Below are 288,358 nucleotides of genomic sequence, written 5' to 3'. Positions count from 1 at the left end.
TTCTAAGCACCCTTAAACGTGTCGAACAAAAGACCTTGAGACTGTAGCAGACAGAGCCACAACCATACCAAAAAAACACGTGCCAAATTGTTTGGAATCAATACGTGCCCACTTTTGCTGGTAGCAAAGTGGCACGCATTTTGGTTGGACACCACAAGCCCCATTTGGCCATTTCTTTCTGCGTTTTGACACTTCATCTTACACACTCTCTCTCTCTTTCCATCGCTGGTTTTGTGATATGTTAGTATTACTGCCAATACCATTGGCCTCCCTATTCCCAAAACTGACACCACCCATGGTTTTCTCCTCACAATCCTTCTTTCACTTTATCAACCACCACTCAATATTCCTTATATAAATACCTTTTCCTACCCCCCCCATTTGCTTCAACAAAGCAAACACGAAATCTCCCTATTTCTTAATTCTCTTTGGAAAGATTGTGACAGAACCGAACAGCCAGACCAATTTTGTACACTTGCAAATTATCTCAAAGGAAAACAGAATAGAAAAATGGCTTCCACACGTAGAGTTTGGGTAGTGGCAGCAAGCATTGGAGTAGTTGAGACCATGAAAGACCAAGGGATTTGCAGATGGAACTTTGTTTTTAGGTCAATCCATCAACATGCCAAGAACAATATCAGACCTTTCTCTCAGTTCAAGAAACTTTCTTCCCAGTCTTCATCTGCTGTGTCTGTTGTGAGAGATGAGAAACTAAAGCAATCTGAAGAGTCTTTGAGAAAAGTTATGTACTTGAGCTGTTGGGGATCCTAATTCAGGATTCCCCATGATTGTATATGATTTTCCAATGAAATCATAGTTCTTTTTTTTTTTTTTTTTAATTTTGGGGTCAATCAATGAGATCATAGTTTTTATTACCAAAAAAGCATGAGATCATGGCTTAGTTTATCAAATTTTATTCCCTTATTGTGTCTTCCAAATTTAGCAATGATTTCGCTTGAGAACGGACTTATGACTTTGAAACAAAAGAAAACCGAGAAGAAATTCAGAAAAATACATTAATCACTTTTTGCAATTGCTGAGATTCCTCTTATTGATGAGAAAAATTGAAAATTCAATACGGGAAATGGAGAAAACAAATGGTGGCAACAAAATCAAGAGAAAGTGACGAAAGATGGGAATTTAGGACTTGAAACCGTGTTTGAATTGCAGAATACAAGTGAAAAATGAGAAAGAGAATTCGTCAGAATGTCGAATTAACATAGAAACTGAGTCAAATTTGTTACAATTAAAAGCCAAAAATAATAAAATAAAATTATGGACCTCAGTAAAAATGTATCATCATCAAGTCAATACCTGATTCTTTTTCTTTATTAATTTTCAAACAGAGTACCCAAAAATAAAAGAGTGCCTAAAACCTGTGTCGTGATATTTTGAGAAATCATTTGCCATAACTGAGTTAAACTATTTTTCCCCAAAAAACTTTAAAAATGGATTTTTTTTTTTCTTTGCTAAGATATAAAAGGGAAAAGTTATCCAATTGAAATAACAAATTTCATTTATTTATGGCACACTATATCAAAAATATCAACTGAAAGCTCAATGAAATCAATCAAAATTTATAAGAATTTAATAAAAAATGGATCGCATTCACATGTAAGTTAAAAGCATCTTTAATGGTAGATTATATATGTTATAAAAATTAATATTTTTAAAATTATATAGAAATTGATATTATTTAAATTTAAATTATATAAATTTATAATTTATTTTCAAATTATTTTCAAATGATAATGTATATAACTGATTGTGGTTAATAATTAATTAAAAATTTTATTAGTTTTTTTTTAAATGTACATATATTTTTATATGATAAAAAAATCTAATAATAAATAGAACCAGTAAAAATATTTTTAAAATTTCACGTATTAATTATTCATATATATATATATATATAACACGTTTGAGTGATATTTGATAAAAGTATTTTAGATTGATATAAAAACATTACAAAAAAAAAAAAGAGTTATATATGATAAAAGAAAGTCATGGACAATAAGTTCTTTTCTAATATTTTATATATTAAAAAGCATTAATTTGAAGAAAGACATCCATTAATAAAAATTTAATTATATCGTATAAAAGTATTACCAAAAAAAAGAGTTATATATATGATAAAAGAAAGTCATGGACAATAAGTTCTTTTCTAATACTTTATATGTTAAAAAAAAAAAAAAACCATTAATTTGAGCAAAGACATCCATTGATATAAATTTAACCAAAAAAAAAAAAGAAAAATACATAAATTTGAAGTTTGAACAGAGACATACATTGACAATGACAATTTTCACATGAGTTCATTTCATTAACGTTTAGGATAAAGAAAAACCAAAAAAAAACCGTCTTCATATATTAAGTCCTATCACATGATAATGTTACCCAAAAGAAAGCTCATGGTCTGAAATAGTATTAAAATTACCTGTAATTTTGATTAAAAATAGTATTAATTTTAGAAACAAATAAATAGTACTTTATTGGGTGTAAGAGCTCATTGTATCTTTAGCTCCTTGTTGGAAGAAGAAACCGCAGAAGCGTTTTTATATTATTCTTTTGTCATTTCATTTACTTGCTTGCGTAACACCTTTTTCTTTTCTTGTTTTGGTAGAATTTGTTTGCGTAACACACATTTAACCATCAAAGCTAATATACAATATTGCCAAAAATAACTAAAATAAATAAATAAATATAAAAATTAAAATTAAAAAATACAAATGGTTTTGCTTTCCATTCCCATCCCAGGTCCTCCGGGTTCGGAGCCAAAACCAAAGCATCTATTAAGCTACTACTCTTTTAATTAAAAGCACACAGTTTTGGTTCAAACTTCCAAAATACTTGGTCCTACCGCCTCTGGTTTTTGGCCCACCACCTTCCATATATCAAACCCTCCCCTATTTAAACACCAAAACCCACTTCAGCCCTTCTCAAACACCAACAAAATTCCAAATCAACTTTCAGAGAATCAGAAACCCAGAAAGAAATTGTCATTTCCAAACTCTCTTTTTTTTGTTTCCCAAACAAAACCCATTTCTTTGTACTTCCAAATCAAAAGCAAACATGAGCGCACCTTGCAGATCATGGATTGTGGCAGCTAGTATTGGAGTTGTTGAAACGCTAAAAGACCAAGGTATTTGCAGATGGAATAATTCTTTGAGGTTGTTAATACAGAGTGCCAAGAAGGATATCAGAGCCTATTCTCAAGCCAAGCAACTCTATGCCTCTTCTTCTTCTGCTATTTCTAACAAGATCAATCGTTCACCGGACGAGAAGATGAGAAAAGTTATGGACTTGGACTGCTGGGGTCCTAATACTATTAGATTTTAGACCTTTTTTTCTGTAGATCTATGTAATCCCACTTTTTTCAATCAAAGAAAAAGGAAAAAAAAAAAATGTAATCCCAATTTTCCTATCATTTTAATAGCTTTCATCTAAACCTTCTTTCCCAATTTTCCTTTTTTTTTTTTTTGAATATATCACTTTTGTTCCTATTTGTTAAAATTGATTAGATTGAGCCCAAGGGTGGTAATTGCTAGAGATTGTGAAATTAGTTGGATCTGCACCATCTGGTATGTAGGATTTTCCAGGTGGTGAATGTAACTAAGAGAAATTTCGGATGCTCAAATTTCCAAGTTTTTATTTTGACTAAACCATCAAATATGATCATTATGCTCTTCAATCAGAGTTATTTTTTAGCAAATATTGTAATTTTGTTGATGGTTAATGTTTTAATTCAAATTTTAGGGTATCTTTCCTTAGTTTTAATCTTCATATAGGTAAACATAAGGTAAAAATTATTAAACCTTTTTAAAAAATAAAATGTCTTTAACATTATGAAGACAAATAGCTTGGAATTCATTATCAAACAGCTAATAATTATAGAATTCCTTATAAAGAAACTAAAAAGTTTTTTGACTGCAAATTGTACGATATTGATTCTATACTGAGTAATGTATACAAAAGCTTTCTTTTCTAACAGTATCATGAATTTCATTCAAATTACTTTAACAAAAAATGAATTTCATTCAAATGTTAATTAATTTCTAGCTTATTTGCCATGATATATATATATATATATTTTTGGTAATCAATTTCATCATAAAAAGTTTTACTTCTCGTTTAAATTTTTTTTTACCAAAAAAAAAAAAAAAAAAAAAACACCTTACGAGGCTACAAGCCTATTCCTTCATTTTTCTTGTTCTTCTATTCTTTTGTGATATTTTTAAGGATGGATATCCCTAAGCGGCTAATATTGATATTGCCGACATAAATAAAATAATAAAAATTTTATTGATATTGCCAAAAAAGAATATAATAAACTTGCCAATTGTTTTCAAAATTTAGAAACCAAAATGTATTATTTAATGAATGATTTCCTTTCATTTTTTTTACGAAAATAAAAATGAACCGAAGAAAAAAATGAAAATTATAAACAGGTAAAATTCTATAGGGACTTCTTGTTGCTTTTAAATCCTAAAATTTAACTCCAAATAAAAAATTGTAACAAGTTACTATTTTTTTTTTTTTTTTTACTTATTAAAAAATGGAGAGATAAAAAAAGAGACGGATTTTATTATAGAAAATCTTAATTGATCAGCATAGTTAAAAAAAAAAAAAGATATATTATTAGTAGTTTATTATTTCATAAAGCTCAAAGGCAAAGAAATAAGTTATGTAGTTTAACTTTAACAGATTTGAAATTAAAAAATTATCTGGCCGTTGTCCATTTCCAAGCTGGTTCTGGTCCCACTGAAAAACCAGTTTCCACGAAGTAACTCTGTCCCACTGGAACATATAAATACTTCTTTTCAGGCATCGTATTTGTATTTATTTATTTTCAGCCAAAAAATAATAATAATAATAATAATATTGGTTTATTTATTGGCAAGTCAATCATAACCCCTGTGACTGTGTCCACAGTCCAACTTAAAAGGGCAAATGGAAAAATAAAGCAATAATAAATGATAAAAAATAAAAGCAAATGGTTTTCCTATACAATACAATGGTTATAGCTCCACCCACCCACTTAAAAACTATATAGTACACAAACCCACTCCCTGTAGCTCCCATAAATCCCAACAACACCAATATATATATATATATATTACCAGCAAACTCAGAAGTAACACTAGGTTCTATTGCCCTTTTCAAAACCAATTTGTTCAGAGTTAAAAGATATGTAAAGGATGGGTTCAAGTAGCAGAGGTTGGACAATGGCAGCAAGCATGGGAGTAGTGGAGGCCTTGAAAGACCAAGGCGTTTGAAGATGGAATATTCATGCTCTCAACTCTTTTATTCAAATATTATTGCTCCAAAACAATACCTCTTGCTCTTCCTGCCGCCTATTACTCCATATCTGCTATGTCCAACAACAACATCAAGGCTGACAAATTGAACAAATCTGAGGACTCTTAGGACTGTCATGTATTTGAGCTGTTGGGGTCCCAACTGAGGAGGCCTTTATATATTTGTATGTATAGAATTATAAATATTGAAGTTTCAATGAAATTAAATCAATGACACGGCTTTTGCTTTGATCAATCATATGTTTTGTTATTCCCATTTTTTTTTTTTTTTAAATGCAAATTACGCATAGCCGGCCATTTCGTAAAAGTATAATTTCCATAGCAATGTTGACTTTTGTTTTTGGTGAAACGTCAAGCCTTTTCCTGGCGACACCAAAAAGCAATCTCAATTTCTCAGGTTTCGGAAGATATATTGGAGTACTAATTTGAAACTCAAAACTCGATTCTTCATATAGAAAATAAATAAATAAATAACAACAACTAGCTTTTCTTCATATGAAAAAAAAAAAAAAAAAAAAAAAAGAAGAAGAAGAAGAAGAAGAAAAAAAACTCGATTCTTCGTATATATAATTTTTCCTCATCTAGCTTCTCTTGAAAATGGAAAAAAGAAAATAATTTGATTTCTGCTTTTCTTTTCTTTTCATTTTTTTTTTTGGTTAGGAAAAAAAAAATCATAAATAATAAATACTTGCTGTGATAATTACTTAAAAAGAAAAAAATATTTATCAAATGAGCCTATGGGTCTTATTTTTTAAATACTTTGCAATAGTTTTTTAATTTAATATTTTTGTTTTTTGTTTACCCCTTTAATTTTACGGCTAGATTCTTTACTCTTGTGGTTCGGTGAGAAATTTGATGATCAAAGCCTTTAGAAGAAACTGAAAATACAAAACCAAAAACAAAAACATGCTGACTAACTTATTAAAATTGGTTAAGTTTTATGACACCCCGCCACTATTTTTTTTATAACAATTAAAAAATATGCTATTATATTGTATTCTCCAAACTTATAGAATTTTTTTTTTTTAAGAAAAAGATTTATATAGTTTACTAAAATATTCATCAGTATATTGCAAATAAAAAATTAAGTAAATCTTCATTTGTAATATTATACGGTTTTAATCAGGCATAATGGTATTAATTCCTTATGATATTTATGTTGAAATTTGTCACTCTCTACCAGCTATTTTCTAGTTGCCCATCCGGCCTAGAAAGCAGGCTCCACGAAATAGAAGCCCCCAGATTTATTGGAAAATCATTACCTTTTCTTCAAAAAAAAAAAAGTCATTATCTTTCCTCAGTGGGTCAAGTTCAAAGGCACAGTACATAAAATTAAAAACCATCTAAACAAACGCAAATGGTTTTCGGCTTTTTGCGCAAAAATACCATGGGTTTCTCCCAAACTGCTGATGTAATAGCCTCCAGTTTTGCATTCCCACACCTCTTTCTCCAAAAATCTCATCCTTTCATTATATATACACCAAAACACCCCAAGCTTCCGCTATCCAACACCAACCAACCCCATAAAAAAAAAGGTTCTTCAACTAAAATCTTCCCAAATCCTGTTTTGTATCACTTCCAATTTCAAGTTATACCAAGATGAGTTCAACAAGCAAAGTCTGGACTGTGGCAGCGAGCATTGGAATAGTTGAGGCTATGAAACACCAAGGTGCCTGCAGATGGAATCACTCTCTCAAGTCTATTCAGCAATATGCAAAGACCAATCTCAGATCCTATTCACAGGCTAAAAGAATCCCTGCCCATTACTCTTCTGCTGTGTCTAACAAGATCAAAGCTGAGAAATTGAAGAAATCTGAGGAATCACTCAGAACAGTCATGTACTTGAGTTGTTGGGGTCCCAACTGAGACCCTCTAAATTTTTATTTTTATTTTTATTTTTAGTAAATAGGTCATCATATTTCAATGAAATATATACTGCTTCGAATTTGATCATATTTTGTTATGCTTTTTTTTTATTTTTTCTCTTTCCTAAAGATTAATCTGTTTAGTTCATCTTAAAGAAAATAAGCAAAAAAAAAAAAAAAAAAAAAAGGATAATAATAAAAAATCAGGGAGGTTGAAACAGAGTATTATTGAAGGAACAAAGAAACAAGGTATGCATTTTCTTTCTTTCTTTCTGAAGAATGAATTGGACAGTGACAAAATCCAAAACCATGGTTCCCTCTGAACCACAATCCTATAAGATAACAATTCATTTAATATTTGTCCCCTCATGCCTAGTTGCAGGCTCTGTTGTGTTTTATATTCATTACCAGGGGATTGTTTGAGACTGCTTGATGAAACCGCCTTTAGTTTTGGATACAGAACAAACCCAAATTACATCTCGTTCCTGGTTATAGCCTTCATATTTTTTCTGTTTCTAAGTTAATGTTTTCAACTCTTTTTTTTTTTTTTTTTTTTGGGTAAATAGTTAATGTTTTCAACTTGGGAGTCTGAGAATAACGAGTAAAAGAAGCTTTGAATTGTTGCAACAAGCAATGTGTTTTCATTCTCTCACTCAGTTTTTTTTTTTTTTTTCCCCCTTTTTTTTTTTCTTTTTTTGGTGAAGCAGATTTTTCAATTTTGCAAGTTACCATATTATGTGTTGAATAATACTTAGATGTCACTACCTCCTCACATACGAGGTAGTCTGTTCCTATAAAATATTGCCAATGGACTGTAATTGTAGGAACCTTACTTCTAGCATTACTTTTATGCAGAATGAGCTAAATCACTTTTATGCTATTAGGAGGAAGAATTTTTTTGCTGCTTTAAAAGATGACAATTATGATTTGTTGGAATCTAAAAAAGGAATTGGAAATTATCTAATTAAAAAGTTTAATGAGCTATTTCAAGCGGAATTTAGGTGTTTTATAATTGTTTAGAAGAGTTTATATAGGAAGGTGTTACAAAAGTTGATAATGTATTTCTTGAAGCTATTCCTACAACAGAAGAGATATCAAGAATAGTCAAGAATATGCATCCTATTAAACCTTTTAATTCTGATAGGATGCTTTCTCTTTTCTTTGGAAATTATTGGAGTACAATAGGGGATGCTATTACTTATTCCAAAGTCTTATCAAGTTTCTACTTTTAATCACCTCAAAACAATAAGCTTCTGTAACACAGTTTACAAAATTCTGTCCAAGTTACTAGCAAAACGAATTCGGCCCGTACTAGATAAAATCATATCCTCACATCAAGCCGTATTTATTTCTGGTAGATGGATAAGTGAAAACGCCATTCTTGCCTATGAAATTATACACACAAAGAAAAAGAAGGGAAATGGTCTATTGAATTCAAAATCGATATAATGAAAGCGTATGATCGCGTTGATTGGCATGTTTTAACCAGAATTTTCTCACAAACTGAATGCTCTGGTTCTCGGATGCATCTCAACTGATTCAGTGAAACTTCTGCTTAATGGATAGTATTTTCGATAAAATGGATATGGAAAGATGCATCAGGCAGGGGGACCCTCTCTGCCCCTTCCTTCTCATCCTTTACTCGGAGCTACTGTCCGGTATGTTACAGAAATTGGAAATAGAAGGAAAAATTTGTGAAACTAAGATTGGGCGATCCAATCCTGCCATTTCTCACTTGTTATTTAGGAATATGTTTTGCTTTTCTACAGCGCCAATCTTGATGAGGTTCGTGAAGTGTATAATTGCCTCAATCTGTATTGCAATTAGATGGACAGAATGTTAATTTCACTAAGTCTAGATGCTTTTTCTCCAAAAACACTCAAAAGTAAAACTAAGGCCGGCATCAAAAAGATTTTTGGACTGAACAAGCTCCCGAAAAAGTCAAAATATCTTGGCAATCCAATGTTCATAGGCATGAATCACTCCAAGGCTTATGAGGACTTAAAAAAGGAAGGTGAAAGCCAAATTTTAAAGATGGACAGCTAAGTTACTTTCTCAAGCAGTTAAATTCATTCTAAACTAAATCAGTCATTAGTGCTATTCCTTTATATGCAATGATTGTTTACAAACTCTCTAAGAAATGGTGTTGAGACATTGAAAGCATAGCTTGTAGTTTTATATGGGGTGGAGGGAGGTTTGGTAAGAGGTATACCTCAATTTCTTGGTCAAAGTTGTGCAGGCCAAAATTCACTGGTGGCCTTTGTTTAAGATGGCTTAAGGACATCAACCTAGCTCTCCTCAACAAGTTAGGTTGGTATCTAGCTACATACTCCAAGAAGCTATGGATTCAAGCCTTAAAATCCAAGTATTTTGCTCGAAGCTCATTCTTGAGTTGCAACAAGAAGAAACATAATTCTTGGACTTGGAACAGCATCCTACTTTCTAGGATACTTATCCTAAATGGACTCTGCTACAAAGTTGGTAAAGGAAATAAAATAAACTTTTGGGAAGACCCTTGGATTCCCTAGAATCCAAATTTTAAACTAGTCCCTTGTTCTAAAGTAGTTAATCTCAAGTGTGAAATGGTTAACTCTCTTAAACTCTCATATGGTAATTGAAATATGGAGAACCTTCATAATTTGTTTGATAGAAACATTGTTGAAAACATTAGCAAGATTCTCTGCACAAACAGAAACTTGGATGACAAGTTAGTTTGGGTGGAAAACTCCAACTGTTGTTTTACTGTCAAGTCAGCTTATAAACTTGAATTTCGAAACAACTTCTCGGTGTCATCTTGGTGGAAATATCTGTGGACTTCAAAAATTCATGAAAGACTCAAATTTTTCTTGTGGAAATTTGCTAATCATAGACTTTCAACTGCGTCTACTCTCCTTTCTTGCAATATAACGACTGAAACAAAAGATTGTGTATATGGCTGCGGATGTCTTGAATCCAAATGTCATCTTTTTTTCTATTGTCAAGTGACCAAAGCAATCTGGTTCCGTTATGCAATGGAGTATTAAATGAGAAGCTTTTGTTGATCATTCCTTAGAAGAGAAGTTGACTTTATTATCTAATCCTGCTGGGGCTCTACCGGTCCATACTAATGACAAAGATGACTTTTTCCTGTATTCCTCTATCATTCTGGACCATCTTCGGAAAATAAGGGATAGTAATCTATTTGACAACAAGATATTCTCTTTAAAGAGCACAATGGTGCGGCTGAAGATTAGATTCAAGGAGGCTAAAGCATCAATCGTCAAGAATTGCTCTGCTAGACAATTATCCATTTCCAACAGGTTGTTATGGTGCAGACCACCTCCACAATATATCAAAATTAACACTGATGCTACAATCAAAACTGGTGACAACATGATTGGTATAATTACTAGAAACCATTAGGGTGAAATGTTAAAAATCTAGGCTATGCCTTTCCATTCGGATAACTCAGAATTAGCTGAAACTTTTGGTGTCTTATAAGGTTTAACCTTGGCAAAAGAGGAAGGTTGATCTAAAATTTGGTACGAATCATATGCCAGAAACATCATCCTTAGCTTTAATAACACTAACTTGCAAATCATGCACTGGTTAGTGGAAAGGGTTATCAAGGATATTCTCCAACTAAAAAGTAAATTCCAAGAATTACTCTTCTACTGGTCCCATAGGAAAACAAACTTTTTAACTCATTTTGTGTGTAACTTGTGCATTAGGAATGATATCACGACTCACGAGCACCTTATCTATTAACTTTTTTCTTAGTATTTTCTATTTTTTTTGTTTCTCAGGAGAGTAGCTGCGAGACCGCCTCACCTTTGTAAGTTTTTCCTTTGGGTTTTGGTCATAAAACACTTATTCTAACCAAAATGAAAAAAAAAAAAAAATTACTTGCTTTTTGGTAAATAAATTAAGATTAATTTTGTCTTTTGATGATTTGGTCTTTTGATGTACCAAATTAAGATTAAGTTGCTCTTTCTATTAACAAAAAGGTTTACAAGACATTTCCTTGTTGCTAAGCTTCTTTTGTTTTTGTTTTTTTAGTAAATTGTTTCTAAGTTTCTTTGACAAATTATTATTCATGTGATTTAAGTTAATTGTTACTAAGTTTCTTTTCTTTTCTTTTCTTTTTTTTTTCTTTTTTTTTGTTGGGAAAAAAAATCATAAGTAGTAAATACCTGCTGTGATTATTACTTATAACGGCAAAAATAAAAAATATTTATCAAATGAGCCTATGGGCCCCTTTTTTAAACACTTTGCAATATTCTTTAATTTAGGTTTTTTTTTTCTTTAATTTTACGTCTAAATTGCAGTTAGGTGAGAAGTTTGATGATCAAAACATTTAGAAAAAACTGAAAATACAAAACCAAAAAAAAAAAAAAAAATGCTTACTAGCTCATTGAAATTGGTTAACTCTTGTAACTCCTCCCGCTAAATTTTTTTATGACAATTAAAATATGATATTATATTGTATTAAATCTTTAAACGTTAAAAAAAAAAAAGATTTATGTAGTTTACTAAAATTGTTATCAGTATATTGCAAAAATAAATAATAAATAATAAATCTTCATTTCTAATCTTGTATTGTTTTAATCAAGCATAATGGTACTAATTTCCTTTTATATATATATATATATATATATATATATATGTCGTCCTCTGCCTCCCATTTTTTATTTACTCATCCCTCCAAGAAACGAGGTTCCACGAAGTAACCCACGCTCTTGTTACCAAGTTTATTGGAAAATCATTACCTTTTCTTTAAAAGCGAAAAAAACAAGAAAATAATAATAATAAACGTCATTGTCTTTTGTCGATGGATCCAAGTTCAAAGGCATAGTCCATAATTAAAAACCATCTGAAAAAAGCAAATGGTTTTTGGCTTTTTGCACAAAAATACCATGTGTTTCTCCCAAACTGCTGGTATAATAGCCTCCAGTTTTGCATTCCCACACTTGGGTTCTCAAAAGATCTCACCCTCCCACTATATATACAACAAACTACCCCAAGCTTCCACAATTCAACACCAACCAAGCCCATAAAACCAAAAGGTTCTTCAACTAAAATCTTCCCAAACCCTATTTTGCATCACTTCCAATTTGAAGTTATACCAAGATGAGTTCAACAAGCAGAGTCTGGACTGTGGCAGCGAGCATTGGAGTAGTAGAGGCTATGAATCACCAAGGCATCTGCAGATGGAATCACTCTCTCAAGTCTATTCAGCAATATGCAAAGACCCATCTCAGATCCTATTCACAGGCTAAAAGAATTCCTGCTCATTACTCTTCTGCTGTGTCTAACAAGATCAAAGCTGAGAAATTGAAGAAATCTGAGGAATCACTCAGAACAGTCATGTACTTGAGTTGTTGGGGTCCCAACTGAGACCCTCTAAATTTTTTATTCTTAGTTTTAGTAAATAGGTCATCATATTTCAATGAAATATATACGCCTTTGAATTTGATCATATTTTGTTATGCTTCTTTTGTTTTTTTTAATTTCTTTTTCCTTAAAGATTAATCTGTTTAAAAAAAGGAAAGAAGAAGAAGAAGAAGAAAGGCAGGGGAGGTTGAAACAGAGTACCATTGAAGGGAAAAAGAAACAGTGTATGCATTTCCTTTCTTTTCTGAAAAACGAATTGGACAATGACATAATCCAAAACCATGGTTCCCACTGAACCACAAGCCTATAACTATAAGATAACAATTCATTCAATATTTGTCCCCTCATGCCTAGTTGCAGTCTCTGTTGTGTTTTATACTCATTACCAGGGGATTGTTTGAAACTGCTTGATGAAACCGCCTTTAGTTTTGGGAGCACAGTAACAAACCCAAATTACATCTCACTCCTAGTTATAGCTTCCGTATCTTTTCTGTTTCTAAGTTGATGTTTTCTACTCTTTTTTATTTTTATTTTTATTTTTTGGGTAAATAAGTTAATGTTTTCAACTTGGGAGTCCAGAATAACGAGTAAAAGGAGCCTTGAATTGTTGCAACAAGCAATGGATTTTCATCCCTCACTCAATTTTATTTTATTTTTTATTTTTTTTGGGTGAAGTATATTTTTCAATTTTGCAAGCTACCAGATTATGCGTTCAATAATACTAGATATCGCAACCTCCTCATATATGTAGTCTTTTCCTACAAAATATTGCCTCTAGACTCCTTCAGCCCAAAAAAAGAAAAAAACAAAAATATATTGCCTCTGTACCAAATTGAGATTAATTTGCTCTCTCTATTAACAAAAAGATTTAGAATACATTTTCTTGTTGCTAAGCTTCTTTTGTTTTGTGTTTTTTTTTTTTTTTTTTTTTTTGGGTAAGTTGTTACTAAACTTTATGTTAATTTTTTGAAAACTACCTCTCATTGTATCTTGTAAAACATAAAAATATAGTAAGTAAAAATTAGATCCTCATTAACTACTCCAATTGATTTTATATGCTAATTCTTTAAAAAAAATATATTTATCAAATTGAGCCTATGAGGCTCATTTTATAAACACTTTGAAATCATTTTTGATTTAGCAATTTTATTTTTTGTATTTTATTTTATCTTAAAGCTAGTTTCTTTGCTCTCCTCTTAGGTAACATCATTTAAAGCATAGGTTAACTATGCAAAACTAAATTAAAACCTTTAGAAAAAATTGAAGACACAAAACCAAAAACAAAAACATGCTGACCAGCTTATTAAAATTGGTTAAGTTTAATAACTCCTGCCAATAATTTTTTTATAAAAATTAAAATATGATATTATAATATTGAATTAAATCTTTAGAAAAAGATTTAAAGTTATAGATGGTTGAATAAAAAAGGAATTACATAGGTTACTAGAATCTTCGTTAGTATCTTGCAAGTAAATAAAAAATAAAAAAAAAAATCTTCGTTGGTAATCTTGTATGGTTTTAATCAAGCATGATGGTATTAATTCATTTTCAAGAGATTATTTAAATGAAATATGGCATTCTCAATTTCCTATTACCTATTTACTCATCCTCTCAAGAAACCATGTTCCACGTGGTGGCCCTGGGGTCTCCGGCAACACCCACTTGTCTCTTGGTTTCTATATTTATCGGCAAATTATTATTTTTTTTTATTCAGAAAAAAATGTCATTATCTTTCTTTCCTCGCTTTTTTTTTTTTTTTAATTTGTTTTGAAAAACTAAAATAATAAAAAAATAAAGAAAAATCAAAAAGCGAGGAAAGATAACGTGGGTCCAAGTTGAAAGGCACAGCCCATAAATTAAAAACCATCTAAAAAACCGCAAATGGTTTTTGGCTTTTTGTCAAAAAAAATACCATGGGTTTCTCCCAAACTGCTGGTGTAATAGCCTCCAGTTTTGCATTCCCACACCTGCTTCTCCAAAAATCTCATCCTTTCATTATATATACACCGAAACACCCCCAGCTTCCACAATCCAACACCAACCAAACCCATAAAAAAAAGTTCTTCAACAAAAATCTTTCCAAATCCTATTTTGTATCACTTCCAATTTGAGGTTATACCAAGATGAGTTCAACAAGCAGAGTCTGGACCGTGGCAGCGAGCATTGGAGTTGTAGAGGCTATGAAACACCAAGGCGCGTGCAGATGGCATAACTCTCTCAAGTCTATTCAGCAATATGCAAAGACCAATCTCAGATCCTATTCACAGGCTAAAAGAATTCCTGCCCGTTACTCTTCTTCTGTGTCTAACAAGATCAAAGCTGAGAAATTAAAGAAATCTGAGGAATCACTCAGAACAGTCATGTACTTGAGCTGTTGGGGTCCCAACTGAGACCCTCTAATTTTCTTTGTAAATATTGTCCACCATTTCATTGAAATATACGGCTTTGAATTTTATCATATCTTGTTTCTGCTTCTCTTAAGAATTAATCTGTTTCGTTCATGTTAAAATAGAAGCAAAAATAAAATTGAATTAAAAGGGAAATAGGAACGGAGTATGCTTTTAAGTTGAGGAGAAAAGGAAAACAGGGTATGCAAATTTTTATTCTCTTCTGGAAAATGAATTGGACAGCAAGAGAATCTAAAACCGTGGTTCTAAGTAACCCACTGAACTATAATTAGAGGAAAAGACACTGTTGCCCCCACAAGATTATCAAGATTTTTGTCCTTTTCATGACTGATACCATGGAATTGTTTTCGAGAGTTAATTGAGAATGTAATTTCCGCACCCCTGTTTTGACTGTGATTTTTTCTCTAGTGACCTCTGTTTTCGACGCTTCAGCTAGCATATTAAAAACAGAATTCGGTGGGTTCCTAGTAATCGTCCTCCAGAAATCTTCTGTTTTAAACCCACGGTTATTGGGTTCCTATAAATATACTTGTTCTAATTGTATTGTTCTAATTTTTATGTAAGATTTAATTTTTATTTACTTTTAAACAGATTGGGAAGGGGGATTTCTAATACGTTTTGAGTTATCACCAATGCTATTGTAAATTGGGTTGTCCCAAAAGGACTTGAAAGAGATTTGAAGGAGAATTTGAACAGAAATTTTATATTCAGAGTTTACCATCTTCATCATTACCATTGTATAGCTTTGATTGTATCATCAGTAATTTTGCATGGTTTTGTTCCAGCTAATTGTATTATTTTCTTTTTCAAAATGATTCTTTAAATGATTTGGCGTTATGCATATTTTTTAATGTTTCTTACTATTCAAGAGAATCAAGCCCCACTTATTGACGAAAAAAAACAAAATCACCAGAAAAGAGAATCAAGCCCCACTTGGCTAATATTTATCAGCAAGTTTGTTTGCTTTTGTGCTTTCTTTTTCTTTTTGGTTTTTGGCTAAAAATTTATTATCAAGTCATTATCTTTCTAAGCGGACCCAAGTTTATAAAGCACGGTACAAAAATTAAAACCATCAAAAAAAATAATAATAACAAATGGTTTTTGCATACAATACCATGGGTTTCTCCCAAATTGCTGGTAGAGCAGCCCCCGGTTAACTACTTTCTGATTCTCATCCTTCCACTATATAAAGAAAAACCCCCACGCTTCCACAACCCAACCCAACATTATCCATACCCCAAAAAAAAAAAAAAAAAAAGAGAAAAGAATTTGTTCAACTAAAACTTCCTAAATCCACTTTGACTTTTAAGTTAAACCAAGATGAGTTCAACAAGCAGAGCTTGGATTTTTGCTGCGAGCATTGGAGTAGTAGAGACTTTGAAAGACCACGGTGTTTGCAGATGGAATCACTCTCTCAAGTCTATTCAGCAATACGCCAAGACCAATTTCAGATCGTATTCACAGGCCAAAAGACTTCCTGTCCATTACTCTTCTGCTGTGTCTAACAAGATCAAAGCTGAGAAATTGAAAAAATCTGAGGAATCTCTCAGAACAGTCATGTACTTGAGCTGTTGGGGTCCCAACTAAGACCCCTTAAATTTTTATTTTTATTTTTATTTTCAGTAAATAGGTCATCATATTTCAATGAAATATACATGAATTTGGATTTGATCATGTTTTGTTATGCTCTTTTTTTATTTTTTGGCCTATAGATTGATCTGTTTCGTTCATGTTAAAGAAACGGCCAAAAAAAAAAAAAAGGAGTTTGGCATAGAGTATGGTTGAAGGGGAAAGAGAAACAGGGTATGCATTTTTCTTATTTCTGAAAAACGAATTGGACAGTGACAAAATCCAAAACCATGGTTCCCACTGAACTACAAGCCTGTAATATAACAATTCATTTAATATTTGTCCCTTCATGCCTAGTTGCAGGCTGTGTTGTGTTCTGCATTTAGTACCAGGGGATTGTTTCAGACTGCCTGATAAAACCGCCTTTAGTTTTGGGATACAGTAACAAACCCAAATTAAAACTCTTTCCTTGTTATAGCATTCGTACTCGTTTTATTTTTTTTTTAATTTTTTTCTGTTTCCAAGGAAACGTTTTCAACTAGCAAGTGGAGAATAACAAGTGAAGGAGCTTTCAATTGTGGCAGCAATCAATGGGTTTTATGCTGCTTTTTCAATTTTGCAAGTTAGTAGTACTGTGATATATTGTATACCAATGTACCATGTTTTTATTTGATTTATTTATATTTAGCTTTCCAAATTCAATTATTCATAATTATATTATATTAATATTTAAATTAATAAAATAACAATACATGATGTATAAGATATACTTGTATGGTTTTACGTTTATCTTATTTGTTTTGCACAATTTGATAGATTTCTTTTACTTTTAGCATTACTTTTACGCGTTTGCACAATGTGTATCAAATTAAGATTAAATTGGCCTTTCTCTTTAGTGATTAATCAGCCTATCTTCCTTCATCTATTTTTCTTTTACAGTAAAAATATTTTGTCAAATCTAAACTTTTCTTCAAACTAATCTAATACAACATTCTTTGTTTCATTTATCAAATCTTTTTTTTTTTACATCATATTAACAGAGAACAAAATTAAAAAAGAAGAAATCAAAATTATAAGGAAAACAGCAATCCAAAAGTTACAGTTTTTCCTCTTTGCATTTTCAATTTGGTTTTTGAGTCATGGCAAAAAACAGAAAATTGTATAAGGAAAAATTTTAATTCTTTTACTTTGTAGATACAACGTAGGAGAAATTTCACGTTGGAGTTGAGAGAAATCAGAAATCAGAAATTTACAAAATATATGCATCTGAAATATAAAACTGAGGGATGAAGATGGTGAGCTTTAAGATTATATTAATACACACTGAAAAAAAAAAAAAAGGGGGGGGGGGGGGGGGGGGGGGGGGGGCGCAGAGAGACCCATGATTGCCACCATCAGATCCTTTCCTCACTCACACATTAAAACGCACTTGTTAATATATAAGCCCACAATCGAGCATATTCTACTATTCTTGGGACGGAAGGTGTCAACATTTTTGTGGAAGTTACACAAATCAATGCAATAATTCTTTGAAGTACTGATTGGAGTTCCCTGTAGCTACCAGCTGGGTACTTGCCCTCAAACCACTAATTGGGCAGCAGTGCAGCACTATCTTCTCCAGTACGGCGTGTCCGTTTGTATTACAAGATTGAATCGAAATTGAGTATTTAAATTACATTCAATATTTAAAATTTAATGTTCAGTCCAATTCCCTGACCCAAACGGGTGGGATCCACCATAGTTACATGGGCAGAGCTTCTGTAGAAATTAGAAGTGTAAATAAAAAAAATATGTATCACTGATAACTATATGTGTTATCTCTCAAAATATCAATATCCTTTTTAATTTTTTTCTTTTTTTTTTTTTTAAGAAAATAGAATCGATTCACTTAACCTTTCTTTTCTTTTCTTTTTTAAGTTATGCCGCATTGCCATTCGAACCTGGGCAGGATGGAACAGAAACATGACCTGGGCCAGCTCGGCTGCGATGTCGGCCGCAATGGAATTGATTCACGCCTACTTATTTGGTTCTCTCGTTATCATATATGATAGATGAGGCCTTTTTTTTTTTTTTTTTTGGTGCATAGGTTCTTGTAGTAAAGCAATCAACTATACAATATAATAATATAAACCTGAGGCGTCAGCTCTCTTATATATGTCATCCTTAATTAGAAAAATGCACATGTAAAATAAGACATTAGAAACTTAGTAAGGAAAACAAGCAAAACCACTGGTTTTAGACTTGGGTGTTCAAATACAAGTACCAGATCACAGTTTTTAATAAACCATACAAATACCAGATCTCAGTTTTTAATAAACAATCTGCTGGAATACTGGAACTGCCTCTAGTTTTCTCTGACTTGTTACTAGATTTAATATTTCCGAATATTTCACTCCCTAAAAATACATATTTATATATATATATAGTCTTTATAATCAGGTCTATGTATGTAATATATAAGACTCCTCTCTCCCCGAAGAGCAAGCCGAAGAGCAAGTAAACGACCCTCTAAAACACCTAATAAATTCTAGAACACCTTCTTTTGTTTCTACTACTCTGACATACTATTTTCAAGAAATATCAAATATGGGTTCAGGAGGTATTAATATTGGAGCAGTTGAGTCACTGAAGGATAAAGGAAATTCCAGATGGATCGGTGTTTTGAAGAGCAATTTCAGATCAAACACTCAGCCACTCTCTGCCTCATCTTCTTCAGCCATTTCTAACAAGATGATGAAGCAATCAAAGGAGGCCCTACAGAGAAAAGTCATGGAGATGAGCTGCTGGGGACCCACCACTGTTAGATTTTAGTCTTCAGAGTAATTTTATATATATATATATATATTTGTTACTGTGATTTCTTTACTTCTTTAATGAAACATCCACCAATGTATTAACGCAATTTTGTTCTCCCTCCAGATCTCTCAAGATGTTTCCCTGCAATTACCCTTTTTGATTGGTGAACTGTTTCACTGTAATTTATGCCCTAATGTAGATTGTCTATTTCCATCACTCGGTTTGAAGATAATATATTTAAATGACGCACTAGCTTGAGGATACAAAGGGATACCTTTTCTTTTTAATTTTTGACAGTACGGAATAAGTGAGCAGCTAGTGGCCCAGAAGCTACAATCTTTTTTTTTTCCCCGAAATGAAGCTGTAATTATTTAACTTATGAAAACTTTTGTGGGAAAAAAGAATTTCAATCATAGTAGATGTTCTAAATAAATTAAATCCTATAGTAATAGATGTATATATAATATATTGATATACCTATGTTTACAATAACTTGTATGTAATTAATGGTCCATCTAGCTCAAAAATTTTAGGCAACTACCTCTTTTCCTAACTAAATGTGTTGCATCACAAACACATACGGATGGGTAAAATCCAATCTAACCCGTTCAACTCGTCCAATCTAATCCATTTTTAACGGTTTGGATTAAATTTTTACATCAATTAAATTGGATTGGATTTAAAATATTATAAATTGTATGGATTGGATTGGTTATGGATTAGAAATATAAATCCAATCCAATCCAATCAAATCCAAATAATATATTATATAACTAAAAAATTATATATTTTTTATTTTTTTCATTTTTATATATTAATTTTAGAATATTTTTTTCATTTTTATATATTAATTTTTAATTTTTTTTTCCATTTTTATATATTGATTTTTAATATATATTTATATATATATATATATATATATATATATATATATATATATATATTTTACATCTCCATATCCCAAATCCCAAATCAAATTGTAAGTTGTAACCCTGAACTAAACATTTACCTTTATTGCCGTCCACCACCAGTCCATCACCATCACCATAATATATATATATTTTTTACATCCCCATCATATATATATATTTATATACTTATATATATATATATATATATAAATGTTTAAATATAATTTATTACTAATTTTATTGTTTTGATCTTTATAGAGCTTACAGAATCAACTAAAATTAGTGAACCTGTCAACGTTAATTGACTTATGATTTACCAAAATTTTAAAGTTAAAAAAAAATTATGCATTGATTTTTGAGTGAATGAATATTGACGAATGTATTATTTTACATTATTTGTTTTAACAATTTTAATTTGATTTTATAGAAGTGAGATGATGACATTAATGTTTGCTATTTAATAAGTGCATAATTTGTATCATTTGCTATATTTTCTTCTTTATTTTCCATTGAAGACTATGTTGTATTATTCTAATTGTATTTTATGTTTGGATAATTATAATTTATTATTTATATTTTATATTTGAAATTTTTTTTTCTATTATATATTTATAAATTAGTAAGTTTCAAACCGATCAACCAATTCAAACCAAACCGATCATAAATGGTTTTGATTGGTTTGGATTTAATGCTTCAATGATTTGATTTAGATTGTAAATTAGAAAAACCGATATATATGGATTGAATTGTATTTCAGTCCAAAACCGAACCAATTCAATCCCCCTCCCCCCAACACACACACACACACACACACACACAAAAGAACTTATCAATATAGCTCTAATTAGCCTAAATTGCAACTTGCAAGCCTATGCTCACTTTTGAACCATCTCTACTCTTGAAACAGTTTTTGGAGGAAACCAAGGTCTTCAAACAAAACTAGATTTCTCCATTTCACTACCATTTCAGCAACAGACTACTAAAAGTAATATATATTTTACAACTTCAAAAATCACACTTCCCTATTTTTCTTCAAACTTCTTAAGTTAAAATTACAATCATAACCCTTCTACTTCCAATCCAACTAGACAATATATATCTTTGGTGCCTTTGCAATCCTTTATAAGCACATAATTCAATCTTTCCATTCACTACAATAGAGCAAGCTATGCATATATATCCGAGTCAAACCTTCCAAGGCTTGGCTAAGCAATCAACTGCTCATTAAAACCGACCAAAATAATATTGGAACATCCTCGAATATTAATTCAAAGAGAAATAAATTTCTCCAATTTACTCATACACTATTTTTTGGTAACAACCATTATTTAAATTCTTAGTTGTTACCATTAGAACCCAATGCTAACAATTACTAGACTGCCTTTAATAATGTTTTAAATTTTATTTTTAAAAATTTAATATGACAAAATAAATGCCATATAATTTGTAGATCTTATTAATGACAAATATTAATAGTGACAAATAATATTTTTTTCAACCTACATGCATTTCAGCATCAAATATTCAATTGAGAAACTATACAAAAACAGCCCAATGTGTTTTATAAAAAAATAAATAAATAAATAAAAGAATAAAAAAAAAAAAAAAAAAAAGAACCTACGGGGGACACCCAAAGAATCCCATAAATCCATCTTCCTAAAATTTATTCCCTTTTTTTTATAAAGATAAAAATAAAAGTTGGGGCAATCCAAAACTAAACTAGCTTGAGTTGTTAGAATGAATAATTATACCCAGTGTAGGTAGTGGAATTCAAATTTAAAACCTACATATTCTACACTCTGATGCCATATTTTATATTACCATCTATTGCAAAAAGCTTCAAAAAAATATTTACTTCAAAGCAACAGCAAGATAGAATCCCAAAAACCACCAACCAATTACCAGATAATCAGATCTCAATTACTCCTCATGCTTTATGTTCATTAGAATAAGTTCTTGAAAGGTCTATATTTGATATTTTTGTTTTGGACAAAGTCCATATTTGATATTTTGCATTAAGCTTCACCGATTATATCCAAGCACATATTGTCATTGTTTACCTAATAAATTCCTAACTACCCAACTAATCCTCACCAACAAACTTAGCCCGCTCTTTTAATGCCCTAACCAATCAAAATATAAAAAAAAAAACCCACCTAATTCCTTCTTGTTCTTGGCTTGTAAAATAAAAATAAATAATAATATAATAACATTACCTAATTTGCAAAATCCTCATTAAAAACCATACCCACCCCCCCAACCGAATTAATAACTTTTATTACCTTTTTTAGGATTTGACAATTTAAAATAACTGCGCTAAATATCAGATTTTCAAAATATTATTCACGTCACGCGTTTATGATTGGGGGTGCATTTCACCGTCTAAGTTTGTGGCCTGAAGAAGAAGAAGAACCGTTTCCACGCTGGAACGCAGCTGCATTCTGATTGGGTAGTGCTATAACGCACCGTAAAGCTGTGGTGGACATGCTTTTGTTTTGTTTTTGGTTTTGTTGTAACCTAAACTGTTCTTTTAACGGCTAATCAGGACGAATTCCATTCCGCTTTTCTCAAAAACCATTAAAAATTTAATTACGAATGAGTCCCGATGTAGTACTTGTGCACCCACAAAACGACACGTGGTGTGGAATAATAATTATACCAAAACGCGTCCTAAATTGACCAATAGAAGAACGAAACGTGGCAAAGTGCATAGGAAACAAGAATCGTCGGTTACAGGTGAACCCTGTTTTTACCATACAGGATTTGTGTGGTGTACGTATGTGTGTGAAGCGTGTCAGGGAATTAGTTGGCGTGCTAACTACAAAAAATGACCTCAACGACACGTAGCTTTAATGCCAGTGGAGATATACACACGTAGCTTTCGAAACGACATTCATTTTTTCCATTTTTCTTTTCTTTGAAATACGAAAGGGACTCGAAAGCCAAGTCAGCTACCGTGGAAAATCAATCGCTCCATAACCGCCAGAGCTTCGGTTTCCACCTTCCGATTTCAAATTTCAGATATTTTTCTTTTTCTTTTCTTTTCAGAGCTTCCAAACGCTGTCCACAGTGAACAGAGAATCGCAGACTCGGAGAACCTGGAATTTTTAGTTATCCAGTAAAGCCGAGCTCTGATTGGGTTGCGTGAAGTCGCCACGTGTCTCAGATTCCGGCGCAGAGCATGGCCATCGTGGACAACCAGCAGCAGCGGCGGCGGCATAAGTCGCACTCGGATATGAAGCTTTTCAGGTTCTGTCCCTTTTGGCATTCGGGAGGCCAAACGTCGTCGTTGTCGTCGTCGACATCTTCTTCAACACAGAACCTCCACCATGGCCGAAGTAGTAATCGACAAGTTGAGGGGTCACAACAGAGGTCGAAAACGGTGTCGTCGGTGGCGAGATCGCTTCTTCCTCCTCGGCGTAGACTCCGGCTCGACCCTTCCAATACCCTCTACTTCCCCTGTACGTCGTCGCTTTTGTCTAAAAACCTCTTTGTTTTGTTTAGACTCTTGACTCTTTTGACTCTTTACAAGTCTTTTGAGGCCGTTTTGCACGTACAGTTCTTTAGCTCTGTCCTAACCAGCGCATTTTTTGGCGTTTTCAATGGGATTCTAGATTTTTTTTTTTTTTTTTAACTTTTTGTTTATGTATTGGCATTGTGTAATTATTTTTATTATTATATATCTATTTTTTCCATTGAATTGTCTTTGATTTTTGTTGAAGAAAGCAAGAAAAAGCAAATGACTTTTGGAATTGGAATAAGCAGGTTATTTGGGTAATTTATTTATTGTTTTTACAATTTTGTAGACGAACCAGGGAAACAGGTTCGGAGTGCAGTCAAGTTGAAGAACACTAGCAGGTCTCATGTAGCTTTCAAGGTATTGAATTCTATTCTCCTTGAATCTGTATTAATTTCTATCATTTTTAAATGTCGAAAGCTTCTCTATGTAAATTAGAAGCCATGGTATTTATGTTTATAGTTATCAACCTAATCGGCTAGTTCTATTATATGAATGTAAAATTTAAGATTTTTTGTCACATTTCTCGAAGTAAACGATTTATTTTTGCGGTACCTTTTTAGTTTCAAACCACTGCACCAAAAAGCTGCTATATGCGTCCTCCTGGTGGTATCCTTGCTCCTGGAGAAAGCCTAATTGCTACTGGTAACAGCTTCATTTATTCTTGTATAAGCAATGTTCATGTTTCACTGGAGTCAATTTTGACTTGAAATTGTTTGATTGCTTATAACCTTCTCTTATGTTTGGTGAATCTGATGGACAGTGTTCAGATTTGTTGAACAGCCTGAGAACGATGAAAAACATTTGGATTCGAAGACCAAGGTTAAGTTTAAGATAGTGAGTTTGAAGGTGAAAGCAGGAACCGACTATGTACCTGAGCTGGTAAGATTAAGAGATTTCATTATGTTCTTCTCCTTTTAGTTTGCACTTGATGATTAGTTGTTGGGTAATGTTTTTCTAGATTACTGATTTTGGGTGCAAACATGAATATGGAATTAAAAAAATTGTTAGACTGCGTGGCATTGTTAGATCTACATTACCTTCTAAAAAGAAATAATTCATGTATGACAAGTGTTGATAATGGATATGAGCTTGATTGTGCATAGCTACGTTCTTAATTTTATGTACCCTAATTGAAGGGGTAGGGGGATATATCGCTTCCTGTCCTTTGGCAAAAAGTTTTGGCTTTCTCCGGATGGTTTTGCTATTGACAATGATGTGTGGTTTATTTTAATTTGATACACTGCTACCATATTAATTGTACACGTTCGTTTGACATCGATGTTGTTGCATTCAAGTTCTCTTTTCTTACCATCACAATAGACACATGCACAAAACAAGATGTGAGTTAAAACCGTTGTGTGACCTTTCTTGTAGTGTTTTGAATATGATTGCAGTTTGTAGGACTTGTTTCTTGTTATTGCTTTTAAGGATGCAAAACAGTGCTAACCAATAATTTGTTGTCCGATTTTATATCAGTTTGATGAACAAAAGGATCAAGTTGCAGAGGAGCGAATTTTGCGGGTTGTATTTTTAGATGCCCAGCGTCCTGGTCCTGTAAGTTCTATATTGTGTATGATCACATGTACATAAGTAAACAAACTGTTCACTGACTGACTGGTTTTTCAGGCTCTGGAAAAACTGAAGCGTCAGTTGGCCGAAGCTGAGGAGGCACTTGAAGCTCGTAAGAAACCTCCTGTCGACACAGGGCCCAAGGTTGTTGGGGAAGGTCTTGTAATAGATGAATGGGTATGCTGCCAACAATGATCCATGTAGTTTCTTTAGCACTCCACTTCATTCCATCTGACCGTAATCTTTTGATTTTTGTAGAAAGAACGAAGGGAGAAATACTTGGCTCGGCAGCAGGTTGAAGCAGTAGATTCGCTGTAAACTGTGATGTTGCCCTGTTTTTAAGTGCGTTTTGCTATGATGGAAATGCTGTAAGGTTGTCTCATTTTATCCATCAGTCATTGGTTTTGAGTAGGAATCCCAGTGGGATGGGTTGGCATTCTAGGGCGTTTATGTGTACATAGAGAGAAGGGGAAAAAAAAAAAAAAAAAAAAATCAATTGTGATGCCCTTGTTTGTGAAACCAGTTGTTGTACCTCATAGCGAGCCGAAGCCTGCTGTTTGTAGATATTGTATTTTGCTTTAGAATGAATAAAATGCGAGACACCGAAGGCAAAGGTTCTTTTCAATTCTTTCCTTTTGATATTTTTCTTCGTTTCTCTGTGTCTGCAAAACAGAGTCGTACGAAGACAAGTTCCTGCTGTCGGTGTTGAGACATTTAAGCTATAACTTAGACCTAACGAGAGTCTCAGTTTTTTTAGGTTTCTCTTTTTGTTGCTGTTTTTCTTTATTGTTTTATTTTTGGTTCAAGTGTGTGTGTTCCAACAGCAATTAAAAGCGAGACTTCGTAAAATTCTGATACTCTGTTAGGCATGTAGACTGGCACTGAGCTGCTCGATCTGTACTACAATGTTTTCAATCCTGGCTTATTAAAAATCGAACGGGAAAAGTGGTTTTATAAAGTTCCAACCGTAGTAAGATACTAAATGTCCAAAAAATAAAAATGCATTAAGTGGAAAAAAGAAGCGGCAAAAAGAATAGCAATAAACCTTCCCACACGTATAAAATGATTCTTCAGAGCAACAATTGAAAAATTCATATAACACCAAGCGTGCAAATTCGTCTCCTCCTCCTAGATATTTTAAACCAGACAACCACCAAATAATGAAAAATAAAATAAAAATAATGAAAAGAAAAGCAAAGAATAGAAAAAAAAACCAGTAGCCTAAAAAAAGAACACATTATGTACATAAATGGCCTAAAATGGTGGCCGAATATATTTAGTTAAAGCAATGAAGAGGCTATATATGTAAGCGCAACAACATCAATTCTCATATGTTATCCGGCAACTGAAAGTTCTGCGAACCGAAAATCTGATGAGAAGAGCTTTGAACAAAGACAGCAACACTGCATTTGGTGGGATTGAAGGTGTCCCAAAGAGGGAAATTTACAGTGCCCGAAACAGTCTTCTTGGCAGAAATATCTTTGACAGCGCAGAGCTTTTCGAGTTTCCGAACAACAAAGTCATTGGATAAGACACGCCCTCTGTTCTCTCCCTTGGGACAGTCGGTCACCAAGCCGTTCTCATATAAAGCAACCATCACATTTGCACCATGGCTGTCCACCTTCGTCCTCAACGCTCCCGTTAATGACACTTCCAACGAGTCCGATGTTGGTCTTTTGAAAGTTGCCTGGTTCATGTTCAACCAACATCACTCAAATTTAGTTTTGCTTTGCTTTGCACACACACTGCCTTTGATTTTATTTATTTATTTATTTTTAACACATACACAAGGACAAACATTTTTATTCAAGATCATAAATTTGTGCATTGAGGTTGAACCTTAAACCCAAACCTCATAATAACCAATTTTATGGTTTTCTTATCAATCACTCATTAAAATCTGAGAAATATATAATATCGTCAAAAAAAAAAAAAAAAAAAAAAAAAGAAGAAAAAAAGCTGATCTAATGGCATTCTCTAATTCATACCATATATTATCCATTATCAAAAAATTGAAAAAAAAAGAAAAGATAAAAAAAGGCGGATTTACGTAAGGCTGGAGCTCAATTTATTTTTGGCTAATTACATAATTGTCACCACAATTCAGGCATGTGCCACTTTAATTTATCATTTTTTTAATCTAATATTCAATCATTTCCTTATCAAGTTTTTTCCTTTTTTCTTAGTAAGCTTGCTTAATCCAATATCAAATACTAAATACTCTATTAAATATTGAAAAAATACTTAATACATGTAAACCAACAAGTTTCTTTATCTGAGAAAAGAAAAAATTAATAATCTCTACGAATATATTTCAAAAATTTTTATACTAAAATATCAATTTTTATTTAGTTTTCGAATTTAATACTGGTAAAACCTGTCTTTTTATTATTTATATTATTAAATTATTATTTCATTATTTTATATTACTACATTACAATAATTACTAATTATGCATTCATGAGTAAGTACTTTTTTAATATTATTATCAGTAATTATAATTCAACGTTTTTTTTTTTTTATTTATTTTTAAAAAAATTGTTTTCAATGGTGCTGTGATAAAAATTTGAAGATCCACAAAGAAATGGTACTAACCTGCATCGTAGGAGCAGGGAATCGAGGGGCATCCCTGATGGTGTGAAGCAGAGCATTCTCATCGTTACCAATACACTGGGCCATACCCTGGACCACAACCTGGGGTGTAAACATGGTATCCAGCCTCAAAGCCTCAACGTAGGCCTTTTGTCTCACGGTGGACTGGCTCGACCCAAACGGGTCTTTCCAGCCCATATAATCCCAGTAGTCCACGTGATGCGCCAACACCACCACAGGAGGCAGATCCGACCCGTTGAAGTCCCCTCTCCCAAGCCTCGACAACAGCAGCTCCGCTTCCGGTGACGTGGCGCATCCCTGAGACGAGAACAGCTCCACAAGAACCGCACCGCCTCGACGCTGCTCCTCAGACGACAAGTCTGCCGTCGTATTGACGGAGGAAGCGGGGACGGAAGTGGCTGTCGGGCTGCCACCTGATGATTTTCCGAAGCAGGCAAAGAGACGGCGCGGCATTTTTTTTTCCGTTTTACGACGTCGTCCCGTTGCCTTGTGGTAAAATTGGTGGTGGTGGTAGAGACGACGGTTATAGCCCAGAGAACCAAAAGAATGCGTAGAAAAGAGAAATACAGAGAGAGAGAGAGAGAGAGAGAGAGAGAGAAATATAGGGGTTAAACAAGGTTCAGGAAGAAAAAGAGAGAGGAAAAAAATAAAAGTGGAAATGTTAATGGAAAAGAGAGAAATGTGGCGAAGAAAATGGTGAGGAAGGTCTTGAGGTGGTTTGAATTATTTTTATTTTTTTGGTTGTTGTGATTCTGTTTGTTTTTTTCTTCCTTAGGGCGGTTTTGGCTGTCTGTAAGAAAAGAAAGAAACAGGTGGCGTGGTTTGATTGGAAGTGTTCCGTCACCGACACGGATTGTTGGTAACATGTTGTCTGTCAGACGTTGGGTTGTCAATCGCAAAGATGTGCGAATCCGAACGTAACACTTCCACCGCCACCAAACAAAATATGAAGTCCCTTTCTAGCTGTAATTTAAGTGGGTTTTGCCAAGAAGTCCTCCCCGTAAACACTATTCTAAAGTTGTGAAATCGAATATCTTGCTCTTTTTACCTTTTTGTTTTGTTTTGTTTTGGAAGTTCCAAATTAGGTAACTTGTAAGACCAAGCTAGATCTTGTTATTAAAAAGTATAAAATAATAAAATTAAAATTAAAATAGTTGTTGGGAGTGATTGAGTTGGCCTTCCGGTGACAATTATGTGATGAGTGACCTGTTAGCGGATCTCACAAGGGTATGAGTAAATTGAACTCAATCTTCGCCTTCGGAAAGGATACCATCTTCTTCATAAAAAGGACAAGTTTCATTATTCATCGGGGAAAAAAAATAAATAAATAAATCTACTATTTAATTAATTTCCCTTATTTGAGTTTGAAAGACTTGCACTATATTTAGGGAATAGGAAAGAAAAATTTTAATAAATCTTTTATTTGGATTGTTAGAATAAGGAGAAAAAAAGGGGAAAAAAAGAAAGAAATTAATTGATTTTTTTTTTTAATTTCAACTAGTTTTGCTTTTTCTCCAAAGTTGACAAAAAAACATATGGAAAAAAGATGTTTTAATAAAAATTTTAAATTACTTTTATTATTATTGTATAAAATTATTTATTACTTTTTATATTCTTTCATATATATATATATATATAAGCATATATGTATTTTCCTTTCCGTATTACTAATAAATATTTTTATTTCTTTTTCTTTTCTTATGAAAATTATTATTATTATTATTTTGTCTTTTCTTCCTTCAATCCCCGCAAACGTAGCGTTGTTATTGGATTGGAAGGAAGGGGTGAAAAATTCTGATGGAAATTCTTATAAAAGATTAGGATTTTTTTTATTTTTATTTTTTTTCCTCTATAGAACAACAAATGGAACTTAGAACTACAAGCCAAAGGGCAAAGAGACAAGCCTTTGACCGTCAAAATGAAGCTTCAAAACACCCCCAAAAAAAAAAAAGAAAAAATCAAAATCAAAATCAAAATATGATCCATTTTCAAAGATTACGGAGCTGAAAATATATTTAATTTTCCTCTCAACGTACGCAAGGAACTTGCAGGTTTTTTATTAATTGCTAGCAAGTTAGTAAGCACATCTTTTATCGAACTATAGAACCCATGTTTTGTTAACATATAATTTCTTTATTTTCAAATGGCCGAAAGAAATCTCTTGGCTTTATTTAATTGCTTAAATAATTTCTGATATCCATAAATATCATTTTATTGCGTTTGATAGATGGTCAATGGTCCTTTTCTGGACAAGCCTTGGGCGGCGAAATCAAACATTTGCATGTTGTTCCTTTCGAAAGCACCCCAAATATGTTTTCCCTTTTTTTCTTTTCTTCCTTTTTTGATATTATTATTTGGTAATTGTTGATTCCTGGTTTCTTTGCGTTTGGCATTGTTCTCTCCTAAAGAAATCTCGGACCTTTTTGTGAAGTGGGTTATACCGACCACTACAGGAGAAAATCTAACTCCAAAACGACAACTGAAAATGTACTGAACCACTAATTTTAAAGAATCTCAGACATGCAGGAGATTTGGTAAAAGTACACATGCTCAATTTCACCCACTATAATCCACTCCAATATCAGCAAAAGAAAAGAACAAAAAAAAAAGATGGTCAACAATTTCACAAATTAGATACTCCATCTCCAACTAATTTACACGAGGCCTCGTTTTCCCTTTTTATTTTTTTTTTATTTTTTTGAACTTTTAGAAGTCATGAAAGGGTCTTTGAATTTTTCATTAGGCTATATATTTAAAAATGGAAGTATGAAGCTTGAAGTTGCAAACTAATTAAGATCATAAAATAAACTTGAATTATCAATTTGTTTAATGAAGTGGATAGATATTACTATAAACTTGACACATACTAGGCCAGCTATGCGCTTCCACACACATTAAAAATGTTTAGAAAGGGATTCATCTTGAAAAACTTTCCACGTAACTAATGGGCCTCGGATAAACATGCATATATATTATATCTTTTTTTTTTTTTTGGGTAAAAATGCATATAATATTATATATATATATATGAGAGAGAGAGAGAGAGAGAGAGGATGAATTTACCATTCCACGAGGTCTCTGTGCATGGTGCCTTCGATTACGGCTCTCCGGCTTTATACATCACCATCTTCATATTTTCGTTTGGTTTTTTCTCCGTTCAAAATGGGTGGTTCTAATTTATTTTCCAGGACAGTTTTGATTTTATTGGAAATTCTACCGAACCCCGACACGGTACGGTAGGTGCTCATTAATTATAGAATAAAAGAGCAAAAGTTCAATGTGAATAGAAATTAAGGTTAGGATATATTCTGGGTTATTTTATTTTATTTGTTGGTCATGTTTTGACGAACTTTAATAGGCTGCAAAATGGTGGCATGTATCCATTAGTGTTTTTTTGGTAACGCGTTAGTTTTTCCTATTTAATGATGTATAATTTATGTACTTAAATTTTTTTTATTTTAAAAGCTTACTTTAAATATTTATTAATGTTAATTAGTTAAAATTTGTTAGACATTTTAAATAAGTTAAGAGTTAATTGCATCTTAATATTTCAACTTTTAAAATTCTATAATATTTTAATCCTTTAATTTTAAAAAATAATTATTTTATTTTTAAATTTTTAATCATTTGTTACAAATTTGTTTAATTCTCAATTTGGATAAAAGGTTTCACATGATTCTATTCCTCAACTCAAATATGAAAAATCCCACCCCTTAACGCCATTCATATGAACAGAAAAATTATTCAATCTATTTGTTAAAATTGAAAATTGAACTAATTACCAAATAAATTAAAAAAAAGAAAAAAGAAAACCTAAATAGTTATTATTGAAAGTTGAGAGCCTAGGTTACAAAATCTAAAAAATATAAGGTATTAAAATGTAATAATTAAATACAAATATGAAAGAAAAGAAACAAAAATAAATACAAATTCAAATGATTTTCAATGTGGTGTTTGTGGATTTTTTTTTTTGTTTCAATGTTTAATTAATTGAAATGCAAAATTATTATAGAAAAAAAAAATGGTAAGCCGAGAAACGAACGCATTATCAAAGGACACTATGCGAAGCCATTGTTTTCTCATAAAGAGACTACACGATGGACTTGTGGATTTCCCGTAGCCAATAAAGAGCAGACGAATGGAAATATTTGATATAAGGTCCAAAAGCTGATCTTTCCTGTGTAGTTTAAGCGCTCTCTAGAAGAGAAAGGAAATCTCTCTCCCTCTTCATATTTTGTAATACATTATTCAAATCTATTCACAGAATGATATTATTTTACTTTATAAGTGCACCAAAATACATCTATAAAATACTAAAAATTTGTTCTTGTGTACCAAAAAACAAAAGGTGAACGTTTGTGTTTGGCCTCAGTACATGCAAGCTAGCTAAGAAGGCAAAAATATAGCTTCAAAATCAAGAACCAACAATTGACTCAATTCCTGGTATATTTGACCAGCTTAATATTGGAGCGTTTTCGAGTTCTTTACTTTGGATGGTTACTTTTGTTGCAAAAGGAGTTTTAGTGGCTTTACCTGAATGTTCCAAATATCGCTCTTAAACCTACTTCGGTGAGTAAAATTTCAGGATCGCATGCCTTATATATTAGCCTATCATTTACTCATTTGTTCCTTTTTTTTTTTTTTTTCCCACAAGAAAAAAAAAAAAAAAAAAAAAAGCATATCAAAATTTGATAACCGGACAGAATCAATCATATCTTATAGGACACACGGCAAAAATCTGGTGCTATAACTGTAACATGATAATCACTGATCATATTGTGAAAGTAAAATTATCTTTTAAAAAAAAAATTAAAAAAAAAAATTTAGTGACACTGATCACCATTATGTAGACGTTAATCTTATTTACTAGTTTATCATGATCCAAGATGACAAAATAATATTGAATTATTGTTGATACCTTGTCTCAAGCAAGCCTTCCCCTGCACCTCTAGTCATACAAAGTTTTGGTCATTATTCCTTTGGCAAGTATGAGCCATGAGGTATCCAGAGCCCCATGGTCCACAAAGGCTTATCAGTATCAAATAGTAAAATGGCACAATTCTGATTCCATTCCATAACTTGGTGGTCACAAACAGAGGATCTATATACGAGCCTGACCCCACTAGCACCACCAACCTCAATATAAACTCCACCACCACCCTTCCACTTCCCCTTCATCCACATCAAATTAAACTTAGCTAGCTTCAATCAGAATTTTCTCTGCTCTCTGATTTATTCATCGCTAAAAGCCATGCTTGAAGGCAAAGCAGTGATTGGAGAGACTGACATGCCCCAAACCATGCAGCAGGATGCACTCGATGTAGCTTCGAAAGCTCTGGATTTCTTTGATGTCACTGAGGCTACTGAGATTGCCCGCTTCATCAAAAAGGTACTGATCAAGTATATATCTCAAATGTGTTTCCAAAAAATTCAATGAAACTATGTGAATTTCCGAGATATATATATATGTGTGTGTGTGTGTGTGTGTGTATAATTTTTTGATTGGTGTTGAATATTGCAGGAATTTGATAGAACATATGGAGGTGGATGGCAATGCATAGTAGGGAAGGATTTTGGTTCGTTTGTAACCCATTGCCATGGCTGTTTCATTTATTTTTGCATTGGCAGCTTTGCAATTTTGCTCTTCCGGGGATCTGCAGCTCCTGAAGCTGAGGCTGCAAACCAGTTTGCAGCTTTGGACACTGTAGAAGCATGAGCTTTTTTCTTCTTTGTTTTATTTTATGCTCTGTTCTTAATTAGCTCTGTACCCTGTATTAATTTTTAGTGTAGACTGAAATGAAAAATTAAAAGGCAAAAAAAAAAAAAAAAAAAAGAGAAAATTTAGTGTCACTCAATTTATTTGTTTGTCATTTTTTCAAATGGTTTGGTTTGGGTTTCGTCCTTGATTGGCCAAATCCCACCAGTACTGGTTGGAGACCATTTTAATAGCAATTAATTCGGATAAAAAACAAGTTTAGAGTGTCCTTCAAACCCAAGTAAGTTTAGAGCCCAATACCTTGGCGATGATCAAACGTACCACTTTCGTTTAACGTTACTGGTATACTTTCAAGGTCAATTGAAAGATAAATTGATATTCAACACAATTCGAGAGCAAGCAGGAAGAAGGTTAGAATGAGTAGTGTAAAACAAAGACACACTCTTTATATGAGTGACGTAGGAGAGGATAAGTAAAAGATTAATTTATTTACAGAGACAATAAATATACCACCAAAAGCTGATCTTCAGTATTTTATCCAAATAAGGAAAAGGGGTACATACAATAGCAATATCTTCTATCAATTCTCTTTCCACATTTTAATTTATTTATATGTGAATTCTTTGACATGAAGCAGTTTTTTTGTTTTTGATTTTTACTTCTTTTTTTTTTTTTTTTTTTTTTGACTAAAATTTGTCATGGAGCCCTTTTCAATTACAAGCTAATCGCTCATTCATAACAAAAAGTGCCTTTCCATTCAGCAAAATCCAAATATACCACCATATCATGTGTTTAATTCTGTGTAAGTGTTGGAAAAGAAATGGAAACTAAAATCAGTCACAGGTTCCCACCTCAGTATGATTAAAATCTATAAATCTAGTTGGGGAAGTAGCAAACGATGATGTGTATACTGCTAAATATTACTATGTAAATGTGGGAAAATTTTGGGTTCCAAGCATTTTCCATAATCGATCCAAGAGTTCTTAGATCTGTTTAAATGTGGTTTTGAAATTTCAATAAATGCTTTCAAGAGTAAAAAGTCATCCATAATTATATTTGATAAAAAATTAAAAAATACTTTTTTGGCAAAAAAAAATAAACACTCTAATATTACTTCTAAGAAAAGCACCGAGGTTAGTTCTTTTCCAAATAAATACTTTAGAATTTAAGAAAATAGACATTAAATGTATTAATTAAAATATAAAAATATTAAAAACAAATTTAAAAATATTTTTTACTATGCATATCCAAATAATTTTAGCATTTATCGTATGAAGCACTTTTTAAAAAAAGTGCTATAAAAAATAGGTGCTTTGAAAAATAAAAATGTAATTAAAAAATATTTTCAAACACACCTTTAAGTAAATAAAAAAAAATTGTGGTCAAATTGAGTTCGAAGACCTGCTTTTTGCTTGCCATGTATATACAAGTCTCCAGCTACTACCACTTAAATTAAAATACCAAAATAGTTTACCACGACTATCCTTAATTATGACCTTTTATAATATATATATATCAGAGCTTATATCTTCTACGCACATGATATAAATCCCAAATAGGCCTCTCCCAAATCAATAATAAATCCTACTCAGAAGAAATTAAACCCAGACATCAACTTGATCAGCAGTAAAAGAAAACACAACAATGCACATAATTAGGCCAAGCCGGCCGGCCCATATAATTAACTTAATTTTTACATTAATTTGACATACGAAGCAAAAGCTATGCAAGCAACCAAGCAACCAAGCAAGCTAGAGCCGCAAAATATCCATATACATAATATAAATATAACCGATACTATTCCATATCAAAAATCAAAATCATCTTGATTTGGCTTTGGTGAAGTTAACAAAGCCGTGTAAAGCCTGAGTCTATCTTCTCCCAATGAAGAACATCTCGAGAGAGGTCTCCTGGGCCTTATAAACGACAGCGAAGTGAGCGTCAACCTGTGCTTGTACCTCCTCCAAGCCAACTGGATAGCCACAGCAGCCCAAGTTCTCCAACCGGGAGAATAGTACCTTGCGCTCCTCTTAACCTTTTCATTCACGAAAGTGTAACGAAAATGCTGCGTCACGTATTTGACATCCTCGGCTTCGAGGCTGAATGCCTCGGTGGTTTCGAGAGTGATTAAGGTTGAAGAAGAAGGAGGTAGTCTTTCTATGAATGGCCTCCTCAAACACCATGAAAGGAGCTCGTCTCCTACGAAGTTTCCAGGGCCTAACATGCAGCAACTTTTGATACCGTCTCTTAGCAGTTGGCTGCTCTGAAGGTGACCTCTCACTACGAATAGCATTCTGTGAACTGGGTCTCCTTCTCTTGTAATCTGCCATTGATTCAATTTCATTTAAAGTTTTAGGTTCGTAATCATTTTTTTGTGATCCAACAAAGTTGCAAATTTCTTTCAACATGTTTTTTTTTTTTTTTTTTTTCCCTGGTGTTTGTGTGTGTTAACTTACTGTTTCGCCCTTTGTGAATATTAGAGACTTCACACGGTCGCAGATGTTCTCGAGTACCAGATCGTCCATGTGTTGGAATAAAGGTACCTGTGAGAAAAAAGTTAGAAATTAAAGCTCACCCTGGATAATCAGCAAGAAAGCCCAATTTAATTGCACTAAGTAGATTAGGTTGGCTAATTCAAAAGATATCCAAATATAATTTTCAACTACCTATTTTATAAGAGTTTTATTATGTCTCATCATCGAGCATAAATAAAATCTATACTAAAATAATGATAAAATATTAATTAGATGTATTTAATTATGTCACATACTTTATTAAGGCATTCTAATCATACTCAACCACCTTAAGAAAGAGGGGGAAAAAAAAAAAAATCTTTGGAGACAAGCCAGATAACGAAGATTACACCTATTAATTCCAAATTTTTGGTTCGTAAAAAAAAAAATCCAACTTCTCAAATTTAACAATAATAATAATAATAATGTGGGTGTATTTAGAAGCAACCTATTGTTAAAATGTTGGGATATTTTACCTGTCTAACCAAGTCCAAGCAGAGATGGTATTTGATGTCCCTTCTAAGGCCCTCAGGGAGGTTTCTAATCATCTCACATTCATCAACACCACGCATGGCAGCCCAGCGTTGGCGCTCGTAGTTCCTCACACGCTGTCTAAAACCCAGAGGCAAGTGTCTCTTCCTCATCCACCATTCTATGTTTCTCATTTTCAATTGCATTGCTTGTTTCTTCGACGTCGTTGCATGCAAAAACACCTGCACCAAAAAAAATTAAAAAAAAAATCCAATTTTAATTAATTTCCTTGCCTCTCAATCGTCACTTTATCAAGACAATTAATCCAGTTTGCCAGATCATTAAATTGGATACGATTTATTATTTCCAACATTCTTTACATTTATTCAAAAATAAAATAAAAATATGTTGAGGTATACCTTGATGTTTCCAATCAACATGGTAACCAAGAGGAGTCCACTGGTTAGAACAATGATATTGAAAACAACTTCTAACCATTCTGTTGTGCTCTCCAAGTTACCAAATGTGCTGCATGTACGTTCCAAATAGTTATAAATGTTAACAGTTAACTGGATTGATTTAAATAAATAAAAGATAAACAAAATCATAAATAATAAAAATAAAGTAAAATTCGAATTTAGATAAACATGCATGCACCCAGAATTTCCAAGGCTAAAAAGTTGAGTTCCATATATATGCCAATGATTTATTTATTTATTTATTCTTTTGGGAAAAATATGACTGTTATGCTGCGCAAGTTTGACAACCAAACAGTAAGGAAAAGATAAATACATATAATTAGACAATGATAATCTGCTCTCAACGAGAAAGAAATTGACATATGGAAGCTTTGAATATGACATATAATAATAGTTTAAAAAATAGTTTTCAATATTATATGGGGTAGGATAAAACTATTTAATATTCACCTACACTTTGAAAAGTCAAAAAGAAAAACAAGGCATGTTCGCTGTCCATATCATGTATAATGTGTCTACAATAGATTGTAAAATTGTTGTTCCAAAAAAAATAACAATAAATTAAAGATGGTAATTAAGTTTAACATTTCATTATTTTTATTTAGTCTATATTCATATTTCCTAAGTGGAACATGAAATATTTCACTATTTCTTTTTAACTAAAAAAATTGTTTGAAATTATAATTTATAGATCAAAAAAGTTCAAAGAACAATCAAACATATTATGATTCATTTAAACAAATATCATCGGAAGAAAGTCAGAAATAATAACAATAATAATAACGATGATGATGCAATAGGGTAAAGTTGAAAAGAAGGAAAACCTGAGAGTCATTAAGCCCCAAAAGATGGGGAAAAGTATTTTTTCCAAGCGGCTATCATTGGTGACAAGCTGAACAGTCCATTTATAAGCACCGTAATCGTAATTATCAGAATTCTCTAAGCAAGTAGACCTTGCTTGTTTGTTTACAGCCCAAGCAAGCCTTGCTCTATCTTTCACCATGCTTGTGGTCCCATAATATATAGGTTCTTTACAGGATAGTATTCTCATACCACAGCCACTTGTAGCCCTGCATTGCTCTTTCAGGCATTTCGCTGCCCTTTGAATTCCTAGTAGATACCAACATGCTCCTGCTGCCTGAAAACATAAATATTCAATATTATAATATGCATGAAACACACGGTTTTCAAAAGCTTAATAATTATCAAAAATCAGTGAGGAATCAACTTGTTAAAATCAATGATGACTTTTACTCCCCTTTAAATCAACTTTTTTACTTTTTACCCACGGACCAAAACCCCAAAAGAAAGAAAATCAACTTTTTGATGTCAGGATATTCTGACTTTCAAGAATGCATGCATATATTAAGTTGGAAGAGTTTTGTAAGAAGGGAATTAATTTTCCTAAAAGAATATACTACCCTTTTTACATGCATAATTACTTCTTATAGTGACAGCTTAAAATTGAAGCCTGTTTATGTGTATAAGTATTGATTTTCTTTGCATATATAAATCAAAAAACAGGACTCCTAACCGGGGATATATCTTGTAAATTTCTAGATTTAAAAACGATTGGTTTGTTCTCAAAAGCAGTATGGCAATTGAAAATCAATTAACATATATATATATAATAAGTAAACTTTTTCGACTTTTGAGGATCTGGAGTGTTTAGAAATCGATCGAAGTCGCTATAGATTCCACTTTATACACACACACACACACACACACATATATATATATATATATATATAATGCTCTCTTGCAAGCAAAAGGGAGAAGAAAGATGTGCAATAGTATTTTATTATCTTCCAGTTCTTGTTAAAGAAAAATAATAAATAATAAATAATAATAAAAAAAGAGCTATTTCCCTCCCACGTGGATCACGACCATGCACGCGCTTTTATAAATATTAATTAGGGCCGGAACCCTTTTACGCCCTCACTGTGTCTTGGCTTTATTAACTCTCTTTATTGTCGGTGTGAGTTAGACAAACTATAAAGCTATGTTTTTGAGCCCCAGTAAGACCTAAAAGTATAAGTCTTAAATCAATTGGAGCATCTTGAATATCAAGTGCAACAATTACTATTGTTGTACAGCAAAGGGTTTCAACTTTTATAAGTTATTTAGCATTGCATCGACATCCTCAACTCCTTTTTTTTATCAATTAACAAACATAAAGAAAAAGCAGATTATATATAGAGAAACTGTAGCAGCTCAAAAAATGTGTACGTGCGCAATGTGTTATTGAAAAGGATGTGAAACGGGTTTCCCATTAAATGAGACAAAACGATAATGGGTATTGAAAAAGGATGAGAAATGAGAATATTTAACAAGGATTTTTTTTTTGGTAATTAAGTTTGATTAAAACTAAAAAATAAAAGGTTGAACTTACATGGGATGCGACAAAATAAGCAATCATGTTGAGGGCAATTCCCCACCAAACGGTTCCAAAAATGTAACCGGAGAGGTTTTGCATGCGACGCAATAGACAAACTGAGTGGTAGATCTTCGGCAGATATTGAAACAGAAATATTATCAAGAACACCGTCATCACGTTCGTTATTGATCCTCTTTCTAGCAATGAAGGAATTGCTACCCATAATACTATCTGTATGATGTACAAGAACAAACCACTCTCAAAATTAGAAAAGAGAATAAGCAAAATAATAATAATAATGATGATGATAATAATGAAACAGAATTGATTATGTTCAGATGGAGAATGTGAATGTCTCTGATTGTGTCTGAAAGACTGGAAGGAAAGGAAAGTATAAATGTTTTGCGAAGTGGGGTATATTTTTCTCATGGTTCTGACTTATTATTAATTTCTTTTCTTCAAATTTTTTTTTTTTTTGGGCTTTGTGTGTTAGGTGAAAACTTTTCTTTTTTTCTTTTTTCTTTTTTTTATTGGACCACGAAATTAGAAAACATTATGACAAAAACAGGGGCAAAAAAGCTTTCATCTTACATAGATATAATTGCACATTAATAATTTACACCATTTTTTTTTTTTGAAAGGATTTTACACCGCGCTTCATACGGTTGTACGTCAAAAAATCCTTACCCTAAAAATATATTAAAACTTCTATTAAAAAAAAAAAAAGATTAAAACAATGAAGGGGCAAATGTGTACTTCGACAATTAATCATAATTATAAGACCAAAATACACTGTGCCAAAAAAAATGATTATATATATTTATGGTCCCCATTCCCCTAGCATTTTGCCTAGTCACCTCATGCATATACTTGATCATCATGTACACAAATTTCTATCTCTTAGCTTCTATGAGTTTTTTTTTTTTTTTTTTAATTTTTTAATTTTTTTTTTTTTACCTTAGCTTCTATGAGTGGGTCCAAAACTTGATCAGAGAATCTTTAAGAACCGTACAAAAACAGATTTTGTTTTTCAAATGTTTTCCAGTAGTTTCTCTACATCTCCAAAATCAAAAAACATTGCATTTGAAAAACATGCAAAAAATAAGAGGGTAAATTCAGATGGCAATTTATTTACACTTAGGACAACTCAGAGGGAATAAATTGCACCATATATAGAAACCAAATTTACAAAAACAAAACAGATTGAGACTTGGAGTCTCTTCGGCTATAATTATTTATTTACCAAAAACAGGAAAATAACACAAAAGAATAATAATAATAATTATCTTGTAGTTTGGATTTTATAAGCCCATATTTACCCTCTCAATTTTTTATTTTTTTCAAAAAACAAGAGAGAGAGAGAGAGAGAGAGAGAGAGAGAGAGAGAGAGATGCTATATACTATTTTCTGCTGTGGCTATAGCATATGAGAGTGGTATATATAGATGCTGCTGCATGAATAAAAACAACTGGTGTCATGCATCTGTCACCTTCTCAAATTCACTACCATACAACAAAACTTAATTACTCAAAATGGGGTATGCATCATAATGATGGTCATGTGGCATGTGCCATATCACTGCCATGACCATCATCTTCATCATCATGTTTCATGTTAAGCATGATCACCAAAACTCTTATTCTCAGCAATTGAAACTTCAAAAAATAAAAAAATAAAATAAAAAAATACATAAAATAAAATCAAAGAATTTACCTGAGGCAGAGGAAGAATCACAAAAAGATCAAACAAGAAGCCCTTCTTGGCTTTCAAATACCGCAGAGCAACAGAGCGAGCCGTGGTATCTCCGAGGCCGTTCCTGCCTTCCACGCCAACCAACGAGAACGACCGCTTGGCCATCTTCAGCTGCAGCCACATGTTCCACACGTGCAACGCGTCGGTCATGCACCGGAGCACCGTCACGGTGATTGCGAACCAACCGTCAACGAACAGACACATACACGTGTCACTTATCGATAGGGCGTAGAAGAAGAGCGGGTCCACGAACAGACCCGTCGCGCATACCAATAGAAACACCCTGTTCCATTCTTGTACCCATTTGGCTCTCGGGTCCAGTACCTGACCCAGCGACCACCCCTTCGGCTTCCTCCGTCGTCGACCTCCTCCGCCGCACACGTAAGCCAAGCTGTTGCAAAAACCCCCTTCGCCGGCGACGGAGCTTATTTCGCTTCCGTTATCATCTTCGTCTTCTTCTTCTTGATTTGCTTCTTCTTCTTCTACTTCTTCACTGTCACTGCAATCTGAGAGATTGTAGTGCATGTGCGAAGTGGTTTGTGAAATTTCATGCTCAGTGGCCATGGCGATAGAGAGAGAAAGAAAGAGAGGGGGAAAGAGAGAGAGAGAGAGAGAGAGAGAAAAGGGGGTCTGGTTTGGTTTGGTTGGTTAATAAATTTGTGATTTGTGAATGGAATTTTTGGAGGAGACTTTCAAAGAAGTTTGTTATGGAGCTATGTACATCAAGGAAAACAATAATTGGAGAGTTGCTAACATGGAGAGAAAAACAAAAAAAAAAAAAGTAGAGAAGGGACATAAATAGCAAGAAAATGACAAAATTCTTAATTTGAATTTACCATACAGCCCTCCAGTAAAAAGGCAATCTGGCTTCCGTCATTGTTGAGTTTTGAGTTTGAAAACAAAAATTGACTAGTGTACCCAACTAGGGGCAAATATTGGTTAATTATTTTTTTCTTTAATATGCAAGTATTTCTTGTATGCGTTGAAAAAAGGGCAGGCAAACAATTTTTTTATTTCTTTTTTTATTTTTAAGTTTGGTTTTGGTTTGGTTTTCGCCAAGTGTACGGCTAAAGCTAGAGTAATATTAGTTGTTTAGTCTATTTTGTTTATTTTATAGGACAATCAGGCTCTTATTATCAAGAAATGAGTTAAAAAAAAAATTGGTAATGGGTCTACATCAACTAATAAGATATTATATAATAATTAAAATCATATCTATGTCTGATTTTTAGTAAATAGTGTGTCAGCGGTGGGTATGTATGTCTCTAACAATATATATGTCTAATAAAATTGGTGAAAGAATTGCATGTTCCCATATTCTTTTTTTTTTTTTTTTTTCCTTTTTCGGATCAATTCCCGTATTCTCATATTATATTTATAAATAATATTTTATTATATACATGATTTTAAATCTGTCCATTGGTCCCCATACCATATAGCGTGGAGGTAAGATGATTCACATATATTTCTGTTGCGTGGGCTTACTATGTACATATATATCTAATATAATTAATAGAAACATAGGACCTGATCTATTAGCCATTTCTTTTTCTCTTTTTCTTTTTCTTTCTTTTTTCTCTTCACAAGAAAACTAGGGATAACCTTTTTTTATTAATACTAAACTCATTAAAATTTAAGAGAGAATTTCACGCAAATCAAAATTTGAACCAGATTTTACCATCAAACTAAACCTGTGAATATGCGGTATTGCTAGCCTTAGTGTTGGCGTACTTATATGCTGATGGGATCCCTCATGCTGGGGCTCACGGGTGCCGTGAGTACGCCCTGTAAGTCGAGAGCGAAGTTTCTCTCAATATGAGAAATTAAACTAAGAATAACCTTCCTTTTTATTTTTCTTTTTTTCTTTTTTTCTTTTTTCTTTTTTTTTTTTGGGTGAAAGAAGAAACTAAGAACAACTTGAAAAGACTAATTTCTAAAATGTTTTTTCACAGTTTTAAGATCCTGCACTTTTTCCTTGTGGGTATTTGGAGTGACTTAAAATTATTCACTTCCTTAACACATTCCCTCCATAGACAACTGTTTTTTTTTTTCTTTTTTAAATTTTTTATGACCCATAAACAAGTTAAACCTTTAAAATCTTACCAAACATTAAAAACAATAGTAAAAAAGATAATTAATGACCAATATATATAAAAGCAACTAATCTAATTTTAACTTCTTCTGGGTTTGCGTTCTAAAATATAATAATAATTAATGTAAGCATTTACATGATAAATAAAATGTTAAAACCATAAATGAATTTCTGAAGTAAAAGATCTTATTTAATAAAAATAAATTATATATATGTATATATATATATATATGCTCCTTTCAGAATATCCTAATGATTTTATAATCAAAATCTCAATTATCAATCTTAGACTGAAATTTAAAAGATATTATTAAAGTATACAAGAGTGAAGTGAAATATTAATTTTAAAAAATAAAATAAGCTCTATCAAAGTTTAAATAAACTCTCCATTCATCTTCACATTTCAGCTTTTCAAACAATTTAATAATAAATAAAAAGAAATTCAAATATAAGAATTCATATGTATATAGTTACATGTTTGGTTTGACATCTTTTAACCCTAGATGATAATTTCCTGATTAGGTAATCATTTTTATAATTACAAAGATTCGAGGCTCTAGAGATTAAGTGGGGCATTCGCCTTCTAGTGCTAAAATATAATAAAATGAAACCAATATGGGTCGTCACTCTAATACATCCAAATGATTAGCATTGTTTTCAAAATCCTAAGCAGCGTCGTGTTGGACGATAAGCCTGCCTTGGTTAAGCGGCAAGGAAAAGCACACGTAGGCACTCCCGTCGTGTCATAAATGCCTTTTAAGCATCCACGGGGGAGAAAGTGATTCTGGCGGTCTGCTTATGTACATTAAGAGAGATATCCAAGTAATATCTTAAATCATTTGCGATCACCATGGAAACCGCCTTTCAAAAAGCTAGATTTTTGCATGCCTTAACCTTTTGGCAAAAATAATAGATAGATTATTCCCACTTGCTTTACCCAAAGTCATTTCTATATCATTAGCTACCACTTCTTCCTCAGCAACTCAATTAAACGTGCTCATAAACTTTCAATAAACTAATCCTAAAAAGCCTTCTTCGATCTTTTCATATACATACATACATACATACAAGTTGCAATCTAAGCTAAATAAATAAATAAAGTTGCAATACCACCTTACTATTAATTCAATTTATAAGAGTAATGTTCCTCCCCACTATATACAAACTTGGATTAGTTTATATCCCAATTTCCCTTATATTGTATAATGTAAAGTCAATCCACCATGATTATTTTAATACCAATTCAAATAATTTTGGGCAGAAATTAGTATGCATATATATATATATATATATAGATATAAAGAGAGTCAGAGGTGCAAAATTACAATTTTAGCCATGGAAAGGTCGATGCCACTCATAATTCATGCTGATAAAATGAATTTAAACACAATCCTTTTTTCTTTTCCTTTTTCTCAAGCTCATCTCTAGGTTAGTTCCAAAATTTTTTATAACAATTAACTAATAATAAAACTTACAATACAATTATATACACCTGAACTAACTTTTTTTTTTTTTTTTTACCCCAAGTTTAACTAGAGTTGGAGAAGATAATAGTATATTATCTTTATTCAAACTTTCGGAGAATTTTAATGTGACATGATGCATTGAACTTTAAGAATTACAAATGTAATTTATCAACCCTTCTTGTACTTTTTTCACCTATGCCCTACATTTTCCATAGTTTTGCTATTTAATCCTTGAACTATTTTTCTTGCACCATAGTTTTGCTCTCTACGTTCTTGAACTATTTTTCTAGAATAAAAACCCCCTGAACTTTATAAACAATATATAGAACAATTTCTTTATTAATTTTAACATGCATGACTCTAAACAAATAAAGTCAAGGTAAATGACTGTTTTTGCATTGCTTATGAAATTTTAGGATTTTTCATGATAAAAAAGTAATTTTTAGATGAAAGTGCAAAAAATCATAAGTTTAGGAAAATTGGTGAATCAGTAACCTTTTACTATGATATAATTACCCTTAATTTAATTCCATAATTTCATTGAACATATATTGATGAATTAGAAATTTTTATTCAACATGTACCATAAGCAATATAAATATATATATATTTAATACTTATATTATCGATATTAAATTAGGATGCTTTAGTACTTATTCTGTCTCCATTTAAAAGCTTTTTCTTCCTCATGTGATGGTGGGTCCCAGGTATATCTTCAAAATGAACAATATCAATTGCTTATAATTAGTGTCTGGTTAATATGCCCCAAATAATATAAAAAGGAGGAGTACTTTATTACCAAAAAAAAAAAAAAAAAAAAAACGGAGTACTTACTAATACAATTCTCTCATAACGGCTGAAGAAGGAAGCCTGCTTGTTGGACAATTTAATATCCAATCACTGTGTTTTTACACCAACTGATCGAATTGAAAGAAATCTCGAACCTGTCCATCATGCTTATTTATATATATATATATATGTATATTAGCAAGGGAATTTGAAATAGATGAAGTTTTGAATCCACGTGAATATTGCCAACGGTACTTATCTTAGCTATCACAATCACTTTTTTTTTTTTTTTCACTTATGTTATATATAAGTGGGAAAGGAATTTGAGGGGGAAAATAAAAACAAACATTTTCTAGCAAATGAAAAAGTATACGTACCTAAGACTCAGATTCAATGGTGAACCTTTCTTGTTCTTCCTTTAATCCCACCCCACGACTGAATATGCTGCTAATAAGTACCATATGTACTACCACTAAAAGGGTCATAAATCATGCTTTTTCAATTAAGTGGTCGACAGTAAAGGTGCTTTGGCTCCATCTTGCGGTATAACGTAAATCACCTTTGAAATCAAACTTCAGTTCTCTGTTTACATAATCATAGCTTAGTTCGATCAATATTTACTTACATATATACGTTTTCCTGTTTCTTTTTTTTCCCCAAAAAAAAAAAAAAAATAGTAGTAGTATCCATAGTGAAAAAAGCAAATGGCTCTTTGAAGAACGTTTCCCTTTTTTTTTTTTTTTTTTTTTTGATGGAGTTGAAGAAAGTTTTTCTTGCCGATATAAATTAATTGAATTTGGTATTATTATGTTTATATCATAATGTTGAATGTTATATATATAGCTTTTGAAATTAATAAAGATGATACGATATTTTGTTTTGTCTGGAATTATTTAGGGAAAGAAAAACCTATTGCATCCCAATTTATGATAGACATATATGATTGCTATCTTTTAGAAGGGTTGGGGAAAATATCGAAAATATTTATGATAGTCATGGTGGTAATAATTTAATGGGTATTTTCGGAACATGAGAGAGAGAGAGAGAGAGAGAGAGAGAGAGACTGTATAGGAAGGAAGGAGAAATAAGAATTGGTAGGGCTAATTGGGGCCCAGGGTGGTGGTGTGTTCTTATTGACGAATAAGTTGGAATAATAAGGCTGCTTCGATGCAGCTTCGTGTTTTTTGTTTGTTTGCTCATCAATTAATTATTACCCATTAATCTAAATATTTGCATATATACCGTATCAAATGCTCTCTGTCTTCATTGGTACAAACAAACAACTGGTTAGACACTACCTAATAGAGACATATCGATTTTTACCCTCTTTATCATTGTACGTACACATGTGTGTACATATACATAACAATGTCACGTGCTTCAATTTTACACTTTAATTTATTAAGAAGAAGAAGAAGAAGACGAAGAAGATGAAACATATACTGTTTTTGCATATGACTATCCCATAGCAGTCCGTACTGTGCGGTTCTTAATCAACCAATATGGTCTTTCAACATTCGTCAACTTCTAAACAACATATGGTGAAGCTTTTTCTTTTATAAATCATTTCTTATCAACCTTATTATTATTACCATTATTATTCAATACTTACTTTGAAAAAAATTGTAGAGACTTGCACCTTTTTCTTATATGCATCTTCAATTATTGCTGCTGACATTAGACGGACTAATTCCAACCTAGTCCTAACCTTTATGAAGAGTCTTCAAATAAACAATCTAATTCATCATCAAGTTTTCAAAAAAACTAGATAGTTCGCTAGCTCTGTCACACTGTCAAATTAATTAGCGTTTTATTTTCTCTTTTGGGGAGGCTCCAAGGGATTTTGAGGTACCACTGGATGAATCGTATATGATTGTTAATGGTTATTATCATTTAAATTGTTTCAAAAAAAAATAAAAATAAAAATTTAAAGAAAAATTACAATAGTACAACATTAAAAAACCAGTAGTAAATAAGTTACACATTAAAAGAGGAATCTCTTTTTGAACCCGTGAAAGAAAATTTTAAAGAAGAAAGAAAGAAAAAGAACAAGAAAAAGAAAAACCACTAATGCATAGCTATTTATAGAAAATTGATGAAATTGCCAGCTTTACAACCTAGTCAATTTTTTTGGTTTCAATAATTTGAGGTATGAGTATCTTTGTTCAGTCTTCTCTATATAAAATTGTACATGAATATCATATTATATGAAAGCTACGTTTATCTTTTAACAAAGATAATATTGTACAAATTATTAGAGGTGGTAACAAAAGTAGGGGAAAAGAAATACTTATCCATTCTGTAATCCACTTACTTAGCTAAGGAACGTGCTAATTAACGAACTTATAAATTAAGGAAATGGTATGTTTTCCGTTAAATAATAATTAACTGTATTTAATTAAGCAATAGTGATTTGTTTATTAGACAAGGATCTCAAGGATAAATACTGTGAGATAATAAATGTTTACGTTAGAATCTAAGAAGATATTCCTTCCTTTTTATTTTTAGTTTTTTTTTTTTTTTTTAGCTGGCTACATAAATATATATGTATATATATTTATATATTTATAGCCAAATAATGGAGAAAATATTAATTTGGTCAAGACTATAACTAGAGGAAAGGATAGTATGAGCAATTTGTAGGGCCATGGATGTGGTCCGGAAGAATGGTTTGTGGATGTGTTTTGGTCCATAATTTATTTTGGCATTTATATTATCAATGATGGATGGTTACAATTAAACACTGTCCCTCGTCCCTACCAGTACCAGTCATTTGCGTCAGCTTCCTGGAACATTAATTCAATTTTCATTTTTTTTTTTGGTAATAATAATAATAATAATAATAATTTCTCTACAGCTTTTGGTCTTCAATTTGGATACTTCTTCTTGGACACATTAGTGCCCTAGCCTTTCCATCCAACCAAAAAAAAAAAAAAATAGTGCCGTACCCTTTGGGAACCTAAAAGAGCTAGTTGTGCTAGCTTCCCTATTGATGATTTTTTTTTTTAAAAAAAAATTAAAAGAGTACTACTGATCGACGTGGTTTCTGATCTTGTTGAACTTGACAGAGATATGCTGATTTGCACTCAGAAATATTTTTCTTTATTTTTTTATTCTATTTTTTTATCTTTGTAAATAATGAGAAGGTTGAATCTCTTTAAAGTTAATAAATGGACGTTTGAAAAGAAAAGCTGAACAACCGTATAATCACAGCAATTTTAGTTCCTGTATATTTATGTATGTTAATTCATCGGCATGAATCATGCATATGATATCTTGCAACTCCTTTTGTATCAGTTATATGTATATATATATATATAAATATATATAATGTGTTTATGTATATAGGACTATTTTATAAATGTGGATGTCTATAATTTTTTATTATTATATGAATATTTAAAATGATGGTAACTTTTTAAAAAATCATCATCAATATTATTATATGTAATATTAAATTTTTTAAAAATTATTATTTTATAAAATATTTATATAATAAAAACATATAGATATTGGAATTATAAAATTTTACATATATATAAATATATATAGATATATAAATCTGGACTTAAAAATAAAAAATTGGTGAAAGCTAACAAGGTAACTAAGCTAACTGTCTTGGGCAAATTTTATTTATTTTACATCTATTTCTTTTTTTTCCATAACCAGGCTACAAAGGACGTGCAGCAGCAATAATTGGTTTCAGAAAGCAGTTAACCTGTCAATTTAGAACTATGTCATCGATTGCAGCGTCCTGGAGTGTAGCAGGACGCTTTACATATATAAACTCTTCAATTTTGGATAAGAAAAAAGAAATTGAAATAATACTGAAATTCAAATTCAAATTAAATTCAGACATACTTTTGAGATATACATATTGCATATCAAACATTGATAGGATTCCTATGTGTATATAGATGTGCATGTAGAAAATTGACTGTAGAATGAAAAAAAAATAAAATTACTTATTAAACCAACATAATATTGTTTACCAAAAGTACTTTCATAGAAGCATTGATATTGATTAAAAGTAGTCAAAATAGTTTGCTGGACAATTTGTTATACAGCGTACGTAAAAGGCCATATTGGAGTTTTCCATTTTGTAATTTGGCTTCATTTTGTTGTTTGGTATATATTTGTACTCATTACCCTCTCCTTCTTTCGTCCACATCAATCCAATATAAAACGTTTGGTGACATTTCACATTTTCCACTAAACTGTGTCCGTACATCTCTAGCTATCTTTGTAAAGATGACAATTTCTTAGGAAAATCCATCTTGAAAATATCCCACTTTTCTTATCTTTTTTTTAATACCAGAATAAAACAAAGACAGAGAAAGCAACGTTTATAACTTTTGGTGTTTCATTTATTTATTTTGGTAAGCATAGCCTTTGGTGGTTAAGTTGTGTAGTATTAATCTACTATTCTTTTCTTTTTTCTTTTTAATCTTTTTATAGAAACTAATAGATTAATTTGACTCTGATAATTGATCATATTTTTGTTTCTTCAATAATTATAACATTTTACATAGGAGAAAATGACTGCAAAGTGAAGTTATATTGACAAAGATAGCTTCAAATTAATTGCACCTTTAAAATTTGTTATATGATTGAACCAACATTGGCTATGTCAATGTCATGTAATCGTCATCTGTCTATCATGATGGCTATTGGCAACCCAAGGCCAGGCCCAGTCTAAGAAATCAGTAGATTGTCGTGGCTTAGGAAGAGCAGGCTCAGCTCATTAACGTAGTTCTTCAAAATGTGACGAAAATACTCTATTAATTTGTCCGTCTATTAATTAATTATTAACTAATTTTTAGAAGGATTAATTATTAGCTAATTAAATGAACTAAAATGACTTAATCACCAAAATATTTATTCAATTACACAAATTGATTTGCAAAATAAAAAAAATTACAGAAATTGCAACTCTAGACTATATCAAAAAAAATTTTTTTTTATAGGAAAAAATGATTAAGAAATTTGAAACTTATCTATTATTATTTTTGAGTTGAGGCAAATGAGAATTTCTAATATGAGAAATTATTTTGGATATATTTAAACGTAAGAACAACATATATAAATTCAGAACCTTTAATTTTGTTATAAAATAGATTAAAAAATGTTATTAACTTTTTTCAAGGTCAAATTCTGAATTCCCCATCACAGAAATCAAATTAAAATAATAAAATGTTAGGTGGCATTTCACATTTTTCACTAACTGTATTCATATATCTCTAGCTTTCTTTATAAAGCTGACAATTTATTTTGTTTTGTTTTAATTTTTGGTCAATAAAGCTGACAATTTCTTAGGAAACCCGTCTTGACAAAAATCCCACTTTTCTCATCGTCTTTTCAATACCAGAACAAAAATAAAGACAAAGAAAGCAATATTAAAACTTTTGGTGTTTTTTTTTTGTTTTGTTTTTTTATGATAATCATAACTTTTGGTGGTTGTGTTGTATAGTATTATTCTACTTTTTTTAAACGGGAATTAAGAGGTTGGCAACATTTTGATCTTTTTATAGAAACAAATAGATTAAATTCACTCTGATAATTGATCAGATTTTTGTGATTTTCAATAATTAAATATTTTACATAGGAGAAAATGATTGCAAAGTGAGTCATAGTGACAAAGATAGCTTCAAAAGAATTGCACCTTTAAAATTTGTTGCATAATTCTACCAAAATCGGTTTTGTCATGTAATCGTCATTTGTCCATCATGATGATTATTTGAAGCCCAACCAAGGCCCAGTCTAATGAACCAGTTGATTATCGAGGCCTACAAAGATCAGGTACAGCCCATTAATTGCACCTTTAAAAGTTAGGGAATTTGGCCCAATACCTTTATTTTAAGGAAAATTTGGCCCAATGTCCCTTTTAGATGGGCTATGATGATATATACCCTTTCATCGGTCAACTTTTTTTTTTAGATTTAATATAAGAAAACCTTTTGTGGCTCCCTTGATTTGGCTTCTGGGTTCTCATAAAAAATCAATACTGAGATTAGAAAGAGGACCAAATCTAAAGACAACAAGCTTGAGTTCGAAGAAAGCAATGCTTAGATCTTCAGGCTAATGCTCGACGATGCCCATCTTCAATCCCGCCTTTATTTCTACGAGTATTGGAATGCTTTTACCTTCTCACTTGTGGTTGTTTCTTCTCTACTGCTTCATAAATACTTGAATGGTGGATCAGAAAAATCTGGGTCTTTAGCAAATGGTGGTTTTGTTCCGATTCTACTAGGATTTGTGGGTGTTTTTAAGTTTCTAACGTTGCTCTCCAAGGTTTCTTTTGAAAAATCAGCGTCAAGGAGGTCGGAGAAGACGTGAATAGAATCACCAAAAATTCTGAAAACGTTATCAAATTGGCAAAAAAATTTGATTACTGTAGGGCCTTCGGTAATTACCGATGAAACCTACGGTAATCAATTTGTCCTTGTTGGAAACATTACTGTAGGTTTCATCGGTAATTACCGAAACCCCTGTGGTAATCATATTTTACCAATTTTTTTGCCTCCACAAGTCCCCTAATGTGTGTTAAATGCAACAACATACAAAATATACATTCTTCAATGATCCTAAGGAGACAAAATTTCAAAAGTTCAGAAAAAGTTCAAAAAAAAATTATTACCGTAGGGTCTTCGGTAATTACCGATGCAACCTACGGTAATCAATTTGTTCTTACTGGAAATATTACCGTAGGTTTCATCGGTAATTACCGAAACCCTTATGGTAATCACATTTTACCAATTTTTTAGCGCCCACAAGTCCCCTAATGTGTGTTAAATGCAAAACATGCAAAATATACTTTCTTCAATGATCCTAAAGAGAAAAAACCCCAAAAGTTCTGAAAAAGTTCTCAAATGGGCACAAAAATTTGATTACTGTAGGGCGTTCGGTAATTACCGATGAAACCTACGACAATCAATTTGTAGCTGTTGGAAAAATTACCGTAGGTTTCATCGGTAATTACCGAAACCCCTGGTTATCATGTTTTACCAATTTTTTTGCCCCCACAAGTCCCCTAATGTGTGTTAAATGCAACAACATGCAAAATATACATTCTTTAATGATCCTAAGGAGAAAAAATCCAAAAAATTCTGAAAAAGTTCTCAAATTGCCAAAAAAATTTTATTACCGTAGGGTCTTCGGTAATTACCGATGCAACCTACGGTAATCAATTTGTCCTTGCTAGAAAAATTACCGTAGGTTTCATCGGTAATTACCGAAACCCCTGTGATAATCACATTTTACCAATTTTTTGGCGATCACAAGTCCCCTAATGTGTGTTAAATGCAACAATATGCAAAATATACTTTCTTCAATGATCCTAAAGAGAAAAAACCCCAAAAGTTCTGAAAATGTTCTTAAATGGGCACAAAAATTTAATTACAGTTGGGTCTTCGGTAATTACCGATGAAACCTACGATAATCAATTTGTAGTTGCTGGAAATATTATCGTAGGTTTCATCGGTAATTACCGAAACCTCTATGGTTATCATATTTTACCAATTTTTTGGCCCCAACAAGTCCCCTAATGTGTGTTAAATGCAACAACATGCAAAATATACTTTCTTCAATGATCCTAAGGAGAAAAAATCCCAAAAGTTCTGAAAAAGTTCTCAAATTGGTACAAAAATGTGATTACCGTAGGGTTTTCGGTAATTACCGATGAAACCTATGGTAATCAATTTGTCCTTACTTGAAAAATTACCATAGGTTTCATCAGTAATTACCGAAACTCCTATGGTAATCATATTTTATCAATTTTTTGGCCCCCACAAGTCCCCTAATGTGTGTTAAATGCAACAACATGCAAAATATACATTCTTCAATCATCCTAAATAGAAAAGAACCTCAAAAGTTCTAAAAAAGTTCTCAAATTGGCACAAAAATTTGATTACTGTAGGGCCTTCGGTAATTACCATTGAAACCTATGGTAATCAATTTGTAGTTGCTGGAAAAATTACCGTAGGTTTCATCAGTAATTACCGAAACCCCTATGGTTATCACATTTTATCAATTTTTTGGCCCCCATAAGTCTCCTAATGTGTGTTAAATGCAACAACATGCAAAATATTTTCCACTTTATTCGATAGTTAATGAGAAATGAGGGTAGATGAGAAATGGAAGATGGTTCCATTTATTCGACACTTTCATATCCATTTATTTAAATATTTTCCATAACTGCACAATTAATTCCCTCCTGACTACTCTCTTTTGGACATACTACCATGGAGCTGCATTTTAAAAGAGATTGGAAGAAGCTTTCAAGCTGGGAATAGTCTCCAATTTAAAACTAACTAAATTTTAATGCAAACCATTCAAACAAGTTCAAATGGTCCCAAACTAGAAAGCCAATATTTGAGAACTCAATTACCATTCATTTAAATTCTCATCTTTCTTATTTCTTGCTTTTCCACATCTCAAACAGTATGGAGAATTTAATAATGAAATTGGGTCCTTACAATTCATCTTGACATGAGAATCATGTAGAAAAGCTAAAAACTAAATCTGAATTGGCAAGAGAAAAATGTACAAGTGTTTTATGAATAAAATCTAGAGAATATTACAACTCCTACAAAAGGTTCTGGTATCAATCCTAATTTGACCCAAAGTTCTCCATTAATGTCAAAATCTCGAACACCAATTGGCACCACAATTGGTATAATGCCAAACTTTAGTGACAGCATTAAAAGCATACGGGGGTACCGATTTGATACCTGGATGAAATCAAACAAAATATCTACGGTTAGTTACAATATTTAGCATACAAGTTTCAAAGAAAATAATTAAATACCTAGAGTATCCATAAAGAACTATAAAGGTTCAAATCTAACAATTGAGGCAATAACTCATACCCAGTGATAATAGAGGAAAGTAGTAAAACACACTTGCCTTCATGAACATTAAGGTAAGACCCAATTCCGTGGCCTGCACCATGCCAATAATCAAGACCATTTTTCTACAGTGGAACTCAAGCAAGAATGTCTAGGGCATTACCTGTAGGAAAATGAACATGTACCTTCCTATCACACAATCTTACAAGAATATGGTCAATAGATTTCACTTAAAATGAAATACATAATTTAAAAAATAAAATAAAATAAAGTACCGTTGGTTCCATTAGGAAATTGAGCATTCCCAAGTGCAATATGACCCTTGAGGACCTGCAAAATGAAGCAAAGAAAATTACTTTGCAAGACTTGAAAAAATATAATAATAATAATAATGATAATAAAAAGGAAAAATAAAATAGATTAGCACTTACTGCAGTATAGCATGCTTTAAATAGATTAGCACTTACTGCAGTATAGCGTTTTCAACTATATCACTTTTTAATGAGAACATTTGAAAGTAGTTGATAAAGTAGGAATTAACATATCCATGTCAAAGTTCATTTTAAAAGTGGAAAACCCTTTATTTCTCTTGATATATTTGAATTTGTTATGCATAGAATGTCATGCTAGCTTTTGAAAGTGGTTGCTAAAGTAGGAATTAGCATATCCATGTTAAAGTTCATTTGAAATTGGAAAACACTTTATTTATCTTTATATGGTGAAATTTACCATGCTTGCTTCAAAAGCAGGTTGTGCCCATGCAATACAACTTAAGAACCATTACCACTCATGTGCATAAATGACAATGTCAGAGATACCTCTTTTGAAGTTTACAGATATCATATAGAATTTTCAACCATTACCACTTATTATCATATAGAATTTTCATTTGAAGTTCACAGTACCTTTTTTATTGCATGAAAACTCTCCAGCTTATCGCTTGCAGTCACCTCTATGTAACAACCCGTCCTAAATCACATTGGAATTCATGCACATTGACCGAGGTTGACCGTTGACCGAGTGGGTCAAAAGTTGACTTTTTGTTCCAGTTGAAATTTCTAGTTGACCATGGTACCGTGGCAAAGTGCATGATGCCTCGAGTTTGTAGACTAGTAGCACGTCGAAAACGGAGCTACGGTTTGAAAGTTATGGGCAAAACAAGTCAAGGTGCAAATAGTCCAAAAGGTGCCAGGAGTTGACTTTTTGTTGTTGTGTAATTTTGTTTTGACTCTTATATGATTGTAAAGTACTCGTCGATACGAGTTCATAGACTAGCGGCACGCTTAAATTGGACATCTGGTTAAAAAGTTATGGACTTAAGTGCACAGTAATGCCACGTGTCACCACCTGATTGGTCCACGTGGATGAACAGTGTCACCCACGGTGACTTTTATTTGGCAAAAATGCCGGGGAGGAGAGAGAAAGAGAGAGAGGAGAGAGAGAGAGAGAGAGACGACCGGCCGCCGGAATCGTCCAATTTTTCAGCCGACCCTTGCTACACGCGCCGGCCATACGGGAGCGCCTTCCCATTTCCGGCCAAACCCCAAAATCTCACGACCGCCGGTCGCCGGACTCGCCCAGATCGAGCTGGCGAAGCTCGACGGCGATTTCTCCCCTCCACCGCCAGCCACCACTGTTTGACCCCTTTCCGGCCATTTTCAGGCCACACGCGCCAGTCACCCCTCACCACCTCCTCATTTTCGGCCTACCCACCAAATTTCACGGCCACCGGACCTCCGACGCCCCGGGATCGGAGCGTTTTGCGGCGAGGCGCCGAAAATCTTCAAACCCCGATCTCTCTACCGTCCGGCCTCCGTTTACCTCACCGCCGATCCCGTTGGAATCCTCTCCCCTCGATCTACAAAACTGCCAAAAATCTCAGCCAACGGCCACCGCATGCGCCGCCGGTGGCGACGATTGCCGATGACCACGGCGACTCGCCGGAAGTCACTGTTTTGGCGAGTACCCAGTTGCACCGCCGGTCCCTGTTCACTGATTCTGACCTCTGAATCCAAATCCGGCATCCTTTTCCTCCAATTCGCGATGATTTGGGAGAATTGAGAAGTCGAATCCCGAAAGCTTTCCGATGAGATTTCGGCCACCTCGGGTCCGATTTCCGGGAAGTAAGACCGAATCCGTGATCCTCATCACTCAAGCTTCGATTCGGTATATCACTCGTAATTTTTAGTTGTCATTTGTGGTCGCTCCCCAGGTACCCATTTGGGAGTTATTCGATTAAAATATTAATATATTTGGTTGGTGTACTGTGGATGTTTTAGGTGTGCGTGCGAGTAGTAGAGTTGATCCTGCGGAGGATCTTAACTGATATACGCGCTTAAGGTGAGTGACCCACCTTTAAAAATATTTTGGGGCAATTAATTATATTTAATTGGTGTTTATTTGATATTTAAATTATGCTCATGTGGTGCAATTTAATTATTATTTTATTGTGATTTAATTTTAATTATTATGCATGAGCAAGGTATTTTCAGTAATAAATCGTATGTGGTTTTAAATATTATTTTTGGACATAATTGGTTTAAATATTTTATGAAAATATTTGTTTAAATTGGTGGTTTAATTTTATAATTATGCCCACGGTATTTTATTTGTTGAACCTCGTATTACGAGAAAAATTATTGTTTTATCGGTTATCGATGTTTTCGTACCGGGTTTGTTAAATGGAAATATGTGGGATGGTAAATGTTAAAATTGGTATATTTCCCACGGTAATTTTGGAAAGAATGGTACGGTTGAGTTAATAATTATTTTAGACGCATTCATACAGTATTGGTGTTCTGGTGTATGTATATGTGGTTTAGCGCGCAAGTATTATGTCTCCCGTGAGTTGCCATTGGACTGTGGGCAGGCAAGTTTGATATTGGCCACAACCGCCCCCCTCGTTGGCCGGGATGACGGTTTCAGCAGTGGTACTGTCTGGACGCCGAAGTGCCGTTTGCAAGTTTCTCTCTTTAATCTCCCCACCAGTCGATACTCGGGACGCTGGGTATCGGAGGGCATCACTGGTATATGGTATGGTGCGTCAAGTGTAAATTTTCAAATGAAATTTCAAACCCCAAAGGTGTTCAAAAAATTATTTATTATAATTTATTACATTTTAATTATATTTGGGGTATTTATTTATTTATTGTTTATTAAATTGTTTGATCCCTTAGTTTTCGGGAAATACGAATATCGGATTTTGTGAAAATGTCTTAAAAAGGAAACATTTCCAACGGAGTGATTAGTGAGAGTTTTGAGAGAAATTATTATTTTCAACTGCTATTACTTATTTACCTATTTAATTGCCGGTATTACTTAAATTCCCTTATTTGTTATATTATTATTGTTAATATTAAAGGTGTTCAGTAGCTAGGGTCGCTGACTGAGATGATTAGCATCTCACGTTTTTGAATTCCATTCCCTTAGGTGCAAGGGGTGGTAGACGTTCTTCCGGGGCGAACCAATTCTCCGCCGCTATCGTGTTTCGAGAAGTACTTTTGTACTCGTTCATTTCAGTTGTATTATTTCTTTCTTCTTTGTTGTATTTTCTATTGAATAACATTTCATGAAGCTCTGTATACTATTCTGGACACTTATGTTTTAATTATGCACTGGATTGCTGTTATTGTTGTGAAGTGCTGTAAATTTGTGGTATCAATTTGTAGTTTTGTGGGAGGTATAAGGGGATGAATATAGAAGTGTGTTTTTAGTGCAGGTAATTTTTGGTAAGTCTTACCCTTAGGGGAGGTGCTGCTGGATTTTCTGTTGGAAGGTTTGGTGGTATTTCCCTGGGATCAGGGCTTGTCTAGGGTTCCGGGGAGGAATTTTGGACGGGTTCTGGCAGTTGGTATCAGAGCATAGGTTCTTGTAATCCTAAGGGACTGTGCATTGCTGTACAGCCCATCCGTAAATTTCTTCCTTTTGTAATCGTGCTTAAGTGTCTTTGTTTTTAAACTCTTGTTGTTTCCTCAGAATATGCTACGATGAGTAGGCGGGACGCACGTAGAACTCGGGAACGCTTAGCTGAGAGTTCCGGGAGTCGAACGAGCCTTAGGCAACTTGTCTCTAACTAACTCGAGCCTTAGGAGGTTCAAGCTCTAGTATCGATCCGTGGATCAAGCTCGACGTTTGGGAGCCGTGAATTTCGATGGAAGACAAGGCCCAGCTGCAGCCATAAATTGGCTATCCAACATAGAGAAAATCCTGGAAGAGTGGATGCAGTGCCCCAACGAGGATATGGTGAGAATCTCTGGTTTCTTGCTAGAAGGAGATGCCCAGAAGTGGTGGCAAGTAGAAAAGACTCGCAGAAGGCATACGTGGGATCAGTTTAAGGTTGCCTTCTCTACTGAGTATTGTTCTCCTGCCTACCGTGAGGCAAGAAGGGGAGAGTTCAAGGAACTGCAAGAGGGGAACATGACAGTGTCCGAGTACGAGAGAAGATTTCGGGAGCTATCTGAATTCTGCATGCACATGATTCCCGACGATCATGCGAAGAAGGTGAGGTTCATAGATGGTCTGAATGAAAACATAGCCCTCAACCTTGCTGGATCAGTACATCCCACCTATCAGTTCGCCAGGGATGCAGCATTGGAGCTAGAGAGACAGGTGGAGATGCGCAAACCCTCGAGGCGCAGATCATTCTAAGGTTCATACAGTGGAGCACCTAGCCAGGGAGCGTCCAAGAAGAGTCATAGCTCAGGCTCATCGGGTAGTGGTGGACCGAGCCCACGAGGCAGATTTCAGAGGAGAGGCAGTTATCGTATGCCCCAGTCAGCTCGCCATTCGATCAGTGGGGATACAAGCTCGTATCAGCAGTCACACTTTGGTTCTCCGTGGATTTGTCCAATTTGTAGGAGGAAGCATTCTGGGCCGTGTCAGATGGATGGTTTATGCTTTCAGTGTAGGCAGCCAGGCCATATAAGGAGGGAGTGCCCTTATGGTAGTGGCAATGTGCTAGGGGCAGGTCGACGAGCACAGCATATTGGTGTATTTCCGGGTCAGAGTTCCTAGGGGAGTCAGGCAGTAGGAGCTTCTTCGGGATCAGCCCAACCGTCTGCAGGATCAAGTCGAGGTAGAGGAAGAAAACCCCAGCAGACAGGTCAAGGTCGAGTGTTTGCTATGATGCAGCAGGAAGCCAGGACTACGCCTGACGTTGTCACAGGTACTTTGAATATTTTTGGTAATGACGCACGTGTGCTTATAGACCCGGGAGCAACACATTCGTTTATCTCAAGAGAATTTGTCGTTTGGGTCGGTATGACCCTTACTCCTTTAGAATGTCTGTTAGAAATAGCCAATCCTGCAGGAGAATCCTTGTGGCCTAGCCAGTTGATCAAGGAGTGTTTCTTCTGCATCGAAGATCAAATGATGGAAGCGGACTTGATCCTGTTGGATCTATCCGGACTTGATGTAATCTTGGGCATGGATTGGTTGGCAAGGAACCATGCATCCGTAGATTGTTTTAGCAAAGAAGTTACATTCAAGAGGCCAGGTTTGACTGAAGTGGTATTCCGTGGGCAAGTTGGAAGGCCCTTGCCGAGGTTGATATCTACCCTTACCGCCAAGAAGCTACTGAATAAGGGTTGCCAAGGGTATTTGGCCCATGTGATAGATACCCGAGTAAGTAGGGTCAGGTTGGAAGACATGCCCGTTGTGCAGGATTTTCCGGATGTGTTTCCTGAGGAGTTACCAGGATTGCCTCCGGAAAGGGAAGTCGACTTTCCCATTGAATTAATTCCGGGTACCGTGCCTATTTCTCTACCGCCGTATCGGATGGCTCCAGCGGAGCTAAGGGAGCTAAAGGTCCAATTGCAAGATTTGGTAGACAAGGGGTTTATTAGACCAAGCATATCGCCATGGGGAGCTCCAGTTTTGTTTGTGAAGAAGAAAGATGGTAGTCTAAGACTGTGCATCGACTACCGACAACTTAATAAGGTAACCATCCCTAATCGCTATCCGTTGCCAAGGATAGATGATCTATTTGACCAACTCCAAGGTGCCAAGGTGTTTTCCAAGATCGACTTGAGGTTTGGATACCATCAGTTAAGGATCCGAGAGTCGGACATTCCTAAGACTGCCTTTAGGACGAGGTATGGACATTATGAATTCCTAGTGATGTCGTTCGGACTCACCAATGCCCCAGTAACTTTTATGGATTTGATGAATAGGGTGTTTCGTCCGTACTTGGATCGTTTTTTCATTGTATTCATAGATGACATCCTGATCTATTCAAGGAGCCAAGAAGAGCACATGAGGCATTTGAAGAGAGTGCTCCAAACTCTAAGGCAGCATCAGCTATATGCTAAGTTCGACAAGTGTGAATTCTGGTTGAATCAAGTGGGTTTTCTCAGACATATCTTGTCGGCCGAAGGCATCTATGTGGATCCGGATAAGGTGAAGGCAGTGTTGAGTTGGGAACGCCCTACCATTGTGAGGGAAGTACGAAGTTTTCTTAGATTAGCGGGATACTACCGTCGTTTTATAAAAGGATTTTCAAGAATTGCTGGACCGCTTCATAACTTAACCCGAAAGAAGGTTGAATTTAGTTGGACGGACAGGTGTGAACAGAGTTTTCAGGAGTTAAAGCAAAGGTTAACATCTGCGCCTGTCTTAACTTTAAATGATGGGAATGAAGGTTTTGAAGTCTATTGTGATGCATCCCATCAAGGGTTGGGTTGCGTGCTAATGCAGAATCAAAGGGTGGTAGCGTACGCATCACGACAATTGAAGCAGCACGAACAGAATTACCCTACGCATGACTTAGAATTGGCGGCGGTAGTCTTTGCTTTAAAGAAGTGGAGACACTACTTGTATGGGGCCACATGCCAAATTTATACCGACCACAAAAGCCTCAAGTACATTTTCACTCAGAAGGAGTTAAATATGAGGCAAAGGAGATGGATGGAGTTATTGAAGGATTATGACTGTGTGATTGATTATCACCCAAGTAAGGCGAATGTAGTGGCAGATGCTTTGAGTAGGAAGGCTATCGGATCTCTTGCTCACATCCAAGCCATCCAACTACCTCTCATGGTGGAGTTGAAGAAGATGGGGGTGTTAATGCATATGCATCCTTCGGGAGTTCTTATGGCTAGTTTTCAGGTGCGACCGGTGTTGGTGGATCGTATATTGGAGACTCAAATGGAAGATCCTAAATTGAGAACAATTAAGGGCAAGGTACAAGAAGGTCTTGATCCGGAGTTTTCCATAAGGAGGGATGGAGCCCTCGTGTATAAAGGACGACTTTGCGTTCCTGATATCCCAGAACTCAAGAAGGAGATCTTAGAAGAGGCGCATAGCTCGATGTATGCGATGTAACCTGGAAGTACCAAAATGTACCGAACGCTTGTTAAGTATTATTGGTGGATTGGCATGAAGAGAGAAGTGGCAGATTTTGTATCAAAGTGCTTAATTTGTCAACAAGTAAAGGCAGAAAGACAGAAGCCTTCAGGACTACTCCAATCCTTACCTATTCCCGTGTGGAAGTGGGAAGAACTCAACATGGACTTCGTATTCAAGCTTCCTCCCACACTTAGAAGTACGACGGCATTTGGGTAATCATCGATCGTCTTACCAAGTCAGCACACTTTCTACCTGTAAGAGAGCGCTTCTTACCTGAGAAGTTAGCCCAGTTGTTCGTACAACGTATTGTAAGTCTTCATGGAGTACCGTTAGTGTCAGGACCGGTCCAGAATTCCTCCTCCGGAACCCTAGACAGCCCTGATCCCAGGGAAATACCACCGAACCTTCCAACGGAAAATCCGGCAGCACCTCCCCTAAGGGATTTACTTACCACAAATTTACCTGCACTGAAAACACACTTCAAAAATATCCCCTTATTCCTCCCACAAACTACAAATTGGTTCCACAAATTGCAGTACTTAAAAAAAAATAAATACAGTAATCCAGTGCAAAATAAATACAACAAGAGTGAAAGAAATATTACAACTGCAATAAAAGAATAACAGGGTACTGCCGAACTAAAACAGCGAGGAAGATCAAGTCCGCTCCGAGTGAACGCCGACAACCTGGTACCTAGAGGAACGGAATTTAAGAGTGTGAGATGCTAATCATCTCAGTGAGCGACCCTACTACTATACCATATAATATCACAGTAATAAGTATAAATAATAATTATTTAGAAATAATAATTTCTCTCAAAACCCTTACAATTCTCTCAGTTGGAAAGGTTCCCCTTTTAAAACATTTTCACAAAACCCTTTATTCATATTCCCCGAAAACCAAGACATCAAATAAATATCCGAACAGTAAAAGTAATTTTATTTTTCCAATACAGTTTCCAAACATTTTATTTTTAAAACACAGTTCCAAAAATCAGTTGATGCACCCACTATATACCAGTGGCGCCAACAGTACCCAGCGTCCCAAGGTACCGCCAGACAGGAGGTTATAGAAAGAAACCGGCATACGGTCGCGTGGCGTCCCACTGCGCCGCTGCTAACCTGGTGTCCCGGCCAAAGGGGGGTGGCCGCCCTCTCCGATGGCATCCACAGGACACCCTCATAATATCAACCGCGCGCTACTCACACCCACCTGCGCGCTAATCACAACCGTGTGCACACTAACCATATCACATATACCATATCACATAATCAGAACACCAGTACGTGCACGGTGCATCTAAAAATTATAAAATCCATAAATTTAAATCATAAAACAAATTTCACATTTTTCATAAGCATAGCGGGCATAATCCATCCGCTTGAACCGGGAAATTCTCCACAATTTCCTTATAATCCATACCATAAATTCCATGATTTTCAAATCCACCAACTCCCAAATCCATCAATTCAAATATCCACATTTTTTCCAAGTATAAATAATTTCTCGAAATATCATAATCAAATCCCATAATATTTTATGGGCATATTTCATAAAAATTGAAATCACCAACATAACCAAATATTTTCCTTGAAATATTTGAAAATCGAATCGTGCCCAATTTACCATTAAAACCACACCAATTTCAAAATCCTCAAAACCATAAAATAATTCCACACGGCATAAATTTGTAGAATTCGCATTTTCTTAAATCCAATAAATTCATAAATAATTCTACAATAAATCCAATAAATATTTGGCACATAGAAATTAAATTCCAAATATTTAATTCACACAATATATTCATCAATTAAATTCCCCAAAATTAATTTGAAGGTGGGTCACTCACCTGGAGCACGCAATTAACCCATGATCCACTACGGGATCAATTCTACGACTCACCGGTGCTCCTAGAACAAAATTCACAGACAGTCAAATAAATTAATATTTTATTCGGGTAAATAATACCCGGTACCCGGGGGGTCAAAACACAAACGATAACTAAAATTTACGAATCATATACCGAATCGAAGCTCGAGTGATGCTAATCACAGATCCGGTCTTAATTTTCGATGATCGTACCCGACGGGGTTTGAATTTTATCGGGAAGCTTTTCGGGTTTCGGCTCTGCAATTCTCCCAAACCGTCGCGAATTGGTGGAAACGGAAGTCGGATTTGGGTTCAGGAGGTCGAACACTGCGGACTGGAACTGGCCGGAATTTTCGGGTACTCGCCGGAACAGTAATTTCCGGCGGGCCGCCACGTCACCGGCAACCGTCGCCGGAACAGTAATTTCCGACGGTGGCCGTTTGCTGTGAAATTTTGCAGATTTGTAGATCGTGAGGAGAGCAATCCAACGGGACCGACGGTGAGCAAAACGGAGGTCGGACGGCGGAGAAATCACCGTTTGAAGATTTTCGACCCCTCGCCGGAAAACGCTCCGATCCCGGCGCGTCGGTGGTCCGATGGCCGTGATTTTTGGTGGGTAGGCCGGACTTGAGGAGAGGATGCTGGGTGTATGGCGCGTGTACTGTATATTGGCCGGAATAGTGCCGATTCGCGGTGGCCGGCGGTGGAGGGGAAAAATCGCCGCCAAACTTCGGACGTCCGATCCGGGCGCGTCCGGCGGCCGTTCGCCGTGAAATTTGGAGGTTTTGCCGGAAATGAGGTGGGCAAGCTTTCTGTCCGGCGCGTGTACAGTAACTCGGCCGGAACAGTGGCAAAATCCGGTGGCCGGCGGTGGCTCTCTCTCTCTCTCTTTCTCTCTCCTCTCTCTCTTTCTCTCTCTTCTCTCTCTTTCTCTCTCTTCCCCGAGAGTTTTTCAAAATTAAAACCCTGCGTGACACTGTTCATGCCACGTGGACCAATCAGAAACTGACACGTGGCGTTTCACTGTTCACGACCCAAAAACATTAAAATAATACGGTATCCGGTAAACTTCAAACGTCCATAACTTTTTAACCGGATGTCCGATTTAAGCGTGCCGCTAGTCTATGAACTCGTATCGACGAGTACTTTACAACCATACAAGAGTCAACTCACAATTACATCACAAGAAAAAGTCAACTCCCGGCACCTTTTAGACAGTTTACACTTCAACTTGTTTTGCCTATAACTTTCAAACCGTAGCTCCGTTTTCGACGTGCTACTAGTCTACGAACTCAGGGCGTCATGCACTTCGCCACGGTACCCTGGTCAACTCGAAATTCCCACCGAGTCAAAAAGTCAACTTTTGACCCCTTCGGTCAACGGTCAACGGTCAACCTCGGTCAACGTGCACGGATTCCGGTGCGATTCGGGACGGGGTGTTACAGCCTTCCCCCCTTACAAAAATTTCGTCCTCGAAATTTCTGCACGTCACTGGAACAGATACGGGTACTGCTCACGCATCTGTGCTTCGGGTTCCCACGTTGCTTCCTCGACCAAGTGGTTCCGCCATAAGACCTTAACTAGAGGAATAGTCTTGTTGCGTAGCGTGCGTTCCTCGCGATCCAAAATCTGTATTGGCTGCTCCACATACGAAAGATCTTCCCTTATCTCTATATCCGGACTCTCGAGTACGTGCGACGGGTCTGCAATATACTTCCGTAGCATCGACACATGAAACACGTTGTGTACTCGAGCTAGCTCTTCCGGTAACGCCAACCTATACGCCACTGGGCCAATCCTCTCCGTAACCTCGTAAGGCCCAATATAACGAGGACCCAACTTACCTCGTCGTCCAAAACGTACTACTCCTTTCCATGGAGATAGTTTTAGGAATACCCAATCTCCTACCTCGAATTCCAAATCCTTTCTACGCACATCGGCGTAACTCTTCTGTCTATCTTGGGCAACCTTCAATCGATCCCTAATGATCTTCACCTTGTCCAAGGTCATCCTTAAATACTCAGATCCGACCGCATTAGTTGTTGCAAGGAGCCTCTCTTCTCCTACCTCACTCCAACACAAAGGTGTCCGACACTGCCTCCCATATAAAGCTTCATACGGGGACATTCCAGTACTCGCTTGATAACTGTTGTTGTAGACAAACTCTATCAGTGGCAGTTGTTCATCCCAGCTACCGCTAAATTGCATAATGCAAGACCTTAGCATGTCTTCTAATGTCTGGATTGTGCGCTCTGCTTGTCCATCAGATTGTGGGTGAAAAGCAGTGCTGTAGTTAAGTCTTGCTCCTAGTGCATCAGCCAACTTCCGCCATAGTCGTGAAGTAAAGCGCGGATCTCGATCGGAGACGATGGCTAACGGTACTCCATGAAGACTTACAATGCGTTGCACGAACAACTAAGCTAACTTCTCGGGTGAAAAATGTTCTCGTACCGGTAGGAAGTGTGCCGACTTGGTGAGACGATCAATGATTACCCAAATGCCGTCGTACCTTCTAGGTGTGGAAGGAAGCTTGAATACGAAGTCCATATTGAGTTCTTCCCACTTCCACACGGGAATCGGTAAAGGTTGGAGTAGTCCCGAAGGCTTCTGTCTTTCTGCTTTCACTTGTTGACAAATCAAACACTTTAATACGAAGTCTGCCACTTCTCTCTTCATACCAATCCACCAATAATACTTAACAAGCGTCCGGTACATCTTGGTACTTCCCGGATGCATCGCATACATCGAGCTATGCGCCTCCTCTAAAATCTCCTTCTTGAGTCCTGGGATATCCGGAACGCAAAGTCGTCCTTTATACACGAGGGCTCCATCCCTCCTTATGGAAAATTCCGGATCAAGACCTTCTTGTACCTTGCCCTTAATTGTCCTCAACTTAGGATCTTCCATTTGGGTCTCTACTATACGATCCACCAACACCGGTCGTACCTGGAAGCTAGCCATGAGAACTCCTGAAGGATGCATATGCATTAACACCCCCATCTTCTTCAACTCCACCATGAGAGGTAGTTGGATGACTTGGATGTGAGCAAGGGATCCAGTAGCCTTCCTACTCAAAGCATCTGCCACTACATTCGCCTAATAGTGACTTTAACTTCCCTCTTGTGCAACTTTCCTTCTCATGCCCACTAATTAAGGATAGTCAAATTGGTCCACGAGAACACGATCTACAAGTCTTGGTCATAGTCGAACGCTAACCATAAGGTGCTTCTAAAGCATGCATCCTTAAACCAACAACCAACTCTCGTGACTTGATCAGCACTTTAAAAGGTAAGATTAGAACTTAAGTCTAATTTCCTCAAATACTGGTATCACCAAGTTAAGGTTGAGATTAATTCACTTATCTTCGATTACCCTCCTAGTACTTACAATTATAAAGCCCCTGCTCCTCATTGATTAACCAATAGTCTTAACCTCGACAAACATCAATCTTTCTTTTAACTAAATTCATCAAGGTCATGAATAAAATTCTCAACATCCAAATATCATTCTTGAAAACCCTAAGTTTCCCTTATTTCAAATAAATTCCATGAATCCACACCTCAAGCAATAAGAAATTTAAATCCTAATTCTAGCATCACCACCAATACTATGAACAAATCACTAGATCCTTAACCCAATAAAGTATTCCACACTTCTTAAATTCTAACTCCGTCCCAAAAATCATACTCCTTATCATTGTAAATTATCACCAACAATATCAACCACCTTGAATCGATGAAGCACCATCAATACGAACCTTAAATCTCCAAGGAAATAAGATATCAAGATCTTAGCTTCTAGAATGAAAATAACCATGCTTAAACATCCAACCATGCCTAAGGAATCATCCTCATCTCATTAACCTCATCAACCACCAAGTAGAACTTTAGTCGCTATCCGGAGCTTGCTTGATTCTCTAAACGCTGTCGTACCTTCTCTTTGTGAACGATAGTTTAAGCACGAAATCCATATTTACATCTCCCTACTTTACTTGTCGGTGACTTAAGTACCTTTATTCGGATCTTGCAACTTCCTTTATCGTGCCAAACCACCATGTCATCCAGTGAGCATTCCATACGTCTTGGTACCCTTGGGGTGTATCGCATACTTTGAATCGCGTGCTTCCTTTAAGATCTGCTTTTTGAACTCAACGATACCCTGCTTTGGATTCTCGACTGGCGATACTTAACCCTTAAGTCGCTCTTGGAAAAACCATAACATAAAACAAATAATAAAATATAATTTTCAAATATACCTAACTTGCATAGGCAATTGTTAAAACTCCACATTGAAAATCATATCTTAAAATCCATAGCATAAAATAAAATATGCACGTTTGTAATGGAGGTATGTACGACACCGTCTACATACTACGTGATCCATGATTCCAACTGTCGCCGACACTTTGCTACCAATACAAACCAGGGTGGTTGCCTATATTGGCCGTCCAATCCCCTGGACTCGTAGGCAACATGATCATGGGGCTAGCTCTACATGGACCACATTGGTTCGCCGCCTCCATATGGTGCAGTATAATATTAAACAATATAACATACAGATACATGTATGAACACAAACCAAAAATACTTGAATAAAACACCTTGAAAAGCATTTAAATTTTGATAATCGATCGGGAAAATATTTTGACGCCTTGAAATCGATCGATCGACACACATCCTTAGGCAATCATCTTTCTCCTCCATGAACGAAACGGATACCATTCACGATGATAAGCTTGACCTTCAAAAAGAAAAGGCATCCTCGACCATTGACTAGGCCATAGGAATTCCCCGTTAGGCTAGATGATCCTAATTGACACCCTCGAAGATTAGAGTTATTCAAACTCGGGCAACGAATTTACTTCGAGACAAACAGAAAGAACGCTTTCACACGGGTAAAACGAGAGACTAGACATGGATGGGACACACAACAATGCACAGTCCCTTTGGAATACTAGAACCTAGAGCTCTGATACCAACTGTCAGGACCGGTCCAGAATTCCTCCTCCGGAACCCTAGACAGCCCTGATCCCAGGGAAATACCACCGAACCTTCCAACGGAAAATCCGGCAGCACCTCCCCTAAGGGATTTACTTACCACAAATTTACCTGCACTGAAAACACACTTCAAAAATATCCCCTTATTCCTCCCACAAACTACAAATTGGTTCCACAAATTGCAGTACTTAAAAAAAAATAAATACAGTAATCCAGTGCAAAATAAATACAACAAGAGTGAAAGAAATATTACAACTGCAATAAAAGAATAACAGGGTACTGCCGAACTAAAACAGCGAGGAAGATCAAGTCCGCTCCGAGTGAACGCCGACAACCTGGTACCTAGAGGAACGGAATTTAAGAGTGTGAGATGCTAATCATCTCAGTGAGCGACCCTACTACTATACCATATAATATCACAGTAATAAGTATAAATAATAATTATTTAGAAATAATAATTTCTCTCAAAACCCTTACAATTCTCTCAGTTGGAAAGGTTCCCCTTTTAAAACATTTTCACAAAACCCTTTATTCATATTCCCCGAAAACCAAGACATCAAATAAATATCCGAACAGTAAAAGTAATTTTATTTTTCCAATACAGTTTCCAAACATTTTATTTTTAAAACACAGTTCCAAAAATCAGTTGATGCACCCACTATATACCAGTGGCGCCAACAGTACCCAGCGTCCCAAGGTACCGCCAGACAGGAGGTTATAGAAAGAAACCGGCATACGGTCGCGTGGCGTCCCACTGCGCCGCTGCTAACCTGGTGTCCCGGCCAAAGGGGGGTGGCCGCCCTCTCCGATGGCATCCACAGGACACCCTCATAATATCAACCGCGCGCTACTCACACCCACCTGCGCGCTAATCACAACCGTGTGCACACTAACCATATCACATATACCATATCACATAATCAGAACACCAGTACGTGCACGGTGCATCTAAAAATTATAAAATCCATAAATTTAAATCATAAAACAAATTTCACATTTTTCATAAGCATAGCGGGCATAATCCATCCGCTTGAACCGGGAAATTCTCCACAATTTCCTTATAATCCATACCATAAATTCCATGATTTTCAAATCCACCAACTCCCAAATCCATCAATTCAAATATCCACATTTTTTCCAAGTATAAATAATTTCTCGAAATATCATAATCAAATCCCATAATATTTTATGGGCATATTTCATAAAAATTGAAATCACCAACATAACCAAATATTTTCCTTGAAATATTTGAAAATCGAATCGTGCCCAATTTACCATTAAAACCACACCAATTTCAAAATCCTCAAAACCATAAAATAATTCCACACGGCATAAATTTGTAGAATTCGCATTTTCTTAAATCCAATAAATTCATAAATAATTCTACAATAAATCCAATAAATATTTGGCACATAGAAATTAAATTCCAAATATTTAATTCACACAATATATTCATCAATTAAATTCCCCAAAATTAATTTGAAGGTGGGTCACTCACCTGGAGCACGCAATTAACCCATGATCCACTACGGGATCAATTCTACGACTCACCGGTGCTCCTAGAACAAAATTCACAGACAGTCAAATAAATTAATATTTTATTCGGGTAAATAATACCCGGTACCCGGGGGGTCAAAACACAAACGATAACTAAAATTTACGAATCATATACCGAATCGAAGCTCGAGTGATGCTAATCACAGATCCGGTCTTAATTTTCGATGATCGTACCCGACGGGGTTTGAATTTTATCGGGAAGCTTTTCGGGTTTCGGCTCTGCAATTCTCCCAAACCGTCGCGAATTGGTGGAAACGGAAGTCGGATTTGGGTTCAGGAGGTCGAACACTGCGGACTGGAACTGGCCGGAATTTTCGGGTACTCGCCGGAACAGTAATTTCCGGCGGGCCGCCACGTCACCGGCAACCGTCGCCGGAACAGTAATTTCCGACGGTGGCCGTTTGCTGTGAAATTTTGCAGATTTGTAGATCGTGAGGAGAGCAATCCAACGGGACCGACGGTGAGCAAAACGGAGGTCGGACGGCGGAGAAATCACCGTTTGAAGATTTTCGACCCCTCGCCGGAAAACGCTCCGATCCCGGCGCGTCGGTGGTCCGATGGCCGTGATTTTTGGTGGGTAGGCCGGACTTGAGGAGAGGATGCTGGGTGTATGGCGCGTGTACTGTATATTGGCCGGAATAGTGCCGATTCGCGGTGGCCGGCGGTGGAGGGGAAAAATCGCCGCCAAACTTCGGACGTCCGATCCGGGCGCGTCCGGCGGCCGTTCGCCGTGAAATTTGGAGGTTTTGCCGGAAATGAGGTGGGCAAGCTTTCTGTCCGGCGCGTGTACAGTAACTCGGCCGGAACAGTGGCAAAATCCGGTGGCCGGCGGTGGCTCTCTCTCTCTCTCTTTCTCTCTCCTCTCTCTCTTTCTCTCTCTTCTCTCTCTTTCTCTCTCTTCCCCGAGAGTTTTTCAAAATTAAAACCCTGCGTGACACTGTTCATGCCACGTGGACCAATCAGAAACTGACACGTGGCGTTTCACTGTTCACGACCCAAAAACATTAAAATAATACGGTATCCGGTAAACTTCAAACGTCCATAACTTTTTAACCGGATGTCCGATTTAAGCGTGCCGCTAGTCTATGAACTCGTATCGACGAGTACTTTACAACCATACAAGAGTCAACTCACAATTACATCACAAGAAAAAGTCAACTCCCGGCACCTTTTAGACAGTTTACACTTCAACTTGTTTTGCCTATAACTTTCAAACCGTAGCTCCGTTTTCGACGTGCTACTAGTCTACGAACTCAGGGCGTCATGCACTTCGCCACGGTACCCTGGTCAACTCGAAATTCCCACCGAGTCAAAAAGTCAACTTTTGACCCCTTCGGTCAACGGTCAACGGTCAACCTCGGTCAACGTGCACGGATTCCGGTGCGATTCGGGACGGGGTGTTACAGTTAGCCATCGTATCCGATCGAGATCCATGTTTTACTTCACGACTATGGCAGAAGTTAGCTGATGCACTAGGAGCAAGACTTAACTACAGCACCGCTTTTCACCCGCAATCTGATGGACAAGCTGAGCGCACAATTCAGACATTAGAAGACATGCTAAGGTCTTATGTTATGCAATTTCGCGGTAGCTGGGATGAACAATTGCCATTGATAGAATTTGTCTACAACAACAGTTATCAGGCGAGTATTGGGATGTCCCCGTATGAAGCTTTATATGGGAGGCAGTGTCGGACACCTTTGTGTTGGAGTGAGGTAGGAGAAGAGAGACTCCTTGCAACGAATAATGTGGTTGGATCTGAGTATTTGAGGATGACCTTGGACAAGGTGAAGATCATTAAGGACCGATTGAAGGTTGCCCAAGATCGACAGAAAAGTTACGCCGATGTGCGTAGGAAGGATTTGGAATTCGAAGTAGGAGATTGGGTATTCCTAAAGCTATCTCCATGGAAAGGAGTCGTACGTTTTGGACGACGGGGTAAGTTGGGTCCTCGTTATATTGGACCTTACGAGACTACGGAGAGGATTGGCCCTGTGGCTTATAGGTTGGCATTACCGGAAGAGCTAGCCCGAGTGCACAACGTGTTTCATGTTTCGATGCTACGGAAATATATTGCAGACCCTTCACACGTACTCGAGACTCTTGACATAGAATTAAGGGAAGACCTTTCGTATGTGGAGCAACCAGTGCAGATTTTGGATCGCGAGGAGCGGGTTCTACGTAACAAGACTATTCCTCTAGTTAAAGTTTTATGGTGGAACCATTTCGTCGAGGAAGCAACGTGGGAGCCCGAAGCACAGATGCGTGATCAGTATCCTTATCTGTTCCAGTGATGTACGAAATTTCGAGGACAAAATTCTTATAAGGGGGGAAGGTTGGAATTCGTGCACGTTGACCGAGGTTGACCGTTCACCGAGTGGGTCAAAAGTTGATTTTTTGTTCCAGTTGAAATTTCTAGTTGACCATAGTACCGTGGCGAAGTGCATGATGCCCTGAGTTCGTAGACTAGTAGCACGTCGAAAACGGAGCTATGGTTTGAAAGTTATGGGCAAAACAAGTGGAGGTGCAAACAGTCCAAAAGGTGCCGGGAGTTGACTTTTTGTTGTTGTGTAATTTTGTTTTGACTCTTATATGGTTGTAAAGTACTCATCGATACGAGTTCATAGACTAGCGGCACGCTTAAATTGGACATCTGGTTAAAAAGTTATGGACGTTTGAAGTTTGCCGGATACCGTAATATTTTATTTGGCAAAATATTTTATTTGGTCCACGTGGATGAACAGTGCCACGGTGGCTTTTATTTGGCAAAAATGCCGGGGAGGAGAGAGAAAGAGAGAGAGGAGAGAGAGAGAGAGAGAGACGACCGGCCGTAGGAATCGTCCAATTTTTCGGCCGACCCTTGCTACACGCGCCGGCCAGACGGGAGCGCCTTCCCATTTCTGGCCAAACCCCAAAATCTCACGACCGCTGGTCGCCGGACACGCGCAGATCGAGCCGGCGAAGCTCGACGGTGATTTTTCCCCTCCACCGCCGGCCACCACCGTTTGACCCCTTTTTGGCCATTTTCAGGCCACACGCGCCAGCCACCCCTCACCACCTCCTCATTTCCGACCTACCCACCAAATTTCACGGCCACCACCGAAAATCTTCAAACCCCGATCTCTCCGCCGTCCGGCCTCCGTTTGCCTCACCGCCAGTCCCGTTGGAATCCTCTCCCCTCGATCTACAAAACCGCCAAAAATCTCAGCCAACGACCACCGTACGCGCCACCGCTGGCGACGGTTGCTGGTGACCGCGGCTGCTCGCCGGAAGTCACTGTTCCAGTGAGTACCCAATTGCACCGTCGGTCCCTGTCCACTGATTCCGACCTCCTGAATCCAAATCCGGCATCCTTTTCCTCCAATTTGTGACGGTTTGGGAGAATTGAGGAGTCGAATCCCGAAAGCTTTCCGGCGAGATTCCGGCCACCTCGGGTCCGATCTCCGGGAAGTAAGACCGAATCCGTGATCCTCATCACTCAAGCTTCGATTTGGTATATCACTCGTAATTTTTAGTTGTCGTTTGTGTTCGCTCCCCGGGTACCCATTTAGGAGTTACCCGATTAAAATATTAATATATTTGGTTGGTGTACTGTGGATGTTTTAGGTGCACGTGTGAGTAGTGAAGTTGATTCTGCAGAGGATCTTAGCTGATATATGCGCTTAAGGTGAGTGACCCACCTTTAAAAATATTTTGGGGCAATTAATTATATTTAATTCGTGTTTATTTGATATTTGAATTATGCTCATGTGGTGCAATCTAATTATTATTTTATTGTGATTTAATTTTAATTATTATGCATGAGCAAGGTATTTTCAGTAATAAATCGTATGTGGTTTTAAATATTATTTTTGGGCATAATTGGTTTAAATATTTTATGAAAATATTTGTTTAAATTGGTGGTTTTATTTTATAATTATGCCCACGGTATTTTTTTGTTGAACCTCGTATTACGAAAAAAATTATTGTTTTATTCGTTATCGATGTTTTCGTACCGGATTTGTTAAATGGAAATATGTGGGATGGTAAATGTGAAAATTGGTATATTTCCCACGGTAATTTTGGAAAGAACGGTACGGTTGAGTTAATAATTATTTTAGACGCATTCATACAGTATTGGTGTTCTGGTGTATGTATATGTGGTTTAGCGCGCAAGTATTATGTCTCTCGTGAGTTGCCATTGGACCGTGGGCAGGCAAGTTTGATATTGGCCACAGCCGCCCCCCTCGTTGGCCGGGATGACGGTTTCAGCAGCGGTACTGTCGGGACGCTGAAGTGCCGTTTGCAAGTTTCTCTCGTTAATCTCCCCGCCAGTCGGTACTCGGGACGCTGGATATCGGAGGGCATCACTGGTATATAGTGTGGTGCGTCAAGTGTAAATTTTCAAATGAAATTTCAAACCCCAAAGGTGTTCAAAAAATTATTTATTATAATTTATTACATTTTAATTATATTTGGGGTATTTATTTATTTATTGTTTATTAAATTGTTTGATCCCTTGGTTTTCGAAAAATACGAATATCGGGTTTTGTGAAAATGTTTTAAAAAGGGAACATTTCCAACGGAGTGATTAGTGAGAGTTTTGAGAGAAATTATTATTTGCAACTGCTATTACTTATTTACCTATTTAATTGCCGGTATTACTTAAATTCCCTTATTTGTTATATTATTATTGTTAATATTAAAGGTGTTCAGTAGCTAGGGTCGCTCACTGAGATGATTAGCATCTCACGTTTTTAAATTCCATTCCCTTAGGTGCAAGGGGTGGTAGACGTTCTTCCGGGGCGAACCAATTCTCCGCCACTATCGTGTTTCGAGAAGTACTTTTGTACTCGTTCATTTTAGTTGTATTATTTCTTTCTTCTTTGTTGTATTTTCTATTGAATAGAACTTCATGAAGCTCTGTATACTATTCTGGACACTTATGTTTTAATTATGCACTGGATTGCTGTTACTGTTGTGAAGTGCTGTAAATTTGTGGTATCAATTTGTAGTTTTGTGGGAGGTATAAGGGGATGAATATAGAAGTGTGTTTTCAGTGCATGTAATTTTTGGTAAGTCCTACCCTTAGGGTTCCGGACAGGAATTCTGGACGAGTCCTGACATCTATCAGTTTAAGTGTTTGGCTGCAATCATTGCATCATTGTTTGATTAGTGTGTCTTGAAACTGCACAAGCAGAGCATTGCATGCAGACACATAGAAATATACACAAGCTGTGTACTAACAAGTTGTCTGATACGGTTTATGTCCTTTTACATTCCTCTTTCAGGCAATATTTAGGCCACAATACATCTCAACTAGTATTTCAATCAAATGTTAGATGTTGCATAACAAGCTAAAAAAACAAAAAAACAAAAAACAAAAAATGAACTTACAATTGTTTTTTCTTAGTCACTTCGTCTCCCTCCAAGAAGTAACCAGAAACCCCTTACAATTGTATATGCACTAAAAGCTTAGAAAGCTTTTCCTCCAAATATGGTATATTGACTACTTGTCCAAGAAATAAACAGATGCACAAGTTTCACGAACTACCTGCTTATCCAACTAAACAAGATATTGCACCACTGCAACACCATCTTGAACGTTTGCTTTTTTCAAACCTTCCAACTCCACTAGGTTCTAAGTTTTTAAATTATCAGTTGTAAATAAAATAAGAAAAAATCAGAATTCAAACCAAATAAATTGATTGCAAAAAATTTATTCATTCTAAGATATCAAATTGCAAACAGAAAATTAAACGTGACATGTTTTTACGGGAAAATGAACAAAAGTCAAATCCTTGGATAAAATCATAGGTTTAATTATATCAAGTTTTTAAACATTTTAAATTTCCTCATTATAAATGGTTGTCTGACTATTTGAGGGCTATCTCTAATTTGCGTTGCCACCTTGTCTTTTGAAAGGCAAGGTATAAAGTTCAATAAAGCATCTAGGATAAGAAGTAACCATCCCTTGAAAAGAACAAACTTGTAAGAACTATCAAATTTAAAAAATAACTTCTTGTCTTCTACATATTGTCTAAGAAATATAAAATGGATATTTTACATATTACATCTTGACATATGTCCATCTGTACGCACCAATCAAAATATGTATCTTAAATATGAACAGAAATCTATGACAAGAAATGCACGGTCAAGTTTAACATACCTATCAAACATGCCATGTAGTATGCACCAATTTAATGTCCACTCAAGGGTTTTGGTCAATATCAAACGATGGCGCTTTCCCTTTGAACCAGATTTGACAGTTGGACCAGCACCAGGAGTATAGAAGAAAAACAACCTCAAATTTTCGTTGTTTTTGAAAAATTGAACACATGGTGTACCCATAATGCTAGCTGCTTTTGCTATTTCCGGATTTTCCTTAATATCAGTTTCAACAAAGTGTACATTTTGACCAAACTCATCAATCACCTGCCATAAAGGAAAGTTATTAAAAAGAGGTTACTGCATTCTATATGAGGCATCAACACTAAAATAGACAGATACAGTAAAGCATGTGTTTCTTCACACAATGAGATGTTACCACATAAAATTGGTTTTTCATCATGTCATCCCAAATATTTATGGCCACCTCCAAATCACATTAGACATCAATCATTGTAAGAGTTGATAGTGGCATTGAGATTGAACATCATGCAAAAGTGAAACATTTTTTTATTTGCATACCTTGCTAAGAATTGGCTTCAAAGTCCTACATGGACCATATGTTGGAGATGTATATAGTACGCATATAAGCCTTGGACTTTCATGGTACAACTTACTTAAAAAAAAGGCAAAAAAAAAAAAAAAGGAAAGAAATTTTACAAGATTTGAACTAATAAAATATATCAAACTCTCAATAAATAATAGAACATAATATTCATTATATAAATGTAACATCAAGGACAAAGAAAATACACCTGCCCCTTATGTTTTGTAAGAGTAATGTCAAAACCCTCCTGAACGTCTCTGTCTGTGAGTTCCTTCTTAACCTCCTGAGTTTTGGGCTGTCAAAAGTAAAACTTATGAGGCCAAATTTTAAGAACATTCATAGAGCTCGGAATATAACACAGCTTTGAATTGAAACTAAACAATAAAATTTCTATAATGATTCATATGCATTTAACATTATTGGAGGAGAATAATGGAAAACCAATTCAGTGCATTATAATTTTTCAGATAATAATAATTTTTTTTGAGAAAATGAGATTTGCACTCTTCATGTTATTTAGTTGTCAAAATTTTGTCTTAAAACCATAGCAACATTAATGCAGTTGTATATCGAACTTATTATTATCATATAGCAAATACACCTTCCTTTCGCAAATTTGTTTTAGGTAGATTACCACCAAGAAATATAACTGCTATCAGAATTCTTATGGTGAATTACATGCTCTATGTAGAATTCAAATAATCAACTCACAAAGGCTACTGTAGTTGATAGAAGATCTTCAAAACTCTTCAACTGAGGTGCAACCATTATGTAGAATTTGTTAGGAGTTAAATTTCAAATGTACAAAACTAGTATATCAACCTAACCACAAAAATTAAATGTTTTTCAATGTAGAAAACATATGAATATTAATTTGAGCAACAAATGAAATATAATGTATGACTCTTATCCAATATCACAAGGCAAAGAATATTAACTCCAAAATATATAATCTTCTTGATGATTATTGGAGAAATTTCCAATTGGATCATCAAAATTTGCAAGTGGGATAGTCTGAGGGGGCTTAATATAGAAAAATAGAATAGGCCTTAAAATTTTCTAATATGTGATCATCATATTCTGCCATCGATATGTATTTGCAGCAACCTAAGAACTAAAATTATGATTTAATATATACTTTTTTTTCTTGAATGAATCATGACTAAAAACTCTGTAAAGGTAAATGAAATAGAAATATATTCCAAATATTTATGTCTTTCATTGATAATAAAGTTGTGTAAAATTCATTTAAATATACTTTTGGTTTAATATTATACCTCCTTTTTTGAGCCACCAATCTCCCCAATAACTTATTATGTATTGGCAAGATGAAAAATGCAATCCTAAGATAAACCAAGCCCATGAGTTATCCTTTGAAAAAAACATTATAACCCATTGTTACCAATGTGTGTAATATATATATATATATAATAGTTTGTGCATGAAAGAAATAAAAATAGGGGCGTAAATTTACTTTTTCACTAATTAAAATAGAAGATGAAAGAATGGATTTATACATCGCCTTTAGGCAATCCTATCCATAAATATTAGAACCATTTGCTTTCAACTGTTAAAAAGTCCATTTATTTTTCCAAAAATACCATCGCATAAAATAGAAATTTCACATAAAAATTAAAAGTCATTCTTCCTCTGTTTCCAATGGTACATTTCAAGAACCCAACATCCCATTATTTTCAATCAACATCTCTAACTAGATAAAAAAAAGTAGTGGTTAATCTCCAGTTGATCATAAAACATATTGAAATTACCTAAGAATTCATAATTCATATTAAATATATATATAGTTTACAATCAAGTATCTTGATGCATGTTTGAAGTTGAGGCAATGGATTCAAAAAGCCATTGGCCTTAGATGTTGGAATTGTTTAATAGACAGATTTGAAGAAGCAAGATTTGAGGTAGAGAGGAAATGAAAGAGAGTCAAACTAAGATTAAAAACTGTTGAAGTACATATATGTGAAAATCTTGCTAATCATAATAGTCTGCCTCAAAACTATATCTTCTTCAATATATATATATATATATATATATTTATATATTCATCATAGTCAATATTCTCGTACAAACAAATAATCGTTGAAACTAAATTTAGAATCTTATTCAAATCTAAATTTGTTTTAATTTTGAAGATCTTAAAAAGCTAATAGAAAATTATGACCAAATTCAACAATCTCATTATGATCATATAAGAACCATTGCTTCCCCTCCAAAAAATTCCCAAAACTATGTTTTACTTTTTCCACAAAGATCATAAAATAAAACTGATACTCTAAAAAAATTCCCAAAACTATGTTTTACTTTTTCCACAAAGATCACAAAATAAAAATGATATTTCCTATCAAACAACCCTATGTTCTTAAACCTCATTCATTTTTCATTCAACGTCTCCACCTTGATATAAGGCATTGGGACTATAAATTATATCTCCAAAAACATAACATATCTTTCACATTTTTCAGATAACTTTTAAAGACCATAAAAACCTATAATGAATCAAATGAAAATTAACAATTACCTTTTTCTTCTTCCAATATTGCAATACCTGAAGGGTGGGTCTTGAAATGATGTTTTATAATGCTATTAATATCTGTGATGTTATTGACTTCCACGGTTGTCTAACCATCCAGTTGTAGTCTATTCAATTTTGAGGTGCTTATAATACAATGAACAAAGAAACTCTGCATCTCAAAGCATCCAATCCTTCACACTTGGTTAACTCGCCCTATCTCCTTGACCCATCCCCCTGATGCCAAAATCCCCAACCCCCATCTAATTATTCCCCAACAGCTGATAAAAACAAAATAAAAGCAGACCTAGAAAAAGAGAAGGAGGAAGGACCAAGGGTTTTGTTGTAGATCTGCTCGCCGACCAAGTAGTATGCTAAGGCAGTGAGTCCAAGGCCAAGACCCAAAAGAATGTGGCAGAGCTGAAAGAACTCTCCAGTAGCTACCTTACCATTCTCTCTCACTTTCTATTCCTCTATTCTTCATACTCTATTAAAGGGGAAAAAATGAAATAGCTTTTCTATTTTAAAAAGGCAACTTGGGAATATTAAAAATTAAAAAGGTAAAACGAAAAAATTTGAGAGGAAGTGGGTAGATTTCGTTAAAGGTTTTCCACCTTTCAGTAATAATCATAAGAGTTTCAGTAATTACCGATGAAACCTACAGTAATTTTTCAAGCAAAGGCAAATTGTAATACCAATAGGGTTTCGGTAATTACTGATGAAATCGTTGGCATCAATAATTACCGATGCATCATCGATAATCAATTTTATTTGAAAATTTTCCACTTTTTTCCTTTTTTTTTGTGGATTCTTTTGTTGAGGATCATTAATAAAATTATATTTAGTATCTTTGTAACAGTAAAAAACATACAAAATACTGAACACACAATGCTATTTTACCAAAACAATACGACAAATGACTTTTTCAACAAAACAATACATGAAACCAACGACTTTTTTACCAAATCACACATTAAGCACTTGAGCTACTAATGCATTCTTAAAACATTGCATAACACACGCATACAACAACTAAAAGGATAACAAAATGTTCCTTTCAACACTGAACATAAATCTTTTAAAATTTTATTGGTAGTTACTTTCAGTTTTTGTACAAATTGAATGGGAAGATACAATAACAGTGGTTTTTCTTTATTTTGAAGGCCAAAACAATATCGTTTAAGATGGGTCCTCCAAGTAATGTTATTCCGTTCCCGTAGGATTCACAGGAGCTCGAGCAATTAAGTATTAACGCCTTAATGATCAATTGGTCAGGCACTTATTACTATTGTATGCTCCATGATAATTACAAATATAAGTGCAACCATCTTCATTGGCTTCAAAATTTGGCCAATACCTTCCAAGGCTCTGACATTTATCCAAGCTTCTCCTTTTCCCAATCCCATCAAATCAACCACAACTGGATCAGTACCAAGAGGAGCTAAGAATGTTGACTGAAACAAATGCAAAAGAGAATGTTCTAAAATAATATTGAAATTTTGAAGTCACATTCTAGTTGGGAAAGAAAATTGATCTTGTTAATGAATATATATATATAATATACCTTGTACCAAACTAGCATCCTACTTGTTGGAAGACCAATGTCGTGCCATACGTAACTAGCTGATTCAGAGGTTTGTGCATAAAGCTGCTTAACATAACTAGCCAACTCAACCTTATATATCCATTGATTCTTGGACAAGTACACTGGATCTAAAGAAAATTTCCATTAAAAAAAAAAAAAAAAACTAAATATCACTGGTTAAAAAATATATATAGCAAAGAAAGGTCTCAATTTTTGATATATGAAGAATTTTAATGTGCTCACATGAATAGCATAAAATATATATATATATATACACACCCATATCTGATATAGAATCATGCTGATACAAACCAACAACACTAGTAAATAAATTCTCAGCGGACCGGTGGAAAGCACTCCTGCATGATCTGGTTAGATAAGCTCAGGCTTGGCTACACCTATATTCAAATACATATATATAAATCATTCACTTTTTATTTATAATATGTATATTTTTTCTTCTGCAGTTCTAGAAGTCAATTTCAAGAACAACCAAATCAATTTATAGAAATATAATGAAGCAATAAAAATAAATGAAATACCCAGACAAACATCACCAGATTATGTATCATGTGATAATAAATTATGATTTTAAGAATGTTTTCTAGTCTAAAATGAAATTGAGTATACATACACGGTTTTGTTTAATGGCACAAATTAGTGTCTTTCACTTCTAAGCTAGAATTGTTATTTGGCCTGGAGACAAAAGGGTGTAGAAAGTTGCTGAATTTTGGAGTTAAAACTTAGTATTCTCTCGTATTCAAGTACAGGATCCTTATCATGGGACTATCATAACAGCTATTAATTGGTTTTCTTGAATTATCACAACTGTTGGAATATCTGTTGGGTATAGATGGTTTATCAAACAAGAAATGCTTCAACCAGCTCAAGTACTATTTCAATCATGTTCAACTGAGATCAAAGAATTAAGACCAACCTTCCAGAACTTGATGATGAATTCCCACTCTGTCTCAGCTAGAACCACAAAAGCTGCAATCAAAACCTCATAACACCGAAATATCCCATCGAAAACCTACACTAAACAATCATAAAGATTAATTCCATAGCTACACATTTATTTTTGTAAAAATATAACAGAGTGAGGAAAGAGAGAGAAAGAGAGAGAGTTACATCATATCCGTCCTTGAATGATCAAATGGCAGAGAGAACATTAACAGCAATACAGAGAACGGCTGTAGAGGAGGTCAAGATGCTGAAGCACTTACACACCACCAAGAAAAGGTCAGACCTCATTCTCAATCTGGTGGAGCCACCCGAATTCAAAGACACTCTCGTCACGCTCTCTTTTCCTCCTCCTCCTCCTCCTTCCCCTTCTCTCGGTACATTTAAAAAATTTTCCTGCACTTTTGGACCTCCCAAGAAAATCCTCTCAGCTTCGAGAAAATTTCCTTCTTTCGCAGCTATTAATGAAACCCCTAAGTCCTTTGATAATGCAGCTGAGGGAACAATGTGAAGAAGAAGAAGAAGCAGAAGAAGAATAAGGTAGATTGAGGGAGAAGAAGAAAAACAAGTGCATCGAAGAAAAAGAACAGTAGACTTTGAATATAACTCACTGGGATTTTCAAATTGGAGAGCTGCGAAGAGATGACGTTCCAACGGGAGACCACGTTCCAGCAAGAGGAAGAGAGCTACTTCGAAGGGAAAGAGAAAGAGCTGTCCTAGGACTGAAAGGGATAAATCGGGCAAAAAACAAAAGAAACATAGAGAAATTGCAAGAAAATATCTCGAATCCATGAGAAAATAGAGGTCGAATGCAAAATCTAATAGAAAATGAGAGAAAATTTTCTGTCAAGGTTTGAGCCTGGATGTGGGAGATTGAAGAAAAACAAATGGGAGTTTTTATGGAGCTGATTAAAAAACAAAAAAAATTAGAAAGGGCATGAATACCCACCGAAGCAGAGTCTCCATGGGAACAAAAGCGGAAGCTTCAACTGCTATTGCTGCAATGGAGTGTATATGGCCTCTGTTAGGCTTTGTGTTTTGGGAGAATTTAGGAGATAAGGGTATAGTTGGAATTATATAAAAATAATGGGTAGATATAAAAAGTTTAAAAGGAAAGGGGTAGATTTCCTTAGGCTCCTTAAAAAAGAGGTATTGGACCAAATTTTTCTTGTTTTAAAGCTTTAATGCAAACTACCCACCCGTTTTCAACCTTTTTTGTTTTACCCTTCTATTTTCAAATATTTACACATTACCCTTTTCAAATGTGAAAAGGAAGAATGAAGATGTAAGGTTACGCCATTTTTCCCCTAAACGGAGCACGAAGACGAAGAGGAAGAGAAAGTGAGAGAAAATGGCGAAGCGTTTTGGGACAATCGGAGTTCTTCATGAGGAGGAGCGAGTGGAGGAAGCATCCAAGGCTCAGTAATCAGCTCTTCCATGCCCTTCTCGGTCTTAGCCTCGTAGTCGGCGAGCAAGTCTACAACAAACTCCTCCTTCCTCTTCTTCTTCTGCTTCTTCTTTTTCTCACCACTCTTCCCATTCCTTTGCTTCTCACTGACTCACTGAGAACTAAAACAATAACCTCATCAAGTGACGATGATCATTCAGCCCCTTTAAATCTTTTTTTACTTTTTGTTCCGTTTAATTTTTTTGGGTCTGCTTTTATTTTTGTTTTTATTAGCTGTTCTGGAAATTTTGTTGATTATTACAATTGAAAATGTGAAGTTAATGAATCTTATAGATGGGATATAGTAATTATTAATTACTGAACTTGTTTTTAGAATGCTATTATTTTTGGGTTTTATTATTTGGGGCCAAAATCATATGCATTTTAACTGTTTGTTGATACGTTTTATTGGGTTGCGTGTGTGTGGTGGAAATTATATCATGCTTTTGCTTATACAAATGAAGAGAAAATTTTAGTAGTGAAGATATTCCATAACCTGTTCTGTTAAAGTCTTGGATGTGTCTATATGCTCAGATCTTCCTAAGATCTTATTATTGACTATTTCCTATACGTCAATTACGAATTTCAATCTTCAGTTTCTCTAATCTAAGAAAATTTTATCATATATAAATACATGATATGTTGATATACTTTTAATTGGTATTTTAGGATGATGGATCTGTTTTATGTATATTTTCTCTTTCTGGAGGTAATGCCCAAGATGGACATTTAGCTGCTGGTCGTAATGGTGTAAAGCGCCTCAGAACTATAAGTTCTCATCTATTTTACTCTTTGATGTGGTTAGTATTTTTCTTGAGAAAGTTCTTATTCTCTTTGGTTTCTTGGATTGGTTTAAATATTCTTCTCTTTGCAATTTTCAATATTTTGGTTGCTACTTTTTTGAATTTAGATATTAGCGGATTGATGCATTATGGATTTTCTTGTCACATACACCTATCAAAATCAAAGAGGGAATTGATATGAAAGATTCTCACATCCTTGAAATTTGAAATCCAATAATCTGATAAAATTTAAGTCTAATATTTTTGTAAAAAATGTTTAAATTTTTAGTTTATCAAGCATTAACTCAACATGGTTGTTTTTTCAGAGTCCATAGATTTTGTTTGATAGTATGCCTATTTTTCTAAAGCTTTAATACATGTTTTGTTTCCGTCTAGCTACTTTATCCTTCTGTTACTAGCCTTCTGCAAAGGAATTTTTCTGCGATACCTACTAGTATAAAAAAGTCATGTTTGTTCTTTTCAGGTCAAACATCCAAATATTTTATCATTGCTTTATAGTATGGAGACAAACTTTTCATGGTAATACGACAAAGGTTGCTATCTATATTGTCACGGAGCTGCTGCTCCACTATAGATCAAGGAACTAAATTTGGAAGGTACATAAAGGTATAAACAATCTGGTCTTCCTAGTTGATATTGGTTGTTTGATTGGATTAATCTGATTGCATGATACATGTAATTCTTCTTGTGCTAAAAAATGTTTAAGGTACTTGCATTAATGGTGATAGCATATGAAGAATCTTGGAGAATTTAAAACTACTCTTTGACTTTTTCTTTTGAAAATGGGAAATCTAAATCAATATTAGCCACCCGTTTAGTAGGTTATTGGAAACTCTTCCTGGCCAACTTGGTTTCTTTGATTCATTTAGTGAATATGTTCTATCAATGTGATGTTAACTTTTGTTTTAGTGCTTCTCTTTATTTAAAAACTGAAATTTCCATCTAAATGTAAACAGTAACACATAATATCTTTTGGTTTCTTTGTATGATTGTGAATACATAGGACATGTGCCAATCCTGTTTATCACTGTCTTGAAAAATTTTGTAACGATCCTATTCAGAATGGTTTTCAGTGGTTTGGCTAGGAATATAGATTGAAGAAAATGGAGAGGAAAGTGAAGAAAATGAAAAGATTTGTCGCTGCTACAACACAACTATTCCAAGAGCAGGAAGTGCTGATGAAGCTTGAGCAAACTTTGAGGAGAATGCAAGTCAATGCTCAGTTAGATCGTGTGAACTTGCTTGAGTTCCAGCAGATGGTGATATGCCAACGTCAAGAAATGAGAAATTTAAAAGATTTGTGTCCATGGAATAGAACTTTCATGCGGATGAGTCATGTTGCACCTTTTAAAGGATGCATGGTGGGTGGAATTGATTCTTCCGTTGAAGAGATATGCAAGCCAACCATTGGTGGTTCAGTGCAGTTGAGAAGTGTTAGTATTGAATTGGTTGTGAGTCAAGTCTTCCACAAGGCTATTTCTTGTTCACAAAAGAGAATTAAAGCCATAAATTTCCACTTCATTCCATGAAAGCTGTTTTAAGCATCTAGTTTGACATTTTTTTTTCTTTTTTTCAAAGGCAAAGCTTCTAATGGTATTGAGTTACTTTCACGGCTTTTGAAAAATTCTTTTATTTGTTGATATGGTGGATGAATTCAGGTCTAATACCCTTTTTCTTATGAAGCATATACTTTGTCTTTTACTATGCAATTATTTTTTAGTCCACATATATATGGATATATATATATATATATATTTATCCATATTTCCATATATGTGCACAAACATATACATATTCCTCATCCATTATGCATCAATGGACCCTAAGATTATCATACTTACATAGTTACATTATATAAAAAAAAATTAACATCCTTCATGCATTAATATTATGTTACATGGTTACATGAAAAAAAATTAACAAAAAAAATCACCAACAGAATTATCGAAAATGCAGAAGGATACTGTTGGTAATTTTTCAGCAAATATGTTAATCTTTGAAAACATTACCGACATGGGCCATAGGGAGTACACACATGCAATGATCAAATAGATGTATGCATTGTTAGGGAAAGGCAGTTGGCCCAGTTCGAAATGATTTAAAACCAGGGGATATGCAAGAAGGGAACAAGGATTTTGTTGGAGAGTTATCAGTAAGCATTGTGGACACTCGAAAGCTTTGTTATTTCTTCTATGGTAATAACTATATGCTTTTATCTAGATGTATTTCACAAGATAATTCCATTATGCTTTATGTATTAGTGAAATTTAGCTGCTTTTAGTCATTGATATGCTTTGTTAATTCCATTATGCTTTATGTATTGGTCAATGGCATGAAGAAATTGCTTAAATATTTGCTAGGATATGAAAATTGACGTAATTTTTTGTAACATTGTCTCTTTTTTTATTGTGTTATTTTGATCTTCTAATAATGCTTTGAATTGTCAGACCACTTGAATATTTTATATTTTATGTTTTATATTTTAATTTAAAGCATTTTTTTTTTTTTTACGAAATTTATGATTTGCAATTGAATACTTCATACATGAAACAGGTAAAACTGAGTCTTTAGATCCAAAAACAACTATTCTTGTACCTAAATTATGGACTTCATGCAGTTGATACGTTGATACGTTGGATCCTGACATGGTAAGGCCAAAATTATTTTGCTACTTGTATGAATATTTGTTAAGGAGAAACTTCCAAATTTCCTTTGCAGATATTTCTTACTGTCCTAGTTTTGGAAGATTACCTGCATCCTTCTAGAATCCCAAACTTATTATTGATATCCTCAACAATTCCTTCCTTCTATCTTGCCAGTTTTGGTGTTTTTGTTGTTCAAAGTGTAATCTGAAATATTTATTCCAGTTTAAACTAAAGCTCAAATAACCAATTCTAATGGCATCTTATGAAGTATATGTAGGCAACACCAGGATTTTTTATATTATAACGAGCGGCCCATCCTATTAAGTGGCATCTTTAACAATTTATTTATTTGCATGCTTTAATTAGTTGGTTTATGTAGACAAGTTTCACTTTGAACTATATGTCTCTCACAATAACTTCATGTAAGATTCTCTAATAAAAATTTTCAATCTTTCACACTTAACATGGTAATGTTGCCAACCTGTTAACCTCACTAGTATATGTAGGAAATTGATAATAAAGCTTTGCCTCCTAGAGTTGATTACTTTACATTTTGAAAGGCAAGGGATGTGGTTAGCTCTTAGCAGCATGCTAGAAAAGGGTTTTGTCTTAGGCAAAATTGCAATCAACAAAGCAAACAACTTTGATGACGGACACCTATTGTCTTCAACATGTTGCCTTCTTTTGATTAAAATAGGGGGAAAAAAAAAGTTTGCTGACAAAATAAGTGATGGTGATTGGAGTGCATCAGAAATTTCAGGTTTTCAGAGAAGAAAAAAAAAATTGGACAGCCTTTGCAACTGCAGAGCATAAAAGTTACTAGCGCAGGTTCTGCCTTAATGAAGAATGTTTTATTTTTTGGAGCTTCTTAGGTTGTAGGTGCTTTAAATAAGATTATGAAACCAGCCAAAAGATTGAGGGGAAAGTAGGAAAGTGATTGAATAGGAACAAAAAGAAGAAAAATGGCATAAAATTGTGCTTAAGTTTATCCATCCGAATCTACACCAAGCAAGGATCAGCCATCTAAGGATGAGCCTACTCAAGGTTTGATGCTGAGATATGGTATGGTAAAATAAATACCTTTTAGCATTTGTATTCAGTTTATTTAGATGTGGCCCTTTTCTAGGCCATCGGGTGATTGTGAGAGTTCATCTATGCATTTGGATGTGACAATTTCCTATTATTTACTGATGTTTATTTCTAATATAGCAGAAACTAGTCGAGCTCCATTTGATCTCCCAGAAGCGGAAGCTAAATCAGCTGCAAGCTATAGTGTGAATGCAATTTTTCGTAAGTCTTTCATATGCTTACAAGAGGAGAGGTGAGAGATGCTTTTTCATAGAGGAAAGGAAAGCATAGGTGGAGCAGGGATTTTTTTTTTTTTTTTTTCAATGGAGTTGTAGGAATGTAATTAGTAGCCCTATTGTTGGATGTGTGATTTGGTAAAAAAGTCAATAGTATTGTGGTATTGTTTTGTTAAAAAAGTCATTTGTGGTATTATTTTGGTAAAATAATATTGTGTTTCAAGTATTTTATATGTTATTTACTGTTATAGAGATGACATTCGATAATCATGATAATACGATATTAATGTGTTTATGAAATTATGGTGGGAAATTTATTTTTGTTGCAAATACACATTATTAATGATAATTATTGACAAAGTAAGAGAAAAAATGACATTAATAAGTGAAAACATTCAATTTGTAGTTGCTGGAAAAATTACCGTAGGTTTTATTGGTAATTATTGAAACCTTTATGGTAATCACATTATACCAATTTTTTGGCCCCCACAAATCCCCTAATGTGTGTTAAATGTAACAACATGCAAAATATACATTCTTTAATGATCCTAAAGAGAAAAAATTTCAAAGGTTCTGAAAAAGTTCTCAAATTGGCACAAAAATTTGATTACCGTAGGGCCTTCGGTAATTACCGATGAAATCTAGGGTAATCAATTTGTAGTTGTTGGAAAAATTATCGTAGGTTTCATCGGTAATTACCGAAACCCCTATGGTTATCACATTTTATCAATTTTTTAACTCCCACAAGTCTCCTAATGTGTGTTCAATACAACAACATGCCAAATATACATTCTTCAATGATTCTAAGGAGAAAAAACTCCAAAAGTTCTGAAAAAGTTCTCAAATTGACATAAAAGTTTGATTACCATAGGGCCTTCGGTAATTACCAATGAAACATACGGTAATCAATTTGTAGTTGCTGGAAAAATTACCATAGGTTTCATCGGTAATTAACAAAACCCTATGGTTATCATATTTTACCAATTTTTTGGCCCCCACAAGTCCCCTAATATGTGTTAAATGCAACAACATACAAAATATACATTTTTCAATGATTCTAAGGAGAAAAAAAGGCCAAAAGTCCTAAAAAAGTTCTCAAATTGGCACAAAAATTTGATTACCGTAGGGCTTTCGGTAATTACCTATGAAACCTATGGTAATCAATTTGTCCTTGCTTGAAAAATTACAATAGGTTTCATCGGTAATTACCGAAACCCTATGGTAATCATATTTTACCAATTTTTTGGCCCCCACAAGTCACCTAATGTATGTTAAATGCAACAACATGCAAAATATACATTTGTCAATGATCCTAAAGAGAAAACACTCCAAAAGTTCTGAAAAAGTTCTCAAATTGGCATAAAATTTTGATTACCGTAGGGCCTTCGGTAATTACCGATGAAACCTACGGTAATCAATTTGTAGTTGTTAGAAAAATTACCGTAAGGTTTCATCGGTAATTACCGAAACCTCTATGGTTATCACATTTTATCAATTTTTTGGCCCCCATAAGTCCCCTAATGTGTGTTCAATGCAATAACATGCAAAATATACATTCTTCAATGATCCTAAGGAGAAAAAACCACAAAAGTTCTGCAAAAGTTCTCAAATTAGCACAAAAATTTGATTACCATAGGACCTTCGGTAATTACTGATGAATCTACAGTAATCAATTTGTAGTTGCTGGAAAAATTATCGTAGGTTTCATCGGTAATTATCGAAACCCTTATGGTTATCAAAACTGGGGGTGCAAGAAACTGCAAAACAACGAGACATAAGAAATGATTGTGAAGGAAAACTTTTGCCCTGCTAAATTCAAAATTAGGGACTTTGCTAGCATGCAACCTTTGGTACCAAGACAAAAGAGCTTTGTTCCAATACATTTGCAAGTTCGGTCGCAAAGCAACAAGTTGCAAGAAACCCAAAAGCACTAAGCACCAAATCCTAAATTTAGCAAAATTGGAAGGCAAAATTCCTACACTTCCAAACAATCTCTCTAAATGTCCAACTTTGTTGACCAAATGCACATCTTTACCATCACCAATGTTCTTGTTGACCAACATTTCTGATAAAGGTTTAATCCATAGAATTGCTGTGAATAGAATCACCAAATAATTTGCATATACAATTAGTCTAGCAAACCATCCGCATGAAATCATTGCCAAATTAGACCTGGACTGATCAGTTCCAAGCCAAAACACTCTGGCACTCTTCGTTGCAGGCATAAATAGAAAACCAACTAAGCAAGCCATTAAAATAGCAATTGAAGATCTACCAAAACCATCAAGTGGACAAAATTGAAATCCAGAACAGAAGGACTAATTAGGAAGCAAACCATATTCCCAGCTATGGCTCCCAAAGCCCCAAAGAGAACACTCAGTTGCTTCTCCGACCTCCTCGACGCAGATTTTTCAAAAGAAACTTTGGCGAGCAACGTCAAAAACTTAAAAACACCCACAAATCCTAGTATAACCGAAACAAAACAGCCATTTGCTAAAGATCCAGATTCTTCCGATCCACCATTCAAGTAATTCTGAAGCAGCAAAAAAGAAATAACCACAAGTGAGAAGGTAAAATCATTCTGATACTCGTAGAAATAAAGGTGGGATTGAAGATGGGCATCGTCGAGCATTAGCCTAAAGATCTGAGCATTTTGTTCATCGAACTCAAACTTGTTGTCCTTAGATTTGGTCATCTTTCTAATCTCAGCATTGATTTTGGATGAGAACCCAAAAGCCGAATCGGAGGAGCCACAAAAGGTTTCCTTGTATTAAATTTAAAATAAAAGATATCCAGATTTTTTAAATTTTTTTATTGGTGTAATTGATATTAAAGGATAAAACAAAAATGATTCAATTAAGGTGGATAGATTTCATTAACACCATTCAAATATAGACATTGTGCCAAATTCTTCTTAAAATTAAAATTAACAAAAAGTAAAAAATGTGGCAAAACACAATGCAGTCTGATCCACCCCAAAAAAAAAAAAAAAAAAAAAGAGATCAGGACACAATTGGCATTTCGAAAAAACTTCAGGATAGAAGACGACAAAGTGTCTTCTTCGTTTCGGTCCACTCCCCTCCATTTCCTTCTTGCTTCTTTCAAAATTCCCCGCCACCTTTCCACTCTTCCTCTGCAAGTCTCACCGAGTCAGCTATTGATGTCGCACTCTTCTTTCCAATCCGACATATAGGTAGCATCTCAATCTTCGTTTGGTTTCCGAGAAAACGCGCGAAAAAGAAAACGAAACTCATCAGTAACTCACTATCTCACGACATGTTCGGTTGACTCAGCCTTTTGCACAATACCTGTTTTTTCTATTTGTGTTTATATATATATATATATATATTTTTGCATACAATTTCTTAGCAACCTAAAAGCACCAACTTATCTATAGGTTATTCTCTTTCAGAAAAATATTTTCGCACTGATTGTCATTATTCTAGGGTTTTGAGTTTCCGATTTTTTTATTAGTATATATACTAAAATGTGTTCCATTTATTCGTATCTGAACTTTTCAATTTTAGAAGCAAATTTGCATATTCAATTGGAAGTTTTGAGTGTTCCAAGCTTCTGGATGAGTGGATTTCTTGATCATTTGGTGGAAATAATGGCAGTATTTAGAAATAGTCAGAAGCTTGGAAACCGAATTTATGATAATGGAGTTGTTTCCACTCATTTCCTTTGATACAGATTCTTGTGATGCTGCTACTCTATTTGTAGGTTCTAAATTTGAAGAGGTCCGCATTTGTCGGCATGGGGGACTTGTCGAGGTAAAACTATTTTTGTTTTCTTTTTGCCCCCTAATCATGTAATTGGTTGCTGAGAAATATGCTTTACTAATTATAATTTTCATAAATAAGTAAATAACGGACAATGCACTCGCTGGACAGCTCTTCCTTATACATTATTAGATATACAAAATGTTTCTTATATATATCGATTGGTTAAAATGAATTGTTGACCTGCTTTTTTAGCATAATCTTTTGGTGGAAAATTGGTTCTAAATTATATATTTATTTAGCCAATTATATACCCAGCAAGCATTTTTGTGTCTCCTGGTGGATGACTGTGCCTTTAAAAAAAGGCCTTTTGAAAAGATAATACAATATCATTATCGCATTGTCTGACATATGACTGATTCCAAAATAACACGACTTCCTTTTCCAGCGAGGAGCTTAGCAATACACTTCGAGTACTTGTTGCTACAGATTGTCATCTGGGTTACATGGAGAAAGATGAAATAAGGAGGCATGATTCGTTCCAGGCATTTGAAGAGATTTGCTCAATTGCAGAGCAGAAGGAGGTGATAACTAATTTTTCTGTTAAGATGTACTTTAATCTCGTATTTTTCTGTTAAGATGTACTTTAATCTTTCTTACATATGCCTTACCACTTAGCAATTATAAGCGTTTTCAATATGTGAGTTTGTTAAATACTTAAGAGGATCGTATTTTTTATGTTTGCGTTTACACGTACTGCTTTAAATCTTATATCCTGTACTTATTTCTATCATAGGGTTTGAAAGTATTGAAATTCTGTTATTTTATTTTATTTATTTTTTTATATATTTATATATACAAATTATGTTTAAATATGTAGTAGTGGTAGCTCCTGTCCTTATCAAGTCCAAATTGGAAGAAAGAATGTTATGGGAAAGCCATATTCTATAGAAATGGGATCCCCCCTAATGTTGAATGTTATCATGCACTGACATCTATCTGCTACCAGGTGGATCTTTTACTTCTTGGTGGTGATCTTTTCCATGAGAATAAGCCCTCAAGGACAACGTTAGTTAAGGCCATTGAGATTCTACGCCGTCATTGTCTGAATGATCGGCCAGTACAGTTCCAAGTTGTTAGTGACCAGACTGTGAATTTTGCGAACTCGTAATAATTTTTATATGTGCATTTATTTGGTCATTGACTTATAAATAATATGTCCTACGCACACACATAGATTAGAACTTGTATGGACATAGACACTATTGTTAAGATTTACCCTTCAGTAAATAATGACATGCTTCTCTTTTAACAGATTTGGTCATGTTAATTATGAGGATCCACACTTTAATGTTGGATTGCCAGTATTCAGTATTCATGGAAACCATGATGATCCTGCTGGAGTGGTATGGATAGTATGGTAAAATGTTTTTGTTTTTCTTTGAGCATAGAAATATTTTCATTTTGTCTTGTTTTTGAGATCTTGAAGAGCATCTTCTTGTTAGAAAACTCTTCAAAAAGTTATTGTGGAATCATGTTTAAACAACTAAAAATGCCCATCAGCAAATATCACAGAATTTATTTATCTTCTGCTCAGATAGCAACCACTATGTTTTGATCAATATCTTTTACTTGGTTTGCTTTGTTGTGACTGTTGACAGGATAACCTTTCTGCTGTTGATATTCTTTCGGCATGCAATCTTTTAAATTACTTTGGTAAAATGGTTCTTGGGGGCACTGGTGTTGGTCAGATCACTCTCTGCCCTATTCTTATCAGGAAGGTCTGTTGGTAATATTGCCAATAGGAATCTGGAGACATCTGTAAGTCTCCTTTTAGAACAACTTATAACTCCTTGTGAATTGCAGGGTTCAACATCTGTTGCTCTTTATGGTCTTGGGAATATTAGAGATGAACGACTCAATAGAATGTTTCAGGTACTATTGGCTGAACATTGCTTTTCTGCGTTGGTATATGCTCTGACTTCAAGTATAATCATAGTTAGGTATATTATTTTGTAGACACCTCATGCTGTACAATGGATAAGACCTGAAGCTCGTGAGGGGTGTCAAGTATCGGATTGGTTTAACATTCTGGTGCTTCATCAGAACAGGTTTAGTGTGTGTACATATGTGTGTGTGGGAGGTGCACTAAATTATGCATGAAATGGAGCAATGATTGTTTATGTTCAATATTTTTTTACCTTATTGAAGTGTATTATTAAACTCTTTATCTTCTAATGATGGTTCAGAGTAAAGACAAACCCTAAAAATGCCATAAATGAACACTTCTTGCCACGTTTCCTGGACTTCATTGTATGGGGGCATGAACATGAATGCCTTGTTGACCCTCAGGTGCAACTTCATTTAAAACTTTCCCATGCACATACATGCGTATACACACATGCAAGCAAAAAAAATGCTTGTGTGCACTGTGATGTATGTTGGGTTGTTTCTTTATGTAGATGTAGTCATATTGTACTAAAATTGTTCTTTTAACAGGAAGTTCCTGGGATGGGATTTCACATTTCACAACCTGGTTCTTCAGTTGCTACATCACTAATTGATGGAGAATCAAAGCCAAAACATGTGCTTCTCTTGGAAATTAAGGTTTTCCACATTTAAATATCAAATGCAGTTTCCTGCTAGCAGCATCTATGGCTTCCATTTCCTTCCATACCATGTTTGATGTTGATATACTTTTGTATAGGGGAATCAGTATCGTCCAACCAAGATACCTTTGACATCAGTGAGGCCTTTCGAGTATACAGAGGTAATTTGTTCTCATCTTTCAATACCTATGTTGTAACTCCTGAATCTTGATCAAAAACTCAATTTTCTTGATGTAGATTGTATTAAAGGATGAACCTGATGTTGATCCCAATGATCAAAACTCAATTCTTGAACACCTGGACAAAGTGGTAGTTTTCTTGTAAAAAAATTGCTGTTGTCAAGTTATATTGGACTTGTTTAGTTTCCTTCTCAGTGCATGTTCTGTATTTTAATAGTAACTGTTCAACCCTAAATTTAATTAGGTGAGAAATCTGATAGAAAAATCAGATAAAAAGGCTGTTAACAGATCAGAGGTTAAACTTCCATTAGTCCGAATAAAGGTAACTTTTGTATTTTTTATTTATTTATTATTATGTTAAGTGATTAAGTGATTCTCAAATTTGTGCACTTGCGTCTCTGTGTTGTCATCTATCCCTTTTTCATGTGCTTCTGCAAATACATTTAACTGATTATAGGTTTCCTTTACAATTGAAAAAAGGAAAAAACAAAGACCAGAGGGTGGAAATAAGTGAATCTGCTATTCAGTTTTATTTGGATTGTACGTTTTTCTGTATTTACTTGACAATCATGTCTCCTGCCTTTTGTGGTTCATAAGTCTTCCCTCCTTTCTACCCTACATTTTCATCTTGAATCACACCCACTATCAATACTGGTATCTTTCTAGTCCTCAGGCACTTGGCATGGTCATCTAAGATGGTTCTTCCTTCTTTCAGTTGGTGCACCTTTTAGCTTCTGCTATAAAAATTTATGTTGTCTATTTTCATGGAGCCCATTGCTAGAGGATAGAGCAGTGGAAAATATTTTTTTTGGTTATCTTTTTTTATTTTTTTATTATTTTTTTTTTTAAAATATTTTTCGCTGTTTTAACTAACTCTGGATTTTTATTGATCATAGGACATTTATCATGTATGAAATATACTGAAAGCCCCTCTTTGCCCTTAACTGGTTGACTTCTCATGTTGATTTGGCAGGTCGACTATTCTGGTTTTATGACTATTAATCCGCAAAGGTTTGGACAGAAGTATGTGGGAAAGGTACCTTCATCATGCTACTTATCCTGAATCATAAGTTGATTGCTGTTCTTCTTGTGCATTTCATTCAATTATTTATGAAATAAATCGTAATATGTTTTAGGTTGCAAACCCTCAAGACATCCTTATATTTTCAAAGGCTTCAAGAAAGGGTCGATCTGAAGGTAAACTAAATATCTATCAAATGCTGGTAATATATATATATATATATATTTATCTATATATACCTTTGTCTGTAAGCTGTGTACATTACATACTATCCTTTATATTTTGTAGCTAAATTTGATGATTCTGAGCGGCTTCGCCCTGAAGAACTTAATCAGCAAAACATAGAGGCTTTAATTGCCGAAAATAATTTGGTATTGCCCATCATCTTCCTTCTTTATTTTTCATTGGTCCAGTAATATGATTGCATTTGAGTCACGGGCTCAAATGGAACTTGAATAACTTATTTTGCATGCTAGAGTTATTATAACCTAAAGGTGAATCTCTGATGGTAATATTTGTCGTGCAGAAAATGGAGATTCTTCCTGTCAATGATCTGGGTATCGCATTGCACAATTTTGTTAATAAGGATGATAAAATGGCTTTTTATTCTTGTGTGCAATACAATCTCGAGGAAACACAGGTAAGTATTCCTTTTATTTTGTTATTTTCCTAATTCTGAGGATATTACATGTGGTAAACATATTGATTTTAGATACAATTTATGTGTGCGCTTAAGTACTTCTTAAGTTGTTAGTGAACAAAAAATCATTATACTGGTATCCAAAAATTAGATTTTATTTTGTTTTATTTAAATTAGTTATTATGTATTCATGCTGATGAATATTCTATTATCCTATTGCCACAGAACAAAATTGCCAAGGATTCTGATACTTTGAAATTTGAAGAGAAAGATCTGATTCTTAAAGTTGGAGAATGCTTGGAGGTAAGAATTTTAATATTTTATATATGCTTGTATAAATATATAATTAAATAACTGGTTTTGCCATTATCTATTTTAGTTGAATTTTTGTAAATACGATTTATTTTGCCTACTAGGTATCAATGATTCCTCCTCACTAGGACCTAATGTACCAGATATTTATATATAGGTAGAAACATGTGTCTTTATGTCTCTGGTGATTTGCATGCACATCGACAATCGTTTCTTCTTTCAACTGATAGTTGACTAGGCATCACAAGGCCATTTAAGGAAGGCATACATTTATACTCCTGAGTCCCTTTAGCAAAACTATATTGTTTATATGTGTATGCCTTCTTCAGGAAAGGGTCAAGGAAAGGTCCACATGCTCCAGGGATAGCGTACTATTCACTTCCACTTCTCAGTCCTTAGAGGTAATTCCCATTTTTGTATGCTTAATAGATGGTGCTGTAGTGATTCCATGTTGCATTTGTTTCACTGCTATTTTGGGCTGAAAGCAATCAAAGTTTCTGCTTTAATTTCATGTAGGATTTAAGAAAAAAAAGTACTAGTGGAATTGGAAATGCAATTTCCTTCAGCGATGATGAAGATACAACACAGATATCTGGCTCAAAGTCTACTGCTAGAGGCAGGAAGGGGTCATCCAGGTCATCTGTTGGTACTTCAGAACTAGATACAGGTAAAACATCAACAAGAGGAAGAGGCAGGGGCAGGGGAAGGGGCAGGGCTTCCAGCATTAGCTTAAAGCAGACAACTCTGGATGCAGCTCTGGGGTTTCGCCAATCTCAGAGGTTACTGTTTTGACCTTCTAAAAGTCAACCTCTTTTTAGGAAATTATAGTTGACATTTCCTGCAGGAAAGTTGAATGAATTCATTTACATGTCAGGTTGCAAAGTTTTGACTAGCTAGTATGGTGAGGCAAATACACAATAATTTTAGATTAAGCATCAGTTGTTCTGTTGTCTTGCTTTTCTCATGAGCTTGTGGAGGTGACAGATTTCTAATATTTGTTTAAGTGATATGGACAATGAAAAAATGCATGAAACTATAAAAGGGATGAGAGTCATGGGAGAATGTCCTATCAGCCAACCATTCTGTTCAGAAAGTGTATAGTGAAAAAATGAAAAATTAATTTGTGACTCTTAGTATTGCTATGCCTATCAGAAGTAAACTTTTAGTACTGCTGAAAAGCAACTGGGATAAACAGAAACTTAAGGAGGGTTTTACTGTTGAAGCTCAGATGAGAAATCAACTCTATTTAATGTTCGAGACTTGGTAGAGAAGAAGGAGCTTGGAATGGTGAACAATACATAATAATTATATACACATATCAACTTACATTAAATATATAATATATGGAAACATATGGAAATAATATAAAGAGGCAGCTTCGTGCATTGCTTCTGCTGTTGCAATTTGTAAGCGGAAGCAGTGGTCGTACCATAAGCCATGATGAAGTAATTGAATGATTGCAATTAGAAGTCTTTGACTTCTGTTTTCTATTGCATTTATAACTTGTGACATAAACATTCATGTTTCTAGTAAGGAATATCATGTAGTGTATTTACTGCAGATCTGCATCTGCTGCTGCAAATGCTGCACTTCGAAGTGTTGCAGAGGATGGGGATAATGTGGATTCTCCTTCAAGTGAAGAGGCAGAGAGACTTGGGATTAATGAGGCTGATGACAGTTCGGTATGGACTACTCTCATAATAAATTGAACTTTTGGAATCATGTAGGCAGTAGCTTTTAATTTTCCTCTGAACGAGAGCCTCATAAGAAATTGGAACTTCTGTTTGCTCTATGTTATATAAGCCATTGGATTTGCTCAGTCTCTTTCATTTGATTATTTATATGTCTGCCATTTCATTACAAAAATATACACTGTTTCTCTATGACTCAGCCATGATATAATTGTATATATTATCTTGGAAAAAAGGAAAGAAAAATGTACATGCATCTAAAATTCAATTTTCTACTCATTGAATGATTTATTTGAATTTAATTTATCTTTATGAAGGAAAATGATGAAAGTATCCTAGGGAAAGGAAGCAAAAGGGCTGCTCCTAGGGGCAGAGGTAAAGGTTCGACACAATCCTCTAAACGGGGGAGAAAATCAGATAACACTGCATTTCATCAAATGTTTATGAACAAAGATGACGATGACGATGATGATGACAATGTGGCTAAGAGATTAAAAAAGTCTCAACCACGGGTGAGATTATTTATCTTTTTGCTAACTTTAATTTTTTTCAGTAATATTAATGTTTTCTTGACTAATATTTAGAAAATGAATACTTGGTCTGAGTATGGAACAAATCTAAACTCTCATGCTCTTTAGCCTATGGTACAGATGGACAATCTTCAGTATCAAAGCTAACTATGAATATTATAAAATATATGATGGTTTATCTTCAAATTAAAATGTCAGAAGTTCAAATAATGTCTGTGGCTGTTCTCATATATTTCAGTGGTGTTTTATCTTCGTCTTATTATGTCAAATATTAGTTTGTAAAGAGCATCTGAGCCTTTTATTTGTTTCGATATTTGGAATTGCACATGACATTTTCCTTCCCCTTTTGTAGGTTACAAGAAACTATGGCTCTCTGAGAAGGTAAATAGCATTAAGATGCATCACCACACTTCTACAAGTGGGGTCAGTAGAAGTTTTATTGTGGTGCATGACCCATATACAATTTGTTGGAACATGGCAAGGAGCAAAGAGTGGAGAATTTTTTTTAGGAAGTTTCTCTTATATTGGCAGCAATGAGCGTGGTGATCACATTGTTCATTAAAGTGCCATCTCAGGAGGAAGAAAATAGTACAAAGATGAAAATTTTCTATTACAAAGATGAAATTTTTCTTGCATGATTTTCCGTTTTTCTGTCCCAGCGCTAGCAAATTGCAAATTTCTATCCCTTGTATATCAGTATGTACATGTAAGTAGAATGAAGTGACCTCTATTTCTCTCAATTGGCATGCTGTCAAAATGAAATTACGTTGCACTGGACTATATCGTACTGTGTATAAGATATGCATCCTACTAGTTAGAAGGTCGTCCTTTATAGAGTTGGGTTAGCTAGGCGAAATTGGGAGGAAAATTAGTTTAACTTTGAAGAAACCATGTTGAGGAAATTCATAGAAGAGCGAGCTCTCATAAGAAAAGAACAAACCAAAAAACCCTATACAACAGAAAAATCAGACTGACGCAACCACGAAGCGATACAAGGAAGCACTGCAAAATTCTCTGGGACAGAGAAACAGCAAGTAAAATGTGGAAAGCCACAAAAACCAACATTTTTCACCAAAAACTTGGAATAGGGGCAAAAGCTCTGTTGTTTCATTCCATGTTTCCTCCAGTGTTGGAAATGATGTTGGTTTATATCATCTATATACATACAAGAATTTCTAGGCAGCAGCAGCATTATATCATGGAAATGACGTTGGTTTATATCATCTATATACATACAAGAACTTCTAGGCAGCAGCAGCCTTATATCATGGAACATGGAGCGTCCCTGGATCGCCTTCTTAGTGTTTATCAAACTGCATTGACCTCTTCCTTTCTCCGGCTCAAGAAATCAGCTTTCTTTTTGTATGTCTCGTTCATTGAAAATGCCATTTATAAGAGAAAGTCAGCTCTTTTTTAAAATGCCTTTATAAGAAAACTGATAGACCGCAGCATTATTTTACCGAACATGAATGACTTTTTGGCCCTGGCTTATGTTCTTAGGGTTCTTCAAATTGCATTGATCCCTGATTTTTCCCTGCTCACGAAAAATGTTCAAGTAATCAGCTCTTTTGTGAGAGTATCATCAGTTGAAAACCCAAGAGAAGATGCACTGAATTGGTTAGTAGTACATTAGGATGGCAAGGGATGAAAATTATGTTTTCTTGTTAACAAACATGATTTTGAAGCCACTAGTCCATGATTAAATGAAAGAAATCTATGAACTTACCAAATCTGCCAAAATAATTTGTTTCAACTTGAAGAACATATGAGAGAAATCTTCAATAACCCTCTACTCCCAATCCCAAAGTGTAAGCAAAAGGCCTCCCTTCCACTTCTGTATCTGATGTTCTACTCAGTTACCTCCACAACTAGAATAACCAGAGTGGAGGTATAGGACCTGCTGCAACCTCCCTAGAGCTACTGAAGAAACCAGTTTCAGAACCATTAACAAGAATTTAAGAGGGCAGAAATAACAACAAAAATACACACCTCCCATTTCCGATCCTCCCATCCAAATCAAACCTATCCATCCAGAAAACAGAGCATAGCTCCCATTATACATGGAAACTAACACTATTTCTGTCCCTGAATGTGGAAGAATGTGTTCCCTCTACTCTTTTTGTTGAATATCAACGTTAATAGACCCTAAATCACACCTAGTTTCTTTCACTGGAACATCATGGTCATAAGGACAAAATGAAAGGCATAATATTTGGCAATCTAGAAGATTTCACAATTTGCACTGTTGATCTCAATCACAAGTTTTGGAACCAGGCTTTCAAGAAAGGGTTACTTTGGTTAGTTAGCAGTCATAAGGAGGGTGAAACTGAGTTCCATTTTTCCTTTGAAAATGATGCAGGGAAAAAAATTCATAGATAACCGTTAGCATTTATACCTGTAGGCGTACTGGTCCTTCTCTACCATTCCTTAGCTGTACGCTATGCTTTATCACTTTTTGATCCCCCACCGTGCTTCTAGCTGCGACACTTCTAGTATTGCACTTCTGGCTTGTCACGTTCTCTTTTCCATTACCTCCCAACCTAACAGCCTCTGATTTCTCCTTGGGCTTTGAAGCAGCAGGAGTTGAGTTCTGTTCATTAACTCTAGATGATACCAAAGCTCTTTTGCGGAAAGTCTGATGTTGAGCCTGAAAGAATCAACACAATTCATGTTATTATTGTTCTTGATATTCCAAGACGACAACTTTAGGATTTTTAAATAGCTTTTCAGCAATATCATTTTTGGATTTTAAGAATAAGTATTCACCAGGGAAAAAAATGATGCTGATCAACTACAAGCAAAGCATAATTGTAACAAGAAACTTTATCACCAGGGTGAGTATCTAATTTGTGACATCCAATCATCATGAGGTAGTCTACACTAGTTTGACATAATTTGTAACATTCAGTCTTATTGATTATTAGCTTACAGTGTTTCATCAGTTGGTTACAAATGATTTCAATTTTTCACTCCTAAAAAATTGTTGACATGGGTTTCTCAGATTTCTACAGCTTCTCACCTTTTGTTTTGCAGCTTCCTGGTAGGATGACTTGACAACATTAGGTTTGCCTTCCCTTTTGTTATTTGAGGTCGCTTCACCATGCTTCATAATAGATGACTTCACTTCATTACCATATTTTATTTTGCTCTTGGCTGCATGAGTCATCCTTCCCACATTTCTGCTATCTGGGGTACTTTCTTTTGGCCTCACTAATGAAGATTTTGATCTCCCAGCATTATGATTGGGATTTGAAGAAGAAGCCACACTTGACTTACTGGATGAAGATTTATGGCCACTTGATTGCTTTTTATCATCTCTAATCTCCACTCTCGATGCTTGTCTTGTAATACCACTTTTTCGAAGATTAATCTTCACAACGGACAAGAAACTACTCGTGTGACCAAATGTTTGGCTAGATACATCCACAACCTTCTGTTCTCGTTCCTCACCACTCTCAGACGTAATGGTGCTTACTGTCCTACTTTCATTTGCCTTGTTTGCCACAGAACTCAAACCGCTTGTAGAATGCCCATGAGAGGATTTAGGATAAGAGAACTTTTGTATTACAAATCCACTATGACTACTATCACTAACAACATTTGATTTTGAGTTGGTAGTTTCTTTTGAACGTATAGATTGAAATTTCTGTTTTATTTCACTGCAAGATCCTGAATTCATGTATGTAGGTTTCTGGCTCGGAACCTTAACTGGGTGCAGCTTGTTCAATGTAAAATCCTGATTCTCCACTTTCCAATCCTTGCTCCTATACTCCTTGCCTCTTGATTTAGACACAGAAGTTGGAAGCTTTGGTGAAGATGGTTCCAAAATGTCCATGTCCAACATCATACTCACCTCTCCAGAATGAGAAAATGCAGACTTCAACTGATGAGAAGAAAATTGGTGGAACCTAACAGTTAAATAAATCCACTTACAGATTAGCAATCTTAGCTTTTGACAAGAAGTTCAATAATAGTGAAGAAGAACGCTCAAGTAAATGGGAGGAGAGGATATTTACTGATGGGATGTGTAGAACCACTGGTCATCACTGCAAAATAACCTAAAAAGAAAAATATGCAATTGCCATCAAAGATTAAAACGTAAAGTTGTAAACTAAACAACGGAAACATAACAACTATCTTATGAACGTTGATATGGAAATTCACTTGTCTGGTTTGTTGGATTTAGCTTCCAAGGAGAGATCAACCCACATTGGCGCTTCGATCTCTTCCTGTTCCAATCATCAAAGATTGAATAAATTTTGAGATAAACAGATATGAAAACGTGAATCTATATATGAAAGGACAATAGGAATACTACAATCAAGAAACGCCAATTTTGCGGTAGATAGAAAATTAGAAATATTGGGTAAGTTAGAAAACGCAGGATATAGAAAGACTGACAGGAAATGTATCAATATGAAAATTAATAGATGAAACAGGCAAGCTAAAAGCTTTGTGGATTGGGAGCCAATCTGATCAAAATCAGATGAATAAAACAAAAATTAAAATTAAAATAATAATAAAATTATATAAAAATTAAAGAAATTAAAAGAAAATATTTCAAAAGAATGATGAACAGAAAAGCCGGATTACAAACATAACCTGAAAAAGAAAATTAAAAAAAAATAAAAGAAAGTCACGTCTGTTTAATCCTACCCAGAAACTAAACTTACAAATCAAACAAACCGAGACAAAATCCATACCAATAACGAGACCAAGAATCAAACTCAAAAGACCCCAACTGGAAACCTGAAGGAAATTCTATATAGGCTATACATAGTTTTCAACAGCATAAAGCTACAAACTTAAAAAGAAAAGAAAAAAAAAAAAACCATATATCAATTTTTCTTGCGAAAATTAAAACCCATAATTCCATGCAAACAAAATTATATTTACAAATCAACAAAAAGCCCAGAAAATGCTACAACAAAAAGAACCAGAAAGAGGAAAGTTTGAATAAAGCAAGAAGATTCTAACCAAAAAAGCCCAGTGATCGTTGTCAATCTGGAAAGCCATTTCGTTTCCTATTTTACCCTTTTCTTAGATGCGAAAAATTCCCCAAAAAAATTTTGAGAATGGAATCGTAGAAAAGTTAGGGATTTGAGGTGATAGAAGGAAGGTCCCGATATTCCTCCATTCTCAATCATGTGTACACTATATTGGGCTGGCTCTTCGCCTTTCACGCTGTGTCTCATAACAGAGCAAGGACGTTCTACTCTCTCTGCGAATTTAAGCGCCACGTACTGTACTGCTACTCTGCTTTTAGGGTCTCAATTAGTATTTCCCTTGACTAACTTTGAACCGTCGGATTCATTGACTTTTTCGGGTATCAAATCTTGCAAACGAGAAATGTATAGATTTGCGGTGGACCCTTAATTTGATGGCTGAGATCAGTTACCACGTGTAAGGTGGGTGGTGCGATATTTTTATATATACAAAAACTCGATATTTGACCGTTAGGATGGCAGGGATTCAAATTACTCCATAGGAGGAAATTTTATTGGTACTCGTTGGTCATTCTTTTACATGAAGGACAAGTGAAATCAGAATTTCTTTTTTTGTTTTTTTTCCTTAAAGTCGAATAATGTCTGCTCAGTAAAAAATTTATTTAAAAAAAAAAAAAAGTTGGAATGATGATTGGACTTTTCCTTCAAAATTTCTTTTTCCCTCTTTTCTTCTTTTAGTTGATCGATGGAGGAGCTGATATAGCTAAAATTTTCAAATTATAAAGAACTTGAGGGATTTTTTTTTTTTCTTTTTCTTTTTACATTTTATTTTTGAAAAAATAGAATATGAATTAGAGCTAACTTGGTTCGATCCAAGAGTCTATACATCATATATTATTCAAAATGAAAAATAAAAAAATAAAAAAATTGAAACATCAATAATAATAATAAAAAAAATTATCCAACCAAAATTTAATAATCTATAGTAGGAAAGTAGGGCTGATGTAAAAATATTTTGGATTAGAATGAACTCATATTTGATATAATGGTTTAAAATGAAAATTTGCATGGTTCTAATGAAATTGTTAATGCATAATTTAGGCAGAGGAAAATTCCTTAATGCATAATTAATGTGATTTTTGCAATATGGCCGACAACTCACTAAAAGCAAAAATATTCAACATCATTTAGTAGAAGTGAAATTTTCTGTTGTTGTGTGTTTGCTTTTTTGGTAGTAAGTTGTTTAGTGTTTTTTCTTAAAAAAAAAAAAAGGAAAGAAATTGTTGTGTGTTTGTTTGGTCAACAAATATATGTGAATCATCCTTTAGAACTAATAATAGGGCATTCAAAACCATCTCCAACTACACTTTATCATATGTTAATTGGGAATGCAACAAATTGTTGTTGAAGGTTTTAAAGTTTGGGCTGTAAGTTTTGGAATCTACCTTATATTCTATATTTAATCATCTTGAATAAAATAATTTATTATTTACTTGTAAAATAATCCAGTCAGTAATAACCATAATGATACTCTTAAATTTTATATTCAACACTTTATAATATAATATCTTCACTAATTTATCAATAATAATAATAATAATAATAATAATAATAAAAACTGCAAATTGTTGACTTCTTAAGTGACTTCATCAAAGAAATCCTAAATAATGTTAAATAAATATTTTCTAAAAAATAAAACTAAATAATATTTTATAGCACTAGTAAGAGGTGAGGGTGGCGACACTGTAGTAGTGGAAAGTAACAAGAAATTGTTGATTCATTGAGAAAAAAAAAAAAGAAAGAAAGAAAAACGGAAAATGAAGAGAAATTGTTTTTCTTTTTCAGGCAACGTGGTTATGAATTAACTATTTATTATTAATAATATGATTTATTTGTTATAAGGAAAAAGAAAGACATTCTCACATCGCGGGGATAGCTCAGTTGGGAGAGCGTCAGACTGAAGATCTGAAGGTCGCGTGTTCGATCCACGCTCACCGCATTTTATCGGTCTTTGAATCTAAATAACTGTCAGCGCAGACCCCACTGTAAATTCATCCTTTCTAGAGTTTTCATATCTATATATATATATATTGTTTTTTTGTGCCTTCAACTTCGAGCAATTTGAAAGCATCTTATCCATATCCAATAGTACACGACAGTTTCCATTTACATCTACCCAACAATCTGCCATGGAAATCACTACTACGCCCAAAAAAATATATATATATATATTTTTAAGAAAAAAAAAAAAAAAAAAAAGGGGAAAAAATCTGCCACGGAAGTCCTGGTTCTATAAGTGCCACACAAGTGGAAATTTGCCACACTAAAAAAATAAATAAATAAATCACAGACACACTATCAAGTGGTGGGCTCCAGCACGAGATAAAATGTGGATAGAAAGATGTGAGTTGGAGATGCTTAAAAATCCTTCCAAGCTTTCTCATTGGTTCATTTATACCTCTCAAACCCCACCACAATATTTTCCACTTCTTTCATTCTTAACCACCCATCTATCCTATTTGTTTCTTTCTTATTGCTTACGCATAATATTAGACCAACCTTCTCTTTCTCCAAACTTCCCAGGTTACCCAAAAAAAAAAAAAAAAAAAAAAAAAAAGGAGCACAGCAATCAGCTGAGTTAAAACTCAAAGCTTGGGATTTCACATCTGCAATGCTAATGGCTGCAACTGCGAGCTCCAGCACCCTTCTTAGACTCACCCCATTCCTTGGCCAAACCAGAAGTTCAAGTTCTAATGCTTTCAGAGATGTTGTCCCTATGGGAACTGCCAAATACACCATGGTAAATACCCCCTTTTTTTCTTTATCTCTCTCTGTTTCTCTCTGTGACTTTTGGAGTAGTTTGATGGTTGTCTTATGGCTAAGTAATGGGGTTTTCTGTCTTGTAATATGAATAGGGGAACGACTTGTGGTATGGACCAGACAGAGTGAAGTACTTGGGACCCTTTTCTGCACAAACTCCATCATACCTGACTGGTGAATTTCCTGGTGATTATGGATGGGACACTGCTGGCTTGTCCGCTGATCCAGAAGCCTTTGCCAAAAACAGGGCTCTTGAGGTACATACAAAGATTTTCAACTTAGCACTATGTGACACTTATCAACAATCTATTTTTCCGTTGAGAATTAACACTTTGATTCTTTGTTCAAAACTCTAGGTGATCCACGGCCGTTGGGCAATGCTTGGAGCCTGGGCTGCATCACCCCAGAAGTCCTTGAGAAATGGGTTAGAGTGGACTTCAAAGAACCAGTCTGGTTCAAAGCAGGAGCTCAAATTTTCTCAGAAGGTGGTTTAGATTACTTGGGCAACCCCAATCTTGTCCATGCTCAGAGCATTCTGGCAGTGCTTGGCTTCCAGGTCGTCCTTATGGGACTTGTTGAGGGATTCCGTATCAATGGTCTTCCCGGAGTAGGAGAGGGTAACGATCTGTACCCTGGTGGCCAGTACTTCGACCCCCTTGGTCTCGCCGATGACCCTGTCACATTTGCTGAGCTCAAGGTGAAGGAAATTAAGAACGGCCGGCTTGCCATGTTCTCCATGTTCGGTTTCTTTGTCCAAGCCATCGTCACAGGAAAAGGTCCATTGGAGAACCTTCTGGATCACCTTGACAACCCAGTTGCAAACAATGCTTGGGTCTATGCTACCAAGTTTGTGCCTGGATCGTAAATTCAATGTTTTTAATAGTTCAATCTTGTCATTGTGAATGAAACAGAATGCATATTCTATGTAGATCATTATTAGTAGATATTAAAAAAAAAAAAAAAAATATCACTCTGTATCAGTTTGATATCTGAAATGACTAGGATTTTCTAGTGGTGCTGATCTTCCTTGTTTAAACAAATAGAGGGATGACATATATTCAAAATAAGCGAATTAATTAGTACTAATGATACATGTCATTGCTTCCTCTGACAAAGGTAGTAAGTTCGAATCACCATGCTAAATACAAAAATAAAAAATGAAGTAATAAAACCTGAAAAGTCCACCAATTGGCCTGTAAATGTAGAAACATGCTTAAAACACATAAAAAAATAAAAATAAAAATAAAATGTAGAAACCTGCTTTCCTTAGATCAAGAGGGTTAGCTCAACATTATTAAATCTACAGTAAAATTACTATTCACCCTACCTGTTTTGCCAATAATTTATTTCCACGGCTAAGAATTAGCTGGGCACGATATGCAAAAGTTCTCATTGTTGAAAAAGTTGTTTTCTCCATGCCAACGGTAAACTTCGCCACCCGAGGGATTAGGCAATTTTGTTTGCACAACAGCTCTCCTTCAAAGGATTCACAGCTCTACCGATCATGTTCCGGATAATACACAAGAGATGTTCAAGTTCAGTCAATGTGCTATAAGTCTAAACAGCCAAGATTTGCAGTAAAAACTATAAGCTGCCATATACTCGGACAGCTGAAAATATAACGATAACAAAGCACTAAAAAAATTTTAGGCCATATGAACATTTCTTTTCCACATATTCGATGCTGAGTTCTACAAGATATCACATTACATCAATGACAACTGAATATACACATTGATTAACAGAGGCTGAAATCACTCAACGATTTCCTATTTGGCTATGCACAGACTTATCAATACTCCCACCAAATTGCAAAAATTGGCTGATATACAACTTCTCCCCCATCACCACCCTGCGCACTAGATTAAGGCCACATATGTCTCCATTAACATAGGCCGCTGGAGTAGCTCCTGAAAAGGGAAATTGTCAATGTTGTGACAGGCATCACTTTCCAATGATCCTCATGGAATATCTCCATTTTTGTCTACTCTCACAAAGATGTTGATCTGACACTAGATTACTACGATGCTCTTGAGCTTAATTTTCCCCACCATTTTCGACGGCTTCTTTCTACTTCTGGATGCCCAAGTTTATGAAGCTTTGCTTTTGTTTCCCTTAATCTTACCTTGTATTCTTTCTTCCACATCTCAAACCGAAGTTTGAGTTTTCGTATCTCCTCATCAGAATTAATATTTGAAGTAGATTGTCCTTTGACCACAACTAGAGCTTTCGCATCATCATCAAAAGTCTGTCTCTGCTGCTCAAATTCCTTTACTAGATTGTTGACTGCAGTCAGAGTACCATTCGTATCTCGCCCTGATCCAACATCATGTATGCCGCTAGAAAATTTGGCAGGCGTGCTTGCACCAGGCGTTCGAGATCCCATGGATGTTGCATCCTCAGAATCATAAAAGCGAGGTGATGAGACAGAATCCATTCTCCCAGGGTGACCTGCAGTATTGTCCACAGCAAGGCTCTTTCTGGCTGCAGCAAGACTCATCTGCATTAAAATCACAATTAAAATTATTGGGAATTTCTGGTTAATAACACAACAAATTGATACTACGATCCACATATATTACAGTGCTCTACTTTCATTTTACTCCAATTGTTGTTCAATAACAGGAAAAAGACAAATAATGGACAGACAATGTTCGAGCCACCCAGAACAAATATCCTCAGGTTCTTCTTCTTTCTTTCATTTTTTTTTTTTTTCTTTTTTAAAAAAAAAAAGGGAAAAAGAAAAAAACTATGTCACCAATAGTGAAAGTCATTGATTAATTTGGTTGTCTTTTTGACAATCTACAAATGGAGCACAAGTCCTTAACATCACTGTTTCTTTCATGATGTGAAACCAAGGCAGTTATCAATTTATCAGCAGTCTCTTACCACCCCCAACCAATTAGGTTTATAAGACTAGACACCCGTACACATTGACAACAGATTGTTTAAGTGTAACCTTATTGATGCATCCAAGAAACAGTGTCAGCATAAGTCTACAATTAGTTAGTGGCTCACATTTATTCAAGCAAGTTCTTTTAACAATTCCCAAGTTTCATTTTGTCATTCTTTATTTAACAACTAATCATGCATAGTTTCTATAACTGACATTATACAAGCAAATGACTCACTTGCAATGATGCCATCTGTTTTTGCCACATCTCTTCCATAGATCTCATCTTTGCTTCATACTCTGACCACCTTGTTTCATACTGTTGTAGTTGCTCCCGCAATGCAGCATTTTCCTCTTCCTTTTGCTCTAGAGTTGCTTCTGCCTTTAAAACTCGCCGTTGAAGCTCGGCAAAAGATGAAGGCAGCCCATGAACCTGCTCCTGTGACATGTTCTGCTCAGCCCAAAAAAATAAAGAAAAGGGGTATCATTTTCCCTTTTACAGAGTTAAAAATGCTTCAGATATTTATGAAATAAAAACGTACTCAATATTTTACCAACAAAATCCTCTCAAAATGCAAAGTTAACATTCCTATAGACAAATATTTACTGCAGTTAATAGATCCCAAAGTGTAGTTGTCTCTCTATATCAATCTTTAGTGCATACTCTTTGTTTTTCCTTGTGTTTATATGTCAGTGATCCCCATCTCTACCATTTTCATTGGTTGTACACGTGTACCTTCTATTTGGTTCTCAGTTATTGGGAAGGCTTACATGTAAGGTGCACCCTAGATTGGATTGATATACTAGTTGGACTCATTTATTAACAGTTAAAGCCTTTAGATTAATGGTAACCTGAAACCAATTAAGCTAAAGCAACCTCAATTCAAAAATGCCATACAAATTTCTAAATCATAGGTGGCATTTGGAATGCTTGCTACATTTGCAGCCATAAAACAATATAGTTTTCAACTTTCCAAGGCAAGCATAGGCAAATATGCAGCTATTTAAATTCTGCCACATAACATTAGGAATTTGGAAGCAAGCTGTTGTGTATAATTTGATCAAAATAATAATAATAATAATAATAACAACAACAACAATAAAGGAAACAATGGTTAATGAAACAAATGGTCAAGATGGCATAACTAACAATGATGGATTTAAACTCATGGAAAAGAATGACCAATAATGAGAAAGAAAGCAATAATTCGAAATGCAATAGTTATTTTAAGTCGGTTAGTGCAACATAATAAAAAATACCTTCACGTCAGAAATCCTCCTGCCAGGCTTCTGTTTATATTTTACACCCCCAGGGTGCACCTTCAACTTAATCATGCCTTTAAAACGCCTCCGAACCAGTAAACCACGTATTACTGCACAAAAAGTAAATGGAGAATAAGAAAATCTTATGAATGTAAGCAATCAGAAATTTAACTAATAAGACAAATATTTTTTTACCAGACTGTAAATATATGACCCCCCGCAGCTCATCAAGTGTTTTAGGAGCACTAGATGTGCGCCACTTAAACACAATATTGTGTTTCCTTCTGATATTCTCACCACGAATATCTGCATTTAACTCCCATCAATTAGAAACATTGAGAAATAGTTACAATAAACCAACAACAACAATAATAATAAAATGTTCCAAGGATAAAAAACTTTGAGTCAAATTCAAGTGTGTTAAAAAAGGTATCTGTAAGGTCCAATAAACTACAAGGCCTGATAAGAGAGTTCAGAAGTACATTGCACAAGACAGTGGAAGAATATGAAATAACATAACACCAGAAAGATTATAAAGACAGCAAAATATCCCTTCAACATTAAATACATAAGATTGATATGCATTACATGATTGTAATGTTGCTACTCCTTTCTTAAGTTCATGGAAAGAACAACGTGCTTGGTAACCACGGAAGTATTTCTGGACACAAAGTACTCCTTGCAGGATTTGTTTTCTCCTCTCCTCCAGTGTGCCAATCTGTATAAGCATAATAGAATTAGGACATCCATTGTAACTATCATACCATATCAACCTCAAAGAGATGTTCAATTCATTGTTCCATTGCTATCTTGAGAAATAAAAAGAGAGCATAACCATGACAAACTTTCAAGAGTTAGATTCCAACCACAAAACCACTAAACTACATGGGCAGATCAAACGGAAATGAAATTCCAGTAGCAAATAGCTTACCTGCCCTGTTCGAAGATACACTTTGGTATAGCCAATCTGGTACATCTCAGGGAGGATATTAAATTGTTGAAGAACAGCAATTGATATGCTTAACGGATCCTGAGATACATTGGTCTCCAAACGTAGAAAACCATATCTGAAAGATAAGAAGACAAATGAGGTAACATAACTCAAAAGTTCCAATAAACATTATAATTGAAGAACAAAATAGTATTTTAAATTCAGCCTCGATTCACCTTTCTGCAAACTCTTGATGTCTCATTCTTGTAGGATATCCAGATCTTGATATCCTAACAACCTCCAAAACACCACAACACCTCAGCTGATGTAAGACAAGGTCCATCTCATACATGCCAGGAAGCTGTTTACTATTTGGCTTTATGCAACGAATGAAATGAGGTGTTGTACTCTCCAACTGGTGCATAAGTTTGAACAATTGTCCCTATCATGGATGCAAAAGTACATTTAAGACTTGGAAAAACAAATAAGAATTGTATCAAGTGTACATACTTCATAAAATCTTCCATTCACATAATTGTAAGATCCTTGTATTCCTAAAATTTATGAAAATGAAATTTTACAAAAGGAATAGAGCAGGTTATCCAAAATCATACCACAATGGAATATCACTTGGTCATAGTTCATAATATGTCTTTTTTATACAAAACATACCTATAAATATCCAGTTCAGAACTATGCACAAGCATATGTACCTTGAATTTTGTACCAACACTACGCTTGTGAAAGTCCATCTGAAATTGCTTGAGCATTTTGGATGCAAACTGCTGCAGAAGTTCACTTCCACACGAGGAGAGGAGTTGGATGGAATCACAGTGCAAAGGATCTCTGTTCTTTTCCAGAAAACCATCTGTATCATAAAGAACCTGTCAAAACACCAGGTATTAGTAAAGGTTATGGAAATCATAAACATTTTATGAATGTTAGAGGTTCACAATCTTCCATGAAACATACAACCCCAGTCAAATATTTATGCTTCAGAAACATTGAGAATCTTCTTTACACAAACTCTACCACAAATTACAAATTAAGTTTGTGAATATCCTGAAACCAGCAGAAAACCAACCTCTCCAGCATAGTGACGAATACTGAATGCACTGCCTCTTTCTCCTTTAAAGCAAGGATTAGAACTCAGGTGTTGCTTGAGCTTATTGGCAAATGTCAAATCACTAGCCTTGGGGAAGTTTGATTCCTCATCCAATAAGGAAACTAAGCCTAAAGGTTTCTGCAAAATCCATGACACAACAAGAAGTGACAACTTTAGCTATAAAGGCAAAACCTTTAGTCATTTATGAAGGAATAAATTCAAAGCTGTAAACCACATCTCATTGACATCAAAAACCAAATTAAATACTTTGAAAAGCTAATATAGCAATTTAAATTCAAAAAATATATCCAATGTATATACATGAAGGTAGAGCAAAAGTTTAAACAGTCTAACACCGAATATATTTAAAAAAAAAAAAAAAAAAAAAAAAAAAAAAAAAGAAGAAGAAGAAGAAGACGTATAGATTTGAATGCTCTATTTAATACCAGTTGAAGACTAATCAACTCCTGATTACTAATATAGAAGGCTTGAATTATTAAAACTACCTTCTCGAAGAGATTCAAGCACTCTTGGTTATCTTCAAAATCAACTTTAGTCCAATCAACTCCATCCACTTCGTAGTCCTGAAGTATTTAAAAACATAATAAACCAAAAAAATCACAAAAAGAAAAGAGAGAGGGGGAAAAGTGATGTTACATTCATACATAGTCATAAGCACATCCTATGATGATAACCGAAAGTGAAGTAAAGAAATATAACATATTCAGAATTGAAACTTAACATCCAAGAAATTGGGTTCTCAAAGCCAGAATAGCTGATTTGGATAAGTTATAGCTTGAGCAAATTATTGGTTAAATAAGGAAACATAGTAGTCTTTAATACTGCACAGACTGTCCCATGTGAAATATCAGACCTGAAAAGATTGGGAGGGCTCTTGCAACTACCAATAAGTTTAACTTGTTTCACAGCTCACAATACAGCTATTTGTCAAGATGTTGTTCCTGGCTTACTGCTAAATCAAGTAAGTTACAGACTGCTTTATCTGTACATGTATAATTATTTTGCCCAGTTTCATTGAAAATAGGAATGACACAAACATATGATTGAAGTGCTCAATAGACATCGAGTTTGTCCATGCATCATAAAAAGGATCTTCAGAACTTCTAAGACAAACACTTCAAATTTCATGTATCAAATCTTATTTTGATTTCTAGAGGAACAAGAAAGGGTACAAGATCGTCTGAGATATAGAAACCACCTTTTACTTATTGAACGGCATGACAAAATCATTATGATTAAGAAAAGTAACACGAAGCTTCTTTCAATTCAAACTAAAAGAATCAAAGTACGGAACCATCTTAAATCAACAATGCATGTGAAATACTAACCTCCTGCTCGAGCTTAAGTAAATGTCGGTTGAAATGTTGCTGCAGCCTCTCATTTGCATAATTAATACACATTTGTTCAAAGCTATTCTTCTGAAAAATAGAGTTTATATGATTAAATATAAGCCTACTTCACTACAACATAACCTAAAGGATCACCATAAAATTTATACCTGAAAAGACTCAAACCCGTATATATCCAGGATACTAATTGATCTCCCAGTACGATGTTTGCCCACTTCAAGAGAATTGTTAATTTGTTCCACAAGCCAGTCAAATAAACTTGCATAGATAAATTTTGCCAATGCATCTCTCGTATCAATTGCCTGGTTATTATGAAATACATATGCTTTATCTTATGTGAGAAAAGTGCCTCCTGTTCAAAGTTGAGTGTAAAACTAGAAAATACCATACACACCTGCTGCAATGTCAATCTTTTAGCAATTTTGTCTTTGCCAGCTTGGATTTTGTGGGTGGATAAAGCTAACATCAACTCATCAGATTTACATCTCATCAGCCTGGCAGCATTTGTTAAAGCTGCCAAAAGGAAAGATAAATGGAACTACTTCAATATACTTGCCTTTTCATGCCCTCATTTCTTAGCATAGAACATAAATATGAAATGAAACAAGAAGCAACTTTATTCATAACATTTTCTATTGCAATGTAAAAGACAATTATTTGTCAAAAAAAAAATTATATTCATAGCTTTTTGATCATTCAGAATTGGAATGTTTCTCTCTATAGTTGTAAAGGACTGATCTACATTAGCCAGCCATCTTAATTTCATAAGACCCAAAAACCACGACAAACAAAATACATTGTCACTAATCTTCTTATTTCTAAGCAGTCAGCACTACCATCCAAATACATTTTCCACATCATATATCTCTAAAAAGCCAGAAGAGAAACTATTATTAAGCTATCATCTAACCTACTGCTTTATTGTAATAATTTTTCCAAACTATTCCATCTAGTGCTGCAAGTCACAAATATTAAATGTATCAGATTTCTCAATTGGCATTTAGGCCAAAAGCCTAAATTCTAAAAAAACTTTTAAATTTCTATGCTAAAATGATTTCAAATCACCCAGGAACCAGCTGTGTGTGTAACATATCAAACTCTAAAAAAACTTTTAAATTGCTATGCTGAAATGATTTCAAATCACCCAGGAACCAGCTGTGTGTGTAACATATCAAACTCTAAAAAAACTTTTAAATTTCTATGCTAAAATGATTTCAAATCACCAAGGAACCAGCTGTGTGTGTAACATATCAAACCAAATATTGTTTGAAAGAATGAATATTTTACCTTCATCTGCCAAAACCTCCACATGATTTTCATTGTCAATTACTTGGAATGATATGTTTCCCAGCCACAATACAGCAGTAAGCATAGAAAATGCGTGCTCTTGATCTTCTTTGCTTATACGAGCAATATCTAGGGCTTTCTGGAGGAGTGAGAAGACAACAAAACAAGGAAGAGCAACACTTTGTGAGCATGTTAGGCAGTAATGAACTAGAAAAAAGGTACTTTTATTACATGAATGATGAAAGTAACAGCTATAGCTTTCTTACCATGAGTTTAGAGAATTTCTGAGTATCATCTGTTCCATCGACTACTAAGCAACCACTTTGATTGAGATACTTGTACTCACTAGCCATTCTAAGGTTCAGTCTTTCTGCAAAAAGAAGTGTAGGAATGAGAAGAGAAATATTTATTCACTAAATTATGTTTATATTGGAATCTAAGGAGTGTTTTCAATGGCTCTAACCCAATGAAAAAAAGAAAACATTCTTGCAAAACTAGTTGAGTAACCCATCTATTAAGATCCAAAGCAAACTACTAGGGCACAGATGAGATCATTAAAGATCATCACTAAATGACCATCCTATTTCTAGGAAAAGTTAGGGAGAATGGAACAAGTCAACTCAATGCTTCTAGTTTGTTTCTACTCACAAGGAGGGTTGGAGTTTTAGTTTTCTTCCAAAAAAAATTAAAAAAAATATATATATATATATATCATTGGCTCAAATGTCTAGTTTGTTCGACTAATTATTCACTTTTTTTTATGCAGTTCACTTCAGTAATTTAACATAGAAAATCCTTCATGTAATGTATGGAGTGGTGGATCCAAATCATCAGGTTACATGCCAACTTCGTAACTGCAACATTATAGTGTCTATCAAAACAGATGAGTGCCATGGGAAATGGGTTCCATTATGAAGCATTCAAAATTCTGAAGAACCAATAATGATTAATTAAAAAAAAAAAAAAAAAGGTACTACCTTTAAGATCTGTGGGGGCACCAGCACAGAGTTGGTAAAAGATATGATATGACCTCTCACCATTGGCCAGCTGAACCACTCTCGACTTTGCAACGAAAGATTATGATTTCAGATGAGGAACATAAAAATAATAATAAAATCCTGATTGCAGTTCAGATAGAGCAACAAATTACCTTTTCTAGAAGAACTATCCATAATTAGTGCAGGAAATTTGATGTTGACATGCAAATGAGGTTGTAACAATCAAGTTAGTATTATGGCTAAGAAAAGTCATGTTATATAATACCATAATATTAATTAACTCCATTTTAACATGCTTACATGTTTGGATTTTAGCACCACATATTTTCCCCAGTGTGCTAAAATGAATTTCAATCAGCTTCCCCTGCACCAAGTCAGAAGCTATGTTACCCAAATTCCATATCCTTCAGATATCATTTCTGGAATGGAATAGACTAAAATTCAAACAACAATTTTTCAAGTAATAGAACAAGTTAAACCTAGGGCAACATTTACCAATGTAGAAATAAAAGAAACTCACAAATCTACTTGAATTGTCATTCCTAGATGTTTTTGCATTCCCAAATGCTTCCAGTATATAATTGGTTTGAAGGATTTCATGCTCTATCCCAAAACTTCCACCACCAAGAGCAGCCAAGTATTGCATTGCAATTTTTGCTGTCTCAGTCTTGCCAGCTCCACTTTCCCCACTGCAAGGAAAAATCAAGATTACCTTGACATATATCCAATCAACGTAAAACATTTTGACAAAAAAAGAAGAAGAAGAAGAAGAAGAAGAAGAAAGGAAAATATGATAATTACTGAGCATAGGAGAATAAACACAAGAATCGAAAGACAATGTCCGCAAGGTAGCATCTACTTTAAAGAAAACTACATAGATTTATTCTAACCTTATGATTATGGATTGATTTACTTCATCTGCAACACAAAATTATATCCAGGAAAACGGAAAGAGGCTTCAGACACAAGTTATGGTTGCCAACAGTTAGAATAAATCTTTCAGACAAGCAAAGAAAAATAAAAGAGATGCACCTCTCATCATCTCATTATAAGCAGCATCTGCTATCGCATAAACATGAGGAGTATCCAACAATTTCTGTCTATAAGCTGCAATAAATTCATCCCCATAAATTTGGATGTCTTTGAAGGGATTGACCGCAATCAAAACTGGCCCTGCTTTACTCTAGAGAAGACAAACACAATAACCGTAAAAAGAGAGTACAAGATTACATAAATCTGACCACCAAGAGTTGGTGAGAGGATATCTTACTTACATAAATTATATCCTTAGAATATCTACACTGAAGATTGTAAAGAACAGATGGCTCATTCAAATAACTAAGTTGTATAAGATCATCCACTCCTTCCAGGATATCTGGGTTTGCAGGAAAGAGCTCTACCGTTGATACTTTGACAACCTATATAACAACAAAGGCATACACAATCCACCAATTATATACCAAGGTTATATAAACAACTCATGTTAGTCAACACAACTTCCAGAGACGGGGAAAACTGACGAACTTACATTTCCATTAGACAGTAAAACTGATGCGCAATCCCCAGAAGTTGATTGTATTATTCCGGACTCCCACTGCCCACTTGGCAGCCGACACCAGACACGAAGTTTCTGAAACAGTGTTTTTGTCCACATCAATGCATGTTTCAGAAACAACAAACTAAAAGTCTTAAGTAAGAAAATACCGTTGAAAAAAATATATATATTTGATCCGTACAAGGAAAACCATACACTTCTAGTTCTAGATTTCAACATACAGAGGATTAAAATGAAAGATGGTTTAGAATGTCAAATGGATCATACACAGTTTGTAGAAACATTCACCCATCTATATTTATATAAATATAAAAAATAAAAATAAAAAATCGTTTTACTTGATCAGATCTAAGAGTCCATTAACAGTGCATTATTCATTAAAATAAAAAACATAATAAAATGCAATCAAATTGCTCTAAGCAGTATATAAATACAACTTCAACTATAACAATAAAAGATTGTGTTCTTTAACTAAATTAGAATCAAAAGAATCTTAAGCACACAAGAAACTTCCAACAAATCGTTCTTAGCCATCTAAATTTTACCTTCTTAATGAAATAACCTATGTTGTCATCGCAGTCCAAGTCCTGAACTCGGGACGGCAAAGCAGCAGAGAAGGCAGTGACGGTAGCGGCCTGATCTAAGTTTCCGGTCAGCTCAATCGTAGTCTCCTCCGGCAGCGAAACATAAGGAGACTCGACGGTTTGCTCTCTCTTCACCTTCTTGCTCCCGAAACTATTTCTCTTTGAACCTAAATCCTTTTCTTTCCTCTTTGTCTCGTCCTTTACACTTGGCAAGCTCTCCGGCACACCGCCGTCGGTGTCAACCTTGAAGTTAGTCGGCAAAGAGCGCCTCGCGGGAGGAAGCCGACCCCTGGAAGTCGGCCGAGCCGGCAATGCCGGCGGCAAGTCCTTGGGCTTCTCTTCCTCATCTCTCCGCCGAAGCGAATCTAGCATTTCCTCCAGCGAGCTCCGCACTATCATCGACGGCGACGCCGATAACATCATTTTCTCCGACACCTGGTGAATTCAAATTCCCCAATTTCACCGGAATTCTTAACCAAAAACTCGCAATTTCACCTTTCACTCGTAATACCCGCGCAGATACAAACTCCTCATTGCAAAAACCAAAAACCCTAATTCGGATCAGAAATATTGGACAAAACGACGGTCTAAATTTCTTCCAAAATTTTCTTTCAATGAATTCTCAGAACTGAAAGAGAATAGAAAGTTAAAAGATTTCCCAAAAGTCAAAAGCTAAGGAGAGGAAAAATAAAAAATGCGTGTTGTTATTTTCTTTTTTTTTTCTTTGTTGCGCAAAAACAATTTCAGAAAACAAACTCCGAAACTGCATTTGCTTAAACCAAGGAGCGCGTATTTTGATACTGAAGCGTAAGTTACGAGGTTCGAAACTAAAGGGGAGGTTAAGACATGGTTTGTTGTGAAAAAACAAACCTCCTTACAACAGAGAAAGGAAAGGAGGGAAAAAAAGAACCAAAACGAAGCTGTTTTTGCTTGTTTTGTGAAAACAGAAAACGTTCTTAATTTTTTTTTTTTTTTTTTTCCTCTCTTGCTTTCGGAAAACAAAATTGAAATACTTAACTTTCCGTTAGGGATAGAGGAGAAGAGAGAGAGTTTTTCTCTCTTTTTTTTTTTTTTTTTTTCTTTTTCCCCTTGTTTCTGCTTCCTGAAATTCAAATTTTTAGGTTGGTGTCGTTGCACATTCGTTTCTTGAGAAAACGGTTTGGATCTGATAAGAGATGTAACAAATATATAAAATAAATTAAATTAAATAAACATTAGCTGGGAGCAGCATAAGAAGAACACTTCTTTAGGACCTGACAAGCAGTCCCTTTGTGCATTATAATAAAAATAAAAAAATAAAAATTTAAAAAAAAAGGTGAGGTTTGGAATTAGCACGTACATTTTGATAATATTACAAGTTAGGCATCCGGTATCCCATATTTGAATTTATTATGAATTTTCTATTATACCCTTGTAGTGCGTCTTTGGAAGACGTTTTTATCTTTATTTTATTTTTATCCACGCTCCAATCTCCTTCAAAATATTCGTTTCTAACAAAACCTGATAAATATTAAATCCATCCTAGATATTTAAAATTAAATTGAATTTCATGTCAATAAAAGAAAATGACAAATTGCTTTATATTGGAATTTTTTTTTTCTTTAAGTAATTCATTTTTCCTTTTTTTTATTGGGTCCCTATGTAATTCATTCAAATTTCATTACTTTTTATTATCCAAAGAAAAAAATTTCGTAACTTTTTGCCACTCTTGTTGCAGGTTTGTACTTAACAATTTGCAATATAGTAATTACTCATTAAATTCCTTAACCAAAACAAAAAAGAGAAACACATGTTAGGGTTTTGTGATTTAATTTTTTACCTATTTTACAAACACGAAAACCATAATATTTATGTGGGTAGAGCAAAAGATATTCAAGGAAAACAGCAAGGGGCAAAAGAAATTATGGGAGATGGGCTGTGACAATGGTTATTTCATTTCTTTCTCTCTCTTTCATTTATTTATTATCTTATGGAGGGTGTGAATGCAATAATGTTAGAGATTGGATGTAGTAGGTTTCTTTTCTTCATGATGGCATATGTATGTTCTAGTTTGCCAATTTCATTTATATCAGATACAAAGTTCACTTGATTACTCACTTTGGGAAGGAAATAGGTGTAATAATTTGCCAGAGTCTTAACGGAAGAATAATAAATTTTGAACCAAATGAGTATCAACTTAAATGGGTGAATCTGCAAATTAGTAAATATGATGTGTGTCAAGTATCTAAAGTCTATTAATATTTGGGTACATTATTAATACAAGAATATATGATTTTGCTCTCATTAATTGATTTTACATTCTCTATTAATTTCATATTCTTTTTCCATATGATCTTAATTTCCCATAGTTAATATTGTCCTAAAAAGCCAATAATTAACTTCTCGATTTTACAACATTTCAAAAAAAGAAAAAGAAAATCTTCTTGTCTTTACATACTTTTATCCCCCCTTGAACATACCTAATGTGTGTCTTTTGCATATCCTGCTTAAGTTTGAAACATATTTAAGACTAACCCATTCTTGGTTTTCTTCTAAATATACTTTTTGGCCTTTCATATCATGTACCATCTTTGGCACTAGTAAATAAACAAATCTCATATGCTCTTCCCTCCCCCTCCCCCCCTGTCTTAAAAAAAATAAATTTGTCTTCTATTACCAAAAATTAAATAAATACTGTATTCCATTGCGGTTGAGCCAATCATTAGAAAAGAGCATTGAACAACTTGAACATGTCCAAGTATATTCTTCAAGATGTATAATTTTAGCCCACAAATCCACCAATTGATTAACTTCTACACCACGTATGGCAAATTCAAGAATTGAGGATTTACTCAAATTGTTTTCAGATTTGGTTAAATCAGTTCATTGGGTGGAGACTATGACTCTCTAAATTCTAATTGGACCGAAATTCCTGAAATTAACAAGCAAATCATCCAAATAAAGTAGATTTTTGATGAGCCAGAAAGCATAGTATATTTTGGTCCCTCAATGATGACACCGCATAACGAGCACTATGGAGATAAGCTTTCCTCTTAGAAAGCAATGGCAAGTTTGCAAATAAGTTGAACAATGAGGTTATCTTAAGAATTTTTTGAATGAAATTGGCCGTACATGCTGAAAATGAAAAGCAAATGTTTCTAGTCCTTGGCTGTATCTTTGTATAACGGAGCCACCATAATATTGAATTTAATAAAATTATTGTTATGAATAGAACTTGAAGATGTGGCAATTGACATGTCCATTTAAATTATAAGTCAAAGTTTGATGAACGTGGCTTTGAAACAATGGAGGGAAGTTTTAAATCGTAAGAAACTAATTGACAATAATAACCCTTTTATTAAAAACTATTATAATTCACGGTAGAGAAGCATTGGCATTTTCCTACTTTTCCTTCCAATATTTGGTCCACAAAATTTCACTTAGACAAATAGAACATAAAAACTTTGTAGTCGTATATGCCATATAATATATTTCAAAATATCAATGAAATTAAGAAAATACACTATATGCGCGACTACAGTGAGTTGGTTTGGCTATTACTCTAAGAAAATATAATTGAAATATAAAATGTATAACTTTAGTTAATTCAAAGAAAACACAATAAATATATATATATATATATATGAGTTTTGTTTTAGAGATGATCAAATTTTTTTCATAAAGTAAAAATTTAATGTTAAATATTATATTAGAAGAATCAGTTTTATATTGATGTAGACAGTACACTTTATAAGCATGTTTTATAAAAAAATATACGGTGCAAAAACTAATATTTTCAAAATAATATTTAACATTAAATTCTAATTTTAGAAAAAAATCTAATCCTCCCTATAGTTTTGTATGTATATTTCACAAACATTAAAATTGTAAAAATTGAAAGCCAACTATATATCATAACATTCCAACGCATAGAATAAAATGACGATTTTTTTTTTTTTTTTTTTTGCTTTCTACTATTCAAATTTGATTGTGACAATTTATAAAAAAAAGAATTTGAGTAGGAGATGACCAAATTTATAATATTGAATATGGGCAGAAGAGTAATTAGAACAAACATACTGATACGTCAAGAAATCATAATTTAAGTGGAAGGAGATTAATCATAACGGTAACGTGGCCCCCGCTAATTAGGGTCCAAAAGGGAAAAGGCTAATTGGATTGGATTAAGTCAATAACAAGTTGCACCAAATTTGCCCCATCAACACCACCTAATTCCCTTGGCTGTTGGAATTTAATGTTTGTTTTTCTTTTTGTTCTCTCTTTTTTCAAATTCTCTTTCTTTCTTTTTTTCTGTGGCTAGATTTTTCTTTTGTGGTTGCAACAATCTGACCCCATTTGTTACTATTGGGTCGCACCATTAGGTTGATTACCTGATCTCATTGTCCGACTTAAAGGCTTAAAAACTATTAATTTCACTTTGGAGGAGAAAATGGCCATTCTGAAAACATTTTATTATAGTTCATAAGTAGCCACATTGGCTCATAGCAAAAAAAAGAAAAAAGAAAAAAAAAAGACATTAAGTAGCCACATTGACTCATAGCAAAAGAAAAAAGAAAAAGAAAAAAAGGACATTCGCTTTCTTCATAACTTTTTTAATTAATGTCGTAATTTAATTTCCATACAAGTTCATGTATCTTTTTTGATAAATACAAGTTCATGGATCATGATGTTGGAGAATGCTAGACGATATGACTGGCTATTTCATGTCGTTGGACAGTTTTCAATGAAACTCAATATAATTCTCTTTGCATGCTTTTTCAATCACACTGAAGAGACACGCTCTGAATCTAATTATTATTATTATTATTATTTTTTTTTGAAGGAAGAAAAAAAAAACAAAAGTAATTAACTATCCTTGTCATAAGTACAATATATGTGTAAGATTTATGACTTCTATGATGAATGATGACAAAATATATTAACATTTATGGAATACAGAAACAATAATATATAAATAAGCATTTTTTTTTTTAGAGTTTTATTCAAATTTTATTTTAAAATAACTGGAACAGGAGGCTGAAACAGCCAGTTGGTTAACATTCATATAATATTTTCAATTATATAACCAAAGAAATTTAATATTTCCAATTAATATCCGAATTTTTTAAAGTTTAAAATCTGGTTGCTAATGGCTAATGGCATACCACCTTTTCATGGCGAATATCATATCCTTTTTTCAGCAAAAGCTGAGGAAAAGGGAAAAAATAAGGAAAGAAAGTAGAAATAAGGAAAGAAAGTAGGTTTTGTCTATTCCATGAACTGATAGTTCCAAGGACTCAAAATCCTGGCCCAACCATTGGTTTTGTTATAGCTTTGGCATCATAGATTGAGCCAATGATGGAAATCATGGAATGCAATGCAACAGTGCTATACGATTAACCCCTGGATTAGCAACGTATTAAACAAAACCAAAAGAAAATACAACAATTGAGAAAGTTGTCCCCTAAATGGAACCCATGGCAGTTAACCAAAAAGCTTTGTCTCTACAATTATGATAATTAGCTTGCCTAATATTCCGGATGTAATAAGCATATAGTCTAAAAAAGCAAGTTCCTTAAAAATGTAATTATTTACCTTTTTAGCAGCAATCTAATTATTGCTTCATGCTGTCCAATTCTTATTAATCATTTTTTTTTTCAGCCAAAAGAACGTAATTGGTCAAACCAAATAGGTACCCCTTTTCTTTTTGCCCCTTTCATACACATGTTAAAGCAGCCAAAAAAAAATTTACATCCTTAAAACTCTTCATCCATAAGTGGGTCACTGTAAAATAATTTCTTGAAAGACTAAAAACCAAATTAATCTCCTACCCCAAAAAGAAAGAGGGAAAAGAAACAGATAAAGAATGGAGTAGCACGAGTAATAGTGCTATTAGGCATTATTTTTCACATCAGGTGCATGTGCAAATGCTATTGGAAGAGTCTTTCTTTCTTTTATATATATATATATATATGTTTAATTTGTTATTTTTACTTTTAAATGTCATGTGCTGAGATGCTTTTTAATCATTAGTGGGGGAAAGATAAAATTTCTGACAACTTGTATACCGGGGATGTCTGAAGGAATGGAATGTTTGTCAAATAAAAGAGAGAGCAGTTGCAGAGTTATGAACTCCCTCTCTATGTCCTGCTTGAGTAGTCACCAAGTTAAACGAGACACAGTTCGGACACCCATTTTCAAAAAGCTGATAACGAAAACAGACGAATGTTCATAATTTGGTGCATTTTTTGATGAGATTGTTGGTTGTCAAATTATCAATAAAAAAGAACATTAGCAATAAAGGGAAGTCAAATCATAGATTATTACTTTTCTTTGGCAAGGGTTGGGTTAGTTTTTTTTCAAATCAATTCCAATTTGTTTACTTTAAATGTTTATTAGTATTAATTAGTGGTATTTTAAATTTATTAGATATTTTAACTAATTATAATTTAGAAGAAAAAATATATATTTATATATAATCACTAAGTTGAAAACAATTTTAAATTGTTTTTAATTTGGTGTTTAATTGATTTTTTGTTTTTAAAGTTTATAGTTAATTGAGATATTTAATAAATTTTAATTAATACTAACCAATATTTGAAGTAAAAACCATAAACAATCAAAGTAGAAAAAATCAATCTGTTACCAACCAACACCTTAGTTTTTGAAAGTTAATATTGGGCTTGATCCAAAAAGACTTATCCACAACGTGATTAATAAGATTAATACTAACTAAAAGCATGTTTGATAATTCTTTTGAAGCATCAACAACTGCTGCAAGGAAAAAAAAAAAAAAAGAACCCAATTACATGTTTGGTAATAAAATAAGAAGTGCTTATATATATATATATATAAATAAAATATTAAAATATTATAAATAACTTTAAAAACGCTTTTTTAACATGTGCAACCAAACATTTACCATTTTTTTTTTTTTTTTATAAAGCACTTTTTGATAAAAATACTAAAAAAAAATACTCCCAAACGCTAAGAAATCAAAGTAGAAGATGAAGAAGGGCAATGAACAGACAGGAAATTCCAACCACAAAAACACAAATACAGTGACTTAAAAAAGACAAGGGTCCCACATTCATCTTCTCGACCTGTCTCAAATACCATCCCCGCTTTCAAAAACCATCATTTAGTAGAAGCATGAAATGCACAGGAACTTGTTACCCTGATAATTGGTCATATCTGGTGATGGAGCCCATTTGAACCCATTTGGGCTATTTCCCATACATCATCTTTCTTGATTTTCTTTCTTGCTCCAAAAAAACAAGGAGATATAGTATATTTCCAACTATCCGCGTCCTCCAGGCCTTGTGTGACAGCTAGTGAAATTTGGGACCCATTTAGAAATGTAACCGTTAATTGCCAAAAAGAAAACAACCAAGTTTGTCTTCTACTTTTTTGCAAATCAATAATTTTGATGACAAATAGGTGTGAAAAGAAGTTGCTTAATGGCACCATCAGCCCGTGTCAATTTATGGAAAGCTTCTACTTACATTTACACCAATAAAATCTCTCCTTTCCACACTATAAATTCGGTATTTAAAACCTAACATTCTTAACATGTTTGATATGTTCATGACTAGATATGACATGTTCGGCATTTTGTACTCGAATGTTAAAGTTCTTTAGCAATACAATGGGGCAATATGAGAATGATCTCTGAGAAAATGATCAATAATAATGGCCGAAACAGTGCAAAGTAGAAATTTTAGTCTAAAGATCAATTCAAGTCATTCTAATGGGTCCGGCATCCAATTCGAAATACCCAACTCAGTTCTAATTGGATCTGTAAAATTTCTAAGGCCCATTTAGATTCCGACGATCCAACTGCAATTTGTTTAGCGGACTCGGATGGGGCGTATATTTTGACACGGTCGGCTTCCTGCGTTTTGTTCGGTTAGGGTTTTATTCCCGCAAAACCACTATTTTTGAGCTTTGTTTTTGGTCTTTCAAGTTGCTAAGCTCGTAATACTACTCTCTGTCTATTGCGATGGCCAAAAACAGGAACAAGAAGAAAAGAAATGGTGTCCTTTCAATGGACATCACGGAAGCACCCGTTTCAGAACTTCCTCAGGGTAAACTACTTGTTAGAAGCTCTGTTTGATTGCTGAGAAAGTAGAGAAAAGAAACCGGATTTTTTTTTTTTTAAATTTTTCTGTGCAAATTGTCTGGTTGAAATTTTTTTGAGTATTGATGGAATAAAATTTAAACTTTGTTTCATTGTACGTGTAGCAATGGATACCTCAGAGTCTGGAGCTCACAACAACCCTGCTGCTGGTGCTCCTGCCATGTAAGTAGTAACCGGAATTCGCTTTTAACATGATTTTCCTACAAGTCATCGTTAAATTGCTATATTCAGTGTGGAAATAGGTCATATTATGCTATTTATATATTTATTTATTTTGGTTGAATTTATGGTCTAGTTTGTGTTCGGCAATTTTAAGCTTTTACATTTATGCAAATACTTAATTTGATTGTTTTGTTTTGAATATTATTTTTTTTTTCATACTTTTTATTGCCACTAAATTATATGGATGTTTTCAAGCATGGGTTTTAGTACCATTTTAGGAGACTATTTGGTTCGAAGTTTGTTGTATGTTAGTGGGACGTACTTTTGAACTGTATTGTAATCATGGACGTATCTATATTCTAATCCTACGATGAAGCTATGTCTCTGTTGAGTTAAAATGGCCTAAATGCTGAGAAATATGCTACTTTGACATTTTTCTTTGTATTAGGAGGATTTTAATGTAGTTTGATTTTGACGGTTTGGAAAAGCTTGTCTTCATAGTTTACGGATAAGTTGTTTTACTCTTTCATGCTCCCTTGTAAAGGTGGAATTATAGAGTTTGATCAAGTGGAGAAGAAAGATTGCACATGTTATCAAATATTTCCTATTATTAGTCCTTGTTCTAGAAAAAAAACTTTTAACTTTTAGGTTGGCTTACGTTTTCTGTGAAAATAATGAAGTGTTGAAGTGAAGAGGTGGAAAAGACTGCGAAGATGACTTAAGAGAAGAGGGAGTTTGTCTTTAGCCTTATTTGATAAGAAGAAAGAATAATGCTAAGGGGGATTTGGATCCACATGAAAGATAAATTTACTGAGATTCAGCTTTATGAGATTGCATAATTGAAAGGAATCAAAAAGGATGTATGCCTGAGAAAGAATCTAAAAGGATGTATGCCTGAGGAAAGTGAAAGGTAAAAGTAGTAAGGCTTATTATGTTTTTGATTGAAGAGGGAATAAAACTGATGATCTTTCTAGAGCTTTATATAGTAAAACCATAAAAGCAGACACCAAGTAAAAGATGACTTTATATTGGTAAGATTAGAGCAATCTATGTGGAAACAAATTTGGGTTTGGCAATTTCTCAAGTCTTTCAATTTTCCTGTAGTAAAATTTTATGGCTGTTACTATTCGTTTGTCTTTGATGAAATGCAGCTGCACTTTTCATCAAATCAAAGTTTTTACCCTGTTCACAGCTTTTGGTATTATGCACTTATTTGAATTTCAGCTTACATTGCTTCTAGTTCAGCCTTTACAAAGTATGACATTTATATTGTCACAAATTATTGAACTCTTTCAGTGAGTTAAGAAGAAGAGGTTATTAATTAAAATTTTCCATGATTTGTCAATGATGTTTCTGTCTTATTGATGTTCTTCTCATTTATTTAGGAATCTATTTTATTTGAATCCTTAGAAATTTAGGTGATTTGAAATCATTGAGTTAAAAAAAAAAATCCTACTTCATCCGTTAAGTTTTATGTTGTCGATGTCAATGCCTGCTTTATTCCATTTTGGCTGCTGTTAAATCCTTTTCTTTTAGATTTTTGGACAAGATCTTCTGTCTAATGTATAACCTTCTTCTTTTTTTTTTCGTTTTTTTGTTTTTTCTTTTTTTTTTTTCAACAGAAAGGTGAAAAAGGGAAAACCAATGAAGAGATCAAAAAACGCCCGAAAACAGAAATCCATAGAAAAAGCTATTGGTGCAAATGAGAAAACAGTGGAGAAAGTTTTGAAGAATGAAAGCAAAAAATTAAGAACTCAATCTGCGAAGTTGCTGTATGATTGAATTAATATTATTTACTTACTTGATTGTACAATCATTATATAGAAAGGATTGAAATTTTAAATTCTTGTAGTTAATCAGCTTCCTTGAAGTATTTTGGGTACATTTGTTGTTAGATCTTGGCAATTCCAACTGGCTTAAATTGACAGCAGTGACATTGAAGTTGGAGCACGGTTGAAAAAGAAAGAAGAAAAGTAAAACTCATCTAAAACTCATCTATCTTATTTTCATATTGGATCCCACAGAATATAAGGATAAATATGGCTTTAGGATTGAATATGAACAATAAACACGGTACTTTTTGACCTGTGCGAAGAAATGTTCCTACATGTGGTATTTCTTTTTCCGCAAGAAACTACGTGTAATATTTTTTTGGATGAATATACTGCGTGTAATGTAGATATTCATCCAAGTGTATGAATGTATAATGTATCTTTGTATCGGTTCCTAAGCAGAATAACCTATATGGTTTTTTTTTTTTAACCAAAAAAAAAAAAAAAGAACAAATCTGTGGTTTTTTAAAATATTAAACTAAAGCGTATTGATTTTATTTAAAAAAAAAAAATTCAATGTCCGCTTATGAATTAGACAATGTTATCCATATAACAGTTGCATTCATCGAAAAAGAAAAAAAAAAAATGTAACAGTTGCGTGTAAGAGGTTTTTTACGCATTGACAGCATTGAAAATTTTCCTACACATTGACACAGAGAAACTTATCTCTATCTGCATAACTTTTTTGTCTGACATTTCCGAAGCATGTTGTCAGTGAACTCTTTTTTATATTTTTCTCATCATTAATTGTCAACTTAATATTAACTCTCTCGGTTACATCCGTTTTATCTTATCAGTTACATTTATTTTTTTTTGGTTTTTCAATAAAAAAGAAACAAACTATCTGGGAAATGAAAATATGAATCATAAATAGCTAGATTGGCTTTCATGTAATTGCCCTTGCTCTTAAACGGCAGAGTAAAGAGATTTTGAACTTATTTAAAACCCATGTGTGACAATCTAATTGGCAAGAGTTAAGAATACGAAAAAAAAAAAAAAAAAACCATAAAAAGAAATTCATTAAATATGAAATTCGCATGTATAATGTCTCAGTGGTTTGACAGGTATTAATATAAGATAAGAGTGCCAAGTCATTCTCTACTATAAAAAATGTAGCAAAGCTGTATACAGGGAAAAATCAGTAATCTTTTTTATGATTTTGTCAATATCTCATCCGAGCAATGAATACTTATAGAGGCAAGGTTCATTCGAAAGATGTTGCTGGGATTTCCGGACAACTGGACTCTCCTTTTTCATGACTTGGCAGCCATGCATGGCATGTATGAAATTCAAATTGGTAGTTCACGCGTTACTAAGCGTGTGTAAAACATTAAATAAAATATTATTTGTAATAAATAATATTGTTTTGACGTGAATATTCACAAGGGAAAAAAAAAAAACATTATATTTACAATTCATATTGATAATCAAATGAGATATTTCCAATTTACTAAAAGTAAAAAAAAAAAAGGGCATCTTTACGATAATGTTTGCATTGAATTGAACCAAATGCTTCATTATTTGAGTGCAAATTATCCTTTTAAATGCCCGTTTTGGATAATCAATCTGATTTCTTTTATTATTACTAAATCCTGAATCTCAAATTTTTATGTAAGTTTTGATTCACAAATTATTTTAAAAACTGGTTCTGATTTTAAATTTATTGTATATTAGTATTTACTTAATCACTAGCTTAGGCAGCATGGATTGTTTTTACTCAAATGAGTGACTGATTATTTTTTTAATATTATTGAAATGTAATGTTTCTTTTACAATTTGTTTGGATAATAGTAAAATTATTGGGAATCTAATTTTTTTAAAAAATAATAATTTTTTTTTGTTTTGATATTTATTATGAAGTAAAAAAGTGTGAATCCAAAAAATTAAATTCCTACTAATATAGAAAAATATATAAAAAAGTTATCCCAATCTATAAATATGTTATTTTAAAAATTTTAAAATTATTTTTTTAAAAAAATTTATTATTGATCAAATATAATAAAAAAATAATTAATTTTCAGAAAATAAATTTATAGAAAACTAAATCTCAAAAATTAATTTTCTATTTAATTTAAAAAATACTTTTTGCCCATTGAGATATTAATAAAAAAAATTATAAAAAAAACAAGAACATAGAATGTGGCATGCGCGGTTCATAAGCTGGTGGTAGAATTAGGCGGGTTGTTGTGCATGAAGCCAAATTAGTCCACGTGTTTAAATGGAGGAGAGGACCTTACGTCATGTTTAGTTCGAATTAAAAAAGCACAATATTCCCGAGCTTTGTTACCCTGCAACTTTCCCACATAAGCTCACATCCGAAAACGCTTCGACGTCATCAACGTGTTAAACTTTCTGGGCGATCAAAGACCTTTCACATCTCCAAAGCATATATGTGGCACTCTGTCACACGTTAATCCGCATAAACTTTGATGCTCAGCCATCTAACAAGTCCCAAAAATTGAAACTCTCGGGCAAAAAATCCAAATGGGAGATCGCCCAAAGTTCACCACAATGAAATCAAACACCATCCAAACAATCACATTTGTGGTTTATCTCTGTTGGTCCCAGCAATCAATTACGTTGATCTTAATTTTCTCGTAATCAGACGGTCAGGAAGCCCTAATTGCCCAATATGGTGGTGCCTAAGATTGGTGTGAGCGATCAGATGATGGAGTTTCTTTGCCGTATCATCTTCGTTGTCAGCGTAAGAGCACTGACACACACACACACACACACACACACACACACACACACACACACACACACACAATCTCACTCAACTTTTAAACCGACTGTCTCTATCACTCTCTATTCTCTTCGCTCTCTCATTTTCTAGAGCTCTCTCTATCTCTGTCTCTGTCTCTGTCTCTGTCTCCTTACTCTGTCCTGCTCTTTTCAGCTTTCTCTTAGCTTTTCAATGGCTTCTTCCAAAACCAAAACCACCTACAAATACACCAACAACTGCTTTTACTGCAAGAACGAGACGGAGAAGTTCCAAAGAGGTTGGCCTCTTCGCAATGGCTGTTTTGCTGCACTTTGTGAGCGATGCGGGTCAGCTCTTCTTTAATTTGCTTTTCTCTAAATGCTGTGTTTATGTTCTGAGCATTGTGATCAATGTGGGGCCGTCTGGATAATTGATATAGTTCTCTACTCTGCCTCTTATAAATAAATGTTTCGTGGCAAGTGAATTTTATTTTATTTTTTAAAAATATTTTTTTGGATTTAAATTTTTTTGTTTTTGATGATCTTTTGATATTCCGTTTAATTAGATAGGCTTCTTTCTACGGATTGAGCCAATGACCTCAACTTATGATGAAGGATGCAATATGTAATTGATGTTCTGGGTTTAAGGTGCTAATTTAAACGGTTAATACAAGTTTCTGATAATGGTAGAAACATGATACTCAATGTCTTTGTTAATGTAACTAAGCATCTGATTGTTCTTTTATGTAATAAACTCACAAGGATATAGATCTTATTTCTATTCATGTTATTCTAATGTGATGCATAGTGGATCTGCTCTTGTGTATGTCAATGATAGATTATCATGCCCCTGAAGTGACAATGTGATACATTTTGTTTACGTGTCTACCTCAAATGTGTATACTAGTGTTTTGATTTTGATGCATTGTCTTTAAATAAAAATAAAAATATCTTCTGATAGGTATTTAATACCGTTCTCTTTGGCATGTGAGTTTGAATGTTTGTTGGGCTATGTGTAAAAAAATGAGTGCCTTTTGAAATGAAGACCAGGAATTTATTATAGGCTATGTTATGGACTTTAGTATTTCAACTTGCAAAATCCATGATTGGAATTGTACTGTCATAGAATGGTTAGTCATCTAATACTTTTTTGTTGGACTTTGATCTCATGATATAATAGTATAGGAGTAAAATCATAGGTCTAGTTTGCAGGCATGAGTCCCCCATTGTCAATGGTTGGCTTTTGCATTGGACTCACAACTGTGAGCAGTATCTAAGGAGGTTCAGAGGTCAATATTTAAGCTTTTCATCTGGGCTTCAACTCTGGACATTAGGTTGTACAATTGTGTATGTTTCTGCATTTTACTTTGAGGGGTTCCAAAACAGTCGTTAGTGTACAAAATGGTGATTTCTGCCATGTGTTCAAGTCAGAAAATGAAAGTTGGTGCACATGTAGGCTCTAGCCTGGGTGAAATGTCATTCATTTTTACGAGTCCAGGAGATTGCTGTAAATGTTCTTTCCCACCTCAACTAATTAGTTTGTTTGTCTTTTTTTTTTTTTTTTTTTTGTTTTTGTTTTTTTTTTTTTGTTTTTTGGGGTTGGATAAAAAACAACCTTCTATTCATAGAAAATCAATACAAAGGTAAAAGAAACAACGATAAATCCTCAAAAACAAAAATACAACGAAAAAGGCAACAACAAAAGTTATGAACACTAAGGTACAACTTCCGAATTAAGAACAATCAAAGAAAAAGGAAATCTTGAAGCCTTATCTGTAGAGGTCTACAAAGAGGCTACGTAGGTAGCTTTCTCAAAAAGGGCTTCATTATTCCTGTCTTTGTCTTCAGAGATTCTATTTTCCTTTCAATCCAAATTACTCATAGCATGAATAAAACAACCACCTTGCACATCACCTTGGGTACCCAAATCAATTGGTTTTTCCACCATCAAGGACCCATAGCATTTTGGAAACATCCATAAAAACCGGCTTCTTGTAACAATCCATTCCATAAAGTTCATATAATTTTACAATGAAGAAATAAATGGTCTATAGTTTCTCCTTACTCTTCATACAAAACACATAGGGATGGAGAGATAGCCAGTATGATTTTTTCCTCCGAAGCACTTCACAAGTGTTTAAATTTTCCATGAAAAACCATACAAGGAAAGAATTTTACTTTGTAAGGAATAGTTGATTTCCAAAGAAAAAAATCAGAAGGCTCAAAATTCAAATTTCCAACCATTATCAATGTTAGCATTGAAATAAGATTTGCATGGAAAAATCTGGAGAATTAAATGACCATTTCCTTTTGTCACAATCTAAAAGATTACTACTGAAACTTCATAATATCTAACAATCAAATCTTCATTTATCTATCATTCAAATTGAGGGAAATTCCAATTACTAACCTATTGGAAAACAAAGAACAAGCATGGGAAATAAAAGCATTATGAGCATTTGATAATCTGAAAGTCTTGGAAAAGTGACAGCAAAAGGCTCTAAGCATGCCATACATCCTCCCAAAAATGTATTTTATTGCCTCTCCTCGCTTCCTACTTAGCAAATTTAAGAAAATAAATTGTTCTTTGAGATATTAATTTCCATGGATTTCTAAAATAACCTCTAGTCACTAAGTTTGAGTCCCTGCCATTAGGATGTAAACCAAATTTGCTTCTAAAAACCTCACCTTATAAAAAATTTTATTCAAGGAAAATCTCCAAAAATCCACTTTCCTAGTAAAGCAAGATTTTTGTTTTTAAAATTTCCAATCCCAAGTCCTCCCTAGACTTACTTTTTACAACCAAATCCCTAGATACTAAATTATCAACTTTTTCTCTCTCTTGCCCATCCCATAAGAACTTTCTTATCATCAATTTTCTATAACAACTGAATTTGGCATTCTAAGGGTAGACATAAAGTGTTTGGCATATCTATTAGTGAATTAAGTGAAGCTATTTGTTTGTTGCTTGTAAGTATTATTTCTACTAATCAATTTGAAAATGCATTGTGCTTGGTGTGTGGATGGCATTTAGAACATTCAAATATCAGTATTCCATCCAATGGATATGAGCTTGACCTATGAAAGTCCAACAGTTTTTAGACTGTTGCAAACTTGTTTGAAATCATTTGATGTGTCTAGGGTTGGGAAGAACTATTTTTCCTAAAGCAACCAAAATGAGGCATTGATGCATGATAATGGCAGCTTGCAATTTGAACAGCAACTTTGGCACATTTAGTGGTAGATCATAGATGGTAATTCTGAAATGGATGGTTTGATGAACTATTCATTAGTTCATTGGTATTCTTCGTCATAAATAAGGTGCAAGAACGACACCAAAGGCATGGTCACTTCCGGCAGTTCTGTGGGATGACATGTTATGGTGACTTGACTTACAATGGTGATGTGGCTGCAAAAGAGATGGTTGCAATTTTGGCTATTTCCTTGTTCAAGAATCTCTTCCCTACTTCCACTTTGTTCCGAAGAGTAACTAGAACCAATTCAGTCTTGTGCATGGCCACTTTTGGCGGTTCTGTGGGATGATATGGTTATGATGGCTTGACTTACAATGATAATGTGGCTGCAAAAGAGATGATTGCAATTTTGGCTGTTTCCTTGTTCAAGAATCTTTTCGCTTCTTCCACTTTGTCCTGACGAGTAACTAGGACTAATTCAATCATGTTTTCATTTACTTAGAATTTGGACCCTTCTAGTTTACCTACATCGATCATAGAGGGACGTCTTTATCATTCTATATAAGTATTTAAGAATTTACTCACAGTGATCATAGAGGAACCCTTTTATCATCCTATATAAGTATCTTTTTTTTTTTTTTTTTTTTGGGAGAAATAGAAAACAAAATTTTCAAAAAATGCAATTGCGGGTTGGATGTCCTATTATCCAAGTGATAATGATTGTATGGCGTTTCACTTTTTTAAAGTAACGGGGAAGAGGACCGAAACATGCCACTGAAAGATTCTACTGAGACAAAGATGGGCTGTCACATTGATGGGAAGGTTTGGCAACTCGAGTCGGCTCTTTGTCACTTGGGGCTGTAGTATGTTCCAAGGGTTGGGCTGTTTGCACATTAAAGCAGTACGTGAGCTGGTTTAGAATGTCACCTATTTTTATAGATGGTTCAAAATACTAAATTAAGGAAACCTATAGTTAACATAAATAGAAACTAAGCAACAAGGCTTTTAATATAATAGCCTTTAATTTTTTTTCCATAAGATAGTCTTGGAAGTTGGCAATTGAATGCTTGGTAGCAAAGGCCTGTTTTTGGAGAGGTGCTCGAATGAATCTCCAACATATTTAAAGAATTAATCCCCTTTTATACCTTAAAGGTCGGTTTCTTGATGCGCACTGGTGAGCCTTGTCTAGGACTATCTTTAAAAAAAGAAAATTGGCTTGGTCTTAATAGAGTGAGAGAAATAAGCCATGGCAAATTTTCTCTTAAGAAATACTTTCAAGGATAGTGATTCGGTGGATTAAATGAGGATTGCTGATAGAAGGTTATCAACAAGCAATCTGTCGTTACATTATTTTTGGACGTTGATTCCTGTCTCTTTTAGAATTCTTTGAGGATATTGATTTGGTGGACTTAATTGAGGATTTACTGGAAGAAAATTATCCACCTTCTTAAATGACTTTCAAGCCTTTAAGGAGGAGATTGGTAGGATGTACCAATTCCTCATTAGATTAGCACTTTGAAGGTTGGTTCTTTCTTTCTTAACTTGTGACCATATGGGGAAAGTTGTCATTCCTTTTATCCTTCCAATTCACGTAGTACTTCTAGCCCACCGTATTATTTAAGTGATCTTATATTGGTTGAGTTGTGACTCATGAATACATGACCTGTTGCCTAGACAAACATTGCAAATTTTCGTTAACTATACTTCTATTCCTATAAATTGTGCCTTTTAGGTTTACTTTTTAAGAGTCATTCCCTTTGTCTTAGAGGCAGCCTAGGGACTTCCCGGAGAATTTTGTAGTGTTACATGATGCAAAGCATGAGGAACTATTCTTCTAAAGAATGATCAGGACAAATTCAATTCTCAGCAACACTTTATTCACGTGTGATTTCTTCTTTCCTCAAGCTGATAATGTCTCTAGAACTTCCCTTGGTTTCATCTATTTCGCTACTCACATTCATGGTGGTCAAAATGTGTACTGTAACATGTATTATTTTGCAAAATATAGACTATCAAGTCTCATAAAGTACCATGTATCATTAGATACACTATTTATTATAATGCATTAAAAAAGTTAATGTATATATGTGTGTGTATATTATATAGTTATATTATAATTTCCAAAAAGATTCCATTTCTAGCTGATTGTGTCATATAAATCTTAAACATATATAATGCACCAATTACATAAACTATGGACATCATTATCAAATCAAAAGAAAAGTTATAAATCTTCCTAAACAATCATAAAATCCTATTTGAAGCGTTAATTTTGTTGCCAATGGTATCATGATTATTGTCCTTAACATGGCAACAAAACCTCAGTTCCTATTTTTGACTAAAGAACATAGCTTTACAATAAACCCAATAATTTGCACAAAACATGTTGTTTTGATTTTTTTTCTACGTATGGTATGCAAAGATGTATTATATGTATCATTGCACAACATCTCACTAGATATCCTTTTACTACACCTTACATATCCATGTTAATCCGAAATGCACAATATATCACATATTGTGATACTAAAAACCATGCTCAAATATACCTCCAATCCCTTTAATAACAACAAAATAACATATTGGATCGATTTTTAATTTTTTGAAGTAGTATTGATATTTGAAATAATAGCTTTTAGTATCATACGATACGATACATATGACATGTATTGTTATGGACAGAAAAGAATAAGTATCTTACATGTATTGAAAATTGCATAGTATCATTTGATACATGATATTTTTCATCATGATACATATGATACATAAAAAAATTACCTAAGCAATGTCTTTTTTTGTAAACATGAGGGATTTAAATTTTGTTGACATTCAAGGACAAAGATTATGATGCCATTAAAAATGAAATTATTGACTGAAAGGTGAATAGTTAGTTGTTTAGGTAGTTTTTAGGAATCTTACAATCTAATAATGATGTTCATAGTTTACCTTAAGGTTAGATACTTTTATCTATGTTGAAGATGTATATATGATATGAGGACCAGGAAAATGATTTTTTTTGTGAATACCATAAACACCTGTAACTAAATTTGACAAATACACAAAAAAAAAAGCATATTATACTTTATAGCTAAAAGCATATTATATGAATATATGATACGCAATATGTGATACAGTGTATGATTCACTTTTTTTCACAAACGATATACGTTACAATACACATGTTGACAACTAGGTTTGAAATGATAAAAAGGAACTTGGAAAACTGTCTTAGCTCTCTTTTTTATACACCATATGGTTACATGGAGGTCTAAAATGTCAATATAAATTTGTGTAAGAGAGAAAAAAACTGTAGCGGACGGTTTGGTCAATGGTACACATCATCAATAGAATGCTTTAGGGATGACGCAATCAACTAGATAGTTGGCCTCTTCTTTATCAGCTTTATTTGCACTTTAGATCTATTTTTCCTTTTACTTTTTTATGAGAAACATTTTCTTTATCTAGTCACATATCAAGATTAAGAGTTATGTTGACATATCTACCTAGCATACACATGCACACGCACACATGCACAGCAGCTAATAGTGTGCCACGCAATTAGGGGTTGCTATTACCGCGTAGGATGCTGTCCTCGATAAGGTTAGCAACAGATTTCAGGAGCCACAAGTTTGGATTTGTGTTTATATTGGTTAATGGTGGATGTATACTAGGAAACCTAAATTCAACATTTTGCGTTATAGAGTAAATCATGGAATCTATAGCATATTCTATGTTGATATATATACTATTAGAGTATATTTAGGCTAGTTAAGAAATGATTGACCATTATTAATTAGCCGAATTATTGTCTAACATATACATATCTTGCACATGCACGCACAATAGCTGATGGCGTGTCATGTAGTTAAAGGCTGCTTTCGCTTGTGGGATTAGCATTAGACTTCAATAGTCATAAGATCAGATTTGTGTTTATATAGTAGGAATCTCAAATGCAAGATTCTTGAGTTGTAGAGAAGGCCATGGAATCTATCTTCTAAACCATTTGCTCTAATTAGTCCCATAAGTAACAGCAATCGTATCATCAACACTGCCTCTTAAGTTGGTATTTAAAGAATAAGATGATGTACACAAGTAGCACAACTAACTTTCAGTGGACAAGCCTATGGAGTTAAATAAGCTTTATTTTGTCACTCTTTCATATTGGTCTTCAGCTCATCATTGCCTGTAATTTTAACGGGATTCATGATTAGCAATTAAAAAAAAAAAAAATCAATTCTAATTATTTGAAGCTTTATTATTTTCAATGTTATACATGCTTATACAAGATCAAAATACGGTCTAGTGTGTAATTTTATGTTGTTGATTCATATTTTATTTTGCATTCTTGAGCGGGGAAAAAAATAATGTTTTATGGTTTGCTTAAATAGATTACTAGAATACTATTTATTGGTTATCCTGCTTCTTTAAGCTAATATATTAAATGTGAAGAGATTACTAATTATTGGTTATCCAGCTTCTTTAAGCTAATATGTCAAATGTGAAGAGACATGATTTAAGTTATATCTGCCCAAATTTTTAGTGGTTACAATGAAATGCATTCAAACTAGTATCACACATCATGCTGTTTCTTAATATATGTGATCATAAAGAGTTAAATTTCACCATAGAATTTGTTGTCACCTTGTTATGTAGTATGGCTGTATGAGAGTCTAGTGCTTGTACATAAAAATTTGCTAAGAAGCGTATGCCAATCCTAGGTTATAAAATTTGATAGAGATTGACATGTGCTGCATTATTGACATATAATTTATTTGTTTAGTACAAGAAATATATGCATTTTACAACAATATTGGTTGTGTAGCCTCATTATCCTTCTTGGATGAGTTTCTCAGTGTTGGCTTGTGTTTTAAATGATTGGAACACTGATAAATTTTATTCTTTGGATGTTTAAACATCGAAAAGTTGTTTTTCATGAAATTCTAAATGTTACCCTGTCATATTGTTCTCCTTTGGACAGTATTTAAGGTATCAGTTAATTATAGTTCATAGTAAGATTGCTTATGATCTTACTGATAATATTATTTATTATTATGATCTTACTGATAATATTATTTATTATTTAGTCTATCTCATTAGATTGATCTGAGTGAGTATTAGATTGATAATATTATAAGCATATCACATTAGTTTGGTTGTATAATTGGGGTTGTGAATTGTCGTATTTAATTTATCTATTACTGGATAAAAGGGATAATTGCTTTCCTGACAATTGGAAGGTATTTGATTTACTAGATTGCTTTCGAACAGATATTATAGCTATTCCTAAATTTATATTAAATCTTAACAAATATGCATATTAACAATTCTTAGTGATATTATGTTCTTAATAATTGGGGCTAATCTATTGATTTTAGTAGCATAATGATATCACATAGAGTTGTGAAACATAAAATTTATAAAATCGAATATTCAACTGTTGCAATAATTCTGCCTTACAGATGCTATCTGTTTCTCCCTTAATGTGGTTGACCATCTTGACATCATCAACCTTAATGAAGAACTTAATATTAAGATGGATCCTTACTTGGAAAGAAAAGGGCCATAGTACAAAAAATTTATTAAGTTTAATTTAAAAGTCATTGATAGCGGCCTAACACAACCTCTGTCCTTTTCCATTTTCATGGTTAGATTCTGAAGGCTGAAAATCCATTACGATTATAATTATGTAATTTTTCTCCAATGTTTTATATGACTGATACAATCCTTTATAAATTCAGTTCTGCCTATGAGAAGGGTACTTTTTGTGATATCTTTCACTTGGATACTGATGGTTGGAGAGATTGTGTTACTTGTGGGAAGGTGAGCTAGCTGTCTTCATCGATTTCACCTTTTACTGCTTGGCTTTGTTGCTGAATAAACAGTATTGCCTATTAAATGTTGGCCTGAGGGGGATTACTTTAAATGTATCTTTTGAATTTTACCAGAAATTTTATTCTTAATTACTAAGAATTGAATTTTGAGTGCAGAATTGGCACTGTGGTTGCATTATGTCCTGCAACGAATATGTAACTCTGGACTTTGGGGGTATAAGTTGCACAAGGTGTTTTAAGGAGAATGTCATTCTGGTAAGTATCAATTATGTAGCCTTGTCGAGTTCTCCATCACTCTGGTATTGCGTAGGATTCTGACTTAATCTGCGGAAGTCACTTTTCTTCTTTTGCATTACTGTTAATCTTTGTCTGTTTATTTTTTAATTTTTTAACAAGGAGTCATGGAATATTGAAGGGCCTTCTAGATTTATTTGCTAGAATAAAGGAAATTCAAACTCAATCTATTAGGGCATTATTTGCAAAGAGTGACCTGAAGGAAGAAAAAACTCGAAGCAGAAGTTAATACTGGTTTATGTAAATTACAGAATTAATTTGATCAATGCAGTAAACTTTCATATTAGAAGTTAATATGTTTATGGGAGGGATATTGTAGTTCTTGAATATTTTAGTACTGATGTACTATGACTTTATGGATGAATTTTCAATAAAAAACAATAAAAAAAATTAGGAGAAACGGACTATATAGCGGGATGATATTTATTATGCATAATCCAAACAAGTTTTTGTTCCTTAATGTTTTAGAAATAAACTAATTCAACTCTTTCTAAATATTAAACTGGTTTGGAAACCAAAACTTCAGAATTCATTACCTTTTTAGCTATGTTTCTCATGCTTTAACTTTCATTTCAACCTTAGAAGCCTGGTTCTTTTAAAGTGTATTATAATTGATCTATGTAGTGTATCTAGGGCCCTATGTAATTCAGATTTGATATTTCCATGTCTTTCTATATTGGCTGCGCTTGAAAATTGATTCACTTTGTATGTTTCCCAACAAACTTTACTTGGCACATGGTTTTTCTTTTTGTATTTCTTGGGTGAATGTCATTTAGTTATTGAAAGGTCTTTTTAGTTACAGAAATTTTACCTATTTTAGACCATTATTTTCAAAACATTACTTTTTTCATTGCTTTCTTTCTCCCTCCCATTTTATCATATCAAACTCCTTATTTATTACAACAAGCATTATTTATCTGTCATTTAAAAGAATAACACAAATCATTATTTTACTCTTATTTTTCAAGATAAATTATTCTTGCTGGTAAACTTGAAGCGTAGATTTAATTTTAAATTTGTTTGTGACAAGAAGGTCCATCTAATTTTAGCAGAATATATGGGATATATATGTAACTTTTCATGAAAAAAAATCTAATCCTTGAACCTATATGGTAGTTCGTCAGAGGTGAGCCTGATGTAATTATTTTCAGTCAAACAGTTGTTAGTCTGATATTAAGACATAAGGGTCTTCATATAATTTCCCCTTAAATATTTGTAGTTAGGATTAACACAATGATGCATATTTTTTCAGGCTTCTTAAATTAGGTGAGTGAATGCACCTGGTGGAACTTTATCCTAGAATTCCAATTGACAGAGAGTAGAATGTAAATGAATAACTAGGTGTTTAGTTCACCATGCAAGTTCTTTTTTTTTTTCTTTATAACTGTCACTAAAATCTAGAGATAGTGTTATAGTAGACTGTGACAACACCCATAACTAGTAGTTCTAGAGTTCACAGAGGGGTTTCCTAGAGTTGCATTAACCCGTTCTTCAATCCTCTAAATGTTCCAATAAGAAAATATTACTGCTCCACATTAAAATCAAATTTATGAAGCAAATACTCTGTAGAGTTAATTGGAAATTTAGTATTTCAGGAACCAAATAAACATCCTTCTTCTCCAAATGCTACCACTGCGGTTTCTCAGAAAACGGTGGATGCTTCAGAAGTTGAACTATCTGTTGACTCTAAAGAAGTGGTAACTGGTGAGTGTTCGCCTAAGTCGTGGAAATTAAAATAAATATGTTTGAACATTGTCTATAAGCTTTATGCTTTCTTTATTTGTATGTTTATAAATTACAATTCTGGTATACTGCTTCACTATTCTTGAGGGCACACACTTGTGTCCAACTGTGTCTGCACTCATTTCTAAGCTAATCAAAGCAGCCACCCATTGCTACTATAAAGGTCTGAAGAACTATGAAGGAATTTAATGTTGCTTTTGAAAATTGTAAGTTTTCATATTATCTGTTTTACTATGATACTGTCCTGCATTCTAGAAAACAGAAAGAAGATAGATAAACATGTATTCTAAGATTTTTCAAAGAAATTTTTTGATGCATGCATGTTTACTGCATTTTCATTTCTAGATAGGTGACATCCTCTGTACATATTGAGACAGTAATATGTTGACTGATCTTGGATGGCCTAGTAGCACGAAGAGTGAAAGTGTTATACTGTTTACTTGATGTGCGTAGTTGGAACTTTCTACGATTTCAAGCGTTTGGGATTGATAAGTTAACAATGATATTTTTCAATATGTCAAAATTTTCCTCAAATCTGTTGTTTCACATGATTTTATTTATTTTATTCTTCACTTACTACCCAAATCGATTAATTTTCTGATCTTTCTTCTCTTCTCCTCCCTAGCAAAACATTATGATAACTTGCAAGTCAGTACTGTTAGAGTGTATTTTACCTTTTCTATTTATACTTTTCCTATTTAGTTGGTTGAAAGGAGAAAATTATTGGTTTGGTAGAATGAAGGTATGAGTAATTACTGAGTGTAGCCTGGCCACTTCTATTGCAGGAACAGGTTCATCATCTGTTTCTGCTCTTCATTGCACATCACCTTGTGACACAACTGTTCAGCCTCCTTCTCCAACATCGCTGTCTCAGGTTCAATCTGCCGCAGCTCAAGGGGAAGTGCCTTGCGATACTTTTGTAGACAAGCAGACATCCAAAGGGGATGCCTCTCCACAGTTCAAACTACATCCTAGAAATTTGCCCAAGATACGTGACAAGAAGCTTCAAAAAATTTCTGGAAAGTATCCTTTTCGTTTTCCACTCTTGTTAGGTTTCTTAGATGTTCAGACAAAATTCTGCTGAAGTATAGTTGGTAATAGTCTTATTCTTTTATTTTTCTGTGAGTTTGTTTTAATTCCAATATAAGACAGGGATAACATCAGTCTAAGTATTCATTTGGTCTCCTATTTTTTGATAAATTTATACCGTGATTCTTTGACATATTTAAGCTCACATTCTTCCGTTATTCCGCTATTTGAGAAGTCATTGACACCAAGTGATGCTGATCTCAAGACAGCACGTCTGGTGCTCCCTAAGAAATGTGCTGAGGTGAGTCAAAGAACTCCCTAATTTAAATTTGAAAATAATTTATTATTCAAGTTCTCTCTTTATAAAAATAAAAAATAAAAATTATGCTTTATGTTTTAGTTTTATCCTAGAATTTGTAATGAGGATGGCTGCTGTTGTAACATGAAGGTTGGCATATGTAGTCCAAAAGTGACTTGTGAATTCCGTTGATTTATTTCAAAAGATGGTGCATTATATCTTGCATGGAAATTTTTCATTGCACATTTGTCTCAATCATTTTGTTTGGTTCCGCTTACATTTATGTTTGTAGTTGTAATAATTTTTTCCTAAATATTTCCTGTCATTTTCTTGTACTTTCTTAAATTGCATGAAACCTGCTGCGTTTGTTACCGAGTTATATAAATTGTTTTCCTATCGTTTCTTGTACTTTTATTAAATTGCATGAAACCTACTGTATTTGTTACTAAATCATATAAATCACATTATGGATCCTAGAGAACAAATTATTAACTTTCAAGTTTTAGTATATTTGTCTTACTCCTCTCACTGTCTCCTTAAATGGGTTGTAGTAATGCATAATTCTCAAAGAGGAGAGAAGGGAAAATAAGACTATACCATGTGTTCTTCTTTTCTAGAGGGATCTGCCATGTAGTTCAAGAACATAAGATATTATTCTCTCATGAAATATTTCAGGAATATCATGCATATTTGGATCTAGATTTGAAATTTGTTGTGAATACTCAAATATGAAACAGGCGTGTTTTCCAAGAATTCTTGAGGGACAAGGACTCCCCCTTGTAATTCAAGATACAACAGGCAGAGACTGGGAGTTTAACTTCCGCTTTTGGCAGAATTGTAACAGCAAGATGTATGTACTGGAAGGAATAAAGGATTACATGGTATTTATGGAGTGGCAAGCTGGTGATACAGGTAACTTGCATAACCCAGAATGTGGAAAGCTTGGGAATCGAATTAACTTTTGTTAAATCATTATTTCTGATTATCCAATCAGTTTTTAGAAGCTTATTATGTTAAATAGAGACAGGCATTAGATTAGTTCTTTATTACGTTTTACTTGAGCTTTTGATGACATACTTTTATGCTAAAAATCAACTAGTGATTTTGGTTAGAACTATGTTTTGTAGACACTGAAGTTTTGCTTTTATTCTTATAACATTATGTACTTGAATTATCTTCTCAATAAGGTAAATGTCGCTTGAGTTCTTTCATCATGAAACTGGGTTGTTAGCTTCCTGCACAGTATTTTATGTTTGAACATTCTTATACATATTTGCTAGTAAGCTATGATTCTTTACAGTATAACATTATCATAGTTATGTGACTACGAGTGCGGCATCTTTGCAGTAACATTTTACCGGATGGAACCAGAAGGAAAGTTAGTTATTGGAACAAAAAAGGCTTCATCTGCTTAAGCGCCTCATAAGGTACTGCATGCTGTAATAACCTTCATATTTTGGAGGTTAGATTTGCAAGTGGTCCAATTCTTGGCGTCTTACAAAGTGGTCAGACAGAAAACAGTTTAGTTATTTTGTCAGTAGCGTTATTCTCATTTCTGCCAGTTGTAGTTGAATTTGGAAAGTTTGTTTCCTGGACTGTTATACATTGTGAATTCTCAAGATCTTGTCTTGTACATATATCCCGACTTACTTTCATGCAGGTAATTAAAATAGTAAAAATAAAATTGCTCAAGCATTGAGGATGTTTGAAAGAGCTTTGGTGGGAAAGGTTCTGTTATCATTTTGAGCAATTAGCAATAATTTTTCTGTGGACTTCTGGAATATGTTTTATTTAGCATGGAAAGGAAACTTTGAGGGAGGGATACAGGAACCTTGAAAAATAGATAGATGATTTACCCAAAGTGTGCTATTACTTGATTACCTGGCTGTCTCTCCTTGCCTAGAGGCCTTCGTGAAAAGGTGTATGGCTGTGTTAAATTAACAGAGATTCAAATCCCAGTCAAAATTTCAAAGAACATAATATTAAATGAAAAGAAGGTGCAATGAAACATGGTTTAGTTAGAGAGGCAACTTAGTTTTTTGTTTTGGTGTACTTGAAAGCCTGGTTGAGTTAAAATTTAATAGGTGGGTAAGGAGGGGCGAGAGAGATGGAGAGAATTAAATTGTAAACCCAGCCATCTATTGCCGCTTATAGAAACACTCATAGTGTTCAATAGTAAAATGTTTTTCCTGCAGTATGATATATATTATCTTCTAAAGGTTAATCTTGGAAAACTAGATACTTCTAGTTGTCCTTTCTTTTGTTGGTTTGTTATTCAAATTCTACAACATTTGATAGAACATTGTTTTGAAATTTTGAGTATTTCTAGTAAAGTTTTTGGCCCCAGTGCTCCTACAATTTCAACATTTTTGCAATTTACCCGCCCTGTAGTAGCATGAGTTTGCAGCAAACTCCCATGTAGCATGTGAACAAAGAAGCATTAGTTGCAAATCTTGACTCCGTAAGTTTTTGGCTGTTAAGATGCATATGTTAAGATGCACATGCATCTTAACAGCCAAAACTCATGGTGTCAAAATTTGGGACTTTATACATCTTAAAATGCAAAAATGTTGAAACAACAAGGGGCATTGGTGCCAAAAACCCTTTCTCTTATTCAAAACCTGAGTTGAAGAAATTTTCTTCTGTTTGAATATCAGGTTGACAAGTTACATGCCCTCAAACTTTGCTTTTCCTCACTTTATTTTGTTCTCTTTTTTGGGTATAAAAGTAGATTATTGTCATTTAGAAGCTACTTCTGTTATTAAAATATAAAGACAAAATAATCTTGCTGAAGGATTCTAATAGTGGAATCCTCTGGTTTTGTGGCTGTCTTTTTCCACACTTTCAGATGCCAAGAGATCAATGTATAAAGTGCGGCAATTGATCACAATTAAATGTATCAGATGGATATTCTAATTAGAGGAAGCAAATATTAAAGAAATACCCTAAAGGTTAACAGTTAAATAGTGTACTGTGAAGCAAGGAAAAGATGAAAAGAAGAAGCCTTATCGTTATTAAGATGACCAAGTCTAAATCCATTTTGTGTTTCTTCCTGATTCTGCTAGTTAATTTGGTTGTTTCCCTCATGAAAAACGAGTTATGGTTCATTTTCAAGTAATTAAAAGAATGCTATGGAGTTTGAGGTGACTTTCTTAGATATGTTTATGCTCGTTACCCTGGAAAGATTAGTTATAATACTTCAAATTCTGTATCAATTACTATAGTCCCTTAATAGAACTGCTAGTTCTGCTTAATGGTTCATTTAGCTTGGAATTTTCCTTTAAGTTCTATTGAACATCAAGACTTGCTTCCCTCCTTTGCGCCTGACTAATTTTAACCCCTGTTTCTGAAACAAAATTTTTACTACTGGCATGAGTCTGAAGTATGGTGTTTATTTGTTTGTTACCATCAATCCAATAAGCTTAAGTTGATAACAATTAGATCCAACTACGTATATCAAGTCAAGACAGACATACCAACATTTTCAGGCCCCTTTCCCATCAACTTGAGTTCTGAGGAAATTTGGGCTTTTGAAATGGTGTACTAACATTTGACTGTTTAAGTAGTCTAGTGTTCAAATCTTGTTAATTCCCATTTCTGGTGAATATATTCTCCTCAAGTAAGGTTCAGTTCACTAATAGTTATATGGCAACATGCCATGAGGATGTATTGATGGATGCTATTGTGTGTTAAAATACATGTTGTGGTCTCATAATAGCTTAAGCTTTTGGACAATCAGTGAATGTAAAGGTGGCCATTCTGAAACTATTCTTGTCCTCTGATTTGGATTGTCTCTTTCTCCCTATTTCAAGGGGTCTCTTACTATAGCACCATGACTTCTGTAGTTCCAGATGCTTCTGTTTTTTCTTTAACTTTGTCTCTCCCCTCACTCACAAATATAACATCATATTCAATTTGCCTTATGTCAACCTCCATACCATTTTCCTCTTTTTATTTCTTATCTGGTGCTTTGGATTTCATTTCTTTTAGAATTAGATTCAATGACCTCAGCATAACTTGGGATTCTCTTCTCAAGATGAACCTCTGAATATAATAGGAATCTGAACTGCTTTCTGATATGATAATATTGACTCTATCTATATTCTATAATGTTGCTGATGCTTTTGAGGCCAAGTTAGTGCTCTTCTCTATCCTGTTGTACCATGCAGTGTGCTCTAGAGCTTGGGTAAGATTTTTTTATTAAGCCATGAACACTTGCAAGCACAGCCAAAATTGTCTTGTTTGAGCCTTCTTGTGCATCGTGTTTTTTGTCTGTTCTCTCAAACTGATTAAATAATGACTTGCAACCAGCATAAAATTTTCTCCATATAATATTGTGCTTTTTTCTTGTTTGCACATAGATAGTTAGAGAGAGTCTCCCCACCGGAAAAAAAAAAAAAAATCTCATTGTGCAATGGAAACAGTTTTTTCATTCTCAATTCCTGCACTGTATACTCCATCCGATTGTGCTCTTGTCCTGTTCCTGAAGTAGTGGAATGTCGAAAGTCAAATACAATGAAGAACATGCTCTTAACACTTTGATTCTGATTTGAAATGGCTGTGTTTAGAGAATGATTTGTCTTCCTCTATCTCTCCCTTGGTATAATGTAACTGCTGAAATTTTAGATCATTCTATCTGACATTTTTATAGCGTTACAATGCTTGCCCATAATTGTCATACCATCAGGTGTATAAATATATGTGACTGAATGTTGTTTTGCTTTTTTGAACCAAAGGATCCTGTAGATGAGCTGATGCATAGATCTCATTGTTTGGAGAAATCATTTATGTGGTTTTAATATATGACAGTTGCACAGTGTCATATTTTAAACAAACAACCATGTCTTAATCGCCTGGATTCAGTTTTGTTTTTGAATTAGTTTCTTAATAAACACCACTTTTATGTTTTCCTGAAGTTTGTATAGAGCAAAGCATCTTTTCCATGAAGTACAGTTTTTTTCATCCTCACTGTAATTCTGGATTAAGCTTAAAGCTTGTTAGTGAAAGTTTTGATTCTTGGACTGGATTCAGAAACCACCTCTGATTCTTTCCTTGAGATTGTATGATTCACTAGTAGACTCCTGCAACACGTGTCCTGTCATCAGGTGAGCTTGATGTTAGTTTTGGGGACGTAAGCCATATTATTATTATTATTTTTTTTTGGCCAAGTTCTGCTTTGATGAATAACTATTAGAGAACCCCTACCCACAGAAGGGGCCTTTAATTCATATTGTTATAGGATATGGGCCAGAAATATTCAACCAAGTCATGCATGATAGGTTGCCTAAGCTTTTATCTAAAACTTTTTGTGCCAAATCTTGGAGAACTCTTTGTTGGTTTACACCCTCCTCCTTTTTTATTTTCTTCGTGTTCTTCAAAGTGAAAATGTGGAGAGTACTGCATCTTCTTAGATGTGATCATCTCAGAGGAAGTAGGGAACAGATAGTTGGAAGGCTGTATACATACATAAAAACATGCATGCAATTTGGATTCTGATGAAGATAATTGCACATTATACATATTACTTGCGCCTTCCATTCGTTCTTACAGATGTCAAATCATTACCTGAAACACAGATCAGCCCAAAAAACTGAATGAAGTTAAGGTTGCTATTCTCTTTCACCACATTGCTGACCTTTTGCTGACTTGCACCAAGAACTCCAGGTACATATATTATCATATCTCATAGCTTTCATGTTGTACTCACACAATTGAGGAGCTAGTTACATTTTTTTCTTTTTTTAATTGCACGGGATAGATTTATATTTTGTCTTGAAATTCCTTTATCATCTAGAAGTACACGGACGACGTATATTTCTGTTGGGTGCTTTAAGCATCAAGTTCAAGAAAATCATTTGTTAGAAGTTCAAAAATTCTTTTACAGTTATCAGATCTTGAGGAATAAATCATCTCATATATTTTGTAAGTTGTGCTGTTGAGATGATAAATCAGAATGATGGCTTGTAAAGACTGGTTTCCCTTAAGATCGTCCAAGACTGTACGAGTCTCACCTTGGATATACAGATAGTTGGGAGGAAGAAGGTTCAGAATGGATCTCTTTGATTGAATACATGCAAACTTATTTGTTTCTTCCTGATATCACAATGATGATGGCTTTCTATCCTGTTCAGGGAATTTGCACTTGCAGATGGAAAATCTGGGAAATGAGCTAGCTGCTGAATCCTCCAAATGTATTTATTTATTTATTATAATTATAAATATCATCTTCTATTTCACACGTAAAGTGTAGGACCAATTTTTACTTTTTTTTAAGAAATATAAAGCTTTTTTCTCTCTCTCTCTCTTCTTTTTTTTTGTTTTTGTTTTTGTTTTTGTTTTTTCCCACTCTCTCTCTTGGAGTAAAGTGGCATCTCTTTATCCCTCTTGATTGATTTTGAGTAACTTAATTCGGATGGTGATGAATCTGATGATAGGGTCTTGTTGTTGTGTAATTCTCTCACAGAAACTGGTTTTGCTCCTCATTTTGGACAAGAGGAAATATTCGACATAAGCAGAAAATGTGGCTCACATGTTGTCATAAAAATTTCAATTTAATAGAATGAGTTTACTTAATGCTCAAGTTATTTTCTTTTATAATTTTTCCTTCGTCTTATTTACGTAACGGACATCACAATCTTATATTTATAAATTATAGGGTATATATATATATTAATATAATTGTCCAGTGCAGAGAAATAATCTTTCAGTTTCTCTTTGGGCCTAGATAAAGCCTAATAACTCAATAATTGGGCCTATTGAAATCCAAACACAGCCATAGTGGTTGTATCGAACAGAAATTATATTATATTTATTGTTGGTTCAAAAATATCTTCCACTGGTCTTGAAACTTGAATTTGGTACAAGAAAACTGAAATACCTTCCTCTGCGGCTCACGACCGTTAACGTGTTTATCTCGCAGGTCACCATCTCAGACTTAGCGCGCGCTATCATCACGGAGCAAATCCAAGCTAAGAGTAAAAGCTTTCTGTCTCTTATCTCTGTTTTCTTATTAGTTTCGGTTCGTCTGCTGCTTAAGAGAAAAATAGTTTTGAAATGGATGGGTTTCGTTTTGTGAGACTTGGATTGTTTTTTTTTAAACAGATGAGTTTAGTGGTGAACTATTGCGGTAGTTATGGCGGCGGCTTTAATTCTCTTGAAATTTCAAGCGTCAAGCGGTGCCGTAAAAGCACTTCATGTGAGTGGAGCTAATTCCGTTTCTACTTTTTTTTTTTTTTTTTTTTTTTTTTGGGTGCGTCTGTTCCTATCTTTAATTAGCTTTCGTTTAAAATCTGATCCATCTTATATTCTGATTAGCGCGATAAGTTTTGCTGTTAAATATATATATGGTTCTTTGGTGATGGGTTGCAATATGCGAGGGAGAGTATTTAAAAGAATTACGAAAAGTGTTACTTTATTTAGTTTTCTATTAAAATTTTTTTCCAATATATATATATATATATATATATAATTTTACTATAAAAAAACGTCTATTTGTGACTGCTGTACACGCGTATCCTAAAATGGCATGCATGTAAATTCTGTAAAAGGGCATATACAGCATTTAAGGACAAAAGAATATGCATGTAAATGGTTAGACGCGCATGTTATGAGCAGGACAGATGCTTACTATGGCATCCTGGACTGATGCTGTTATTATCACATTGTCAACTTATGTGCTACCAACGAACAACAGAAATTTGGTTTGATTTCTATAAGATAGTTTTAACTTTTGATGTTTTATTAGGCTGGCACTGGCTTGATCTTAACCTTTTACTTTGTTTTATTTGCAATCCGTGTGTGTGTAATGGTACCATCTAACACAAGTGCTTCTTAAATTTCAAATGTTGAAGGTAAGTATATTATGCCGGTGAGGATGCTAAGAGGACCTTCCACTGATGAAGGTGTTTGTCAAACTACTGGATCATCGTCGAAGAGTGATGGAAGCAGCATCTTCAACTTTAAGACTCTTGCAAAATCAATAGCAGGTAATGGTCTTCATCTTTAACTTGAGAACTAATTGCTAACTTGCGATTACTTGTTTAATCTTCCTGGGATTTCCATTCTTTTTCAAACAATGTATGTGATTTATAATTGAACATTCTAACTGTAAACAATGGAAAAAAAAAAAAAAAAATTATTTGATTTGTTTCCTGTTTTTGGTGTTTCAGTGGGGAATTTGGTTGCAGTGGACCTGGCAAATGCAGTAACTACAAAAGATATATTGGTGAGAATTTTTTTTTCCCCCGCTTTTTTCTTTTAATTACTTTCTAATTATTATAATTATTTATGTTTATGTAGCACTATGCTTTCTCTTTCATCTTGAGTTAATTGGCTTTCCTTTAGTTAGTGTCCTTTTTTTTCTATTCATTCAAGATTTTAAAGAATATCTGTCTAATTGAAGTTTTAAAAACTTTAAAGGAACTGAAAATTAAATTTATGTATCCAGGAAGAATGGTCAATCGGCATTTAGTTAGTGCGAACACTGCTTGCTATGTTTCTGTATCTTTTAGGCCTTGATTCTTTTATGCTTATAATTTATTGTAGTATAAAAGTTTCAAATTGAGCAACAGTACCTTTTTAGCATTATGTGGTGTTTACTTTGGGAAATAAATTGATCTTCAATGTGCTCAAATTTGATTTAAGTCAACGTTAAATTCTTGAGCTGTAGCTGGTTGTCATGCATTGGGTTCCTCTTCGATGCTCAACTTGTTATAGATTGTATTGGAGTTATCTAAATTCATTCAGTAAATTTCAATCTTTGCCGTTTAGTGCCCCCTTAATGGTTTATTGCAAATCTTCTTGCAGTTGAAAAATCCCTTTTACACTGGCCAAAAAGAATAATGTAGGTCTAGATTTAGGGGTCATTCTGTTAAAAAAATATCTGCATCCCAGTTATAGTTGCATATATTCTCAGGAACTAGAATTCTTTTCCTTCAAGTCAGGAAGGTGTCAATTCAGTTTATACTTTGGCTGACGGAGGCCTTGGAGATTGGTTTGGAGGCTTTCTGTATTCTGCTGGACAACAGGCTAATGAAGCTGTTCAGGACCAGTTATCAACACTCAGTTTCACTAGGTTCACTTCCACACTTTGTACCACAGCTTGTCAACATTTTTTATATCCCCTAATTTTCACCAAGTGTCCTTCTCAGTTTGGCAGTAATTTTTGGGGCAGGGCTTGTAACCAGCCTGTCTCCTTGTACTCTAAGTGTTTTGCCGCTGACCCTTGGTTACATTGGTAAGCATTTAACATACTAACTCTCGTAGCAATATATCTTCTTTCTTTTTGAGTGCTTTGCCAATATACTGCTTTTATTAAAAATGTTACACCTGATGTTGATTTCTGGATCGTTTGGCATTATACAGGAGCATTTGGCTCTGGTAAAAGCAGAGCAGAGGTAATTACTTCCTAACTAAGTTGTTTCCATCAACTGTGCATCATTTTTTCACTCTTTATAGCTACATAGATGATTCTCTCTCTCCCTTCACACCCCCCTCCCCCAAAACATTTCATTTTAGCAGCAGGTTTAATGTCTCTTTTCTAACCAGATCATTGGAGATTCAATTGCATTCTCATTAGGATTGGCAACTACACTAGCACTCCTAGGTGTGGCAGCCTCAGTTGCTGGAAAGGCATATGGACAGATAGGGCAAGGGTTACCTGTGGCTGCTTCAGGTTTAGCTGTTGTTATGGGCCTGAATCTTCTTGAGGTATTTACATGAATTGGTCCTTCATTTTCCAATATTGTCTGTTGTCTGTATATATCCATCATACTTCCAACTTGTCTGTGGTATGCGTTTTCATTGTATTCCGATATCGTCTGTTATGTGTATATGTCGACCCTAAATATGTATACCACCTTATATCAAGTAAAATTCTTATTACTATTCTTGTCGTACTTTACATTTGATGTTGATAGAATAGATTATTCAGCTATCTAATATGGAATAAAATGGCAGGTATTCATTAGCAGACTTAGTCATGGCAAATGCACTTTGATGCCTAGCCCACAGTTTCTTTATCAAGTGTATAAATTATCCAACTGAAAGGTTAAAGTAGAAAAGACAGGTTCTGATGGCTAGTCCCCATAGATTTGGTCCATGAAAATTAAATATATCTATCTTAGCCTTAGTATTGCATTGTTTGGAATTTTCTTTATCATAGGTAACTATATCTTTCTAAGGATGATCGAGATTTTTCGGCTTTTAACATTATGATCAGAAAATAGTCTGCATAAAGGCTAAATCTACCCAAGCCTGATGTTTCTTGAGTCTCTTGACTAACTCTTTTTCTGAACCTTGCTGCTTCTTGTTTTTGAGGATAATTCTATGCGAAAAATTTGCAGGTAATTGAATTACAACTTCCTTCATTTTTTGACAACTTTGATCCCCGCACAGCTGCTGCTAATTTTCCATCAAGTAATTGGCCTTTTTCTTTTCGTCTGAGCTCTTTTTTCATCAAGTACTTGGCTGAAGCTGGTTCTCTAAATAATTTTACCCATTTCAACTTTGAAATTATTTTATGTACAAGGTGTGCAAGCATATCTAGCTGGGCTTACATTTGCTTTAGCTGCCTCGCCATGCAGTACACCAGTTCTTGCCACTCTGTTGGCTTATGTGGCTACTTCCAAGGTACTTTTTATTTCTTTTTGTTTTTGAAATCATTTGCTTCCTCTCTCTTCCTGTCCTTACAAATGTCTATACTTTTTTTTTTTGGCTTCAATTAATTACTTCTAAGGTTCAATTAACTTTTATGACTTATCTTTTGGATTATATTGTTAAGCAGACATGCAATACAGCAAAAGCAGGAAAAGAAAATTAGTGAACTTTTGAAAGTGCATGGTTGCACATTCATGTTCTGGAAAAGTTTAATACTAGTAATAGTTAGTAATGGACAATATCTATAACAGGATCCAATTATTGGAAGCAGCCTACTTTTAACGTACACAACCGGCTATGTTGCTCCTCTTCTGCTTGCTGCTTCATTTGCTGGAGCACTGCAGGTATATGGTTTTTCATTGGAAACATTAGTTGTGTAGTTTCTGTTAGAGCACGAGGAAAGTTATATTCCCATCCATCTTCCGACTTAGATACACCAGGAAAAGACCGCGCATGCACCAGCTGGGCCTCAGCTACAAGATTTGTCTTCAAATTTTCTCTGACCAAATTTGATTTCTTGAATGCAGAGTCTGCTTTCATTTCGGAAGTTCTCAGCATGGATAAACCCAGTGAGGTAATTCTGTAGAACTGTTTTTCCTTCTTTCTTATAATTAATTATTTAACAAGTTCTAGTGGATCTTAGTTCTGACATTGAATCACACTAAGCATTCAACCATGTCATTATTTTGACTTAATGGTTCTAAATTTCAATAGAACCTACTTCCTCGTCAACGTTTAATAGTGATTGTATTGGCAATTATAAGGAAACAAACCCACTTTTAAAATTAGAATCAATGTTACTTCCAATAACATACATGAAATCTTTCTTATTTCTTTGGCAGTGGTGCTCTTTTGCTAGGAGGAGGTGTCTATACTTTCTTGGATAGGCTTTTCCCACCCACAATGGCTATGTAGTCTGTACATATTCACTTGCTGCTACATATGAAATATAAACTGAAATTAAATATAGAAAGAAACAATGTTACTTGTGTAAGCATTATGAAATCTTTGGTTTTTCTTTTTGATTTATTTGACACAATTCTATTATATGGAAAATTACTCTGGGATCATAGTATAGAATTGGGTTTAAGCCATGTCAGTGCTATTTAGACGCCAAGTTCCCGAAAGTAGACGATTGCGAAATAACATTGAAATGACTTTTGTCAAAACGTGTATTGACACCTAATATGACCTTTTTTGATTCCGTTTTATGTTCGTCGAGGAATGTTGTTTCCTTCATTCTCTGTGACAAAGCTTCGTGTAGGAGAATGCCACTCAGAACAGGTATACTTCTGGACAAATGCTATTAATAACATTATGGTGTATAGAGCGTATATCTATCATGCATCATCCACGTAGAACCTTGAAATGGGTCAATGTCCAAAAAGTCCAACCGCCTTTCAAGTTTCCAGATTTGGCATTATACTCATCGTTGAAATAGAAGCGGCAATGGACAGATAAGATCAAAATGCCTTACTTTTCTCAATTTGGTAAAGAAATGACCTCACTCAGCAGAAAACAGTGTACATCGCTTAATCATCAATAATGTGTTTTATGATGATTGGGACCATATTTTCGGGTGCTTGCTTCAATATACGAAAGGAGCTGTCTTTCTTCCAGTTGTTTCATGCTTTATGTGAAGCTGCTCATAAAATAAGTCGGTTTTATTGGTTTGATGGCCAAAGAAGGGTTAAAAAAGCTGAAATGGTATTCCAAACGGTGTCTTAGTAGGAGTGGTGTATGCATGGGAAAGGGGAGAGCGAGTGGATCAGAGTAATGATGCTGAAAGGGAATACCATCCACAAAGCTTATTGTACATATTACATTTTAAGCAGCTGTAATCCACAGGTACCACGCTTTTCAAGGGGATTCTTGGCCACATCCTTGGTGCCAATATAATCGCGATTTTATCATTGTTTCTTGGTCGCTGTCAGGGCTCTCAGTTTGCATCAATTTCAGCAATTTTCTAACCACACAAACTATAATCAATAATAATTATCCTCCATATATAGCTTCAAATTTTAACTATAATCAACAATAATTATCATCCATATAACTTCAAATTTTACACTAGAAGTAAAAAAGTAAATAGTGACATATTTGTCCGAGCAAATAGAATCGACTAATTTTTTATGTTTTTTTTATTTTTATTTATTTATTTTTTTTTACCGTAATGTATATAGTGATGTGACTGTAGAACTGTTCATTCTTGTGTTTCTTTTGTGTCCAAGAAGATTTTGTCATTAATGAAAAAACGAATGACACTGTAAACCCATAACAAGCTTTATCAAGAACAGGGAATGGAGGAAAGAATATTACCAATGAAACACATTGAAGACTTTAAGCATAAAAAGAAGATCGAACAAACCTCAAAAAGGCTCTTCCAACTATTAATATTAAAGGTATATCAAAAACAAAAAATTCAAAACCTTATAAATATTAAAACTCAGGAGTAACAGAGCTTCCTTTTTTTTTTTCTTTTTTTTTCTTTTTTTTGTCCTCCCTTGGTAATGCTCAGAGTAACAGAGCTTGAAACTCCATGGTTACATTACATACACAGACTTTCTCGTTTTACCCATTTCTACTTGCAGCCAAAGAAAATTTGGTCAAAGTAAAAACTTCATAATCCACATGTGTATACAGGTCTATTTTTCCCACCTTTTATCCTAAATAAAGAAAAAAAAAAGTTTTAAAAACTAACCAATAAACATCCGCCAATTGGTTAGCACATTCTAAAAAAGGATTAAAAAAAAAGGTGAGAAAAACAGATCATTTTGATTTGGAGCACGCAAATCTAATGGGCCCCACGTCTGATCATCTCCTGGTATTGATTCAGAGATTGCTGCCTCTGCAACCTCATTTCCTCGTTGAACTTCTTGATAAACGCCTCCACGCGCCGGTTCAACTCGTCCTGACTCAGCGACGGTTCCTTCTTCAGTTTCCCGGAACCCGACGACGGACTCAGCTTCGAGTCGGGGCTGCCGGTGCCATTCCGGTCGCTGAAAGTTTCCGACTTCTTCATCAGTTTCGTAGGAGGAGTGTTCTGTTCCATCTGCATGTTTCTCCGTGCGTGCGATTCCCACGTGTCACACTTCTTCAAGTGCCTCGTTAACGGCATCGAACGTCCCTCCGTTATCGTCTTCCACGTGCTCTCCAGCGTCTCGTGCCGTTTCGGCTTCGACACTCCCAATGACTTTCCACCTACCCAAAATAAATAAATAAATAAATTGTTTAACCGCGAAGGTTCACTTATTCACGTTTTTATCACTTTTTTATCATTTCAAATTCCGTGCAACGCCTTGTCCGCTCTCTCAGGTCAAGGACAATTTCGACATTTAATTAATAAAAAAACCAGTTCAATTTAAATATCGCCGGAAAAAGAGAAAAACATGACCGGCGATCATTTATCGGTGCCTTTACGTATTCATATTCTAATAGAGAGAGAGAGAGAGAGAGAGAAATGCCGATAAATACCTTCAGGACTTGCTTTGACGGCTTTGCGGTGACCGAATCTGGCAGAAACCGGCGGTTTCTCATTCCCATTTGAAAACAAAACCTCCAAAGAATCTTTCCTCTGCAGACCTTTACCAACCGACGCCGATACAACCGCCACGTCATCACCACCTTTCGCAACCGTCTGATCGTTAATCACCATTTCCTTCACATCCGAAACGGTTTTTTCCACTACTCCAGCCCATCTCTGCACATCATCCGCCACCGCAACACTACTACCATCATACACCTTTGCCATCGCATTCGCATCGTAACCGTAACCAGTCAAAACGGCGCCGCCGTACGCCTCCGCATAGTCCGTTCGCACATCGCTGCCTGAAACCTTGACTGCCTCCGCCACCACCGGCTGCGGAACCACCATCTCCGGCGGATGCGCTGGATAATATTCAACCTTCTGCTGCAACTTCGAAGAGGCGACGATGCTGATGATGATGCAGTTGATGAGGATGTAGAGGTAAGGAGGTCTTAACCAAGAAAGCACAACGCTCCAAATTGAAGGCACTTCGGTGGCTACGAAATCTGTAACTACCGGTACGGAAAGCTTCATAACGAAGGCCATGGATAAGACTCCGGTGGAGATGAGCAAGAGCTTGAGAGAGAAGGTCCAGTTGGTGGTGGATGTGGAGGAGTAAATCGCCATTTTCTCTTTGAAGATTTGGCTGAGAGAGAGAGAGAGGCAACAGAGTGGGTTTAGTAAGGACGAGGGTGTGTGTGTAGTGTATATATATAGATGAGGGATAGAATATGGACCGTTGGATTTTAGAGATGGTCACCGTTTTTTAAGAGGCCAAAAAATTTGGTAATATGGATTCCGATTGAAGAAAATAAATAAAATGAAAATTGGAAAGGTAACCGAGACATGGTGCCTTGCCAGTTAGATAGAGTTTACACGTCAGCAATTGCTTGGTTTCGTCCACGTAGCCATCCTGAAATGGGAGAAAAATATATGGCTACTCCAAAAAAAATTGAAAAAGAAACAGATAAAAAGTTTCAAAAGCTGGTCTTTGCATATGTAAAAGTTATCACCATTTTTAAATTTATCTATCAAAATTTAAATATTAATAACATAGTATTATTTCTTTTTGCTTATCTATATTTGACGAGCTTAGATAAATTTCCATTTCATGATATATCATACTATTTCATATTTGTATGAAATAAAAATTTTAGCACTATAGGAATAAAGAGATTACGAGAATGTTGTCCAATCTCCATGACAGAGTTTAGTTTCTACAATCGTATCTATAACTTCCAATTCTTCATATTCTAGATTTATATTTCTTGTTTACACTAGATCATCAATATGTATAATGAGTAATATGAAATCAATAAAATATAAAGAGATCAAAGTTAATATATAAGGTTAAAGTATGTTAGTACGTTAAGTGTTATACTATTATTTTAATTAATAATTTAAAATTAAAATTAAAATTTTTTTTAAAAAAATTATACATATAATTGGATAGGGAATATTATTTTTTATACTTGTATATTAATAGGGTTTACAATATAAATTTCTAGAGCATGGACCCTCTTTGATGAACACCACATTTGCTACACAATTTTGAGATTGATTGAGCTCGGCATGGATAGAGACTATGTTCATGCATGATTAATTTCATGAATATATAGCTGTTGTTTGTACTTTTATGGTTAGATTAAGATTATATCTTTTGTTGCTGATCCATATATATTCAAGCTTACTGGTGGTCGACGATTTATGTATGCATGGGGTGGGGTCAAGTGGGGCACCACTTAGAAACCTCCACATAGATAATCTCGTGTCAATTTATAGGGCCGCAAATAATTTCACAACTCCCATAATAGTATATTGGAATTATATGATAATCATCACTTAACAAAGTTGGTTTACATAGTTAAACCACTACATAGACATACACTTCTTATATAATTTTTTTTTTTGCCAGTATATAAAAGTTAATATAAATATTTTTAAAAAATTAAATTAAATTAAATGATTGGTGGCCATAAATCCCGTGTGAATTTTATTTATTAGAATAGTTTTTAACATCGACTTCTAAAACTGATCGAACTCCAAATTGTAATATGATGCCCATTATGAGAGTAATATTCCTCACAAGTTCTCAAACCAGTCTCAACGTCATATAATCAAATATTAAAAAAAAAAAAAGAACAACATTGTTGGCATTGAGAGTCAATGCTCAATGATAATAATATAATGGATATAAAAGGGAAGCCTCAAGCTGCACTTTTCCTTTTACAAGGGGAAAAAAAAGAAAAAAAAAAGGTACATTGAAGTCGGCAATGAAGCTTAATTTTTAGCTGTCTTTTTTGGGATGAAGAGCACTCCCTTCTCCCAAAAAACCTAGCACTGTGAGGTGCAAACAAAAAGTCTTTCCTTTTTAGCATTTCATTTTTAATGTTTTCTAGTGCCCACCGAACACTGATCGTGAGCCTTCTAACAATCCAGATGTTTCCTGGCTTTTCCTTCCTTAATTATAAGCATTAAAAAAAATATATTGAATATATTACAAATTTTTTTTTTTTTTTGGGTTAAAAAATATATTACAATTTTATTATTATTAATCCTGGTTACATTAATAATCTTCCTGGAAAGCCTAACCTATCATGTTCTAAATAAATATTTAATGCGTTATCCAGTAGGTGTGTCAGGAATATTTTGAATATTTAAGAAGGTACGTCTTCGTAACGGCTATAAAAAATTTTTTTGACCGTTAACTTTGGAGGTGTTTCAGGATCCATAATCCCCGGCCCATGGGTTGGACCTTCAATGGGGCTTTCCCTTTCTCTCTCTCTCTCTCTCTCTCTCTCTCTCTCTCTCTCTCTCTCTCTCTCTCCATAGATATATGTATATGTGTGTGTGTGTCAGTCCACCCCTTGCCGACCACAAAATAACACACAACATAGAATGACAATGTGTTTGTCTACATTATAAAAAAATAGCAAATTACGGTGGGTAAGCATATTTTATACAATTTGGCTTAAAAATGAGAAAATGCCCACATGGTAGGGATATAGATTTGCTCCATTATATTCTATTTATAGTAGTCCATAAATTTATTTGTTCACTTTTTTTTTTTCAAAAGAACGAGGTAGCGAAAAATCTCAACCATTTCATAAAATTCCTTACTAATGATACATATAAAGGTCAAAGGGCTAGAAGTATAACAACTAACGTGTGAATCCTCCGTGTGGCTGGCTTCTTATAATGGGTGGTTAATTTCTTATAATTTCTTATAATTTCTTATATTTCCATAAAATATAATATGGAACAACAAAATGTTCTCTTTTATTATTATTATTATATAGTAATGACTTTGGTATTACACTGACGCCAAGAAAAACGAACCAATCAAGTTATGCAGTAACAAACACCAATATATATGGACACATTTTTAGCTTTATATATATAGATAATTACAAGACGAATATCAATGCCTTTCTCACCAACCACTATTAGGCTTACCAATTAGGTGTCTCCGTGTCTGTAAATTACTGGCAAAAAGAGCATATTTTCCATGAAGCTAATCTACTTAGGCATGAATTATTTGCATGCAGTATCCAAGTCCTAGTCCCAATACAGCCGACAAAGTAACAAGCACCAAGCTTTGTCTTACAAGATGCAAGTATTTTTCTGTATTTTTGGCAGCTGCATATGTCTAAAAAACTTGACCTATTGAAATACGCAACAGGAGGGTGCGATTTTATGGTATAAATTAACATTTTTTTTGGGGTACCAGAAAATAGGCAAAACAAGTATGGAATTTGGGATATACCAAATCAAGTAACTAAGACAATGATAAAGTTGTGTAAAAGTGGTATACCATCATTCTTATGTGTGTGTGTGTGTATATATATATATATATATATACACGCAGTATTTGTTACCGAATGGCTTTATCTCTACCAAATTTTGAAGAGAAGCATATCAAAGTCAAGTTTCTGCTCCTCCATAGTGCTGCAATTGGACGGCTTAGTTAGGGGGACTATTCACAGTGTGGAAATTAGGTCCTAGTTTGAGTTTGTTTTGTTCACTTCATTGAAATTGTGAACGAGAACTGAGAGAGCACGAACAGAATTGGGCCGAATAAACCAAATTACACATTGAAAATGAAGGACATTATATATATATATATATAGATGGAAAGAGAAATAGTAAAATAATGTCTTCGTGTCGTGTGTGCCAAAATTTTGATAGTTGAGATACCACCAAATTCTATAGTTTCAATTTTGCTCATGAAAATATATAATTGAAGGCATACACCAACTGCTTGAATAAGCGACATTAATTATGAAGTAATTTTCCTATGTTTTCAATTTTTCATTGCTTGCTTATTTAATATATATACACATTTATATTTTGACAATATTGTAAGTTGAAAAATTCAAATTCGTAATCTTTATCTGATTGAAGGCATAAAGTGCTTGAATAAGTAACATTAATTATCAAGTAATATTCCCATGTTTTTCAATTTTCCTTTGCTCGCTTATTTTATATATAAACATATTATATTTTGATAATATTGTATATTGGAAAATTTAAATTTGAAACTTTTATCCTATAAAATAATGACTTTTACAACGTTTGCACTTGGTTTTCCCCAAGCTGACACTTGTTTTATTTTATAAATTATTCGATTACTATAACTTGATTTTAATTTCAAAATTGTTTTTTGCAAATGGGACATATCTTACGGAGGAAAAATTAAATGTGTAATTTTAAAAAAGTGTATCAATATCAATCGACATTAAATTTCTTTCACACGTACAATTAAAACAGAAACAACGAATGCCATTAATTTTTTTTTTTTTAAATCCGACAAATATTTATTTATTTATTTATTTTATACCAATAATTGAGGATGCCGTACTTTGAGAATAATAGCTTTTATTGTCATGTCCCTTTCTTCTGATACGGACTCACAAGCCACAGGACCAGGAATTAAAATCTTACATAAGCAAAAGTTATGATACCATTGAAAATCATCAAAAGCCCAAAAAAAAAAAAAAAAAAGGGTCCAAGGAGTAAAATTACTAGCATTATTGTTTATGGCATCAACAACCGCAGTATGGAGCTACAGGGCACGTCATTTATTCGTTCATCTCACTTTGGCGGCCAGCAGGCTTATACAAAATCATAATGCTCTGAATCAATACGTGGGTGTTTTTTATTGGATTTTGACCTGTAGTTGGTAAGAAGAAAGTCAACGAAAGAATTTTCAAACCGTTCCATACGATTGCACCGCCCCACGGTTGACTGAGTGACACGTGTGGGTTACGAGCTGTCCCAACGCTTTTTGTAAGGCCTTGTATCTGGAATATAAGTATAACCGCCATGGGGTTGGGTTTCGATCGTCTCAGCAACCAAACAGCCTCAATTTGTTGTTTTCCTCTCTAAAGTCCAAGAACTTGTCTAAATATTTGGTGTTGAAAAATCCAAGTTTCTTACTAGAGATGATCTGAGGTTGCTGGTTTCTATGCTAATTATTACAAAGGCTCGGATGGTTGGCTGTGAAGCTGGACACGTGGAATGTGGTGGGGTTTAAGAGGGAAGCCCAAAAGTGTTGAATTTCTTTTATGTTGGCGGAAAGGTAAAATGATGAAATGGAGGTGGATTTGATTCTTCCCTTCCCTTATCAAATTCAATCCAAATGATTAAAGTCCCTTTGTACAAAATCTATCCACTCTAAGAGTACAATTCCCTTCTCTAATAAATAAATTGAATTTATATAACATTTATATAGATAATATCTACTTATTTATGAGGAGAGAAATAAATCAAATTTATATGGATCCATATATACATAATATCTATTTTTTTTGATGAGAGGAGAAAATTATACTATCAAAAATATTAAAAATTTGTTCTCTAAAAACAGTTCAACATGTTTATTTATTTATTTTTAATTGAACATATCAAGTTCAAATTTTCTTTTTTTAGGATTTTTTTTCAAATAAATTAAATAGATACATGTCTAATTAGATAAAGAAAAACCTTGTAATTTTAAACCTAATAGGATTATCCAATTTTGATTGGAACGGTTAGTTTTTGTTCAAACTTTATAATTATGAATATTATTATAATTTTTCTAGATTCAAATATATTTATGAGATTCAAAAAGACAATAAAAATACATTTTAATATTTATGTGACATTCAAAAATATAATAGAAATACATTTTAATGTCTTTTAAAAAATTGTCTATCTTAATAAAATTTATATTTCGACAATTTATATCTACAAATTCATTCTTATCTGCAGCTTTAACAGTTATCGCAAAAAGAATTTTTACCTTATAAAATCATTTGAGTACTCGATACTTATCACTTAAAGAGATTCTCTCCAATGCTTTAATACCACCACTTAAGAATGTAGCCTCTCCTGAAGCGCGAGGTGTCATGTAATAAACATCATCACAATAAGGTTTTGGATAAGCACAACGAAGTCGAGCAATGCTATTAACACGGTTTATATTGTAGCAAAAGTCCACAATTTAAAATGCTCATATTTAAGGACTACACTAAACTTGTCGGCTTCGACAAAGGATCATGTCATGTTAATTTGTGTTGCGGCATAAATTGTGTAAATAATTTATTTTTAAAGCTTTTGTACTCTATCCAAGGAGTCAAGTGCCACAGCGGAGGGGAAATTAAGTGCCAAATGGGATAACGATTGATGAAGTGCCACATGAACCTAACATTAATCTCTTGGTAATCTAACAAATTAGAACGAAAATGATGAATCACATCTGTGTGCTAACTACGCTAATCCGTATTCATGCGTACCTTATGTATGTATGTATTGCTGTTCTAGCATTAAAATTTATACGGTTTTATCAAATAAATCATACAAGAGTTGGAAAGGCTATGATATTCCAAATATTGTATATCAATCAGCATAATTTCTTAGATCAAAAATTGTCCACAGAACAATGAGAAGAGAAAAGAAATAATTCCAATCATTCAAGAATCGTCTTATTACTCCTCCTGATACACCTAGTCTTACAAATGATGAAAACCAACCAGAGATGAAAAATGGAAAATTGTTACTGCCTCTAGGCCCTCTACACATAGTTTACAACCCCAGTACAGGTGGAAAAAAAAAATTACAAAAAAAACAAAAAAACATGAGCTATCTTTCTGTAATTCAACTATTTCTGTATAGTATGACAAGCAGCATTATCACCCCCAAGAGGCTACTCACTGTTTTGCGAACATCCCTTGTGTCAAGGACGAAAAATCATAATCTTTTCCGGTTTGTGTAGGAGATGCTGATGGCACTGGAGATGGTGATTGAGTTTTGCTCGCTGCTGAAGTTGCCACACCATTAGCTGGGGCAACCTGGCCCATTGGAAAAAAGCTGCAAAAATAGAAATGGCAGCAGAAATTAAAAACACATTGACAAAGCCCACCATTGCAGAAATTCATTATCTACTCCATAGCCAAAATCAAGATCCATTATACTAATGTATCTTTTTAGTTATATTAATGTTTTGGAACCAAGACAGATACTCAAACCAATATGCTCGAATGGGGTAAGAGTTGGGAGTTATCATTCTGCAATTGATATAAATCTACATACAGCATTTACATGAAAGATGTACACCCTAATTGAAAAGCTAAATTAGATCACTTTCATCGTACCAAATGTTATACATTTCAGTTTACTTGTTTAAACTTGTCCACTAGAAATACAACAACTGAAGCAAGTATTCAGAATGACAGTGTTGGACGAAAACTGAATTTGTTCTTATAGCTCTCACTTTTGTTCTGCGAAATTTACGTATCCAGCCTAAAAATGTCATTGAGAGAAGTCCAGGCAATCACTTTTATTTTGAGCATCATGGATTAGATGATGTGCTTGACCATGACTGATTATTTTACACTTCCTAGGAAGAAAACCATTTTATGCAAGTAGCACAAAAACTAACAATAATTCCTTCGGACTTGCCAGTGAAGATGCAAAAGTTTAACTAACTATATAAGCAACCAGAGCTCATCTCTGATGAGATCAGGAGACAGGATTTATGACATACCTAGATGTTGAATATGGAAGAGAGCTCCCTGCAGGGTGTGCCGCTCCCGTGTTCCTTGCCTGACCCAGGAAATATAGCAAAATGTGAAAAAACTCACCAGGTAGAGTTGAATGAAATAGCATTATAAATAGAAGCCTTATCATGTATTATACCTGCATAAGCTTCTGTAGATCAGCTTGCCCACCTACAGGCATCATCATGCCAGGAATTTGGTAGCCAACATTGGGCCAACCTTGAGTAGATAAGTTAATACCATTGGATGCAGGTTGTTGTGCAATGCCAGGGAATTTCGGATCTGACCCAGCAGATTTAGCTGCAGCAGCCATGACAAGAGACTGATGCTGAGCGAGCATTGCAAGTTGCTGTTGATGCATAGCAAATGGCGACACCATATTGGACTGCATATATTCAAATCCTAACATAAGATAATGACTAAATAGATACCAAACAATGCACAAGGAAAAAAAAGATTTACTTTGCAACCATTCACAATCAAAAAGAAGCTTTTGAAAAAAAATTTAAGAATGTCAGAACCAATTATCCAAACTACCAAAACAAATATTAATTTATTTACCAAACTATCAAACACAATGAACACTTTAACAGATTTTCATTATGCATCATATTTATAATGTGCACCACAGACCTTCTCAAAAAGACTCATTATGTCGTTTTTTACATCTTTCTGGGGTTTCTCTGCAACAGGAGGTGTTGATAAAGGAGAATCGGTAAACAAGTCCTCAATTCCTGAAATGGATTTGCTGTTGCTCTCAACGGGTTTCGGTTGAACAGTTTTCTCAGTCGTCGTTGCTTCCTCAGCAGCTGCAAATGAAATTACAACTGTAACTCTTAACTAACATCTATCACTAGAAGCATGCTTAGTCAACTAAGACAATCTGAGAACATGAAAACACACTGCAGCTAGAGAGAAAGCAGGGCATACACTGGAAACCTGCCCAAGAATTATCATCAGCTGTTGCTGCCTCTGTGCTGTTCTCACTTGGGCCATCCATGGATAGCATGTTGAAAAGGTCAGTAGCATAATCAACTTTTGGAGGTGAGGCAACAGGAGCAGTTTCAGCAGCCTGCTTTGTTACTTCAGCCTGAGGTACTGTAGGTTCTACTTTTTGAACATCTTGTGTTCTTGGGACAGGAGTCACCTGTTCAATTACAGATATGCAAACATCAAAACCCCTTGAAGGTTTATGCCTATTTCTAATCACAGATAGGACAAAAGATTAAAAAGTAGGGGGAAAAAAATAAATTGATATGGAAGCGAAAAAAAGAATGTTGCAATATCTTGTGCAACGAGTAAATAACCCAATGAAATCAAACTCTATGATTAAATTCAAACATGATCTGTTTGATAATTTAACCTAATTGCTCCTTTGATTCTCAATGTTCATTGTCCATGCCAATAATAAGCAATGCATTATTGCCAAAATAGCATATGTTTCTATAATATTCCCAGCATAAGCTTGTGTTGCTTCCATTCTTTGTTATTACTTATCTTTCTAAGGAGATCATACCTCTATTATCAAAAAATAAATGAACAAACAATCTTGAAATCATACATAAAAATCAACACAGAGTTCCTTAACAGCAACTAACACAAGTGTAATGTGAGATATAGCTGTCAAGACTCAAAATTACATGGATAAAAGGATAGAGAACAGATACAACAGCAACTAAAAGATCTCAACATACTTGTTCAGGCCCTTTCGGAGGAACGGGAAGACTGATTCTTGTAGCAGGAAGACTCTCTTTTTTAGTTGATGGTTGTGCATTCTTCCTTTCCTCAAACAAATTTTCGGAGCTACCTGTATGACTATGGCCACTTCTTTCTGCAGGTCTCTGCCAATGTGAGGATGCCTTTTCTTCCCGTGCTCTAGAAGGTGACTGCGGTTTTCCATCCCTAAGGACCCATCTCTTCTCTTCATACCTGAAAGATTGGCTATAATTAGTACAAAGGGAGTAGTTTCACACTGTATCTGAACACCAATCAAAATATTGAAAATAGACTGGAATTTGTTCAAGAAAAATAGACGGCAGTTTCTATGATTAACTATTTAAGACATACTTTGCACGTATAAAATTCTCAATTCCCACTCTGTCATAATTTGGGGGAAGTTCTGCTTCCCAATAACTATTTGCCTTCTCATTTCCCATTGCTGTATCAAAAAATAATGTCCTCAATCACAAAGGTAATCAATATAAAAAAACATAAAAACAAATTAGAGATCCAACAGGAAAACTAACATTGGATAAACGCAACTTGCTCTGGAAGCCATGTGTCCAGGGTAGCAGAACGCACCTGATGCATATGCCAATAAAAGTTCAAATTAGCATATTGTGAAAATAATGTATTCTTTTTCTAAATTCTAATACGCATGTCCATAAGGAATAACTAACATTTATATAAAGAAAAATGGAAGGTCAATATGAAATGATTATGATTTTGGGAGGCTAATATTGTATATCCACATATCTTAATTTACTAAACCTAATTACAAATTTTTCATCATGCTCTGAAAGAGAACACACCAGAAATTTAAACAGCCTCCATATTCAAATTATGAAAGAAGAGAACATAAAAGAAATACTGTCACCTTTGATATGTGTACGCCAAGACTTCTGTGGATCCCAGAACACTGCATGCATATAAAGATACCTAAATTCACACTAGCCCATCTTGGACCCCTGGAAAGCAATCAAACTACCTAGTTAAAGCCTTAAAAATGTGTTAAAAATACTTGGTTCATTGTATAGACATTAGGTCAATTTCATCTAAACATATTCTTTTTTATTCTTGCAGATACATACTTAGCCTTGCAGTCAGCACATTCTCTATTCTCTGGCAATTTAAGAAGCCCTTCTAGGATCTGCATACATTTAAAGCCAAAAAAAAAAAAGGTGAAGAAGAAGAAGAAGAAGAAGAAAAGACGAAGAATTTAATCAAGAAAACTGGAAGACAGAACACTAAGGAAATGAAAGAAACTGACAACATAAGCTAGACACCTAAAGTAACTCAAATGTGGATACACCAAAAAGTACAGAACAAGCATAAGGCCAGCAGCAGAAACACACCATCGAGTGATTAACATGCAGAAAAATATATGTTTTAAAACCATCTTTAAAATGGAAAAAAAGGAACATCAGGCAAATCAATAGGATTTTGCACAGTTTGTTTTTCAAGAACTCAAAGCAAGCAATAATCAAGGAAATCAAATGTAAACAACTCAAATGTGAAACAGTTAGTTGGAGAAAAAAGAAATTCAGGCATAGCTGTGATGGTCCTAGGAAGCATGTAAATCATTCTAACATTACCAAATCTAGAAGTGTTATGATAAGTAAGAAAGGTGAACAGTTAGCACATAGCAGATGATGTATATTCTGCAGCACACTCAGCACAGAAAACCAACCTTCTCCCGATCAAGTACAAGAAAGTCATAATAAATAGCAAATACATGCATGCCAATCGATGTTATGCATCATATATGTTCGATATGATTTTAAACACTTAGAACATTATCCATCCTGCTTAATCAAGTGCCACTGCATGACCAAAACAACCAGCAATAGAATACATTCGAACAAAACACCAAAAAAAAAAAAAAAAAAAAAATTACCCAGACTGAAAAGTAAACTGTTTAAGAAATTTTGCCTAAATAGAGAAGGTAAATCCAATCACAAGCAAAACATCTTTATAACATTTAAATATGATTAAATGTAAAATCTCATGAATGCTTCCAAAATGATTAAATCGAAAGGCAAATTGGGTAACCATGCTGAACCGGGCATAAGAAAGAAACGATTTTACTCAAAAATTAAAAGTGGAACCCGAATGATATTTCCCAGGTATCGTCACATACGCAAACCCTTTGCCAGAGTGAACCTCAAAATTTTACCACAATAAACAAATCAATACATAACACAAACAAAGGAAAATGGCAACTCCAAATTAATAATAACATTTTGTTACAATTAAAGGCAGATTTATGCACAATTTATTCAAAATACAACTTCATCATAATAAATATGCATCTAATCAGCTCGTATAATAGCATTTAGCAGCTGTTACCTAAACCTTAGCACAAAATACGTCCCATAAATTAGAAAGCGGTATGAAGACTGCAACACCAGATGAAGAAAGCTGATCAAATTTGGATTATCCAAATAAACTAGAAAAATTAATCAGCAAACAGGCAACAATTCAAATACATTAGCTGCAATCAAATCAATCAATGAATCGATGCGAAAGCATATAACGGACAAAAACACAAGATCAAATCGCAAAAATCAAACACATCAATGTTTCATTCAATTGCAGAAATCACGAAAAAACAAACAAATCTAATAAAAGCCAATTCAACTCCAACCATCGCGAGATTTAAAACATTTACTTTCTCATCAACCAAACAGTAAAAACCGCGTAAAAAGCAGTAGATTGAGGGGAAAAAAAAAATATCAAATCTCATAATCCGACGATCGACGATCCATATAAACATGTAAAAATGGAGGTTCGCAAAATTAACAATTCCGAAATACAGGTGTGTCCAATTTATACCCAAAAAAAAAAAAAAAAAAAAAAAAAAAACAGAAGACCTTTCTGTGCTTGGCGTTGAGCTCCTTGGTAACGTTGGCTTTCTCGTTCATGGTGACCAAAGAAAAGAAAAAAGAGAGGGAGGACGAAGGTCAAATTGGTCTTTTTACACTCTTTCCCTCTCTTTCTCCTTCGTCTCTGATTATTATGCGACCACCGAAAAGAAAATGGAGAGAAAGAGAGAGAGGGATCGCAGCGGAGTCGCTCTTGACCTTTTTCCTTTTATTTATTTATTTAATTTATTTTTTCAACTTAATTTTTCTAATTTTTATCTATCTGCGCCTCTTTATTTATATTTTTTTCTCTTTGTCTATATTTTCTCTCTTTGCGTTTGTGCTGTGGCCTCTCTGGACCATGGAGGGTGCGCTCGTGTGGAGTGTGAGTTGTTGCTTTGTTGGTAGACTTTTATTCCCTGGCACGTATGAAGATGGCTTGGAATCATGAGTGGCGTGGTCTATTGTGACAGAGAGGTTAGGATCCCTTTCCGTTCTCTATTTTGGAAGTGGTCCCACATGGAAAATTATTGACCGTTGGATTTATCATCCATGGGTGGTGAACGTATCGTTTTTTTTTTTTTTTTGGGAGAAAGGTGGTGAACGGATCTTGAAAAGCTGTATGTTGTGAATTTTTAAATCTAAGTAAAATTCTCGATTTCAGACCTAAAATAGAAAGGGTTCGGATTGAATAAAAGAGTCCTGACGAACCATTGTCCAATTATAGCAGCGTGTTTCTTTTTTCACCTTTTCTTTTCTTTTTCTATTTTCTATTTTTCCTTTTTTTTGGGTGAATGTCAAATTTTCAATTCTATGATGCTTATAGTTCCTCTTTTTTTTTTTCTTTTTTTTTTTTTTGTCTATGTTGACTTTGAATGCTTGACATAAATGAATAAGCAATTTGTTTGTTTTTTTGCTAATCAAATTAATAAGAAAATATGTACTTTCATGCATGCAAAATTCATGTTAGATTGACCCATATTTGTTGAAAGCTTATGGAAGATATTGATGATGCCGTCCTTGCCTTTGGATCAGTAACACCTCCAAATTGTAATATATATATATATATAAAGAAACAATTTGAGAATCAATTGTCAAGGCAATTAATTAATAATGACAATATAAATAAAATGATTTTTAAAATAATATATATAAGATGATTTTTTTTTTTTTAAAAGTGAAATGAAATGAAATATCATTGCCTTGGTGCATATATATATATATATATATATATATCATAGGATATGATATTATAGAGTTACAAAGTTTACCAAAATATATATATATATATATATATATATATATATATATATATATATATATATATATATATAAAATATAAGGTTTCATTTGGTCTTTTGGTAGAAGCGCAACGCTTAATTTCTATTTGATTTTAGGTTAATTTTCTTTTTCATAAAATAATTATTTTTTTTGGTATTTTTGATCAAGTAATTTCCAAACGTTATTTTTTATGAATAATTTTGAAATGTTATATAAATATTATGTTGATATATACGCTCAAATTTATTTATTACATATAAAGCAAATAAAAGTTATTTATTACGTAGAATTTATAAACCTTATATAGATTAAATTAACAAAAATATTAGAATAAAAAAGTGGTTGATTACACTTTATAACCCCTTAGTTTGGAGAATTTGCAATCTAGCTCCTTAATTTAAATTTGTTGCATTTTGAATCATTCAATAAACTTTTTTTGGCAAATAGTAGTTAACAGAGCATTCAAATGTAATTTAAAAAAAAATTGAAGAATCTAAATTGCAACGTATTAAGATTAGAATTAAATTGCTTTTTATTATTAATTCAATATGATGGAGCTGTTAATTATTTATAACAATTTTCCCCCTTCTTCTCAGTATTTTAAATTCATAACTTTTTAAATATAAGTGTAAGTGAAATATCATTTAAGTAAACTTTACTTGATAACTATTGATCACTATTAATAAGAAAAATCTTATTGAATTAAAATGTAACAAATTCAAAATTTAAGAATCTAAATTGTTATGTTATAAACTTAAATACCAAAGGTGCAACTTTTCCAATTAAAGTATAATTAATTTAATTACCAAAACATCTACATAAAAAAAAAAAAAACAATTGTATCAATATTCTCTCTCTCCAGAAAAAATATATTGGATCAATATTGTTCGTTAGGATAATCAATTTTTAGTACAAAAATGGCAATGTGCATTAATTTTGTTGCCACAGTTTTATTGTCAAGAATATATGAGAGTTTATATTGCCACAATAATATTACCAACAATCTATAACAGTTTACTAGGAGCAAAATTTTATTTGTCACAGTGAATAATTATCAATTGCTTGATGACAGTTTAAATAATTCATTTTTAAAATTTTGATATAAAGTTAAATGGTTATCATTAAAAAATTTACTTTTTAGGATTTTAACATAAGAAATAAAAGAACTAATTTTCCCAATTAAAATTTACAAAAACCCAATGATTTTCATTAGTGGTGTACAGAATTTAATTGAACTAGATTATTTTATGAATAATCTAATTTGATTAAAAAAAATTGAAATAATTTCATCAAATTCATTCCAGTCTCCTTTCACAAGAAGACATTTAGAATTTTGTAAACTTTATAGAAGTTAATAGAAGCCTATAAATTTTGGAAAAGTCAACTATTAAAAAAAACAATAAAAATCTTTTCAAATTTAATTTAAAATACATCCCTAAAATTATAACCTTTTAAATTTAAATACAAAAAATGCAACTTTAATTTTCATCAATGATAACACATAGCAAAACTCTTACTAAGGTTCATTTGTTGAATGGGAATTTGATTGAAATATGTTATTTTATGAATAATCTAATTTGATTGACAAAAATTGAAATAATTTCATCTCCCATTTCATAAACGGGCATTTAGAATTTTGTAAACTCTATAAAAATTAATAGAAGTCTACAGTCTTTGAAATTATCATTAACAAAAAATTAATGAAATTTTTTAAAATTAAATTTAAAATACACCCTTAAAAACTTGAGGATTTAAATTATAATGCTTTAAATTTAAAACCCGAAAGTGCAACTTTTCCAATTTTGATTAAAGAATATATATTTTAAAGTGTATTTAATTTAATGACCAAAACATCTACATAAAAATACAATTGTATCAATATTGTTACTGTCCGAAAATAAATAGAATTAATATTGTTTATTAGGTTAATGTTTATTACGAAAAATGGCAATCTGTATTAATTTTGTTGCTGCAGTTTTGTTACCAAGAATCTTCAAGCGAGTTATTCCACATCACTATAATAGTAGATATGTATATATATATATATAGTAGTAAATTGACGTGATATTGTTTGGCAGACATATTGCAACCTTTATTGTAATTGAGGAGCTGGTTTTTCAACTCTTCCTAAAATAGTGGATAGGTGAGAATTTATAAAAAGAAAAAATAAACAAATAATAATAATAATAATAATAATTCAAAAAAAAAGAGAGAAAAGAAAAAGGAAGGATTGTATATATGGTGGGAATCTATGACCCACTTCATAACAAGTGGAATGGGAAAAGGCTGTTAGGATGGCCATGTGATATCCCACTCCCACATGGGTACTGGCAACTTTTGGAGTTCTTTTAAACCAAACAAAGAAAATTTTCTTATTTCATTCCAAGAGATGGGTCTTAATCATTGAATTATACTCTTCATAATGTTGTTTTATCAAATTTCAATCAAGTCTATATGATTGGTTTTCAGCGTAATCAAAGCTAATCAATTTTTCTTAACTCATTAAAAATTTAAAACAAAATTAAATCATATTAAATTGCTCATAAACCTTTCCTCAAATTTTTAAACCTTCATGCACTGACTTCGCAATGTCTTTATTGAGTGGGACAAAAGCTACTCCAATATCCAGTTAATTTTTTTTTAATTTTTTTAATTTTATTTCCTAAATATTAAGCTCAGGCTAATCACTGTCGTACCATAATGGGATTTGCAAATAAGTTACTTACAACTAAAATAATAATAATAATAATAATAATTAAAGTTCTTTCCATTTGATAAGCTCCTTCTTATCAAAAGAAAACAACAGCAAATAAATAGATAGAAATGAAAAAGATAAAGAGATAAAGATAGAGTTTGATTAGGAATCAATTTTATTCATTCATTCATATATTCAATATACAATTACCAAACTTATATATTCATTTAACCATACAAAATGAATAACCACCATCATATGAAATAAATAACCACCACCATATGATACCACCCATGGACACTAACTGATCTATAATAATATTAATAACTAATACTTAAATAAAAATATATTTACTATACATAAATGATAATAATAATAATAATAATAATAATAATAATCTAAATCCATATCATTCCTCCCCTCTCGTAACATATGTGTCCTCAAAGATGAGATTAGGTAGTGTTCTTGGAGAAAAGCCACTGGATCTCTTAGATAGCATCATCTTTTAGGGCTTCAATTGAGGCCCAACAACATATCGTTGTGCATTGCTTCTACATTGTCCAAAGTCATACCAAATCCAGGAAAAATGTGAGTATTGTTGGACTATCTTGGGAAATGGACTTTTCCTTTTAATTCTTTTGGAATCATTCCCTTCTCATTCATTCCCTTATCATTCAAATTTATATAAAGACATTGAGGTTACTCGAAGATGCTCCTGTACTTTTGGCAAGCTTTGCCAACCATAGGAGTATAGACGACCAAAAGCAACTCCTCAACACCTCCATCGATGGTAGATTTGGGGTCAATGAAGTGCCCGCCATCAGAGTTTTTGTGTGTTACTGTAGTTGATGAACATGCAATGCTTGCAACTCTGTTAGTATCATCTGAAGTGTCATATTAATATGTTGGAAGTTTATCTCATGCTTGGCTGGAATTGCTCAAACTTCTTTATGAAACTCTGCTTCTATTATGCTCTGATACCAAATGATGCCTTTTTCGTTTTACTAAAGGAAAACAATAGTTTTAGATAGAAAAGAAGGAAAAAATGGGTAGAAAAGAAAGAGATAAAGATAGGGTTTGATTAAGAATAAATTTCATTCATTCATATCTTCAATATACAACTAAGAGACTTATATATTGATTATACTATAACTGCACGAAATAAATAATCATCACCACATAATATCAATCATGAATCATGGATACTAACTGATCTATAATAATATTAATAGCTAATAATTAAATAAAAAATATTTTCCTACATACACCAAAAAAAAAAAAATTATAATAATATAAGTTCATATGACTTTTTCTTTCTTTTTTTTTTTTAAAAAAAATTTTTTATAAGTGTATTTATTTCAAACTTAGCATTAAAACCAAGTTTATATATAAAACCAGGAAGAGTCATTCATATACCGTTATATCAAAAAGAAAAAAAATTTCCACAGTGAGTTAATGAGATAATATGTGCACATCTTCTTTCTGTAGTTTCACAAATATGACTATAATTTTGAATCTAGATGTGTATGTGTGTATATATACATATATATATATATATATCTATATCGAAAACAAAGAGTAATTATTATGGATAATACGATAAAAAATAAAAAAATTATCAAAAATAATAAAAACGTTTGTGTATAATTTTTTTTTAATGGAATCTTTTGTGCACATTTCTTTTTTATTTTTCTCAAAATGACACAATTTTATTAGAAAATGAATTGTCTAACAAACTCTCTGTTTGTAAAGGATTTATTAGAAAATGTGAATCATAAATTCAGCATATTTTCTCTCTTCTCTCCTTATCAATTCATATATTTTTTTTCTATTCTTTCAAAATATATCAACTCATTTCATTTTAAATTTTAAACAGGATTTATTTAAAAAAAATTTAAATAGATATTGTTTATCGATAGATATATATTATGTTATCTAAGCTTCAATACCTTTTTAAATCTTTTATTATAGAAGCTCTAGAGAAAATTATTAGAGATGCTTTAAAAGGATGAATTATTTTTAATTTGTAACAAAATTTATTTTAGTTACTTTCAAATTTTAAAATTTCTATTACCAATCAAATATTGTGAAAGAAGAACTCTCATAAAATTAGTTTTTGAAAAATTGGATCAGAAAATCAATTTCCTTCAAAAATTATAAACATTTCAAACAAGCCAATAAAAGAAAAAAAAGAAAAATAAGAAAACACAAAAGCTTTTACAATTGAACTATTTCTACAATACAAACTTTTGATATGGATTTCATATGTGTGATATGGATTTCAACATATGCAGGATAGGGTTAAAGGTTTGTCTGGAGATGGTAACTTTCTTACTTTATCTGCTTATATTTGTTGGAAGATTTGGAAGAGCAAGACCTTGTTTGTTCATAAGGGTGTCATTTTGAATCCAATGCACGTTATTATTAATTCTTAATTTGGTCAATAGTTGGAGTCTAAAAATCAAAAAGGTGATTTAGTTTCTAATTTGATCAATGAAGTTTTTGTGAGTAGGCATGATGTGCATCTTCTTTGTTGGCAAGCTTCTCTAGAAGGGAAGATTAAAATTAATATTTGATGGTTCTTTTTTGAAAAGCTAAGTGAAGGCAGGTTTGGGGTGTGTGGTTAGAAATTCGTTAGGTAGGCTCATTCAATGTAAGCGTAAAGTGGTTCCCAGTGATTCAAGTATAAAAGTTAAATGTTGGGTGTTGTTCTGTGTTTGTGTTTGGGCAGTGGATATGGAGTAAAAAAATAGTATTTTTGATTGTGATTGAAGGAGTTTATAAACATGAGCATTTTTACTTCGCAAATTACCTCTACTTCTTGGACTCATAACTCTACAATTTCAGATATTAAAGAATATCTGCAAAAATTAAAATTAATTACTAGGAGGTAAATTTTGTTTCCCGGAAGATAAATAAAGCTGTTGATTGGATTGCTAAAATTGTCGTGGAAAGGATCTTTTACCTAGCTTGGATACTTATTTACGATAGAATTTCTGTTCTATTTTATTATCTGATTGAAGTTGAAACCTTGTAATATTGGTTTTTGTTTATCAATAAAATTTCTTTTTGACCAAAAAAAAAAGAAAAAAAAGGTCGTGGTGTGGATTTATATAATATTTAATTTCTCATGACTCATGGTTAAGAGACTATCATATATCATTATCTCTTGCCACGTGAGCCGGAGATTATTTGTATTATATGGGCTATATTTTGACTTGCCAGTTTTTTTTTTTTTTTTTTTTGAAGAAATTTTGACTTGCCAGTTGGCACGCCTCTAACGAATTTCAATTTTATAAAACTCGTGTATTTCCAACTACGGACTTTGTTTTTATTTATTTTATTTTATTTTTCTGGGATATCCTCCGGAAAAAAAAAATGTTGCTTTAGATGAACAAGGAAACACCTAATACGGTGCGTTTCGATTGAAAAATTCACAACAACGATTGCGCCGCTTTGGTGAACAATCAGGAGGGAGGTCTCGCTTCCCAAGAAGAAGAGGGAAATAGAAGTCACGGTTGAACAAAACTGAGTTATTGTGGTATCTTTCTCTCTCTCTCTCTCTCTCTCTAAAATTGCGTCGTCGTCGGAGATAATTCGGCTGCCGGTGGTTCATCGTGAAACTCAACCTTTAGTCCTGTAAGTTTAACAACGATTTTAGTTTTTGAATGCAAGTCTGGTTGCTGAATTGCATGACCTGAAATTAAAATTCTGTTTCTATAGAGGGGAGAAAAAAAAAAAAAATTTCTCAAATTCTGTTATTTTTGCTCTTTATTTTCCATGGTTATTTTTTATATTTTAATTTTTTTTAAGCTGTCTAATCTAGAGGGGCAAATAGGCTCTCAAGGACATTATACGATGTTTCGTGGTATGGGGGAAATAAACCTTGTTATGTTTGGATTTGATTAACTTTTGTGTATTTGTAAAAAGTTTTCAATGGAATTAGTTCCTTCTCAAAACAGAGAGGTTCAATGAAGTCTTCTCTAAGTAGGAAAATCAATGCGCTTTTTTGATGGAATGAACATCTTCAATTATGTGCTAATAAGTTTTCCCACTTTCCATTTTAGTTGCCAATTTATTTACATGTGCGTAGTTTGTTAGTGACCCAAAGTGTAGTAAGTATTGTAATTCTCACCATATTGTCTCTACCTTGCATTTGGTTGCTTGGTTCTTTTCACTTTTTGAGAGTATTGGGGCATTGTTTTAAGTTTCTATTGATGGCTAATGAGTACTTATTATGATTGAGAAAGAACATTAATATATCAAGCTGATGACCCATTCCTGGGATTTATAATTTCTTCACACGTATTATAATTTTATCTGCCCCAGTTGGCATTTATTCCGTATTTGCAGTTCTCTATGTCTCGTCTGTTTTCCAAATGCAGTCTTATGTTATGAAGTAATAAATGTGGTTTATGGTGTTGTCCCAATTTAAGTCTTCATCCAAAGAATGGAAGACGGTTTCTGCAACAAATTGTTTCCATTTTTGTTTGGTCAGGTATACTGGGAATTATGGCTTCCCTGAATGATTCTAAAGGCAGCGGTACCTTTCACATGACTATGGTGAGTGAAGGTAGTACTCAATCTAAAGATGGGTGGAGGGTAATGGGGAATGAAGAGAAGAAGGCTGCCTTGCATGAGGAAATGAAGAGAATGAATCAACTTCCTGCAAACAGCAGTTATGCTTCTCATCGGCTGCGGGTTATCAATAAAGTTCTGTCACTTATGTCTCTTCAGGTACAAAAGTTGAATTTGCATTTATCTTATTTTTTTATTTATCTTCATAAGCATTTATGTAATAAGTGACACTTGAATACTAATTTTCTTAAGAGTTAAAAGATGCATGGATATTATTTAGCATTTGCTATTTTTTTGCCATTGCTAATGTTCTTTTTGTGCCAGAGGACTACATCACAGGATAAGGAATTGGAATTGCTTTTTGCTGGGCTGTCTCTTTGAACCAACTATCTAGACAGTGGTCAGTTCAATTGAGGTTATATTGTTGAATAAGATATTACCATTATTGCACTTTGACCTGAATTATGTTTGCTTTTATCTTCTTATATTGGCATGATTTGCATGACTATGCTCAAATGCATTTTTCTTCATCCATCTTTTGGTAATTTATTACTTCCAATATTTTGATAGCCATTATTTGTGGTGTAATCTATTACAATACATTCTCTTTCCGAAGCATGAGAAATTAAGATGTTTTTTTGATAGCTATTTTGTACCATTCACTTTAGAATCTTTGATAGTTTGCTTTTAGTCAAAACGGCCCAATCTCAAGAACATCACTGTGTCAGCTATGCAAAACTTGATTCAACTTTACTTGGTACTGCAACAAGTCATGATTTTCTAATTGTACAAATTTTTGGAACCTCATGTTTTGAGGTTATCCGTTTGTACTGACTGCCAACCTGATGGTGCGACAATGTCGAATGCAGGAGATCTATTGAAATCTGTTTTCTTGAACTGCTTATTTATGGAAGAAAATGTTAATTTCATTCTACAAATCATACTATTTTGACATCCTTGCTACTTTTGTGGAACATTTTCCTATACATCTTTTAATTTGTTTAATCAATTGCATTGCAGACTATCAAATCATGGATTAAAGCATGGAGACAAAAAAGGTTCGAATCTTCTACGCAAGAAATTGTACTTCTCTGCATGCTGACACGTATTCTGGTGCGCTTCTTTAACAGTCGCTGACAGTGGGAGGAGGTTGTAATCTTGCAACTATATTTTGCTTTTATTTATGCTTTGATGATCTTGGCACTGGAATGTACTAGTGATACAATATATGTAAGATAGATTATCAAATATCCGTTTTCTTTTGCAAATGTTTTTTATTTGTAATTGAAGTTTTTGCGTTCATATGTAAATCCGATCTCAACTTTAATGGATGACTGCTTGAGTGTTAAGTATTTAATTTCTTCGTGCATCTTCAATCCTTTGTGTTATTATTTAACGGGGTTACGCTTGGTAAAATAATATCAGACACAAAAACAAGTTTATTATTTGTAAGAATCTAAAATGCATTTTTTAAATTTTCTATTATGAAATATGATGTGAATGAGTTAAGTTTTGCACTTGTTGTATCTCGAGTAAGTTAGAAAGAAACGAGTAAGAACAGGGATGAAAACAACAGAGAAACGAGAGTCAGAGCTGGCAGGACAGAGTCTAAGGGTATTTCAATTCATGAAAAGCCATTGAAGGAGAGACCAATGTTTTGAATATCGAAATTTTTTTTGAAATTTTTTTGAAATATCTATTTTTTTAAAAGGTAGAGAGAAAATTTAGATTGTAGATGGCAACGGATAAAATTTTTATAATATCTATAAAAAATTTTGAAATTTTATCAAAATTTTTATAAAAATTTTTGTCAAAATATTCACATAAAATTTTTAATAATTTGGTTAAAAAATTTATAATATATATAAAATTTTATGTAAATTTCTAAAATTTTTATACAAATTTGAAAAATATTTATGATATTTTTATATCAAAATTTTTATGTAAATTTTTTAAATTTTTATACAAATTTTGAAAATATTTATAATATTTTTTATAAAAAAATTTAAAAATATTATTGATATTTAATAAATTATTTTATTAAATTAATTTTAGTAATAATTTTTTTAATTTGTATCTAATAATATAAATAAAATTGAATAAACTAAATTAAATAATTTTAATAAATATTATTAATTGATAATATATATATAAATGCATATTTATTATATATTTTATATAAAATAAATTTATTAGAACCCATAATTATAGGTTAATAATTGATTATATAAAAATATAAAATAATAATATAAAAATAAATTATTATATAGAATTAATATGTATAGCATTTAAATTAATAACATTAAACAAATAAAAATTAAAAAAATAAAATATATTATACTAAACATAAAAAATAATTATATTTAATATAAAATTTTTATAATTGATATATTAATAATTATATGAAAAATTATTAAAAAATTAATTTTTAATAACTATTTTTTATATTTTATATTTTAAAATAAAAAAAATTAATAATTTTTTAATTAATTAAAAATTCTATAACTATTAAAATGGTATTTATAAAATATAATATAATTATAACAATTATTTTATTTTAATTAATAAATAATTTTATTAATATATATTTTATTTTTTATATTTTTATTAATAATAATTTATTTATAATTGTTATGGTTATTTATAAATTAAATTAAAAATAATATAATATTTATTTAATATTTTTATAATTTTATAATAAATTTAATAATTAATTAAATAAATTAATATTAAAATTTTAATAAAATTTTTTATTTTATTAAATAAATTTTATCCTTTTTATTTTTTATTTTATTTTTATCGATATTTAAAATTTTCAATATTTTCATCCAAATTTTTATTTTTTGAACTTTTAATAATTGTACAATTCATGAAGGAAGGTATTTCAATTCTCGAAAAGCCATTGAAGGAGAGAGGACAATTAATGAAAGAAGATGTGATTCTTTCTATAGAGTCGAGAGTGTTTAAGTCTTTGAATCATTCAGACATATCGATTTTCAAAGTCTGAAAAGAGCTTGTTTGTTGATGGTTTGCTAGAAGGAAAAAAAAAAAAAATATATATATATATATATATCTAGTAATAAAAATCTACTCTTCTAGCCGTCTGTCCTTTACATTCTCAAGATCCATTTTGATTTGGTAAACGTTGGCTTGCATCTAAGGTTTCCTTTCACTTTGCTTATTGGTTCTTTTGCATCGGACAACCTTCTGATAAAACGAGTTTCATCACTTGGCTCTGCTACATTTCTACTTAGCAATTGAAGAATTTCCGGTCTGTAAGTGTGATATCGACCAGGTATTCTTCCTTTATTTCCTTCATAAAGCCCTTTTTCGCTTCTTAATTTGTTATTTCAATTGATTCCCACTTGCTTTTCTCTGATTGATATTTATATTTTTATCTTCTTTTTCCCACTTATTAGACTTCTTTTCTAAGACCTTCGTTTATGGTAGTGTTAGAATTGTATTGGGAGGTTTGGCCATTGTTTGTTAGCTCTTGGGTTGATAGAATGTTCATATAGGCTGTCCACATTTGGGTACAATAGACTCTATTGGTCTTTTGGGAGGAGGCCTTTTTTTATTTTTTATTTTTTTTATTTCTAAAATTTTCATTTATTTATGCCATCCTCTCCTTTTAATTGTCTGTGATAAGGGTTTTAAGTACGTCTCTTTATAAGAAAAATAAAAAAAAGGAAAAAAAAAAAGAAAAAGAAAAAAAGAAAAATAGACTTCCTTCAATTGTTATTCATTTGCAATAGGGTGTTATTCTTTTGGATCTAGTGGGAGCCAATTGCTTTATCCAATATAATTTTCTTTCTCCCTCATAGAAGGCATAAGGTAATTAGGCGGTATACTATTTGTATATATCATGTCTAAAATCTGAAAATAGGGGCTCAAATTCATACCGGTTATAAGCAACTTAGTTTTGGTATATCAGAAAACAAAGCTACTTAGTATTTAAAAAAAAAAAAATGGGGTTAATTCTAATTAGATATCTAGTCTTTTACATACGCAATTTTTCAGACATGGTTTCTTTTTTCCCTGTTTCATGATTTATTTTTAACTTAATTGAGGTTTTAGTTTTACATGTAATAGAGCTCGCATTATATTTTGATCATAAATTGTTGGAGTTAATGATGCGCATATTATATGGGTATTTTGTAGGATAATCAATGGAGATTGTTGGTTCAATATTTGTTGAACTTGTAAAGCAGATATTAACTCCAATCGGTAAATGTTGCAAATATCACAGAGGTATCAATAGATATATGAAAATTCTCCATGAAAAAAGGGAGGAATTAAATAGTCGAAAAGAAGACACAGAAGCTAGAATAAGGGTAGAGCTTCTTCCTGGAAGGAAACTGAAGAAGGAAGTTGAACTTTGGCTTGGAAAGGTAGAACAGATTAACAGTGAAATAAAAATTCTACAAGAAGAGGTCGGGAAAGGGAAATACTTCTCTCGTTCACGCCTTGGAGGAGTTGTTTTCAAGAAGATAAAAGAGGTGGAGCAAATTTACCAAAGAGGTGTTTTCTTCGATGGTTTGGTTGAAGAAAACCCACTATTTGGAGACATATTGCCTACAACAACATTAGGAGGAGAAAACACATCCAAAAGAAAATTGGAAGAAATCTGGGCATGCTTGGAAAATGATGAAGTTAGAAAAGTTGGAGTTTATGGCATGGGTGGAATTGGCAAAACGACTGCCTTAAAACACATCAACAATCGCCTTCTAGAAAATCAAGATAAGTTTGAGAGTGTAATTTGGGTGACTGTGTCAAAGGCTTCCAATGTTACCAAGTTACAAGATGCAATCACATGCAAGTTGGGGTTAAATATTTCAAAATATGAAGATGAAACAACAAGGGCAGCAAAGTTATATGCCATGTTGAGCAGAAAGAAGAGAACCGTACTCATTCTTGACGATCTGTGGGAAGTGTATCGTCTTGAAGATGTAGGAATTCCTGAACCTACCTTGGAAAATGGATGCAAATTAGTGTTGACGACTAGGTCTCTTGATGTTTGCCGTGGCATGAGTTGCATAGGTATCCAAATGGAGCTTCTAAAAAAAGAGGAGGCACAAATCTTGTTCTTGGATGTAGTTGGCCAAGATGTTTTACACACAAGTTTGAAAACAATTATGAATGAAATTGTTGAAGAATGTGGTTGTTTACCTCTTGCAATTGTAACAGTAGCAGGAAGTCTAAAAGGCACCATTGATGAATTTGAGTGGAAAAGTGCATTAGCAGAACTGAAGGCAACTAGAAGGGGGCCTAATATGATGGGACCAATATTTGAGAAGTTGGAGTTCAGTTACAATCGTCTGAAGGATAAGAGACTTCAAGATTGTCTGTTATATTGTGCTTTGTACCCTGAAGACTACGAAATTGATAGAAATGATTTGATAGAATACTTGATTGATGAAGGAATAATCGAGGGAATGAAGAGTAGGCAAGAAGCATTTGAAAAAGGCCATTCTATGCTGAATAGACTTGAAAATTGTTGCTTGTTAGAGGGTTCAATGGATTATGACAAGACAAAGCATGTGAAGATGCATGATTTAGTTAGAGACATGGCACTACAACTTACAAGTTATAGCCCTAGATTCTTGATAGAAGCTGGTGCAGGATTGAAAGAAATACCAGAGGAAGAAAATTGGACAGAGGATATTGTAAGGGCTTCTTTGATGCGCAATAATATATTGGATATTCCTTCTGATGCATCGCCAAAATGTCCTGAACTTTTAACTTTGAGGCTAAATTATAACATACTTATGAGCATTTCAGATTGTTTTTTTACGCATATGAAATGCCTAAGTGTTCTAGATCTATCCTATACCTCCATAAAAAATCTACCAGAATCGATCTCTGACTTGGTGAGTCTCACTGCTTTATTGCTTAGAAGATGTGAGAAATTGAAGTATGTGCCATCTTTAGCAAATCTAAAAGCCTTAAGAAGGCTGGACTTGTCAAATGCAGGTATAACTGAAGTACCCGAAGGTATGGAAATGTTGAGTAATTTAAAATACCTCAACCTTGACACAAGGAACATACAAATGTTACCTGATGGCATTTTGCCTAAGCTCTCCCATCTCCAGTTTCTCGTATTTCGTCTTAATGCCTCTGAGACAATGAAACTGAGAGGAGAGGAATTAGCAAGCTTGAGAAAGCTAGAGACTTTTATAGGGAGATTATATGACATCAATCACTTTAATACCTTTGTAAGAGCTATGGTGAGAAAACTCACTAATTATATACTTCAAGTGGGATTCCACGGATTTCTAGAGGAGGCAATATACCCTTATCATCCACGTAAAACTGTACTTTTGACAAAATGCACCTCAAGTGAAGGCATGCTGGGAGAGTACCTGTATTTGCTCCCGAATGATGTTGAGGTCTTACAAATTCTCGAGTGCCACATTGTAAAGAGTTTATGTAATCTTGCATCATTGAACAATGTAACCAAATTGAGGAAATGTTATATTGCAGAGTGTGATGGAATGGAGTATGTGCTTTCTTCTTCTTCTTCTTGCAATGGTTCTCTTCAAAGCCTTGAAACGTTGGAGTTGAACGGATTATGTAACTTACAGGGACTGATAAGTAGAGAAAGAGGTGCATCATCTTTAATACTACTCCCACCTGCTAATTTTTCATCTCTTCAACAAATTGCAATTGATTCTTGTCCAAAAGTAAAGGAATTGTTCATGCTTGAATGGTTACCGCACCTTCAGAACCTGGAAAAAATTGATATTCAGAGTTGTGAGCAGATGGAGGAAATAATTTCAGCAACATTAGATCAAGACGCAGGAGGAACTGATATCATCAAAATCACTCTCCCTAAATTGAAGTTTTTGAAACTGTGGGGCTTACCGGAGCTAAAGAGCTTTTGCAGCATTGGAAAAGTGATGGTTGCTGATTCTCTGCAAGAAATTTCAATATGGAAATGTCCAAAGCTGAAGAGGATCCCATTTGTTGACAATGAACCATGTCCTCCTTCTCTTCAAAGCATTGATGTACACAAACAGTGGTGGGAATCACTAGAGTGGGACCATCCCAATGTTAAGGATGTCCTCCAGCCTCTCTGTAAGTTTTGGATACACGAGTAAGCTGCGAAATGAATGAGAAATGCTAAAGTCTCTATCTTAATCCCATGTTATATTTTCTCTCTTTCTCTTCCATCTCTTCTCACTTAAGAGAAAATTATACTTCTGAGGAAGCACCTTTGATTTGATATAAACTTGTATTTCTGATTTTTATCTGGTGTAGGATATTTATCATGTGAAATTACCTAAGCTTCGTGTAATCAGCCATAGAAAAGGCACAAGGCATGCAGTTCGTGAAACAGAGTTTACCATGTAATGTAATTCCCATTAATTGATGTTTCATTTCATCTTGTGCTTCCAATATGTTTTTGCCTTGTCTCCTTTTAGTTCAGTCAACTGAAATGGCAGTCCAGTTCCATGTACAACAAGACGTACTTGAGCTGATGATTCTAGTTATATCAAAATAAATTATTATTGTATTTTTATTTAACTTGATATAAGAATTATTTCCATTAAAAACCTACCGTTTTCACTATATAATCGTTTGCCTTTTTTTTTTTTGTTTTGTTTTTTTGAGTTATTTAAAGCAGGACAGTGTAGAGTTTAAATCCCCAAGTTCTAATATACATATATATATATATAAAGAACAATCGGCTGGTAACGTATTGGTTAAAAATGCACTAATGACAAACCAGTAGATCATATCGGTGCCGGGAGGAACAACGGCGACCTGCTGGGGGCGGTCACCGGACCTCTTTTGGTCTTTTGATTTCTAAGACGGTTTCAATTGCTTTTCTTGTAGAAACCCTCTTGCTTATGTTTCTTCTTGACCGTGGAAAGAGACTCTGCGGGGCACGACGTGGAAGAAAAAAGACGAGGCAGGGGTTTCCAGAGGAGAGAAAGGTGGAGTTTGTCAATGGCTGTGGCTTCCGAGTGGGGTTTGGCTTTTGGCTGGTACAAACTAATATATAACATTCCCTTCCATTTGGTAACATGAGTAATGATATTTGAACATAAATTTTTTAAGATTTTAAACTTCAATATATGTTAAATTACAATTGATTCTGAGAATAAAAATAGTTTTGGTTGGAAAAGTTGGGAGCCTTTCTTTCTTCTTATTTATTTATTTATTTATTTTGTACAATTTATCTAATTTACAAATTATACAATTTATCTAATTTACAAATTATCTAAAATTTTACTGTAATATATAAATACAAATAGGAATACTTAAGCATCAAAACTACTCATTTCGTCTATGTTTAACGAGCCGTTGAAATTCAAAACTCAGAGTGAAAAACATTTAATAAGGGTATTATGAAAATTTAAAAATCATGATAATGCATAGTTTTTATTGGTGAAAATTCTACATGCTTAAGTTTGTCATAATTCATATTTAATATTTTAAATTTTAAAAATTACACTTGAGCATGTTTACAAGTGAAATTTATCTATCAAATTATTTTTTTCTCTCTTATATGGTACTGTAAATAAAACAATTACCCTTTTTAACTTCTAAACATAAATCAATTTCCTTTACATTTTTCATAGATAAATTTTAAATAAAATTAAGTTATTAATAAATTAAAATTTTAAATTATAATAACTAATATAAAATTAAAAAGAAATAAAAAATGTATATTTTTATGAATAAAAATTCTTTTATATTTTTATATAATAGTTTTTTAAAACTACTTTGCAATAATAATAATAATAATAACAATAATAATAATTTGTAAAACATACAAATAGCAAATAATAATCAATAACATTAGAAATTTTATTAATAGCACATAATTATTGAATAATATAAAAAATTAAATAATCAAATAATAATAGTATAATAATTTTTTTTTTGTTTTAATAGGAAATTATAATAATAATTATTACTAATAACAACAATATTAACGAAAAAAGTAAATATTAATAATTAAAAATTAACAAAATGAAAATAAAAATATAATTATAATATGATTACGAATCATTATTTTATTTTTGTTTGTATTTTAATATATCACTATTTATTACTATAAATACAAACAATAAAAAAAGATAATATTACAATATGTAAAACTATACAGAAAAAATAATATATTACAATGCAACACTAAATATTATATGATACTTATACAAAATAGCATAGTATAAATAGCCATTTATTCCCATGAATAGCCTATAAATTGTGGAAAGCATATGAAAAAAATGTTAAATTTTTGTTACTAATAACTTAAATAACCATTTTAAGTAGAGCTAATAGAAAATTAAAAATTTGCAGTCGAGTTATTAGAAAATTTATTAAATTAAGAAGAGCTAACTTTTTATCTCGAATTTTTTGGATAAAAATGATTTGGCAAAAATAATTTGACAATTTCATAATAAATCTGTTTACAAACATATATTAAAAAAGTTAAATATTTTTTAAACTCAAAGGAAAAAAATTAAATTTTGATTTTGTTAAAATTTTATAATAAGTTAAATTAAAAATAAGTCTGATTAAAATTAAAAAAAAAAGTGTAACTAAAAAAAATGCAGCTCAACTCTCCTCTCTTATTGAAATAGAAATTAGAATAACATTGTTTTTGTTCTAATTACATTTATTTTTCATATCAATTAATTCTATTAAATATTTTTATATTTATAAACAATTTTGTGTATAAATGAAAAATGAACACTAAATATGTATAAATGAGGGATGAAACTAATTAAAAGTAAGATGAATTTAAATGAAAAAGAAAATTTTAAAAATGTATATATATATATATATTATAAGTAAAATGAATTTAAAAATATAAATGTGTGTGTGAAAGTGAGAAAAAGATGAGAGGGCCTTGGGGTAAAAATTAGAGTTTTGCACGTTTTTTAATATATTAAATATAATATAATTAATATTTGAAAGGTAAATTATAATATTATTTTTTCTCTGTTAAATTAGATAAAAATTGATAACGAAAGTGAAGATAAATGAAATTATATTAAAATTGAGGATGCTATTTGTAATTATACTAAACTTGAAGGGTTAAACTAATCTTTTTTATTTTTATTTTTTGTGCCCAACTTGCTAGCTTTTATTTTAGGGGAATTTGGTTCTTTATCCCTGTGGGCAAGGCGTGAACAAAATATACTGTCTTTTTTTTTTTTTAATCTTTTTTGTTTTACTTTTTCATATCAATTATAGTCTAAAAAAAATTTTAAAAAACAATCATATCCTTTATATTAAACTTCAATCAATTTCCATGAAAAACTCTTCTTTCACCCCACCCCACACCACGAAAAACTCTTTTAACTTTTCAATTAAAAAAATAAAAATATACATTTTTCCTATTTTTTTATCCACTTATAATATTTACTTTTTGATTCAATATAAGCACCCACCCGAGACTTAGTTTCTTCCTCACAAAGCATTAGTTTCTTCCTCACAGAGCATTATCAGGTAATTTTTTTATTTATTTATTACCGTGTGTATATATTGTGGATTTCATATTTACTTCAAATACTTGAAATTTTAAGAATATATAACATTTCTTGAGTACAATGTGATATATTTAGGAGTGTGAATTGTTTTCTTGATGTTTAAAACCGGTTAAAAATTTGAAATTTTTGAAATTTATGTTAGATTAAGGTTTTTGTATGGAAGTTATTAAAATCTAGGTTTTAGGATAGATTGACACTGGATATCAGTAGGAAATAAAGAGATGAAAAAAATAAGACCGATTTGGCCTGAAAAGGTAGCCGGAGGTGGGAGAAACGGCCGGGTTAGCATTCGGGTACGAGACCCGATTCAAGCGGGTTCGGGTCGACCCAACTAGAGGTTGAAGGAGAAGCGAGCGATGTGTCATTTTTGTGCGTGTGTAACCGACGACCTGCCGTTTTGCTAACGTCATCGATGATGTCACCTTTTTTTTTTTTTTTTTTTTGAGTTTTGGGGTTCAAAAGGAGAAAAAAATATGGAGTTGATAAAAGTTTATAATTTGGCACAAGCTTAAAAATTGAAACCGATATAAATTTATTTTGGAAGTGATAAAAAAGGTAGAATTGGTTGGATAAATAAATGTGTTTGATCAATTTTTATGTTATTTTAAGTTGTTTATACGTAGTTATATACATACATATATATACACTTTAAATGTAGATGAAAAATTAGCATCATTGGCAATTTAACTTGAAATGGTTATTTTGTATTGTTTAGAATTATATAAATTCTGTATTTGTAACTTAGGATTATGGTTATTTATATATGCATACATAATTGACTATGTGGCTAAAGGTAGATAAAAAGTTATTGATGTTGTCAAGTTACATTTATAGGTTATATTTTATAATGGCACCAAAAAGGAACTTGCAATCTCAATCAAAAAAGGGAGGTAAGAAGGTGCAAACTAAGAGACGTGGTGGCAGCATATCAGCACCCGACTCTAAGCGTTGATGAACTTTTAGGTAGCAATCTAAAGCTGAGATGGAAAGCACTAAACTTTCAGGCCATGTTCCACTCTCCTCTCTCCTATCTAAGATGGTAAGTTTTATATTCATTTATGTAGTTTGGTACGGTAAATGATAAGACATTTTTAACTATTTATTCATTAATGTGAATACTCAAGAAAAAAGTCACCCGATGACCATTGGTAATTGCCGATAGGCCATCGGGGTTTTTTTTAGTTCATTGTAGGTTGATTACTGATGGTTATATCGGTAATACCACTTTTGCAAAAATCTGAACATATATGTTTTAATATTTGCTTGAACATTATTATTATTGTCAATTTGGGGTGGACAAATAGTGTATGAATAAATTGTTGTCTTTCATTCCATTTATATAATTTATTTTGCAGGCCAGCGATGCTAAAAGGGAATGAATTTTCAAGGATGCTGATATATTTAAAGCTAAGGCACATTCTTTTGGGAACCCAATAGAAGCCAACGAAGTAATTAAAAGTGTGCTCACAGATGATCAACTGGAAAAGTATAGGAAGACATGTTTTGGACACTTACTTGAAGTGGAGAACCTTAGGTTCTCTGGTCATATAGTTCATAACCTACTTTACAGACAAGTTGTGTCCAACGATCCTCAGGTACTTGAGTTTAACTTTGACAGATATGGATTGCGGTTTACGAAATGGGAATTCACACTTATTACTGGTTTAAAGTTCTGTCGGTATCCTTCTATGAATAATATTGAGCTGAACCAATTAGTAACAGGAGTTTGCATTACAGCTGCATTATTTCAACGTTCATACCACCACTTTTGCAAGATATCATGAATGTGGTCTAGTAGTGGCAAAACGGGTTTATCTTTAGTATCAAGTAACACAGAATTCATGTTCTCTGCGATGTTAATGGTCATGATGTTGTATCTATTGCCTGGAAAATGTGATCTAGCCCACTTAGCAGGATTTGCATCCTTGAGATATTGTACAACTTCAATACTAACACCTTCTAAAATATGCATTATCAAATTCCTCAACAATATATGCTCTAGCTGCATCATTAAAAGTTAATAGAATCGCATTGATATTACCTTTAAACTTCTTAGTCTGTAAGTTTGTATCAAGATGATATGTGGAATGGCCATGTTGATTATTAGGGAAAACTGTCCGTATCGTTTTTGTAATACTCTTGTGTTTATTCGATATAAAAGCTATATTGGGATCATCACCAAACGCTTCTTTGAATCTCTCAAAAAACCATGTGTAGGTCGCATCCATCTCCTCAGGGCCTATTCTATAAGTAAGTGGATAAATTTGATTATTTCCATTCAAACATGATGCAATATATAACAAACCTCTGTATCTATTCTTCAGTGTAATTCCATCGAAAGCTACGACTCTCCGCATATGATGAAACCCTCTGATGGTAGCTCCAAGTGCCATGAAAAAATATAAAAATATATTTTGATCATCAGTTTCAATTCGAGTGAACGTGCCTAGATTCTTGCTCTTTACAATGTAACTCCATAAAGGGAGTTTTGCATATGACTCTTCAGGCATACCCCACAAACCTGATAGTGTAGCTTCCTTAGCGGCCCATGCTTTATTGTAGCTTATGTTTTCTCCATAATTAGAGTGAATGTCATGCACAATATCACGGGGATTGTATTGACGTGAGATCCCATCAAACTTTGGCTGGATGATGTCTCCGATAACTGAATTTGTTGCTTGATGATGATCCCTTTTCATGATATTTAAAGAGCAAATATGCTCATCCTGGAATAACCTAATCATGAAAGCATTTGTATTCTCACCATATATCTTGGTAGCATGCAATTGTCATTTATACATACAACCTCATATCGGACTATATCTGATTTCTTGACCTTGAATTTAACATTCCTTTATAGTGCATATAGACAAAGCTTCTTTTGTAGGTCATTCTTCCTCGAAAAGAATTGATTCCTTCGAATGATTTCATGGTCATTGACAGATGTGAAGCTATGGTTAGCCCTATGTGCAGATACAAATGATGTAGAATTCGGATTGGACTGCATATAGTTATCGATATGAGGAGAATCAAGCAAATCATTGTTCACATTACCAATTGGACTATTACCATGAGGAAAATCACCATGTCGACTATCACCAGCCGATAGTCCTGAATGTTGAGTCCAACATATGTCACGTAACCCACCTTCACTAAGATTAGTGTTGCCCTCAACGTCATTTTGTTCCTCATTTTCATAAACATGGCTCTGATATTCATTCAAGTCATTAATGTCGAAGCACTCATTGTCATGCTCTAATTCCAAAGTTTGCACATCATTTTCACAAATTTGATATTCGGTGAGTCATGGGAGAGTTTCAGGAACATGATTTTCGAATGTTGGGGACTACATATCAGCAGCGGGGGAACATATAGCTGTCTTCAAAACTTGACATGGTGGGGCACCAATCATTAATCCTGAACTTTGAGGTATGCTATTCATAACATATCCAACTTCATTATTAATGTGTGGGACCTTGGGTAACACATCAGTAATAAGTGGGGATCTATCTTGAGGACTGTGTGAAATAAAACATTATAGGTCATCATCAATTTTCACAATATATGGCTTGCATGACAAACACACATGGTATATAAACTTAAGGATCAATTGATGTTGTGTAGAATCTAGGTTGAAAGCATTGTAGATAACATCTTCTAATTCAGCCAAAGTAGAATTCCTTTTAATACGTATAATTTTCGTTCTTTGATGTTGGTACATCCATGTACCTTCAGAACATAAATTCCATGTTCCATCATAAAAAAGTAAAATAGAAATTTGTGACATTGATCACAAAATGGTTACCAATTGCAAAAAGAATAATTATTTCTTGTCACAAGCTTCAATTAATTGGCGGGGTCTTAAGAAATCCAATATTTGCTCTACTAGATTCTTACGTTGAAGGATTAATTATCATCCTGAAGTAAAATGAAGGAAAAATTACGATTGCATTTTCGATAATGTTCTTTGGAAAATGTTAAAGAAATTATGTTAACAACACCTGACAACCATAGTGGATACAAAAGCTGTAAGACTATTAGGTTTATAATACAAGGTGAAAATATAACCTAACAATAGTCAAAATTGATGCAATTTCAACAATGATTAAAAACAAAAATCAGCATAGAAGTTGGAATTTATGATAGAACCAAAACGTGAACAATATATGAAAACAAAAGCAGCAGCAATGTAATATTTGAGCAGCAGCAATGTAAGGTCCATAATATTTGAGCAGCAGTAATATAATGCAAGTATAAGGCTAAACCTGGTTTCACTACTCGGGCAAATTGTGCCTCAGATTTCTATCTCAGTTCTCAAGATGGAGGAGAAAATTTTATTTAATTTTCAATGTATGCTTTAACATGTTTCTTAATGGAAGAAGAGGGTATATCTTATAAATTCGTTAATCTTATGTTTATGTAAAGGTGTAATGTTTTTTCCAGGTGAAATATTTTGTATTACCAAAAAGGTCCAAAAATTAGCATAGAAGTTGGAATTAATGATAGAACCAAAACGTGAACAATATATGAAAACAAAAGCAGGGAAATATATATATATATATATATATATATTTATATATACATACCAATTTTCATTTACTCTGCTCCACAAACGTACATTTTAATCACTAATGAAACCTGAAATCTATGGGCTCCACAATGAAGATTTCAGTGTCTTTTTGTTATCTAGTTGTTGGCAGAACAATAACAGAGATGAAGTGAGAAAGCAGTGGTTTTGTTGAATGGTTGGTTTGCGCAAGAGGGAGACTGAAAGCTACGTAACCAGGAAAAGAAAAAAAGAGATGGAGAAACAAGGATGAAATTGAATGTGGTAGATGGGAGAGTAAGTGAGAGGGATAGAAATAAATGAGGGTAGATATCAAGAGTCAAAGAGAGAAATGATAGATGGGTAATATGTGCAGTGTTCTTTAATTCATTTAATGCTTCATTGTATACATATTTTGAGATTTAACTATAACGTGTGTTTCCGGTCAACCAACTATAATATTTATAGTGTGGGAGATATTTTGGGAGTAAATATTATCAACAACACAGTGGCCAAAATTTTTTTTTAATGATGACATACTCATTGATTCCAAATTAAGAGAATCATGACAAAAACACATTGGAAACATTAACAAATTTCCATTACAATTTTGTATCATATAAGATAGATGTAGCATGCAAATAGAAAAAGTTACAAACTGTTTTTTCTGTTGCATTATTTTTATCCTCTACAAAGGGAGTTGTAGATTGTCAATGCGATCCATATTCTACGTAAAAAATATTTGGAGGATTACACTATTTCTATGTGATAGCAAAGAAAGTCTCTTGGTTGGCCATACACATAATTAGCAGTTAGTCACATTGGCCATTGCTACTCCTAAAAAGAGACTGCACTTATATTTTTTTTGTTTGTGAACTAATCTCAAGATCAAAAATGGAATTCAAAGCCACCTCCTGGAAAGCCTCCATCAAATGTAAACGTGAACTGCTAAAGGGTTAAAACCACCACCATCACCGCCACCCATACCCATATCTTCAAGGTCTTCTCCTCTATCATAACTAGTGCGTTTTTCTCCATCACTAAGAACCTGTAAAGGATCATAACATAGTGTCAAAAATGTCAGTGGAGTTGAAGATCAAAAGCTAACGAAGATACAAGGTTGAATAGAAAAGTTACACCATTTTCAGACCTCATTTACAAATAATTAGCAAAGGCAATGCAAATTCTCTAATTTCCACTTTCAAAACTAAAAGAAGCACAACCATAATTGTCTTCTTATTTATTTATTTATAGTTTTTTCCTTCCTCTATGAGCAGACGTCATCTTAAGGTTGGGTCCCTACTATTCCCTTGTCATTTGAAGGTCCTTAGTGTCTATATAAAGCATTACTTTTGGCATTGCCATGTTTTCCATTTGTTAAATTACTATCAATGTAAAAAAGAAACCATTTGACCAACCTTGAGAGCAGAAATCTTGCAAGTGGGCTCAAATTTGTATTCGAAGGAAATTCCTTGTTCGGCTGGTTTTTCTTGTTATTGGCTTCTACGTTCACATTTTGTGTTTCTTCAGAGGCTGTCTTATCTTTCGCGAAGAGATGAGGAGCAAGATCATTCAGATCTATCAATGATGATTCTTTTGAACTACAAAGATTTTCATCTACATGAGTCTTTTGAACTAAATATCATCAGTCAGCCTTTTGAAGTGGCAAGAAAAACAGGAGTAATATAAAAAATGTGGAAGAATTTTTTGAACCTTGATAATCGCTGAAGTAACTTGCTGATAAGAACTTCACAAGATCCAGGCTTCATGCGCTCCATATTGATTAGCGAATTTGGAATTGCATGAACAATGGACCCTAATTTTGAATTCTGAACCATCAAATTGAACAGGTTTGTATGGAGTTTTAGTAATCTGAGAGATAAAACGGGACTGTTTGGCAAAAAGGCAACTAAGTAAAGAAAGCTTCATGAATGAGAAGAGATGAGCCAACTTTGGGGAAGAGTGATGAAGGAGAAGAGAAAAACGGATGAAGAAAAGAAAGAAAAAATGAAAAAAAAAAAGTATAAATATTTAATTTTGATGTAAGAATATTTTAGAATTATTGAAAAGTAAAAAAATAAAACAAAAAAGGTAAAAAAAAAAAAAAAAAAAGGATATATTTTGTTAACACCCAACCACATGGGGAAAAGGCCAAATTCTCCTTTATTTTTTTTTAAAAAAACTCGCTTTTATGGTAGCTACTAGCTATCATGATCAACCTGCAGTACTTGTGCTTATCAACTTGTCTGCATTTACCATCTCCAGACCCATTTGGATGTGGCAAACGTGTTGATCTCCAAGTTTCCCAAGAATCTTCTTCTGCTCATGGAATGAGTTTCATAACTAGGCTCTGTTACATTTCTACTTGATCATTCAAATATTGATCTTCGGTCTGTGAGTCCACGTGTGTGTCCGAGTCGTCGGACCAGGTATTTATTTATTTATTTAATAAACCCTTTTTAGCTTCCTTTTATTATTGTTTTTTTAATTCCAACTCAATCCCACTAGTCTTCTCTCTTATAAGCATATCTGATTATTTTCCAATTTTTTTGTTCACTATATTTTTCTTTTCTAAGATTATTTCACTGGTAACATATTGATCCTAGATCTGACAACAGGGTGGACCGGGAACGAGCTGGTCCTCGCCTGACACAATCAATCATTCTTTTTTTTTTTTTTTTTTTTAATTGCTGACAGATGATTTGAATTTAAGGATCATTACAGAGGGATCTCCTCCTTACTTAAATTTTCAGTTATATTTGTCTGTTAAATTTAATGATTAAATTTTATTTATAATCTATTTACTAAATGATTAGTTGTGCTTTTATTGTTGTTAAAAAAAAAAAAAAAGTGTGATGCTAACAAATATAATTGTAAAGCTTATTTTTATATGCACACTAGGGGTTTAAATTTCTATTTTCTCTTTTTGTTTTTGTGAAATTAAGTTTTTATAATTTAATATTCAACTTCTTAAATTTTATATATTTTGATTATTTGTTCCACTTATTAAAATTTTGAGCTCATTTCATGAGAGTTTCCATATATTCATCAGTGTGTCTGTGATATTTCCAACATCTGGTAATTGGGGTTGACATCATTTCCACAAGGGCCACAAGTGCTCCTGCAATCTCCATGGATCGAATCCCCTACAAAATATCAAATGCCAGCCTTTAATAGGCATCAGAAACAATTTCAATTGTCCATTTGAACAACCAAGGCCAAGTTCTCAAAGTAAATGGTAATCAAACTCCAATGTAAGAGAGTGGGAGAGAGAGGCATTGTCACCTACTAATCTACTATTCCTAAATCCTAATTTACTTAACAGGTTCTTCATGCCATAAAACGTAAAAACCTTATTAATTGAAAGGGAAAACAATGAAGCAAATGAATGACAATGGAAGTGAAGGAAATCTATTTTTTTTTTTTTTTCCCGTCTTTATTACGTTGAAAAAAGAGAGTACATAGTGTCTTTTTTTCTCCCACAAAACCAGTAAATAGAGCCCACTGCGCCAACATGTGGGCAGCCATGCCAAGCCAAGAAACAAGGCAGCCATAACATACTATCTGCTAAGCCAAGAGACAAGACACAAAAATTGGAAGAATTAAATAGTAGGAAGGAAGACAGAGAATCAAGAATGAGAGCACAAAAATTGGAAGAATTAAATAGTAGGAAGGACGACAAAGAATCAAGAATGAGAGCAGAGCTTCTTCCAGGGAAGAGGCCAAAGAAGGAAGCTCAGCTATGGTTGGCCAGGGTAGAAAAGATTAATAGTGAAATCCTAACCATACAACAAGAACTCCGAGGGAAACACTTGTCTCGTGCATGCCTTGGAAGTACTATCTTGAAAAAGACACAGCAGATAGACTAATTCTATCAAAACGGTGATTTTCTTGATGGGTTGGTAGAAACACTTCCGCATTCTGGAGACCGACTGCCAATGCCAAACACATTTCTAGTAGGTCAAGCCACTTTCAACAAAAAAATAGAAGAAATTTGGACATGCTTGATGGATGATGGAGTTAGAAAAATTGGAGTTTATGGCATGGGCTGGATTGGTAAGACAACTGCTGCAAAAACTATTAACAATCGTCTCTTAACAGAGAAAGATAAGTTTGAAAATGTAATTTGGGTAACTGTACCAGACCCTTCAAGTATTTTCAAGTTACAAGATGCAATTGCATGCAAGTTGAAGCTGGATCTTTCAGAAGAATATGGAGATGAAACGACAAGGGCAGCAAAGTTATGTGCAGAATTGAGTAAACGAAGGAGATATGTTATCATCCCTGATGATTTGTGGGAAGCATATCATCTTGAGGATGTAGGAATACCTGAGCCATCTTTGGAAAATGGATGTAAGTTAGTATTGACTACTCGATCTTATGATGTCAGTCGTCGCATGCACTGCAAGAGTATCAAAATGGAGCTTCTTTCTAAAGATGAGACATTGAAGCTGTTCCTAGACAAAGTTGGGCATGATGTTTTATGTGTTCCTAATTTGAAAGCAATTATGCCGAAGGTTGCTGAAGAATGTGCCTGTTTACCTCTACCAATCATCGCGGTAGCAGGAATTTTGAGTGGCATTGTCGATAGTGAGTGGAAGATTGCATTAGAGGAGCTAAAGATGTTTCAAAATGGCCTAATGGGACGGGAAGTGTTGTGCTTGAGAAGTTGATATTCAGTTACAACCGCTTAAGGGACGATAAACTCCAAAATTGTCTCCTTTATTGTCCAATGTATCCGAAAAGCCATGATATTGAAAAAATGGAGTTGATAGAATTTTTGATCGATGTGGGAATTACCGAGGGAATGAAAGATAGACAGTTAGAGTTTGTGAAAGGTCAGACTATGTTGAACAGGCTTGTAAATGCTTGTCTACTGGAAGATTGTACCAATGAATATGGAAAAAGGTGAGTGAGGATGCATGATCTGATAAGGGACATGGCGCTACAAATTACCAGTGTTAGTCCCCAATTTTTGGTAGAAGCTGGTGTGCTGTTAAGAGACATACCTGACGAAGAAAAGTGGACAGAGGACCTTGAAAGAGTTTCTTTGATGCATAACTATATATCCACTATTCCTCCTGGTGCAGCTCCAAGGTGTCCTAGACTTTTGACACTGATGCTAAATAACAACTTACTGGAAAGCATCTCAGATTCTTTTTTTGTTCACATGAGTGGACTCTGTGTTCTTGATCTATCTTCTACGGAAATTGAAAATCTGCCGGACTCATTTTCCAACCTGGTCAGTCTCACTGTCTTATTAATTAGAAGATGTCAGAAACTAAGGACAGTGCCATCTTTGGCGAATCTTAAGGCTCTAAGGAGACTGGAACTTTGTTATACAGGAATTACGCAAGTACCACAAGGTATGGATATGTTGGTTAATCTGAGATGTCTCAGTCTTTATGGGTGCAATATAAGGATGTTACCTCATAATATTTTACCCAAACTCTTTCATCTCCAACACCTCCGTATGGGTGCAGTATGCTCTCGCGATCACATATGTTATAATTGCTCAAATGGGATACAAGTGAGAAGAGAGGAGCGAGCAAGCTTGAAGAATCTGGATATTTTTCAAGGCATAGTATATAACATTAATGACTTTACTACGTTTGTCAGATCCTTAAAATACAAAGAACTCACCAATTATGTACTTCAAGTGGGATGTGACACATATATATATGCTGGGGCTCTTAAATATAACAAAGTCGTAATTTTGGCAAAGTTGCATATGAGTGATAGTATACCATTAGAATACCCACTTTGTCTGCCCAGGGATGTAGTCCTTATATATTAAGCATAGCCGCCTAGTTGACAGCTTATGCAATGTTGTGTCATTAAGTAGCACAACAGCCTTAAAGTCATGTACTATATCTTATTGTTGATGGGATAGAACATCTTCTCTCATCTGTTTCTTCGCGTTCCTTCTCTTTCCTTGAAAACCCCGAGGAATTGAATCTTACAAATTTGGTGAAGTTTCATGCCTTTGTTGGAAGAGAGAGAGGTGTGTCTTCACTGCTCCAGTCTTGCACCTTTTCCTCTCTTAAGAAAATCTCACTACAACTATGTCCAGATATTCGGATATTGTTTACGCCTGCACTAGCTTTTCACCTTCAAAATCTGGAAAACTTATGTGTCAAATACTGTCAACAGATGGTGGAAATAGTATCATCATATTCAGAAAAATATGAAGATGAAAATGGTGAAGTTGAAATACGAGAAGGAAATTGTGCCTCGGAGTTCATTTTCCCCAAGTTAAGGATTTTGGAATTGTGGGACGTACTGGAATTGAAGAGCATCTACAACAGTAAGAAAGCAGGGGATTTTGATTCTTTGCAACAAATTTCAATAAGTAATTGTCCCAAGCTGAGGATAGACTTTATCAGTCTCCCTATCCTTGAAGGAGAATCACACCCTCTTCCTTCTCTTCGAAAGATCAAGGTTGATGAAGAATGGTGGGATTCGCATGAATGTGACAACCCTGCTGCTAAGCATGTCCTCGAACCCTTGTGTGAGTTTTGGTAATACGACTATTGACCTATGAGAAAGCTGTTGGATGAAATGCCCGGTCACTGGTAAAGCTGCTGCCTTCTATCATTCTTGTTTTTGTTTAACAGGTTTACTGATTTCATACTTGTTTCCAATTAGTTCTGTTTTTGAAATTTTTAACTTTCAGGAGGGCTAGAAACTAAATAGAACATTCTAAGCACAGGAAAATTCTTTTGCAGGAACAGCACATTCTCCAGAAATTTTGTGACCACATCTTTTTACTCTTCATTCATGCCTGGATAGATGCCAGTATTTGGATAAATATATCACACTGTAAAAAGCACACTCAGCGTTACCCCTGGATTTGTTCTATTTCATTGCTGTTACAAACATGGCTAGTTGAAACTTTTATTTTCATAATTATATATTTGATTCTATCTTCTCATATAAAGCACAAGTACATGCTTCTTCTCTCTAAGGATGTTGAGGTCTTTTTTTTAATCTAATATATTCAGGAGTGTGCCCCATTGTAAAAAGTTCATTTAATATTGCATCATTTGGATAAGTAACGCAACCAAGTAGGGGAAATGTAATAATATTACATGGTGTGATGAGATAGAGCCTATGCTTTCTTTCTTTTTCTTGCAATTCTCCTCTTCTTCAATGCCTTGAGACGTTGTAGCTGAATAAGTTTGTGGAACTTATAGGGATTGATAAGTGGAGACAGAGATAGAAAGAGAGGTGCATCCATGCATCATCCTTAATACTACTCCCACCTTCTACATTTTCATCTGTTGGACAAATTTCAATTCATTCTTGTCCTAACATAAAGGAATTGTTCACGCTTGAATGGCTGCCTCACCTTCAGAACCTGGAAAAGAAATTGATATTTATAGTTGCGACCAGATGGAGGAACTTACATCAGCAACATGAGATCAAATTACAGGAGGAACTGATACCACCAATGTCAGTCTCCCTTAAATTGAAGTTTTTGAAACTGTGGTGCTTCTCCCAAAACTAAAGAGCTTTTGCAGCGTTGGAAAAGTGATGGTTGCTGATTCTCTGCAAGAAATTTCAATATGGAAATGTCCAATGCATGATCCAGTATTGTCACAAGTACTGTATTCCTTTAAGTGGTTTTGTAAATGAATATTTTCTCTCAATCCACAACTAGACACCAAATGAGCAAAACCCAACCCATCACCAGAAAAGCCGAAGGTATGTATGTATATATGTAAGTATTAAATATTTAATATTTCTAAAAGCTATGTTAATTTGGTGCCTTTTTTTTTATTTTGTGTTAATTTGAAAATTAATGAAATTGTTTTTGGTATTTGGCACATGATTGAAATCAATATCGAATGGATTAGTGCGCCATGTTCTTATCAGATTCGGGCTGATGCAAAAGTTAGGCAATTGAAACAGATGAACAAGGATGAGTTTATTATTAGACTACCAATTAGAAGGCAAGACCTTTTTGGGTTTAATGGCGAATGGCAGGAAACCGAGCGTACGTTGGAAGAAAATGAAATTCCTTCGATAATAATAATACAGGATGATAATTTGGTTTTGAGCGAGTATGGAATCACTGAAAGATTTGAAGTTACCTAGTTTGTAGATTGTGGTTTACCAATTCAGTTAGAAAAATAGATTATGATTTATGAGATTGTAATTCGGTACCTAAATTCATGATATTAATATGCCTATGTTAAAATCCAAAAATATTTATTTGCTTTTTTTTTTTTTTTTTTTTTAAAAAAAAAAAGGAAAGAAGTAGAGTGGGTCACATGGCTGGGTATGGCCCATGTAACCGACTTGGACTGGATCCAATTTTGGAAGGAAGAAGTCAATTTTGGAAGAAAACAGGCACAGAAATTTGCGCTGCTGACAGATTTAACCCTTTTAACGGACGTAACGGCGATCGTTGAATGACGATTATGGGCGTTTTTGGGGTTGGTATTATCCGAAAGGGACGGATGTGATAAAATATTATATTCCAAAAACTTGCCGTGCAAAACCCTCTTTCGTACTTTTCCCCAAAAAAAAAAACAAAAAAAAAAAACTCTTTCTTAACACGCGTCACGATCCTATTAGACCTCTTTTGCAAGTTAGAATCTCCGTAGTCGTGATCGAGTCGGCCATTTGGTCTTTATAAACGAAGCCCTAGAGTCTTTCATTCATCACTTATTTTGCAATTCAATTTTGGAATTCATTCTTGCCTTTCAAATTCTCTCAAGGTACCGTCTTCTTTGTTTTCCATTTTTTCTATTCTTCCTGATTTTCGTTTTTGTGTATGAAATCCGTGTTTGTTTCGTTGGAAAATCTATGTATGCAATATGGAAAAATGAATCCTTTTTTTTTTTTTTTTTTTTGCTTGTTTTCGATTTTATTAAATTATATTTAGCCTTGAGTTGATTATATATTTTTTTCTTAATTGTACGTAGATTAGTTTCTAAACCCTTAAAAAAAAAAAAGGGAATCTGGAAATTTTGCAGTTCGATTTCTTTTTGTTTTAGAAAACGGATCGATTAATATGACTATTCGTATAAAACTTCATGTTTATTATCTTGGCTTTGCTTCTTATTTGACGGATTTGGAATATTATAAATGAATTTGTTTCAGATATGATGGATGTTCCTATATCTGTTTTGAAATTCTTGAAAAAAGCCCTTTCTTTCTCTATTTCTCTATAGGAATTTTTTTATTCTAATATATATATATATATATATATATATATGTATATATTTTTTTTTGTGTTTTCATAGATGCAAATCTTCGTCAAAACCCTAACCGGCAAGACCATAACTCTCGAGGTCGAGAGTTCCGACACCATCGACAACGTCAAGGCCAAGATCCAGGACAAGGAGGGCATTCCTCCAGATCAGCAGAGGTTGATCTTCGCCGGGAAGCAGCTCGAGGACGGCCGAACCCTCGCAGATTACAACATCCAGAAGGAGTCAACCCTCCATCTGGTCCTCCGTCTCCGTGGTGGCATGCAGATCTTCGTCAAGACTCTCACCGGCAAGACCATCACTCTGGAGGTCGAGAGCTCCGACACCATCGACAACGTCAAGGCCAAGATCCAAGACAAGGAAGGCATCCCACCAGACCAGCAGAGGCTCATCTTCGCTGGCAAACAGCTCGAGGATGGGCGTACCCTCGCTGATTACAATATCCAGAAGGAGTCGACCCTCCATCTCGTCCTTCGTCTCCGTGGTGGCATGCAGATCTTCGTGAAGACCCTCACGGGGAAGACCATAACCCTCGAAGTGGAAAGCTCGGACACGATTGATAATGTCAAGGCCAAAATCCAAGACAAGGAGGGTATTCCCCCGGACCAGCAGAGGTTGATATTTGCTGGAAAGCAGCTTGAGGATGGTAGGACCCTTGCGGATTACAACATCCAGAAGGAGTCGACCCTCCATCTTGTGCTGCGTCTCAGGGGTGGCATGCAGATCTTTGTGAAGACCCTTACTGGGAAGACCATCACTTTAGAAGTGGAGAGCTCCGATACCATTGATAATGTCAAGACTAAGATTCAGGACAAGGAGGGTATTCCCCCGGACCAGCAGAGGTTGATATTTGCTGGAAAGCAGCTTGAGGATGGTAGGACCCTTGCGGATTACAACATCCAGAAGGAGTCGACCCTCCATCTTGTGCTGCGTCTCAGGGGTGGCATGCAGATCTTTGTGAAGACCCTTACTGGGAAGACCATCACTTTAGAAGTGGAGAGCTCCGATACCATTGATAATGTCAAGACTAAGATTCAGGACAAGGAGGGTATTCCCCCGGACCAGCAGAGGTTGATATTTGCTGGAAAGCAGCTTGAGGATGGTAGGACCCTTGCGGATTACAACATCCAGAAGGAGTCGACCCTCCATCTTGTGCTGCGTCTCAGGGGTGGCATGCAGATCTTTGTGAAGACCCTTACTGGGAAGACCATCACTTTAGAAGTGGAGAGCTCCGATACCATTGATAATGTCAAGACTAAGATTCAGGACAAGGAGGGTATTCCCCCGGACCAGCAGAGGTTGATATTTGCTGGAAAGCAGCTTGAGGATGGAAGGACTCTGGCTGATTACAATATTCAGAAGGAGTCCACCCTTCATCTTGTCCTCCGTCTTCGTGGTGGTTTCTAAGTGGTGCTTTGGGTACTTTTCTGGTGGTTTATGAATATTGTTAATTGAAGTTTACAACTTGTTCTGTTATCTTGGTGGCCATGAGGCCTTTAAATAAAAGTAGAAAGTTTTAGTACCTTTCTAATTAACATATTCTCATGGCTAGACTGAAGTAGTTGTTTGTTTGATTTTCTTGATTCGATGATTGATGGCATTTATTTTTTATTTATTTAATTTTTATTGCTGAAGCCAATATGGAAGCATACTGTTGGCTGTGTTCTAATCTGTTTTCGTTTTTTACTCTAATTTGTGTGCGCAGTTAGTGTTTAGTTGGCTGAAAATCTTCTGATTTGGTGTTTATATGTAGTGTGTTTCTTTACTCTTAGATGTTTCATTAAGGATGATTTATGGTGTGCTCAACCCCATAGGTTATGAATAGAGTTGGCTTATGGGGTACGGCCGCATTTTTAATTTCCAGTAAGCTCGTAGCATCAATTAAGTTGGCCGGTGGAGGAGGGGATTTAGATGGGGGTTTAGTTATCTGTTTAATATATGTATGTGGCACTTTAGTCTCATTCTAAACTGCTATTTCACTGGATCTGGTTATTAATAACTTTAGGATGATACTGGATGCCTTTTTCTTTTTTCGGTCTTTTCTCGTATTTCTCGGAAGTTTGATCCTGATAGTTTTAATCCAATCAAAGTTTCTCGGCTTTCTTATATGATGTTTGGTTTTGGAAGAATTTTCATCTCATTTTTGCGTTAGCAATCGAGCTTGAGGACACCGAAACATCTGAGGAGATGATCGATTATATATGACATTATGCTATTCACTCATTTAATATGCTCTATCTTGGTGTCTCTGTAGTGTAATGTTAATTTGGTCTTCCCGTTACGATTTTCATTGTTTTCGTTTGAGGCATTTTGGATTGTTTGTTTTTCTGATGTGGTTATTGGAGGCGTGGTTACATTTTTTTTTTTTTTTTTTTAATTTTTGGTTTTTGCTCTTGTTTTTTATAATAAATTTAGCCCTGAAATTTTTGTTTTACATCGTCATTGAATCCTTGGTTACCGAGGCATATGTTTTTTAGCAAACGTTACTGGAATTCTATGTGCTCATTATTGAGGTCACAGTGGGTTATTTGGTGAGTCGTACAGAACATATTATTATTATTATTCTTTTGGCTGATAAATTAGGATGAGTTCGGTCTTGTTCTTCATTGGAGTGATTTAGTTAGTTTTACTGCTAATTTTACCCTTAAACGTCCATATGGAGAGGATGTATAGTGCTGAACTTATGATTATAAAATTTGCAGTATAATCTATAAGAATAATAATCGATAAACGAAAGTATTTTAACTAAATAAAAATTTATTATATTTGATACAACCAAGAAAAAATAATAAAAATATTTACTTAGTTCTTGCTCTCCCTAAATTAAATGTTTTATTACCTAAAAAAAATTAATAATCCTCCTTAATTATTATGTCTGGCTGATGACTTCTTAATTTGATTTTCACTTTAATTAATCCAACTATTTGATATTTTCGCAGATATTATAACATTTATATAATATTAAATTATCAGAGGAATTTTGTTTACCCTTCAATGTAGAATTTTTGTATTTAATTTTGTTTTTGATTTTTTATACTACACTATTGAAATTTAATTTTTTAATAATTTATTTTAATTTGCTTCCAAACTTATTTTATTGATAATTTATTTATTACGAAGTCTGTAATTTTATGTTTAATTTTTTAGTATTTTATATATATTAATAATCGATTAGAAATATATTTGTATTTCTAATTTACTAATCTGAAGTTATTTTTAACAAAATTGCGCGAAATATCAGGGCTATTTAAGTAACGAGGAGAGAGACTTTTTATTTATTTAAAGGATAACTTTCATTAAAACAGAAAATCAAACGAAAGCACCAGGAGCATCAAATTATAATGAAGGAAGCAAGTATTTCCTACTCTTAACGGGAGGGCTACTCCAACTTGAACCCGCATTAGTATGTATTTTCTATCCGAGCTTGCTTTCCAGCACTTAGTTGGTCGATACAGAGCAAGTTTTGCTGATACACAAGCAACACAATTAACTTCACAATGGTATAAAACAAGTCACATTCACTACAGACAACAGCCATCTTGGAAGTTGGAATCACTGCATAGTTTGCCTGGCACCAAACCCAATTCTGAAACAAATAACAACCCTCTTCTAATCGCAAGAAGCTCTGCCGTAAGAGGTGAACACTTAACAGCTCCGCCGAAGAGGAATAGCAGTAGCAGCCATTACACGACCAATATCCCAGTCACGAATGATAACGCCTAATCCCGCCTTACCACAATCTGTTTGCAACGCCCCAACCACATAAATTTTACAGCATCCAACCACCGCTGGAGTCCAATTGGCAGCTTCACGAGGATCTGCCAGAGTAATTGGCTTTGAGATAGCCTCATGATACTCGAGATGTGAAGCTGTTAGACCATCCATGAGGACGTCATCAGATTTTAAAAAAATGACGTTCCTCCCGTGCCATAATCCCCAACTAACTAGAGAGTAAAAACTTCCTGTTGAAACTGAGATAAGCCAGAGAAAGCTTGACAACACAGCTCCTTAAAAGATGAAACCGGAACTGAACGAAGAATAGAGTAGAACTCCAACTCCTTCCAAACCTGACGTGCATGAGTGCATTCCCAGAGAGCATGTAAGACTGTTTCCTCAGCACTATTACAAATAAAACAAACTCCATTGTCTCTAATTTTCCGAAGTTCAAAGAATGGAAGCGTGGAATTTATAAAAAAGCAAGCTCGCCAAACAAGAGCCTTCACCTTATTCGGCATCTTCAATCTCCAAATAGACTTCCATACTTTAAAGCTGGCATCCAAACTTGATGAACCAAACCGAGAGCCACCACCCAAACGTCGATTCGCCCAATATCCAAGACTAAACCCTGTAACCACCCAGAGGAAGTAAAAAACAAACGCTAACCTATCTAAAATTTATTTTTTAGAAACCTAAATAAAATTATTTTCTCTATAAGAGACTTCGAACCATTGTTGGTCATAATTTCCCTTTATCGAGAAATCGAAGAATCTATGCAAGGGTTTGGCCTGGCCTCCTCATATGACACCCAATCATATGGTATCCAAATATTTTTGAACGAATAACCTTAAAACTTGGTTTTATTTATATATTTGATAGTTGTTGTTTTTATATTTTATATTTTATATTAATTTTTATACCGCTTATAAATTTCATAACTAAAAAGATGCTGCTTATAATATGCTGCATACAGGGGGAATCAATGAATATCACAGGGGAACTTTTTTTTTTTTTTTTTCTTTCCGTTGTTTTTCTTTGGTAATGATATTACAGGGGAACTTGTTGAAATAATTAAATCTCCAATGGTTGAAGGTTTGGAATATCACTTACGCGTTAATGGATGCATGAAAATACTCAAAGAAAGATTGGAAGAAATAAGCAATCGGGAGAAAAAAAGAGAGAATCAAGACTAAGACCAGAGCTTCTTCCAGGAAGGACAATGAGAAAGGTGGTTCAACTTTGGTTCAAAAAGGTTAAAAAAAACTAATGGTGAAATAAGAATCATTGGAGAAGTAGTTGAAATGTAAAATTCTTCAATCGTTCAGAGCTTGGAAAATTTTTTTATGACCAGATACAAGAAGTTGGAAAAACTACATGAAAAGGGCGCTTTGGTTAACACTTTCAGAATCCGAAGGCATATTTTCCAACAACAATATTAGGTAGAGAAACTACTTTAAAAAGAAAGAAGAAATTTGGCATGCTTGATGGATGATCAACTTAGAAAGACCAGAGTTTATGGCATGGGTGGGAATTGGTAAAACTGCTTCTATGAAGCATATAAACGATAATCTTTTAGAAAGAAGAGATAAGTTTGACTGTGCAATTTGGATAATCGTTTCAGGGGATTCCAATGCCATTGATTTACAAGAAGCAAGTACATCCAATTTAGGTACTTCAATATATAAAGATGAAACCACAAGGGCAACAAAGTTATATGCCGCACTTATGAAGAACAATAGGTTTGAGCTCATCCTGGATGATTTGTGCATGCCATCCAGAGGATGTTGGATTCCCGAGAGCCTACTTGTGAAAATGGGCACAAGTTGATATTGACAATTTGTCGACGTACGAATTGTAAAAGTGTTCGAATGGAGCTTCTAATGGAAGAGGAGGCAGTCAATTTGTTCTTGGAAATAGTTGGCCACGATGTAACTAGCGTTAGAAAAATTACATAAAAATATATAATATACGTAATAAATAGCAAGGATAGGGGACATGCAAATAAATAAATTACAAAAAATCAATAAGCTTATAAAAAATACATACAGAAAGCATAAAAATATATAATTTGAACAAATACATGATAAATGTATATATTAATAAAAATATTAATATATAATATTAAACCATTTAGGACGTAGGAATTGAATTTAGAATCTAAGGTCTGTATCTCACATAGTATCTTTAAAAAAAATTGCTCTTCTCTGCTACTGCTGCTAGTGAATTTCAAATTCAAATGTATTTGTCTCTCAATACTACGGATTAACAAAAACCTTAAAATTTTGCACTTTTGAAGCTTTTCTCTAGCGCATTTAAAATTGTCTTTCCTCCCCAACATTGAAATCCATGGCCACTAAAAGTTTTTAAATAGATATGTATAAGAAAAGTTCAAGAGCTCCTAAAAAATCTCATATTCGGAAACTAAGAATGGATGTTAATTTATAGCCATCCATGCAAAGGTGAATTCAATTGGCTAATTATGTGCAATGTCTTAATTAATTTTATAATGTTTTAATTAAATATTTCAATTAATTTTAGGGATATTGGCAGCTATGCATCCTGAATTTTTTTGGGGTTGACACATTGCATCCTAAACTATTTTTCTTGGTATTATGTACCCCAAACTTCCTTTTCTCTTGTACTGTTGGTTCTTCTGTCAAAAATGCTTAACAGAATGACCACGTGCTGTGCATGTGATCATTAAGCGAGGGTAGATCAGGTCATTTTACTATTCTCATCACGTGCCTCTTGTTTGTGTGATTAGGGATCAGAAACCAGTTTCCTCACATAGGGGTTTTTGGGCTGGAAAAGGGACTGATATTCATCTTAGAGATTTATTGAATGATCTGATTGAGTTGCATTTGATTTGAGTTAAGAGTTTGGTGAAGAAAATTTGAGCAGCGTGAACAAAATTTAGTGAGGAGTAGTTTTACGCGAACAAAAATTGAAAGAACTGAGCTCAGAAGTGAAGTTGACAGATGGAAAATGTGCAGAATGAAAGTAGCTCTGAAATTTTAAATTTTATGCTTCTTTGTTTTGGTTGTAGGTTTTTTGGCATCTTTATTTGGGATGTAGGTTTTATGCTCTGAAACCTTCATATATATGGTTTGAAAAGTGAAAATGACAGAGGGTTGTGATAGTTCTAGATCCCACATCTCATCTTTAGTAAAAACCTTGTTTGCCCCACATACGTTATGTATTAAATTGATTTGTAGCTAGGTTTGTGGGTGAGCCATGGTCCCAAATATGGATTTTCTGGGTGGGATGTGGTTCTAAGTTTGTGTTATTTTAGGAAGTTTGTATTTGTATATGTGTAAGTTGAATTAAAAAAACGATGTTAACTGCATTGTAGTTGATGTATGTATAGTACGCCTAAATTAATTATTAATACTTTAACTTTAAGAAATATGCCAAATAATGTGACTAGTAGTAAGAATGTAGTTGTTTACAACTATGTTTTATTGTCTAGCATCTATGTCACTGCATGTCTCTTTATTTATTTGTTTGTGTTTTAAAATATAACTGCAGCTACTGAGTCAGGGTACTTTACCATAAAAGCTCATTATGGTGGTGACTTCTTTGACAGAATGGGTAAGAAAACGTACTTAGGAGGGAGTGTTGGTTTTTTTGACTACTGCCATGCTGACAGTATGTGTTACTTTAGCTTTGATAAGTTTGCAAAGCTAATTGGGACCAAAGGTCAATGTTCTTACTTCTATCAGATTCCTAAGAAGAACTTAAATAATGGTTTGGTTAGGATACTAGGAGATCAGGATGCGGTAGACATGTGCAATATTGTGCCTAATAGTAGAGTTGTGGAAGTATATTTCATTCAGCAAATGGCTTTGGGGTTTTTGACCAATGAACCTCACAATTAGGAGGAGAAACTAGGTACCCAACAACCTGAACCCTAAACTGATCCACACCAATCCCAAGAATCATGTTTGGATACCATTCTCCAACCAGAAAATGATATTCCTGATTTTAACCTGCATGTTAAAGGAGGTGAAGAGAGTGATCAGGGCAATATTGGCGGCAATGATGCCCAATCGTAAAATGATTGGCCTGATTTTGACATGCATGTTGGTGGAGGTGAAGAGAGTGATCAGGGCAATGTTAGTGGCAATGAGGCCCAACCACAAAATGATCATGTTAGTGGAGGTAATAATTCTGATTTTCAGCAATCTAATTATGAGTTTTCAGATGATGAGTGATCAGGGCAATGTTGGTGGCAATGAGGCCCAACCATAAAATGATCATGTTAGTGGAGGTAATAATTCTGATTTTCAGCAATTTGATTATGAGTTATCAGATGATGATGTTATGTTTAGGGATAATGTAGACAGTAATGTTGGGTTCGCATGTGTTCAATCTACTAGAAATCCCACTGCTTCCACTGATGAAGCCCACATTGAGTCTGATCATGAGTATGATGATGATGTCTTGATGAGCGGGCCATCTAGTGATGAAGAAGACATTAATAGGCATTTTCCTGAGTTTAATGCTTAGACACATATGAGAGATCTTAAGTTTGAGGTTGACATGTTGTTTAGTTGTGCAGATGACTTTAGAAAAGCAATTAGAGAGCATGCAATCACTGAACATAGACCAATAAAGTTTAAGAAGAATTACAGCGATAAAGTTAGAGCTATGTGTTCCAACCCCAGATGTGAGTAGTTTGTGTATGCTTCAATGTTGAAAGATAAAAGGACCTTTCAAATTAAAACCTTGAATAATGTACATATAGACAGATGTGCTAAGTTGTTTAGGAATTCAAATATGTGCTAATACGGAGATGAATGAATGGCAATATTATAAGGCAAGAAAAAAGGCAGTTGCTGCTATACAAAGGACTGTCGAAGAGTAATACCACAGACTATGGGACTATTGTGAGGAGTTGAGGAAAACTAACCCAAATAGTACTGTGGTGATAAAAAGTGAGTTCAAAGATAATGTAAGTAAGTTTCAGAGAATTTATATATGTCTGGGAGCATGCAAACAAGGCTATAAACAAGGATGTAGGCCAGTAGTGGGCCTTGATGGTTTCCATATAAAAAGCACCATCAAGGTCAATTACCAGCAATTGTTGGCATTAATGGTGAAAATGCAATGTTTCCAATTGCATACTCATTGGTAGAATCAGAGAATAAGGACACCTGAAGGAAGCTGGTTTCTTAAATTATTGATAGAAGATCTTGAGATGAGGAACTCTCATAGGATGACATTCATTTCTGATCAGCAGAAGGGCTTGGTTAATACGTTGGAGGAGTTACTACCTGAATCTAATCACAGACACTGTGTTAGGCACTTGTACAAGAATTTTTCCCTTACATTCAAAGGTTTAGCTTTGAAGTAAAGGTTATGGTTTGTTGCTAAGGAAGAAACAGTGGCACAGTTTCAAACTGAGATGGAAAAGTTAAAGGAATTATCAACTTGATGCATTTAAGTGGCTGAATTAAAAACATCTTAGATATTGGTCTAGGTCACATTTTGGCACTTGGGCAAAATGTGATATCCTTTTGAACAACCTGTGTGAGGCATTCAATGGATCAATAGTGGGGGCAAGGGATAAGTCTATTCTAACTTTGCTGGCAGAGATTAGGCGTAAGATCATGAGAAGAATGGCATTCAAATGTGAGGCAGTTACCAAGAGGAATGAAGAGGTTGGACTAAGGATTTTTAAGAAGCTAGAGTCTTTGAAGGCTGATAGTAGGCAATGTATATCAGTATGGGCTGGTGAGATGAAATTTCAAGTTACAGTTGCCTCTGCTAGTTAATATGTCATTGATTTAAGGGCAAACACATGCTCCTGTATGTACTGGGATTTAACAGGTATACCTTGTTCCCATGCAATTTTTGCCATTTTTAGTAGAAATTTGAAACCTAAATCGTTTGTACACCATTGGTACAAAAAAAATACATATTTTAAAACTTACGGTCCCATTGTCAATCCAATGAGTGGTTCAGATTTGTGGCCTAATACTGGAATACCCCCTTTGCACCCACCGATGTTTAGAAAACAACTAGGTAGGACAAGAAAGGCAAAAAGAAGAGAGCTAGACAAGCAATAACCTGGTACCATGAAGAATTTGGGGAGAAAAGGAATCATCATGACATGTAGGAAAAGTGGACAGCAAGGGCATAATATGAGGTTGTCCAGAGTATCCAGAACCACATCCAAGTTCCAGGTAATTATGTTCAATTCCTTTAATTTCAATATCAACAATGGCATTATCTTGTCAATTTATATGTTTATATTCGATTTCAGGCATCAAGTAGCTTAGTAGCCCCATTTGAGGCAATGAGGACCACAAAGAGCATAACTTAATGGGTTCTACTTTGTACATGCAGGTTAAGAGATCACCTAGGACAACCAATGACTATTTGTTTGTATTGTTAATACAACTTGGTTTTTGTCTATATTGTTAAATGTAGCTACTATATGGCTATTTAGGGCAGTATATGTTGTTGAGTTGTGAAGTTGACATTTTGTGACTACTATATGATCGAGGTTATTTATGTCCTGTTTAAAGTAGTTTATATGCCTAGTGCCATGAATTGGGCACAATGGTATTGTATGCATGTATTTTGGATTTGTAAAAAAGTTATCATGTATTTAAATACTTGGGCATATATTTTAGGATGTATTTATCACTACATGCCTTGATAAATTTTATTGTATTGTTCAATACAAATTCTTTGGCTAGATAAAATTTACAAAATGGACAAACAGACTAAAAATATCAACAATGATGCTAAATACAAAGTTCAAATATAGCCGGTAAATACAAGTTGGTAAACATATCGACAAGGTTGAATAAATACAAGAAAATATTCATAGAAGTTGCTAATTACATATACACATACGACATACAAAGTTGATACAAGCATACTAGCATATGCTATCGTCTTCATCAACTCTATTACATATATCATTAGAGATATTGGCAGCTATTACACTCTCCATTTGTCATCATTATATACACCAACAATACACATACAACAAATCTAACACAAACTATTTTCTTTAGTTTGGCCTTATCTTCCTTCAACCTTGTAATATCTCTTATCTCTTCGCAGTCCAGGTATAACCCTTGTTGAACGCTGACACATTGGTGGATCATACCATTGGAAGAATCCACATTCTTTTATCATATTTTTCTGCAAACATAAGTCAAAAAATTTAAGAAATAGTTAGTAGCAATGGAATTAAAAAACCAAATTTCCTGCTGCATAATGATCTCAAATCGACATTTAACTAACAATATCAAAGATGAAATATCTTTAGAATATGAAAACATGATATTTGTTTTTTCTCTATGTTTTCTTCTATATATATTTAAAAAAATATTTACATATTTTTAATATATTTTTCATAAATGCGTAAACACAAATGATAATATATCTTATATTTTGCACACCCATAAAATCTCTTTCCTGGGTTAATGTTAGTCCATGAAGTTCTTTCCACGAATGGCATCCACAGTGGTAGAAAATTTGCTCCATCAATTTCTTTGTTTGTTAATATTCTTCAGTGAAAATTCATTCATTTGCTGTAGCTTGAGTTGTAGTGTCTCCATGAGGTACTTTCTTCTGCAAATTGAGCTACTTCGTCAACTTTCTCGAGTCCTATAGTTCCTTTCTCAGCTTTCTGCAACTTAAAAATCCATTTTTAAGCCTAATTTCTAACCTGAAAACAGTAAAATGACCTAATCTACCCTCGCTTGATGATCACGTGCGCAACACGTGGTCATTCCGTTAAGCATTTTTTATAGAAAAACCAATGGTGCAACGAAAAATGAACTTTGGGGTGCATAATGCCAGGAAAAATAGTTTAGGGTGCAATGTGTTAACCCCAATAAAGGTCGGGGTGCATAACTGCCAATATCCCTTAATTTTGTAATGGTTAATTAAATTAAAAGAGTTGTTACTCAATTAATTTCTCATTATAGTCAAATTAATTTGGCATAACGGTCAAATTAATTTGCTATTAATCTAAATTACTTAGTCTCATAAAAGTCAATATCATTACAAATTCATTCACCATTTAATATTTTATTAAAATATAATATTTTTTCAACAATCTTCCACATGAATGAAATTAACAATAGAGTAAGACAAAACAAAGCTCAGAATACAAAGATCAACTTGGTGATAGAGTTCTATAGTTGATATCTATATAAGATAGGTAGATGTTATCTTTGAACCTTCTATTATGAGAATATATTTATTTTACTGATTAAAAATAGACACGATATCCTTAAACCTTTTGTCAATTGTGTAAAAGATGATACACTTCACGTAGGAATCTTCTAGGCATATTTCAATTCTCCTTGTTATATTTATTTTGACCATGAACATCTCTTTAGTTTTAAAAATTGAGCCTCACAATTCTCATTTAAAGTGGCCCCAATATATATATATATATATATATATATATATATATTTTTTTTTTTTCACATGGGTGATTTCTTATCTGAGAGTAACCCTCTCTACTTCCATCGGACTCTCGTGAGGCATAAGAATTATTAAAAGCATATAGTTTAATTTTTCCTAATAGGCATTACTACTTCATCATAGGAATGGATAGGAGGATAACTGCTATAATGATATAACTGTATGTTTATAATATTAGTTATCCTATTAAATTTAGATCTTAGAATCTTTAATCAACTAAGTTATAATTTAGTTGTTCTATTCAATCTAGATCTTAGGATCTCTAATCAATTAGGTTAACTAGTTTGGGTATTCATTTTATTGATTATCTATTTCATGAACTTTAGTCTATTCCCTTTGATGATATCCCAACTAATCTCTCTTCAACCTTTTAGCCAGCAAATTCGCAATGTTATCCTTTAATTTTACGTAATCAATAAAGATAACTATAGTAGAGATTAGTTTTCTAATGATATTGTGCTTATCACATAAGTACTTAAATACTTTTACAGTTTCTTCTAATGGTTATCATTGTCTAATGATGTCATTGCACTGACGTCATAAGTTGACCAATCTTGGTTAACACTCACCAGTTGGATCAAGTCAGATCTAGACCTGCATGGCCTGTTCACCAGCCAACCTAATTCCTTAAAAAGCTTAGCCCAGGTCTCCTTAAGCCCATTAAAGTGAGGCCTAAATAGCTCCAGCCTAAGTTAGGCTTCACTCAACCCACTTGCAAACTAGCCTAAATGACCCATGCTTCTAACACTCAAGCCAACCCAAGTGACTTTTGTTCCTCTTTCGACCGGGTCACTTTTGACCCCCTTTTTTTGTAAACCAAGTTGTGGACTTGGATAATGACCTGACTGAAAAAAATCAATTCTGATCACTGTTTTAAATGGATAGGTCCCATTCTTTTTGACTTGATGTGGGAACTTGATTTTGTGGTCAATTTGGCCCTAAAAAAAAAAAAATCTTAAAAATAATAACCATCTATATTCATAAAATCTCTTTCCATGGCATGTCTTCAAAAATTGGGTATTTCTAAGTCTAAATTGTTAGGATATTGTGGTATAGGACACACAATTACAGCTGAAGTAGAAATTATAAAAATGAGAAATTTATGTGTAAAAAAATACTCAAATAAAATACACAAAAATAATTGACAGTTTTAGAAGGATTTTATTATAGCAAAAGCATATAATAATTTCTCTCTAATATAAGAAGAGCACAATTGAAAATACCCTCTCTTTTATAATAAGAGAAAACACACACTCTTTTTTACAAAGGAAAGACACAAGTATTTAAGAGAAACCCCCTTTAAAATTCTCTCTCTAATACTCTCTTTCTTTCTTTTTGCTTTTATGTTTCTCACACCAAGAATGGAATGAATATATATATATATATATATATATATATATATGTGTGTGTGTGTGTGTGTGTGTACATGGCAGTAACAAAGAGATGGTGGAGTGTTAAAAGTGAAGTTGTATCCCTCTTGCAAGCTATCATGACAGCTTGATTTTTTTTCTTCTTTTTAATAACCAGACTTCCACCGCCTTAGTAAAAGAAAAATGAAGCTTTGTCACCTATACGTGCAAGCTATATAATAGCTATAGTTATGCTGTGTAAAGCACCCCTTTGGCCAAGTCAAAAGTTTCATTAAGAAGCAAAGTGGCTTTAACCACCACATATCTCCTACTTAAAGTCACTTTTGCTATAATTCTTCTATCATTTCTACTTGCCATTTCATTCTCATGTTGCTCATGTTTCTGCTACACTAATAGAGGATCTACACCACATAAACTTGTCAATATTAATTGGATTTGTCAGAACATCTACTAGGTTATCTCTAGTATGGATTTTCTGTAGATCCACACTTCTTTCTTCAACCTTCTCAAGAACAAAGCAAAATGGAACTTATGTGTTTTGTCTTTGAGTGATATGCTAGATTCTTTACTAAATGGAACCTAGGTTGACTTGCTCCTAAACCCGTATTATATTAGCCTGGATCACAGTTAAGTTCAAGTTCTAATAGTCACCTTAATACCTAATCAACTTGTGATTAGAAACCTTAGTATATGATGAAGACGCCATAATAGGTGATAGATATCCTATTGATAAGTCAAACTAAAACACTTAATTTCTATTAAGTGTTTTAGGTGTTCAAAGAGAATAAAGAGAATTCTTCTCACAAATAATTTTTGAATAATAATCTAAGGCCCATTCTCATTGAAAAATAAGCTTTTAAATATTCCAAAGTTACAAAACAATAAACCCTAAACCTACTAGGTAAATTTGGCCATCATAGAAAGAAATTAGGAAAGTGGCATAATTTTCTAACCTTTCCTAAACTAAATTGGCTTAATTAATTCCTTTATTTTGAATCAGGAATTAATTAATTTATAACCAAAATAATAAAATTCTAACTTTCTTAAAGCAATTTGTCCAGTAAATAATAATTAAAAACCAAAATAAAAGACTATTTTCTAAACTGAAAGTTAAATTACAAAGTAGGAAACTAGTTGACTAGTTTTTAAACTAAATTGTTTTTGTTTAATTACTAGCTAGTTTAGGCTCCAAATCAGCTCCAATATGTCATGTAGGATGTCAAATAGGATAAATATTGGTTTCCATATGTTGTCCTTGATTGGAATAAGAAAACTTTGATTGAACAATAAGAAACATCAATCCCAGCAACAAAATGGTGCATTTTTGGCCAAAATGGAATTCCATGCGCAAATGCCCCATTTGAATAGCTTCGGTTCTGCCTTGGCAAGATTCCATGGTCCCTTGGTGAGTTTAATCATATTCACAAGTTAACAAAGTAATCGCTTGCTACTCGGAACACTTAATGCACCAAAACAGTTTGCCGGGTCTATTTCCGCCTTTATAACTTGGATGCATAAGGCAGACTTTGGGTCTTCGAGTATTGTCATGCCCTCTTCAGATTTAATAACATCTTATATGAAGCTAACCAGTTTGTCCTTAAATCTCTTAGCTTGTGCCCTCGTGATTGGCCTCGTCTTCATTTGTACAAGATTAGCACCTCAGTGGGTAATCAGTTATAGAGGTATGGGTCGAGTCTCATCATTCCCTTCATCTTGAAAATGATTTGCCCTCAAATCAAAATCATCACCTGCAAAAAATGGAGATAAATTAGCAACATTAAATGTAGCACTCATAATATACTCACCTGGTAAGTCAAGCTTGTAGGCGTTTTCATTAACTCTCTCCAAAACTTGAAAAGGTCCATCCCCTCGCGGCATTAGCTTTGACTTTCGTTGTTCCGGGAATCTCTCATTCCTTAGGTGCAACCAAACCCAATCTTCAAGTTCAAATACAACCTTTATTTGACCTTAATTAGCGTTCTTTACTTATTGTTTCGTCCTCCTCTCAATGTTTGCTTTTGTCTTCTCATGAATCTGCTTTATAAAATCAACTTTTTATTTTCCATCTAGATTAGCACGCTCACTTAAAGGCAAATGTGTTAAATATAATTGAGTCAAAGGATTAAAACCATAAACAATTTCAAATGAACTATATTTAGTAGATGAATGCAAAGATCTATTATAAGCAAATTTCACATGTGGCAAACATCCCTCCCATGTTCTTAAATTCTTACTAATTAATGCTCTTAACAATGCAGACAAAGTTCTATTTACTATTTCAGTTTATCCATCAGTTTGTGGGTGACAAGTAGTTGAAAATAAAAGTTTAGTTCCTAACATAGCCCAGAAACTTTTCCAAAAGTAACTTGAGAACTTAGCATCTCTATCCGAAACAGTAGTCCTAGGCATACCATGGAGTTAACTATTTCTTTAAAGAATAAATTAGCTACATTGGATGCATCATCAGTTTTATTACATGCAATAAAATGTGCCATTTTAGAAAACCTACCAACAACTACAAAAATTGAATCTTTTCCATTAATAGGCCTAGGTAAACCAAGAATAAAATCCATAGATAAATCAACCCAAGGATGTGATGGGATAGGCAAAGGTAGGTACAATCCGTGTGGTTTCAACCTAGATTCGGATTTTTGGCATTTTAAACATCTCTCACATATTCTTTCCACATCTCTTTTCATATTAGGTCAATAAAAATGTTCTTACAGTAAGGATAAAGTTTTTATAACTCCAAAATGACCCATTAAACCCCTACCATGACCTGCCATAACTAGTAATTCCCTAATGCTACAATGAGGTACACAAAGGTGATTTTTCCTAAACAAAGATCCCTCAAAGGTATAAAATTTGTTATAGCAATGCTTAGCACAATTTTTAAATATTTCATCAAAGTCACTATCATGCTCATAAAGTTCTTTTAATTGTTCAAATCTAAGCAATTTAGCATCTAAGGTAGAAAACAATACATACCTTCGAGATAATGCATCGACAACCACATTTTCTTTACCTTTCTTATAGCGGATGACATAAGAAAAAGTTTCGATGAATTCAATCCACTTACCATGCCTTTAGTTAAGCTTCCCTTGACCTTTAATGTGCTTCAAAGATTCATGATCCGTATGAATTACAAACTCCTTCGGCATTAAGTAATGTTGCCAAGTCTCCAAAGCTCTCACCAAAGCATACATCTCTTTGTCATAGGTTGGATATTTTAATGCAGCTCCATTTAACTTTTTACTAAAATATGCTATGGGTCTTCCTTCTTGCATCAAAATAGCTCCAATACCTACACTCGAAGCATCGCATTCAATTTCAAAAGTTTTAGAAAAATTTGGCAAAACTAATAAAGGTGCATTAGTTAATTCTTTCAATAAATTTATAGACTTCTCTTGTGCTTCCCCCCATTTGAATTCAACATTCTTCTTGACAACTTCGGTCAAAAGTGCTGCAATTGAACTAAAATCCTTTATAAATATTTGTAGAAGCTAGTCAAACCATGAAAACTCCTTATCTGGGTAATAGATATAGGTTTTGGCCATTCTTGTATGGACTTAACCTTGGATTGGTCAACCTTAACTCTTGCAGCACTTACAACAAATCCTAGAAAAACAAGCTCATCTTAACAAAATCGCACTTTTTCACGTTAGAAAATAACATTTCCTTCCCAAGTACTTTTAAAACTTGCCTAAGATGTTCTACATATTCATCAAGATTTCGACTATACACTAGAATATCATCAAAATAAACTACCACAAAATTTCCAATAAATGGATGCATGACATGATTCATTAACCTTATAAAAGTGATGGGTGCATTAGTTAAACCAGAAGGCATTACTAACCATTCGTACAATCCATATTTAGTCTTAAATATGATTTTCCATTCATCTTCCTCTTTCATCCTAATTTGATGATACCCACTCCTAAGATCATATAAGTCTTAAATATTTAGTCTTAAACATGCACCATATAAGTCATCAAGCATATCATCTAATCTAGGAATAGGATGCCTATACTTAATGGTTATATTATTTATGGCCCTACAATCTATATATATACGTGATGAACCATCTTTCTTATGTACTAATAAAATAGGGACAGCACATGGATTCATGCTTTCATGAATATAACATTTTTTAAGCAATTCACTTACCTAACTTTGTAGTTCCTTTGTCTCATCAGCATTGCTTCTATATGCAGGCCTATTTGGAATTTCAGCTCTAGAAATAAAATCAATTTGATATTCAATCATTCGAATAGGTGGTAAACTACTAGGAATCTCCTCTGAAAAGACATCATCAAATTTTTACAAAAGAGAAGAAATAGAACTTGGCAATTCAATCTCTTCAGGGTTAGCTTGACCATTTAGGTAAGCATTTTTATATATCCATCTTTATATATCATGACCAGCAATGGTTTATTACTCAAAATTGCCTTTTTAATCTCACCTAGGCTAAGATTAAAATTTTTCTTTTTCTTTTTCTTTTTTTTCTTCTCTTTTTCTTTTCCACTTTCAGATTTTTCTTTCTCTTTCATGCACTTGGCTTTTTCAATTTGTTTCTCCCCCTCAGCTTTCTCTCTCTTGTGTTCCTCATTCTTAGGTTTAGAATACTTACCTTGACGTGGATGTTCGGTCATACCCTCTTGGATAGGTGGTGAAGCCGTGGGTGCCATGCTTGACTTCTCCTTGAGCCGTTCGGCCTCCCTTCTTTGCTGCACTTGTAATTGGTCTCTAACTACCTCTTTTAAAGTTAATGGCTCAAGTTTAATCTTCTTACCTTTGAATCAGAATACAATGGCATTCTCTCGACCATAATATATGGTGTCTTTATCAAATTTCCATGGCTTTCCCAACAAAATATGACTAGCATGCATAGGCATAGTATCACATAATACAACATCCACATATTTATCAATGTGAAATTTTACCATGGCTTGTTTGTTTACTTGCATCTCACCATTATCATTTAGCCATTGTAATCTATATGATTCGGGATGCTTAATGGTTGTTAACCCTAATTTCTTAACCACAACATTACTAATTACATTTACACAACTTCCACTACCAATTATCATACTATAGATATTATCTTGAATCTCACATCGGGTATGGAAGATGTTTTCTATTTGGAATTTATCCTCATCTTTATACACGGTCAAGACTCTCCTTGCTACCAAACTCAATTTGGCCTTTGAAGCTTTGAGAGTCCCAGCTTCTTCTTGTTCTTTGTCCTCAATTGCTTTATCTACAAATTCAGTTTCAGCTTCAAACCCCTCACTTTCGGATTCCAAGTCTCCATTACCTTTCAACACCATGATTCTCCTATTCAGGTATTGGTTGGCAATATGCCCTCATCCCTGGCATGTAAAACAAACAATATCTCTAGTTCTTGAGGATTTAGGATCAAATTTACCTTCCAACTTGAGTGCTTGAGTTGAATTTGACCTTGTATCCTTCCTGGGCCGATTGGAGCTCTCACCTTCTAGCTTCGGTTTTTGTCTTGAATCAAAGCTAGGATTGCTTCTCTAAACATTTGACCTTGACCTCCCACTGTTGGAAATTCCTCCAAATTGTGAGCTTATATCCCTTCTCTTGAATTGGTTCTCCATTTTAATGGCCACATGAAGCATCTCTTCCAATTCCACATATTGTTATAACTCCACTTGGTTGGCTATTTCTCAATTTAAACCTCCCAAAAACCTTTCCATGGTTGCCTCATAGTCCTCATTCATGCTCAACCTCATCATGAGCATCTCCATCTCTTTGTAGTAGTCCTTCACGGTCCTACTTCCTTGTGATAATGATTGAAGCCTTTGGTGCAGAAACCTATCGTCGGCACAAATCTCTTTCTCATGGCACCTTTCATTTGTCGCCAAGTTGTAATTAATTCAACTCTTCTTTGGGTACTTTCACCATTGGAATGCATAATATCCAAATTTCAAAGCGTCCAATTTAACCTTCTTTGCCTCGGAATAGTTGTGGCAATCAAATATCATCTTCATATGTTCCTCCCATTCTATATAAGCCTTCGAATCGCTTTTTCCCATAAAAGGTGGTATGTTAACCTTAATGTTTCCAAGATCATCATCTTTCTCACGGGCGTGTTTCCCATGGTTTTGTCTTCCTTGGAGTGCAAAAATATCTTCGAAGGTATATTATTATGATCCAATGCAACAAGCCCAAGTCTTACCAGTCCAACAAGGTTTTCATCAACCCCCAGTTATGATGACCCAAGGACCGAGTCCAAATCATCAAAATCAGCCCAGCTAGGCACTCCAAGAACTCAGAAGAAAAAGTCATAGGAAAGAAAAAGAAAGATAAAGAAAAAATTTGTATTGCAGATGAGATAGATGTAGAAGAAAACCTTAGGTTATTTTATGAGAATGCATACAAATTGTTTGATCCTAAAAAGTTATATGAAGAAGGGACAGGCCAGTTTGCAACCAACATGGTCAGATATGCAGAAGAAACTTTTATCTTCGAACTCTTCTTCGAGGTTATCTACATAATTTCCTCCTTCGAATTCCTCCCTAAAAAGGTTCTCGGCCTCCTCGACCTTGACCTTGACCTCCTTGGGGTTCATCTTTTGGATTTGGGCCACCTTGGGAATTCTCAATTCTGCCAATTCTTTGATCTAGGTGACCAAAGTGTTCATTCATCTTTTGAAGTTGTTTCAAAACTGCCATCATGTCGGTAGGTTCACCTCCATTTCCTGTAGCTCTAGAATCCCCTTTGAATCTCACGGATTCCTTTTCAATGTTTCTTAATGAATCTCCTCTTCTTCTTAACCTTGAATCTGTCATGTTAGATAAAATAATGAAAAGAATTTCACTAAATTCACACCCTCATGTGTTTCACTCAAACAAGGTCTCGACACTCGTGTTTCCACACTAGTTTCGGCTTTTGACCCTCTTTTAATCTCATACTCAATTGCCTTTTTCCACCCACTAGAATATTTCAAAGTTCTATTAAAACATACTCAAAATAGCAACCAGATCACAAGTACACCCTAATTAAACTTATCAATAAAATAGCATCTAAAACAAGCAAATACCGAGTGGATTGATAAAACCTGGTCTCGGCCTAACTAACAAAAAACAAAAGTAAATTAATAATGTAATTTTCGGAATCAATAAAAGAGTAGACCAGAATATTTAAGAACCAAAAATTCAAGAATAAAATTTAGAAAAGAGATTCAACAATGAACAAGAACAATTCAAACAAAATATGAAATAGTTGTTGGTTGTAGTTGTAATTCCAATCTTTGTCTCAATTCATTTAACCAATTTTAATCCAAACAATTTTAGCACTCAAAATTCAAAAATCCAGCAACCAAATATTGAATAAATAATCAGGAACTCAGCAATTATAATTGTATTTCTCGAAAACAAACAATACCCAATAATAACCTTACAAAACCAGCTTTTGTGCAGAATTTTTATTTATTTTTATTTTTTATCTTCAACCTTTCTCCTTTTTTTTTTTCTCTCTTTTTTTTTAAATCACTCACAGATTATAAATACCAACTCCCTTAGAAAGAAACAACACCAAAATTGCAATTCTAATGCCAAAATATTGCCAAACCTGATTCACACTTTCAAACAAAAACAATTTCACAAGTTTAAGGATTTTTATGCAATATGCTTTCAAGACTCCTTTTTTTTTATTTTTTATTTTTGAATATATGAATGCAACTAATTAAGATAAAAACAGCAAAAAAAAATCAACAAAAAACCAAATTACTAAGAACTAATTGGCAAAACAACCAACAAACTAGGAAGCAAAATTTGGCTAAGACAAAGAAACAAATTCAGCTACGAAGAAATTTTTTTTATTTTTTTTTAATATGCAGAACGTGGATAGATAGGAAACAACCTTAACCTAATGTTAAAATTTCAGAATAACACAAAACAAAATAAAGCAAATAAGATAGAACAAGCCTGAACAAAATTAAGCTCTGATATCAAATGATACGAATCTAGGTCGACTGACTCCTAAACTTGTATTATATTAGCCCAGATCACAGTTAAGTTCAAGTTCTAATGGTCAACTTAATCTCTAATCAACTTGTGATTAGAAATTTTGGTATATGATGAAGATGCCATAATAGGTGATGGACGTCCTATTGATAAGTCAATTAAAACACGTAATCTCTATTAAGTGTTTTAGGTGTTCAAAGAGAACAAATTCTTCTCATAAATAATTTTTGAATAATAATCTAAGCCCCCTTCTCATTGAAAAATAAGCTTTAAATAGGCTAAAGTTACAAAATAATAAACCCTAAACCTACTAGGTAAATTCGGCCATCATAGAAAGAAATTAGGAAAGTGGCTGAATTTTCTAACATTTTCTAAACTAAATTGGATTAATTAATTCCTTTATTTTGAATTAGAAATTAATTAATTAATTAATTTACAACCAAATAATAAAATTCTAACTTTTAAAATAATTTGTCCAGCAAATAAATAATTAAAAACCAAAATAAAATACTATTTCCCAAAACAAAAGTCAAATTACAAATTAGGAAACTAGCTGACTAGTTTTCAAACTAAGCTGTCTTTGTTGAATCATCAGCTAGTTTAGGCTCTAAATCAGCTCCAATATGCCATGTAGGTTGTCAAAAAGGATTAATATTGGTTCCCATACATTGCCCTTGATTGGAATAAGAAAAACTTGCTTGAACAACAAGAAACATTAATCTTAGCACCAAAATGGTGCATTTTTAGCCAAAATGGAACTCCATGTGCAAATGCCCCATTTGAATAGCTTCGGTTCTGCCTTGGCAAGATTTCATGGTCTTTTGGTGAGTTTAATCATGTTCACAAGTTAACAAAGTAATCCCTTGCTGTTCGGAACCCTTAGATGCACCAAAACAGCTTGCCGAGTCCATTTCCGCATTCACAACTTGGATGCATAAGACAGGCTTTGGATCTTCGGGTATTGTCATGCTCTCTTGAGATTTAATCACACCTTGTATGAAACTAACCAGGTTTTCCTTAAATATCTTAGCTTATGCCCTCGTGATTGGCCCTGTCTTCATTTGTACAGGATTAGCACCCCAACGTTGTACAGATACGGATGGATTCTAATCAAAGTTAGTCCCATAAAAATAAAATTTAAGCATGCTACTAGTTTATGAACTCATATGCAGGAGCACTATACAATGTATAGAAGTCAAAGCCATAATTTATACAGATAAAAAATCAATTTTGACTACACTCGATCAGTTTAGAACTCATTTTGATCTGGCCATAACTTTTTTTATCTAAACTCTAATTTTGGTGTTCTATAAGTTCATGAACTTGTGATGATGTGTACTTTGCAATAATGCCCAGGTCAAAATGAAACTCTAATCATGGCAAAAAGTCTGTTGTGGGGCCCACTCGATCAATTCCTGATCAATTCTAGTTAAACTAGATCATAAATTGAAATTCAGAGCGTTTTCTCGAGGAGGGGTGTTGCATCCTATGTATTGTCTTTTAGTGCATTAGGAAGATTTAATGGGTGGATTTTCCTACAGATTTTGTATTTAGGTTTTTTTTTTTTTTTTCCTAGTTTTTGTTTTCTCCTTCTCGGATTTTTGTATTGCTTTTTCAATTTTATTTTAGTTTTACGGGTTTGATGTAGTGGGTTGCTAACCTTGTTAGAATTCTGCTATCTTTCCCATAGCTCATTCTTATTATTATTAGTTAATATCATTAGTTTTTTTTTTCTTTTTTTTCCAAGCCTGTTACCCCAGGTCCAGGTAGCTGGACCGACTATACAAGTTGCGTGACCCATTCGATTGCGTTCTTTCATTGCTATACTATATAGATTTATCTTATTTCTTTAATTTGTTACTCTTTTATTATTCCTTTTTTATTTGTAATATATATGTTCCTAAATGTTCTTAAAATGCTTTGATGCTAATTGTGGATCTGGGATCTGTATCAGTTTATTTGTTTATTTTATGCTATTTTATTTATGAAGTGATGCAAATTTGTGAAAATTATAGTAAGTGGAAAGAATAAAATGGCTTCATGTTTAGGAATAAGAGTACGTTTTTTCTTCAGAAAACTTTATAAAAGTTTTCACTATAGGAGATATGCTACTGAATTTTCTATAGAATTTTAAGACTTATCTATAAGTTTCGATGTAGAACTCAAAAAGAGTGATCTTGACATTTTAAATTCATCTATTCAAATTAAGAAGACAATAATTAATTCTTCATAAAAATAGTACGTGTCTTTTCTTCCATTATTACATAAAGGAGCAGAAGAGGAAAAAAAATTTGGCTGAGGGAAAATTTTAGATTCTTATTCAATCATTTAACCCTAATTTGAAGGATGTGAGAGTGAGAGATCAGAACCAACCTCCAATTCTTTCATTACCAGAGAGGGTGCCTGTCGTAGTCTCGCCTTTAGTTCCGCACTCAATGCTACCCAGCTGCATGCCTTGTCTACTTGGGTTCAGAGAACCAATCGTCCTATCCCTTTTTTGATTATTTATCCAAATTATTGGAAGTCATAGTATATGGTCCCATTCCATGTTGATGCTTGGAAAAGCTAAAAGAAAAGGAAGCGATTAATAATTCAATGTCAGAAAAAAGAAAAACAAAGAAGCAAATAATTAATCCCCGAGATATATGTAGCTATAATATATACATATATACATATATATATATATATATATATATATATATATATATATATATATATATATATATATATATTTCTGGCCCCAGTAGCAAAAGGTTGTGGTAAAGTCACCATAAACTTATCTAGGCTAGAGGTTTTTCTTCTTCTTTTTTTGTAATTTAAGCTGACGTTTTAAAGCAGCATCTTTTACGTGTTATGTTCTCACGGGACGTCTAACCCACAAGAAACACGTTGATATTAAGCTTTGTTTGTTATCGTGGAAAAGTAAAAGGAAAAAGATGCAGTGAAAAATGAGAAAGAAAATCTATAGGTTTTTGATTAGGAAGGAGAAGGGTCTAGATAAACAAACTAAGGATTGAGTTTCCATTCAAAACAATTCCTCCATATGCTAAAAGGAAAAGCATTCAGTAAAGATCTTTGGCCATAGTTTTTATTTTTAGTTTTTAAAATATTATTTTTGAAAATAAAAAATAGAAAATTAATTTTATTTGTTTCATGAATAAGAGATGTTTGATCGATGGTATTTGAAAATAATTTTTAAAATTAAAAAATAGAAAACAAAAAATATTTTTTTTATATTTTCTAATTTTTTTAATTTTTTTAAAATTATATTTTGAAAATTGATGACTAAATGAGTTTATTTTTTTTTTGAAAATAATTTTGTATTTTGTAGAACATAAAACTATTTTAAAACCAATCGGTCACATATGTTGTACACTTACCATTTTACCTTCATGGGTTTTACGGGATAAAATAATTTTTTTCAAAATTATTATTTTTAATTCATTCATACGTTAGGTGAAAACTGTTATATATATTTGGGAAAGGGACAAAATATATTTACATATAAATTAACAGATTGTTTTGTGCTACTCTGGTTTCCAGTACGTTTTTTAATATAATTTCTTTTTAATTAGCTGTAGTCTATCCAATTCTTGATCCAATATCGGTTAGTTGTGCGTATGTGGAGTACCCAACTAAATTTTGTAAGCATAAGTCAATTTCTTTGGCAGTCAACTTAATTAATCAGTTTCTTTAAATTAATTGATAATTTTAAATTAAATATTAACTACGTTAATATTTCAAATTTACTTCGTCTTTTTTTAAAAAAAATTCATGATCTAATTTGTTTGCCAAAAAAAGAATAAGTAATTTTTAATTTGGTTTTTTTCATATTAATAATAATCTTTTAAATAATAAAATGCTTATGCAATTTATAATGTCATTACATAATAACGGCTTAAAATTTTTTCCTCCCATTTCTATGTGTATACCAAATGAAGGATTGAAAGTAGTCTTTCTATCCTTTATATATCAAACAAGCGGGAAAAATATGAATTTTCCATCCCTCCTCCCATCCTTCCTGTTTCCTCTTATCAAACATGGACTAATGGTGATTGTATTTTGATGATTTAGAATTTGTATTGTAAAACTTTACTTTTCTCTTTTTGTTTTTTTTTTTTAATATAAAAGAGATAAGAATTCAAATTTAAAATGATATATTACAATATATTGTATGAGAAAATTTGACACTGGAGTGTTGTGAAGAGGCATTTCAAACTTTACCATACAGAATATATAATAAAAGAGTTACTATATATATATATATATGCATATATATATTTGTGCAGTAGAGTTACTAAACTTATTTGTTAAATATTCGTTACCAAATTATAATGTAACATATATCCAAAAAAAAAAAAAATTACTTTATTATTAGATTCACTTTTTATGTAGTTAGGTAATATTAATTTATCACTGTCACATTGTTTGGTATAATTTAGTGAAATCAGTATTATTCAATTTGAATTTTTTGACGCAGAAATTTGAAAAAAAAAAAACAAAGAATATAAATACTTAGACGATGGAAGCTTTCAAAAACAAATTATATGAAAGTGTTGTAGCCAAAAAAAAAAAAAAAAAAAAAAAAAAAGAAGAAAAAAAAAAAAAGATGCAAGTGAAACAAATAATAAATAATAAAGAAGATGATTTTTTTTTTTTTTTTTTTTTTTTGGGGGGGTGGGCAAATAAAGAAGATGATTAGCCAGGTTGGACGGTGTTTGTTTTATTTGTCGGCCTCGCTCCTCTAAGTAACATCGAAGAATATACGAACGAAATGATAGTGAGCATGTCAAATGAAGTTTGATAAGTTGGTATGTCTTTTATATTTGTATGTATTAGGGTGCAAAATCAAGACACATAAAAAAGGAAAAATGACTCTGAATATATTGAAAATGTGAATTCTAGAAATAAGTATGTCACTAAAGCAATGTGAAAATAACTTTTCAATTATAATATCAAGAATATTGAATGTCAAGTAGGTAAACTTGCACTTGTATATGTTCTGCTAGACATTATCAAGATTTTTAAAAGGTAAATTTTTTAAAAAAAATCAATTTAAAAAATAAAAAAAATTAATAAAATATATAATTTATTAATAATATTTATAAAAAGATTTTATATATATTATTATTGAAGAACAATTTTACAATTAATTATATATTTATGTAATCTATATTTAAACAATATTATATTTTATATCATATAAAAAGCAATTTATTTTTACATTCTCAAAATGACACATGCAAATTGAAACTAGCTAACGAAATGCAAGGCATGATAGGTATATTTTGGGCAAAATTGCAAGGATAATGGGTATGAATAATAATGATCAATGTTATGGTCACCAATTTGTTAATTTAATAAATGATGACAAAATAATTTATATTGTTTTATTGGTTTACACTTGAGTTTCAGTTATCCTTAAAAAAATTTACTTATACATAATTGGTTTATGTTTTTCAAAATTAAACTATGGTATCTCATTTTGTCATATAATATGGCAAAACAATTTGATAAATTATTTGATGCCCTAGCACTACTAAATAGGTATTGACATTTTAGTATTTATTCAAAACTAACGGAGTCGAATTAGCGTAGCTCACTTAGTTGAGCGCTGGGACCCAAGCCAAGACGTGCTGGGTTCGAGTCATGGGGTGGGGTGGGAACAGGGGACAGCCCCAAAAAAATATATAAAAAATAAAAAAAGAACAAGGCTAATAGAGTCAGAGAGAAAGCCTGTGTTTGTTCCGATAGATGCATTATTATGAATTTATTATTATTATTTTTTGGTAATACGTGTAGATTCATTATGGGAAAGGAGATTTGAATGCAACTATATAGCATCCGTGATATAAAATCTACAAATTAATGATGATGATCATCACAACGCCAAACTAGGAAACTAACAACACTAATTACGCAACGGTATTAAAAAAAATAAAGCCTGCAAAAAGAAAGCCGCAATGTTGAAAATAAAGTATCCGTTAAAATTTTAAAAATATATGATGTTTTCACAAAACATGCAACACTTATTAACAATAATAAGTGGCCTCTTTTTTCGATATCATTTGTTCAATGATAAAAAATTTTAGCCAACGTTTTTTTATAAATAAAGCGTAGTAAAAATAATATATATTGGATGACGCTTTTATTATAAAAACATTGACCTTTATAATTTTATTTCATAATTTATGCTTATTTTATGTAATTTTAGCACAGTAAAAAAGAATAACTATATTAAAAAAATATATAATATTTTTTTATTTTATTTATAAATAAAAAGTGTTAGGCGATGTTTTTGTAAATAAAATCGTCAGCTTTTGTATGTAATTTTCATATCAATATATTTTATGTTTTATTTACATATATTTAAATATTAAATATATTAATTAGAATCACGAATCACAATAATTAATCTACTCATTCAATTTAATTTATTTGTTTTTAAATTTTACATTAATGATTTTAAATTTATCAAAAGTAAGATAATACAATTATTTTAAATTTAAAAAAGAATAGGCAACGTTTTTAAGACAAAAGTTCTGCCTTTTTTTTGTTTTTTGTTTTTACAATTATAATTAATGTTATGTTTACAATTTTAACTTAATTATTGCAATTGTAACTTATTTATTTGTTAAATTAATAGAATTTGATTTTTTTTTTAAATTTCAAGGGATTAGGTAACCCTTTTACCATCAAAAGCATCGCCTATATACCTTATTTTTAAACCCCTTTTTTTTAATGTTATGTTTTATTCTTATGTGTGTGTGTATATATATATATATATATATATATATATATATATATATATATATATATATATATAAATTAGAAAATAAGTGGTTAATGAAGTAGCAAGATAGACACGATATAGAAATTAAGATTTGAGATATCTATGGATGCCTGGCTTATAAAAACATGAGGAGAGTAGTTTGTCCATTAGATAGTATTGTTGCTATATGTTTTGCAATTCAAAGAATTTAATGTTGATTCAATGATTGCTTTTAAAAAGTTAAATATAGTGTGTGAAGATATTGGTAATACAATTTAATATACTAATTAGTAATATGAAACAAAAACTAACAGAGTTTTTTTTATTTTTTATTTTTTATTTATAATAATTATTGGAAGAATAATAGGCAATGTTTTTTATGGAAAAAATGTAGCCTATGTGTATTTTTTTTTTTTGAAATTTTTATTATTGCTATATTTGTAATTTTAATTTAATTATTGCGATTTTTTTTTCAATCATAACTTAATTATTTATTAAATTAATAGAACTTGAAAAAAAAAACTTTTTTTTTTTTAAAATTTCTAGGGATTAGCTGACGCTTTTACCATCAAAAGTGTCGCCTTGATAAAAGTGTTGCCTTGGTAAAAGCGTTGCCTATGTATCTTATTTTTAAAATTTTGGTTTAATGTTATGCTTTATTCATATATATATATAAATAAATTGGGAATAAGTGATAATGAATTAGCATGATACATACGATACATAAATTAAAGCTTGAAATATCTGTGGATACCTGACTTGTGATAACTAAGATAGGAATTACTCATAAATGTTCTAACATTTAGCAAAACTTTAAAAAAGCATTGCCTATTCCAAAATCTAGCGATGCTTTTTAGAAAAAAAAAATATATCGTTTATTTGCATATTTAGCAACGCTTTTATTAAGAAAGTGTCATCTTTTGTTTTTTCTTTAATTTGGAAGCTACTTTTAGTTTTGTCAAATTATGATTGTTTAATAATTAAATTTCTATAAAATAATTAATAGATAACAAAATTCAAATAAATATTTGCATAATAAACTAATATTTCAAATAAATTAAATATTAATTCATATAATAATTTTATTATTTTAAAATTAATAATTTAATAGATAGTTAATATAGTTAATACATAGTTAATAGATAATAAATAAAATATGATAAAAGTTAATTCTTTTGAAAATTTTAATAGATAGCTAATAAAAATATAAAACAAATATACTAAAATATTAATTAAATATATTAATTGGTAATATGAAGCGAAATAATTATTCTATTTATTTAATTTATTTATGTATCAATTTTAAATTAATAAAAATTTGACAAAATTAATTATTTTATAATTTAGAAGCATTAGGCGAGACTTTTAACATTTAAAGCATTACTTATTATCTTAATTTTTGAAATTTTAATTAATTTTATGTTTTATTCATATGTATAAATATTAAATATAATTAATCAATTTATTTAATTTATTTATGATTCAATTTAAAATTAATTATTTTTTAAATTATTAAAAGTTTGACAAAATTAATTTTTTATAATTTAAAAAAATTAGACGACTTTTTTAACATAAAAAACATTACCTATTGTCTTAATTTTTGATATTTTAAGTAATTTTATATTTTATTTATTTGTTTATAAATATTAATAGATAGTTAATAAAAATATGATAAATTTAATTATTTTGAAAATGTTAGAGTGACGCTTTTCATAATAAAAGCATCACTTATTTTTTGGAATTTTGTCTTTTAATTTTTTATTCATTAAATGTACCATTTAGAATATAAATCAAATATACTAAAATATTATAAATAAGTAGCAATATACATGAAATGGATAAAATATTAAATAAATTAATTTTTCTTTCAAATTTTAAAATCATTTGTATTTGTCTCCAATTTTTTCAAACCTCACCATTTGATATTTTAAAATCATCATTAACATTTAAAAAAATATTGGGCATATTTTTCAATTCCCACCTTTTCACTAAGTACAATCCCTAAAAAATCTAAGCTTTGCAGTGCTTTAAGAAGAGTTGAAAAGTCGAATTAACTAGGTTTTGTGGGTTTTTTATTTCTTTTTCCCCTGTCATCGTCGGCAAGCATATATTTACTGGTTTTTCTTTCATTTTGAATGGCCATATTAGGTTCATTGATGGGTTTTCCTTTTTGGCCATTTTTTGTTTTTCTTATTGGGTTGCTGTCATTAGTAGATTTCTTGGTGTGTTTGTTGTTGGATTATTATGCTATATAGGTTGCAGGTGGAAAAAACTTAGGTCGTGGGTTTTTTTTTTTTTTTTTTTCAACTTTAACCTGTGGGTTTTCTTAATCTTGCTTAGGTTGATATTTTGTTTGGATTTTGTCGTGATTTTGCTTTAGATTGGAATTTTGCTCTTGGTTTTGCATTAGGTTGGGGTTTTCATTTTGATTTTGGCCACTCGTTGTGGAGTGAATTGGGTTAGCATGATAATCGAAGTTTGCTCCATTGGAGTGACCAGCTTGGCCTTAAGTTGTGTTTGGATTTAGTTATCGGGATTGTGTTGGATTTTGCATCGTTGAAAAATGTACGCTTAATTTTATTTTTTTATTGATAATATCAAATTGAATCATTATATGAGTTTGAATTTCATATTTAAAATGAGCATTATTAGTTGTTAATTTATATACTTGTTATCTTACACATATAATTTTTATCTAATATTATATTTAAATTAATATTTATAAATTTAGACTCCTAAATAGTTTGAGAACGCCGAATGTAGTTATTACATCATGATGATATAAGAGATATCATTAGGAGAAATGTACACCGGCAAAACTTATGAACAATAGTAATTTTCACGTTTTAATATAATTAATTACTTTACAATAATTAATATTTATTTATTTTGTATATGTTTAAATAATTTTTTAACATAATTTTTTCATGTGTAGTGTGAGGATGTAACTTAGTCATAAGATAATATCAATCAGTTTAGAGTTGAATGGGTATCAATTATGATGTCAAACCTTTCATCTCAATGACTATGATAGTTTAATTGCTTTTGTTTGTACATAACTATATAACATAGTTGACTAAATTATAAAAATATTATATGAGTTAATATTTAATTAATTTATTTGAAATATTATTTTGTTATGCAAACATTTATTTTAATTCTGTGGTCTATTAATTATTTTATATGAAGCTAGTTATTAAACAATCCGAATTTGACAAAATTAAAAGCATCATTCAAAAAGAAAAAAAAAAGAAAAAAGGAGAAAAGCCGATGCCTTTTAATAAAAGCATAGGCTATTGCACATTTTTTTATTGATACTTATGTTAAAAGCGTCGGGTATTTTATAACTTTTAACAATAATTTTTAAAAAACGTCACTAAAAATCTATAGAAGAGCTGGTGTTTTTTTGTAAAGCATCGCTAAATGTTCATATGATAATTGATGCTTTTTTGAAAAAGCGTTAGCTATTAATGTACATTTAGTAACGTTTTTTTAGAAAAACATCAATATTTTTAATATATTCAACTATTCTATTATTAAACAAATGTGTCAGCTTTTCTTGAATATTAAATGATGCTTTTCAAAGTTTCAACTTTTTATTGTTAATTTTAGTGACACCATATCAGACGATGCTTTTTGAAGCATTGATTTTTATTTTACATGATGCATTAATTGCGTTTTCTGTCACTACGATTCTTATAGGGCATCTAGCCAATTTTAAAAATGAAGATGAAATAATTGATGATTAATTTAGTGATAAAGTGAAAGAAGAATTTTACAGAAAGTGATTCTTTCGTGCTTTTAATTTTCAGTGAAACTTCTCTTCAAAAAAAAAAAAAAAAAAAAAAAGAAGAAAAAAAAGAAAAAGAAAAAGAAAAAAACTGTAATAAAATCCTCCCAGCCGGGACCCATTTTATGGGAAGAGAAAATGAGGATTGCCCTCTTGAGCCGTTGGGTTAGTCCCACGCTGAGATCCACCGCACGCTTTTTTCACATAAACACGCATTTTGGTTTTGAATACTGTCGAAAATAAAAACATCTATTTTAATGGCCTATATTTTTCACTTCTAAAAATTATCAAAACACATGATTCCCACCGATTACACAATCCGAATATAAGAGCATCTGCATTGGTCTCCAATGAAATTTTTCTAAAATTAAATATATTGGTGATGTGTGATATTTGAAGGTTTTATTTTTTCATTTTGTTTTCTTAGTTTTATTCCTTTTTTCTTTTTTTTTCTTTTTTGTTTGGAAATTTTAGGCTAGCTGAAATACAGCCACCATCATCGCCAGGGCTGGACACAACCTGAACCAGATCAGTCAAACCGAAATAACAATTAGGGTTGGATTTTTGCCTATAATTAGTTCATTCAATTTGGTTTAAAAATAATCCAAATTGATCAGAACTAATATATTTTATATAATTTTATTAAAATTAATTATATTTCTATGGTTTCAAATATTTAATTAAATATTTTAATAATATTAAATTTAAATTACTTAAAAGAACTCTTAAAAAATTTTAAAAATATTAAAAATTAAAAATAATAAAATATTTAATCTAACCGAACCGAATCGTGGATTCAATTTGGATTTTTTTTTTTCTATGATTCATGACAAACTTTGAATCAAACCTAGAAACCAAATTCAAGTCTTCCAGAAACCAAATTCAAATCCTTTTCAACAAATAGACAGAAAAATTAACAACAAGCATTATCCAGAATAGATTTGCTAAAAAATTCTCAAGTCTTTAACTTAAAGAAAAAATGTGTTAGATCTTAAAAATTGACCAAAAGTGAATAGGAAAAATAACAAAGGCCTTGAAGTAACAAATTGGAAAGCCAAAATTTGACAGTGCCGCTAACTCGAAGTGGCGGTCGTTGAAGACGAAGTGCGAATAGCGAGTGCTACAATCTATGGTGTATATTTGGTCCAGCTTTCTAGCCCAGCGCATCCTCATTTCTAATCAAAGAACTGAGTCTTGTAGAATAGGAAAAAAAACCAAAAGAGACCTAATATTCTTTGAAAAATTAGTAAAGTAAATTAAATAATTAAGTTAGCCTATACAACAAACCTTTTAAAAATAGAAAGCCTTTAAGACATTTTCTATTTTTTTTTTTTTTTGTTGCCACATGATCAGTTTGAAGTTTCTCTATGGAATCATTGAAGAATTTTTTTTTTTTTTAAACATTATCTATTTATGTATATAGCAAGACTTTTTGAACAATGAATGGAATTATTGAAGATGGCTCTATTCTTATACACTCATGTCTAATACCGTTTGATGTGACGCAATCATTACTCAATCAATCTATTATCATGCTAATTACGTAATCAAGTTATAATAATGTACAAGTCGATAAAACATGTTAATCATATACCAGTTATATGTGCATATATATATATATATAATTTTTTTTTACTAAAGTAGCCGAATTGATAATTTGCTTTTTTCCTTGTGATACCTTGTGTTACAGTTTCAATTGTGTCCTATTATATTATATTATGTTATAGTCCAATACTCTTTATAAAAAAGTGGTGGTTATAATGGCCTTTGGTCATTCATTCCACCAAAAAGAAAAACATCTTTTCATTTTATAGGACACCGAGCTTGAGGTGGCATTTTGAGGGAAGGTTGGTCATTTCTTAAATTGACTAAAACCGCGAATCAAATGCAGGCCTTTATAAAAAGTCCTGGATCTTATACCAACTTTGATATGAGAACAAATTAATAACATATATAATATGTGAGTGCAGCCTCTATAATTTTTGCCATAATTAAATCTGACGTCACGGGTCACTTTGACTAATTTAATTTTTATTTGAATCTACTTTGTTGGAGAAAAGTATAAAGAAATGACGATATCTGAGAAAAAAATCTTTGAGATTCTAAATTTCCAAAATTTAATAATTCTATTCAAAAAAACAAATATACATGTAGACATATTAAAAAAAAAACAAAAAAAAAAAAAGGTTGGATCTGCATGCATGTGTGGGATCCAACCATGCACTTGTGTGAAAATGTTAAAGAAAATATAAAAAAAAAAATAAAAATGATGAGCCACCTTTTAATAATTTAAGCTTTTGAAAAGAGATAATTTTTTAAGTCCTAGATTCATAATCCAATAATACCATAAAAAAAAAAATCCTTTTGAATAGATCAAAGAATGTTAAAAAACAATATAAAAAAAGATGATGACTCATCGCTTAAGATATTGGATAAAAAAGTAACTCACTTGGATCTAGCTAAGACATGCAATGACATATATATATATCTATATATATATATATATTAATATTCGTTCTCCGTTCACAAGCTATGCATATCATCAACTTCAAGTAAAATACTCTATTAATTCCCATATGCAGTTGGGTTTCCTGGCTAATAATTAGAATTAAGGTAGATTTAATTCATGATCTTCTCATCTTCAAAAGGTGGTAAGTAGATTTTGCTACTTTTGTACTGTGCATCCTTCTGCAGAATTATATCGATCAGTCTTTAAGGTTGGGACTATATTTCCATTTCATAGAAAAAGCTTAATTAGCTTCTTTTTCTTCTTAGCTCCTTAATGATTTTAATATAAGCTTTACATAGTTCTTTTTTTTTTTTTTTGTTTTTGTTTTTTTTTTTTTTTTTGGTTGTATCATCGAAGTTCTGGTAATCAGTTCTGGTTTTGTGTGGTTTTACTATATCAGAGATGGAGTGGTACTGTTTCATTATTAATTAATATTCTTATAGATTGTGATGGAGCTAGCGAGCTAGTGTTTCGTATATATAGTACTAGTTGAAGGTCCAATTCATTTGGGAAAAAGAAAAAAAATAAAAAATAAAAAAGTAGCGATATAATACTAGATAAAGGTCTAATTGTTTTTTTTTTTTTTTTTTTTCCTAAAAAAGAAAGTAGAAGTTAAAGGTCTAATTCTAATATTTATTTTGGAAATTTAATCCTAGTTTTATGTGGTTAAACTCAAGGCCTGGTAGTGAAAGACACGATGGTGCGATTGTCGCTTGCTTCTTAAAGGACCCCAAGGTATGTTTGATAAACGAAAGTATATTTAATTAGTTACTGATAAGGAATATTTGTCATGAGGGCTTTCAGTCACCATAAAATGGAATGAGGATCATTCTCATTTTTTAATTTTTATTTTTTACATGTGCTTGTTTTTCAATTCCAACTAGGAATAGATTATTAATCCAATGGATATCATATAAAACCATTTTGTTAACAAAAAAATTTAAAAGAGAATTAAATTCAAATAAAAAATATGAATATATATATATATATATATATATTTCCGCCATTAAAAAAACAAGTATACAAGGATATTAAAAATGCAAACAGAGGATCTTGGTCCAACAATATTATCATAACATTTTTCGCTTTTTTTTTTTTTAGTTAGCTTATTATTTTAAGCCATAAATTTTCATGAAATTTGAGTTTTTGGGATATAGTATTAAAGGATTACAGAATTTGGTGTAGTTTCAACCACAAAAACCTAAACATATGGTGTATTTTTTGGAGATCTTCGAACTTACTGTCCAATTTTCAGTTTTACATATCCAAAAATTTGTTTGAAGTCAATATATAGTAAATGTATCCACGTCTAACTTTCTCTATTGCTTTATTATTATTATTATTATTATTATTATTATTATTATTTTGTAAAGAGACAATGAATATACATTTAGCTCTTATAGTATGGGTAACATATATGAAATCATATTAAATTTTAAATTCTCCTATGCCGTTCACACAATCATAAAATGCTAAAGGCCTTGTTAGTGTTTGGTTAGTATCAAGATACTGAAACTCACAAGTAATTAAATTAATTTGTATTTTAAGAATTGCGGGTAGAATTATCTTTGACAAAATATATAAGAGTAGCTCCAAAACAGTCTCAATGATACCTTTCTGGGATGGACCACTTTCCATCCTACTTTTCCACTTTTGAAAATTAGTTTTCCCCACTTTCACAATTTTCTCTTTTGAAAATTATCCAAATATTACAAAATTTTACTTTCCTAGAAATTTTTAGTTTCCTACTAGGTTTGACATTTTCCGAATGGAATCTAAGGTTTTACAGTGAAAAATGATATGGTGTGATTTTAACTTCTTTTTAATTAGGAAAGAAATGGAAATGCAAAATTTGGAATGTAAGTGCATTTTCCTTCTAATTTAATTTTAATCACATGCTGACATAGCAACTCATAGTTTATTTCTTCACAAAAAAAGAAAAAGAAAAAAGAAAACTCATATAGCGGTTCTTGTATTAAGGTTTCTGACAAATGTTTATGATGAATCATCATGGTCAACGAAATGATATAATCTGATGTTGGATAAAAGATGAAAAGTTAAAATCAATTATGGATTTAAAATTTTTAACTTCACATCATCATTGGATTCAACCATTTTAATGGCCAGGATTTATCATAAATATTGGTCGAAAACCTTGATACAAGGGAACCCTAGCCATATATTTATATCAGCTACACATATATATCTAAAATCAAGTTCTGCTATTTGTTACAATTAGTAACAATCACAATCATATGTAGCAAACTTTATTGGAATATTTAATTTTATTATTTTTTATTTTAAAATTCTAAAAATAAATTTTTTTATGGTAATCATTTAAATTGCTATTTGTCATGGATATTACACTGACAAATAACATTTTTCACCTAAAGCCTAATTTTGAATATCAAACAGAGAAGGTATTAATTAGCTAATTAAATTCAATTTATAAAACTAGATAATCCGTATAAGACAAATTATTCAAATGATCTATTTATTCCAGTTCTTTCGTATTAAGTTTAGTTGCTTTTAAGGAATAAGATTAATACATTATAATTGCTATCAAAATTGATATTTAAAAATATATAAATGGTTTGCTGGGTCTATTTAAGCTTTGACTTTTCCGTATAGTAATTTAATAGTTTACTAGATCCATTTAGGTCACTAATGAACTTTTAAGTCTGAGTCCCAAAATGGTCCTCTTTAGGTTGATTTTCACTTGGGAATTACTATATACTATATATAGAAAGAAATCATACTTTAGTCTTTTAATGCAATGTAAAGTTGTTGAAGTTTATCATCTATATATATGGATATATATATATATATATATATATACAATCCGATTTAGATGAGGATATCCTAACTTTTGAGAATAAATTGAACTTTATTTGCAACTTTTAGATTGCATGTTAGATCGAATCCATTATGTAAATACATGAAAATGAAATTCAAAAACTGTAAATACACCCATTCATATTCAACTTTTTCCTACGTCACCAGTTATCAAAGATCAACCATGACATAGCTTCCAAAAGATTAATTATATATATATATATATATATATATCTATATACAGATATGTATGTATATATATTTATATATGGTTCAACCTTGAAGGTGCCCACAGAAAAAGTTAAGAAAAGACATGGATGTTGAAGATCTATTGGCTTCTATAGATACGGGGAGAATCGAAACTTGCCAGAGCCGCTATGAAATGGAGAGTGATCTTAAAGAGCAAGGGCCTCGACTGAGCAAAAAGAAGATAGTAGTGTTAATGGAGCTTGAGAGATTGTATATTATGGATGATGATAGCTTGAGAGAGAGAGAAGTTAGGAGAGCAAAAAAAACGTGTATATATTTCTGGTGTATATGACAGAGAGATGAGAGTATATTTTTTGCTTACATAATGACAAAATGTAAATGATTACAATTCTGTTATATAAAAAGCATAAATCTGTATTTTCTCTCTCTCACACTTTCATGCACTCATTTTCTCATTCTTCTAGTTAGTTCCACGTGGCATATAAGCCACTGTGAAATACACCTGTATGATCTCATTTTAATATTTGCTTTAGCCTCCACGTCAGCACAGCAGGTTATATTCCAACACTCCCCTGTAACCTCTGTGCTGAGACAACTCCAAGCTTTTCCCTCAAATAATTGAATCTGTCCCTTGGTAATGATTTGGTAAATATATCTGCAATTTGTTCTTTGGAAGCACAAAATGTCAAATCTACAACTCCATTCTGCAAGGCCTCTTTGATGAAATGATATCTTCTGTCTATGTGTTTAGTTTTCTGGTGAAAGACTGGATTCCTTGTGATGGCAATGGCTGAGGTATTATCACAGTGTAGAGGTGTAGCTCTCACTTGCATTTCACCAAAATCTTCCAACATAAACCGAAGCCAAATGGCCTGTGCAGTTGCTTCTGAGGCACTTATATATTCTGCCTCAGCTGTAGAGAGTGCTACACAATGTTGTTTAACCGAAGCCCATGAGAATACACCACTACCAAAGCTAAATGCATATCCAGATGTGCTTTTCATATCATCCACAGAACCACTCCAGTCACTGTCACAGTACCCTACTAAAACAGCTTGTTGTCCCTTGACATATTCTATTCCATAATCTAAGGTACCTTTGACATACCTTAATACTCTTTTTGCTATACCAAGATGCTTCTTTGTGGGACAATGCATGAACCTTGCCAGTAAACTTGCAGCAAACATAATATCTGGTCTTGTTGCTGTCAGATATAGAAGACTTCCCACTACCTTTCGATAAATCTCTTCATCTGCAGTTCCACTTCCATCTTCCTTGCTGAGTTTCTCATTTGCAATTAATGGTGTAAGAACTGGATTACAATCAGTTAAGCCAAACTTGTTCAGCAATGTAGAAGCATATTTTTTCTGGTGCACGAAAATGCTGGAACTTGTTTGTATTACTCCCATTCCAAGAAAATGATGTAACAAACCCAAGTCTGTCATTTCATATCTTTTCATCATATCTGCCTTAAACCAATGCAACATTTCATCATCATTTCCTGTATACACTATGTCATCAACATATATGGCTGCAATGAGTATTCCTTTTTCTCCCCTGGTCTTTGTATAAAGAGTGGCCTCACTTTGACTCTTTTGAAAACCACCCTCACTGAAATATGCATCAATCTCACTATACCAGGCTCGAGGGGCCTGTTTCAATCCATATAATGCCTTATGCAGCTTGTATACTTTATCCTCATGCCCTTCAATGACAAAACCATCTGGTTGTTCTACATAGACCTCTTCCTGCAGCACACCATTTAAAAAAGGCTGACTTAACATCAAGCTGGTACAATTTCCAGCTTTTGTGAGCTGCTAAAGCAATTAAGGTCCTAATTGTGTCAAGTCTTGCAACAGGGGCAAAAGTTTCATTAAAATCCACTCCTGGTTTCTGTGCATATCCTTTAGCCACTAACCTTGCTTTGTTTTTCTGAATTGAGCCATCAAGATTAAGTTTTGTCTTGTATACCCATTTAACCCCAATTACAGGCTTATCTGCTGGTCTACTCACCAACTCCCAAGTTTTATTTTTCTCAATCATCCTCAACTCATCTGTCATTGCATTGATCCAAGACTGATTTTGTGCTGCTTCATTGTAGTCTTCGGGTTCAATGATGCAATTGTTGCATTTTGCCAGAATATCAGTCAAATTCCTCCATTTTACTGGTGTATGATCATATTCAGCATGCTTTCCACTTGTTTCAGTGTGTGTAGGGTCAGTGCTAGTACCCCTAGGTGCATATGAACTGTCCCTGCTGCTGCTTGTAGTCTCCCTTGAATTTTGCACAATTTGAGCTGATTTTTCTGGTGTATAGTAAGTGTCTTTGAATGCTGGATTCACTTCTTCTGAGACTTTACAACCATCCTTGGTTGCTGTAATTATCCTTCCTCCATTATTTCTCTCATCTTCCTTCCAATTCCATGAGCTTTCTTCATCAAATATAACATCCCTTGATAAAATCAATTTTTTAGCTATAGGATCAAATATCCTATACCCCTTCTCACAGGTTCCATAGCCAACAAAAATTCCTTTCACACTTTTTGAATCCAATTTCTGCCTTGTTTCAGCTGGTACATGAACATAACAAATGGATCCAAAAATTTTCAAATGTCCTACACCAGGTTTTCTTCCACTATAGGCTTCGAAAGGTGTCACCCCATTCAAGGCTTTAGTAGGACATCTATTTAGCAGATAGACAGCTGTGTGAACAGCTTCTCCCCACAAGTAGTAGGGCATTTGTTTATCATGTAGCATGGCCTTGGCCATTTCAATGACTACCCGATTCTTCCTTTCAACTACCCCATTCTGTTGAGGAGTGTAAGCCACTGTTATTTGTCTTTGAATTCCCTCAGATTCACAGAATTTTATAAACTCTGCAGACAGAAATTCTCCTCCTCTATCACTTCTTAGACACTTAAGTTTAAAACCACTTTGCAACTCAACCATTGCTTTAAATTTCTTAAAACAGATAAGAGCTTCAGATTTGTTTCTTAAAAAATACACCCAAACCATGCGTGTGCAGTCATCTACAAACAGCATAAAATACCTGTTTCCAGCAAGTGTCTCTGTTTGCATTGGTCCACACAAATCTGTATGAACTAATTGCAGTGGCTGATCTGCTCTCCATGCATCATTCTTTTGGAAAACTTCTCTATGTTGCTTTCCAAATTGGCAGCCTTCACAGACCTTCATCGTTTCTCCAAGCTTTGGCAATCCCACAACCATATCCTTCCTTTTTAATTCAAGCAAAGCATTTGAATGAAGATGTCCCATTCTTTTATGCCAAATTTCCATACTCAGCTCAGTTTGAACTGTTAATGCAACCTGCTCACACGATGTCATAGTCAACGGATAGCATCGATTTGTTTTTGCTTTGACTTGCACAATCAGATTCTCAAGCGTAGGTCCATCATACACATGACACATTCCACCACCAAATGTCAGATAATAGCCATGCTCATCCATTTGACCAACACTCAACAGGTTTTCTTTCAAGCCAGGTAAATATAGTACCTCTTTGATATGTCTTTTTCCCTTGTCAGTGTCAATCACCAATGTTCCTTTCCCAGCAATATTCTCTAGTGTTCCATTAGGCATTTGAACCCTTCCAAACATATTTCTCTTCACATCAGTCAATAAACTGATATTTCCTGTCATATGGTTGCTGCAGCCACTGTCTATGTACCATTCACTGTTTTTGCTTGAGTCATGAGTCTCACTTGCTGCATAAAACATATTCCCTGTCATTTCCATCTGATTTGTACAATTGGCTTTCTGCACATTTCTTCCAATTGTACATTCTCTTGCCCAATGTCCAAACCTGTCACAATTATAGCATTTTGGCTTGCCTTTAAATCTACATTCTCCAAAATGATACTTGCCACAGGTTCTGCATTGTGGTTTTGAATTATCTTGACTGCTTCCAACCTGCCATCTACTCCCTCCGTGAACAGTGTTGGCAGCATGTGTGTTTGTCATTTGAGCTCCATGAAACCTTTGCTGAAATTTTTGTTTAGGTTCCCATTTCTTCTCTTTTGAGGACCATGACTTCTGAAACTTAGCTACATTAGATTGTGACACTCCTTTGTTTTGTATTTTGGAATTCACAGACAATGTAGAGAATGCTTTCTCTGTGGAATCAGTAACTTGCTGGTCAAGTCTCTGCTCTTGACTCTTCAAAATCGCAATTACTTCTTGAAATTCCACTGATGTCAAATCCTTAGTATTTTCTATCACCAAACAGATTGGTTCATATGCTTTTGTTAAGCTAATTAATACCTTTTGAACCATTCTTTCATTTGACAGTGTCTCTCCAAACGTTTTCATCTGGTTTACTAGATCATTTAGTCTTGTAAGATAATTGGACAGTGTTTCATCATCCTTCATCCTAGTGTATTCGAAATCTCTCCTTAAACTTTGCAATTTCACAGATCTTACCTGATCTCCACCGTGAAATTCTTTGTACAAGAGCTCCCAAGCTTCTTTTGCAGTCTCTGCATTTGCTATCCTTGGAAAAATTTGATCAGAAACAGCACCTTGAATAATCCCCAAAGCTTTTGCATCCTTCATGTAAGACTCCATCATCTGTTCATCATCTTCACTTGCTGAGCTTCCTTCAGCCTCTTCGATTTTCCCCTTTAGCTTCCCAGCAGAAACTGGAATTCCTTTCTCCACAAATTTCCAAAGCCCGAAGGATTTGAAAATGGTGACCATCTTGATTCTCCAAAATTCATAGTTCTCTCCTGAAAATATAGGAGCCCTTACTTCAGATCCAGCCATTGATGCTTCAGATCTGTAATACTAGCCTACACTCTTCAATCGAGCTCAGAATTGCTCGAGCTCTGTTTCTATTTTTTTTTTTTTTTTTTTTTTTAGAGCACAGTATTTACTCCCAACGCAAATTCAACCAGCTCTGATACCATGTTAATGGAGCTTGAGAGATTGTATATTATGGATGATGATAGCTTGAGAGAGAGAGAAGTTAGGAGAGCAAAAAAAACGTGTATATATTTCTGGTGTATATGACAGAGAGATGAGAGTATATTTTTTGCTTACATAATGACAAAATGTAAATGATTACAATTCTATTATATAAAAAGCATAAATCTGTATTTTCTCTCTCTCACACTTTCATGCACTCATTTTCTCATTCTTCTAGTTAGTTCCATAACACGTGGCATATAAGCCACTGTGAAATACACCTGTATGATCTCATTTTAATATTTGCTTTAGCCTCCACGTCAGCACAGCAGGTTATATTCCAACAAGTAGAGCATTCTATTTCTATGGATGAGCTGAAAATAGAGCCACAAATCAGCAAGCGTTGGTCTATATTAAGGGTTCCATCACACGTACGTGAAGTTGATGAGAAGGCATATAACCCCAAGATTGTCTCCATAGGTCCGCTTCATCATCACAGCATTAATCCAGCTTTACAAGCCATGGAAGCTCAAAAGATGCGGTTCCTCAAGCGCCTTTTAGAGCAAAACAATCTATCCAAATCAGATCTTGAAAAAGCTATGGGAGAATTGGAGGCTAGGACTAGAGAATGTTACTCAGAGGTCTTTGATGATATCAAAAGTAGTGAATTTGTCCAGATGATGGTGCGTGATGCCTGCTTCATTGTGGAGCTCTTCCGCTTACACGAAAAGATTTATGAGGTACTAACTTTCTATTAATACGTAAATTTTCTCTAAAATTCTTTTAACTAGAAACTCCATTTTTTTCCTTCCTTTTCCATTCAAATTTCTCACTTTAATTCAAACACAAACTTAACGTATATTGTGGTGGGTTTAATGTCTTTTACCTCACAGTGTATACATAGTTGGCCCCACATTCTAACACTTACTTTTAGCAATGATGATAATTTAAAATTTTAATAAATAACCAAATAATTATCAATAAGTATTTTATTTTTTTTCTGAAAAAGGCACATATATTTTCGTTGATAAAGTATACTTTATAATTTAGAGTAGAAATAATTTACTTTCAAGTACCATTTTCGGCTCATCACTTACTTATGGGCTTAAAATGATATTTAAAAAATGGTATTTAAATATGCTCTATATATATATATATATAGTCACTTTCTCATTAGAAAAATTTTCAATACATACTAGTATACATGCTTCGGTCACTAGGTTATTAATTTCTATGTAAAACACTCACTGTTTGCAGGGAATAGAAGTAGAGGAACCCATGTTCGGAACACGTTGGATGGTACCAAATATAGGTCGTGATCTACTAATGCTCGAGAACCAATTACCCATGTTTGTATTGCAGAAAATGTACTTGATGAGTTCCTCAAGCACTTCTAGTCCAACGACTTCACTGAACAAGCTTGCACTTAGGTTCTTTGAAGGCTTGAGACTTGGTAGGGACAAAATGCCTAGCGAAAAGCTCAAAATTGAAAATGAGTATCAGCATCTACTGGATTTATTCCATTCTAGCTTTTTTCCAAGGCATGACACTAATCCTTCAAAATTTTCAAAGGAAAAGGATATTGAAAGACTTCCTGGGAAGGGTTGGGTTAATAGTGCCACAAGGCTTGATTTTACAGGCATTAAACTGAAATGCAAATTGCGCTATAATCATCTGCTTGATATGGAGTTTAAAGGGAAAGTGTTAAAGATCCCCACTATCTACCTTAATGATGGCACTAGCCCTCTGTTAAGAAATTTGATAGCTTTTGAACAGAGCAACCGATATGTTTCAGCTTATTTTACATGTCTTGCTGTTTTTTACGATAGTATTATAGACACACAAAAAGATGTCAACATTCTTCGCAACGTGGGGATTATCAAACAGGTAAAAGGCGGCAACAATGAAATACTTGATCTTTTGAATAGTCTTAGCAAAGAGCTAGAGTTTGACATGGAAGATTGTTGCATGATAATGCCACAAATTGATCAAATAAACTATAAATGTCGATCATGGAAGGCCATTTTGAAGATCAAAATTTGGTCGTGTCTCTCTCGTTTGGACTATCTATCTTATGTTTTAACCTACCTTACCATTGGCCAGACTGTTTTTACCATTCTCTACAATTATAGTTGATCATTGAGAATACACCTCTAGGTCGATTAAAAATATATACATAGTGTTAATATATCGAAGCTTTTCTTTTTTTTTGTTTTTGTTTGTTTATTTTGGCTTTTTTTTGTATGTGTGGTGCTTTTATAATAGCATGTAAGATATGAGAATAATGGATAATGTGTAAACTTGTATTTCTTGCATTGTGTACATCGATTTAAATTTAGAGCGTATTGACTCTTTGATAAGCCTTGACAACTATAGGATGGTTTACATGATATAGTTTCTATTATCTAACATAACCAATTCTAACAGATAGCTTTGAAGTAATAGAACTTAATAAACTGATGGTCCCCTCAAGTGACATTGGCCAAGTGCACATAGTTTGAACTTGTGTCGTAGGAGAATGAATCGTGAGTTGGGAACCACCTTTGTTAAGATGTCAGCTATCTCTTCTTAACTTGGAACGTATTTGACTTGTATATATTTATGAATAACTTTTGCACCAAAAAAAAAAAAAAAAAAAAGAACATTGATTTTGATATATTTTGTTCAAGAATGGTACGTAACTTGGATTCGAAGCAAGATAACCAGCTTCAAGATTGGCACACTATAGAATAGGTGCCTATTAGCATGGTATCAAGGCTCTAGGCATTAAGTTAATTGGGGGTTCTTCATTGTTGTACAATTTATCGTGTGTTTTTCCTATCCTTATCTATCAATTTCTGGGAAATAATTATATTTTATTATCTTCTCATATAAAATTCCTTCTTAATGCAACTAGGATGAATAAAGTGTAGTTTCAAGCGAGTATCTAGCTAGAAGCTCCTAAAGCCAGCCTATGAAGACAATATTGTTAAGCATCTAGCTCATGGTATATGTAACATGTAACATCCCGTCTCGAATTAGCGGAAATTTTTACATTGATGAGGGTTGATCGAGTTTGACTGTTGATCAATTGGGTTAAAATGTTGACTTTTTGCTCAGGATGGAATTTAGCATTGACCAAGGCACCATTGTGGAGTATACATCGATCCGAGTTTGTAGACTAGTAGCACATTGAAAACGAAGCTACAGTTTAAAAGTTACGAGCTAAATAAGATACAATCCGGATTGGTCAACGCGCCCAAGTTGACTTTTTAGTTGCGTAGATTCTAGTATGGACCCATTTGTTATATGAAATTGCTTGTCGATATAAGTCCAGAGACTAGTGGTACGCCTAATTTGGATCTATAGTTAAAAAGTTATGGATCTATAAAGTTGTATCCATATTTTCCAAGACTGATTTTTACTGGTAGCAAAATATTTGAAGGAGTCCTTAAAGTTTCGCCATGTGTCACCACTTAAAATTTCCATATATCATGGTTAAAGAGAGCCACGTGTCACCCCATGTGGGAAAACACCCATCGGCCCTCTTTTCTCTTATTCTTCTTCTTCTTCCTTCTTCCTCATCTCCTGCTTCCTCTCTCTCTCTCTCTCTCTCTCTCTCTCTCTCTCTCTCTCACATTCTCCATCCCGGCTCATTGGAAATTTTCCCCTCTGGTTGCCCTACTGCTAACATGTGCTATATGGATGGAGAGATGGTGGAAAGTCTGGCCAGTCACCTGAAGGACACGGCCGATCATCACCGGACGGGACTAAATCAGGCCTTCGTTGTCGGCAATGGCAAATTTGGTTTTCTAGCAAGTTGGCCATCACCCGGTGAAATTGATACTCCTTTCCACTATTTTCAAACCCTCTGAGCTTAATTTTGAGGTCTATTCAACTCGATTCCTTGTTGTTTGAGAGATATGAGAAGTTGAACTTTGGCCGAAACTTTCCGTTCATTTTTCGGCCACCGCTGGTCGAATTGAGTCCAACGGAGTTGGTAACGTATTCCTCATCTCTTTGGCTTTTTATTGGTACTTCATTTGTGAATTATGGTGGAGTAATTTGGTAGATGCCATTTTTGAATGAAATATTATTTTTTTAATGTGATGATTTGAAAAATGTATCTGTTTAATATTTAAATAATTGTTATTTATATTGAAGATGTCAAATTGTGTTGAATTGCATAAATATGGTCTTGAATTAATGTTTGCAAAAATTTGGGAAGCTATAAATTTTAACTTGCTGTTAAATTATTGTTAATATTACTGTGATGTTATTGTGAGATTATGGCATCTAATAGAATGTATCTTTGTATACTTAGTTATATGTGAAATTGCATGTGGTTCTAATGATATTTGGTATGAATTGATTTGAAGGTTTGAGAAATTGATTATATTGAATTATTGTGATCAAAATTATATTTAAGTGTTTAATTATTTATTTATGCATGAAATTTTATGGATTTGATAAAAATGCATAAATTTAAATGTATTTTATCAAAATTCAAATTCTATAATATTATATTATATTATATTATAATAAAAATATAATATTATAAAATTCTATAAATTTTCGATGCACCATACACGTACTATTGTTCTGTAGTTCTGGATGTGATAAGTGCGCGGGCGGATTGTTATAAGCACGCAGGTTTATACTCTCCCATGAGATGCTATGGACCTCAGGGCAGGTAAGTTTCATATAGTGCACATAAGCCGCCCCCTCCATAGCTGGGATGATGTTTATAAGCAGCGGCGCTGTTGGGATGCTAGACGACCATATGCAAGTTTCTCTCTTGAATCTCCTGTCAGGCGGTGCTTTGGTATGCTGGGCACTATTGGTATATAGTATGTGCATCAAGTTTTTTTATTTTATTTATTTTTATATATATACACATACACGTTTATATATATATAATGTACCACACCATATGGGGATGATGTTCCAACGTGATCCATGAAGAGCTAGTCTCGTGACTATGTTGCCTACTAGTCCAGGGGACCAGACGGCCAATCTAAGCAACCACCCTGGACTGTATTTATGATAGCCTAGACCATCCGCATGTAGATATTGTTCGCTTTGGGCATGGGGAATCCTCTTACAACCCAGTCTTCATGGGTTTAAAACGCGTCTACAAGGGAAAGGTATCCATATGCTTATAAGCCATATTTCGTTCCCCTTTCCAATCGATGTGGGATCTCACAATCCTCCCCCCTTGGGGTCTAGCGTCCTCGCTGGCATACCGATCCGGGTATTGGCTCTGATACCATCTGTGATAGCCTAGACCACCTACATGTAGATATTGTCTGCTTTAGGCTTGGAGAATCCTCTTACAACCCCGTCCTCATGGGTTTAAAACGCGTCTATAAGGGAAATGTATCCACATGCTTATAAGCCATGCTTCGTTCCCCTTTCCAATCGATGTGGGATCTCACAATTGATACCATCTGTGACAGCCCAGACCACCCGCATATGGATATTGTCTGCTTTGGGCCCAGCCCGGATGCATTTTGACAAAACTGTGCGGGCTGGGTCCAAAGTGGACAATATCCACATGCGGGTGGTCTGGGCTGTTACAGTATTGGTGGCAGAATGCTGGTGACAGCTGGAATCATGGATCGCGCAGTGTATTGGGGAGTATCGTTTGTACCTCTAATACGAGTGTGTATATTTTATTATATGTTATGGATTTTAAAATATTACTTTATTTTATGTTGTCTTACCTACTCTTTATTTGACTCTTTAACATTATCTTTAATCGCCTTTCTAGTTGTTACTATTATGATCACCTTCATTAATATAGATTATTATTTTATTATTATTATTATTATTATCATTATTATCATGATTATCATATGGTAACGTTGAATGAGTATCACAACCAACGGATGAGAAATATGGCCATCTGGCAAGTATAACAGCCTTTGGGCATGAGTGGTTATGTGACAGTCTTTGGACATGTGTGGTTATGTGATAGCCTTTGAGCATATGTGGTTGTGTGATAGCCTCGGACGAGTTATATTAATATCATTATTATCATTGAAATGTTTATTATTATTATTGTTGATGTGGTGATTGTTTTGGACCCTTCTTTTTATATTACATATTGGTATTTGAAATTTACAGCACTAAATGGGCGGTGTGGGCGGATGTGAACCTTTGATGGTATATTTTGGTTGGTCATTTACTAAATTATTTTTTTTGCATATATATTTTATATAATTTGTTAACGAAGTGCTGCCACTCGTGGAATTTATTTATAATAAGGTAGAAGGGATAAAGTGGTATGATATAGGAGTGCATTTTGTGTAGATAAATTTTTAGACATGCTCTACCCTTGGGGGATATGCTGTTGGATCTTCCATAGGATGGTCCGATAGGGTTTCCCCTGGGATCAAGGCTTATCTAGGGTCCGGGAAGGGATCCTGGATGGGCCCTGACATAACAACTCATACCAAAATACCCCTGTTGTATAGGTTTGACCAGACTTGACCAAGTGGAAAGTATGTGGGTTCAAAGTTGACTTTTTCTATGGTTAAGATTTTTGGTCTCATTGATGTGCCATTGTGTAGGGCTCGTTGATACAAGTTCATAGACTAGCGGCACGCCAAATTCTGAATTACGGATAAAATTTATGTTTCTGTAAAGTTTCAAATATCAGTTTTATATCAGTGTCCAAACCAGTCCAGATTTTTGTCTGTTAGTGATCCAAAGTTCTATATAAATGTCGAAAAGCATGCCCAGTAGGAAATAAGTTCCAAAATATCCATTTTGTCCCCCAAACCAGAGAAATTTCTCTCTAAATCCATGGATCCAAACCTAGTCGTTTCAAACCCATTTTACGCCCAACCTAGTCATTACCGTTTTGTCCGAATCCAACAACCATCTTGATGCAGTGCCAGCCACCCTTGTTACCCACCTTAAGACGATCCCGGAAAAATTTCAGGCCAAACCATCGGTGGACATGCTAAAATCGACCGTTTGAAGCCGGTGGCGGCCGTTTGGCCGTTGTTGGCCATTTCAGGCCAACCCATACACCTCTTCCCACATTTTTGGATCCTCTGAACTCATTTCCGTGGTCCATTTGCCAAGATTCCTCACCATTTAAGAGATACATCAACGTGGACTTTTGGACCGAGGTGAGTAATGTAACACCCCGACCCAAATCACATCGGAATCCGTGCACGTTAACCGAGGTTGACCGTTGACCGAGTGGGTCAAAAGTTGACTTTTTGTTCCAGTTGAAATTTCTAGTTGACCAGGGTACCGTGGGGAAGTGCATGATGCCCTGAGTTCGTAGACTAGTAGCACGTCGAAAACGGAGCTACGGTTTGAAAGTTATGGGCAAAACAAGACGAGGTGCAAACTGTCCAAAAGGTGCCCGGAATTGAATTTTTATTGTTGTGCAATTTTGTTTTGACTTTTGTATGGTTGTAAAGTACTCGTCGATATGAGTTCATGGACTAGCGACACGCTTAAATTGGACATCTGGTTAAAAAGTTATGGATGTTTGAAGTTCGCCGGATACCGTAATATTTTATTATATCTGGCTTAAGTGCACAGTAACGCCATGTGTCGTCACGTGATTGGTCCATGTGGATGAACAGTGTCACCCATGGTGGCTTTTATTTGGCAAAAACGTCGGGGAGGAGAGAGAAAGAGACAGAGGAGAGAGAGAGAGCGACCGGCCACCTAAAATCGTCCAATTTTTCGACCGATCCTTGCTACATGTACCTGCCAGACGGGAGCGCCTTCCCATTTTCAGCCGAGCGCTAAAATTTCACGATCGTCGGTCACCGGACGCGCCCAGATCGAGCCGACGAAGTTCGGCGGCGATTTTCCCCTCCACCGCCGGCCACCATCCTCTAACCCCTTTCCGGCCATTTTCAGGCCACACGTACTAGCCACCCCTCACCACCTCCTCAATTCCGACCTACCCACCAAATTTCACGGCCACCGGACCTCCGACGCACCGGGATCGAAGCATTTTCTGGCGAGGCGTCGAAAATCTTCAAACCCCGATCTCTCCGCCGTTCGGCCTCCGTTTGCCTCACCGCCGATCCCGTTGGAATCCTCTCCCCTCGATCTACAAAACTGTCAAAAATCTCAGCCAACGGCCATCGCACGCGCCGCCGCCGGCGACGGTTGCCGGTGACTGCGGTGGCTCGCCGGAAGTCACTGTTCCGGCAAGTACCTAGTTGCATTGCTGATCCCTGTCCACTAATTCCGACCTCCTGAATCCAAATCCGGCATCCTTTTCTGCAAATTTGCGACGGTTTGGGAGAATTGAGGAGTCGAATCCCGAAAGCTTTCCGGTGAGATTCCGGCCACCTCGGGTCTGATATCCGGGAAGTAAGACCGAATCCGTGATCCTCATCACTCAAGCTTCGATTTGGTATATCACTCGTAATTTTTAGTTGTCGCTTGTGTTCGCTCCCCGGGTACCCATTTGGGAGTTACCCGATTAAAATATTAATATATTTGGTTGGTGTACTGTGGATGTTTTAGGTGCGCGTGCGAGTAGTGGAGTTGATCCTGCGGAGGATCTTAGCTGATATACGCGCTTAAGGTGAGTGACCCACCTTTAAAAATATTTTGGGACAATTAATTATGTTTAATTGGTGTTTAATTGGTATTTGAATTATGCTCATGTGGTGCAGTTTAATTATTATTTTATTGTGATTTAATTTTAATTATTATGCATGAGCAAGGTATTTTCAGTAATAAATTGTACGTGGTTTTAAATATTATCTTTGGGCATAATTGGTTTAAATATTTTATGAAAATATTTGTTTAAATTGGTAGTTTAATTTTATAATTATGCCCACGGTATTTTATTTGTTGAACCTCGTATTACAAGAAAAATTATTGTTTTATTGGTTATCGATGTTTTCGTACCGGGTTGTTAAATGAAAATATGTGGGATGGTAAATGTGAAAATTGGTATATTTCCCACGGTAATTTTGGAAAACGGTACGGTTGATTTAATAATTATTTTAGACGCATTCATACAATATTGGTGTTCTGGTGTATGTATATGTGGTTTAGTGCGCAAGTATTATGTCTCCCATGAGTTGCCATTGGACCGTGGGCAGGCAAGTTTGATATTGGCCACAGCTGCCCCCCTCCTTGGTCGGGATGACAGTTTCAGCAGTGGTACTGTCGGGACGCCGAAGTGCCGTTTGCAAGTTTCTCTCTTTAATCCCCCCGCCAGTCGGTGCTCGGGACGCTGGCTATCGAAGGGCATCACTGGTATATGGTGTGGTGCGTCAAGTGTAAATTTTCAAATAAAATTTCAAACCCCAAAGGTGTTCAAAAATTATTTATTATATGTATTTACATTTTAATTACATTTGGGTATTTATTTATTTATTTATTATTGATTAAATTGTTTGATCCCTTGGTTTTCGGGAAATACGAATATCGGATTTTGTGAAAATGTTTTAAAAAGGGAACATTTCCAACGGAGTGATTAGTGAGAGTTTTGAGAGAAATTATTATTTTTAACTGTTATTATTTATTTACCTATTTAATTGTTGGTATTAATTAAATTCCCTTATTTGTTATATTATTATTATTATTATTATTAAAAGTGTTCAGTAGCTAGAGTCGCTCACTGAGATGATTAGCATCTCACGTTTTTAAATTCCGTTCCCTTAGGTGTAAGGGGTGGTAGACGTTCTTCCGGGGCAAACCAATTCTCTGCCGCTATCGTGTTTCGAGAAGTACTTTTGTACTCGTTCATTTCAGTTGTATTATTTCTTTCATCTTTGTTGTATTTCTATTGAATATCACTTCATGAAGCTCTGTATACTATTCTGGACACTTATGTTCAATTTATGCACTGGGTTGCTGTTATTGTTGTGAAGTGCTGTAAAGTTGTGGAATCAATTTGTAGTTTTGTGGGAGGAACAAGGGGATGAATATAGAAGTGTGCTTTCAGTGCAGGTAATTTTCGGTAAGTCCTACCCTTAGGGGAGGTGTTGCCGGATTTTCCGTTGGAAAGTTCGGTGGTATTTTCCTGGGATCAGGGCTTGTCTAGGGTTCCGGGGAGGAATTCTGGACGGGTCCTGACAAGTAAACCATTGCATTCCTTATCTCTTGGGCTTTCCACTGATATCAAGTTTGTGAATTTTGAAGGTCGTTTGATAATTTTTTTCCATGTTTAGGTCAATTAGTTAAATACCGGATAAATTCGAACAGTGTTTGAACAAAATTTGATCAAATTGGACAAAATTAAAGTTGGATTAGTGAAATTATGACCCATTAGATGGTTCAATTTTGAAAGATTAGGCTTTGGGTGAAAAGCCCTAATTTTGGATATCGGGTCCAGAAGGTACGCAGTATAATTTGATCGGTCAGTGTCCAATTTGCTTAATTTTATAGTTGTAAAAATTAATTTAAGACATTTGGTGTTCACAAATATTTTTGGTTTAGTTATTAGAGTTTGAGAAATATTTTATTATATTATAGGTACTCGAGTTGAGCCTGAAGGTAATCCTGCAAGGAAGCAGGAGTGAGCATCTACATTATAGTGAATGGTTATACTTTTAAAACATTTTGAGCATGTAATATAATATATATGTGGTTTGGGTATTTTACACATACATATCGTTTGATTTAAATGTTTACATATAGTGAGCATATCGTTTTTACATATATGTATTATCATTTTATGTAATTTTTAACAATATTTTAAATGGTTTCCAATTCTAATAAGTTTATAAATGAATTTGTGGTATTTAATTATCTTGGTATTTAAATTGAGCTTTCAAATCATTTTGAAAAATAATTGATTTGAGAAAGCAAATTGGATATTTATATGATTTTAAGCATGTTCAAATATTTTATAATTTTATGTGCTTAAAATTGGTTTATGGTGAATATATTTCACTGTAGGATTTTTGGTTTTAGCATGAAATGATGATTTGAAAATTTTGAAATATTTAAATAAGCAGTTGAATTTGAATATTTAATTATAATTTATAGTACAATATTGTTTGGAAAAGTATATATGATCTTATAAGATTGTTTTAAGGATACTGTATTGGTTATTTGTCTCGGATTAGTATTATATTATAGCACGCAGATTTACTATGGTACCGTGAGGTTGGGTTCATCTCACAGGTTTATTATTGCCACGGGCCGTAAGGTTGGGTTCATCCCACATGTTTATTATTGCCACAGGTTTATTATTACCACGGTACCGTGAGGTTGGATTCATCCCATAGGTTTATTATTGCTATGGGCCGTAAGGTTGGGTATGTCCCAACGGTTTATTATTTCCGTGATACCTTTCATACATTAAGGGTTGTAAGGTTGGTGTATTCCACGGTTTACGGTTTGGTATATCATATGGTACATTGTATATATTCAGAGTATATTGTTGGTTTTCTAATATTGTGAAATTGTGTTATAATATTTTATGTTCAATATTTATATTTTGATTAAGATATTTTATAATATTACAATGATCGTTCACTTTATAATTTTTGAGCATCGATTTTATGATATTGAATTTGGGTATAAGTTTGGCTTTCATAAAATGATTTTTAAACTGCAAACCTTTTATAAGAGTGGAACGAGAGATCTTGATAGAAAGATTTACGGAAAAAAGTATTATTTTCTTATTACACTATGTCACTCACTTAGATATCTTATCTTATGTTTTATTGTTTCAAATTCATTCCCCTAGGTCCATGTAGTTAGCTGGTAGTCTATTTCGTACATCGCTTGTTATTTCGTGTTTCCGATTGCAGCAGCAGTACTTGTCTTTCTCTATTATTTTTATTATTCTACACTTAATTGTATCAATTGTTTCTTCTAAATTTTATAAATACTCTTAGAATGCTCTGATCTAGTTATTGGACACAGTATTAACCATATTATATATGTGTGTAGTTGTGGCCTATAGTACGATAGACTGTAGTTGTGGACCATAGTTGTGGATTTATTGCTTTTGTAGTTTTATCTATATAATGAGGTATTATTCGATATTGCTTATATTCGTTTGTCCACATTTTAAATGAGGTTCTATTGGATATCCTTTAGAGATTATCCAGTGGGACTTCACCAAATGGGATCACCTCGGAGGGTTTGCGGGACGGGTCTTGTCAGCTTGGTATCAGAACTCTAGGTTCTAGATTCCTCAGAGTTGTACATTACTGTACAAATCATCCTGTGTTTTGCCTTCCATGCCTACTCTTTTGTTGGTGTTAATTATATTTTGACCGATCCTATTATATAGAACTTTTTCTTGATGTCATGAGGACGTAGATGTGGTTGCCAACATGCTATAACTGGAAATACGGATGCATCCACTTCTAAGGAACATCTTGTCGAGCACCTAGCTCGATCACTCAAAAGGAGTGGGTTTACTAGGTATTCTTTTAATTAGGCTTGTAGACTTGGAACAGTGGATTGTGATGGCTCCACGGATCCTATACAATGTCCAGGCGAGGACAAGATCACATTTTCTAGCTTTATGCTTGAGGGAAACTTGAGGAAGTGGTGGACGTATGAAATAACAAGGAGACATCACCCTTAGACATAGTTCAAAACTGCATTTCACACTGAGTTTTGACCTCCAAACTTTGTTAAAATTAAAAGGTTAGAGTTAGACACTCACTCAAGATAGCATGACAGTTTCTGAGTTTGAGCGAAGATTCAGGGAGCTATCAGAGTTCTGCCTCAACTTGATCACCGATGAGATCAGTAAGAAGAAGAGGTTTCTTGAAGGTTTGAGTGAGCCTATAGCTTTGAGCATCTCAGCTACCGTTCATCCCATGAATCAGTCTATGAGAGATGTTGTCTTGAAGGTTGTGTGTAGACTATAGACAGTTGAATAAGGCTACCATCCATAACAAATATGCTTTGCCCCGAATTGATGATCTATTTGATCAGCTCTAGAGAGCTAAATTGTTCTCCAAGATTGACATGAGGTCAGGATACCATCAGTTGAGGATCAGGGAATTAGACATTCCCAAGACAGGATTCAGGACGAGATACGAGCATTATGAGTTTTCAGTTATGTCTTTTGGACTCACCAATGCCCCTGCAGTCTTTATGGACTTGATGAATTGAGTTTTCCGTCCATATTTAGATCTGTTTGTTATTATTTTCTTCAATGATATTTTTGTGTACTCGAAGAGCGAGGTAGAGCATGAAATGCATTTGAGTTTGATGTTGCAGACTTTAAGGTAACACCAGTTGTATGCTAAGCTCAGTAAATGTGAGTTTTGGTTAAGTTTAGTGGGATTTCTTGGGCATGTAGTTTCTGCTGATGGCATTTATGTGGATCCTTAGAAAGTAGAAGTAGTGTCAAATTAGGAGCAACCCAATATAATGATAGAGGTGCGGAGTTTCCTAGGTTTAGCGGTGTATTACCGTAGGTTCATCGAAGGATTCTTCAGGATAGTTGGACCACTTCATTATTTGACTAGGAAATGGGTTAAATTTGAGTGGACTGATAAATGTGAGGAGAGCTTCCATAAATTAAAGGTAAAGTTGACTTCAGCTCCTGTTCTGACATTGCCAAAGGGCAATGAAGGCTTTGAGGTTTATAGTGATGCTTCATGTCAGGGTTTGGGTTGTGTTTTGATGCAGCATAAGAGAGTGGTTGTGTATGCTTCTAGGTAGTTGAGGAAGCACGAGCTAAATTATCCTACTCATGACTTAGAGCTTGCTGAGATGATCTTTTGCATTGAAGAGTTGGAGGCACTACTTGTATGAAGCTATTTGTTAGATCTTTACCAAACATAAGAGCCTTAAGTACTTGTTTACTCAGAAGGGAGTTGAACTTAAGGCAAAGGAGATGGATGGAGTTGCTCAAGGATTATGATTGCACCATTGACTACCACCTGAGCAATAAAAATGTAATAGCCGATGCATTAAGTAGGAAATCTACAGTTTTATTAGCTTATATGCAGACAATACAGCTTCCTTTGATGGTTGAGTTGAGAAAGTTGCGTGTTGATTTATGGATGCTAATTTAGGAGCACTTTTTGCTAGCTTCCAACTACAACCGATACTTATGGATTGTGTTCTCAAGGCCTAGCTCAAAGACCCTTACTTGATGAGCATGAGAAAGAAAGTTGAAGAAGGAGGACAATTAGATTCGCTATTAGAGGTGATGGAGCCTTAGTGATTGGTTCTAGGCTCTATGTTCCAGCCAATGAAGAGTTGAAAAAGCAAATATTGGAAGAAGTCCATAGTTCTATTTATGCTATACATCCTGGTAGTACCTTGAAAGAGTATTATTGATAGGCATAGATGAAGAAAGTAGTTGATGAATATGTATCCAAGTACTTCATTTGCCAACAAGTGAAGGTAGAGAGATAAAAAGCCTTCTAGACTTCTACAGCCCTTATCCATCCCAAAATGGGAATGGGAGTGTATTACAGTGGATTTTATATTCAAGCTTCCTCCCATAATTCAGAGACATAATGGTATTTCAGTGATAGTAGATTGACTCACCAAGCTAGCACATTTTCTACACATTCATGAGAGGTTTTCTCCTCAGAAGTTAGCAGAACTCTTTATGAATCATATAATGAGTTTGCATGGGGTTCCAGTATTGATTGTATCTAACAGAGATCCATGGTTCACTTCGCGGTTTTGGCGAAGATTAATGAAAGAACTAGGTATCAAGTTGAATTTGAGTACCGCTTTTCACCCTTACACCGATAGACATTCTAAGAGGACTATTTAGACCTTAGATGTCAGGATCCATCCAAAATCCCTCACCGGAACCTACGACAAGTCCTGATTCCAAGGAAACCCTACTGGATCCTCCAATGGAAAATTCGACAGAACCTCCTCTAAATGTTGAATTTACCACAAATTTCTGTACAGAAAACATATACACCACCTTATTTCTCCCACCTCACTACAATTTATTTCCACAAGTTTACAGGACTTCAAATAATTTACAGGAAATTAGTGCATAATTAAATAAATAAATGTATGAATAGTATACAGAGCTTTATAAAGATACAAGTATGAAATTAATACAACAATAACAACGACAAAGATAAAAGAAATGATACAAGATAGAGCAGGAAAGAAGGGAAAACTTCTTGAACTTTCAGCAACGAACGAAGACGTCGAGCTTGCCTTCGGACAGTCAACGTCTACTAACCTGGGCCTAGGTGAACGGATTTAAAAACGTGAGATGCTAATCATCTCCATGAGTGACCCTAACTACTACATAATTATAATAATAATAATACATCAATAAAAGAAACGTAATAAATCAATACTAAATAAGTAATTAAATAATAAATATTTGAAATAATGCTTTCTCTTAAAACCCTCACAAATTACTCCTTTAGAAAGGTTTCCCTTTTAAAACATTTTGGCAAAACCCGACAATTATATACCCTAAAGATTAAGAAATAATTAATTAAATAAATAATAAATGAAACACAATAATTTAAAGATCTAAACTCATAATGAAACTAAAAATAATTTCAGTAGCAATTATTAAATTGTAACACATTGTCATAAATAGGATAAAATAAATCAAAATAAAATTCACATAAAAAATAATCAAGGGAATATTAAAAAAATAAAATGGAATAGATTAAAATGCACATAAAATACAAATGATAATTTAAACTCAAGATTTACATTGGAAACACTTTAAAATCCATTTTAAATGATAAAATCATGGCAAAATGCATTTTTAAAATATCAATTGAAATAAATGTTAAAAACTCCATTAATTACATTTTAAAAACCATTTTAAAATATTTCATTTTGAAAATCAAATCGAGAGTATCCTGACGCACCATACCATATACCAGTGGCGCCAACGATATCCGCATCCTAAGCACTACCAAATAGGGAGGTTAAAGAGAGGAACCGGCATACGGTCGCATGGTGTCCCACAGCACCGCTACTAATAGAGGTCCTAGCCATGGAGGGGGATGGCTACGGCCGATATCAACTTGCCTACCCTCAGTTCGATGGCAACTACAGGACAACCCATAAATCACCTGCGCGCTAATCGTATACATGTGCGCACTAATCATATTTATATATATAGTACAGAACACCAGTACTGTATGAGTGCGTCCAAAAATCATAAAATCAATATATCTTTAAATCTTGAAATCTTGTAGATGCCATTTTTCAAATCCATCAATCCACATCACTTTTAAGCCCATAATATTTCCACATTTCTTTTAAAATCATCATCATAAATCCATCACTTAAAATCCACCAAATTTCAATTCCATTAACTTTCGAATATACCAAATTTCCAAAGGCATAAAGTCAAACCTTTAATATTTCAATGCATAAGTATTTATGAAATGTAATAATTTAAATCAATATTTTTCTCAATTCCATAAAAATCAATTTAGATCAAAATAACAATAAAACCACATAAAGTCCACAAATGCAAATATTTATATAAATACACTTCTCATTAATCATAATTAATCTACAATTAAATTCAATAAAAATTAAAACCATGATTCCTTTAAAATCCAAAATGTTTTTTTGGCAACAATACATATATTAAAATCATCATATGTTGGCATCAAAATCTAATTCACAATTTATCTAATAATTAACATAAAATAAAAACATTCAGATATTAAAATATCACAAAATATAATTAATTTTGAAGGTGGATCACTCACCTCGAGCATGCGTATCAATCAAGATCCTTCACAGAATCAGTCTCACGACCCACACGTGCTCCTAAAGTATCAATATTACACAAGATCAAATATATTAATATTTTATTTGGATAAATAATACACGGTACCCAGGGGAGCTAACATAAACGGTAACTAAAATTCGCAAATAATATACCCAAACGAAGCTTAGGGAACGACGATCACGGATTGGGTCTTACCTCCCGGATTTTGGACCCGAGGTGGCCGAAATCTCACCGAAAAGGTCTCGAATTTTGGATTCTTGAATCTCACAAACTGCTGTGATTTGGAGGCAACTGACCTCGGATTTGGGTTCAAAGGATCGAAATTAGTGGAAAAGGGTGGGCGGTGTGACTGGGAACTCGCTGGAATTGGGTTTTCCAACGAGCCATCGTGGTGACTGGAAACCATCACCCCCGATGGCCATTGGCCGTGATTTTCGGAGGAAAGGTAGATCGAAGGACGGGTGAACAAATAGGACCGGCGGTGAGGCAAACGGAGATCGGGATGGGGAAAAATGCCTCAATCCGGGCGCATCGGCTATCGGCTGGTTGTGGGATTTGGTGGGCTGGCCGAAAATTAAGGGTGAAGATGGTGGCTAGGCACGTGCATGGAGAAGGAGGTCGGACGCTGGCCAAACGACGGTGGCTGATGGTGGTGGTCTCACATCTCTCTCTGTCTCCCTGTCTCTCTCTCTCTTCTCCCCCCTCACATGCAAGTCTGGCCAATAAGAAGCCATCCTGTGGGCACCACTGTGCATTCACGGGAGTGGCTGTGAGCATGACACATGGCACACACTATGCACACATTTTACACACACTTAAAATAATAATAAACTAATACGATATTCGGAAAATTTTGCAAGTCCATAACTTTTTAACCAAATGTCCAAATTAGATGTGCTGCTAGTCTATGGACTTATATCGATGAGTACTTTACAACCATACAAGAGTCAAATCAAAATTCTACATATATAAAAAGTAAAACTTGGCACCCTCGGACAATTTGGACCGCAACTGGTCTTGCTCATAACTTTCAAACAGTAGCTCTAATTTTGATGTGATACTAGTTTACGAACTCGGAATGATACGTACTCAGGAATGGTGCCCCAGTCAACCTAGAATTCTTACCGAGTCAAAAAGTCAAAGTTTGATCCTTATCGGTCAATGATGGTCAAATCCGATCAACTTCAGTCAACATGAAAGAAATTCCGATATACTATGGAATGGGGTGTTACATTAGAGGACATGTTAAGGTCATGTGTATTACAGTTTAAAGGAAATTGAAATGAGTATCTACCTTTGGCAGAGTTCACCTACAATAATAGTTATCACTCAAGCATTCAAATGTCACCTTATGAGGCATTATATGGGAAAAAATGTTGGACACCATCATGTTGGAATGAGATGGGTGAACAAAAATGTTTAGGTCCCAAGATTATACAAGTGACAGTGGACAAGGTCAATATTATACGGGTTAGGTTAAAAGCAGCACAAGTTAAGCACATAAAAAAAAAAGTAAATTAAAGACTACGTGGACGTGCGTACGAAGGATCTAGAGTTCGAGGTTGGTGATCAGGTATTCCTGAAACTCTCCTTGGAAGAGCATAATATGCTTTGGAAAGCGAGGGAAGCTAAGTCCTCGCTATAGTGGTTTACATGTTAGACTTGCTGAAGGAGCTTTCTCAAGTCCATGATGTGTTCCACATCTCCATGCTCCTCAAGTATATCTCAGATTCATCCAATGTCTTGGAGACATAAGAGATTGAGTTGAGAGATGACTTATCTTATGAGGAACAGCCAGTACGGATTTTGAGTAGGAAAGAGAAAAAGCTTCTCAACAAGACCATACCCTTAGGGAAGGTTCTTCAGAGAAATCACCTAGTCGAGGAGGTGACTTGGGAGCAAGAGGATCAAATACAAAGTTAGCATCCTCACATCTTCCAAAAACTAAGGTATAAGTTTCGAGGACCAAATTTCTTTAAGGGGGGAAGGTTGTAACAACCTATACCAAAATACCGCTATGGTACAAGTTTGACCAGGTGGACATTATGTGGGATCAAAGTTGACTTTTTCTATGGTTAAGATTTTTGGTTTGACTGATGTACCATTATGTAGATCTTGTTGATACGAGTTCATAGACTGGAAGCACACCAAATTCTGAGTTACAAGAAAAACGTTACGGTTCTGTAAAGTTTCAAATATCAGTTTTATATCAGTGTCTAAACCAGTCTCAGATTTTTGTCTGTTAGTGACCTAAGGCTCTATGTAAATGTTGAAAAGTGTGCCCAGTAGGAAACAAGTTCCAAAATACCCATTTTATCTCCCAAACCCTAGAAATTTATTTCCAAACCAATGGATCCAAACCGGATCGTTTGAAACCTGTTTTACGCCTAACTAGGTCATTGTCGTTTTGTCAAAATCCATCTACCACCTTTATGCACATATCTACCACGAGGCGATCTCACTGGCAAAATTTCAGGCTAAACTGTCGGCTGACACACCGAGATCGGTTGTTTAAAGCCGGCTGCTGTCGTTTGGACCTTTTATGCTGTTCAACCATTTTTCGGCCATTTCAGGCCAACCCATACACCCCTCCCTCCATTTTTGGACCCTTTGAACTCATTTCTATGGTCCATTTGCCAAGATTCCTCACTGTTTGTAAGATACATCAACTTGGATTTTGGCCGAGTATTGCGACAAGTTTTTCAGTCACCGATGACTCTTTTGGACCGAGGTGAGTACACCATTGTATTCCTTATCTCTTGGCTTTCCATTGATATAAATTTTATAAATTTTGAAGGTTGTTTGATAATTTTTCCATTTTTGGGTTAATTAGTTAAATACTGGATAAATTTGAACTGTGTTTGGACAAAATCTGTTCAAATTGGACAAAATTGAAGTTGGATTAGTGAAATTAGATATTATTAGGACCTATTAGATGGATCAATTTTGAAAGATTAGCCTTTGGATGAAAAGCTCCAATTTTGGATATTGAGTCCAGAGGGTACACAGTATAATTGAACCGGTTAGTGTCCAATTTGCTTAATTTTATAGTTGTACAAATTAACTTAAGACATTTGGTGTTCAAAAATGTCTTTGTTTTAGTTATTGGAGCCTAAAAAATATGTTATTATATTACAATCACTCGAGTTGAGCTTGAAGGTGATCTTGCAAGGAAGCAGGAGTGAGCATCTGTAGTACAGTTGATGGTTATAATTTTAAAATGTTTTAGGAATGTGGTATAATGTATATGTGGTTTGAGTATTTTTTATATACATATCATTTGATTTAAATGTTCATTTTATGCATATATAAGGATCTGCTTTTACATATATGTGTTATCATTTTATGTGATTTTTGACAATATTTAAAATGATTTTCAATTCTAATGAGTTCATAAATGAACTTGTGGTATTTAAATATCTTGGTATTTGAATTGAGGTCTTAAATCATTTTAAAAAAATAATTGATTTGAGAAAGCAGATTGGAAATTTATATGATTTTAAGCATGTTCAAATATTTTATAATTTTATGTTCTTAAAATTGGTTTACGGTGAATACATTTCACTATGATATTTCTGATTTTAGCATGAAATGATGATTTGAAAATTTTAAAATATTTAACTAAGCAATTGAATTTGAATATTAAATTATGATTTATGATACAGTATTATGTGGAAAAGTTTATATGATCTTACAAGATTGTTTTAAAGATACTGTATTGGTTATTTTCAATTCATGTACCATATAGTACCAGTGTCTTGGATTAGTATTATATTATAGCGTGTGGGTTTGCCACAGTACCATGAGGTTGGGTTCATCTCACAAGTTATTATTACCACTGGCCGTGAGGTTGGGTTCATCCCACAGGTTTATTATTGCCATGGTGCCGTGGGGTTGGATTCATCGCACATGTTTATTATTGCCTTGGACCATGAGGTTGGTTACATCCCAACGGTTTATCATTTCCATGATACCTTTCGTACATTAAAGGTTGTGAGGTGGGTGTATCCCACGGTTTACGGTTCGGTATATCGTATGCTACATTTTTATATATGCAAAGTATATTGTTAGTTTTCCAATATTGTGATTATTACTGCACTTTCATTTATATTGTGAAATTGTGTTATAATATTTTATACTCAATATTTATACCTCATACACCGCTTGTTATTTTGTGCTTCCTACCGTAGCAGCAGTACTTGTCTTTCTCTATTATCTTTATCATTCTATACTTAATTGTATCAATTGTTTCTTCTAAATTTTACAAATACTCTTAGAATGCTCTAATCTAGTTATTGGACTTAGTATTAACCATATTATATATATGTGTAGTTATGGCCTATAGTACGATAGGCTGTAGTTGTGGATCGATTATTATTGTGGTTTGATTTATATAATGTGGTATTATTCAATATTGCTTATATTCGTTTGTCCGCATTTTAAGTGAGATTCTATTGGATAGCCTCTAGAGATTGTCCAGTGAGACTTCACCATGTGGGACCACCTGGGAGGATTTCTAGGGCGGTTCCTGTCAGTATAGGTAGTGGTGAGTTGTCTAAGCCTTCAGCTGTTCAAGCTAGGGGACTAGATATTATGAGCTGTAATGGTTCCACAAACTCTACTATGTTCTTTATGTATTATGAGCCTTAATGGTTCCATAAACTCTACTATAATCTTACGCAGTATTAGCTTTAATGGTTCCACAAACTCCACTGTAGTCTTATCTTGACTAGCAGGTATAGAGAAAAAGTCCTAGTTGTGCCCCAATTAAGACAAAGTCATAATACCAGAAATCAACCTATGATTGAAAAGATGATGGATGCCATACATGTGAACAATTCCAACCTATAGAGGAATGCATAAGCAAGAATTTGAAAGGTTGATACAAGGAAATATGGCGATGTCAAAGGATGATAGAAGGCTCAGATAATTATTAGAATTATGTCATTACATGATTCCAAACAATGCAAGAAGGCAAAGGTTTTTGGATAATCTAAATGAAAACATAGCTAGAAATCTTTTGAAAGCAACCTACGCTTTTTAGTTGTCTTTAAAAGATGCAACCTTGATGGTCAAGAGGTAGACAATTATGCACAAATTGATGAGCCGTTCTTGTGAGGGTACATTTATAAGCATGCTTGTTTAGGCTTTGTTGAAGAGAGGCAACTATAATAATACATCTTATGGGAGTAGAGATTTTAAAGGAGAAGCACATAGTTATAGGATTCTAGTTAGAATATGTAAGAACCCATTCAGGATTCCTTACATGAACCCTACATAAGTCCTGGTTCTAGAGGAAACCCTATCGGACCTTCGTATGGAAAATCCGACAGAATCTCCCCTAAGAGTTTAGCATACCCCAAAACTTCCTTGCACAAAAACACACTCCAATATCATATCATCTTTTTACTCCCACCTTACTACGAGATATTTCACAATAGGCAGTACTTTAATAATAAAGTAAAAGATTATATATGCTAAAAATTATTTAATAAATAAAGAATACCTTTATATATTTATATCCGCCCTCACCACCCTACTTAACACAGTACTACATTTCAATATCATTTTACAAACATACAAATGCATAATGTAGATAAAAGGGTAATATTAATAATAACAATAGTACAACTTGCCTTAAGGCCACCATACTTGCCCAAATGTTAATATACTTGTCTGAAGTCTTTCATACTTATCCAAAAGCTACGATACTTGCCCAAGAGCTGCCATATACTACTACTACTACTACTACTACTAATAATAATAATAATAAAAATAAATGTTAATAACGACAACGATAAAAATAATTATTATTACAATAAAAATAATCATAATAAATAATAATATAAGTACAATAATAATTAGCAACAATAATAATAATAATTATAAGAAAAATAACGACAATTAATAACGATGAATAATAACAATAATAATAATAATAATAATTAACAACAATATCAATGATAAATAATAACAATAATAATAAAATAATAATAATAATAGCAATAACAATATTATTAATAATAATAATGATAAACAGCAATAATATTAAATAATAATAATAAGTCATTAACGACAAATAATAATAATCTCATAAAAATTAATAATTTTAATAACAATATCAATAATAACAAACAAGGGTAATAATAGAAATCATAATCATGAATAAATAAGATAAAATAAAATTTTAAAATTATAAATATAGTATAAAATTACACACTCGTAGTGGAGGCACGTATGATACCATAAAATATGCTAATACACGATCATATGATATTAGCTGTTGCAGGTGCACTACTACCACTATGATCCGGGATAGTTGCCTATAATGGCCGTCCGACCCTCTGGATTTGTAGACAGCATAGTTACGAGTCTAAGCTATTTATGGACCGAATTGGATCGTTGCCCCCATAGGTGTGATGCATACAAACATAACATAATATATATATATATATATATATATATATATATATATATATATATATATATATATGTATATATGAAAAAGATACTTGATGCATCATACGATATACCAACGATGCCATACAGTATGATACGAACCTAGGACGACTTGCTCCTAAACCCGTATTATATTAGCCCGAATCTAATTATGTTCAAGTTCTAATGGTCACCTTGACCCCTAACCAACCTGTGATTAGAAATCTTGGTATATAATGAAGACGCCACAATAGGTGATGGATGTCCTATTGATAAGTCAAAACTAAAACACTCATTCTCTAATGGTGTTTTAGGTGTTCAAAAGAACAAAAAGAATTCAATCTCACAAATAATTTTCTGTATAAAATTCAAGCTTCCTCCTTATTGAAAAATAAGCCTTTAAACAGGCTACAAAGCCACGAAATAAAACCCTAAAAACAAAGGGAAAACCAGCCATACAAAGTAGTTTCCTATGGTGGCTGAAATTCTCACTCCTTTCCTAATCTAATTTGGATTAATTAATTCCTTTATTTTGAATTAGGAATTAATTAATTTACAATGAAAATAATAAAATAATAACTTTCCTAAACTTATTGTTCCAGAAAATAAATAAATAAAAACTAAAAAGTAATGGTAATTTCCTAAAACAAAAAGTAGAATCAAATTAGGAAACTATAATACTAGCTTTTTGACTAAGTTGACTTTGACTAATCTTTGACCAAATTGAGCTCCAAATCAGCTTCAATATGCTTTTTAGGATGAAAAATAAGCTGAATATGAAGTCCCACACGTTGCCCATGCTTGGAAGAGGAAGAAAAAGCCAACTCAGCAAAATACAGTAAAGCCAGCACAAAATACAGTAAAAAATAGGCCAAATTTGAAGCTGTCCGTACAACCCCTTTTTGAATGCCTTTGAAGCTGCCTTGACTTGATTCCATATCCTATTAGACATGTGTATTGAATCCATAAAGAGTTGGAACAATTTCATACTGCTCAATGTCCATATTTGCACCAAAATCGCTACCCCAGGTCCGTATCGGCTTCCACCACTTGGATGCTTAAAATAGGCTTTGTATCTTCAAGTATAGATAAGCTCTATTGAGAATTGATTACCCCCTGTATAAATGCTCCCATGTTGTCCTTAAATCTATTAATTTGAGCTTTTGTGATTGGCCTGGTCTTCATCCGTGTCGGGTTAGCACCCCAGTGGGTTATCGGTTGGGCTTGGGCGGAATCACATCATTCCCCTCCTCTTGAAAAGGATTTGTCCTCAAATCTAGATCATCACCTGAAACAAAAGGAGATAACTTAGAAACATTAAATGTGGCACTAACACTATACTCACCTATTAAATCAAGTCTGTAGGTATTCTCATTGATCCTTTCCAAAACTTGAAAATATCCATCTCCTCGAGGCATAAGCTTGGACTTTCTTTGTTCGGGAATCCTATCCTTCCTTGGTTGAAACCAAAACCAATCTCCTGGGCCAAATACTATCACAAAAAATACTAGAAATACAAGTTCATCAAACTTTTTAATATTAGCAAATAATTTTTCCCAAATTTTCAAATTTCCACTAAGTAAAGCTTTTAACAATGAAGATAAAGTTCTATGCAACAAAAACATCTTTAAATAAGTATCTTTAAAATTCATGACCATAAATGATTTCTTACTCAAAATTACTTTATTAGCTTCACCAAAATTAAGATAAAAAATTTTATTTTTCCTTTCTTTTCCTTTCTCACTCACGGGTTCATTGAATTTTGCATCACTCTTGGCTTTTGCTCCAATTTTCTTACTCTTGGATTTGTTTAAATTTTTCCACTCAACTTGGGTTTTAGAGGACTTACCTTGCACAGCAAGCTCACCTTTCCCCTCTTGAATGGATGGTGGAACCTTTGGTACCATATTAGCCTTCTCTTTAAGCCTTTTGGCTTCCCTCCTTTGTTGCATTTGCAATTGATCTCTAAAAACCTCCTTCGGGGTCAATAGCTCCAGCAGCACCTTATTACCTTTAAATATAAAAACAATACAACTCTTTCAACCATAATGATAGCATCTTTATCAAATTGCCATGGTCTACCTAATAGAATATGTTCGGCATGCATAGGCACAACATCACACAAAATAACATCCACATATTTATCTATGCTAAATTTTACCTTGACTTGTTTATTCACTTTCATTTCACCACTATCATTAAGCCATTGTAATCTATATGGTTCTGGATGTTTAATAGTTTTTAAGCCTAATTTATCAACCACAATGTCACTAATTACATTTGCACAACTCCTACTATCGATAATCATACTACAAATTTTACTTTGGATTTTACATCGGGTGTGGAAGATGTTTTCTCTTTGAACATGGTCCTTATCCTTGTATACAACAAGTACTCTTCTAGAAACCAAGTTTAATTCAGCATTGGATGCATTCAAAGTTTTGGCCTCATCCTCTAAGTCCTTCTCCTCTTGCTTGGCTTCATATTCACTTTCCTCACTTTCCGATTCTAGCTCACCGTTTCCTTTCAACACCATGATCCTTCTATTCGGGCATTGGCTAGCGATGTGTCCTTGTCCCTGGTACTTAAAACAAATAATTTCTCTAGATATTGAAGGTTTAGGATCAGATTTTACCTCATGTTTAGGTGCTTGGACAGATTCGACTTTGGACTCCCTTTTTGGCCGAATGGAGCTTTCTTCACCTAGTTTCGGTTTTTGTCTTGCTTCAAAGATGGGATTACTTCTCCAAGCACTTGGATTTGATCTTCCACTATTAGAAACTCCTCCAAACCATGAGCCTACATCCCTCCTTTTGAATTGATGCTCTAATTTAATAGCCACATGTAACATCTCTTCCAATTCTACATATTGTTGCAATTCTAATTGGTTGGCTATCTCACGATTTAAACCACCAAGGAATCTTGCCATGGTTGCTTCTCTATCCTCGTTCATGTTAATCTCATCATAAGCATCTCCATCTCCTTGTAATAATCCTCCACGAACATACTTCCTTGAGATAGGGATTGAAGCCTTTGATGCAGCAACCTATGATAATGTGATGGTACGAACCGCTTCCTCATGGCTCCCTTCATTTGGTGTCATGTAGTGATCAAGTCATCACCAACTCTCCTTCGGGTATTTTTCTCATTGGTCCACCATTAGAGTGCATAATGGACAAACTCCATTGCTGCCATCTTCACCTTCTTGGCCTCCGAATAATGATGACAATCGAAAATCATCTCCATTCTCTCTTCCCATTCCAAATATGCTTCCGGATCACTTTTACCCATGAATGGTGGGATGTTTACCTTGATGTTGTCAAGATCATCATCTTCATTCCTTGCTGGTCTCCCATGGATTAGCCTTTCTCGAGGTTCAAAAATTTCATCAAACCCTTCATCCAAGTCATCTCTATAGTTACTTCCCCCGAATTCCTCTCTTAGTCACCCTTGGCCTCCTCGACCTCGACCTCCATGAGCATCTAACCTTATATTGGGCACTCCTTAAGATGTTTCTAACCTGTCCATCTTTTGATTTAAATGGTCAAATTGGGCATTTATCCGCTGTAATTGCTCCAATATAGCCCTCATGTCCGTTTGCTCACCACTCCCCGTAGCTCGGAAATCACCTTTAAATCCTACAGACTCCTCTTCATTAATTCTCAAAGGTGGATCTCCTCTTCTCACCCTTGAATCTGCCATGTTAGTATAAATAATACAAAAATAAATAAATTCTCACCAGATTCACTCCCTCACGTGTTTCACTCAATATAAGAACTCGACACTCGTGTTTGCACACTAATTTCGGCTTTTAAACCTCTTTTGTGCTCACACTCTCTTGCCTTTTTCCTCTCAATGAATTATCTCAAAGTTCTAATTAAAACACCCACAAAACAGCAATTAAATCACAAGTATGTTTTAATTAAACTTATCAACAAAACAATAGCTAAAAGTAGGCAATACCAAAGAATTCAACAAAACCTAGTTTTCGGCTTTTCTAGGCAAAATAAAGCAAATTAATGAGAAAACTTTGAAATTTTGAAGATCTGGACCAGTTGGTAGTAGATTATGAGTTCAAGAATAAAATTCTAGAAAAAAATAAATTCAAAAACGAACAAGAATCAAAGAGAACAAAAATATAGAGAAGTGTTGGTTGTTGTTCTTGTAATTCAAGTTTTGTATCAAATCCTTTAACTAATTTTAATCTAAATAATTTAAGCACCCAAAATCCAAATATCCAGCAGAAAAAATAACTCTCCAGCAACTCCAAATATGTAACAAATAGTCAACAATGCAGCAGTTCAAAGAAATATCTAGCAAACACCAAATTCAACAAACCAAAATTTTTATTTTTATTTATTTTTTATTCGGCTTTTCTTCTTCTTGTTTTTTTTTTTTTTTTTTCACTCACAGAACATAAAACAACTGTATTAGCAAATATCAACACCAAAAATTTCAATTCAACACCAAAAATCTACCAAACCCGTGACCTCCAACAAAAAAAAAACAAAAGTGCAATTTTTTTTTCTTTTTTTTTGTATATATGTTGCCGCAAACTCTTCTTCTTCTTTTTTTTCTTTTTTTTTTTTGAATATATGAATGCAAATATTTAAGACTAAAATAGCAAAGAAAAATCAATAAAAACCAAAATTAACAAGAACAATGATAAAAAACAACCAATAAACTAGGAAACAAAAATTACAATAAAACTAAGAAATCCTAATTCAACTAGGAATGAATTTTTTTTATTTTTTATTTTTTAATGATGCAGAACGTGTATGATGATAGAAGAAACTTTAACCTAATGCTAAAATTGTAGAATAACATAAAACAAATAAAGCAAATAAAGATAGATTAAACCTGAACAAAATTCGGCTCTGATACCAAATGATATGAACCTAGGACGACCTACTCCTAAACCCGTATTATATTAGCCCGGATCTAATTATGTTCAAGTTCTAATGGTCACCTTGACCCCTAACCAACCTGTAATTAGAAACTTTGGTATATAATGAAGACGCCACAATAGGTGATAGATGTCCTATTGATAAGTCAAAACTAAAACACTCACTCTCTAATGGTGTTTTAGGTGTTCAAAAGAACAAAAAGAATTCAATCTCACAAATAATTTTCTGTATAAAATTCAAGCTTCCTCCTTATTGAAAAATAAGCCTTTAAACAGGCTACAAAGCCACGAAATAAAACCCTGAAAACAAAGGGAAAACCGGCCATACAAAGTAGTTTCCTATGGTGGCCGAAATTCTCACTCCTTTCCTAATCTAATTTGGATTAATTAATTTCTTTATTTTGAATTAGGAATTAATTAATTTACAATGAAAATATTAAAATAATAACTTTCCTAAACTTATTGTTCCAGAAAATAAATAAATAAAAACTAAAAAGTAATGGTAATTTCCTAAAACAAAAAGTAGAATCAAATTAGGAAACTATAATACTAGCTTTTTGACTAAGTTGACTTTGACCAAATTTTGACCAAATTGAAATCCAAATTAGCTTCAATATGCTTTTTAGGATGCCAAATAAGCTGAATATGAAGTCCCACATGTTGCCCATGCTTGGAAGAGGAAGAAAAAGCCAACTTAGCAAAATACAGTAAAAAACAGGCCAAATTTGAAGCTGTCCGTACAATCCCTTTTTGAATGCCTTTGAAGCTGCCTTGACTTGATTCCATATCCTATTAGACATATGTATTAAATCCATAAAGATTTGGAACCATTTCATGCTGCTCGATGTCCATATTTGCACCAAAATCACTACCCGGGACCGTATCGGTTTCCACCACTTGGATGCTTAGAATAGGCTTTGTATCTTCAAGTATGGATAAGCTCTGTTAAGAATTGATTACCCCCTATATAAATGCTCCTAGGTTGTCCTTAAATCTCTTAATTTGAGCTCTTGTGATTGGCCTGGTCTTCATCCGTGTCGAGCTCTTGTGACTATACGTACTTGCACGCTAATTAACAATACAGTACAAAACACCAGTACTGTATGGTGCATCTAAAAACATAAAATTTTTATAATATTATAAATATCAAAATTTAATAAAATACAACCAGATTCATATACTTTTACTCAATCCATTAAATTTCATATTTCTTTTAAACCATCAAAATAAATCCAACAATTTAAATAATTCAATTTTTACCGCAATAAAAACAAATTCATAAATATTCATATACATTGTCCAGACCCATCCAAGATCTCTTATCGGAGCTGTAGATAAATCCTGATCCTAAGGAAACCCTACTAAACCTTTTAATGGAATATCCGATAGCATCTCTCATAAGAGTTGGATATAGTACAAAATTTTCTATATATAAAACACACTTCTAAAAACACTATCTTATACCTACCTTACTACAAATGATTTCACAAGTTTTAGCACTTTGTAATAATATAATACAGGGAACATGCAAAATATTAATTAATTAACAGTCCACTACAATATACAGAGCATCATAATGTTTACAATTAAGTGTAAAACTTAATACAACATAAAGATAGAAAGAAATATTACAGGGAAACAAGAAAAAAGAAAAGGAAAAAAAAGATTTCTTAGGATTCTGCACGGACAAAAGATGTCGAGCTCACTGCCGAACGGTCAATGCCTACTTACTTGGGTCTAGAGGAATGAATTTAACAACATGAGTTGCTAATTATCCTAGTGAGTGGCCCCAACTACTATATAAATAATAATAATATATAACAAATGTATTTATAATAAATAAATATATATATAATAAAGTAAAATTTAAAATTTTCTCTAAAAAACCCTCACAATTTTACTTAGTTGAAAAAGTTCCCCTTTTAAAACAGTGTCACAAAATCCATTATATTATATCCCAATAATCAAGGAAATAAATAAATAAGTAAAATAGATATAATTTAAAATCAGAAAGGACATTGAAAATGATTTAGTAATAAATTATTAAATTTAGAATAAAATGTCAGAAGGTAAAATAAAATCATAAATAAATTTATACCAGAAAAATTTAATATAAAAACAAAATTAACTTCATTATATAATTTATAAAATCTTGATTAATTAAATCGATGAAACAATAAAAGAAATAGTTTAATTAATTTAAAACCCCAATTTGAAATAGATAATAAAATACAATAATATATATGTTAAAACCTCAAATTGAAATAAATAATAGAAGCATGATAAAATGACAGTTTAAAACATCAATTTAGAATAAAAATTAAAATTATGATAAAATGCATTGTAAAATATTAATTTGAAATAGATGATAAAAACATAATTAAATACATTTTAAATTTAACGCATTTTAAAACATTTTTATTTTGAACATCATGTCGAGAAAACAATTTGATGCACCACATTATATACTCAAGATGTTAGGCGACATCTAGCGTTCCAAGTACCACTCTGACGGGAGGTTAAAGAGAAAAAATTACAAAATGGTTGCCTTGGCATCCCAACAGCACCAATGCTTATAACAATCATTTTAATTATTGAGAGAGGCGGCTGATGCTCATTGTGTAATACTTGCTAACTCTCAGGTCCATGGCATCTTATAGGACGACCATACAAACTTGCAGACTAACAAATATATATAATACAGAACACCAATACCACATAGTGCATCTAAAACTAATGCATCATAAATCTCGCAAAATGTAACGGGTTTAGTACAACCTTTTATTATTCACAATTATTTCAACAATAAAATTTAACAATAATTTAACAAAAATTTAAAACCATAATTCTTTTAAAAACTAAACTATAATTTGACAACAACACATATATTAAAATCATCATAGGTTGACATTATAAATCTAAATAGCAATTTCTCTTAAATATTAAACACATATTTTTCAAAAATCCAATAAATGCATTTTATTATGCAAATAATATACGATAAATTCAATAATAAATAGGCATGAATAATTTCCCTAAAACCATAAAATCAATTTATACGTAATAAATATATTTAAATCATATGAAATAGTACAATAAAATTAAATAACAAATATATTAATTATAAAAAAATATATAATATAATTTAGAATTTTTAATTAACACAATATATAAGTTTATAGCCACGAAATAATTTTAAAAGAGGATCACTCACCTCAAATGCATGGATCACTTAAGATCCTTTACGGGATTGGTCTCACGATTCACATAGATGCTTAAAATATCAACAACAACACAGTACCTATTTAAAATAATGTTTTAATCATGTATAATATACAGGGGTTATCCGAGGGAGCTAACACAAATATTGTCTAAAATATACAAATTATATGCCAAAACGAAGCTTAACACGAGAATCATGGATTGAGCCTTACTTCTCGGAGATCGAACTGGTGGTGGTCGAAATTTGACCGGGAAGAGTTGGAACTAAATGTCCTCAAATCTCCCAATCCATTGTGATTTGGAGGAAATGGATCTTAGATTTGGGTTTACAAAGGTCAAAATAGAGGGAATAAATGGGTGGTGTTGTCGAAAACTAGCTGGGACGATGAATTCCAGCAAGCTGCCATGGTCATCAGAAAACATCATTGACGGTGGCACACTGGCAGCCACTGACTGTGAAATTTGGTGCGGAGGTAGATTGAAAGGTGGTTAATATGTATGGATGATTTCAAAAAAAGGTGGCCGAATTAAGAGAAATCAACCGGCAAAACTATCTATGCCGCCTTCAAAAATCTTTTTGATCCTGGTGCATCGCTAGCGTGCTAGTAGTGGAACTTGGCCAGCCGGGCAGTTCATGGTTGCCAACCTACTGGTCTGGTGAATGCATACCGATGGTAGCCGGAGCATGGTGAACTAACAATTGATAGTTCTCTCTCTCCTCTCCCCTCTTTCTTTCTCCTCTCTCTCCCTTTCTCTCCTCCTTCTCTCTCCTCTCTCATAGCCCTCTCACCCAATAAAAAACACACATGGTTGCTACTGTGCACCATGGGATTGATTGGATTTTTGACACGTGGCAAAATGTCAGTGGATACTGTGCACACACAGAGATCAGTATACAACAAAAGCTATCTTAGAAAAATTTTACAAGTCCATAACTTTCTAACCAAATGTCCAAATTAAATATGCCACTAGTTTATGAACTTATATCAATGAGTACTTTACAACCATACATAAGTCAAAATCAAATTTTATAAAGATAAAAGTCAAACACGGCACCACTCGAACAGTTCGGACTGGAATTTGTTTCACTCATAAGTTCCAAATCGTAGCTCCATTTTTAACTTGTTACTAGTCCACGAACTCGAGTTGATACGTATTTCGCAACGGTGCCTTGGTCAACATAAAACTCCATCTAGAACAAAAAGCCTATATGGACGCACCCGGTTAACATCGATCAATTTAGTCAAACTCGATCAACATCAGAAAAACTCGGATGTACTTTGAGATGGGATGTTACATACATAATTACATTTTTATGCATAATAATTTCTTTAAAACCATAGATATAAATTTTATGTATAAAATATATTTAAATTAAATAAAATTTACATAGTAAAATTAAATAACCATTTCTTGAGTTTTTAAAACATACATAGTATTGATCAGAATTTTAAATAACACAAAATGTATATATATATATATCTATATAGACATCTTTATTTGGATTAATGCATAGTATTATCTGAAATCAAATACAACAGTTTAAACATTTAGGTATAATCTGACAATATAATTGTAGATAACATATTAAATTTAAATTTAGCTGATAACTACAATTAAACATAACAAATATATACATAAGCATCCATGGGAGAGTATTTACACATTCATCATAAATATACGCATATCAGTGCACATATACATATACATATGTATATATATATATATATATATCTACATATGTCTAATTACACACACACACATTTACACACAAAAGTATATATATATATATATATACAATCTTTTAACAAGTACTTATATATTTACATAAATATACACAAACAAATAGATATGCATATACATACTTATATATTCATAAATATATATATATATATATATATATTTATAATTCACACATATATATTCATATACATATACATATTCTTTCAACAAATATTATAAATGTATACACATGTTCATATATCCACAATATATATATATATATATATATCAATCTAACACATATTAATACTGTGCACACACACTTATATATATATATATATACACACACAAAATGTATGTACTTACAAACATACACATACATATGTGTGCCTAAATATGTATATATATATACAATCTAATTCAATTTTTCACATTTAATATAATAATTTATTCAAAAATGAAAACTTTTCAAATACACCACATAATTTGCAAACAGGGTATCAATGGAAAGCTAAAAAGGTGAAGAACACGTTACTAACCCCCATTGGGCTCAACTCAACCAGCAGTGGCCGAAAAATGGATGGAAAATTTCGACCAAATTCCCCTCCATTTTATCTCTTAAACGGTTTCGAATTTGAAAAAATGGAGGCTATTTCTTAGGTCAAGGGGTTGAAAACTAGGGGGAGGATCGAACTCACGATCGAAAACCATCAGAAAACTAGCGGATGGGAGATTGCCAATCGCCAACTTTGGACAATGGTTTGAAACTCCATTACCGGCGCTGCTCGACCATGGGCTCCCACACCTGCCTGACCATGGGCTCCCACAACTGCCAATGAGTGCTACTGTCTGGTGTCTAGGGCGAGGCCAATCGGCCGATCAAAGAAGAGAGGGAGAGAGAGAAAGAAAAGAGAAAGAGTGAGAGAGAAAGAGAGAGAGAGAGAGAGAGCGAGAGAGAGAGAGAGAGAAAGAGAGAGAGAGAGAGAGAGAGATCTACGTTGGGCGGGGGGGGGAGGAAAGAATGAGAAGAGGAGAGGGAAAAACAAAAGGAAAAACAAAAAGAAAAAGAAAAGAAAGGAAAAAAAAATCTTTTATTATTACTTTTTATGGTGATATGTGGCATCATTGGTTGGTGACAGATGGCCCCCACCAATTGGTGTCACATGGCACCCATCAAGGATTCTTCTAAATATTCTATTACCTAGTAAAGTCAATCCTAGAAAACTTAAGCATGATTTTACAAATCCATAACTTTTCAACTATAGGTCCAATTTAAGCGTGCTACCAGTCTATAGACTCGTATCAACGAATACTATCACATAGTATACAGGTCAACATTAAAATCCATATAGACAAAAAATTAACTTGGGCTTGCCCATTAGTCCAAATCACTTTTTTTTTTTTTACCATAACTTTCTATTTGTAGCTCCGATTTTTGTGTTCTACTAGTCTATAAACTCATGTTGATAAATACTTTGCCATGGTACTTCGATCAATACAAAATTTCTCTCACAGTAAAAAGTCAACCATGAAACCCACTTGCTCAAATCCGATCAATTTTGATAAAACTTTATCAAAATTTCAAATTCGGGGCATTTTCTCTAGTTGGGGTGTTACAGAATATGGATCAACCGTCAGTGAAAGTAATAGAGGTTAGCATTAGAAGTCACAATATAGGATCAATTATCAAGTTGCATGTGGCATTTATAGTAGATATCACATTGGACCTTGAGAATTGATGGATGCTTTTACTATGGATAGCTTGGCCACTTCAATTTTGTTCTCCCTCTACACATAACAATACAAGGGTTCATGAATCTAGTTTTTTCTCATTAAGAAGCTAATGGCACTACAAGGCAAAATAATTAATTAATAAAGACTAGTGGAGTTTCATCTAATAGTGGGTGTACAATCAACACCTGATATAGAGGCACCAGTTAATGGAGGTGACCATTAGACAAAACTATTCATTCCTTCAGATCACATAGCTGGTGACACATATGGTTAAAGAACCTTAGAATCCCCTTGGTCTACGCAAGTGTAATAAGAGAGTGAAATTACCAATGGTAATTGGGAGATCAAGGCAATTTGGTTCTTTAAGGACCCTCATGCATTATATGGTTCTAATTTCTATGGAGTGTCGACTTTTGTTTTGCTTGCAAAGGGCAATCTTGTGCTTCATTTTCTTTTAAGAAGCAGAAGAAGGTCAAATTTTTATGCTTTATTTTTTGTACCATGAAAGAAAAGGGAAAGAATAAATTGGCTCCAAATTGTTCAAAATAAATTGGCTTACTTTATTTCCTTTTGTTTCTGTTGTACAGATGGAATACTTAAGGAAATTAATTGAAGTTGGGCAATGGATAAGCAACTGCTCTAGCCATGATAAAAAGATGCATAAATTGAAGAGAAAATTAGAAGATCTAAAAAGCAGGAAAGTTGACATAGTTCATGAATTGGAATATGCAGAATCACTGTTTTTAAAGATACGGCAAAAAAGAGGTAGATAATTGGTCGGCAAGTGTTGCAAGGAAAAACGATGAAGTTCAGGTAATAGAGAAAGCTGTGGACCAAGACAGGCTATTGTTCACTCGTGTACAGTTGGTTCAATGTGTGGGACTTGACAGGAGAAGTGACAGAACTTCCAGAGAAAGGTAAATTTTCTGAAAGGCTTACACTTGACAAGATTGAGATAAGAGAAGATGCATTGTTGATAAGAAAATTAGTGGGTCAAACATCTCATGAAGATATGGATAAGTTGAAGGAATGCTTAATGAAGGATGTATTCTTAACCATTGGCATTTATGGAATGGGAAGAGTGGGGAAGACAACCGTGGTAGCGCACATCCATAACCAAATTCTAAAAGAGTCGAGCACTCTCTCTAATGTTTATTGGGTCACCGTATCAAAAGATTTTAGCATTCATAAATTGCAGAGCAAAATTGCAAAAATGGTGTGTCATATTTTTCAATGTTGCAGGGAACTTCGGAAAAAAGATCTTTAAAATAGCTCACAACCATTTCCTTTAATAAACATTTATCAAAAACCCACTTACCACTTGCATACCACTTGCATCTTTCAAAGCCTCTACTTTGTTCCTTCTTCTACGGACTAAAGTAACCAGAAGAAAAAATCTTGTGTTTCTATCTCCTTCCTTAAGCCATTTGATTCTAGAATTTTGAAGCCAAAATATTTCCTCTTGAAAATTTCCTCTTGCTCCAAAATAGCATTACATTCTTTAGATAAGGAATCCTTCGGCTGTAAAAGAAAGGAAGAGTGGCATTTACATAAGGCCTTTTAAATGCCCCCACTCTGGCTAAAATTATTTTCTTCTTATGAAAAATATTTCGGATGATTTCTTTTTTTCAAGTTTTGAGATCTTCAGCAAAATTTGCAAGCTTGAAGCAAAAATTACCATCCAAAGGATTCCAAGAAGTTGCCAAAATATTTTTAAATTTATCATGATAGAAACATAAGGCTTCAAAATGGAAAAGTTTTGAATTCATAGCAGGCGTTGAATTAATGCTAAAACAAATAAGCAAGGGACAATGATCAGATTTAAGATGTAGAAGATCTCTCACAAAAGCCTCCAAAAAATGTTTCCTCCAAGATCCATTACAAAGACCTTTGTCAAGCTTCTGTATAATTAAATCACCACTATATCTTTTATTAGTCCAAGTGTAATTAGGAACAATAAAACCCATGGGTTTTATAGAGTTCCTATAAATCATAGAGTTCCTATCAATCCACATATTTATGCCTTTCCTGCCATCTTTGTGACCTCCCCCACTTTTTCTCATAACTATAACAAACTTCATTGAAGTCCCTTATGACAATCTAAGGGCGCTCATGAGTATTTGCAACATAATCTAGATGCTCCCACAAAGAATTCCTTTTCACATAACAGAGACTAGCATAAACTGCTGAAATAAGCCAAGTCTCACTAGAAGCGGTAGTAACTGAAGCCGTAATAACCTGTTCATGAAGAGAAAGAATATCAATAGAAACTTTCTTCTCATCCCAAAGCATCCAGATTCCTCTACTAAAACCAACAGCATCACCTTTAGAAGAACATTGAAAGCCAAGCTTGTTAATAACCTAATCAACCTTACTCCCACCAATACAAGGCTCTACAATAATTAAAACCTCAATATTGTGAGATCTGTTGAGGTCAAGAAGATTTCTAACGCCCTTCTTACTTCCAGCACCCATAATATTCCAAATAATAAACTTCATCATAAAGATATAAAAATAATAAGAAAGACATTCAATTCTCCACCATTTCCACCTCACCGGGAAAGATGGAGGGAGACGACTCATCCACACATATCACACTAGATTCCAAACATGATGATTGACCAGCCAAAACATTAATTGAACTAGGAGGACAGGAATGTGGTTGGTCCACATCAAGTTTCCCAAAACATCTTTAGAAAAGTTAACCTCTTCAGGAGTGGGGTTGAACTCAACAAAAGTCTCAGCATTTCCAAAAGTAACAAAGTTATTCCTATGTTTAATTTTGAGCCTAATTTTCTCATGCAGGTTCTTTCGGCTATCCTCATTGCTAGCTGCCCCTTTCCCTTTGGCACTCAAGATATACTTAATTCATAAACTAAAGAAATTGGAATGACTAGCAATATCAACATCCATTAACCTATCCTCAGGTAAAGAATCATTAGATATGTCCATGAGAGCTTACCTCTTGATATCCTTCCTGCTCAGGAACTTATGAGAAGAACTAGTACCTTCAGTGCCATCAAGGTTAACAATATCTTCGCTAACAGCTACCACAGTAGGATCTTCAATTTGTAAAGCAGAGAAATGAGAACCTCTCCTAGCAGCAAAAGCACGTCTCCAAGAACCTCTTCCAGCATTTCTATCCCTTCTATAATTCTGAACTTGCAACCATGGACCATAAGTTGAAATACTCTCAGAAATTTTGCCCACTTCCTGCTCCATGTTCCTGAAGAATTATTATTGATTTTATCCTCCATTGGATTAACATCCATTGGTTTCTCTACAACATAACAATTCTCAGATTTATGACCAAATTTACCACAAGTAAAACATCTTTGATGTAAACCCTCATACTCCACCCTTATCCAATTTCCACCAATATAGACTTTCGGGACCAAAGGTTTCGTAAGATCCAACTCAATGCAAATTCTGACATACTTACCCCTAGCTTGAGCAGCAGCGTGAGCTTCCAACTTGCAGGTTTTTCCTAGCAGATTACCCAATTTAAATATTCCAAAGGAACACCAGGAAATCTTATCCATGCAGCTATCTTCTTAATTTCATCATTCTCACCATAGAAACCAAGCTTCCACCTTTGAATAGCTAGATAGTAACCAGCAATTACCCAAGGACCTTCAGATAACATAAAAGCCATATCCGCTCTTCGATTGAATTTTGCCATATAAAAGTCATTACCCAGATCAATAGGCACAAGCTCATCCATAGATTCCATTGTTGCTGAAGTCGGTTCATGAGAAAAGTGTAGGAACATGATCTTCCAAGTAGCTTAATAATCAAAGAATTTTTCCATGGTTTGCAAAAATTTCTTTTGATCCTTAGCAGAAAACGAATATCAGGTCCATTAGCATCTTCAAAGACCTCATACTCAGTATCAGTGTCTTCTAGTGAGCCATCATCTTCTAAAACTCGTTCATCTTGTTTAAGCATGGGCTCCACGCAAAAATCCTGACCCTTACCATTACCTTTGAAAATCCCTTTTATGATTGTTAATCAACATATCCTTGAATGATACTGATTTCCAGTCTGACGAAAGATTCCCCAATTCTGGTGATATCCATTCACCCTCTGCCATGCCCACATCTTGATAACCTCCTGTTTTAACATTCTTCGCAAATCTGTCCCCTAAATCACCTTCACCAGTAGATCTAGCTTCCATGGCTTTTCATAAAAAATATATATATAATAATAAAAATAATAATAATAATAATAATAAAATTGTACACTTGCTTTTTTTTTTTTTTGGGTAATAGTAACTGCATTAAGCACAAAAAGGGGGGAGGGGAACCAGAAAAAAGAAACCGGTTTATCCCCTAGAACAAACATTAGTCTCTTCAGAGAGGATTTGAGCTAAAACAGAAACAAGGCAGTTACAAAAGCTAGCATAAGAACAGAAAAAAGATAAGTTATCCTTCAAGGCTTCCTTGGCTGCAAGGTCAGCACATTTGTCTGCTTGCCTTGGGGACCAAGAAATTGTCCAGTTGTTGTCTTTCAGTTTAGCTTTGAGTTTTTCAACTAGCTCCCACGATTCATATTCATAGGGCTCAAAAGTGTCATTCAGCTAATCAACAACTGATCGAGCATCGCAAAACCAATCTACATCTTTCCGACCTGATTCCTCTGCAATAGATGTTGCCCATTCGATTGCTTTGAGTTTAGCAATGTCGACTCTTACCGATGGTATTGGCTTAGCAGCAAGAAGTCGGACTAAGCCCTTGTCATCCCTGGCCATGAAGGCTATCATCAAACTACCTGGAGAACATGGCGCATCTGTATTGATACAAATTCTGCTGCTTTGGGGGGATTGCCAGGTTGAGTCTCTGCGAGGCGAATCCATGATATCCCTTGCCAGAGCCATTTGGTTGAATTCTTCTACAACCAATTCCCATCTTGTTGTTTCCTGGGCTATAGATCTTTTGTTTTCAAATAAATTGTCATTCCGTAATTCCGAAATAATGTAGAGAAAGGTGGCCAGGAGTAGAGAGGTGTAGTCTTTTCCTCCTAGTTTCAAATGTAGTTGGTGGGATGGATTCACACACCACCTAACCAAGTTCTGGGCATTGTTAGAGGCTACCGAGTCCAGTTTTAGGCCCCATTTACTGGAGAAAGCGACTGATCTTGCTGCTGGGCACTCTAGGAAAAGGTGGGATGGTGTTTCAAAATTGAACCAGCAAGAGGGCAGCTTAGGTCTCCCTTGCCGGTTCTTTCATAGGTAATGCCCTTCATAGGCAACACATCTACAATAAGCCTCCAAAGAAGCATCTTTAGTCTCTCGTGAAGTTTGGCTGTCCATATTTCCTTCTAGAGGTTGTCACAATATTCCGAATTAAGGATGTTATAACAGCTTTTAACTGGGAAGGCTCCATTGCTGGTGCTTGTCCAGAAAAGTTTGTCTTCTATGTTGGCTCCATGAATCTTCACTTTACTGATGGTCTCAATGGCTTCTTGATCGTAAAAATCTTATAGCTTTGCTTCATCCCAGATAAGAGTAGAAGAGTTCGGCAGATTTGCAACTCTCCTAGCTTGGGTTTCATCTGCTCTAAGAAGCCTGAAATTTCTTATATCTAAACACCTTTCTACCATAACTTATATGCGGTATAAAAATCACTATAATATTCTTTAATTTGATATTTTTTATGCTATATTTTTATTATAAAAAAATATCGTTACAATTCATTTTGCAATATGCTTTTATTTATTATAATTTTATTTTTTAAAAACTCTTAATTAGAATTTGAACTATTTACCTTCCTTTAATTTTTTTTTTTAACTTCTATATATATATATATTTTATTTCTAAGAACATGAAAAAATAAATTAAAAAAAACTTACACACAGAAATACATATACATATTTCTTTCTAAAATTACTAAGTGTTTAAAATATTGGTACTAAAATCTACCTTTTCAATTTATCCAAAAAAATAAAATAACAAGTTATATATAATAACTATAAATGTCTCAAAAATAAACTTAAGAATTAAGCTTAATATGTCTGAAATTGCTTTTTTCTTAAAAGAAAAAAAAAAGTTAATTATGAATTTAATCATATTATTTTATTTATTAATTTTTATCTTTAAAAATAGATAAAAGAATTTTATTAAATAAAAGATAAATTAAAGAATTTACTGCTGTCACTAAACAACATTCTCTTTCCTAATTTAAATTTTTTCTGTCCTTATTAAGCCCTAATTATCTCTCTTTTCTCAGCCCCACCGGCCCCACACCCCCCCATCCCCGGCCGCCACGGTGCGGCGGCAAATACGAAAGGTGCTGCCCTTCTACTAATTTTCCTTTTTATTACCTCTCTTCTAATAAAATTCTAATTACATGTAAAAAGAGAGGACAATTCTTATTGAAAACCCTAGAAACCTCCATATCCATAGCTTTCCACCACAGGGTTTCAAATGATTACTAGGTAGAGTTTATCCTGCTTCATCTAATAACAAAAATAAAATGTTGTTGCAATTAGAGAGAGTTTTATCAGCTTCAGTTGGAAGAGAGACTTCCAAAACTTAACGAAAATGAATTATTGTTTGACAATTTACAGCCCGTGTAGCTTCCTCTTTATAAATAAATATATATATATATATATATACATACAAAAATCTAACAAACAGTTCTGAGGCTTTTTTTTTTTTTTTAAATGGTATAGATAGAACTTTTAGCTAATTTTATTATAATAAAAGAACAGACAACAGAAAATTTATAAGTGTAGTCTACTTTTGTATTAGAAAGAAAAAGTGCATTCCTTTCCCCACAAATTAAGAAGAAAGTTTGTACATATATATATATATATATATATATATATATATTTTGGTTGATTTTGTAATGGATTCAACCACTATTTTGGGGGCTTTTGGTTTTCTTAAAGAAACAGATATTTAGGGTTGAGAAGAGAAAAGTTTAGGGCTTTATTAAGAGAGAAAATATCATTTAGAGACAGCAATAAATTATTTAGGTAATGATTAAAAATGTGTTTGGATAGAGGTAAAAGAAATTAAAGGGTTTTTAAAAGGTAAATTACACTCTTACATCATATTGAAGAAGTATCTGGATTTTTTATCAAGAAGTTTTGTTGTCAGTGACACCTCCTTATTTATATAAGCTGATAATGAAACTCTTAAAATTGATAAACGAATTTAAAAAAATTGATTAAATAATATCATTTTTTGCTATATTATTTTATAAATAAATTTTATGAATATTTTAATAATTTTAACATTATAAATTTTTAATTTTTTAATAAATAAAAAAACCAATATATAAGAAAGTCAACCCTTCAGATTAAGCATTTAAAGCTTTTAAATTTCATGGGGTTCTATTTTAAAGTATCCTCATTATGTATGTCCAATGATAAGATGGGTAGAAGTTTTCAAGAGATTATTCATGCCAAAAGCCCTTCCAATATTTGTGCCAAAAGTTAGTGAAAGCAAAATATAAAAAGTATTTTTTATTCCTTTAATTTCTTTTATTATTATTAAATGTAAATGCATCACCGTATAGCCCCTATATATGTATAAAATCACCAAGACCCGATTAATTAATTTGGAAGTAAACAAATTAATTAGATAATGTTAATGAAATGGATCTAAAATTCATCATAAGGA

General features: G+C 33.6%; 24 protein-coding genes, 2 long non-coding RNA genes, 1 other non-coding gene and 1 pseudogene across 69 annotated transcripts; 19 read left to right on the top strand and 9 right to left on the bottom strand.

Annotated features, from left to right (window-relative positions):
- Window positions 1-369: 369 nt before the first annotated feature.
- LOC107430462 (uncharacterized) lies at window positions 370-830 on the top strand. The gene has a single exon (XM_016041303.4). It carries the CDS (start codon window positions 511-513, stop codon window positions 769-771), a length of 261 nt encoding a protein of 86 aa, XP_015896789.2. The 5' UTR covers window positions 370-510; the 3' UTR covers window positions 772-830.
- A 5,925-nt stretch (window positions 831-6,755) lies between these two features.
- Window positions 6,756-7,271, top strand: LOC107430306 (uncharacterized). The gene has a single exon (XM_016041146.4). The coding sequence runs from the start codon at window positions 6,918-6,920 to the stop codon at window positions 7,182-7,184; it is 267 nt and encodes an 88-aa protein (XP_015896632.3). The 5' UTR covers window positions 6,756-6,917; the 3' UTR covers window positions 7,185-7,271.
- Window positions 7,272-12,137: 4,866 nt separating this feature from the next.
- Window positions 12,138-12,641, top strand: LOC107430248 (uncharacterized). The gene has a single exon (XM_016041074.3). It carries the CDS (start codon window positions 12,293-12,295, stop codon window positions 12,557-12,559), a length of 267 nt encoding a protein of 88 aa, XP_015896560.1. The 5' UTR covers window positions 12,138-12,292; the 3' UTR covers window positions 12,560-12,641.
- Window positions 12,642-14,482: 1,841 nt separating this feature from the next.
- On the top strand, window positions 14,483-15,014 carry LOC107430241 (uncharacterized). Its single transcript, XM_016041062.4, has one exon. It carries the CDS (start codon window positions 14,680-14,682, stop codon window positions 14,944-14,946), a length of 267 nt encoding a protein of 88 aa, XP_015896548.2. The 5' UTR covers window positions 14,483-14,679; the 3' UTR covers window positions 14,947-15,014.
- A 1,007-nt stretch (window positions 15,015-16,021) lies between these two features.
- Window positions 16,022-16,644, top strand: LOC107430339 (uncharacterized). Its single transcript, XM_016041178.4, has one exon. The coding sequence runs from the start codon at window positions 16,285-16,287 to the stop codon at window positions 16,549-16,551; it is 267 nt and encodes an 88-aa protein (XP_015896664.2). The 5' UTR covers window positions 16,022-16,284; the 3' UTR covers window positions 16,552-16,644.
- Window positions 16,645-23,150: 6,506 nt separating this feature from the next.
- On the top strand, window positions 23,151-25,954 carry LOC107430414 (vesicle-associated protein 4-1). The gene is made up of 7 exons (XM_016041249.4): window positions 23,151-23,701; window positions 24,047-24,117; window positions 24,321-24,402; window positions 24,521-24,639; window positions 25,237-25,314; window positions 25,387-25,506; window positions 25,588-25,954. The coding sequence occupies exons 1-7, from the start codon at window positions 23,422-23,424 to the stop codon at window positions 25,645-25,647; spliced, it is 810 nt and encodes a 269-aa protein (XP_015896735.1). The 5' UTR covers window positions 23,151-23,421; the 3' UTR covers window positions 25,648-25,954.
- A 409-nt stretch (window positions 25,955-26,363) lies between these two features.
- Window positions 26,364-28,699, bottom strand: LOC107430404 (uncharacterized). Its single transcript, XM_016041239.4, has 2 exons — window positions 27,925-28,699; window positions 26,364-27,016 (listed from the first exon to the last, which is right to left on the bottom strand). Exons 1-2 carry the CDS (start codon window positions 28,393-28,395, stop codon window positions 26,657-26,659), a joined length of 831 nt encoding a protein of 276 aa, XP_015896725.1. The 5' UTR covers window positions 28,396-28,699; the 3' UTR covers window positions 26,364-26,656.
- Window positions 28,700-32,917: 4,218 nt separating this feature from the next.
- LOC107430359 (uncharacterized) lies at window positions 32,918-33,797 on the top strand. Its single transcript, XM_016041196.4, has 2 exons — window positions 32,918-33,331; window positions 33,464-33,797. Exons 1-2 carry the CDS (start codon window positions 33,194-33,196, stop codon window positions 33,656-33,658), a joined length of 333 nt encoding a protein of 110 aa, XP_015896682.3. The 5' UTR covers window positions 32,918-33,193; the 3' UTR covers window positions 33,659-33,797.
- Window positions 33,798-35,303: 1,506 nt separating this feature from the next.
- On the bottom strand, window positions 35,304-42,003 carry LOC107430493 (cyclic nucleotide-gated ion channel 4). The gene is made up of 7 exons (XM_016041340.4): window positions 41,212-42,003; window positions 39,514-39,729; window positions 37,946-38,259; window positions 37,062-37,170; window positions 36,648-36,884; window positions 36,115-36,201; window positions 35,304-35,981 (listed from the first exon to the last, which is right to left on the bottom strand). Exons 1-7 carry the CDS (start codon window positions 41,812-41,814, stop codon window positions 35,466-35,468), a joined length of 2,082 nt encoding a protein of 693 aa, XP_015896826.3. The 5' UTR covers window positions 41,815-42,003; the 3' UTR covers window positions 35,304-35,465.
- Window positions 42,004-76,077: 34,074 nt separating this feature from the next.
- On the bottom strand, window positions 76,078-78,666 carry LOC132800374 (uncharacterized). Of its 2 annotated transcripts, XM_060813905.1 has the most exons (3): window positions 77,619-78,666; window positions 77,116-77,202; window positions 76,078-76,627 (listed from the first exon to the last, which is right to left on the bottom strand). In XM_060813905.1, exons 1-3 carry the CDS (start codon window positions 77,673-77,675, stop codon window positions 76,295-76,297), a joined length of 477 nt encoding a protein of 158 aa, XP_060669888.1. In that variant the 5' UTR covers window positions 77,676-78,666; the 3' UTR covers window positions 76,078-76,294. The 2 variants fall into 2 exon arrangements, 1 of the variants encoding a protein (XP_060669888.1); XR_009635451.1 differs by lacking the exon at window positions 77,619-78,666 and having other exon boundaries at window positions 76,883-77,608.
- A 1,832-nt stretch (window positions 78,667-80,498) lies between these two features.
- On the bottom strand, window positions 80,499-83,074 carry LOC107430175 (uncharacterized). 7 transcript variants are annotated; one of them, XR_003056289.3, is made up of 6 exons: window positions 82,932-83,074; window positions 82,594-82,704; window positions 82,151-82,476; window positions 81,957-82,057; window positions 80,999-81,147; window positions 80,499-80,888 (listed from the first exon to the last, which is right to left on the bottom strand). It is a non-coding gene; the product is annotated as an uncharacterized LOC107430175 (long non-coding RNA). The 7 variants fall into 7 exon arrangements; XR_007240343.2 differs by lacking the exon at window positions 82,932-83,074 and adding an exon at window positions 81,299-81,417 and having other exon boundaries at window positions 82,594-82,732; XR_007240344.2 differs by lacking the exon at window positions 82,932-83,074 and adding an exon at window positions 81,299-81,417 and having other exon boundaries at window positions 80,999-81,141; window positions 82,594-82,732.
- A 185-nt stretch (window positions 83,075-83,259) lies between these two features.
- LOC107430168 (uncharacterized) lies at window positions 83,260-88,433 on the top strand. Of its 4 annotated transcripts, XR_003056284.3 has the most exons (5): window positions 84,091-84,229; window positions 84,696-84,838; window positions 85,306-86,427; window positions 86,786-86,880; window positions 88,090-88,433. It is a non-coding gene; the product is annotated as an uncharacterized LOC107430168 (long non-coding RNA). The 4 variants fall into 4 exon arrangements; XR_003056282.3 differs by having other exon boundaries at window positions 86,786-88,433; XR_007240340.2 differs by having other exon boundaries at window positions 85,306-86,880.
- Window positions 88,434-88,975: 542 nt separating this feature from the next.
- On the bottom strand, window positions 88,976-91,435 carry LOC112490573 (uncharacterized; annotated as a pseudogene).
- LOC107430483 (double-strand break repair protein MRE11) lies at window positions 91,226-99,665 on the top strand. Of its 9 annotated transcripts, none has more exons than XM_048476389.2 (23): window positions 91,226-91,374; window positions 91,905-91,954; window positions 92,352-92,487; window positions 92,913-93,070; window positions 93,219-93,309; window positions 93,565-93,684; window positions 93,770-93,838; window positions 93,923-94,014; window positions 94,153-94,255; window positions 94,403-94,510; window positions 94,611-94,673; window positions 94,750-94,821; window positions 94,936-95,013; window positions 95,665-95,727; window positions 95,828-95,888; window positions 96,001-96,083; window positions 96,239-96,352; window positions 96,578-96,655; window positions 96,994-97,065; window positions 97,181-97,443; window positions 98,226-98,346; window positions 98,673-98,867; window positions 99,238-99,665. In XM_048476389.2, exons 2-23 carry the CDS (start codon window positions 91,938-91,940, stop codon window positions 99,268-99,270), a joined length of 2,190 nt encoding a protein of 729 aa, XP_048332346.2. In that variant the 5' UTR covers window positions 91,226-91,374; window positions 91,905-91,937; the 3' UTR covers window positions 99,271-99,665. The 9 variants fall into 9 exon arrangements, with proteins under 9 accessions (XP_048332346.2, XP_048332351.2, XP_048332355.2 ...); XM_048476394.2 differs by having other exon boundaries at window positions 91,252-91,374; window positions 91,875-91,954; XM_048476398.2 differs by having other exon boundaries at window positions 91,298-91,437.
- A 305-nt stretch (window positions 99,666-99,970) lies between these two features.
- Window positions 99,971-104,124, bottom strand: LOC107430470 (uncharacterized). Of its 6 annotated transcripts, none has more exons than XR_003057140.3 (7): window positions 103,863-104,124; window positions 103,050-103,114; window positions 102,902-102,943; window positions 101,905-102,793; window positions 101,281-101,532; window positions 100,612-100,802; window positions 99,971-100,419 (listed from the first exon to the last, which is right to left on the bottom strand). XR_003057140.3 is itself a non-coding variant. In XM_016041314.4 (6 exons), exons 1-6 carry the CDS (start codon window positions 103,899-103,901, stop codon window positions 100,342-100,344), a joined length of 1,365 nt encoding a protein of 454 aa, XP_015896800.2. In that variant the 5' UTR covers window positions 103,902-104,123; the 3' UTR covers window positions 99,971-100,341. The 6 variants fall into 6 exon arrangements, 2 of the variants coding, with proteins under 2 accessions (XP_015896800.2, XP_024932725.1); XR_003057138.3 differs by having other exon boundaries at window positions 100,612-100,805; window positions 100,875-101,532; window positions 103,863-104,123; XR_003057141.3 differs by having other exon boundaries at window positions 100,612-100,805; window positions 103,863-104,123.
- A 1,633-nt stretch (window positions 104,125-105,757) lies between these two features.
- On the top strand, window positions 105,758-105,830 carry TRNAF-GAA (transfer RNA phenylalanine (anticodon GAA)). The gene has a single exon. It is a non-coding gene; the product is annotated as a tRNA-Phe (tRNA).
- Window positions 105,831-106,412: 582 nt separating this feature from the next.
- Window positions 106,413-107,737, top strand: LOC107430393 (chlorophyll a-b binding protein 13, chloroplastic). The gene is given in 4 exon segments (XM_016041231.4): window positions 106,413-106,631; window positions 106,747-106,908; window positions 107,008-107,038; window positions 107,041-107,737. Coding segments are annotated over 4 exon segments (798 nt in total). The 5' UTR covers window positions 106,413-106,502; the 3' UTR covers window positions 107,517-107,737.
- On the bottom strand, window positions 107,578-119,882 carry LOC107430375 (myosin-2). Of its 3 annotated transcripts, none has more exons than XM_016041217.4 (24): window positions 118,599-119,882; window positions 118,027-118,128; window positions 117,773-117,916; window positions 117,531-117,681; window positions 117,389-117,416; window positions 117,019-117,187; window positions 116,799-116,862; window positions 116,651-116,664; window positions 116,478-116,562; window positions 115,767-115,870; window positions 115,501-115,639; window positions 114,608-114,726; window positions 114,363-114,515; window positions 114,193-114,282; window positions 113,350-113,427; window positions 112,823-112,981; window positions 112,452-112,622; window positions 111,975-112,180; window positions 111,739-111,874; window positions 111,396-111,525; window positions 111,003-111,113; window positions 110,805-110,917; window positions 109,783-109,983; window positions 107,578-109,151 (listed from the first exon to the last, which is right to left on the bottom strand). In XM_016041217.4, the coding sequence occupies exons 1-24, from the start codon at window positions 119,058-119,060 to the stop codon at window positions 108,672-108,674; spliced, it is 3,609 nt and encodes a 1,202-aa protein (XP_015896703.2). In that variant the 5' UTR covers window positions 119,061-119,882; the 3' UTR covers window positions 107,578-108,671. The 3 variants fall into 3 exon arrangements, with proteins under 3 accessions (XP_015896703.2, XP_015896709.2, XP_015896696.2); XM_016041223.4 differs by having other exon boundaries at window positions 109,783-109,977; XM_016041210.4 differs by having other exon boundaries at window positions 109,783-109,995; window positions 118,599-119,881.
- Window positions 119,883-126,366: 6,484 nt separating this feature from the next.
- Window positions 126,367-128,800, top strand: LOC107430330 (uncharacterized). The gene is made up of 3 exons (XM_016041170.4): window positions 126,367-126,703; window positions 126,861-126,918; window positions 128,541-128,800. Exons 1-3 carry the CDS (start codon window positions 126,619-126,621, stop codon window positions 128,698-128,700), a joined length of 303 nt encoding a protein of 100 aa, XP_015896656.3. The 5' UTR covers window positions 126,367-126,618; the 3' UTR covers window positions 128,701-128,800.
- A 2,378-nt stretch (window positions 128,801-131,178) lies between these two features.
- Window positions 131,179-150,078, top strand: LOC107430193 (B3 domain-containing protein Os07g0563300). 9 transcript variants are annotated; one of them, XR_009635375.1, is made up of 11 exons: window positions 131,183-131,454; window positions 131,650-131,801; window positions 140,386-140,467; window positions 140,635-140,733; window positions 142,368-142,476; window positions 143,301-143,538; window positions 143,746-143,845; window positions 144,580-144,754; window positions 145,190-145,269; window positions 149,419-149,506; window positions 149,974-150,078. XR_009635375.1 is itself a non-coding variant. In XM_060813801.1 (10 exons), exons 1-9 carry the CDS (start codon window positions 131,383-131,385, stop codon window positions 145,255-145,257), a joined length of 1,089 nt encoding a protein of 362 aa, XP_060669784.1. In that variant the 5' UTR covers window positions 131,179-131,382; the 3' UTR covers window positions 145,258-145,269; window positions 146,691-150,078. The 9 variants fall into 9 exon arrangements, 4 of the variants coding, with proteins under 4 accessions (XP_060669784.1, XP_060669783.1, XP_060669781.1 ...); XR_009635374.1 differs by having other exon boundaries at window positions 149,795-150,078; XR_009635373.1 differs by having other exon boundaries at window positions 149,770-150,078.
- A 574-nt stretch (window positions 150,079-150,652) lies between these two features.
- On the top strand, window positions 150,653-155,578 carry LOC107430267 (cytochrome c-type biogenesis ccda-like chloroplastic protein). 4 transcript variants are annotated; one of them, XM_025068869.3, is made up of 13 exons: window positions 150,653-150,809; window positions 150,944-151,037; window positions 151,693-151,827; window positions 152,011-152,066; window positions 152,764-152,915; window positions 152,992-153,077; window positions 153,206-153,237; window positions 153,389-153,550; window positions 154,186-154,258; window positions 154,371-154,471; window positions 154,750-154,842; window positions 155,026-155,072; window positions 155,341-155,578. In XM_025068869.3, the coding sequence occupies exons 2-13, from the start codon at window positions 150,944-150,946 to the stop codon at window positions 155,411-155,413; spliced, it is 1,104 nt and encodes a 367-aa protein (XP_024924637.1). In that variant the 5' UTR covers window positions 150,653-150,809; the 3' UTR covers window positions 155,414-155,578. The 4 variants fall into 4 exon arrangements, with proteins under 4 accessions (XP_024924637.1, XP_015896579.1, XP_024924636.1 ...); XM_016041093.4 differs by having other exon boundaries at window positions 150,657-150,816; window positions 152,785-152,915; XM_025068868.3 differs by having other exon boundaries at window positions 150,657-150,816.
- A 1,278-nt stretch (window positions 155,579-156,856) lies between these two features.
- Window positions 156,857-158,712, bottom strand: LOC107430433 (uncharacterized). The gene is made up of 2 exons (XM_016041269.4): window positions 157,973-158,712; window positions 156,857-157,699 (listed from the first exon to the last, which is right to left on the bottom strand). The coding sequence occupies exons 1-2, from the start codon at window positions 158,649-158,651 to the stop codon at window positions 157,293-157,295; spliced, it is 1,086 nt and encodes a 361-aa protein (XP_015896755.3). The 5' UTR covers window positions 158,652-158,712; the 3' UTR covers window positions 156,857-157,292.
- A 6,252-nt stretch (window positions 158,713-164,964) lies between these two features.
- Window positions 164,965-170,944, bottom strand: LOC107430423 (ADP-ribosylation factor GTPase-activating protein AGD5). The gene is made up of 11 exons (XM_016041260.4): window positions 170,656-170,944; window positions 168,874-168,932; window positions 168,660-168,750; window positions 168,310-168,364; window positions 168,131-168,221; window positions 167,758-167,992; window positions 166,994-167,210; window positions 166,697-166,872; window positions 166,203-166,448; window positions 166,051-166,109; window positions 164,965-165,374 (listed from the first exon to the last, which is right to left on the bottom strand). The coding sequence occupies exons 1-11, from the start codon at window positions 170,704-170,706 to the stop codon at window positions 165,215-165,217; spliced, it is 1,440 nt and encodes a 479-aa protein (XP_015896746.1). The 5' UTR covers window positions 170,707-170,944; the 3' UTR covers window positions 164,965-165,214.
- A 7,027-nt stretch (window positions 170,945-177,971) lies between these two features.
- On the top strand, window positions 177,972-180,544 carry LOC107430314 (uncharacterized). Of its 3 annotated transcripts, none has more exons than XM_016041161.4 (4): window positions 177,972-178,163; window positions 179,121-179,359; window positions 179,525-179,600; window positions 180,221-180,544. In XM_016041161.4, the coding sequence occupies exons 2-3, from the start codon at window positions 179,135-179,137 to the stop codon at window positions 179,579-179,581; spliced, it is 282 nt and encodes a 93-aa protein (XP_015896647.1). In that variant the 5' UTR covers window positions 177,972-178,163; window positions 179,121-179,134; the 3' UTR covers window positions 179,582-179,600; window positions 180,221-180,544. The 3 variants fall into 3 exon arrangements, with proteins under 3 accessions (XP_015896647.1, XP_024928195.1, XP_015896640.1); XM_025072427.3 differs by having other exon boundaries at window positions 177,972-178,261; window positions 179,525-179,615; XM_016041154.4 differs by having other exon boundaries at window positions 177,975-178,261.
- A 1,567-nt stretch (window positions 180,545-182,111) lies between these two features.
- Window positions 182,112-187,317, top strand: LOC107430202 (disease resistance protein At4g27190). Of its 5 annotated transcripts, none has more exons than XR_009634497.1 (4): window positions 182,112-182,495; window positions 183,362-186,277; window positions 186,461-186,549; window positions 187,040-187,317. XR_009634497.1 is itself a non-coding variant. In XM_060812089.1 (3 exons), coding segments are annotated over exons 2-3 (2,910 nt in total). In that variant the 5' UTR covers window positions 182,112-182,495; window positions 183,362-183,369; the 3' UTR covers window positions 186,463-186,587. The 5 variants fall into 5 exon arrangements, 3 of the variants coding, with proteins under 3 accessions (XP_060668072.1, XP_048318118.2, XP_024934860.3); XR_009634498.1 differs by having other exon boundaries at window positions 186,461-186,554; XM_060812089.1 differs by lacking the exon at window positions 187,040-187,317 and having other exon boundaries at window positions 186,461-186,587.
- Window positions 187,318-197,889: 10,572 nt separating this feature from the next.
- Window positions 197,890-198,927, top strand: LOC125420701 (probable disease resistance protein At4g14610). Its single transcript, XM_060813909.1, has 2 exons — window positions 197,890-198,088; window positions 198,161-198,927. Exons 1-2 carry the CDS (start codon window positions 197,890-197,892, stop codon window positions 198,925-198,927), a joined length of 966 nt encoding a protein of 321 aa, XP_060669892.1.
- Window positions 198,928-202,821: 3,894 nt separating this feature from the next.
- LOC107430529 (polyubiquitin) lies at window positions 202,822-205,014 on the top strand. Its single transcript, XM_016041375.4, has 2 exons — window positions 202,822-202,980; window positions 203,509-205,014. The coding sequence occupies exon 2, from the start codon at window positions 203,509-203,511 to the stop codon at window positions 204,880-204,882; it is 1,374 nt and encodes a 457-aa protein (XP_015896861.2). The 5' UTR covers window positions 202,822-202,980; the 3' UTR covers window positions 204,883-205,014.
- Window positions 205,015-238,098: 33,084 nt separating this feature from the next.
- LOC107430368 (UPF0481 protein At3g47200) lies at window positions 238,099-248,353 on the top strand. Its single transcript, XM_060815763.1, has 3 exons — window positions 238,099-238,295; window positions 238,765-238,822; window positions 247,313-248,353. Exon 3 carries the CDS (start codon window positions 247,334-247,336, stop codon window positions 248,189-248,191), a length of 858 nt encoding a protein of 285 aa, XP_060671746.1. The 5' UTR covers window positions 238,099-238,295; window positions 238,765-238,822; window positions 247,313-247,333; the 3' UTR covers window positions 248,192-248,353.
- The last annotated feature ends 40,005 nt before the right edge of the window (window positions 248,354-288,358 follow it).

Source organism: Ziziphus jujuba, chromosome 1 (genome assembly GCF_031755915.1).
Source record: "Ziziphus jujuba cultivar Dongzao chromosome 1, ASM3175591v1".
Classification (NCBI taxonomy): Eukaryota; Viridiplantae; Streptophyta; class Magnoliopsida; order Rosales; family Rhamnaceae; genus Ziziphus; species Ziziphus jujuba.
The sequence above is the reverse complement of the archived record's forward strand: the minus strand, read 5'-3'. Positions and strand labels throughout refer to the sequence as shown.

Excerpts from the sequence above, each read along its gene's own strand:
- LOC125420701 (XM_060813909.1), top strand. The coding sequence starts at position 197,890 with ATGAGAGCACAAAAATTGGAAGAATTAAATAGTAGGAAGGACGACAAA. Across the intron at positions 198,089-198,160 it reads GTCTCGTGCATGCCTTGGAA|AAACACTTCCGCATTCTGGA; the intron begins GTACTATCTTGA and ends ATGGGTTGGTAG.
- LOC107430306 (XM_016041146.4), top strand. The coding sequence starts at position 6,918 with ATGAGTTCAACAAGCAAAGTCTGGACTGTGGCAGCGAGCATTGGAATA.
- LOC107430314 (XM_016041161.4), top strand. The coding sequence starts at position 179,135 with ATGGCTTCCCTGAATGATTCTAAAGGCAGCGGTACCTTTCACATGACT. Across the intron at positions 179,360-179,524 it reads TGTCACTTATGTCTCTTCAG|AGGACTACATCACAGGATAA; the intron begins GTACAAAAGTTG and ends TTTTTGTGCCAG.
- LOC107430375 (XM_016041210.4), bottom strand. The coding sequence starts at position 119,060 with ATGATGTTATCGGCGTCGCCGTCGATGATAGTGCGGAGCTCGCTGGAG. Across the intron at positions 115,640-115,766 it reads AGAAATTCTCTAAACTCATG|AAAGCCCTAGATATTGCTCG; the intron begins GTAAGAAAGCTA and ends TCACTCCTCCAG. Across the intron at positions 112,181-112,451 it reads GTGTTGGTACAAAATTCAAG|GGACAATTGTTCAAACTTAT; the intron begins GTACATATGCTT and ends CATCCATGATAG.
- LOC107430470 (XM_016041314.4), bottom strand. The coding sequence starts at position 103,901 with ATGGCTTTCCAGATTGACAACGATCACTGGGCTTTTTTG. Across the intron at positions 102,794-102,901 it reads TGGTTCTACACATCCCATCA|GTTCCACCAATTTTCTTCTC; the intron begins GTAAATATCCTC and ends TTTAACTGTTAG. Across the intron at positions 101,533-101,904 it reads AGGAAGCTGCAAAACAAAAG|GCTCAACATCAGACTTTCCG; the intron begins GTGAGAAGCTGT and ends TGATTCTTTCAG.
- LOC107430241 (XM_016041062.4), top strand. The coding sequence starts at position 14,680 with ATGAGTTCAACAAGCAGAGTCTGGACCGTGGCAGCGAGCATTGGAGTT.
- LOC107430368 (XM_060815763.1), top strand. The coding sequence starts at position 247,334 with ATGTTCGGAACACGTTGGATGGTACCAAATATAGGTCGTGATCTACTA.
- LOC107430330 (XM_016041170.4), top strand. The coding sequence starts at position 126,619 with ATGGCCAAAAACAGGAACAAGAAGAAAAGAAATGGTGTCCTTTCAATG. Across the intron at positions 126,704-126,860 it reads CGTTTCAGAACTTCCTCAGG|CAATGGATACCTCAGAGTCT; the intron begins GTAAACTACTTG and ends TTGTACGTGTAG. Across the intron at positions 126,919-128,540 it reads GCTGCTGGTGCTCCTGCCAT|AAAGGTGAAAAAGGGAAAAC; the intron begins GTAAGTAGTAAC and ends TTTTTTCAACAG.
- LOC107430423 (XM_016041260.4), bottom strand. The coding sequence starts at position 170,706 with ATGAACGAGAAAGCCAACGTTACCAAGGAGCTCAACGCCAAGCACAGA. Across the intron at positions 168,365-168,659 it reads TTGGCGTACACATATCAAAG|GTGCGTTCTGCTACCCTGGA; the intron begins GTGACAGTATTT and ends CATATGCATCAG. Across the intron at positions 166,110-166,202 it reads ATCTACAGAAGCTTATGCAG|GCAAGGAACACGGGAGCGGC; the intron begins GTATAATACATG and ends TTCCTGGGTCAG.
- LOC107430267 (XM_025068869.3), top strand. The coding sequence starts at position 150,944 with ATGAGTTTAGTGGTGAACTATTGCGGTAGTTATGGCGGCGGCTTTAAT. Across the intron at positions 153,238-153,388 it reads CTGGTAAAAGCAGAGCAGAG|ATCATTGGAGATTCAATTGC; the intron begins GTAATTACTTCC and ends TTTTCTAACCAG. Across the intron at positions 154,259-154,370 it reads TGCTGCTAATTTTCCATCAA|GTGTGCAAGCATATCTAGCT; the intron begins GTAATTGGCCTT and ends TTTATGTACAAG.
- LOC107430529 (XM_016041375.4), top strand. The coding sequence starts at position 203,509 with ATGCAAATCTTCGTCAAAACCCTAACCGGCAAGACCATAACTCTCGAG.
- LOC107430483 (XM_048476389.2), top strand. Across the intron at positions 95,728-95,827 it reads GACAGAAGTATGTGGGAAAG|GTTGCAAACCCTCAAGACAT; the intron begins GTACCTTCATCA and ends AATATGTTTTAG. Across the intron at positions 96,353-96,577 it reads ACAATCTCGAGGAAACACAG|AACAAAATTGCCAAGGATTC; the intron begins GTAAGTATTCCT and ends CTATTGCCACAG.
- LOC132800374 (XM_060813905.1), bottom strand. The coding sequence starts at position 77,675 with ATGGTTGCACCTCAGTTGAAGAGTTTTGAAGATCTTCTATCAACTACA. Across the intron at positions 77,203-77,618 it reads TATCAACTACAGTAGCCTTT|CCCAAAACTCAGGAGGTTAA; the intron begins GTGAGTTGATTA and ends TACTTTTGACAG. Across the intron at positions 76,628-77,115 it reads TTACAAAACATAAGGGGCAG|GTGATTGATGAGTTTGGTCA; the intron begins GTGTATTTTCTT and ends CCTTTATGGCAG.
- LOC107430248 (XM_016041074.3), top strand. The coding sequence starts at position 12,293 with ATGAGTTCAACAAGCAGAGTCTGGACTGTGGCAGCGAGCATTGGAGTA.
- LOC107430433 (XM_016041269.4), bottom strand. The coding sequence starts at position 158,651 with ATGGCGATTTACTCCTCCACATCCACCACCAACTGGACCTTCTCTCTC. Across the intron at positions 157,700-157,972 it reads CGTCAAAGCAAGTCCTGAAG|GTGGAAAGTCATTGGGAGTG; the intron begins GTATTTATCGGC and ends TATTTTGGGTAG.
- LOC107430493 (XM_016041340.4), bottom strand. The coding sequence starts at position 41,814 with ATGGCCACTGAGCATGAAATTTCACAAACCACTTCGCACATGCACTAC. Across the intron at positions 36,885-37,061 it reads TGTTGATTGGAAACATCAAG|GTGTTTTTGCATGCAACGAC; the intron begins GTATACCTCAAC and ends TTTTTGGTGCAG. Across the intron at positions 36,202-36,647 it reads GCTTGGACTTGGTTAGACAG|GTACCTTTATTCCAACACAT; the intron begins GTAAAATATCCC and ends TTTTTCTCACAG.
- LOC107430202 (XM_025079092.3), top strand. The coding sequence starts at position 183,370 with ATGGAGATTGTTGGTTCAATATTTGTTGAACTTGTAAAGCAGATATTA.
- LOC107430339 (XM_016041178.4), top strand. The coding sequence starts at position 16,285 with ATGAGTTCAACAAGCAGAGCTTGGATTTTTGCTGCGAGCATTGGAGTA.
- LOC107430404 (XM_016041239.4), bottom strand. The coding sequence starts at position 28,395 with ATGCCGCGCCGTCTCTTTGCCTGCTTCGGAAAATCATCAGGTGGCAGC. Across the intron at positions 27,017-27,924 it reads TCCCTGCTCCTACGATGCAG|GCAACTTTCAAAAGACCAAC; the intron begins GTTAGTACCATT and ends AACATGAACCAG.
- LOC107430414 (XM_016041249.4), top strand. The coding sequence starts at position 23,422 with ATGGCCATCGTGGACAACCAGCAGCAGCGGCGGCGGCATAAGTCGCAC. Across the intron at positions 24,118-24,320 it reads GGTCTCATGTAGCTTTCAAG|TTTCAAACCACTGCACCAAA; the intron begins GTATTGAATTCT and ends GTACCTTTTTAG. Across the intron at positions 24,403-24,520 it reads AGAAAGCCTAATTGCTACTG|TGTTCAGATTTGTTGAACAG; the intron begins GTAACAGCTTCA and ends TCTGATGGACAG.
- LOC107430193 (XM_060813800.1), top strand. The coding sequence starts at position 131,383 with ATGGTGGTGCCTAAGATTGGTGTGAGCGATCAGATGATGGAGTTTCTT. Across the intron at positions 131,802-140,385 it reads GCACTTTGTGAGCGATGCGG|TTCTGCCTATGAGAAGGGTA; the intron begins GTCAGCTCTTCT and ends TTATAAATTCAG. Across the intron at positions 144,755-145,189 it reads GTGGCAAGCTGGTGATACAG|TAACATTTTACCGGATGGAA; the intron begins GTAACTTGCATA and ends GCATCTTTGCAG.
- LOC107430359 (XM_016041196.4), top strand. The coding sequence starts at position 33,194 with ATGCTTGAAGGCAAAGCAGTGATTGGAGAGACTGACATGCCCCAAACC. Across the intron at positions 33,332-33,463 it reads TTGCCCGCTTCATCAAAAAG|GAATTTGATAGAACATATGG; the intron begins GTACTGATCAAG and ends TGAATATTGCAG.
- LOC107430462 (XM_016041303.4), top strand. The coding sequence starts at position 511 with ATGGCTTCCACACGTAGAGTTTGGGTAGTGGCAGCAAGCATTGGAGTA.